The sequence below is a fragment of the Canis lupus genome, chromosome 13, assembly GCF_003254725.2.
Source record: "Canis lupus dingo isolate Sandy chromosome 13, ASM325472v2, whole genome shotgun sequence".
NCBI lineage: Eukaryota > Metazoa > Chordata > Mammalia > Carnivora > Canidae > Canis > Canis lupus.
In genome coordinates, this window is record NC_064255.1 from 11,322,915 (window position 1) to 11,598,049 (window position 275,135).

Consider the following 275,135-nt stretch of genomic DNA (forward strand, 5'->3'; position numbering starts at 1 on the left):
ATACTTGTTACTTATTTAATGAAACAAAGCACCAATATGACAACACCTCCAGTGACCTTACTTTCATCCATTTTTGTAGGTTTGTAAATAAAATTTACTTTTGAAAAACATATATACCTCAAAATCTAATTTTAATGCAGTTGAAATCATAGCAAATAAAATTATAAAAAGATAATATTTGAAATAATGAAGTAATAAAAATTATTTTTCATAAAATGAATAATTACAATACAATATAATGAAAATGTAATAACTTTATAACTATAGACTATAATCAGATATTTAGTAAATTAATAATTAATATTTTAATAATTACAGAAAATAAATTGCTTTAACAAATGAATATATAGGAAATAGAATTATTATGTATAATATAGATTTAGAGATGCAGTTTGAGGATAGTTTCCTTAACATATAGCCTTTACTTTATAGATATTGTAAATGTAATAAAATTTTCAATGTCAATTTTTTATGTAAGGGTAGAATCATATTGGAAATTACAGTTTTCCAAAGTAAATACATTATTTTGCAGGAAAACATTAACTTAGATTGACAATATTATTATCATATATATTATTTGGGTGATAATATTAATGATAGATTATATATTATTGAGTTCTTATGTATAAGATAGCACGACAAGAAGATATGTGTAAATAAAATAACTTTGGGTGGTGTGAGACTAAAGATGGCATAGAATAATTGTGTATCTAAAAATATTTTGACTTTTTTTCCATTGTGCATATACCACAAAGTAATTTATGGGAAATTAACTTGTATTTTATTATCTCAACATATTTCTTTCTTTTTGTACTAAAGCTTAGATTCTCTTACCTCAGGGAATTTTTCTATTACTAGTCATGGAGCTGAGTTGCTTATAGACAATGTGAATTTCTGGCCTTTTTCTTCCACCTTTTTTTTTTTTCATTTCAGATAATATTAGGTATGAAGGAAGGAAAAGAGAAGTTACATCTAAAGTTGAGGAGAAAGAAACTCCCCCATGGACTAGGAAAGAAATAGAGTCTGTGAATTCTCCCAGTTAGTCGTATGACCTGATCTCGATTTCTTTCAGAGCCTCATTGAAGTAGCAGTGTCTTAGATGGGACACCAGGGGTGATGCATTCTGGAATCTGTATCTTGGCTGTAGAATAATTGGTCTCAGCACTATCCCTTATCTTCCAAATAAGGTATAAAATCAGAAGCACTAACAGTTATAAAATATGGACTAACAATGAACATTTGAGCAATGACAGTTCTATACATAACAGCCTTAAACTGAAAACTACTCAAGAGGGAGTGGCTGAGGTGGATGTAGCTCTAAATGGATTGAGAAAGTCTTATGGTGATGGTATAGTTCAGTACCTTGATTGTGGTGGTGTTTACACAGAGCTATGCATATGATAAAATTGCATATAGCTCTGTACACACACATAAACACACAAATGAATGTAGGTATAACTGGTGAAATCTGAATAAGCTCTATGGATTGTACTAATGTTAAATTCTTGGTTGTGCTATTGTACTATGGTTATGCAAGATATAAATATTGACTGAAGGGAGCTGGATGAAGAATGTGCAGACCTCACTGTATATTTCTTTGTACTTTTCTGAGAATAATGATGTCAAAATACAGATTTTTTTTATTTTTTTATTTTTATTTTTTTAAAGACTTTTTTATTTATTCATGAAAGATACAGAGAGAGAGAGACAGAGACACAGGCAGAGGGAGAAGTAGGCTCCATGCAGGGAGCCTGACGTGGGACTCGATCCCAGGTCTCCAGGATCAGGCCCTGGGCTAAAGGCGGCGCTAAACCACTGAGCCACCTGGGCTGCCCTACAGATTTCTTTTTTTTAAAGTCTATGGAAAGTTGTATTTTCTATGTTGCACAACCTTTTTTCTATGCTCCATAAACCTTCAAATAAGTATTTCTCATGTAAATAATTCAATTTTGTATGCAAAATAATGTATATACATCCATTGTACAATTTTCAGTATAATTTCACAGATATTCTATATTTAACCTGAAATGCAGCCGATATAATATGATCTGTTGCAGAGTTGATTTTATATGAAGTTTCTAGCACAATTTATTTTAGAACATTTTATGCATCATTAAACTATAGATTATTTAGAATTGCCACTTGCAAAACTACTTTAATATTCTATCAAATTAGTCCTTTGAGAAATGGCTTTTGGGATGGAATGAATATTATTATAAGAGAATTTTAATCTAGTCTCTCAGAATTATTGGTGCCACTGGCAGGCTGGTTTTATGTAGTATTTAAGGACAACTAAGCTGAGCCAAGACCAAGGATTACTGACTACCACTAAAATGGGTTATTATAGAGATTAAGAACATTTGAATTTACTTCTAACCTAGGTAATATTATAAGGCGACTTTATAATACCTAGAGGAAAGATGATATTCTATTACAACAATATGAATAAGAGAGCATGCTATTATTCTTTTTTTTTTTTTTAAGAATTTATTTATTGGGGCACCTGGGTGGCTCAGTCAGTTAAGCATCTGCCTTCAGCTCAGGTCATGATCCTAGGTTCTGGGATGGATTCCCACATTGGGCTGTCTGCTCAGCTGGTAGCCTGCTGCTCCCTCTCCCTCTGCCTGAGTGCACATGCTACAGGCTACTTGTGTGCACATGCTCTCTCTCTCTCTCTGTCAAATAGTTAATAAATTAAGGTCTTTAAAAATAAAAAAAATTCTTATTAATTATATTTATTTATTTATTTATTTATTTATTTATTTATTTATTTGAGGGACAGAGCATGTGTGAGAGAGCACAAGCAGGTGGAGCAGCAGGCAGAGGGAGAGGGAAAAGCAGGCTTCCCACTGAGCAGGGAGACTGACTTGTGGCTCCATCCCAGGATGCTGAGATCATCACCTGAGCTGAAGGCAGATGCTTAACCAACTGAGCCACTCAGATGCATCATTGTATTGTTCTTAAATATATGATGGCACATGAAACAATAAAAACTTTAAACTGTGGCATCATACCAATGCATATTAGATCATAGTATTATTCTGAATATGTTTCCTCTTTCAATATGATATTATTCCATTGCTATTTTATTTCATATCAAGTGTCTGTGTACATCTATTTTTTGATTTACTGATTAAAAACAAAGAAACAATTTCAAGACATTCAATACACCATTTAAAATTCGCTATGGATATTTTCATAAGGTTTATGTATATAAAAACCAATCATTTCTTGGCCAGTAGTAAAAAGTTAAAAACTGAGATGAGAAGAAAATGGGAAGGTAAAAGGAAGGTATCCTTTTAAAAGCAGTTTGTATTAAACCATCTTCATTTCATTTTACTTAATCTTTATATCAACCTTCTAATATAGTTACAAGCATATCCATTTTATTTTGTAAAAGATTTTATTTATTTATTCATGAAAGACAGAGAGAGAGAGAGAGAGAGAGAAAGAGAGAGGGGCAGAGACACAGGCAGAGGGAGAAGCAGGCTCCCCGCAGGGAGCTTGATGTGGGACTGGATCCCAGGACTCCAGGATCACACCCTGAGCTGAAGACAGACAAACGCTCAACCACTGAGCCACCCAGGCATATCCATTTTAAAGAAAAAAAAAGTCATTATATCAAGAAGTGTTAGTAACTTGTCCAATTTTACATTACTTCTCAGTGCAAAATTTCAGAAGAGAATTCAGGCTTGTTCCCTGGAAACTCTAGAATGGACTTCTTGTATCATAGTGACTGGTAATATAACAACAAAAATAATAAATATTTATGGACTTCATCACAAAAAAAAATAAAGATCCAGTATACCACTTTTCCTGAATCTCATAGTTTTTGAGAATTTCTTCTTTTACTAGGCAAGTTTTATATAAAAATCCATTTCAAATATCAGTTATAAGTTAGCCCTCTTGAAGGAAAATGTTAAAGAGGAGCATGTTAGAGGAGTAAAGTATCAAAATTATAAGAAATTATTTTAAAAATTATTTGAAATTTAATACATTGATCAGTAGTAATAATATAAATTATCTTGTTAAAAAATGGAAAAGAAAATACAATCTAATTAACTCCTAGCAAGTTACTTTGTTGATATTGACAAATTGATTATAATTCATAAGGGAAGGCAAAAGACCAGAATAACCAACAAAACACTGATGAAGAACAAAGTGAGAGGACTGACATTTCCCTACTTCAAGATTGACAGTAAAGTTACAGAATCAAGATCTTGTGGTATTAATGAAAGTGGACCAATGAATTAGAATAGAAAGCCCAGATATAGACCCACACAAATATAGTCAGATGACTTTGAAAAAGGAGCAAAGGGAATTCAACAGAGAATTTGTCTCTTTTTTTTTTTTCCAACAAATTATATGGAACAAATGGGAACCCACAAAGGAAAAAAAAATGAACCTAGAACTACAAAAATCAACACAAAATAGATTGTAGACCAAAAGATAAAACAGAAAACTATACAATTTCCACAGAATAATAGAGGAGAAAACCAAGGTGACCTTGGCTTTTACAACTACTTTTTAATACAATATGAAAGTCAAAATCCATGAAAGAAAAAAATATGAGTCGGACTTCATTAAAATTAAAAATCTCTTTTTGTGAAAAACGCTGGTGGTATTTTGATAGGGATATCATTGGATATGTAGATTGCTTTGGGTAATATAGACATTTTAACAATATTTGTTCTTCCAATCCATGAGCATGGAATGTTCTTCCATTTTTTTTGTGTGTTTTCTTCAATTTCTTTCATAAGTGTCCTATAGTTTTCATAGTATAGATCTTTTACCTCTTTTGTTAGCTTTCTTCCTAGGTATTTTATAGTATTTGGTGCAATTGTAAATGGAATTGATTCCTTGATTTTTCTTTCTGTTGTTTCATTATTGGTGTATAGAAATGCAACATATTTCTATGATTTTGTGTCCTGAAACTTTACTGAATTCATATATCAAGTCCAGCAATTTGGGGGCAGAGTCTGTCAGGGTTTCTCCACAGAGTATCATGTCATCTGTGAATAGTGAAGCTTTCACTTCAGCTTGCCAATTTGGATGGCTTTTATTTCTTTTTGTTGTCTGATTGCTGAGCCTAGGGATTCCAGTACTATGTTAAATAGCAGTGGTAAGAGGAGCCATCCCTATCATTTTCCTGACTGTAGAGGAAAAGCTCTCAGGTTTTCTCCATTGAACATTATGTTAGCTGTGAGTCTTTCATAGGTGGCCTTTATGATGTTGAGGTATGTTCCCTCTAGCTCCAGCTTTTTGTTTGCATCTATTGAGAGGATCAAGTAGTTTTCTTTTTTTTTAAGGATTTTATTCATTTATTCATGAGAGACACAGAGAAAGAGTCAGAGACACAAGCAGAGAGAGAAGCAGGCTCCATGCAGGGAGCCTGATGTGGGACTCGATCCCAGAACTCTGGGATCACGCCCTAAGTCAAAGGCAGATGCTCAACACTGAGCTATTCGGGAGTCCTGATCATGTGGTTTTCATCTTTTATTTTATGATATGCTGTATCATGTTGAATGATTTGTGAATATTGAACCATGCTTGCAGACCAGGAATAAATTCCACTTGATTGTGGCCAATGATTGTTTTAAAGTACTGTTGGATTTTTTTTTTTTTTGTACTGTTGGATTTGATTTGCTAGTCTTATTGAGAATTTTTGCATGTCCATTAGGGATCTTGGCCTGTAATTCTCCTTTTTGGTAGGGTCTTTGTCTGGTTTTGGAATCAAGGAAATGCTGGCCTTGTAGAATGAGTTTGAAGGTTTTTCCTAAATTTCTATTTTTTGGAACAGTTTGAGAATAATACATATTAACTCTTCTTTAAATGTTTGGACATATTCTTCTAAGAAGTCATCTGGACCTGTCAGAAAATTTTTGATTAATGATTCAGTTTCTTTGCTGGTTATTGGTCTGTTTAAATTTTCTATTTCTTTCTGTTTCAGTTTTGGTAGTTTACATGTTTCTAGGAATTTATCCATTTCTTCCATAATGCCCAATTTGTTAGGATATAATTGCTCATAATATTAATTATTTGTGTTTCTGTGGTGTTGATTGTGATCTCTTCTCTCATTCGTGATTTTATTTATTTAATTTTTTCTCTTTTCTTTTCGATAAGTCTGGTTAGGGGTTTATCAATTTTAATAATTCTTTCAAAGAACCAGCTCCTACTTTCATTGATCTGTTCTACTGGGTTTGTTGTTGTTGTTGTTTCTATATCATTTATTTTTGCCCTAAACTTTATTATTTCCTTTCTTCTGCTGACTAGAGGCTCCATTTGTTCTTTTTCTAGCTCCTTTAGGTGTAAGTTTGGGTTGTGTGTTTGAGATTTTTCTTGCTTCTTAAGGTAGGCCTGCACTTCCCTCTTCTGACTGCATTTGCTGCATCCCAAAGTTTTGGACTGTCATGTTTTCATTTTCATTTGTTTCCATGAATTAAAATAAATCTTTAATTTCGCGGTTGACCCATTCATTCTTTAGTAGGATATTCTTTAACCTTTGTGTATTTGTTATCTTTCCAATTTTTTCTTGTGGTTGACTTCAAGTTTTATAGTGTTGTGGTCAGAAAATGTGCATGGTATGATCTTAACCCTTTTGTGCTTGTTGAGGGCCGATCTCTGACCCAGTATGTGATCTACTCTGTAGAATGTCCCCTTGTGCACTCGAAAAGAATGTGTACTCTGCTGCTTTATGATGAAATGCTCTTAATATGTCTGTTAAGTCCATCTGGTCCAGTGTGTCATTCAAAACCATTGTTTCCTTGTTGATTTTTTGCTTAAGTGATCTGTCCATTGCTGTAAGTCCTCTACTATTTTTATATTATCATCAGTGAGGGTCTTTTTTTTTAAAGTTTGTTATCAATTGCTTTTGTATTTGGGTGCTCTCTTGTAGGGGCATAAATATAATAGTTAGACCTACTTGTTGGAAAGACCACTTTATTATGGAAAGACTACTTTATTATTATTTAGTGCCACTCTTCTTTTTACAGAATTTGGTTTAGAATCTAGTTTGTCTAAGTCTGGCTACTATGGTTTCCTTTGATGTCCACTAGCATGATAAATGGTTCTCCATCTCCCCACTTTCAATCTGGAGGTGTATTTAGGTCTAAAATGACTATCTTATAGGCAGCATAAAGATGGATCTCATTTTGTTTGTTTTATTTTGATCCACTTTGATACCCTATGTCTTCTGATTGAAGCATTCTGTTCATTTACATTCAGAGTGATTAACAGACATGAATTTAGTTCCATGGTGTTCTGTTAAGTCATTTTTTTCTGGGGATTTTTCTCTGTTCCTTTCTAGTCTTTGTCACTTTTGGTCTTTCTTTCCCACTAAAGAGTCCTCCTTAATATTTCTTTTTAAAGAAGATTTTATTTATTTATTAATGAGAGACACAGAGAGAGAGAGCAGCAGAGACACAGGCAGAGGGAGAAGCAGGCTCCATGCAAGGAGCCCGACGTGGGACTCCATCCCAGGTCTCCAAGATCAGGCCCCCGGCTGAAGACAGGTGCTAAACCTCTGAGCCACTGGGGCTGCTCCTCCTTAATATTTCTTGCAAGGCTGGTTCCGTTGTCATGAACTCCTTTAGTTTTTGTTTGTCTGGGAAACTCTTTCTCTCTCCTTCTATTCTGAATGACAGCGTTGCTGGATGGAATATTGTTGGAATATCTTGTAAGTTAAAGACTTCTTTTTTCTTACTACTTTTAGGATTTTTTCCTTATCTCTGTATTTCACAAATTTAACTACAATATGTGTTGGTGTTGGCCCATTTTTGTTTATTTTGATGGTAGTTCTCTGTGCCTCCTGGATTTGGAAGTCTATTTCCTTCCCCAGATTAGGGAAAATTTCAGCTAAAGTTTCCTCAAATAAACCTTCTGCTCCTTTTTCCTTTCCTTCTTCTGAGACTTCTATAATACAAATTATATTATGCTTTATGGGGTCTCTGAGTTCCTGAAGTCTACATTCATGATCCAATATTTTTCTTTCCTTCTTCTTTTCAGCTTATTTTCCATAATTTTATCTTTTATATAACTTATTCATTCCTCTCCTACCTCCATCATGATCATTACATCCAGTCAGTTTTCCATCTTGGTTATAGAATTTTTTTTTATTTTTACCTGACTAGTGTTTTAGGTCTTTAACTCACCGTTAAGGGACTCCCTCATGTCTACTATGCTTTTCTCAAGCCCAGCTAGTATCCTTATGATTTTTGTCTTAAATTCTTGTTCAGGCATATTATTTACATGTTTTTTTATAGTATTTTTTAAAATTTTTATTTATTTGTGATAGTCACACACAGAGAGAGAGAGAGAGAGGCAGAGACACAGGCAGAGGGAGAAGCAGGCTCCATGCACCGGGAGCCCGATGTGGGATTCGATCCTGGGTCTCCAGGATTGAGCCCTGGGCCAAAGGCAGGCGCCAAACCGCTGCACCACCCAGGGATCCCCTATTTACATGTTTTGATTTGATTCCTGGCTGTGTCCTTTTTTTGTTCTTTCTTTGAGAATGAATTCCTCTGTCTTGTCATTCTTTCTAGGTACCTATCTTCTTCTGTGTGTTAGGAAAACCTGTTTGATTCCTGCTCCTGAGAGTAATGGCTTTACGAAGAAGAGGTCATATAATGCCCAGGGCCTGGCACTTCAGACAGTTTGTGGTATATGTTGTGTGCGCCCTCCTGCTGTGTTTTGACTTATTTTTTCCCTCAGAGTTTCTCTGCCTACAGTGGGGAGTGTTTGGACTTTGGCCAAGAGTATAGTGAGTTTTAACTAGGTGTGCTCTGGTCTGCTTGTTAAAAAAGACTTGATACTATTTCCACTAGAGCTGAAACTTTGCAGCACTCTGGTCAGTAGACATGGTGTGTGCTGGGGTTTAGTGCTGGTTCTCAGGCACACTTGCCCTAGAAAGGCAGCACCTGTAGAGCACGGCGGGGGGGGGGACGGACTTGATTTAAGCAGTTTGGGCAGTGCTGTTGGTGCTGTGCTGCTTAGGGAAGTTAGTTCATGCTGAGGGGCAGGGGAGGCAAATGGTGTCAGCTCTCTCCCTCATCCTCAGAGAGGGGAGTTCATACCTGCCTTTGTTCATGAAGTGCTCACAGAAGAGTGAACAATCTCCCCCTGTGTGTTTGTCCTAGAAATGTAGTTATACCAAACTGCAGGAGCTTGGAATTTAGAGTAAAGTGAGGCAAAGAGCCAGTGTCCAGGTTAGCTGTCCTGAGTAGGTGTCTCTGAGCCTATGCTGGGGGAAGGGGAGTGTAATGGTGCCCCAGCTCTTTTGTCCCTGGAGAGTCAGTGCCACCTCTCCCAGATACACACCAATGAAGAGACCATGATGTTTGCCCCCAACCCCCCACCCCAGGCTATAGTCTCTCATTCCACAGAAGTACTGTAGTGCCCGTGAGGCTTCACATTGGATCTAAAATCCCAGTCTTTGAGCTCTACTGGTTGTAAAAACTCATAAAAATCAGCTCCTCCTGGTTTTGCAGTCAATGCCTTTGGGGAAGCGTTTTCTTTGTGTGATTTCCTATATCCTCCTCTCTTTCTCTCACCTCTTTCAATGACCAGGGCTCTCTCCCCTCTGCAGTACCCTTGATCCTTTTCTCCCCCCAAATCAATTCTCTGTACCTCCTTCCTTCTAGGATGTGGCCTCTTCTCTCCCTCTTGTTGTGTAGTTTGTTGTGTCAGTCCTCAGATCGATTTCCTGGGTGTTCAGAATGATTCAATATTTATTCAGCTGTGTTCAAGGGAGGAGGAAAGTCTAGGGTCCTCTTATTACCCCGCCATCTTAATTGCTCCCTCTGTTGTATATTTTCTGGTACAATATCTGTACAAAGTAAGGATGAACACTCTTACCATTTATATTCGACATAGTACTGGTAACAGCCAGAGCAATTAGGCAAGTAAAATAATTAAAAATTATCTGAACAGAAAAGGAAGAAGTAAAATCATCTCTGTTTGCAGAAACATGATCATATATGTATAAAATCCTAAAGACTCAACAAAATATTTTAGAACTAATAAATTCCATAAAATTGTGGATACAACTTATAATACAAAATCAACATAAAAAATCAGCCATGTTTTTATACACAAATAATGAACTATCCAAAGGAATTTTTTTTAAGATTTTATTTATTTATTCATGAGAAACACACACACACAGAGAGAGAGAGAGAGAGAGAGGCAGAGACACAGGGAGCCTGATGCAGGACTCGACCCAGGACCCCAGGATCAGCCCTGGGCTGAAGGCGGCACTAAACCGCTGAGCTACCCAGGCTGCCCCCAAAGGAAATTAAGAAAGAAAATCTTATTCACAATAGCAATCAAAATAATAAAAGATTTAGAATAAACATAACCAAATTGGTGAAAAACTTGTACATGGAGAATTATAAGATGCTGATGACGGATTAAAAGACTTAATATTTTAAAATAACCAAACTCCTCAAAGTGATCTATGGTCTCTAAAATTGTGTTTTTTCAGTGTTTGTTATTTTTTTTTTCAATTCCTTTGAAAATGCATATAGAATTTGCTCAGTGTGTGCAAACAAACACATTTTTAGGGCAATTGTATATATATATATATATATATATATACATATATATATATATACACATATATATATATTTGCCTAAGTCTCCTACTTAAATATATTTTTTAAAGACCATTCTATATTTTGTTTTTTATCGTTCTCAGGTCAATTATTCACTAGTTCATATTAAATTATAAATGCAATTATAAAATTAGTTTTAATGTTTCACTGGCTATTTTCCATATACCCAAGAGATCTGCTCACTGTTCTTTTCTGCACAGCTTTCTGCTCTAGGTTATTGGCTTCCACAGACTGACCAGATGCACTATTCTCTAGCTTCTCATTGGGGTTACTGGTAGTAGGCTCAGACAAGGATTAAAGTCAAGAAGAAGAAAGAATTTCCTCCAGATCTGTAATTTTTCTTTATTAAACTCTCTTCAGTTGAGCTTTCACTATTCCATATCAGAACTCCTGACTAATACATTAATGTTTTTTTGAAGGTAATTAAAAATGCAATATCATTGGGGATTAAGTTTCCTTTGGCTAGAAGCAGATGTGGCAATTTTTAAAATGCAAACTATAGAAGGGTAGTACATTGTAAAGGAGTCATAAAATTAATTCTAAAATTATTCTTCGAGGGGCACCTGGGTGGCTCAGTGGTTGGGCATCTGCCTTTGCCTCAGGGCATGATCCCAGTGTAATGGAATTGAGTCCTGAATCAGGCTCCCTGCACGAAGCCTGCTTCTTCTGCTTCTCCTTCTTCTGCCTATGTTTCTGCCTCTCTCTCTATGTCTCTCATAAATAAAAAAAAAAAGAAAGAAAAAAATCTAATAAAATAAGGTAAAATAATAAAATAAAATAAAATAAAATAAAATAAAATAAAATAAAATAATACTTTGAATAATCTGCTTATATACTTTAATACTCTGAATAAGCCTGCTTCTCCTGCTTCTCCTTCTTCTGCCTATGTTTCTGCCTCTCTCTCTATGTCTCTCATAAATAAAAAAAAAAAGAAAGAAAAAAATCTAATAAAATAAGGTAAAATAATAAAATAAAATAAAATAAAATAAAATAATACTTTGAATAATCTAGGTCTTGTCTTATTTCTTTCCTTATGTTTCAAGTCATCACTTTTATCTTTAGCTCCTCTTGTTTTGTCATCTTCATTTTTAAAAGTCATTTTTATTGAGGCATAATTTACATAAAGCAAAATGAATCCTTTTATGATATACAGGTTAATTAGTTTTGACACACTTGTGTAGTATTTTTACTAATAGCATAATTACAATTTGGAATATTTCCATAATGCCAAAAGAATTTCCTTTTTTAATCATTCTACACTAACCAACCCAGTTGCCAACCACTCCTCTGATTTCTGTCTGTATAGATTTTTTAAATAGGTTTATTGAGATACAATTCACATACCACATAATTGTATGGTATTATATACAACTAAATATCTTTTAGAATATTCACAGATATGTGCAATCATAATCACAGTCAATATTAGAACATTTTATCAGAAGAAACCTCATACCTGTGATAAAGTTGTAAGTGGGTGCTAGATTCCCTTGTTACCTGATATCTTGTTTCAAACTGAGACACTAACCCATATTTGACTTTTAAGAATGCCTTAGAAGTTGTTCTGATTTTGTCTTTTTCACTTGTGTGCCAATCACGTATTCCAGTGGTGAAGTCTCTCTTCTGAGGGGATTATCTCTGTTTAAATATAGTTTTCTTAGTTATTTTGTGCTTTCTGCTATATGATGATCTCCAGATAATTATGATTTCATAGATTATCCAGATTTTTTTCCATTTAATTACAGAGAAAATTTTCTTGTAGGTTTCTACATCATGAGTAGAAGCAATGACTCCATTTAAAAAAAATAGAAGGCAGTATGACTATATGTGTCTCAGAAAAATATTCCTCTCAGTAGATTTGCTAGTACTGGTACTAATTTACTCTGAGTTGATATACTGTATCCTGTGAATTGCCTGGATTCTTTCTTGTTTTTATAAAACATATTTGAAAATAAAAGAAAGTGCCCCAATCATTACTCCATAACTGTGTTCTTTACCCCCATAGCAAATACTTTATCCTCATCATCTGAGCTAGTCCTGGAGAGTACTTGGTTAATTCTATGTGATTTTGGAAAACCTATTAATAAAAGGTTAATATTAGTACTAGTTCCTTTTTTATTATAATTTGAAGAACATTTAAAGCCAACATAGATTTGAAAGCAGAGCAATCAATGCAGTTACAATAAAAAAAGGAAGGAAGGAAGGAGAGAAAGAAAAGAAAAGGAAAGGAAAGGAAAGAAAAGAAAAGAAAAAAAAAAAGAAATGTAGTTAACCAGAAAATAATTGTTTAGATCATTCTAGTCATCATTTGGAAGACTCAGATAGGCTCTAAATGTTGGAACCCTCTTTAGGTACATTGGTTCACATCTTTTCATAACTTAGAATGGGAGATAGTATGTTGAGTCATCCACATTCTACATGAAGCTGAGAAAGCCATTGTTGGGGTCAATTGAAGAAACTGTAAAACAATGGGAGAAACCAGACATAGATGCACAAATACAATAGCTTCCATTGTACCAGTAGGATTTAGCCTAAGGGGAGCTAGCATTGGGATTATGTGTTATGATTTCAGAGCCCCTTCTGACTCTCTACAAATGCTCCCCCTCCGTGATCACTTTAACTCACCTTCCGGACCCTTTCTGATTATGCATTTTACATTTAGCAAACTTTGTCTCACGTTTAAAGCTTTGATAAATGATAAAGCTTTACTTCTGTTAAGTAGAAGAAGTAACTTTAATGAGAGGCACTTTAAGATTCATCCTAGCGCTGATTAAGACATGGAAATGAATTAAGATTCTATGTTAAATTCCTGACCTGAACATTGAATAGATTTATTTTTGAATTGGACGTGCATTGCAATTAAAGAACACAATTTAAATAGAATGGAACTGAAAATTGTGTAATTAGCTATCAGAATTATATTAATGGTAACATCAGCCTAATAAATTGGCATTTATTCTCTTCCTCACTACCTAATGTCTAGCCCTAATAATGTTCTGGCATGAGAAAATAATTATTTTAATCAAGAACAAATGTTAATATTCATAGAACTAGAATTTTCTCATTTCTTTTCATGCAGCATTTGAAGTAAAATAAACAAACAAAAAAAAACAGAGATGGCTTTGTTGGTTGAATATCTACTTATAATGAAGATAAAAGCCTTAGCTATGGCTGATAACATAAATCATGAAAAAACACAGAAACTTTCCAAGAAATTAACATGGCATCAATGTTTATGTATTAAAAATTACTATCTTTGCAATATCTTAAAGGATTCAATTATATTAAAATGTAATCATAATCTTGAATCTCAAATACTTCCTAAAGAATTTGAATGTTTTATTCATTTTGGAAATGCATGGAATAGTAAATAAGGGACCTTGGATTCCATTGAATTTCATATTAACAAACACATGCCCATTTATTCCTATATCTAAAAAACAAATTTTCCTATTTTTTGACCCAGTAACTTATTCTGAAGTTTAAAATATACTTCAGGTATGAAATGAAAAGATCTGTATAAATGGTAACATCCTGTCATAGATTAAGTTCACTAAACACATATATCTTTTGTTTCCAAAAGGTGAAGTGTTGTTCAAGGATGTGGAAAAATCTATTATTTTTTTAGTTTTAGAAAAGGTTTTGTGATACATAATAGCTACATCTGATAAATGTTATATAACTCTCAATACAATAGACACAAAAGGAATTCTGCTGAATTTAATTTAAAAAGTATTGTTTGACTTATGCAAATAATGCAATTACACATAGTTCTTATTCTTTTACTTAGTTGATGCTGTGGTTTAAATCATACACATGTACTTGTTCCTTTCTGCCAAGACAGAATTTTCCTGGAGTAGCATGGCATACTAGAAAGAGCTTTGCATTGAGAGTCAGAAATCACTGGGTATCTGGAACATTGGTGCAGATTTAATGCCAGGCTCACCTCATCATTAGGGTTTACCATACCACAAAGTAGTCAAGATTGACAAGAACTGATCCAGCACTGGAAATTGACAGTTATTCTGGGATAGAAGACTTCAGGATGTAGATCAAGTTAGCTTTCAACATTGGAAGTACATTATTACTGAAAACTATGAAAATGTAAATAAAATTCCACATAAGTAAATATATATCCCTATACCTTCCAATCTCTCTAGCCTCACTACAGCCTTCCTTGAAGTTGTGTTCAGTGCAGATTTTTTTTTTTTTGAGAGAGACACTGCATGTGCACTCACACAAGTGAGTACTGGTGGGGGAGGGGTTAAGGGAGAGGGGTAGAGAGAGAAAATCTTAAGCAGGCTCTACACTCAGTGTGGAAAGTAGTGCCTCAATCTCACAACCCTGAGATCATGACCTGAGCTGAAATCAAGAGTTGGACACTTAACCAACTGAGCCACTCAGGTGCCCCTGGTCAAAGAAACTTCTACTCCAAGAATCCAGAATAATGGGTTCATTGCATTTTATACTATTATGTGGGAACAGAGTTCGTATTCTGCTCTATTGCTTAATACCTAGCCACCACATAGGTGTTTGCTGTTTCACGATAACAAACTTACATTCTCTGATTCTTTCAGTATTACCTGGTATAAAGCAAGCCTGAATACCAGACCTGACCTTTATATCAATTGTAAAATGAATATATTAAGCTATGATCACACAGTTGGCACTTGTCTTGAAAATACTATGCAGTATGGATATCAGCATTTTGTGTACAATGCTAACACATTAACTCCAACATTCTTCATATGTATTAGGCTTCTCATCGAGAAGAAAAAAAATTTATTTTAACTCAATGATTACTAGTTGGAAATTGTGGAAATAAACAAAAACTACCTAAATGAGGCAAACAAACCCTACTTAGATTTTGCTATATAGCAAGAGAGTCAGCTACCATCTTTTGCATCTAGCGAGACAATAGCAGGCGGAGGAATTTGAAAACTTTATAGTGGAAAAAGACTTAAAATATGTTCTACTTAGAGGTTGACAGCATAGGGAAGTTGGGAACAGACTAATTTGAGGTGGAGCATTATATGTAATTGGTTGGGGAGCATATTTGGTTTTCTCTGGTTGGTCTTGGAAGCGAAGTCAAAAGCTAGAAAAACTGGAAGTTATTGACCAAACCCTGGTCCTTTTTTGACTCATGGCTGCAGAGGTAGTGGTTTATCTTCCAGGCTATTTGCTACAGAAATTGTAGGTCATAGTTCTATTTTCATATATATTTTGGCCATTGCATATTTGTTTTATTTTTAAGATTTATTTATTTATTTATTCATGAGAGACACAGAGAGAGAGAGAGAGAGAGAGAGACAGACTGAGACAGAGACAAAGACACAGGCAGAGGTAGAAACAGGCTCCATGCAGGAAGCCTAACGTGGGACTCGATCCTGAGTCTCCAAGATCACGCCGTGGGTGGAAGGCGGCACTAAACTGCTAAGGCACCTGGGCTACCCCTGGCCATTACATATTTGTATAGTTAGTTTCCTAACCCCTTCTTTGCATCATTCTCTCAATTGTGAAAAGTTGGATAATTCAAAGACGTCTAGAATCCAGGTCATTACTGTTTATCTCCATAGTTAACTATATTGCAAGATCTTAATCATCTTGTATTATCGTGGCAATCATCTAATGAAAGCACAATTACACAAAATGTTATGATTCTGTGAATGCAGTGGGCCAGAATTTTGATCATTATGATAAAAAAACAACAACAAAACCAAAACAATAGTCTCTGTAAAATGCTTCAGAACCAGGAATCCCAATTGCCTAACCTGTGCCAAAAGAATAAATCCTACCAGCCATGAGGATGAATCTTAGAGATACAAATAGCTTTTATTTTAAGGATACGTACAGCCTATCCATCTTGCCTTTTTCATTAATCCAAGTACAGCAAGTACTATTAGTAATGGCACAGATGCCCCTCAGACTAGACAACAGAAATCTAGAATGTGATTTTCTTTCATTACTTACCAATTAACTGAAATGGATCTGTTACTCCATAAAGGGCAGAGATGGTATCATTGATAATTTCTACTAGAGTTAGCAATGAGTTTCCTAGTCTTTTCTGAATGATTAGTGTAATGGAAACAATGCTCTGATTTTCTTCACACAAAAAATGAGTCAGTAATTTAGGTAGTTTTCCTAAATAATCAAGAATGGCCTCATTTTAGAGTTGATTTCTGAGACCAAAATTCCATGCTTATTTATTTAATTTGGGTTGTATACAGACCAGTGTCAGAATTCCATTCCTAAATTGCATGAGATGTTAGTCTGAGACAAACAGGGCCAGGTGTTCTGACAACAAAGGAAATACAGATTCAGTAGAGGCACAAGGAGATCCAGGGCAGGAAGCTAGGAGAGAGGGAAGAAAAAAGAAAAGAGTAGCATTAAATCTGAATCATGGCCAAATATTAACTGGGTTACACATTCATTTCTCTGTGTGTCTCTTCCAGGTGGTAAGTATTTGGCCTATTGCCCCCAAAAAAGACTGATGAATTTAAGCTGCAACCTTTATAGTAGTAATAAAGCTGCTTGATTTCATGTTCCTAATCTGGAGCATTCTAATTTTTACATCAAGTGATCAAGACACAAACTTTATGAGAGCCATTATAAAAGAACTCTGTAAGATGTTACCCCTCACTACACTGTCTTAACACCCACAATCTTCTAGAAATGTTGAAAAGAAAAATGACATCCTTAAATTGGTCAAAACTTTCAGAAAATCTTGAGTTCCCTTGGTCAAAGGCATTCTCCCACTATCACTTATGGTCATATGATCTACTTCCTCAGGCAAGCACCAGTTATCTATCAACTGATAATATGTTTAAGGACGTCACCTCCAATGCTAGAAACGCTCCACATCATATTGAAAATATACATAAAATACTAAAGCACATTCAAATCCTAGGGAGGATGAAAGATATATAAAATTCAACTGGAGTTTTTCAAAGGGCCCTTGAGGCTTTGGTTTCTATGTCCCATCTTTACAGTTTTTTCAGACTTATGCTGTTGATATGTAATGCATAACCCCCAAATAACCTTGGCTGTTTAAAATTTCTCCAACAATGCTGATTTAAATTATCAAGTGATTAGTCTATGCCATGATGAGTAGTTTCATTGAGAAATTTAGCTAACATCCATTTGAAATTATCTGGTGCCACTAAGCCACCATCTTCAGAGTGCCAGATATTATCTGAGTAAAAGAAGAAGTTAGATTTATTTCCATACTTCCTTTCCAGAATCAGGAGCTAAATATTGATATTTTATAATGGTCTCTCTGGATTCCTACAGAGAGTTATCCTTTGAAGGTTTAGATAGGTTTACATTCTTGATTAATACTCATTTATTTTAGCATAGTGATTTAGATTAGTCTAGAGCATTTCCTTTAGTTTCCGTATTATTTCATTTCCATGAGCTTTGATTTTTTTAAATAGCCACCTCTCTAGGAAGTGAGATTGCATCTATGAATTCCTGAAACTTGCTGTCCATTTTTGATGGAGGTTCCAATAGAGATGAGGAAATTCATTTGTTTTGAAAGCATCCAAAAGTCATGTATGACTCCATAAGCATAATTACTATCTGTATATATGTTTACTTTCTGGCCTTTGGCTAGCTAACAAGATCTAGTTAATACATAAGCTTTGCTTTCTGGGCTGATTTTTACCTCAGGTAAAAGACTATATTCTAAAGCTAAGCTTAAATTAATCATATCATACTTGATATCCTCCAGTTTCAGTTTTGAAGTATGAACCACTAATAAACAATACTAGGTCAAGATTATCAATGGGAGTCTATACTAATCCGACTAAGGTACAGAACATTCCCCAAGGGAGGTAAGACAGACATGATGTTCCTCTCATTCTGATGGAGACAGGAGAGTGGCAGGATTCGGTATATTGCAACAGTGAATGATAAGGTAAGAGTGAGAGTAACAGAATCACATAAGAAATTAATTGGCTGGCTGAAAAGTGTTGTGCATTCTCAATTAGTATTAATATCTGTGCTGCATGAAGAACCATGAATTCAAAGAATGAATCTAGAACTAGTTCAGCAGATGCATAACATCAATAAGTTTTAAAGAGACAGCTGTTGTCCTAGAAAAGGAAGATAGACCTTTGCAACCAAGTCAAGGGTAAATCTATGGTAAGCAATGCATTTTTTTATACTTCCCATAAAGTCAAGTTAAAACCCCAAAACTTCTTCAGATATCTTATGCACAAATAGATAAAAAGGCTCTTAATAATTAGTAATACTTGAGAAAGTCTGTTGAAGAGCCTTCTTTAGGCTACAGAATATCTGTTCATGTTGGGGTCCAGAGGAAAGGCTCTGTTATTGAAGATTTAGTTAATTCATAAAGTATTGCAATCTCAGGGGAAAAAATGGCATACATTGTTTGCAAAATCCTGTTGAACCTAAATGCCTTTTCAATTATTATTTTGTAAGAAGCCTAGGATGAGATTGGATAGTTTTCAGTATATTAAGATAGAATGCCTTTCCCTGCTGAGATATGCCACATCCTAAATAATGGACTATGTCTTGGAATAACTATAATTTATCTTTTGAAACTTTATGTCTCTTTTCTGCTAAGGCTAAGGGCAAACAAAAGGAATATTTTTAAAGGGCTTCCTTGCTCTCTGAACAAAGTAAGGATAGATCCATGTTGTATCATAACAGAATTACAAGAAAAAATTAGATCTTTCAAATCTAGATGGAGAACTCGGGGAAAAAGTGTGAATTCCTATAGCATGACATCAAGTTTAAAAGTCCATGTACAGGGATCCCTGGGTGGCTCAGCGGTTTGGTGCCTGCCTTTGGCCCAGGGCTGATCCTGGAGACCCGGGATCAAGTCTCACATCGTGCTCCCTGCATGGAGCCTGCTTCTCCCTCTGCCTGTGTGTCTCTGCCTTTCTCTCTTTATCTCTCATGAATGAATGAATAAAATCTTTAAAAATAAGTAAATAAATACATAAATAAAAGTCCATGTACAAGCTCCATGAAATAAAGATGATAACTTCCCAAGCTAGTCTAATGGCCTAACATAAAAGAATATGACTTTTTAAAGAGATAGTTGAGCTCATGTTAATATACAATGTATACAAAGTTATGTACTATCTTAATTAGAAAAGTTAAATTAAGGAATGCCTCAAGAGCACTAGTCTGTAATAATTATCAGATGAATCATCTATAAATCTAAACAAAGCTGTCATTTCATGTGGGGTAGGAAAATTAGGAAAAAGAAAAAAAAGGTGGTTTTACAGATATTTTTCAGAATTTTCAACAAATGTATTTACAAGTGACTTCCTTTTCTCCTTTCTTTCTTTCTTTCTTTCTTTCTTTCTTTCTTTCTTTCTTTTTTTTTTTCAAATGATATCTTATAAAGTAAGTGGATAAATAATGGCTCATATTAGCAGTGGAGGGAGTCAGGCATGGTTTGGTGGCTGAGAAGAAAGTCTTTGATATTACACCATGTGGGACGCCTGGGTGGCACAGTGGTTGAGCATCTATCTGCCTTCAGTTCAGCATGTGATCCTGGGGTCCTGGGATCCTGTCCCACACCGGGATCCCTGCATGGAGCCTGCTTCTCCCTCTGTCTGTGTCTCTGCCTCTCTCTCTCTCTCTCTCTCTGTGTCTCTCATGAATAAATAAATAAAAATCTTTAAAAAAAGTCACTAAAGTTCATTTTTCCTGTCCCTTCCCTATCGATTTTGCTTATCACCTTTCTTTTTTTCTCCCATGAATAAATAAATAAAATATTTTAAAAAGAAAGAAAAAGAAATTACACCACGTGAGGATATTAACTTTTGGCACTTAATATCGACTAAATTATTTTGAAGAGGTTTTTTTTTTTTTTTTTTTTTTTAACGCCTTAGCTTCTACACTGACAAATGGAGAATAAGACTATCCATCCCACTGAGGTTATATTAGGGAAAGTTTTAGTAAAATTAAACTGTATTAAATTTTCTCAGTGTTTTCACACAGCCCTTAGATCCCTAATCCTAGTCCTAAATCAATCTTAATACATCGTTTTGATAGAAGCCAGCACTGTGGAACAGAATACATTCACAAAAAATATAACTATATATATATATATATATATATATATATATATATAACGTGAATAATATAATTATAGCAAACATATTTTGTATAAGTATAGTATATAGTAAGTGTATAATGTAACTATGGCATATAGTATAAAATAAATATGTATGTATAAACTAAACCTGAACTTAATCTCTTCTCTCAACCTTGCTATGTCTAAATTCCTTTATTTTTTTATTATTTTTTTTAATTTATTTTTTATTGGTGTTCAATTTACTAACATACAGAATAACCCCCAGTGCCCGTCACCCACTCACTCCCACCCCCCGCCCTCCTCCCCTTCTACCACCCCTAGTTCGTTTCCCAGAGTTAGCAGTCTTTACGTTCTGTCTCCCTTTCTGATATTTCCCACACATTTCTTCTCCCTTCCCTTATATTCCCTTTCACTATTATTTATATTCCCCAAATGAATGAGAACATATAATGTTTGTCCTTCTCCGACTGACTTACTTCACTCAGCATAATACCCTCCAGTTCCATCCACGTTGAAGCAAATGGTGGGTATTTGTCATTTCTAATAGCTGAGTAATATTCCATTGTATACATAAACCACATCTTCTTTATCCATTCATCTTTCGTTGGACACCGAGGCTCCTTCCACAGTTTGGCTATCGTGGCCATTGCTGCTATAAACATCGGGGTGCAGGTGTCCCGGCGTTTCATTGCATTTGTATCTTTGGGGTAAAACCCAACAGTGCAATTGCTGGGTCGTAGGGCAGGTCTATTTTTAACTGTTTGAGGAACCTCCACACAGTTTTCCAGAGTGGCTGCACCAGTTCACATTCCCACCAACAGTGTATGAGGGTTCCCTTTTCTCCGCATCCTCTCCAACATTTGTTGTTTCCTGCCTTGTTAATTTTCCCCATTCTCACTGGTGTGAGGTGGTATCTCATTGTGGTTTTGATTTGTATTTCCCTGATGGCAAGTGATGCAGAGCATTTTCTCATATGCATGTTGGCCATGTCTATGTCTTCCTCTGTGAGATTTCTGTTCATGTATTTGCCCATTTCATGATTGGATTGTTTGTTTCTTTGGTGTTGAGTTTAATAAGTTCTTTATAGATCTTGGAAACTAGCCCTTTATCTGATACATCATTTGCAAATATCTTCTCCCATTCTGTAGGTTGTCTTTGAGTTTTGTTGACTGTATCCTTTGCTGTGCAAAAGCTTCTTATCTTGATGAAGTCCCAATAGTTCATTTTTGCTTTTGTTTCTTTTGCCTTCGTGGATGTATCTTGCAAGAAGTTACTATGGCCGAGTTCAAAAAGGGTGTTGCCTGTGTTCTTCTCTAGGATTTTGATGGGATCTTGTCTCACATTTAGATCTTTCATCCATTTTGAGTTTATCTTTGTGTATGGTGAAAGAGAGTGGTCTAGTTTCATTCTTCTGCATGTGGATGTCCAATTTTCCCAGCACCATTTATTGAAGAGACTGTCTTTCTTCCAATGGATAGTCTTTCCTCCTTTATCGAATATTAGTTGCCCATAAAGTTCAGGGTCCACTTCTGGATTCTCTATTCTGTTCCATTGATCTATGTGTCTGTTTTTGTGCCAGTACCACCCGTAAAACAATCAATGTGATTCATCATATCAGCAAGAGAAAAACCAAGAACCATATGATCCTCTCATTGGATGCAGAGAAAGCATTTGACAAAATACAGCATCCATTCCTGATCAAAACTCTTCAGAGTGTAGGGATAGAGGGAACATTCCTCAACATCTTAAAAGACATCTATGAAAAGCCCACAGCAAATATCATTCTCAATGGGGAAGCACTGGGAGCCTTTCCCCTAAGATCAGGAACAAGACAGGGATGTCCACTCTCACCACTGCTGTTCAACATAGTACTGGAAGTCCTAGCCTCAGCAATCAGACAACAAAAAGACATTAACGGCATTCAAATTGGCAAAGAAGAAGTCAAACTCTCCCTCTTCGCCAATGACATGATACTCTACATAGAAAACCCAAAAGTCTCCACCCCAAGATTGCTAGAACTCATACAGCAATTCGGTAGCGTGGCAGGATACAAAATCAATGCCCAGAAGTTAGTGGCATTTCTATACACTAACAATGAGACTGAAGAAAGAGAAATTAAGGAGTCAATCCCATTTACAATTGCACCCAAAAGCATAAGATACCTAGGAATAAACCTCACCAAAGATGTAAAGGATCTATACCCTCAAAACTATAGAACACTTCTGAAAGAAATTGAGGAAGACACAAAGAGATGGAAAAATATTCCATGCTCATGGATTGGCAGAATTAATATTGTGAAAATGTCAATGTTACCCAGGGCAATATACACGTTTAATGCAATCCCTATCAAAATACCATGGACTTTCTTCAGAGAGTTAGAACAAATTATTTTAAGATTTGTGTGGAATCAGAAAAGACCCCGAATAGCCAGGGGAATTTTAAAAAAGAAAACCATATCTGGGGGCATCACAATGCCAGATTTCAGGTTGTACTACAAAGCTGTGGTCATCTAAATTCCTTTAATAAGAAATTTACTTAACATGAGTTCATATATTAGTTTCCTGGAACTGCCATAACAAAGTACCACAAACAGGGTGTTTGTTTAAACAATAAAAATTTATTGTCACACAGTTCTGGAGACTGGGTCTGAAATCAGAGTATCAGCCGAGTTGGGCCGTGAGGGAGACTGTCCCACACCTATCTCCTAGTTTCTGGTAGCCTTAGGCATTCCTTGGATTGTAGATGATGTTCACAGTGTGTCTTCATATTGGCTTCCTTCTATCCATGTCTACTTGTATTCAAATTACCCCTTTAATAACACCAATATTGGATTGGGACCAGCCCTAATGACTTAACCTTATCTTGATCATCTATAAAGATCCTTTTTTGTATTCAGCTTATGTTTACATGTACTAGGAGATAGGATCTTTTTCAGCGGCCACAATTCAACCCACAGTACTCCACATAAATATTAACACTAGTGCAATTATATAAATGCTGTACATATAAAATTTCAGTTATATTTACATTTTCAAAAAATCTTTCTTACTCTACATCTTCATTCTGTGACCATTCTGTTTTTTTTTTAATTTATTTTTTATTGGTGTTCAATTTACCAACATACAGAACAACCCCCAGTGCCCGTCACCCATTCACTCCCACCCCCCGCCCTCCTCCCCTTCTACCACCCCTAGTTCGTTTCCCAGAGTTAGCAGTCTTTACGTTCTGTCTCCCTTTCTGATATTTCCCACACATTTCTTCTCCCTTCCCTTATATTCCCTTTCACTATTATTTATATTCCCCAAATGAATGAGAACATATAATGTTTGTCCTTCTCCGACTGACTTACTTCACTCAGCATAATACCCTCCAGTTCCATCCACGTTGAAGCAAATGGTGGGTATTTGTCATTTCTAATGGCTGAGGAATATTCCATTGTATGCATAAACCACATCTTCTTTATCCATTCATCTTTTGATGGACACCGAGGCTCCTTCCACAGTTTGGCTATTGTGGACATTGCTGCTAGAAACATCGGGGTCAGGTGTCCCGGCGTTTCATTGCATCTGAATCTTTGGGGTAAATCCCCAACAGTGCAATTGCTGGGTCATAGGGCAGGTCTATTTTTAACTCTTTGAGGAACCTCCACACAGTTTTCCAGAGTGGCTGCACCAGTTCACATTCCCACCAACAGTGTAAGAGGGGACCATTCTGGTTTTAATTCTTGTTTATATTATAATTTCTACATTGAGTCTGAATATAATGAGCCCTATGTGAATACCAGTGTCTATGCATGGACACTTGAACTATAATAAAACCTTACATTAAAATAATATAAATAAATAAGTAAACAAATCTGATGCAAAAAATGATGTCAATATCTTCATCTAGGTACATTGAAATGAGAAAAAGGGAAATAGACATCTGTAGCAACACATACATTTTATTATTTGTTTTAGCATTTAAATTAAGGTTTTTAATTATGGTATAACACAGTAAAGAAAGGCCAATTGTTGATTACTACAATGAAGATTCATATTCTAATACCTATATTTGCCTGGCATAGCTGGTAATTCAAGGAATAATGCCTGACATGCACTTTATGTTATAAAGTTCATGTTAGTTGGGTTGGAAGCACTGCAAGCAAAAATAAAGTCTGTTAGGTTCAAGGTTGCAGTAAGATTCAAAAGATCATGCATTACAGAAAGAAAAGATCTGAAAAGGACACCGGAGAATATGAATTCCATGGACCATGAATAAGATATCCTTTATAGTTAGGTAGCTATCTTTCTTAAAGTCAAACATTTTTCTTCAGTTTTGAGAAAGAATCAAGGTCCCAAACAATTCAATTTTATGGTGTTCTGACCCCCAATAATTACAACATGAAATAAGACTGAGAATTAAGTTAGAGAAGAGGAATCACTTACTTCTGGTGAAGCTTGAGGAATATCTATGAAGATCTGAAAAATAAAACCACCTTTGCTTTTTTGAGGAAATGAGGACAGGAATTTTATCTAATACTGCATCATTTCACATGTAGAGTACTAATAGAAACTAAGCAAAATATATTTTATCTAATATTGTATATTTCACATGGAGAGTAACAAAGACCCAACAATGGAAAAACCAAATTAACATGTACATTTTTTATGAACATGCCATATGAATAAAAATGGGGGAAAAAAAGGGGGCGCCTGGGTAGCTTAGCGGTTTGGTGTCTGCCTTTGGCCCAGAGCGTGATCCTGGAGTCCCAGGATCGAGTCCCACATCAAGCTCCCTGCATGGAGTCTGCTTCTCCTGCCTATGTCTCTGCCTCTCTCTGTGTCTCTCATGGATAAATAAATAAAATCTTTAAAAAAAATGGAAAAAATATTGCAGCTCTCTTTTTAAAAATCTGCGGGTGGTTACCCTCATGTGTTGTTGTTTTCACATTAGAGAAATTCAAATAAGGAATATCTCAAATGCCAACCTTCCAAAGTAACCAACAGCAACATTTTATGGACTGCAATGTATCATTCCTTCCTTTTAATTGCATCTTTAAAATACTTTTTCAAATAGATTTTTTATGTTTTATTTATTTTTTTGTTTCTTTATTTTTTATTAATTTTTTAAAATTTTTTATAAATGTATTTTGTATTGGTGTTCAATTTGCCAACATATAGAATAACACCCAGTGCTCATCCCGTCAAGTGCCCACCTCAGTGCCCATCACCCAGGCACCTCCACTCCCCTCCCACCTCTTCTTCCACCACCCCTAGTTCGTTTCCCAGAGTTAGAAGTCTCTCATGTTCTGTCTCCCTTTCTGATATTTCCCACTCATTTTTTCTCCTTTCCCCTTTATTTCCTTTCACTATTTTTTTTATATTCCCCAAATGAATGAGACCATATAATGTTTGTCCTTCTCCGATTGACTTACTTCACTCAGCATAATACCCTCCAGTTCCATCCACGTTGAAGCAAATGGTGGGTATTTGTCGTTTCTAATGGCTGAGTAATATTCCATTGTATACATAAACCACATCTTCTTTATCCATTCATCTTTCGATGGACACCGAGGCTCCTTCCACTGTTTGGCTATTGTGGACATTGTGCTATAAACATCGGGGTGCAGGTGTCCCGGTGTTTCATTGCATCTATATCTTTGGGGTAAATCCCCAGCAGTGCAATTGCTGGGTCAGGGCAGATCTATTTTTAACTCTTTGAGGAACCTCCACACAGTTTTCCAGAGTGGCTGCACCAGTTCACATTCCCACCAACAGTGTAAGAGGGTTCCCCTTTCTCCACATCCTCTCCAACATTTGTGGTTTCCTGCTTTGTTAATTTTCCCCATTGTCACTGGTGTGAGGTGGTATCTCATTGTGGTTCTGATTTGTACTTCCCTGATGGCAAGTGATGTGGAGCATTTCTTCATGTGCTTGTTGGCCATGTCTATGTCTTTAGACAGCCTCACATAATGTGGTCAGAAGTAGCTAAATTTTTATTAAAAAAATCTGTTAAGACTGAAGGCTACAGTATATGAGTATCATGTCAGAGATAGGGCTGTTCTGAGCCATAAGGAATATAAAGCATGGCTACATATATTGGTGCTTTAGGCGAACTAAAGATGCAGAACATTGAAGCTTGTTATTTGCAATTTTTAAATGTTTTTTTCAAGTAAAATATTTTAAAGTAGCTTTAGGTTCACAGCAAAATCAAGAGGAATGTACAGAGATTTCCCATGTACTCCCAGTCCTATATGTGCATAGACTCTCCTATTATACTTATCCCCAAACAAGGTGTTAACATTTGTTAAAACTTCTGAACCCAGTGACACATCATATCACCCAAAGTCCACAGTTTACCTTAGTGCTCACTCTTGGTGGTGTACGTTCTATGCTTTTAGACAAATGTATATCAAGATGTATCTACTATTACAGTATCACAGAGAGTATTTTCACTGCCCTAAAAATTGTCTATGCTCCACCTATTCACCCTTCTCCCACAACCCCTGATCTTTTTATTGTCTCCACAGTTTAACCTTCCTCCAGAATGTCCTATAGTTGGAATCTTGTAGCCTTTTCAGATAGGTTTCTTTCACTTAGTAATATGCATTTAAGGTTCCTCCATGTCTTTAGATGCATGGCTTGATAGCAAATTTCTTTTTAGCACAGAAGAATGTTTTGCTATCTGGATATACCACAGTTTGGTTATCCATTCACCCACTGAAGGGCTTATTTGTAAAAGACCAAAATCAGGTTGGCAGTATGTAGTATGTGTCCTAGTTTGGGGTGTGTCAAAGCAGATCCTGAGTCAAGAATGATTACAAGAACTGTTTTGGAAGGCAAATTCAGGAAGTACTGCGAGGGGGTAAAAAAGCAGCAAAGAGAAGGGAGGCAACCTAATACAAAGTATAACAAGAAGCCTGGTTGTCCCTATGGTACTTGGGCTGGAGACCCTTTGGGAAACTTTTGAAACATAGCAGAGATTTGTTTTTAGAGGGGTGAGGAAGAGAAAATTTACTTACCAACCGCTATCTCTTAGGACAAACCTGGAAAACATTATTTATGCACCTTCCAGATGTCCTACTGTATAGCTTCCCTAGCCAGAAGTCTTCAGACGCAGAGCCACTAAGTATGTAAGGGAAATGTCTACAGGTGACTTCTGGAGTGAAAAAGGGAATTTGGGTAGTGAATTGTCACAGTGTCTCATAGTATGATAGTTTTATGTTATTTGTGAGGTGGCTTAAAATTTAAAATAATCTGGGCACAAATGTTTAACTTGATATGTTACTAATGGCATTTGAAATATTATTCATTGCAGTAATAGTGCAGTAATAATGGAAAACTTAGAATGTAGTGTATAAGAATATAAAAAATCACATCAACTCCATCACTGAGAAATAACTAATACTATAAGTCTACACATGTACAAATCTAAGTATACACATGTACAAATCTGTTATTTTATGATAATATTTTTTTTCCATTTCACCTAATTCTATTTTACGCATACAAATTCATGTGCAACGACATACAACTATCTTATTTTGTCTCAAAGACAATATTATAATTAATCAATCCCTAATACTTCTAGGTATTTGATGATGTTTGCAAGAATACTTTACATAAATTCTATCTACTTTAGTTATCTCATATTATAGAAATTATCTATCATTTGGGGAAAGAAAAAAGAGCAAGCCTTTCCATTATTAGCCAGATATTTTTAAAATTAGGTTTCCAATTTTTTGAAAAATATTTTATGTAACACAAGTTCATTTAAGCAATTTTGAAAAAGTTAGAAAATACAAAGCATCTCAAAATCACAAAAAACTCAATCACTCATACATAACCAATTATACCATATATATGCAGTTGTAGAAAGAGCACAATGATAATTTTAATCATTTTATTTTACTCAGCTATTACACAAATATTCATGTATACATTATTATTTTAATTTATAAAGCAATGTTTTTAATAATCTCACATTTCCCTAGTTTTTAATAGTCATGTATGGCAGATTAATTTTATTTTTTATTTTTTAAGAGATTTTACTTATTTGAGAGAGACAGCACTAGCAGGGGAAGCACCAGAGAGAGAGAGGGAGAAGCAGGGAGCCCAATGCAGGGCTCCCCAAAGTAATTTTATAACTGCCCCCAGAATAATTTTATAATATTTACATTATTCGCTGGGCCTTCAAGTCCATACATCACATGTGCACACACACAAATACAACTATCACTACCACCAAAAAACCTATAGGTTTGTCTTTCTCCTTCTAGCCTCATTTAAAATTTATCCTTGGCAGGTTTATACATTGTTTTATATATTTTTCCAATTAAAATTACAAGTGTTGGGGGCACTTGGGTGGCTCAGTTGGTTAAGTGGTTAAGCCTCTGCCTTTGGCTCAGGTCATGATCCCAGGGTCCTGGGACTGAGCCCCACATTGGGCTCTCTGATCATCAGAGAGTCTGCTTCTCCCTCCACTGCTCTCCCTCCTCCTACTCATGCTCTCTCTCTCTTAAATGAATAAATAACATATTTTTAAAAATGAGAAGTTTTTTAGAATATATGTTATACACTTTTATATCCTTACTATTGACAGACTAATTAAAATTCATTTGGAATCAAAATTTGAACTGACATGATATTAAAATGTTACAATCTGCCTTTATGTCAGACAAATTTTATGTCAGTCTATATACATAAATACACAAATTTTACATGTACCCAAACATGTAAAATTTGCCTAAAATCAGCAGGTTTACTTGACAAATTAAGAGATGACTGACTCAAAATAGGCGGATGAACTTTATTCAGAAATGCTGTTTTAAATATCGTAGAATAAAAAAGGAATTAGCTTAAAAGTTGTTCAAGTCAGAAATTTATATTCAAGCTATATTAATATCAAACTTTAACCCAACCAAAAGGCTTATTTTTTCATAAGCTACACACACACACACACACACACACACACACACCACTCACTCAGAGTTACTAAATTTCAACTCACCACAGAATGACTCAACTGCTTGTCTGTCGGATTTCTATCAAGATATCTCTGCTTTACCTGTTGGGAGTTTAAGGTAATTTTGAGAGTCTTAACTTTTTAAAAGACTCTATTCACATGACTTCTTTACAGCTTAAAAATGCATTATCTGTGAACTCCAAGATTTCAAATATGAAACACTAATGGAAAATTTCTATAATGCAATTGTTCTCAGTTTTTTGAAGTGACTATAAAAAGGGGTTAATATCATAAAATACTCTTTTTGTTGATAAATTGGATACATTTTCGGACCTCCATAAGCTATAGTACTGGCCAAAATCTGTATGCCGTATTTCCCACAATGAAAAGCTTTAAGTTAGTGGAAGAGAGAAACTAAGAGTCTTCAGGCATAGCCATCAATCACATAAGACTCTAGGCTTATATGTACCACAGTAACTTCTACTTTAAATCATCTTTAAAGATTGAGTAGTGGCTTAAAGAATATAAAATTTTGGGATGCTTGAGTGGCATGTTGAAGTTGCTTTTCACTTTTGAATCACTGAAAACTGTATTTGTAACAGATCATCAGTGACACAATAGGTATTATCAACGAGGATTTGGAACTTATTAGAAATATCATTATTCATTTACATACTGAAGACTATATATGAAAAATTGGGACTAATTTATTTTAGATATTGTGTATGGCCTTCTTTGATATTTCAAATCTGTTTTAAATGTTGCTCAATTGCTTGGGCAGTGTTTTATATATTTTTAGTTAAATGTATCTGTATTTTAGAATAAAACATAAAAAGTGTATGTCAGGATTGTTCTTCACATTTGTCATTTTAAAAATATTAAGTTTACAAAGAATTAAGGGAGTCTCTTGGGATGATCTAAATGTTTTCTACAGATAGCATCTGACCTGCTTTTTTGAAGAATGAATTAGGGATAGTCTGGAAAAGGAAAATGTATGGTGGAGAGAGGAAGACAATACTGGGTGAAGAGAAATTAATAGGCTAGTAGGAGATGGAAAAGCTGGCACATTTGTGTGTCTGCAAGCAGTTTGTTCTAGAGTATGATGGGAAAATGGTGCCACTGAGATTGAGGGTAAAGCATGTGAAAGTATTTGAATGATTCAGTAAAATTTACAGAGGTTAGGATTCCTTATAGGAGTCATTAGGATATTTTAGACAAAGGCATAACCTATATGATCAACATTATATAAAGGACATTATATAAACTGTGTGAATGTATTTGAGGGGATGAAAAATAAAATCAACTAGGAAACTACTTTAATTACATACAAAGAATAATTATGTCTGAATCAAGACCACAGCAAACCAAAGGAAAGGGATACGTGAATTCATGATAGATAAAGCAGAATAATCAGGGCATTCTGAATGGATTTGAAGTAGAAAAGAAGAAATAGGACTAAGGATGGTTTTCTCATTACCATTTCCAATTGCTCTTATTTGGGCCTATTGATGCATGGTCATTTACTTATTACTTATTGATTCCCTTATTCACTTAGGCAATATTTTCATTTAAGACCTCTTATATACCAAGTACTGTGCTATAAACTAGGCACATGGCAGTGAACAAGTTAGATAAGATTTCTTATTTCATTATATTGCCAAATTCATTCCAATTGCCAAATTAGTTCTAAAATATTAAAAGCATATAAAACTTATGATTTCTAAATTGATTGAAACATGATTTATGACTGATTGTGACATTCCCTTTTTACATACTGTGACCCACCATCCAGGCTGTTCTCTAGAGTTGTCAACCCGTGTAATTTCACTTATACAAGTCTTTTTTTGCACCTTTTCTTTTTCTACCTGTAACTAGCTATAATAGGTAATAAACATTCCTTGAATTTGTATCCCAAAATACAGTAGTTATATATAGTTTGAGTGAACTGTTAAGAAGGAAAAATGTCTAAAAGGAATACTAAAGATAATATAAATAATAATTTGGTGGTTTATTATATTGATCAATGAAATTTTATGTATCTTACTTTATCTGCACTGCAAAATAAACATTTGAGTTAAAAAGATATTAGTTTCTCATTCTACAGAAAAATAAATAAAAGTTCAGAAAGTGTAAATTATTTGTCCAAAATCACAACAGATAGATAATAAAGGTTACTTTGGGAATTTAAATTTAAATTTAAAATTTAAATTTAAAATTTAAATATAATTCCTTCAACTCTATGTTTAAAGGAGTTACATTACATTTCTTTTTTAAAGGAGTTTAAAAGAGTTACATTACATTTCTTTAAAGGAGTTACATTACATTTTAAAGGAGTTTAAAGGAGTTACATTACATTTCTTTTTTTAAAAGGCATATGCTATTTAAAGGAGTTACATTACATTTCTTTTTTTAAAAGGCATATGCTATTAAGTCAATATGAACAACACTGCCATAGCTTTTTTTAAAAAATGGGAAAAAATACACTTGATATGAAAAAGGTGTAATGGGTTTAGAACTATGATCTTAAGCCATAAATTAAAGGAGTACTATCTCTCTGTTTTTATAATTTGGGCATTTAATTGGATCTTAGAATATTTTCTTTGGCTATCCCTATGACCTAAGTGAATAAAAAAAAATACTGGGGAGTGGTATAACAATCGAAAAAGGAATATGAAATAATAAATCTTAAAAAGAAAAAAAGCGATGTTTGGGTGGCTCAGTGTTTGGGCGCCTGCCTTCGACTCGGGTCGTGATCCCTGGATACAGGATTGAGTCCTGCATGGGGCTCCCTGTGAGGAGCCTGCCTCTCCCTCTGCCTGTGTCTCTGCCTGTCTCTCTCTTTTGTATCTCTCATGAATAAATAAATCTTTGAAAAGAAGAAAAAGGAATATAAAATTTATCATTGTTTTTATTCAGTTTGCTTTTCTTGTGATTAAATATAAGCCTTTATAAAGTTTCATTATTTATTATATTCATTATTTGTATACATTTAAAAACATTTTCTTACATTGCTTTCATTTCCTACATTAATAGAATGCATTATATATGCATATTTTCACTACAGATTAGTGTTATAAATAAGACAGACATTTTAAAATGCTCTCTGAACCATTCCCTCTCCATGTTTTATTACTGGGAATTCAAATCTTGGCCTCAAGTAGATCTACTCTTATATATTTTTCCCACAATAAGATAAAACCTGATTGATATTCAACACAGGTTCTATTTTAAAGCGTACCATCTGTGACAGTTCCTTTTTGAACACCAGCATTATGCTGACATTGCATTACTAAAATGAAGGATTCCTGACACTATGAGAAGTCCCAGGACTCTGACCTAGAAAAAAATGGCTCTTCTTCAGCATGTTTTGTTTCTCTTAGTTATTGAGAAAAAAACACAAAACGGGATTCTATTAATACCCAAATTCTAAAACCTACAGTGCTAGTGTGATACCTGTTTATTTATTTATTTATTTATTTATTTATTTATTTATTTATTTATTTTTATTTTTGTGATACCTGTTTAAACATCCCAGGTCTTTCAAAGATTAATGGAAGCTGTTGGGCAGAACTTTACTACTGGGTACTGTATTGTACAGTGTTTGGAAACTATGTCAAAATATCAAAGATATAAAGAAGCTTAAAGAGTAGGTTATATATATCTCTTATTAATTTAACACTTATAAATTGTGATGATGGTAGTTTCCAAATAAAATAACATAGCTGAAATAGTTTCTTAATTATGAGCTGCAAGAAAAGTATGTGCTACATGAAACTAAAGATAGCTTAGCTCCCTGAACTGTATTTTTAACCAACTGACTCTCCAAAATCAAATTAGAAGACACTTATATGCAAAATAACTTTAAAATAATGAATTGAAATTAAGTCTGATACTAATTTCTATGTTTTTAATTGTTTTTATGAATGTTTTACAACTTAAACTTGTGATATAGAGAAATTTTATATTCCATCATGTTTAGCTTTCTTCAGGTTTTTATAATAGTGTGCTTCTTGGTAACTTGATAAAATGTTTCAATAAACCATAATTAGTGTACAAAAACAAATTCAATTATTTCAAACAAATTCATATTTCAAAATACGAAATGTTTTGCAGTGCTTCTTTGTAGTGAGTAGCATAAAATTTCATATCTTTCATATCAGAATAAATAAATAAAAATAAGAGAACAATAGTGACAGAGGAGATTAAAATTTTTAAGTGCAGATAAGGGATTTTAAATAGACTATAGTAAAAGTAAATATCAACAGTTCTTTGGTAGCTAATGTTCCCAAGCATAACACAATGAATTTAATGGGATAGGAATTAAGGAGTGCACTTGTCATGATGTATGGAATTGTTGGATCACTGTATTGTACACCTGAAACAAATATAGCACTGTATACTAACTAGCTGGAATTAAAATATAAAAATAAAAAAAATTAAGTAAAATTAAACTAAATTTAATTTAATTTAACAAAAAATAAAATAAAATATATATATATATACCTCAGAATATACCTGAGAGCTCCCAAGAACAACATAATAAATTTAAAATATATATACCTGTGCACATATATAGCAATTAAATAAACATAACTTTTGAAATTCTATTTGCAAACCTTACCTTAGAGTATTACAGTACTCTAAATTTAAGGATTCAGTAGTGTATCTTTCAGTATCATATGCATTAATCAAGTCAGTACAAATGAATTCCTTAAGAATCTATTTTATGTCAAACACAGGTTAAGTGGTAAAAAGAACTATGACAGTAAAAAAGAAAACTAGATGAATGAGTGAGTGAGTGAATGAATGAATTAATGAATAATGACAGTGGTTTGCATTATCAGAGCCATACAATACTGCTGGAAAACTAACATATACAGGAGATATGAGATATGAGATATAAGACTACATAGCACTCTTGAGGAAGCAACATAAACATTTGAAAATATTGCCAATAACACACAGCATATCTTAAGAATTGTCATAGTCAAAAAGATTTAAAGCCATATTCATATTTAAAAATCTGAGATTACTTCTTTTTGAATTTAATTTACTATGTTTGTGCCCGTGGCTTCCACTCGACGTTTGACATTTCCTTCTTTCTTTCTCAACTTGAGCCTTTATCTGAACCACAAAGAATGAACACACTAGCAGTCCTTCTTAGAAACTAAGTTCCTTGACAGAGCAGAGAATCTAATTTCCTGTTGAGGTTTAGAAGCCAAGGGCATGATCCAACGGTCAACTTTGAATGGGGGAACTTTGAGTGACTTGGCCTGAAAGCAGGAACTAATCAGATTTCTCATCTAACATACTCTTAAAAGAAAATGGGACAGTCAGTATCTCTCATTCTTACTACCGAGGTTGACTGTTTTCAGAACTCTCTTGGTCTCATATATGCTGGATTGATAATAAGTTCTTTAAGGGATAGCTATAATATTTTAAACATGATTAGATGCCATGTCTTCAACATTGTTTCTACTACCTTGCAAAATCAAGTTCTTAATTAAAGCTTAATTTTAGTCCTAAAGTCATATCTTAGTCATAAACTAAGGTAAATTAGTTTGGCAGGGGTAGATACATTAGTGTGTCATCAGATCAAGACAGAATCAAAGAAAGAATAGGCAGTTGTGTCAGAGATGTTAAATATTTGGACATAGCCAAGTAAACTAGATTTTTAAAATATCCTTTTTACATGGAAACTAACATGTCATAGATGGCCATAATTAGGAAACTCAAAGGACATCTTGTGATAAAAGCCAGATTACATAGGACTGATCAATGAGTGTGATGTGATGAGTGATGAAAATGAATACATCTACTCTTGAAACTTTCAGACTTGAAGGAGATTATACATATTATGCAATTGTTAGATAAGAATAGGTGTCAAAGGAGAGCTATTTTATTTTTAGGATATTACAGGCTTGGATATGTGATAACAGTACTGAATGAGACCATGGAGAGGAAAAAAAAGAAAAGAAGATTGTTTATGGAAATAGGTTTCTGCGTGTTTGGAATATGGTCAAAGGGAGAAACTATTATGTTGAAGTGTGTTCCCTATAAACCAACTTTGTTGAGGGTTTTTTTCTTATCATGAATGGATGTTTACTTCGTCAAATGCTTTTTCTGCATCTCTTGAATAGAAAGTACAAATACCACTGAAATGTCTATACTACCCAAAGCAATCTACACATTTAATGCAATCACTATCAAAATACTACTAGCATTTTTCACAGAGGTAGAGCATCCTAAAATTGGTATGGAACCACAAAAGACCCAGAATAACCAAAGCGACCTTGAAAAAGAAAATCAAAGCTGGAGGCATCACAATTCTGGACTTGAAGTTATATTACAAAGCTGTAATGATCAAAGCAGTATGGTACTGGCACAAAAATAAACATATAACATGTAAATCAATGGAAAAAATATAAAACCCAGAAATGAACACACAACTATATGGCCAATTAATCTTCGACAAAGTAGAAAAGAATATACAGTGGGAAAAGTCTCTTTAACAACTGGTGATGGGAAAAAAGGACAGCAACATGCAGAAGAATGAAACTGGAACACTTTAACACCAAACACACACACACACACAAAATTAAAAATAAACTAAAGGCCTAAATGTAGGACATGAAACCATAAAAATCCTAGAGGAGGACACTATCAGTAACCTCTTTGACATCGTCTGTAGCAATTTCCTTCTAGATATGTCTCCTGAGACAGGGGAAACAAAAGCAAAAAGAAATGGGATTTCATTAAAATAAAAAGCTTCTGCATAGCGAAGGAAACCATCAATAAAACCTAAAGGCAATTTATAAATGACATATCTGATAAGGGGTTGGTAACCAAAATATACAAAGGACTTATTAAGAAAAGAACTTCTAAAACTCAGCACTTACAAAATTCAGCACCCAAAAAATGAATAATCCATTGAAAAATGGGAAGAAAACATGAATAGACATTTTTCCAAAGATATACAGATGGCTAATAGACACATGAAATTATGCTCAATGCCACTTACTTATCATCAGAGAAATACAAATCAAAACTATAAATCACACCTGTCAAAATGGCTAAAATCTACAACACAAGAAACAACAGGTGTTGACAAGGATGTGGAGAAAGGGAACCATCTTACACCATTGGTAGGAATGCAAGGTGGTACAGCCACTCCGGAAAACAGTATGGAGCTTCCTCAAAAAGTTAAAGATAAAACTATCCCATGAACAAGCACTGCACTGCTAGATATTTACCCAAAGAATACAAAAATACTAGTTCAAAGGGATACATGCACCCCAATGTTTACAACAGCATTTTCTGTAAGAGCCAAATAATGGGAATAGCTCAAGTATCCATCTACTGATGAGTGAATAAAGAAGACTTGGTATATATATATGGTTTTATATTCAACCTACAGACTTTAAAATAACTGTGGTTTTAATGTTCAATAAGATAAATGAAAGAATTTTTTGGATAAAATAAATATATAAAAGTCCAATAAGAATATCTAAACTTGAAAAATATAAGAGCTAAAAGTATAAAGTAATAATAACAATAATAATCAGTAGAAACATACAAATTGAAGAGGATAGACAAGAAAAAATATGTCAAATACACAGAAAATGCATATTAGGCTGTATAGTGAATATCTGCTGTATAGTGAATATCCTTAACATTTCATGTAAAAAGTAAACTGCTATAGTCACCAGAAAAATAAAAAAATAAAGGAGAAATAACGCTACATCTTCCAATACATAAAAAGAGAGACAATGATTGTAAGATGTGACTTTTCAAAAAAAAAAAAAATGGAAGCCTATAGATGGTGAAATTTATGTTTAAACTACTGGGAAGGAAAAGGCAGTCAATATATATCTTAAATTTTCTTAAAAGTGAAATTAAAATGTTTCAAGGATAAGAAACAAAGGAAAAATCTTGACCCTTGAACAATGCAGAGGCTAGGGGCACCAACACCCTGCACAGTAAAAAAGTCCATGAACAACTTTTAACTCCCTAAGAACTTCACTAATATTAGCCTACTGTTAGCAGAAACTAATAACAAAAAACGTTGATTAATACATATTTTGTATAAGTATTCATACAATAAAATGATCTAGAGAAATGAAAACATTTTGAAGAAAATCATTAAAAAAAGAAAATACATTTATTGTACTAGACTGCTTTTTTTTTCTTTTAAATCCACATTTAAGTGGACTGATGTAGTTCACATCCATGTTATTTAAGGGTCAATTATGTATTCATACATTCACAAAGGAACTATACTGAAAGAAATAGTAAATGTATGTGACCAGATAGAAGAAAATCTTTTTTGATGCAATACAAAATGAATATCCAGTATTAGGAAGATACATATCTGGAGAAATCAATTCCATTTATACTTATTTTATGAAATAAAAATATCATTTGTGGATTAAAAATTTAGGATTAATATATCTGGTAACAAAGATAAAAAAAAGTCAGAGCATAAATGTAGCTCAAGTTTGTAAGATCCTAGCATTGTTAGAGAAGTGGTAAAAGGAATTCTTTAAATTAGGATCTACTCTGTCAGAGATATATGCTATAATTACTAGGATAATTTATAAAAGGATAATAAAATGATGTATAATTAATAAGCCAATATAGAAAAAAAAGGCTAGAAATACATGATCCATCTAAAAGAAGAAATGATAAAATAAGTAATTGGGAAAAATAGAAATAAATGTTAAAATGGTAGATTCAAATCTAAATATAAATCCCATTAAAGATAAATGAATTGAATTCTCCAAGTAATATTCTATTATGCCACAAAATTAAAAAAATAATACAGGAATATAATAATAGTGGGATTATATTTGACATCTTCTCTCAGTAGCTGATAGAAAAATTATAGCAACAAACAGAAAGGATGTGATTAACCACTTTAATCAAACTGACTTAGGCAGAGATTTGCCCTCAGTAAGTGCAGAATGTATATCTTTATTCAAGTGCACAGGAACCATTGCATAAAATTAGCCACATGTTGGTTCATGTTGCAAATACTTTATTAGTTTTTATTTGCATTTTATCCAATCCAAATTTGACTTTTTTTAAACAAAAATCAGTAATTTTTTTCAATTCATTGGATAACTATTGAACTTTATAAACCTAAATCCATCTATTTATTCTGAAGTATTTGTCACTTGTATATTGAGACAATCAAAACAATTAGCAATTCATTTCACTCAGTGTAATTTTTCTATTAGTAGCCTTATGTATTGATGGATTTAAACAGTTTTCCTGGATAAGCTTTGTATGGAGATCTATTGTATGCCTCCGTAGAGAGGGATTAGCATGCTCTGCCACTGGATTATTTCTAATCTCTCAAATCTGACACTTTTTTAGGTATATGCTAGACCCATATTATAAGTTGACTAAGTGAGTCACAGTGTTTTATTTTTTTTTATTTTTTATTTTTTTTAAATTTACCTTTTTTATTTTATTTTATTTTTTATTTATTTATGATAGTCACAGAGAGAGGGAGAGAGGCAGAGACATAGGCAGAGGGAGAAGCAGGCTCCATGCACTGGAAGCCTATTGTGGGATTCGATCCCGGGTCTCCAGGATCGCGCCCTGGGCCAAAGGCAGGTGCCAAACCACTGCGCCACCCAGGGATCCCCAGTCACAGTGTTTTAAAGGCATATTTTGTTTTGCTTTGACTTGGCTGTAAAACAACCACCTATTAATATTTCAGTTGCACCAAAATTTCCTTATTTTCTAAACACCTCAATCAATACGAAAGTGGTCTCAGTCTAATTGAAACACTAACTTGTACATTCTGCTTATGATTTAGGCAAGAATTGCTAGCAAAAATAAACTGTCTATAATAGCTAGTCATGAGGCTGTAAATCAAAGTGATAAGAGGAATAATTTATTGTCATAAAATTATATAGTATTATAAACCTATTGACTACTCATATGCTCATATTAAAATCATCCCTCCTTTTATCCTACCAGAAAAATTGGTAATTCAATAATGATAACTATATCGATATACCTAATACTTTGAGGTGATGATGAAACAACTGGCGACCTGATTTTCCAGAGTTGCAAGATTTGGAGAGTCCTGGACATTCCCAATATTTATTTCCATGATTACCTCTGGGTTAGGGGAATCTTTAAGCTACATTCCTTTCTTGAAATATGAACACACATGGGTTAATTATACCAACTACACAAGTGAAATTTCAATTCAACTCCAGGTTCTTTATTCATTATTTGGAATGAAATCAGTCTCTTGTTAGAGAAACAAGTTCTGTCCTGGATGTCATAATAAGTTCTCTACCAATATGTATTTCTACTTTGACAGAGAAAGGCAAAATTTGAGTCTCATGTACAAGCTTGAACTCTTCTCAGAATCTGGATTAACAACTACAATTGTTTATTAAAGTTTTTGACTACATGTAACTTCCACTACTGTAAGGATGAAGGAAGTATAAGATCTAATGCTGTAACCCATTCATTTTTGGTTATGCTACATTTTTGTCATTTGAGGAAAATATGACACATGTATATTGATATTTTAACACATTTTGTTCAGGCATTTCATCTTTCAAAAAAATGAAGAACTCTTGAATTACATTATTATACTTGATACAAAAAAATGCATAAGGACTAGTTTTTACCTTTTCAATTTCTACTATTCCACTAATGTTAACCTTTTTGTTTATTTCATCACTATTATTCTATTCATACATATTATTTTAATTATACTGTAGGCATCATTATTTATATCACAATTAGTGTTATATTTTAAGCATCTACCCATATATCTACTTAGTTGCTATGCATGTTATGTGCTGTTTCTATGACTTGGTGAAGAGTAATTAGCCCTGACCCTGTAAGTATTGATGGTAGCCAGACAGAATTCAAAGGTCTGAAAATAATTCTTTCACTTGACTGTTTTACTGATATTAACAGGAAAATAGCAATCAGACCTTCTTTAAGGATCAACATTTAACTAAGATCACTTTTAAAATTAAAGATTAGAAGACTACATTAAGTATTAATACCATATTGTACTGTAATTTCATTTTTACTTTTTAAATCATTGTCTTATTATTGAAAGGTAGTCATGTTAAAGCTTTAGAAGTATGGGTTTTTTAAGTCTAATTGATTACTTTTGTAATGATCCACTATAGGAAAATAGTGAATGAAGCACAATTAATTGCTTAAATCATGCTACAGAAATTTGCAGAGAATCACATGGGAGAGAAATAGTATCCTCAAATGAATGGCAAAATTATGAAAATAAATATCATAACTCCTAATAAAATTTTCATTCATATCTAAAGTATCAGTTATCTAATTATCATTACCTTAAAGTTTCCCAAAGGAGCTGCAGTTATGGAGAGCATTTTTTCAATTCATACAAGTTTGTTATGTAAGGGCAAATAGCCACACTGGTGTTTTATGCATCTGTGGTGTGGAGATTTTTATTTTATAGATTCCTTATCAAAATAGTTTCCCTGGAAAATTGCCCACAATTATCATCAAAATGAAATATTGTCCATATTCATTTTATCATTTTTATTTCCAGAATAAATAAAATTATTTATTTTAAAAATTTTAAAAAAGTGTTTATGACCTTAAACTAATTCTCTGATTTAAGAACTATACAGGGTTAAGGATATGACAATAAATCATGGTGACTGAGAATTAGGGGCCATTTGCTTTCAAAACTACTTTTTTTGGATAATTCAAAAGAGGTTTTTACTACTTTGGGATCTAACAATCAGAGCTTTTTGACATACTGCAGTTTAAGAAAAGTCCCTTTCTCGCATTTTCACAAGTAGTACTGGCTTATTAACTGAGCTCAGCATTTCCCTTGAAGCAATCCTTACAGAGCAACAGAGGCATTAATAAATTTTATATAAATATTTAAATTTCAGCATTTGATTGCTTTTTTCCTGAGACACAAAATAAAACCAAATAAACCGTACAAATAGCTAATTAAAACCTTCTTTTAATATATCAAAGAAAGCTACATTTTGTGTGATCAAAGGAAATTCTATAATAATTTTCAAAGACTAACTTGCTAAAATCTGTTTTCTTCTTTTAAATTGCCCGTGCCTTTGAAAAAGGCATGTTATACAGAGGTTTCCAAAGGAAAGAGGCAAAAGTTCACATAGCATGTATATACTTGGATAACAACTAATCTGGAAGTTCAGAACTGAAACTAAAACTTTAAAAAATGCTACTATAATGCCCTTAATTGAATATTTTTATTACTTTTATTGGTCTTGGTTTTCTTCACCCAGTTATCCTTCTTAGAACAAGTCTATCTATCTATCATCTATCTATCTATCTATCTATCTATCTATCTATCTATCTATCTATCATCTATCTATCTATCTATCTATCATCATCATCTATCATCTATCTTCTACCTATCATCTATCTATTTATCTACCTACAGACCTACTTCTCTTTCTCCTTCTCTAATCTATCATTTATCTAATTTTGCTTATACCTATAACTTCAAATCTGTACATAATGAGGCAGAAAAAAAAAAAACCCAAATCCAGTTATATGTTTCACAACATAAAAACACAATACCAAAATTCACTGAGGTTTGCTATAATTACTAAGGTATGTCTTGTTTCATTACTCTTCAGAGTACGCTGTACTCAGGATGCTGACGACCAACTTTTGGTTTCATTAGGGATGGTGATCTCTTGGAGATGCCTATTGATTTGTAAATATCACATAAAAATAGATGTAACAAAATTTCCCAATTAATTGTAATCAATTTTGGAAGGGAATGATGATTACGGTTTAGTTCTTCAATTAAGAATACTTTAATATAAATTATGTCATTTTCCACTTTTAAATTAGAAATTAACATAAACTAATATACTAATTGATATCAGGCCAAAGTCATTCAGATTTTTTTAGGTAACTATAAGGTTTATTTTATTTGAACTGCTATTAATAAATATATGAAGGTGTATAAAATCTTAGAAGCATGCTCATTAAATGAATTAATTACTGCTCCCAAAAGACTACATGGTTGACAAATTTGATTTAATTAGATGATAAAAATATAATTTAAATTACACCTTTTACACATGGTGCAATCACAGAGTAAAAGAGGGAAAAGGAATTTTTTTTTCAAAATTACTTATAAATACAAATATGTATCTTCATTTCACTTGTCAGCTTTTTATCCTCTCTCTTCCATCCTTCCTTGCCTCTTTCTTTCTTTCTCCCTTCATTTCTTCTCTCCCTCCTTCCCTCCTCCTCCTCCCTCTTCCTCAATCCCCTCTCCTCTTTCCTCCCTCTCCTCCTTCTCTTCCTTTCTCTTTCTCCTCCTCCTTCTCCTTCTTCATCTATCCTCCTCCTCACTCTTTCACCTTTTTTGAATTATTATATTCCAATTACTTTTCTAGTTATTTCATTCCTTTAAAAATCCATTCTGATAATCTGTCATTTAATTGCTATATTTAGAATATTTATATTAAAGTTATTATTGATATAGTTAGATTAATATATAACTCTGTTTGTAACTGTTTTCAGCTTCCTCCATGTGTTCTTTGTTACTTTCTTGTCTTTCACTCTTTTTCTACCTAGATAAGGTAAAACTAGATAAGTTTTAACTGATCAATTTTTTTTTAAGATTTCTAAGACTCTATTTTCTCTGATACCTTAGCATATTAATTATGGTTATGTTTAAACATTTCTTAGTGATTGCCCTCAAGTTTGCAATATACATTTACACGCTAATCTAAGTCCACTTTTTTTTTAAACATTTCATTTATTTATTCATGAGAGAAAGACAGGGAGGGAGAGAGAGAGAGAGAGAGAGAGAGAGAGAGAGAGAGAGAGAATGAGAGGCAGAGACACAGGCAGAGGGAGAAGCAGGCTCCATGCAGGGAGCCCGACGTGGAACTTGATGCCGGGTCTCCAGGATCACACCCTGGGCCAAAGTCAGGCGCTTAACCACTAGCCACCTGGGCTGCCCTATAAATCCACTTCCAAATAACATTATTTCAAATAACACCATTATATCATGGGTAGTAACAGTACCTTATCCTCCCTCTGTCTTTACAATATTGTCATTCATTTCACTTATTCATCATCTGTCTTCCAATATATTATTACTAATATTATTTTAGACAAACATTTATCTGTTAGGTCAATTCAAAATAAGAGAAATAAAATATTTGCCTTTATCTTTATTTATTCCATTTTAAACACTCTTTTTTCTGTATTTCTGAGTTTTGACTTCATCATTGTTCTTCCCTCTGAAGGGTGAACATTTCTTCCAAGGTAGATATATATTCAGCAAATTCCTTCAATTTTTGTTTTTCTGACAGTCTTTATTTCTCCTTTACTTTTGAAAGACAATTATGTTGGATACAGAATGCAAAGTTGTTGTTGATTATGCTGCAGTTTTCCTTCACCACTTCATACATTTCACTTCTACTTTCTTCATGATTATATGGGATCTGACAAGTGTGATGAAATTCATAACCTTCTTCTACAATAAGTTTTGTGGTGGTGGTTGTTTCCCTTCTCTGGCTTTTCTCAAGAATTTCTCTTTGTCTTTGATTTACTTCAGTTTGAATATTATCTGCCTAGGTTTAGTTTTTTTTTTTTTTTTTTTTTTTTTTTTATTCATGAGAAACACACACAGAGTGAGAGAGAGAGAGAGAGAGAGAGGCAGAGACACAGGCAGAGGGAGGAGCAGGCTCCATGCAAGGAGCCCGATGTGGGACTGATCCCGGGTCTCCAGGATCACACCCTGGGCTGCAGGTGGCGCTAAACTGCTGTGCCACCGGGGCTGCCCTAGGTTTAGATTTTTTAAATGATTTATCCTTTTCAGTGTTCCCTGAGCTTTCTGCATTTATGGCTTAATGTCTGTCATTAAGTTTGGAAAAGAATCAGTCATTATTACTTCAGATATTTCTTCTGTTCCTTTCACCCTTTCTTTCCCTCTAGTATTCCACTTGCACACTCATTACACATTTTGCAATTATAATTGTAAGTGGATATTACACTGGATATATCCATTTTTGCTTGTTGTCAACCTATACATTAGTTGCCTTTAACATATTAATTATAATATTTGAAAAGCCTCATCTAAGATTCTTATGATTGCTTTATCTTTGAAAACATATTTTTCTTCTTGCTTTTTTGTATGTCTCATAATACATTGTCAAAAGCTAGATACCTTGTATAGGACAATGAACAGTAACATAAATAATTTTTATGTCTAGAAATGGGCACAAAATTCTTTACACTAGGCCTTTAGTCCAAACAGTCGACTAAAATTCAAATGTTCTCAAAATAAAGGGAAAACTAAAGTAATTTAATTATCTATCCTTGGACTTGTTCAGACGTTTGGCTTTTGTAATATATGAAAAAAATGGGAAATTTATTCTCATTTATATGATGTATTTATATATTATATACATGTCATTTATATATATATAGATTATATATAGATTATATATAGATTACTCTATATATAGATCAATCTCTATATATAAAATATGCATAGAACATGTACAGATATGTAGATATAATATATTATTTTATAAATATATTTAGATATGAAGTTGAATTTCTACAAGTGGACTTGAGCAGATAAGAATGATCTTACATTATTTCAACATAAGATAATTTATCTCTTAAATTTTATTAGAAAGATGTATATCCTGAGTTCTTGAGGAAAAAAAAAAAACTTTCTTCATTTTATTATACATAAGGTATAGACATTTTTCTGCTTTTGGTTATTTTTTCATAATCTGAATCTCTGAATTCCAGATCAACTGTAACTAGACATGAGGCTAATCTAAAGTCAATTTATGCTGGGTAAATCCTTCAGAAACTTGCTACTCAAAATGTTGTATAGAGACCAGCCGCCTCAATATCATCTGGGTGTTCATTAGAAATGCAGACTATCAGTTCCTATTTCAGATCTACTAAGTCTGAATATACATCTTAGTAAGTTTAGGTGAGCTGGCACAAATGTTTAAGAAACACTGCTTTCAAGGACACATAAAATTTGTCCTGATGCTAATCACTTGCAGTGTCCAATCCCTTCAGGATGTTCAGGTTCTCATATGTCAATTTCCATTTGATGGAAATAGGTTGAAAAAATTTTCAGTAGAACCCCTCTAGCATTCACAAATATTCTTTACTAAGTAATAATTACATTTTTAGTATCACACTTGACCTTTCTATACTCACAATCCATGAGGGACTTCCTGGGCCCAAAATAATTCTGCTGTATTTAAACTGCTTATCCTTTAAAAGAGACATACAGGGTTTTGTTATGACTCTATTATTTAAAAATAAACCAAGCTCATGTATCATATAATTATATAGAAAAGGAAGAGACAACTTTTTGTCATTACTGAAGCCCATATCTAAAAAAAAGAAAAAAAAAAATCTGTCCTAGTGTATACTGAATCGTTGAGACTTTAAAACTTTGTTTCCTCTTCTCCAAAACATGCATTTATACCTTATTTTGAATAAAATGTTAGAGATGCTGTAACTATGTCCTCAACTCAAGGTGAAAGTCATAATTCACATTTACTTTAGGTATATAGTAATACTATGTATATTTATTCTAATCATAGTTGTATTTTTTTTAGTTTATACAATTTGGCAACTAATAGCTGGATAAACTGATAACCTCTAATTATATCCTCTACAATAACACATAAAATTCTATGTCATAATTTCTAAATTCTCAACAACAGTAATTAATAGTTTTATATCATTCTTTGGATCACTGAGAAAATATATTTTAATCTAAGAGGTTTAGGAACCAAGGTTTATTATAGTTAAATGATTCAGAAAAGGATAATTAAGCTTACACCCCGTTTATGGACATAACTAAAATGTGTGTCACTATAGAGCAATAGTGTAACTATTTGCATAACCACTTATTATATAGTTTTAAATCTTGTTGTCATAAAAAGCCTAGAGGCATTCATTTTTTTCATGTTTACTTGTCAGTTTTTAGTTCTGTCCAAGGATGGGCAAAATTCATCATTTTTCTGCCCCAGAGTTGTTTGGTGCTTGTAAACTATTATATTATTGTTTCAGTTTGGATAGATTTGCAATTCTTGCATTTTGCTTGAGACTGTTGTGGAATCAAATCCCCAAATGCAAAGTAAAAGTCAGCAAAACCTGTCAAGTTTTCCCTAGCTTTGGATTGAAATAGGTAAAGTCAGAAGTTTTCTAAACAAAATTGGAAAAGTGAAAAATAGCCCAAGGACAATAAAACTCTTAAGTAAAAGAGTAGTTGGAAGCATCATCACAAAATTTGGGACAACACTGAGTTATACACTGAGTATACAGAATATCAAATTCCCTAATACAAGAATTGAGTGTCACTGATTTTATTCTTTTCTATTTTCCTTGTCCTGTTCAACAAATCTTTTTGCTTGTGACAGAGATGAGTCAAAATGAACTGCATGTGGCACAGAATACATCTTCCTACTTGCTCTCAACTAACCAATACATTCTCTTCAGAAACTTTTCTATTCTTAGTTCATTTTCAAAATGATGTCTGACTTAGACAAATATTCTCAGACTTCTTAAGTGGGAGGAAAGCCATATTCCAAAAATAGTTATCAAAAAGCTTACTTACTATATATCATCTTTTTAAAATTAACACCAGTATGATACTGTAACTAATAAAAATAAACAGAAAAAAATGAAACTATGAAAAGCCGTCTTCAAATTACTCCTACCTTTGATTTGAGTCATATGAAAATGCTGAACATTTCACTCCAAATTCTGTTATTTCATATTGAAGAATTAAAGCAATATATTATTGAGACAATTCAATGTTTTTCTCTATGTCTAAGACCACTTCATAAATTGGAAGTGCATTTTTACACCATCTGAAAGATGCATTTTAGATGATTTTTTAAAAAAAATCATAATTTGATAGCTCAGCTGGCATTATTCTACAATCCTAGAATTTCAAATAGAGTTGCAGCTTTAGGTTTTTTTTTTTGTATAGTCATTTCACAGGTTTTTTGCTTCAGCTTCCTGATTTACAAAATGTGGGGGGTGTGTGTGTCTAGAATACCTCTAGAGACATGAATTTAAATCAGAATTGAGTTTGTGTTTCTAACACTTACTATTTGAAATAAAGTAAGCTTATCTTATAATTTTGTTGAACTCCTCTGTAACATACAGATATTAGTATTACAATTATAAATATTGCATAAGATGATATACAGTTTATTTGAGTTCTTGGATTATTATTGTTTACTCAAAAACATATTGGTCTTCTTCCTTCTGAATTTAGATATCCTAAAAAGCCGCCCATGCCTATAATTCTGATTCTGACCTGCTTCTATAGACTTTAGCAGAACACGTTTTTATATATAAAAATAAATAAACACACACACATGCACACAGTACTAGAAATGGCCACTAGTCAACCTCAGAAAACTTGGGGAACTTTACTTTGGCACAGGCACCCTGTTATGTGGAAAAGAACCCCATTTTCCAGTTAGCTTGTTGCCAGGCAATCTGACAAATTCTCTGGGAGTAAATTACCAAACAATCATTCCTTGTTTCTCTTTAGTAGAAAATGAAGATTAAAGAAATTATATATACCGTAAATTCTCCCTAATGCAAATAACTATATAGCACTCCAGAAAACAAAAGGAAGATTATTTTTGTGGGCAATAATAGACATATCACAAAAGTAAATTGTTTTGTTTTTGTTTTTTTCAGGACACTTGTGCTTTGTCAGACTTTTGTACTTAGGTTATTTGTAATTTTCAAAGCAAGTCTTCTAGATGTGTATTTTCTCCCCTACCTTAAAGGACATTAAGAGTGTGCAATTTCCAAACACTTCACAATCAGCAAATGACAGTTAAGATTCAAACCCATATCTTTACAAGTTCCAAATCAAAATGATTGCCACCTTAAGATTTCAGGAAAGACAACGAATCTAAATTTATACCACGGAGAGGAAAAGATATTTCTTGGAAGAAATAAAAAGTTAATGAGAATGGATTTCAGTAAGAAAAATGATAATAGTTTTTATTACTGACTGAGCTGATAGTTTGCAGGGTAAAGAAATACAATTAAAATTTGGACTTGAGGGGCAGCCTCGGTGGCCCAGTGGTTTAGCGCCACCTGCAGCCCAGGGTGTGATCCTGGAGACCCGGGATCGAGTCCCACGTTGGGCTCCCTGCATGGAGCCTGCTTCTCCCTCTGCCTGTGTCTCTGCCTCTCTCTGTGTGTCTGTCATGAATAAATAAATAAAATCTTTAAAAAGCTTTGCAAGATAATAGAAAGGATTTAAAAATAATCTTCAAAATCGTCTGTTGTTGTTCAAGAGAGAGTAATAGAAAAGTAATATTCCTATCCACCAGAACATCTAAAAGTAGAAAAAAAAATATATTAACCATCAATCTTCAGACATAGGATATCAAATAGTACAAGGAAATGATCTATAAGGGAGAGCAAGTAAATTAGTTAAGACCCAATGCTTGTTTCATTTTACTGAAGTTCTGAAATTCTTTCCAGGCACAGGGAAAAGAGGAAATCAAGGTGAAGTACAGGTCTTCCTGGGGTAAAGAGCCTGACTTGGGTCATGAAGATGAAGGAAACTCAAGCAGTAGGGTAGGGAGAGGAGAGGAGAAACCTGTACAGAGACAGATGTAAAAAGATCTGCAGAGGCTACTTTGTTCTCACCTAAAAACTTTACAAATAACCCTCAAGAAGATCAAACTTCCTTCCAGTAACTACATCTCACAGTAAAGATCAAGGACATGAGTAGGAATATAAAAATCATCCAGTGCTTAGGCAGGTAAAATATACAACGTTGCGATCACATTTTTAAAAATTTACTAAGAAAGCAAAAAAAAAATTACTAATAAAGCTAAAAAGGAAAATACAATGTATAATGAAGAGAAAATTAAAACTATAGAATCAGGCCAGAAATAAGAGATGATATAACAGGAGATAACTGGTTTGGTTTGGTTTTGTTTGCCCAGTCCCTGACCAACCAACCAACCTTTTAGTCATTTCAGAGATTCAGTATTATGTATCTGCATTAGTTTCCCAATTGCTGTTTACACAGATTACTTGAAATTTAAGGGCTTAAAGCAATGCAGATTTATTGTCTGATTTTTCTGGGTGTTGGAAATCTGAAATGAGTCTTAATGGGGCAAAAGTCAAACAGTCAACAGCACTGCTTTTCTTCTGGAGCTCTAGGGGGAAATTTTTTTTTTTTTTTTTAACTTTACAGCTCCAGAGGCTCCTTGTGGACCATTCCTACATCTTCATATCCACCTTTATAGCATCTCCTCTCCTCTCTGACCTCTTACTTTCTGCTTATGAGGTTCTTTGTAATGACACTGGACTCTCTTGAAAAGTCCAGGATAATTTCTTAAGATCCTTAATTTCATCACATCTGCAAAGTCCCTTTTGCCGTTTAAGGTAACATATGCACAAGTGTCTAAAATTCACATGTGGACATCTCTGAGGGGCATTATTATTCTCTTACCTACAGTAACGCTTCTTCCAGGGAAAGTGGTCATTTGGATATCATTGACAAAGTTCTCCCCACTAGGAAGATTTTTAAGTTACTCTACTCTTCTTTCAGTGCCACTGCAGAGAGCAGCTGGATTGCTCTAGAAGTTCACTTCCAACTGGAACCAGCACAACCTAAAAAACAGGATCAATTGTTTTCCCTTCTGTGATCACAAGTCTTAAGGAACTTCTTCATTAGATGATATACATGTACTGAAGCTGAGTTGGTTATCCAAGAAGAGGATATGTCATGAGAATCTGAACCTGCTCACACAACTTATTTCTTTCTGAAGTATTTTAGCCTGATTATCTATCTATCTATCTATCTATCTATCTATCTATCTATCATCTATCTATCTATCTAATCATCTATCTATCATCTATTATTTGAAAGAGGATTCCTGTCACACAGGATTACTGTTAGGCTTGGTATGTCATGATGGCAGCTCAGGTTTTAGGTCCACCTCATTTAGTTTGCCTCATTTTTAAGCATTGCATTTTAGCAGGACTCAGTACCAAACAATGGGTTTATTCCCAAAAGAAAATATGAATCCAGAGAGAATATAAATTTTCCTCAAAACTCTAAGACTTTTTGCTGTGACTCTACATGGTGGGTTTCCTATGTCTCTGTATAGCATCCTTATTTACCATGGACACATTGAGACACATTGATTTGCTATGTCATAAGGCCAGGGTGGACTGCTGTATGGGCATAATGCAGAGACTTGTTTTGTTCAAGAACCCCTCTCAATTTTAGTGGTCTGACATGTTACTCAGAAAATGGGTCAGAGCTGCACACCCAGCTATAACATACGTTGACTTCAAAATTCAGAGACCCAAAACAAGCACAGAGAGTTACTTTGATGATTTAATAGTAATACAGACTGTACTATAAAGGAAAACTGCTCTATGAAAATAGATATTTATCTCTCAAATTTTAAATATTCTTTTAAAAACAATATATAAAAATTTTAATTATGTATCATTGATGTATAGATAATATACATTCTAAAGCAATAAGAGCAAATAATGTAGCATTTTCAAGGAAAGTTGTGTTTATAGTTCTATTCTTATGCTCAATCTCATAGCAACATGATTAAAAAAGGCAACACCGTTGGTGATACAATTATTAGCTGAGCTGAAAAGTCACAGTGGGTGTTAGAACTCACTCTAAAACAAGTGTTTGAGGGCTCATTGTCAGGCACTATAACAGTCAGATGTTTGAGAAAGCTCAATACAGTTGGTTATAATAAGATAATTAAATGGAAAAGCATTCACTTGTGTGTCTGTTTAGTATTCCACAGGTACAGGCAACCCTTAGATCTCTAGATAACCTTCTTGATAATATATCCTTTGGATACAAGGGGTATTGGACAAAGCATGACTGAACAAATTGGGCACAATAAGTTTGTTGCAGTTCTGAGAAAGAGGAAATTATGTAGAGCTTCTCTTAGCCAGAAAACAATAACAAGCATGGTTATTAGGCATTAGTAAATGGTAGGCCATAGCTAGGCCTGAGATGTGCCTAAGGATGCACTAGAATAGTAGGTTGAGAAAGAAAGAATGATGGATCTGTAACCCATCATTTCTACCCCAAGGATGTGGAGGAGTGAGAAAGAAGAAAACATAATAGATCTAGTCCCATCAAGTCTCCTGATAACAATTATGACAAAAATAGAGTCTTTACTGATTGAATGCTTTTAGCAGAATGTACCTTGTCTGTATGTAATTGCTTATGATAAGCAAATCTGAAATTTGTGGATTTATGGGATAGGACCTGCTGCAAAATTTCAGTGTCAATTATGTAATTTTAAGAGGTGAAAACTGACTTTTTTTTAATGACTGAAAGAGCTTATTTTGTGTTAAATGATGGTATCGACCTGTATCCCTTAGAGATGTCACATTGAAGGGTATTACTCTACCCTAACAAGATGAAAACAATGGAACAGGGTGTTCTAGGTCCTTTCATAGAGACTTCTTCACTCTATTCCAGCTGTATTTTATGTATAAGTTAGGGAGGCATGGGGCTCTAGCTTACTTATTTACTCATAACATAACTTGTCCTTTTATTATGATGGTTTAGAAGTAAATCAAAGTGAACAAAAAAATAAGTGTATCCAAGAGGCCATTTAACAATCTTTGTACCTCATACAGATTCAAACTGGAACAGATTTGCTACAGATCTGGCTTGCTTATTTGATTGAAAAGATAACTTCTACTAAATGGGAAGGATAAGAGAGATAAAAGTGAGCAACACCCTATTCCCCATGCACACATGCATACTCCAAGGTTACACAAGGTTAGATTAAGGCCTTGATACCTGTGAATTCTTGAGAAGTGGGGCTCATTTGTAATTTATTTTTGAATATTCTAGGGAGGCACTTGTTAAACTTTAATGTGCATATGAATCATAATGATCTTATTAAAATTTAGATTCTATTTTATTTGGTCTGGGAAAGGGCCAGATATTGACTAACAATGCTGATTCATGGCCAAACTTTGAGTAGCAAAGATGTAAGACATCCTTGCAGTGGACTTTTGGAATGGAAGGTCCGATATCACTGTACGAGATAGTCCTAATGGTAGGAATAGCATAAGTAAATTTGATAAAGTTTTTTTTTGTTTTTTGTTTTGTTTTGTTTTTTTTTTAGGGGATAAGGAATGTGTGAGATTAGGACCAAGAAAACAGAAATGAGATGTGACATAGGCATAACCTCTTTTCTCGGTATCAGACTAGTAATTCCAGTGAATATCTCAGCCAAAGCATATGTTGTCACATATGCCACATACTGTAAGTTCTATTATCTGTAATTAAACTCATTAAAAATAACATTTAAGTTGTGTAACTCAACAATTTATACCTCAAAATACAACGTAATTTTTTAAAAGATTTATTTATTTGAGAGAGAGAACAGGGGGAGGGGCAGGAAGAGAAGGAGAAAGAGAGAAACAGATTCCCTGCTGGGCTCGATCTCAGGACCCTGGGATCATGGCCTGATCTGAAATCAAGAGTTGGTTGCTTAATGATTGAGCCACCCAGGCACCCCAAAATGCAATATAATTTTTAAAGAAATCTACATTTAATGGGATTAAGGAAAATGAGAAGGGCCTATATTATCATGATATAGACTCCTTGCCAACCATAGGGGCTCTAAGCAAGTAAGCAAAAAGAGAACCTGTAGAAGACCCAGTGCTGTATCCTAAGGGTGGTCCACTGAAAAGCATGCTGTTGATAGGCCAGGTCCTGAGGGTATACTCCCAGTGCTCTCACTGGTGCTGAGCAGATTTATGCTATAGACCAAGACATTAGGGCCCCAACTGTTGTGCTTGTTACCGCCAGATGGTAAATGTGTGAATAACAGCAAAGAGATGGGATGAATATATCACAACCCAATGCACCACACTACAGGGACAATTCAAGTGTATTCAGTAGCTTAGGCATTGAGCATGCTTATGGCTCATCAAATGACATCTCAACCACATCAAGTATTCTTGAAACCCTGAAAATTCTGGACTTGTGTTTCTCAGTCTGTTGAATAGCATTTCTGATTTTCCAGACCTCACAAATCTCCAGACTAAATGCAAAAGGAGAGCCAGTAGTACAAATTTGTGGATAGTCTGGATTATGTAGCCCAAAATAGACCTCTTGAAGGATTGCCTGCAGAAATAAGTGACAGAAGATTTATGCTCCTCCATTTCTTTCTGAGGAACTCTGAAATCCTAGATTTGAAAGCTTTAAACCTGAGATATAAATTTGTTAGAGGTTGAGTTTCATCCAAAACCTACTTGCTTACTTTAAGCATGCTAAACACTGACTCACGAAAATTGTTGGAAAATACTAAGAAAGGTAGCCATTAAAATACAAGTTAGAAATGATTGAAAATGGAAATTATCCATAATGTCATTTTATATTCTGATCTCTGCCACACTATGAGTTTTGCATAGTTCTGAGATAAAGATAAATGGTACTGAAAGCCCAAGAGGCCCTGAAACTAAGAGATGGGGAATAATTAGCAAAGGACACGTGTACTGCCAGTTTGCCATGTAGCTAGTCAGGCAGATACAGATGTGTGAGGATCTGGGAAACACAGCATGGGAAGGAAAGAGATGAGACAACCAGTGCAATTTATGTTCTCATGATGAACGGCTACAAGATGTAATTCCTTTGCAACCTCTAACGGGTGTTTTGAAAGAGGAAACTGGATTTTATGGGTTTGCTGATAACTTCAATAGTAAGCTAAGTTACCAAATGGAAGTCAGACCATTTGTATGTCAATTCATCATTAAAATGCAGCTTTATATTACCTTTTATGGCTGTAATTTCTAAGCCAAAGGTTTTATCCTACGTCTGAATTAATGTTAAGAATACCTTGTTTTGTGAAGTCCGCCAAGGCTATTGCAAGTGTTCAGTTCATGAACGTTAGAGCTGCTCATAAACAACAAGAAAGATATGGATATGAGCATATTTAACTGGTTAACACTGATAACAAATTTGGACTATAGGAGCACCTGGGTAGCTCAGTGTTTGAGTGTCTTCCTTGACTCAGGTCCTGATCCTGGGGTCCTGGGATCAAGTCTTGCATCAGGCTCCCCCACTGGGAGCCTGCTTCTCCCTCTGCCTATGTCTCTGCTCCTCTCTTTCTATGTCTCTCATGAATAAGTAAATAAAATCTTAATCTATAAAGGCCAGATACTTTTCTTTAGCTCCCATGGAAATCATGGAATTTATGGAAAGATAATATAAAAATCTACATTTATAATATTTTAGTTTTTAAATAATTGCCAGATGTAAGCCCCTATCTCAGGGACTGAAATGTAATAAGACTAAATGCAATGGTGTAGAATAATAGTGCATAGTTGGAGATGTGAAATTTTTTTTCTTTTGGAAAAATTAAAACATGTTTGAGAACAAGCAAATATGGCATAAATACTACTCTTCAGGATGATATAAAAACAATTGCTTATAAAGAAACAAACAAGTAGAGAATGGCTTTTTCATATTTTACATGGAAAAAACAAAGAAAGGGAAATAGACTTTATATTACTGACAATGTAATAATTTATTTTTCCCTTGAAAGTGCCACAATGTGAAAGTAGATGTAGAAATCTCCAAAGTGGAACATGAAAATTACTTGATTACAACTTTCTGGGTACACAATAACCATTGATATTTAAGACTATAATTTTAAAACTATTCAAATAGGGGCACCTGGGTGGCTCAGTGGTTGAGCATCTGCCTTTGACTTAGGTCGTGATCCCAGGGTCCTAGGATCAAATCCTGCATCAGGCTCCCTGTAGGGAGCCTGCTTCTTCCTCTGCCTATGTCTCTGACTTTCTCTGTGTATCTCTCACGAATATATAAATAAAATATTTTTTAAAATAAACAAAACCATTCAAATATTTGTTTATTTTACAAAATATTTAGATAGTGTTGGGGGGGCAGGGAATGTAAACTGGTGATAATATGCCTATACTCTTAATTATGCTACCAAGAATGTAATGTTACTGTTACTCAGCACTTATTGAACAACAAATGCGGAAGAAATAGGTACTAAGTGATGTGCTAGCTTTAGCAAAGTAGCTGGTGGCAGCAGGTAGGAGGCTAGTAGTACAGAATAAAAATGTGAATATAAGGGGGTGCCTGGGTGGGTCAGTTGGTTAAGTGTTCAATTCTTGGTTTCTGCTCAAGTCATGATCTCAGGGTTGTATAGATCCCTGCATAGGGCTCTGTGCTCAGCGTGCAGTCTGCTTGAGATTCTTTCCCTCTCCCTCTCCTTTGCTCCTCCCTCTACTGGACTCTCTGTCTCTAAAATAAATGAATAAAATCTTTAAAAATGTTAATATAAGAAAAACAATGATCAATAGTATAAGATTGCCAGTTGCCTTATTTACTAAATTGGTCATGAAAGTCCTTTATGAACACTTTTTGAGGAGTCAAGGTTATGAAAGTCTTAATAATGATTTTTTTATTTCAATAAAATATTATTTTGAGTAAAAAGCATGGCATTATCTCAAAAGTAGGCTAAAATATCATGTTTCATACTTTATATATTCCATACTCTGTACATTTCCTATTAAGAAGGGCACTAAAGTTTTTCTGTAACTAGAAGCATATGTCTGAGTTGTGTTATTATTAAAACATAGGCTTGATTTACTTCTTTTCAAAATTTAAGAACAACCTGATAGTTATTTAGAAGCAGGTATATGAGGCAGAAAAACATGTTTTATTTTTTATTTTTTTAAGAATTTTATTTATTTGTTTGATTTCTCCAGCTCCTTTAGGTGCAAGGTTAGCTTTTGTATTTGAGTTCTTTCCAGTTTTTGGATGGATGCTTGTATTGTGATGTATTTCCCCCTCAGGACTGCTTTTGCTGTATCCCAAAGATTTTGAACGGTTGTATCTTCATTCTCATTAGTTTCCATGAATCTTTTTAATTCTTTTTTTTTTTTTTGAATCTTTTTAATTCTTCTCTAATTTCCTGGTTGACCCTTTCATCTTTTAGCAGGATGGTCCTTAACCTCCACGTGTTTGAAATCCTTCCAAACTTCTTGTGATTTAGTTCTAATTTCAAAGCATTATGGTCTGAAAATATGCAGGGGACGATCCCAATCTTTTGGTATCGGTGAAGACCTGATTTGTGACCCAGTATGTGGTCTATTCTGGAGAAAGTTGCATGTGGACTTGAGAAGAATGTATATTCAGTTGAGTTTGGATGTAAAGTTCTGTAGATATCTGTGAAATCCATCTGGTCCAGTGTATCATTTAAAGCTCTTGTTTCTTTGGAGATGTTGTGTTTTGAAGAACAGTTGATTGTAGAAAGTGCTGCATTCAAGTCACCAAGTATAAGTGTATTATTATCTAAGTATGTCTTAACTTTGGTTATTAATTGATTGATATACTTGGCAGCTCCCACATTCGGGGCATAAATATTGATGATTGCTAGGTCCTCTTGTTGGATAGATCCTTTAAGTATGATATAGTGTCTCTCTTCATCTCTTACTACAGTCTCCGGGATAAACTTTAATTTATCTGATATAAGGATGGCTACCCCTGCTTTCTTTTGAGGACCATTTGAATGGTACATGGTTCTCCAACCTTTTATTTTCAGGCTGTGGGTGTCCTTCTGTCTAAAATGAGTCTCTTGTAGACAGCAAATAGACGGGTCTTGCTTTTTTATCCAGTCTGAAACCCTGAGCTTTTTGATGGAGTCATTTAGCCCATTCACGTTGAGTTACTATTGAAAGATATGAATTTGGTGTCATCATGATACCTATTCAGTCTCTGTTTTTGTGGATTGTTCCCTTGGACTTCCTCTATTACAGAATCCCCCTTAGTATTTCTTGCAGAGCTGGTTTGGTGGTCACATATTCTTTCAGTTTCTGCCTATCTTGGAAGCTCTTTATCTCTCCTTTTATTCTGAATGAGAGCCTTGCTGGATAAAGTATTCTTGGCTGCAGGTTCCTCTCATTTATGACCTTGAATATATCCTGCCAGCCCTTTCTGGCCTGCCAGGTCTCTGTGGAGAGGTCTGCTGTTACCCTAATACTCCTCCCCATAAAAGTCAGGGATTTCTTGTCTCTTGCTGCTTTAAGGATCTTCTCTTTATCTTTGGAATTTGCAAGTTTCACTATTAAATGTCGAGGTGTTGGGCGGTTTTTATTGTTTTTAGAGGATCTCTCTATCTCCTGGATCTGAATACCTGTTTCCCTTCCCAAATCAGGGAAGTTCTCAGCTATGATTTGTTCAAATATTCTTTCCGGTCTTCTGTCCCTTTTGGCGCCCTCGGGAACCCCAATCAAACGTAGATTTTTCCTTCTGAGGCTGTCATTTATTTCCCTTAACCTATCCTGATGATCTTATTGCTTATTTGTTTCAAAGAGAGAGAGAGAGCACTCAGAGGGAGAGGGGAAAGGTGAAACAGACTCCCCATTGAGTAGAAAGCCCTAAATGGGGCTCAATCACAGGACCCTGAGATCATGATCTGAGCTGAAGATAGACGTTTAACCAACTGAACTACTTAGGCACTCTAAGAGAAACCTGTTCAAAAAAAAAAAAAAAAAAAAAAAACAACTGTCCAAATTCCCACCTCTACCTTCCTTCTTATTTAATAGGTCAACTGTCTTGCAAGTATATGCCCTCATATTTCTTTCTGCTCATGCATGTATATACTAGCTGAAATAAATGCATATAGAATTTTGTTTATTTTCTTTTTTTATAATAAATTTATTTTTTATTGGTGTTCAATTTGCCAACTTACAGAATAACACCCAGTGCTCATCCCATCAAGTGCCCCCCTCAGTGCCCGTCACCCATTCACCCCCACACCTCACCCTCCTCCCCTTCTACCACCCCTAGTTTGTTTCCCAGAGTTAGGAGTCTTTCTGTTCTGTCTCCCTTTCTGATATTTCCCACTCATTTTTTCTCCTTTCCCCTTTATTTCCTTTCACTATTTTTTATATTCCCCAAATGAATGAGACCATATAATGTTTGTTCTCCGATTGACTTACTTCACTCAGCATAATACCCTCCAGTTCCATCCATGTTGAAGTGAATGGTGGGTATTTGTCATTTCTAATGGCTGAGGAATATTCCATTGTATACATAGACCACATCTTCTTTATCCATTCATCTTTCTATGGACACCGAGGCTCCTTCCACAGTTTGGCTATTGTGGACATTGCTGCTAGAAACATTGGGGTCCAGGTGTCCCGGCATTTCATTGCATCTGTATCTTTGGGGTAAATCCCCAACAGTTCAATTGCTGGGTGTTTATTTTCACATAAGGAAATCACACTATTTATGTTAATCTGTGAATCATTTTATTTGTTTAATATTATATATCTACATCTCTAATTACAAAAACATAACATATTTTTAGTGAACACACATGTGTACTTTTACAGACGTGAGATTTGAAAAATATGGTGAAAGTTTTAGAGCAATTCTTTTATATCCATATATATTTCCTATTTCAAGTAGCTCACTCCACTTCCACCCTATTACATTAGATAAAGCATATCATTTTAACCAATGTATATCTTCCAGTATTTTTATACAGATTTTATGACCACATACATATTATGTCATCCTTGGAAATTAACATACACTTTCAATAAAATCAATAGTTCAAAAAACATATCTTTGGGCCAAGAACAGAGTAAAACGAGACTAACTGGAAATTTTATTTACATATACTTTTTCTTGGTTAATGATGTTTGATCATTCCTCAATGACAAGATGTAGGTGTAGTTCTTGTAGAACTTAATATGGGCAAAGTAATATGCATTCCATTTTAACAATACAGATTTGATACAAAATGGTTTTCATGAGGAGTAGTAGCAATAATACAATGTTAGACAAAGGTTTAGACTACCTTTTTTTTTTTTAAGTAAAAGTGTGTGCTCATCCAATAATTACTGATGCCTAAACTGCCCTAAAAATTGTTTGATGGGCATCCAAAGTTTGTATCATTTTCTCTTTTTTACCCTGTCAACATTATCTTCCTGGAATTTGTTATTTTTGACATGTTGCAAATAAAGTAATTCCATTTCATGAGAAGGAGCTTGAATCTCTGTCCGTATACCTCAGAAAGACTGCTGTTTGGTTATGTGCTTCAATGCCAGCTTTGTATCTTTTAAAGTTAAGTAAACTGGAAGTGAGAACATATTTTACTCTGAATCTTTAAGTCAATTTCCAACCTAGATTCAGTTGATACTGAGTCAGTTTAATATAGCCTACACTATGGTACACTACATATTATGGTACCTAACTCTCTCTAGCTGTCATTTTGTGTATATGAGTGTGTGTGAATGTGTTCAGGTTTGTCTGCTATACATTCTGCAGGAATTTACCATCCATGATACAATCCGCAGGGGCTTTGTCTGCTTTTATTCCTTGCTGTGTCTCTGTATTTAGAGCATTGCCTGATGCTGAATAGATGACCAATATATTTCTGTCGAATGGATAAACTGTGTTGTTACCAGAATTCAAAATGTTTGAAAAGATTGTAAAAACTATAGCAAGGTTAGGCTATTCAGTGTAATATGCTGAAGGCAAACTATTAGTAAGAACAATTTTGTTTGTGACAAGTTCTATATCAAAATTACTTAATATTGGGGATCCCTGGGTGGTGCAGCGGTTTGGCACCTGCCTTTGGCCCAGGGCGCGATCCTGGAGACCCGGGATCGAATCCCACATTGGGCTCCCGGTGCATGGAGCCTGCTTCTCCCTCTGCCTGTGTCTCTCTCTCTCTGTGACTATCATAAATAAATAAAAATTTAAAAAAATATACAAAATTACTTAATATTTCTTTAGTCTAACCCTAAATACATTGCAATAATCCTAACTCTAGAATACTAAACGACAGCACACCTTTAACAGGAAACTTTTTTTCACTCTCTAATTTGTCATAAACTTAAGCAAAGTATATGGAATTTGTGGGCACAAATTATATTCATCATGCTATTTTCTTTCCTCAAAGTCTTTGAGTGGAGAGGATGGTGCCTACTACTCAAAAACGTGGAAGGAAATGATTGGGGGAAAAAAGAGCCAATATATCATTCCAACTTACTCAACATTCCTTTCACCTCAAATTCAAGCTTACTTTCTATCTTCATAAATTACCTAAGCTATAATACATGAAGATTTCCCTTAAGCAGGCTCTATTTAGACTTCAGGCTTAACAGAAGATTAAAAAAATCATCTATTGCTATTGTGTCTCTTTCTGCATCTATATGTAAGTCAACAATACATTATTCTACCCTTGAGAAACCATAGATTCAGTATGAAATAAAAGGTGTTTTTTTTAAGATGATTATTTTATCTTAACAGGAACTCTTAAGGTAAGTTTATAATTGCTTCATTCCCTTTCACTTCTGCAAGTCTCACCAGAATCAAGTGTAAGAAAGCAAAACTACTCTCAACATACTGCTTAGATTAAATTATTTTCATTATTGCACATAAAATAATATAAAAGTGAAACAAACAAATGAAGGGCATTATCTTCCTCGTGAAAAATTTTGACTTTGGGACCTATGTATTTTATTGTCAAACAAAGGTGAAGGTAAATGGCTCACCCTGCTCCTCAGCCCATCAAAATGCCCACAAATGAGCATGAGTATGTTAACAAGTAGACACAATTACAGGGACACTGCCCATTGGGAAAACTAATCGGAGTGTGAAACCTTACAGAATAATTTCTTCTTAACAGATGACATGTTTTTAAAAATAATTTTTAACTTATGATCTTCTCTTTGAAAAAGATTAAGACAGTAAAGACAATAGCAAGTAGTAGAAGTAATGTAGCCACTCTAATTACTTCTTCCTCAGAGAAAATATATCTGAAGCCTGATTTTCACTTACCTGCTTACAGTAGAGAAGCTGTATGTGAAGACTTGTATTACTCAATTAGTTTATTTAATCTAAAAAATTGGTTTACAAGTAATCACTTCAAGTGATAGCTGAGGGATGTAGGAGACAAGTATTGATTTTTCTCACTCTGAGCAATAACGTTAACTATAGATGGGTACATAAGCAGGAGAACTTTTAGCATGAAGCAATTTTAGTGATCTATAGTCCCCCCCAGTTAAACAAAATATGATAGGGCCTGTTCAGGTACAAATATTTTCTATATGTCTGATGATTAAATAAAAAAGAAAACTCTGAATTAGGAAGGATGATGCAGTCGGAATTTTCTTATATGGCAATAGGGTAAAACCTTGAATATTGAAATATTTACCTGCATATCCAACATTACCAATAGTCACACTATAAATAATATTGATCAAGTCAGAATCACAGGTAATGAGAGGAAAATGGTAGCATGGAGAGGTAATTGAATGGAAGAAGGGGATTTATAATTCAAATTCTAATTAATAAAATGAGAAATATTCAAGAAGGCAGTGCATCCACAAAGCAAGAAAAATTTTCTAGAGAAAAAGTAAACACTACTAAAGAAATATATATGTGATTGTCAAAATAAAACCCAATAGGGGTTTTTGTATAAAATGTTAAATCTACAATATACATATTTAAAAATAAAAAATCAAAGAATATGAGTAAAATAAATTGGAGAAGTAAATTCAAATGGTCCAAGACTCTATTGATATGATGAAGAAAACATATGGAACTCCTCTAGTTCTTTCTCAAGTACATTTTCCCCATTCAACCATTTATTGGCTGTTTTTCCATATTTATTTTCTAAGTGGTTTGCTTATTTTAGGCTTCTGTCCCTACACTCTACTATATACATAACATAGAAGAATATCTTTTGGATTCATATATTATTTTTATTTTGTCTTGGTCAACACATTTCAACATATCTTCATTGCACATGCAGTAGAATCTGCCATTTTCCAATCTTAGTTTTCGTCATCAGTTTATTTACACTGCTTTACTTACAGTTCTTCAAACCTACAAAGTCATTTTTTACCTTGTGGCTTTAACATAAAATGTACATATGTTTGTGTCTCCTATTATCATTGGTTCTTCTTCATCTTATATTCCTGTGTTTGAATTTTACGTCCTCAGAGATGTCTTCCTAAAATTCCAATACAAAAAGATGCTTCCTTGCTATTTATCTTTAGTGAAAGATATGCTCATTCATTTTTGGTGGGGATGTAAAATGGTACAGTCACATTGTAAAATTCCTTGGAAACTTCTTATAAAGTTAAAATATGCTTATCTGATGACTCAGGAATTCTACTTCTGTTCTCCTCTTATTTAGCATGTGCATTGTCCCCAGTCTGAAATTGCGTGGATATAAGATAGGTGCATATTTAACTTAATAAAAATGTCATGGTCTGTGTTCCAAAATGGTTGAATAATCTTATAGTATACACAGCAACATATTAAAAGTTCATGTTTCTTCATACTCTTACCTATAATTATCAATCAGTGTCAGACTTTTTAATACTAGTCATTCAAATGAGTGTGAAGTAATAGTTCTCATGTACATTTCCATGTTTACTTATAATACTGAATATATTTTCATATGCATATTCCCCATTTATATATTTCTTTAAATATTATTGTCTTTAAAGAAAGAGAGAAGGAGAGAGAATCTCAAGCTGTCTAAACATTGAGCACAAAGCCTGATGTGGGGCTCAATCTCACGATCTTGAGATTATGACCTGAGCTAAAATCAAGAGTTGGACGCTTAACCAACTGAGCCATCGAGGTGTCCCTATTCTAAAATTTATCTCAGCCTTTTAACGGTGTTTTCATACTTTTAAATGTGTCTTTTGTGAACTACACGGTATTAATTTTAATGAAGATTTTATTAATTTTTAAAATCATGGTTCATGTTTTTTCAGTTGTTACAGAAACCACAGTATGACATGATATTTTAAAAAAATTCTTAAGTTTACTTCTAGAAGCTTTCTAGGTTTAATTTTTAGATCTAGGACTGTGATCCAGCACAAATGGTTTTGTTGTGTAGTATAAAGTATGGTTCTAGATTCACTATTTCCATGTACTTAATTTTTTGAAAAAAATTTCACCTTCCCCTTAATTTACTTCAGTACCATGCTAAAAATATAAATAAAAATAAATCAACATTTTAGTGCATATATCTCTAGATCTTCCGCTGATTAAAAAAAAATTAAGGTAATACAGCACTGTGTTGATAAGTATAGCTTTGTTGTAAAACTTGAAAACCTTTAGTTTACATTTTCTACTTTGTTCCCATTTGTCAAGACGGTTCAAGCAGTCCTAAGACATCTTATTTCCATAAAATCTTAGAACCAACTTGTCAGTATGTATTTTAAAAGCTAGCAAAGGTATTGATTCGAATATATGTCAATAAGGGGAAATATGTGTGTGTATCCTAATAGATAAACAGTGTAATCAATATCCGTGTTTGCTTTTTTAATTATTATATATACACACATAATACATAGAGGTATATCATGTATACATATATCACATGTGTTTTATATTTAATAACTACATATGACATATGCATGTGTGTAATATATGCATATATTATACATATCTACATTTATGAGAGATAAAATAGGGCATAGACAATGTGCAAAGACATACACCACAGTTCGGAAAATTATTTATAATTATATAACTAAAGAAAATGTGGTAATGGCACATGAACAAATGAAATGGATCAACAGAATAAAATACAGATCCCAGAAAGTACCAACATCAATAAGGAAACTTAATGCATGGTGTATGGTAGAGATGGAATTGATACTCTTTGGAAGTTATCAACTACTTAATACTTAGTTATGGAATGATAAGTAATTCTTCTGATCAAGATAAAATTAGGTTTGTACTTAACACAGTCTATAAAAATGCAGATACAATGCATAAATTAGCTCCAAATGGATTAAACAATAATTTAAAGTATTATAAGAGTATTTAGGAGAATATTTTTATGGTTTCTATGTTGTAATTTCTAAATACTGTAAAAAATCAGTGAAGTGTCTATTTTAATGGCTGCCTGGCTTTTATTTATTTATTTTTTCCTATGTGATTTGTGATAGAATTTTTTTTAAAGATCTGGATTATAACCTTTGTCAAAGAGAAAAAAGAAAAGAAAAAGAGAGAGAGAGAGAAGAGGAAGAGGAAGAGCATTAAAAAATGCACCAAATTCAGGATAGACTTAAATCCAAAGAGAGATGATAGGAATATAATCAATAAGGAATATGAGGGATTCATTAAGGTTTTAATTGCATTTTGATATTTTATTTTTTAAAACATCTCAGTTATTTTCCTCATGACTATTTTGATTATTCATTCCTTATATACAATTAATTACTTAACATAAAACGCAATGTCAATGTTGCAGGCAACACGAATAATTCTCCTAGTTTTCATATTATAGTTTTAAAATGAAGCCTTCCTCCAAAAGTATAATATGTACATTTCTTTCATTGAGACTGTTCACATCACTTTTTTTGTTGATGTTTATAAAACTGACAATACCAATTTTTCACAAGTATAATAGGGCATGGACAATAAATCCCTACTAGATCTTAAACTCCAACTTATGAAAATGTTCTCTATTTTTCCACTATAAACTTTTAAAACCAAAATAAAGAATTGGGTCCTTCTTATGTTGTATAGATTTCAGAGTTAAATGTTTATAAATCATTTTGTTTTTATTCAGAAGTGCCAAAGAGAAAATGTACAACCTATATAGAAACCATAGGATTTAAAGATATTGTTTCATACATTAAATTTAAATTTATCAGTCCAGAGATACTTTAAAAAGTATTGAATTTTGCAACAGTTACTATTTGATGCTTTGCAAAATGGTATTAAAGCAGTAAAATTTTTATTTATATTTAGGATGTTATTTCCAAGAAAAATACAAGATAATTAAAATCCCAAAAGTCTCAGATGGCATAATGCAATAACTAATATGAGCACTGCTATCAAAGTATTATCATTTAGTTAAAAACAATTTTACATAAGCCAATTCATAGGAAAATGCTACAGTGTTCACATATATAATTGCAGGCATAACTTCTATCATCAGAGCAGTGAATGGGTACTGATAAATAAGAGCACATAGTATTTCCTAAGGATTGTGAAAAAAAAATCTGTTAATATATTAAGTTTGAAAACCAATACTTGAAGGCTTTATAGGATATAACACTGCTATGTAAAAAAATAAAATAATAAAATAAAATAAAATAAAATAAAATAAAATAAACATAAAAACACTGCTATGTGATTGAGAACAACCTTCTGAGCCTTTTTTCTCATGGGTTAAGTTAAGAAAAAACAAACAGCTGTAATGAGGCAAAAAAATAATGTACTATATTATAGTGACATTGGATATAGTTGGATTTATTGAATTCTAATAATATTATAGGAGAATATATACCATATGATTTAAAAATTATACTCACAAGCATAATCGATTGTTTGGATTATTGGACTAAAGAAATATCATACACATATATTAATGCATAAAACTAATATTATGACTGATGATTATATTTTTAGAAGGCAATTTTTTAAAGGCATGATTAAAGGTCAAATGGTTTGGGCATTCACATTGTGATTTTATTTACTACATAACTGAAACGATGCTATTTTTATTTATTCAGCACTATAGAAAAAAGATGAAAATAATAATAATGGTACCTCTTTTATTTTTTATTTATTTATTTATTTTTTTAATTTTTATTTATTTATGATAGTCACACAGAGAGAGAGAGAGAGAGATAGGCAGAGACACAGGCAGAGGGAGAAGCAGGCTCCATGCACCGGGAGCCCGACGTGGGATTCGATTCCAGGTCTCCAGGATCGCGCCCTGGGCCAAAGGCAGGCGCCAAACCACTGCGCCACCCAGGGATCCCTGGTACCTCTTTTAAAAGGATAATCTCCATGTCTAAGAGTTTTAGTTAAAGAGACACAAGTAAAAATTTGGATTTTATCCTTAGTAATATATATAAATATATATAGTATATATACTATATATACACACACACACAAATAGAACTTTTCTTCCTTTTATTTTTAATTTCTCTATGAAAACTATGGTGCTAATATAGGCTTCCTACTCAATGTACTGTATTATACAAAATGCATACATTTGACATATGACCCAAAAATCAGTGTAGCTTGTTTGTTTTTCTGGAATTGACCCAAACTTTGGCACGAGATATGTGTATATACACATACATAGGTCTATATATCTAACAATTTCAGGATGTATCACTAATTAGTTTTAAGGATAGTTTAAGTATGTTTGGAATTCCCAGAATCAATATTCACTGCTGCATGGAGAAAGTCTATTTAAGAATAAAAATAACAGTGATCAATAAAAGTAAAAGAGACAGATAACTAGTGACATTTGAACATATGAATTCAGCTATTGCATGAAACCAGCTTTTCTTATTGTACTTTCCACTTACAAATATCAACATCTCCTTTGTTTTCTTGAGATATTTTGTACTGTGGCCTGCTACTTGTGATTAAAATATTAGTGGCCAACACAAAGATGAAAGTTGCTATATTTTACAGATGAAGCAATTACAAGACTCAGAATGATTACATAACTTAACCAAATAAGATACATGTTAGTGAAGGCCAAACTGTCATATTCAGAAGGTAGATTTCTTTGCATTTATTAGTTTTCATAATCTTTAAGCTTTTGTGGTACTGCACACAATGAAAATTTTAATTTTGAAATCATTGGTAAAATATAGGAATCTTTATCTGACATACTAAACACTCATTTGTTAAAATGCCTCAGTTGTTATTATGCCATTATAACCTATGTTATTATGTTATTATGGTTATTATGCTATAGAATGCTAAAGCTGTAAAAATAAATATAGGTATTGTTTTTCTCTAAGTGAATAAAGCAGGAAATATTATATTTTTCTTCCAGGTTTTATAATTTTCTGATTAGTAACACATATTCAAGATGATCCCCTGTGATACCTTTACAAGGAGGAAAGCTATGGATTTGAAAAGATATTATCTCTATTCCACTCCCTTCCTAGGACAAAAAAATCACAACGAGTTTCTAATATATTAGGCAGATAAACAGATATTACCTGTAATCAGATGCTATAAATATTTCTATCTGAGTGTTTATCTTAATGGCATTACTCATGAGAACCACAAAATATAATTCTTAATATTATGAGAAAAAGAACTACTCTGAAAAAAAAAAGAAAAGTTATGACTTGTTCTCAACTGTAAACACATATGCTAAATCACACAGACTTACATATGAGTAAAAATATCCACATTTATAGGTATTGCACATTTTCCATAGACCATCTATTTTATGAAAGTTAAATTTTCATAACATTTTATATCTTTTTGTGCTTGTACTAAATATACAAACAGTTGATCAAAAGGGAAATGAAGGTAGGCTTAGTAAACTTCTGGGAGACTTTCTGTGTCTTTAACTCAATATCAAGAAATATGTTAGAAGTATGAAAGTTCAAGAGAAGAATTCACAGAGATATCTGTATACATAGTTTTTGGACACTCCCAGGTAAGCAACTGTCTTTTTCAACCATATTTGCTTTTTATTTTTAGTAAAAAAGCCATAACTTTATCAATGCCATGTAGGATTGAAAACAGTTACATTAAAACGTTAAAAATTAATTTGTAATTTATTAAGAAGTATACCTCTATACATTTAGTGTAACATTTTGAGTTATTGTCTCTAAAGGAAGACAGTTAATGTGGAAAAATGTATTTATTAATATTGATGTATTTAATTAGATAATATCAAATACTTTATTAAAGAATAATCAAATATTCATATTATATATATATTTGTCGATACTTTTTTGTAGAGTTTGTCTTACAAATACAGAAAATAGGATATATTTTGAATGTATTCTTACATGTGTTTCTGTTTCTTGAGTATTAATCATTCATGATGACATTTGTAAATTACAGACTACTTGCCCCTTAGATATGCCTTAAAATGCTGGTATGAAAATAAAAAATACTGCTCAGCTTAAACTAAGTATTAAAAGAACAAGTTAAGTTATGGAATTAATCTAATGTCTCTCATTCTCCTATATGTTTATTTGGTCTTCCTAATTCCATATCACAATAGCCTGTAACAGCTGTTGTCACAACTAAGAATATAGTCAAGAGGAGAGGGAAATGGGGCACATGGATGGCTCAGTCAGTTAAGCATCTACCTTTGGCTCAGGTCATGATCCTAGGGTCCTGGGATCAAGCACCACATTGGGCTCCCTGCTCAGCAGAGAGTCTGCTTCTCCCTGTCTCTCTGCCCCTTATCTCTGCTCATGCTCTCTTTCACTCTGCTCTCTGTCTCTTTCTCCCGGTCTCTCTTCCATAAATACATACATACATACATACATACATGCATAAAGTCTTTTTAAAAAAGAAGACAGGGGAGAAGAAATATATTGGAGCAGGTAAAGCCTTTTAGTTCTCATGACTACTAAAGGAGTAAAGTTAAAGATTAGTATCCATAGTGGGAGACAGGGAGAACAAGAGTGAGTGGCGCAAGAGAGCTTAGAAGAGGAAAGGAGAGGACAATATAAATAGCACAGGCAATTCTGAACCACAGTTCAATTCATGTCACTTGTAAACATTTTAATGTGCCAAGTGTTATTATGAAGTTTAATATATATAATATAAACATATAAAATATATACTATATAAATATGATAAAATATAATAGATATTAAATAATATAATATATATAAAATTTTTATGTGACATTTATAATTATTTTTTTTAAAGATTTTATTTATTTATTCATGAGAGACAGACACACAGAGACAGAGACAGAGAGAGAGGCAGAGACACAGGCAGAGGGAGAAGGAGGCTCCAGGTGGGGAGCCCGATGTGGGACTTGATCCCGGGACTCAGGGGATCATGCCCTGGGCCAAAGGCAGGCACTAAACCGCTGAGCCACCCAGGGATCCCCAACATTTATAATTCAATGAGTATTTACAGAGTACTTTCTATGTGTCCAACACTCTTCTGGCAGTAAGGATATATCAATGACCAAAACCAAAAATCCTATTCCATACAGAGCCTACTTTTCACAGGAAAGACAAAAAAAGCTAAATAAGTGATATATTTGATGTAACTAGTACATAGGAAGAAGGGCAATAAAGTGGTGAAAGCTAATGGAAGAGTGTGTGTGTGTGTGTGTGTGTGTGTGTGTGTGTGTGTACTGGCCCTGTAGGGAAGATGACATTTAAGCAATAGCCTGAAGTATGATGAAATTTAGGTGAGGAGTACACCTGTCATAAAGGACAATGAAAAAATGCTCTGAAGTGGGACCATGTTTAAGTCAGATTAGAAAGAGGAGGAAGTTATGATCTTGTAGAAAGATATATGCTGTTAAAAGAACTTCCACTTTATTCTCAAAGAAATGAAAAAGCATATTCCAAATTTCCAAGAAGACTGGCATGATATATTTTTTAACAAGATTATAGGATTGCCTGGGTAGCTCAGTTGGTTAAGTGTCCAACTTTTTATTTCAGCTGAGGTCATGATCTCAGGGTGGTGAGATCAAGCCCTGCATCAGGCTCATGTGCTGGGTGTGTAGCCTCCTTAAGATTCTCTCCCTCCACTCCTCTCCACCCCCTCCCTCTTAAAAAAAAAAAAAGAATCGCTAAATGATCCAGTAATCCCAGTATGTATTTGGATATATATCCAAAAAAATTGAAATCAGAATCTCAAAGAGATATTTCCATTCCCTGTTCATTGCACCGCTATTCACAATAGCCAAGATATGGAAACAACCAAAATATCCATCAACAGATAAATATAATAGGCATACAATAGAATATTACTCAGCCTTAAAAAAGGAAATCCTACCATTTGCAACATCAGTGACCCTAGAGGACATTATGCTAAGTGAAATAAGCTAGTCACAGAACGACAAACACTGCATGATACTTGAAAGCATGAGGTCTCTCATGGATTGACAAGTCGTTTCTTTCTGGTTCTAAACATAGGTCTTTTGACTGTGAGCAGATTGTAGACATTTTAAATTAACACTTGTTTGAGTCTGAGACACTATGGACATAAGCAAGAGGAGAGGGAGAAGGTGGCATTATTTGTACAACAGAGCATTTATCTAGGTGACTCCTGTCCCTTGAAAAGGGGCCAGATGTGTTTGTCCAACCTAATGGAAAATTATGCAATTGAAGGGCCACCAGAAAACAAAACAAAACAAAACAAAAACAGGATGACACACGTCTGAAATTTCTTCCGAGGTTTAATGCTTGCTGTTCACTAACTGTTCTCTGTGTTTACACTGGTTCAATGTTCAGGGTCTGGGGACTAGTTTTATCTTGGTCTGTTAGATTTTGATCAGTATAAGAGATTTATCTGCCTTCATGCCAAACCTTTATATTTTTCTCTATTGTGCTTTACCTTTCTTATTTTTGAAGGTGCCAGGCCTGTTTCCTGTCTCTACTTCCTAAACAGACATGTATTCTTTAATTTATGTTCAGAGAGCTGCCTTCCCTCTGTCTGAGAGGAGCTACTCAGTTATAAGTCTCATGCACTCTTCTAGTTTAAAAGCTTTGGGTAGTAATTGTCAAACATCTCTTAAATCACTATTTCACAGTGCTTACTGCCCCCCCCCCCAAAAAAAAGTCTATATATTGGCTTGCCTCCCTTCTATCATTCTCTTTCCATTATTTTCAGATGCACATTTTTATTTCTCTCATGAAAATTCTATATACTCTGAAAGCTTTCCCTGGCATCCATCTCCAAATCTAGATGAGGATCTCTCACATATGGTAATACAATATCTACCTGTCTTAGCAATTACCACAATGTATTTTAATTGTTTATGTATTTATATTTTTTTAATTTTGCAGCAAAATTCCTGAGAGCAGATTAGGTCTCTCTTTCAATCCTACACTTGCAACACCTAACTTGGGCCTCAGAGGAGAGTAGGTGATGAAATATTTCTGGATTAACTAATGGATATCAATTCTATGCAGATGACATCTAAAGCTGAATTTACCATTAGGAGGATCCCTCGCCTGAGTTCCATTCCCATGTTTTAAAAATAGTTGTCCATGTTATGTCCAATAGTTGTCCATATGAAACTATATTTAAGAAAATCCCACTATTGATAAAAAGAAAATCCCACTTTTTTTTCTTTTGACCCAAACCAACTCTGTTTTTGCTCCTGATAATATATTTGCTAAGTCCCCAAGTTTCATATTTTGGAACTGAATATTAGACTTTTTTTCTGCCCCCAAGCCCTCATGTCTCTGGGAAGATGATTCATTTTCTGGAATTCATTCCCTCTTCTCTATGCCTGTGATTATACAACGAGTATGATCTTTATGCCTTTATTTTATGGTCTACTGGAATAGTCCCCAGGCCATTTCACTATCAATATCTCTTTCACATGTGCAAATCTTTCTTAGGTATCACTGTCACTTTTAAGCCACTTTCAAGGCTCACAAAAGCTTCAAAAAATCTCCCTCATCCTCTTTACAGATCTGTCTCAAGCCATTCGTTATACATAATATGTTTCAACCTGGTCTGAGGTTTTTCTCCTCTAAATCCCAAAGCAGAAAGAGTTTTGTACAACAGAAAGGGTACTCATTTTGGTAACAAGAATGTACTATTTGGACTTTCATTCTTCAATTATGTATCTTTGTAATCTTTGGCAAATCACTTACTTGTCTATGTGTTGGTTTCTTTCTGCAAAAACAAGATAATGATACTTCTATTCCTGTGTGTGTGTGTGTGTGTGTGTGTGTGCGTGTGTACATGTGTGCATGTACATGCTGATCATGACTTTGGACATTCCTACATAGGGATACAGACCCTGATTAGGTCTTCACTGATTTTTACAAATATCTAAAAATAAACACAAATGTCTTCTTAATTCTCTTTACCTCCACCGTAGAGTAAAACCTTTCCAAAAAGTTGTCCATATTCTCTACCTTTGTTTCCTACTTACTTCTTCCCATTCTCTCTGATTCTGCTCCAGTCTGGCCTTTGCCTCCAGCATTCCCCAGATCATTCTTTAGGTCACCAATGATAAGCTATTTATTATCAGGACAGGGGAAGGGTAAACAGTTTAGGATTGGTTTGTTTGAATAATTTCAGCAGTCCAGTATGACTCTGTATCCAAGAACTCTTAGCTTCATAGAGGAAATAACAGAATTAAAAAAAAACACCATTTTTAAAGTAACTGGGTACAATAGTAGGTCTCCAGATCTTGAAGTAGTTGGGTGAAATCAGTCAACTAGATTCTCAGTTGTTTATGCATACTTTGTGTTATCATGGAACTTCCATATTTTTTATCAAGACTGTCAAAAAACCTTTGAGTTACTTAATACCTACTCAAAATTTTACACCTTCTTACTTTTAGAGCAAATTTTAACAATGATGCAATACAAATCTTTTTCATCTATCATATGACAGCATAAAGCTTTCTTTTTATACATTGTGGTCTATCAGCTGTATCACCATTGTGCTCTATTAGCAATGAAATGAGTAGTGTTTACTCAGATTGGAGGAGAATTGAACAATTGTGTATGGAACTTGACGATTGTTGATAGCCAGGAAGAATGATCCAGGCTCCACACTTCAATGTCTCCAAACTGGCAGAATTATTTGCAGTATTTGTACAAATAAGTAAATTTATTTTTTATACAAATAATAGTCCAAAGCTTTCTGTTTGTGAGAAAAGGAGCTCTCTGGCAAAAGTCAAAGTTCTTTTTTTTTTTGTTTGTTTGTTTGATACAAGGACATATTTCATTAAGTTCATTTAATGCAATATAAGGGCCAAATAACTGATTTTCTCTATATCCTTTTCTCTAAAATTTGCTCTTTTGTGTCTGGTTCTTAATTTAGAGGGTTATGGAGTAATAACATAAAGAAGTTAACGCACTGAAAGAAAATGTCAATGTTAATTACAGTTCCCCTAGAAACCAGAGGCACAGCTCACCCTGTAGAGTCTCAGGAGGAACCCTAGGTTTGGGTCAGGAAGCAGAAACAGTGGAGCAATAGGTTTAAGCCAGAGCCTTTATTAGTTTACACAGGAAAGGTAAGACAGGGCAGGGTAAACAGTTTCGGATTGGTTTGTTTGAATAATTTCAGCAGGCTCTATGCTCTAGGTCCCTAGTTTATTAGTATGTGGCCCTGGGGTGATTAAACAGATGAATATTGTATCCTGGGGTACACAGGCCAGAGAGAAATATGGCTCTTTTTTGGTTAGTCTGCATATCATACATGTTTTGTGAGTTCCTTGCTATGTTTAAGAGTTGGCTAATTGGGTAGCCAGCGAGGAACAGTCTTTCCCTAAAGTGAAAGGTGATTTTATTTTGTCTTTATTTTAATGTTAAAATATGATAAGACACAGATTTAAAAAAAGATTAATACACATGCCCACAACCAACCATAACTGTAACACAGTACTCTGTTTTTACATACCTCAAGAGACATGTTTTGTCAGGGCATATAGAGGGCTCTCTGTGTTCCTGGAGTAAGAGATTGCCTTTTGGATTCTGGATTAAAAAAAAAAAAAGGAAAAATGAAGAGTTAATAAAGGTACTTCAGAAGAAACAGAGTCCATTTAGGGCAAGAGTTCTTAGAATGGGACATTGTCCTAAAGTGACTCAGCTTTGGAGTGTTGAATGCAGAGATACAAGCACCCTTAATGTAGCCATTCCATGTGGCTCTCAGTACACCAAAGTAACCACAATAAGGCATCTCTGCTGTAATTAAGTGCACTTACTGCAAAATTCAGTAATTTATTGAATTAAATTGCTAGGTGGAAAAATATGAATCAATTAACCATTTCTGTTATATAATAAAAGGAACAGAAAAAAGTTACTTTGATTTGGAATAATGCTTATAGAATCTTGTAATCTCTAGTACATCTGCACTATCCTGACACTACTTTCTTGAATTATTTTTTTCACAGAATTATTTTTCTTAACTTATTGTCATTCTGAGTAACCACATATTTCTATGATCCTCTATTTAATACGCCTTTATCACTAAGTTATAAAGTTCCTACGACCATAATCTTTTCAGCTCAATGCTTGTTATATCTATCTGGTGTATCTGTTTCTACATACTTATCTATCTACCTATCTATCCATTATCATCTATAGTAGACTTTCTGATCTTCATTTGATACACTTTAGTATGCCATGTCTGAATAAGCTTGGAGCACAGTGACAAATAAGGAAGTGTCATGAAATAAATATTGACTTTGTTTTTTCTTCCAATTCTTCTTTATGACCAATGGTAAAAAATAAAAATCTTCTTGATTGTTTTTAGCATTGGCTTTAAATTCATTCATCACAAACTGAAACTGCTAATTGAAACAAATCTTCTCAGCATTTAGACATGAAATGCTCTAGGAAAGCAAGACTTGGAAAAAATCCAGGCAATTTCATGTCATATATACCACATGCCAATAGATGCCACCATTGCACTGTGACAATCACCTATATTGTTGTAACAAAGGACAGCCTTCATTCTTCTCCATTCTCCTCTTAGAGAATTATTACATATGAAATCATTAAATATATTTGGGAGATATATACCGTATATGTTTTTTTGCTACACCCTTAAAATATGGCTGGAAAGTTAAATTTCTAAGGAAGAACATTTCCTTGGTGTTGAATGTATTATTGCTACTATTATAGCTGAAATATTTACTAGACTGACAATGTTACTTGCAACTATTTCAACCTTATGAGTAGAATTTTGTCCATCATTGAACAAAATCTAAAAGAAAATTACAATTAAAAGGCTCACATCAGGGCAGCCCCTGTGGCTCAGCGGTTTAGCGCCGCCTTCAGCCCAGGGCCTGATCCTGGAGACCTGGGATCGAGTCCCACGTCGGGCTCCCTGCATGGAGTCTGCTTCTCCCTCTGTCTCTCTCTCTCTCTCTCTGTCTCTCTCTGTCTCTCATGAATAAATAAAGTATTTTTTTAAAGCTAACATCAGATTTATGTCTCATGCTTGTTATTTACATATTATCTAGTTGTTTTCTTAAAGTATTTCAAAATCCATCTATGTTTTAAAACTTACCAAAGAAATTTAGGAATACTGTATAAAGTAACACAACAATGTTGTCTGAAATATTTGTAAGAAAACCCCCACCAGGTCATGGAACAGAACCTCAATCATTAAATATAAAGAAATAATATACAACCATTACAAATCATTTTCTTTTGTGTTAATGAATGCAACCAATTTATGTGCAATTGTACTGGAAGGTAACATTGCTCTTTCCCTCATTTCTTTATCTTAAAATTTCTGATAAGATTAATTTGTGATTTATAGTTCTCTTCTTTCCAAACAATTCTACTGACTGGCTTCTCATTAGTGGTTTGTGCTAGCATTAGTAAAATCCATAACAATTTCTACTGTTTTTAACTGATCCTGAAATAGAAGTTTTACAAAATGGAGCTTATCTATACCTACTTGAATGCTGTATTTCAGGTTACTTTTCCTACTGCAGAGACTTAAATGCAATATACTTGTGAGAGATTCATTTCAATAGAGTGAATAAAAAATGTATTCAATACACTTTACTGCTTCACTTTTCATAGAACCCAATTCAAGGTTGCTCAAATCAGTGTGCTCATGTACTATTTCACAATTTCTGTCTATATAGAAATATGAACATAATTTCCTTTAAATACAATTTTAGGAATGGCAATAAAAACTGAAAATACCGTCACATAAAACAATGCAATCTTCATCAACTTTTAGTACATATCAGCTCAATAAAATTTGATGATTTTTGGACAATATAAGAAATACGTTTGGTTTATTAAAATTTATAGAATGGTTATAGAATTGCAGAGTAATTCTACTAAGAATTAGGAGAGCTTTTTATGAATTGTGGAAATCCTAGCGAATTTTTCATCTCTTTTCTGACCTGGCTTTAATTCTCTTATAAAAAGGTTGTATATCATCATCCTAATACTAAGCCATCTAATTCTTGTATCACTAATTAGCTTACTTCCTATTCTCTTTTTCAATCCCAGTCATCTTACATTTATTTATTGTGAGTATTCTGAGACTTTCTACATATGAGCTCAAGGAAAAGAAATATTTACTTCCTTCATGAAAACTAAGTATTTTACATAGCATTTTTAAAGCCTTATGAAAATATAACTAACTTTTCCCCATTTCTCCAAGAGACATAGGGACATGCTTTAAAGCTACCACATTATTTGACAACTTTATAAACAACTACTGGGAAATAAAACATTACATACATTACTTTCATATAGAATTTATTGATAGTTTCTGAATCTTGTAGGTTTTTACAGAGAATTTTGTTTCAAAGAAATCACAAGTTTGGCCTACATAAATTCAATTTCCAAAGCAATTTTCACATCACCAAACTTCTCCCATTAGGAAGCTGCCTCTGAAAGCTCTGTAGTTTTTCCAGTGGAAAAAGGATGGCCTCTTCAATAAATGGTGCTGGGAAAATTAGACAGCCTCATGCAGAAAAATGAAACCTAATCATTCTCTTATACCATACAGAAAGATAAACTCAAAATGGATGAAAGACCTAAATGTGAGACAGGAATCCATCAAAATCCTAGAGGAGAACACAGGCAGAAACCTCTTCAACCTCAGCCATCACAACTTCTTTCTAGACATGTCTCTAAAGGCAAGGGAACAAAATGAACTATTGGGATTTCATCAAGTTAAAAGTTGGCTGTTTCTTTGGCTGCACAGCCAAGGAAACAGTCAACAAAACTAAAAGGTAACCTATGGAATGGTAGAAGATGTTTGCAAATGATATATCAGTTAAAGGGCTAGTATCCAAGATCTATAAAGAACTTCTCAAACTCAAAACCCAAAAACCAAAAAATACGGTCAAAAAATGAGCAGACAACATGAACAGACATTTCTGCAAAGAAGGCATACAAATGACCAACAGACACACGAAAATATGCTCAACATCACTTGGCATTGGGGAAATACAAATTAAAACCACAACGAGATATCACCTCACACCAGTCAGAGTGGCTAAAATTAACAAATCAGGAAACAACAAATGTTGGAGAGGATGCAAAAAAAGGAGAACCCTCTAACACTGTTGATGGGAATGCAAGTTGATACAGCCACGCTGGAAAACAGTATGGAGGTTCCTCAAGAAGTTGAAAATAGAGCTACTCTAGCATTTGCACTACTACTATTTAACCCAAATATACAAATGTAGTGATATGAAGGGGCACCTGCACCCCTATGTTCATAGCAGGAATGTCCACAATAGCCAAACTGTGGAAAGAGACAAGATGTCCATTGACAAATGAATGGATAAAGAAGATGTGGTATATACATACAATGGAATATTACTTAGCCATTAGAAAGGATGAATACTTACCATTTACATCGACATGGATAGAACTGGAGGGTATTATGCTGAGTGAAATAAGTCAATCAGAGAAAGTCAATTATCATACGGTTTTACTCATATGGGAAATATAAGAAAAAGCACAGAGGATCTTAGGGGAAGGGAGGGAAAACTGAATAGGAAGAAATCAAAGATGGAGACAAACTATGAGAGGCTCTTAGCTCTGGGAAACAAACTAAAGCTTGCTAGAGGGGAGGTTGGTGGGGGATGAGGTAACGAGGTGATGGGCATTAAGGAGGGCAGATGATGTGATGAGCACTGGGTGTTATATGCAACTGATAAATTATTGAACACTACATCTGAAACAAATGATGTACTATATGTTGGCTAATTGAATTTCAATTTAAAAAAATAAATAAATAAAAAGAAAGCTCTGTAGTTTAGTCAGTGAATGACAATACCAAGGGACAAAAGGACACAATATTAATGCTGGGGCCATGAAAAACAGTGAGAAAGAAACGACTCGAATAGAGCTGAATACTGGGCTGTCAAACAGGCTAAACAAGGAATTTATCCCATTACCAGGGCAAGAAGACTTTGTAAACCTTTCCCTGTGGTAGATAAAGACAACTGATTAATATGAGTTTCATTGTTTATGCTCTGCATAGAGTAAATATAATTTTCTTCTTTCAATCCCACATTATGTAATAGGTGCTTGGTGGGAGTAGGGAAAGGAGAATAACTTTTCTTTCAGTTAATACAACACCAGGGTGTACTGAACCATGACAAGACATAAGAGAAAGGACTTTGCATCAACTCCTTTACAGTTCCTTTACAGTCAGCCAGATGTGATAACTGATAGTACTGTTAATTTTCTTCCTTGAAAAATAAATGCATATTCTTTTTGCGGGAAGAATAATACCATGGGTGCTCTCAAGTGAACAATAGCAGAGGTCACCATAGCAGTGATTATTACCTATGTTCCTGTGTTCATTCTCCTCTTTCTCTCTCTGGAAAGATTATGGTTCCTCAGATGATGAAAGCATTTCCTAATTTCCCTTGCAGCTCATTTTGCCCATATGGCTTAAGACAAAATATGTCAGTAGAAGTGATGTGACAAACTTCTGGGTCATTTCCTTTATTCTAGATTTTTTATTTTTTATTTTTATGATTGGGATATCCTTGGAATCCACATGTTAAGGATGGCAGAACTATTTCATCAGCTAGATGCTTATTTTTTACTATTATATGAGAGATAAATAATATCTGTCATTGCTGACCCACTTTTTTTTTAGAAGCTCCTTTTTCTAACATCTTAGTCTACATTCCCAGTAATATAATTATGGTGTTATGATTTTAATATGCTATTGCTTTCAAATAGTTAATAATAATTTAAGACTTTTAATAAACTCTTACAAGTAAAACTGGTTTATGCTTTTCTTTCTCCCTTTTTTTTAAGATTTTATTTATTTTAGAGATGGGACAGGCATGCAAGCGGGATGAGGAGTGGGACAAGCAGACTCCATGTGGAGCCTAGATCTTGACATGGGGCTCCATCTCACAACCCTGTGATCATGACCTGAGCCAAAATCAAGAGTTAGATGCTTAACTGAGCCACCCAGGTGGCCTAATATACTTTTCTCTTTTTTGCATCTTATTCTGACTTATTATTTTCTGTTTTCAGAATCATCATTTGGTTAGTTTAATAATGTGCATGTATGAATTTTACTTAAAACGTGAAAGCAAAGTTGCTCATTTCCTGTAAAACTAGAATGCAGATTTTCTAAATCAATTATACACTAAAGTTCACATTACTTTTATTTCATCTGAAAATGATTCACAGTATTGGAAATCAGATATATTATCAATTGACAAGTCTTATAAATGTATATTACTAATGAAGTCAGAACAGCAGAATGTGCAGACTTTCTGGAATAGTTTGAAGGCTTTGATGCTAGCCAAGATTTTTATTTGAAATCCTAGGGACAGTTATTTTGCTCACTTTGTATATCTTGAGATACTATAATTATATTATTTAAAATAAATAATCAGAACTATATCCAAATATCCAGAAAATTCTAAGGTTGTATATATAATTTGGATACATTGTTAATGCTCAATTCCTTAATAGCAATTTACTTACCACTAATTGCAAAGAACACATGAAAGCAACTATCAGATCAAATAATTCCATGTTTTTTTTTCCTTTTCTTTCTTTTTCAATTTGTTTTTAAATTCCAGTTAACATGCAGTGTAATATTAGTTTCAGGTGTACAATATAGTGATTCTACACTTCCATACAATACACAGTACTCATTGCGACAAGTACCCTCCCTTAATCCCCATCACCTATTTCCCCCATCCCCCTGGCAACCCTCAGGTTGTTCTTTATAGTTAAGAGTCTGTTTCTAGCATTGCCTCTCCAGAATGGGACCTTTTCATTTGTTTTCTAGCAGATTTCTCTCCACAATCTTTCTTTGTCCATCTTCTCTTTTTCACTCTGGTATCCCCTCTTCCATTCTCAACCTGAGTTTGTGGGACCTCTAATTCCATGTTTATTTTAAGACATATTTAGTTATTTGATGAATCCATGCATCACAGATACCTGACAGCTGCCATTTCACTTTTTCACAGATGTTACTAGGTCGGGGAAAACGAAAAACATAAAATTAGCAAATAATCTCAATTATATTAAATACTATTATTATTTTCATTCCAGAGACATGATTTCTAGCTGCAACATTTGATTATTCAAAGAGAAGTTAAAAGCTTACTTGTTAGAACTATATCTAAACTCTTCTAGGAAAGCATATTAAGCCTAGTTATTATTTGTTGCAGGAAGTAAATTTGTTCCTTATATTGTGGAACAAGAAGAATGTTGAAAAATATGTAGTTGAATAATTCATATACAGTTTTACTCAGTATGAGCCAGCCTAAAACAAAAGTCTATCATGTATCAAATCACACTCAAATAAAAAAACAACACTGAAAGGAAAACTGTATTTTATCTCTAGAGGATCATATATAGCCACAGTGTATGCAATTATTTTATAAGTAAAAATAAATTATCCATACAAATATTATTATTTTTTCTAAAACTAAAGTGATTTGTAGCTTAGATGTGTTACAAATGCTATTTTCCCTGAGAATTGCTGCTAAAAAGAGACATTTATATGTAAGCTTAATAATCAGGTGCTTATGTATGTTAAATTTAAGTTATAAGAATATTCATTTAACTTCTGCTTATAAATTCTCACCCACATAGTCTCAATTTCAAGACTTGAGTGACTCTGACAATTAAAAGTAGGATAATGGCACAACAAACCCTATATCCACTAGTGTATAATAGAATATGTTAAGTAATGTCATTTCACTTTAGTGTTCTGATGTGCCAACATTTACTGATGTATGTACACAGAGACTTGCTGCTATAAGCAAAATCATTAAGAGTTTTCTGAGTAACAAAACACTGCAAAGTAATAATAATAATTTCAATGTGCAATTCATTCGCTAAAGCTAAAAAGTGTGTGCACCACATGATTTCTACACTTTGAAATACATAAAACCACGTTCTAATATATACCTCATAGAAGTCAGTGATTACCTGAATACATATCATGCTCTAGGCACTATGACCAAAACTGGAGTGCATATATATATTATATATAATATGCTGCCTGGGGCATCAAGATCTTCTGGCCATCATGAAAGGCAGCTGGGCTCTGTTGAGGCCACACAGTTTCTTGGATCACCAAAGGTGCTACTTTGTATTCTCCGAGGCCCTGGAGAATCTTATTTTTTTCCACTATGCTACTTGGTGGACTGATTTTTAGGAGGAACTTTATTTTTACTTATCACTGCTTTATATTCTGTACATAGCACTTGTTGTTCCATTTATCCAAGATGAAAGATTGAACCAGAAGGCTTCTTTCTAATAAAATTCAAACTTGGGAAATTTTAATAATATCACAAAAATATACATATATGTGTGTGTGTATATATATATATGTATGTGTGTATATATATATATATATATATAAAATGCTTCCTGATTTAAGAATCAGAAAGCTTATTCTTAAAAAACAACTGACATAAAGTTTGTTTGTGTAAAGCTCCATCCATTTATTAAAAATATTCCTTTATTTATTTGAGAGAGAGAGAGAGTGCATGTGCAATACATGAGCAAAGGGTGGGGGTGGGGGGAGGGCCAGAGAGAGAGAGACTGGGAGAGAGAATCCCAAGCAGATTCCTGCTAAACACCGTGCTTGACTCACAGCTTTATTTCACAACTCTGAGATCATGACCTGAGCCAACATGAAGAGTCAGTCGCTCAACTGACTGAGCCACCCAGGTCCCGCTAAAGCTCTGTACATTAAAATACAGTCTCACACTTGCTCTGTTGAGTCTAAAAAATAAAAATCTCCATCTGATTCATAATAATCATCCTCATTTTCAAAGTCACAAGGACTCAAAACGACAGCAAAAAAGTCTAAGTTTACAATGCTATATAAGAAACATGTAAAGTGTATATTGAGATGGTGATATTCCCAAATCCAAGGTTATTATTACTTCATCACATTTTAGAAAAGAGAAAACCAGTATTCACATCCATCAAAAAATTTGCCAGGATCATGTACTGTAAGGCAAACAAGGAACACAGATTCTTCAAACCACCAATTCAAGATTATGTTCATCTTCACTGCACATACTTGTAAGGTGAATGTTATTCCTGATACTATATCTCTAACTAGGTCTGTCAGAGAAATTAGTGTTATATGTATCTTTCATAACTAAAATTAAAACAAGATCAAACTTACATATTCTCCTCCACCTCCTTTCCTCAGTGAAGTTATATTATTCATTTGTAGTAGGTTCATTTTTTCTTTTTTTTTTTTATTTTTTATTTTTTATTTTTTATTTATTTATTTTTTTAGGTTCATTTTTTCTATTTGTTTTCTATGTTTGTCACCTCTTCCTTGTGGATATTAGTTATTTATTTTTTGAGTATGAGAAATATTAATCATTTATGAAAACATATTTTATAACAAAGTGTTATATATTCACTTACATTCACTTTCTACCATACCAAGTATTAGAAGCAATTTATCTAATTATATTTAAAAATGTTTAAGGTGGTCACTTGGTTGCTGCTATCTTTATTTATCATCATAAAATATAATTTACTCTTTTAATGACATTTGTAGCCTCACCAAAACAAATATTCTGTACATAGTCCTGCTTCCACTTACATATTTCCTTTTATAAAAAGAAACAACTCCCATATTTTCTCTATTCAAGGTCCCTCATAAATCCTCTCACATTTTTTAAAACTTTTCAAAATGACTTCTGTATATTTATTTTCTCTTCTGTATAGAAAACATATACATTACAACTCAGCCTGTATTATATTAGGCTTATTTTTTCTTAACTTTTTTAGTGATTATATTTTCTTCTTTATTGAAATATAATTAACATACAGTTATGTAAGTTTCAGGTGTACAATATAATGATTCAATAAGTCTTTACATTTCTCAGTGTTCATCAATATAAATGTATTCTTAATCCCTGTTATCTATTTCACCCATCTCCCCTCTGGCAAATACAGGTTTTTTTTTCTATATTTAAGAGTCTGTATTTTTGTTTGTCTACTGTTTTCATTGTTTGTTAATTTTTTTCTTAATTCCATGTATGAATGTAACCATATAGTATTTGTGTTTCTCTAACTGACTTACTTCACTTAGCATAATATCCTCTAGGTCCAACCTTTTTTGGATTAACATTTTAGTTATCTTTGAGTAAATATCCATACTGGAATTAATGGATCATATGGTAATTCTATTTTTCATTTTTTGAGGAGACTCTATATTGTGTTCCACAGTGGCTGCACCAGTTTTGCTTTCCCACCAACAGTGGATGAGGTTCCTTTTTTCCATATCCTAGTGAACACTTGTTATTTCTTGCATTTTTAGTTTTAGTCATTCTGACAGCTGTAAGGTGATTTTTTTTGTGGCTTTATTTTTTTTAAGATTTTATTAATTTACTCACGAGAGATAGAGAGAGAGAGTCAGAGACACAGGCAGAGGGAGAAGCAGGCTCCATGCAGGGAGCCTGACGTGGGACTCGATCCCGGGTTTCCAGGATCACACCCTGGGCTGAAGGTGGTGCTAAACGGCTGAGCCACCCGGGCAGCCCCTTATTGTGGCTTTAAATGGCATTTCCCTGATGATTAGAGTTGATGCATCTTTGAAAATTTTTCAGATGAATTGAGAATGCTGAAATATCAATTCAAAGAATTCCAGTGTACTTTTCTACTCTATTTTTTCAAAAGTTAATTACAAAACATCAGTACGAATATGAAACTTAAAAAAAAACACTGACACAATAGTATATCAAATCTAGAGGATGTATTCACCTTTTAACAACTACTCTACTAATGTTACCTTTCTCGTCTAGCATCAAACTTAGTTGTCATATTGTTTTGGTTTCCTTTATTCTGAAACAATTTCTTAGTCTGTCTTTGTCTTTTATGACTTTTACTTTTTTGAAAAATATCAGGCAGTTATTTTGTTGAATTTGGATTTGTGTGATATTTTCTTGTGATTAAATCCAGGTTACACAAATTTGACTACAATGCCACAACAGTGACTTTGTATTTTCAATGCACCATATCAGGAGGCACATGCTATCAACATATACCATTGTTGGGACACCTGGGTGGCTCAGTGGTTAAGTGTCTGCCTTTCACTTACCACGTGATCCCGGGGTCCTGGGATCGAGTCTCGCATCGGGCTCCTTTCAGGGGGCCTGCTTCTGCTCTGCCTATGTCACTGCCTCTCTCTCTCTGTATCTCTCACAAATAAATAAATAAAATATTTTTTTTAAAAAAAGATGTGCCATTATTAGTTATGTTACTTTATCACTTCATTATGGTATTACTTACTTGATTTCTCCCTGTAAATTTGATACATTCTTTATTTTAATTAAAAATGTATTTTGCTGAGATTTTTTGAGATTGTTTCCTATTACACTTTTCCACTATCTTTATCATCCCTTAATGAATGAAACGAATGATAGATATTATATGAGGAATCTAAATTAAGCACAAGAATTAAATTGGACCCCCATCTGTTTTTCCCTTTAAATTGGACCCCTATCTGAAAACCACTCACAAAATTAACTGAAGAAGGATTAAGGACTTAAATATCAGACTTGAAACCATAAAACTCCTACAAGAAAACATATAATGAAAGCTCACTGACATCAGTCTTATGAATATTTTTTCAGATATGACACCAAAAGCACAAACAACAAAAGCAAAGATAATCAAGTGGGACTTACAACAAACTAAAGAGCTTCTGCACAGTAAAATAAGTACATGACAAAATTAAAAAGCAAACCATGGAATGGGAGAGAGTATTTGCAAAATATATATCTGATAGGGGGTGAATACCCAAAATATGTAAGAAACTCAAACAACTCAATAGTAGTAATAATAATAATAAAATTTAAAACTTAAAAACAATATCCCAACTTAAAAATGGGCAAAAGGCTAGAATAGACACATCTCCAAAGAAGACATACAAATGGCCAACAAGCATATGAAGATACATGAACGTCACTAAATACCAGAAAATGCAAATCAAAACCACAATGAAATAACACCTCACACCTGCTAGGATGGCTATTATCCTGAAATCCAATAAGCAGAGTTAGCCAGGATATAGAGAAAAGGGAGCCCTTGAACACATCAATGGAAATATGCATTTGTGCAGCCACTATGGAAACTAATGTGCAAGTTCCTCATGAAACTAAAAATATAACCATCACATAGTCCAGAAATCTTAATCCTGGGTCTATATCCAAAGGGATTCAAATCAAGATTTTATTTTTTTAAGATTTTATTTATTTATTCATGAGAGACAGAGAGAGAGAGAGAGAGGCAGAGACACAGGCATAGAGAGAAGCAGGCTCCATGCAGGGAGTCTGATGTGGGACTCATTCTCAGGACTCCAGGAACACATCCTGAGCTGAAGGCAGACACAACCACTGAGCCACCCAGGCGTCCCATCAAATCAGGATTTTAAAGAGATATCCATACTCTTACATTCACTGTAGCCAAGACACAGAAATAACCAATATGTCCATCAACAAATGAATGGATAAAGAAAATGTGAAATATATATATATATGAGGAAACAGTATCCAGCATTTAAAGGGAAAAAATCCTAGCATTTGTAGCAACATAGATGAATCTAGAGGACATTATGCTCAGTGAAATAAACCAGACACAGAAGGACAAAACTACATGATAGCACTTGTATGAGAATATAAAATAATCATACTCATAGAAACAGACAGTAGAATGGTAATTGCCAGGATCTGGGAGAAATGGAAACAAGGAGGTAGTAGCCAATGGCTACAAAGTTTCAGTTATACAAGGTGAATAAATCCTAGAAATATAATGTAAAACAGAGTGCTTATAGTTAAGAATACTGTATTCTATATTTTAAAAATTTACTGAGATGGTAAATCTTCTGCTGTGTTTCTTTCACAGAAAAGAAATCTATGAGCCTTGTATATTTGGTTTTCTTGTATTATTTTTCTAACTGTATTATAAATTTCTTGGAGACAGAATTCAAAGATTCATTTCATGTAATTTCTTTCTTCCCCAAGTGCTCTGAAGAGACAAGGACCTCAATAACTATGCATACACAATACTTATATTTTAATTATGAAAAACCTGAGAAGAAATCTAAGCATGTTTACTCCCCCCCCACATACAATAATGTAATAAACAAGGAGTATGGGAAGAGTAAATCAAGCATAGTTTGGTCTTGGAACAAACTGCTTTAGGTTCAAATCCTAACTAAAAAATATAGCTTTGCAACCTAGTTATGGTAAGATGACATCTTTGAATTAAATTTTCCTATCTTTTAAATATAAATAATATTACTTGTGAAAATGGAATTTGATAATGTAAACGTATTAGTTGGGACTGCTGTGATAAGTTGCCATAAACTGGGTGGCTTTAAACAACAGAAATTTAAATTTCATTGTTATGGAAACTGGGAGTCCAAGATCAGGGTGCCAGCTGCTCAGAATCTAGTGAGAATTCTCTTCTGGGTTGATGACTAGCAAGTTATTTTGTTGTTATATGGCAGAGAGGGGAAGCAAGCTCTCTTTCTCTGGTAACTTCTATAAAGGTACTTATCATCCTGAGACTCTACCCTCATTACCTCATCTAACTCTAAGTATCTATTAAAGACCGCATTTCATAATATCATTATATGGAGAGGGATAGAGAGGCATTGTTTAACATATGAATTTAGGAGAAAAGTAAATATTTATCTGTAATATTTTGCCCATGGCCCCCCAAATCCATGTTTTTCCATAGTCCAATTCATTCATTACTTCCCCCAAGCTTTGTTGAAGCATCAACTCTAAAGTCTGAAATCCAAAGTCTCATCTAAATAGCATCTAAATCAGATATGGGTGAGACTCAAGGTATGACTCATCCTAAGACAAAATTCCTCTCCAGCTGTGAATCTGGGAAATCAAAAAGTTAAGTGCATCTAAAACACAATAGTGGTATAACCTTAGTATAAACATCTCAGGGACTGTTACATTTGATAACTTATCATATGTTGCATATAAAATAAACATGTATGCCGTACGCATATGGCCATATAACCCATTTTTTGTTTGTTTCTTTGTGAAAGAGGGAGGCAGTGGAGAGAAAGACCTTTTGGCCTGGGATGGAAGGGATCTGGGTTTACTGTATGGCCTTGGGAAACTTACCTAACCTCTCTAGGCCCTTTTTAAACTCTTCATTTCAGATATCCTGGGGTTAGAGTTGCTTCTTAGAGCACCGTGGTTCTCTGAAGATTTCTCAGAGAAGATGATAGTCTGTGATCTCTGAACCCCTCAGTTGAATCAGATCAGAGTAGCTCAGATTCTGTTTTACATGTTGGCATTCTGCTTGAGATTTCATCTGATAAGAAGAATCTTCTCCTTGAGAAGACTATCTTTCTGGCTCCATATCTAGTCATTTTCATCTGCCTTTACCCCCCAACTCTTGGCTTGTTGGTAATATCACTGAACCGAGGGCAGGGCCCCCAGTAGTGACGGCTGCCTCAGATTCAAGTCTGTTTAGCTTTGCCAGTGTTTCCATCACCAGAGAAGGGACAAGCACAGTCTTATGCAATCTAAGGTTAGCTCAGGCCAAGTTCCAGCAAAGACCTGGGAACACTGAACCCTTATCTCCTGATTCCTCTTAATGCCCTTAGAAAATATCCTCTGCCCCCTCATCCATCTCACTGCTCATAAACCAGAAGTAGTATTAGGGTGGTAGGCAGCATAGTGGTATATTTATCAAAGTTCGTTGAGAAAGAGTGGGTGACTTTTGTATTAAAGTAACTAATAATAAGAATAAATCTTTTCAAAAATGCTATCAAAAAGAAGCTGAGAGCTCTTCCAGAGGTGGCCAAAGGATTTTCTATTGCAAGTGGCCACCCATTAACTTGAAGAGGAATTTGAATGATATTCCAAAATAGTACTAGAGAAAAAAGGCAGTAATTTAGAAATAAAAGAATATACTAACCTAATGAACACTTATTTTTCCCCATAAAATTGACTCCTACAGTATTAAAAGTCAAGTCCTTGTTAACATAAATGGGCTTTCAAAACTAGCACTGAAGAGGACTTTTGATTCTTTATATATTGCTAAATTAAAGAACTTAATTTTTCATAAAAATAACAGGGCTTTTGGGGATCCCTGGATGGCTCAGCGGTTTGGCGCCTACGTTTGGCCCAGGGCGTGATCCTGGAGTCCTGGGATCGAGTCCCACATCCGGCTCCTGGCAAGGAGCCTGCTTCTCCCTCTGCCTGTGTCTCTGCTTCTCCCTCCCTCCCTCCCTCTTTCTCTCTCTCTCTCTCTCTCTCTCTCATAAATAATTTTTTAAAAAATAACAAGGCTTTTAATTGATACTATGAGGGTTAATGCTAATCTTCTTACAACTAATGTCAAACCAAATACCCATGACATTATTCACTTATTGGTAAATTTGTCCAGTTCTTATGGAGCATCCATTGTGTTGAGGCACTGACTTAATTCACTGAGTTACAAAAAAGAAAAACATAGTTCATGACCTACAACTTCTGAGAAAGAGTATGTCAGTACATTTGTACTTACAAATTATCTGTATAGAATATCAACTCAAAGTTACATAAATATAACAAAACTATATCAATATTTTTCTTTTATTTTTCTAAATATAAATAATTCATTCCTTGCAGTAGGCAATAGGAGAAGAAACACTTAGAAAAGTGTGGAATAATCTACTCTGCAATTTGTAGATTAACTAAAGCTTGAAATGTGCTGATCAAATAACTTGGTGAAAAGCTTATTAATTTGGAGCGCTTTTAACAATATTATCTTTTTATTCTTGTTTTAACATATTTTTTAAAATATTGCCTTATTTATTCATGAGAGACACAGAGAGAGACAGAGAGAGACAGGCAGGGGGAGAAGCAGGCTCCATGCAGGGAGCCCGAGGTGGGACTTGGTCCCGGGTCTCCAGGATCACACCCTGGCTGAAGGCGACGCTAAACCGCTTAGCCACCCAGGCTGCCTTGTTTAAACATATTTTAATTTTAATTTCCTATAAATGGTAGTAGATTGTGATCTTTTTCTCAGTTATAGACAGGAAAAAAGAAGGGGAAGGGGGGAGGGGAGGAGGAAGAAGAAGAGGAGAAGAGGAGGAGGTGGGGAAGGAAAAGGAAGAAGAGGAGGAAAAAGGAGGGTCTGGGAGAAGGGAAAGGCTGAGAAGGGAAAAAGAAAAAGAGAGAAAAAAGATGTGTCAAGTTCTTCAGTGCAAAGTCTGCTTATTTTCAAGTCAAAAGCCATCTTTGGGATAGTTACATACAAAGTGTTGACCAAGAAGGCCTTAACGTTCCCCTAAACTTTTCTAAACTTTTGACAGTTTCTTCCTGATGATAAGGTCCTCAGCCCCTTTTCTTAGAAAAAAACTTCCTTTGGAAAATGTACAATCTAAAACTCTTTCTCGGTCCCTTTAGGATGTAAATCTTCCACTACCATCGTGCCAGTTTTACAACCTAGGAATTGATTTTCTTAAATACCTGGAAGCCATCTCTTTGGAATATAATCATCAAGAAATATAGAGACCCTATCTCCTAGTCCAGGTGGGAGGGTAGAAACCTAACTTTGATAGGCACCAGTTAGACACATGTGGCCTAATCACATTGACCAATCTCCATCTTAAAGTACCCTCTCCAGAAACCTCACATGCTTTTGTATTAGCTAACACCAGTGCTTAAACTCTCTTTAATCTCTCATTTCAGTGGAGGTGAGTTTAATTATTTTCCCCGATGGGCATAGTCTTGAAGAAAGTCTTCCTCACCTATTTAACTTGTCTGGTGCAATCCAAACATGTTGTAAATAAAATTATATGCAACGCCAGTAATCTGGCTATTTCAGGATTTGAGAAATTTACTACATAATCTTGCCCCTTAAAGAAAAAAGAAGCAGAACATAAATATACTGTTTTTTAAATATACTATTTTTAAGATGAAAATAATTTATACTTTTATAAAGTATAAAATAATCCTTTAGCTACTCTTACCACTGTCTTGAAATTTTGATAATTATGTATAATTGTTTCAATGTTTTATGTGCATATGTACATATGAATGAACACATTTTGCTTTACTTATTACTTGTTTGGAATCAAATTATTTTGTTCTTTTCTTCAGTAAATGATATACTTTGAAATACAAGGGCTTCGGATTAGAATAATGATATATAACCTTTTTATTCTGTATCAGATAAGATCAGATACAGAGATTATCAGATCTCATTAATAAGATAAGAGATGAAAAATCTCCTAGAATGTGTACTTACTGTTATAATTTTTAATGAGCCACACATTCTTCTTATGTTTTCCAAGATCGTCAAAATTTTATTGAGCTATGATATGTACTAAAGGCTGATGAAGACAGCATTGTTATCTGGCACGTTATTCTCAATGTTTATTGCCATTCCTAAAATTATATTCAGCTGAACAGCAGAAACAGCCACCATCCCCTAGTCTGCTCCGCAAACAACCACCAGGAGCTTTCACCACTGAAGAAATCAATGGCCAGGACAGCTGTAACCGAAACCCTGCAGATTTCACTGGTTTTTGCTCCACAGGTATCTGCATTCACTCCAGTCACCTGAGTCCCTCCCCACTTCCTTCCTGACCCCTACTGAAGCCATGGACATGCACCAGCAGCCAGGCCAGGCCTCTGTGGCTACATGAGTGTAAAATGCCATGTTACACCCCCAAAGTTAAGCATTACTTCTGTGTGCATCCTAGAGGCCAAACCCTCGAGCCACGTATTCACACACTGCTGGCCTGACATCTGTCACTGGCCTCCAATACCATATGCAGACCCGTGGCAATATCTGACAGCCATGGAATTGCAACCAACAGCTGATGCCCCCAAAGCTGGCTATGGGCCTGGATTTTCCAATCACAAGGTATAAAGTGACTGAATGGGTTAAAACAAAAAAGAACACCAACAAAAAATAAAACTCAACTATAAGTTGCCTATAAAAGATACACTTTAGCTTCAAGGGTACAGATAAGCTTGAAATGAAGGGATGTAAAAGGATATTTCATGCAAATAGAAACCAAGATAGCAGAAATAGCTATTTTATATTAGACAAAATAGATGTTAGTTAAACAGTAACAAGAAACAAAGGTCATTGTTTTATGAAAAGGGATCAATTAATCAAGAGGATATAACAATCGTTAAGTATATATGCATTCAACATCAGAGCCTCTAAACATGGTAGGTAAATACTAACAGATCTAAAGGGAGTAACAGACGACAATGCAATAAGAGTAAGGGATTTCAGTACCTCATTTTCAACAATGGATAGATTACCCAGACAGTAAATAAAAAAGGAAACACTGAATTTCAACAATACCTTAGACCAATTAAGAGACATACAGAGACCATTCTGTCTAATAGCAACAAAATACATGTGCTTCTCATGGAACATTCTCTGGGATGCTTTATGAATATATTATAATTTGTCATTTAATTATGAATTATGAATATTTTCCCTATGAAATTCTAGTTTAAAATAATTTTACCTATGTGATTAGTCTTATATGGAGCTCTTAATTATCTCTGCCACCAATGAAATGCAAGGCAAGAAACTGCATCTTTAAAGATATTTTCTCTCAGGATGCCTCAGTGGCTCAGTGGTAGAGCATCTGCCTTTGGCTCAGGGTGTGATCTTGGAGTCCCGGGATGGAGTCCCACATCTGGCTTCCTGCATGGAGCCTGCTTCTCCCTCTGCCTGTGTCTCTGCCTCTCTCTGTGTGTGTCTCTCACGAATAAATAAATAAAATCTTAAAAAAAAAAGTTACTGACTCTCAATATTTTAAGTTTCTAGTCTTGGGTAGAGCAATTTCATAATTTTGTCTGCAAAAATGATACTACATATTCATTAAATATAATTCACTATCTTAATAAAAGTACAAATGCAATATAAGAGCAAATTTTGGAGAGAAGTATCTTTTGAATAGACACCTCTCTCAGATTATTCTCATGGAATGTAATTGAATTTTATTTAAAAATAACTATATACGTCTGTTATTATCAGCCACTTACCTTTGTAAATAATAAAAAATAAAATTCAACACATTACATGTTTAAAATCTCATATTGTTCCTTTTGTGGTAATGATGGTCACTTTTTGTGTATGTCTCTCTATGATCAATATGACTTCATGTAAAGGGAAAAGAAAATGTATGCTGAGATACACACATATGTGTGTGTATGAAATAGCTTATGGATATGATGATTATTTTAAACATATATTACATGTAATTTTAATGAACATGCCCTTAAAACACTTCAGGAACATACACTCTAATGTGAAGAAATTAGAAGAAAGACAACCATTAGAGGAGAGAAATTTGTGAAATTTTACCTCAGAAACTATGTGGGTACACCATGGCTAATGAAAATGCGCTCTGTGTTGTATTAATGTTGATAGGAGTAAGAGAAGTATTATTTTTATGGTGATAAAAATGCTAGATAAAAAAATCAGAAGTTTGACTTTTCCAATTTTCTTCCTGTTAGTGATTTCTAGTTTCATAACGTTGTAACAGGAAAAGATACTTGATATGATTTTTATTATCTTAAATTTGTTAAGATTTGTTTTGTGGCGTAACATGATCTCTTGGAGAATGTCCTGTGTAGTATTGAGAAAAATGTGTATTCTGCTTCTGTTAGATAGGATATTTTGTATATGTCTCTTGGGGCCTTTTGGTCTATAGAATTGTTCAAATTCTCTGTTTTCTTATTGATTTTCTGTCTTGATCACTATCTGTCTGATGAGGGTTAATATCTAAAATATATGAGTCTCCTACAATTCAAGAGCAAAAACAAATAAAAAACCTAATCAAAAACTAAGCAAAGGACTTTCAAGGAGATATTTTTCAAAGAAGAGAGACAAGCAGCCACCAGTTATATGAAAGGATGCTCAACATCATTCATCACACAAAAATGCAGATCAAAAGCACAACGAGATATCAGCTCACATTTGTTGGGATGGCTATTACAAAAAAATGCGAAAGATAACAAGTGTAGCGGGTATGTGGCGAAATTGGAACCATCATACACTGTTGGTGAGAATGAAGAATGGTGCAGACGCTATGAAATTTTTTAAAAAATTAAAAAATAGAACTATCATAGGATCCAGCAATCCCACTTCTGGATATTTATTCAAGGGAATTGAAATTAGGATCTCAAAGAGATACTTCACTCTTCTGTTACCCTCAGCTTTATTCTCAATATCAAAGATTTGGAAAACAAACAAACAGTTCAAGAACATTCTCCAGGATACTTTATGAATGTATTACAACTTATCATTTCATCAACAGATGAATGGATAGAGAAATGTGGAATGTATACACAACAGAACATTATTTGGCTTAAAAAAATAAAGAAATCCACTATTCGGCACCTAGACAGCTCAGTTTGTTAAGTATCTGACTCTTGGTTTTGGCTTAGATCATGATTTTAGAGCACTGAGATTGAGCTCCACGTCTGGCTCCCTGCTGGGTAGGCAGTCTGCTTCCCCTTTCTCTCTTTCTTCCTCTGCCCCTCCCCTTGATCATGCACTCCCTCTTTCTCTCAAATAAATAAATCTTCAAGAAAAAAAGAAAGAAGTCCACAGTTTCTGATAACACATAGGAATCTGGAGGACATTCTTCTATGTGAAATTAGTCAATCACAGAAGGACAAAGATTGCAAGATTCCACTTAAGTGAGGATTTTAAAATAGTCAAAATCATAAAAAGAGAATGGAATAGTGGTTTCCAGGAACTCAGGGGAAGGGGAAAAGGGGAATTTTGCTCAGTGAGTACAAAGTTTCAGTTATGCAAGATGAATAACTTCTAGAGACCTGCTGCACTGCCGTGCAACATAGTACATATAGTTAACAATACTGTTTTGTGGACTTTAAAATATATTTAAAGAATCATTCTCATGTTGTGTTCTTCAAACATGCAGACACAAACACACGCACATGTACACACATACATATATACACACAAACACACGCACATGCAGACACATACATATATATACACACAAAAGAATACAAGGAAATTTTTGGATGTGATGGGTAGGTTTAGTAACTTGGTTATGGTGATGGTATCATATGATATGCAATACATGTTAAATTATCAAAAATGTACATTAAATATGTGAATTTTTGTTATATTAATTATACCTTAATAAAGCCTTAAATAGAAGCAGAAGTTTGAATGTAATTAATATTTTCTCTATTTAGTAGGGTGCTAGAATTTCTGAATACCTAGATTATATATATATATATATATATATTTCTTTTTTTGCAATTCTTGCTTATTTATTTTACTTTTTTTTTATTTTACATTTTGATAGACTATGGTCACATATTTCAGAAGGTATATAGTCTATTTTTTATGCAGAAGAATTCCTTTTTTTAATAATAAATTTATTTTTATTGGTGTTCAATTTGCCAACATACAGAATAACACCCAGTGCTCATCCCGTCAAGTGCCCCCCTCAGTGCCTGTCACCCAGTCACCCCCACCCCCTGCCCTCCTCCCCTTCCATCACCCCTAGTTCGTTTCCCAGAGTTAGGAGTCTTTATGGTCTGTCTCCCTTTCTGATATTTCCTACCCATTTATTCTCCCTTCCCTTCTATTCCCTTTCATTATTATTTATATTCCCCAAATGAATGAGACCATATAATGTTTGTCCTTCTCCGATTGACTCATTTTACTCAGCATAACACCCTCCAGTTCCATCCACGTTGAAGCGAATGGTGGGTATTTGTCATTTCTAATGGCTTGTTAATATTCCATTGTATACGTAGACCACAGCTTCTTTATCCATTCATCTTTTGATGGACACCGAGGCTCCTTCCACAGTTTGGCTATTGTGGACATTGCTGCTAGAAACATAGGGGTCCAGGTGTCCCGGCGTTTCATTGCATCTGTATCTTTGGGGTAAATCCCCAACAGTGCAATTGCTGGGTCATAGACAGTGTGGTACAGACACATAGATCAAGGGAACAGAATAGAGAATCCAGAAGTGGACCCTCAACTTTATGGTCAACTAATATTCGATAAAGGAGGAAAGACTATCCACTGGAAAAAAAGACGATCTCTTCAATAAATGGTGCTGGGAAAATTGGACATCCACATGCAGAAGAATGAAACAAGACCACTCTCTTACACCATACACAAAGATAAACTCAAAATGGATGAAAGATCTAAATGTGAGACAAGATTCCATCAAAATCCTAGAGGAGAACACGGGCAACACCCTTTTTGAACTTGCCCCAGTAACTTCTTACAAGATACATCCACGAAGGCAAAAGAAACAAAAGCAAAAATGAACTATTGGGACTTCATCAAGATAAGAAGCTTTTGCACAGCAAAGGATACAGTCAACAAAACTAAAAGACAACCTACAGAATGGGAGAAGATATTTGCAAATGACGTATCAGATAAAGGGCTAGTTTCCAAGATCTATAAAGAACTTATTAAACTCAACACCATATTATATGTTAACCATCTTTGTAATTTCAGTATTTATGTAATTGATACTCATATTTCACAAATAAATGAATCCATAAAATAATTACATGGTAGCACTGTGGTATCATGGTGGTCTCTTAGTAAATTTGGCTTTAATTCAATAGATCAAACTGAACACTCAATATGTGTCAGAAACTGACCCTGAGTTCAGAGAAGTCCAACAGCAGAACATAAGACTGTATTTTTGTGAGATTAGATAGGAGAAAAGTGTTAAGAGGCTCTGTATAGAAGCACAAACTTGATTATCTAAACATAGAATTAAAACATAATTTATTAACCCAAATGGTACACTTTTAAGATCTTTAAGAAAGATCTCTTTTAATCATTGTGCTGGGAAAACAGACTAAACCAGAAATGTTCCCCAACTGTCACACATTCAATGCTTCTACCTGCTATATGTTTGTTTGGAGTTATCCATGTGTTAGTAATAAAGAAAGTCAGTATATATCTTTCACAAAAAAAATATTCCTTTTCATATTTCTGCCAAAATTCAATGAACTCAGATTTTCTCCTCTAAGATAAGGTAAAATTATTGAGGTTAACCATGAATCTAGTCTGGAATGAAAAAAAAATGATGTTAATTAAGTAGCTCAGAAATACAGATATTGCCTATGTATCCTAAATCAGTATACTACAATCATTGTATTTTATAAAGTTTCAAGAATATTTTGGAATGAGAAAAATGACTCATACTAGTTCAATCAGAATCAGAGTTAAAATATCTGAAGTGCTCTAGTGTCACTTTTCCCAGACATCCATATAATTTACTAGACCACTTTAACTTTTTTTTTTTCTTCAAAAGAGGGATAGAAAAGGATCAGAAGGAGCAAAAGGAGAGGGAAAGAGAGAATTTCCAGCAGGATCTACACCTAGTACAAGGCTGGACTCAGGGCCTAATCTCACAACACTAAAATCATGACCTGTGCTTAAATCAAGAGTTGGAAGTTGAACTGAATGAGCCACCCAGGTACCCTTACACTGTTTTAATTTGTTAAGTGAAAAAAATTAACATAAATAAATTTCTAAAATGTCACAATTAAAACCACTGTTTTTAACCTACACAATGGCAAAGGTAGCTAATCTGTTTCCTTCTGAAAGTATTTCCTCCATTATTTTTTTCTTCATTGACAAATAGATTAGAAATGTTAAAAAAAAGTGATATCTAGAATGTATGTACCACTTTGGGCTCACCAGTTTCTAATCATTCTTTATAATTTGTTCCTGCTTTTTTTTATAGATCTCTAAATTTCCCTCTTACTGAATATCACTAAGTAATTCCAAAGCAAAGTACAGTTTCATAACAAGATAATTTAACGAAATTAGAAACTGAAAAGTTAAACACTAAACAGGTAAAGAAAATTGCTACATAAGTATGAATAGAACAATCTTTTGTGATGACAAATCATTCACTAAGAAAAATAATCAACGAAAAAAACCAAACTGTTAGGAATATAAAACCTTCATTCATTCATTTATTTTAAAACAAATGGGAATCTTTATGGACTTTTATATGTCGACTATTACAATTTTAATTAGACAAGGATGGGTAATAAAGTAACTACAATAGCCAAATTTCTGAATAGTAAAATCTGTCTCTAACTATTGAATCCTCCAAGAAAAAGAAGGAAGTCTCAATATTGTCTGCATGACACTTTTGTTTTGCATTCATGCCGCATGCATAAATACTTCAATTTTCCAGATTTACAAATTGTATTCTAGAGGGGAATTGTTTCTATGGGTGAATCTTCAAGTACATTGTTTTTTTTTCTTCCATAGTGCTAAACTGTTTTTAAATTTTATTCCATACAATTTTCATTTCAGTTATTGTATTTTTCATCCCTGCTATTTTTTATTAAATCTACTTTTATCTTTTTCATTTTTTCCTCATTATATTCAAGCTTTATTTTAATCCTTGAGCATATTTATAATAACTGCTGTATAGTAAGTTTGCATGTACAGTGAGTTAGACTGAATGTTGAATATTGTCAATATCATTGTTTTGAGAGTCCAGATTTTTTCTTCATTTAATGTGTGGTGTGCTGTTTTGTGACTGACAGTTAACTTATTTGTGAGTTGACTGGATTTTTTTAAGTCTTATTCAAGTGTTTAAATTCATATCTTGAGTAACCTATTGCTTTGGTCTAGTCCAGCCTTGCTGTTGAGGTATATAACTCATGAGTTCTGTTTATTCCATATGATCTCTCTATATTATCAGGCAAAAACATGAACATCTCTTTGTGCTCCATGAGTTCTGAGAATTGCCCATCTTACTCTGCCCAGTAGGTGTTCCTTACTTGTGGTTTGCACCATACATATGTGCAGCTTAGTACTCAGAAGCAGGAATAAAGATAAACCTCCAGACATACTGTATTTTTTCTCAGTATAACTCCATCTTCTCTAAATCCATGGCTCACAAATTCCAGCAACATAATTCTTCTAAATTGTAAATTTATGTTTTCAAAACTCAGTGAAGCCATTGTACAGTTTGCCTTCTTCCTTACACCATGGTTAGGAAACAGCAGCAAGTGAATAACCAAGATAATTGTAGGGCTTATTTTGTCTGCTTCCTATAACTTAGAACTCCTAGTCCTAAACTGTACATCTTCCAGTTCCTGAAAGTAAAGTTCATATATTTACTTAGGTTTTAGTTATTTATAGGAGTAGGGCAAGTCCAGAAGAAATTACTCTAACATGGTCAAAACTAGAATTCCTCCACTTTTAATAATTTTTGTAGACCTTTAATATCATATTCTCTGAAGAAATAACATAAATATCTTGGTGTGTATCTTTCCATATTTATCTACAGATGGACATCATTTTAAGTTTCTGCTCATGCTAAGCATATTTATCTCCAAAAAGGCTTTATTTTACTTAGTCATTCAAATTTTGAAACAGAAATCTCGATAATTTTTTCTGGATTCAGGTGGTATAAATGAGAAATATTATGTTGCTTCATATTCCCTTTAATTCTATCTAGAATCTCTTCAAAATTTCTCTTAATCTCCACATTTTAGAAATTTCACCAGCACTTTATTACTTTTCAATGTCACAGCTTGTAATGTGTGCAAACTGTTTCAAAATGAAAAACAATTCTCTTTGCTTTAGCAAGGTTTCTTATTCATTCCTGTAGCTATTTCTCCATCTGTTAACATTTGTGCTATAACTTCTATTGAATATTGGGTTTCCTAGAAATCATCTTCATGATTCCTAATCTGTGTTTTCCGGATTGAAAACATAGTTTCCAAACTTTACCTCTAATTTTCAGATTGGAAATATAATTTCTAAATTTTACTGTAGTGTGTCATATTTTCTCCATTTGGTATTTCAAAATATTAACTTAGTTTTCATCTTTCAGAAGAGATGATTTCTGGGGATCCCTGGGTAGCTCAGCAGTTTAGTGACTGCCTTTGGTCCAGGGCGTGATCCTGGAGTCCCGGGATCGCGTCCCACATCGGGCTCCCTGCAAGGAGCCTGCGTCTCCCTCTGCCTGTGTCTCTGCCTCTCTCTCTCTGTGTCTCTCATGAATAAATAAATAAAACCTTAAGAAAAAAAAGAAGAGATGATTTCTTTAAATCTAAATTTTGTTCAATGATTTCCTATTTTATGTACCTTAATATTTTTCTTCAATCCTTTTTTCTTTCATAAAGTTTCCTACTCTTGCTTCCATGAAGTTCTCCTCTATCTTCCTCCTTCTTTTTATTTTATCAATCCTTATATTCCAGCCATTGTATAGGTAGACAGTGAAAGATAATGTAGGAGTATTTTCTTCAGTGGCCTGGTGTTGACTAAGTGAACAAAAAGGACTTCTATCTCTTAGGGAAGCCTATTTGTTTATCTTTCTTTTCAAGTATAGTTTGTAACAGTGAACCTTCAGATAAAATGTATTCTCCTCCAGCACAAAAGCAATTGATATGAACATCTTAACTCTCCTATAATTACATGTAGCTAGGGATCAACCAATATGTCATTCTGGTCTGCTCAGAACAATCAAGGTGTTGCCTGGCCTTCGCCCAAGGCTCTCTTTCTAATTTTTAATAATTCCCCAATGCCCAAATTACTAAACACCTACACTAAGCACCTACACCTAGATTAATTATAAAAATACCATGTTAAGTTTTAGATATCAATCTCAAACTAGCATTCATATTCCTATACATTTCAGTTTGGGCATATATTAACTTTATTTCTCTAAATAAATTTGAATTGCTTTATACAACTGACCAAGGATTTATATAAGTAAAAAGTAGAGTTGTAAAAAGTTAGGTCCTTTATAATTTAACAAAGTTCTTTTCAGTATCAATTGAGCATATTGCACTTACATGAGACTATGGTAGATGCCTAGTGCTTGATTGTTAGCCTTCACATAAATAAAAGTGAAGTATAAGACAATAACAGAAGGGAAAAAAACATCCTAAATACTTGGTAGCAGAGTTTCTTCAAGGGAGGGAACTCTATTTCATATGCTTTATAAGCAGTTTTGCATCTGGAAACAGAAACGTACTTTTGCATATGAAATTAATAGAAACTCTAGGAGTTAGGCTAGCATAAAACATTATGTATTGGATATGAAAGACTGTGAAGCAAGTTGACTAACACTCAACCTCAGAAACTGGAGGCGATAGAAGATCTGAGGACTTAAACCCGGGGATAACTAGTCTTCTAAAATCAAATTAGTTTGGGAATTGCAATACAAAATCCTGTTAAGTAAACCCCTTTCCTTAAAAACTCCTTCCGCTTTTCTCAACTTTAAACAAAATATTTCTTCCCATGCAGTTCTGAATATTTGGAGTTGATGTATGAAAATACCAGGGTAGAGTTCTATCTGGAATCACCACATATGAAGAAATGGAGGATGCCTGTTTTCAATCATAAAGATCTATAAATGGAAATAACTCACAGCAATTAGAAACTGGTAGAGCCTCAAAGAATTAAAATTAGATCTGCCCTACGACCCAGCAATTGCACTGCTGGGGATTTACCCCAAAGATACAGATGCAGTGAAATGCTGGGACACCTTCATCCCAATGTTTATAGCAGCAATGTCCACAATAGCCAAACTGTGGAAGGAGCCTCGGTACCCATCGAAGATGAATGGATAAAGAAGCTGTGGTCTGTGTATACAATGGAATATTCCTCAGCCATTAGAAACAACAAATACCCACCATTTGCTTTGACGTGGATAGAACTGGAGGGTATTATGCTGAGTGAAATAAGTCAATTGGAGAAGGACAAACATATTGTCTCATTCATTTGGGGAATAAAAAATAGTGAAAGGGAATTAACTCTTTCTCTTAACTCTGGGACTCTTAACTCTGGGAAACGAACAAGGGGTGGTGGAAAGGGAGGTGGGGGTGACTGGGTGATGGGCACTGAAGGGGGGCACTTGATGGGATGGCACTGGGTGTTATGCTATATGCTGGCAAATTGAACTCCAATAAAAAAAAGAAATAAAGTCCTAGATAGCTAAAAGAGAGAGAGAGAGAGAAACTGGTAAACTGGTAGAGCGCCATCCCCATGTGTAAGGACTTAGGGTAGTATTTGATTTGAAACTAAATGGAGACATTTTGCAAGTAAAAAAATGTAGCTTGCAATTATAAGGGAAGATGAACACTAGTGAAGAGCTTGAAATGCAGAAATCTACAGTTGTGGAAAAAGAGAATTCCTGAAGAATTCAAGAATGGATTGGGAGATAACAAATAATTAGAGGTTCCATAAGATGAAAAGAAAGTGTGCAAAATGGTGCTGAAATATTACATGCAGTAAGAGGAATTCTTGGTAAAAACTGTTTATAATCTAAAAGCTTAATTTAACATTGTTTTTCAAAACTGATATATCTGGTTTATAAATTTTAATCAAATATCCTTCATAACATTCTATAAAGAGTAAGTAAATAATATATTTTAAGCTTGTTCTGATAATGTAGGCTCCTATTTTTGGGCCTAATGGGACTTTGGAAAGGATTTAAACATTACCAGTAAAGGAAATCTAAGGTCACCAAAAGCTTCCGACAGATCAAATTAAAGTAAGAATGACTAGAAACAAATGTAGAGGTAGGGTCAAGAAAAATGAAATTATAGCAGGTTCTTTGTAATTGAATCTTGAAAAAACGTTTGTGCTTGGTTAGTGCATTTTATGGCACACTGATACCAAATGTAAAAGTTCCTGAAAATTTCCTCTTTGAAAATGCCATGATCTTTCACTGAAAGACTCCTTGAAAATGACTACAAACTCCGTGAATTTATTAATACTTCCAAATATTATATCCAATTTATCTTCACTAGGCTTATTTTCTTACTCATCCATTTTTCTCTTCTTTCACTATTTCACCTTATTTTGTAATTTCCCATTCACAAAGGTATTCTTAATAAGTTCTTCTTGCTGTTTCCTTTATAGTTTTACATTTTCTCAGTTCCTATCTAATCCATTTTCTCAAAAATAATTGGATAAACATATTATGTAATAGCATCTATTGACTAATGGCTTAAATTCTTTGCCCAGTTCAGTCTGTTTCGTATTTCTAGGTTATTCAAAAAAGGGAATTCTTGCAATTTCCTCACTTTGCATAAGAAGAAATTAGAGCTCAAAGTCATATTGCGTCTTGCTCATAGTGACATATATTTTTAGTACTCAAACCCCAAGCTTCCTAACTTCCAGATTATTCACAGATTCAATCCAGAATTACTGGATTCTTTTTATAGGAAAAATTTTTTATTTAAGAAAATAAATTGATGTTGATGTTTTCCTCTTCAATTGAGGGTAACAAGGAGATACAAGGAGATGGCAATATAGTGTTCTTGTGGTAAAGAAAATCGGTTTAGGATTTAAGAGTGGCTGAGGCTATATAATGTTCATATAAATATGCTGTCTACATTGCAGTCACTGGTATGCACCAACACTCTCATTTATGACAAGTCAAATAGTTTTTTATGGGGATGGAGCATGCATTTTATATTTAATCTCATTTTAATTGAACTCCTTTTATAAAGACGAAGTACATTTATGTTCTTTAACTCAATCATGTGTGTGTTTATATATATATATCATATATATGTACATATATAAATACACATATATGAATAAATCATGAATACATGGTTAATTCCAAAAATTGTTTTCCAAAAATCACACACCTAAGAAGAGGTAAGTTGGTGACATAAATATGTTATTTTATTGTAGGTCTCATAATGTTTCCAAGTTGCCATGTTTTTTTTTTTTTTAAGATTTTATTTATTTATTCATGAGAGACAGAGAAAGAGAGAGAGAGAGAGAGAGGCAGAAACACAGGCAGAGGCAGAAGCCACTCCATGCAGGAAACCTGATGTGGGACTTAATCCTGGGACCCTAGGATCACACCCTGGGCCGAAGGCAGGCACTAAACCGCTGAGCCACCCAGGGATCCCCCAAGTTGCCATGTTATATGGTGAATTTGATGAACTTGTTTGCAGTAAATCTATAATCTCATTGTCAAGGACTGGGCAGGATAATAATTCTATTAGAAGAGAAGATAAATAAAGGCTTAATAGTGTGATTTTGCCTCTTAAATAATTCAGCCATTAATTGTGCCATGTTTGTGGGTTGCTGTGTTCTTTATTCCTCCTTTACCTTATCTTGGAACATTGAACATAACTCTTAACTGGAGTTAAGAGCCAAACTCTGGAGACTAAATACTTGGATATTAACTACCTGTGTAAATTTGATCAAATCACTTAATTTCATGTGCCTAGTTTCCTCATTTGGCAAACAGCAATGTTACTGGTACCTATATCACAGGATTAGTAGAAGTCTTAATTGAATGAAAATGCATGCTTTGAACAGTGCCTAACACATATTAAGTACTACATAAATGATGTTTATATTTTCATGATCTTCTTGTTGTTCTATTTCTCCCTCTCTATGTCTTGTTTCTGTCTTTTTCTTTCATATACACATACAAGTCATGTTCAGTAGCTGCTTTTCTAGATCCATCATTCAAAAAGGTATTTCCACATTAAAGGTAAATGAAATTGGTTAAAAAAACATGTCCTAAAAATTGCCTCATATCAATGTTGCACCTCATGGAATTAATTAGCTAAAATAAAGAAATAAATGTTTATTTTAGGTATATTTGCACAAAACTTTAAAGCCTGCATTATATCATTAGTTTTACAGATAAGCATAGCACCAGAAACCTCATGGAATATTAGAAATGTTCATAAAACTATATTGGTGGATAAAACTCAGTACTATTTACCAATTACCCCACAATCAACTTTAGTCTGCAATCATTTGAGTATTGTGAGGAAATTTAGCAAACCTCATGGCACATAGCTATTGCTTCTTAAATCTATGCACCTTCAGATAGAAGCAGCAAAAACAGTGACACTGTTCTGTTGTGATGAGGAGGAGGACATTTTCACACGGAGTAAAAATAAAATACATATCTTGTTCTTTTTACTTTAGGAGAAATGTTGGAGCACATGGGCCCATGAAGGAGGGACAGTTTATTTATCCCTGAAAGATAAATAACTCAAGCATCATAGGCCAGGATCCTGACAATTTGTCACCCATCTGCCACATGTGGAGAAATTGTTCTTTAGAAGTTGCTATAGACAGGGAAGTTTTATTCAAAATTCAGAACAAATCTATGTATAGCAAACGGTTTGTTAAATTTCTTTCAGAAGTGTGAGCTCTGAACATATGGGAGAGTGTCAGACATAATAGAAAATTGAAACAGGCATGTTTCTACAAAAACACTTTTCTGTAAGAAGGTGCTGGTTGCCTATATGAATTCCTTAAAATAATCTTAAGTATCTGTAGCAAGAATTGCAGATAACGGTCCATTTCCAGTACACACATGAATATCTTAAGAGTATTAATTCCATGCACTTACATGGTATTCCTTATATTAAAGTAGCATGATGTCATGAAGATAAATTTGTTGCTACATTGCCATCTTCACAAGTGGCCTAGTTTAACATTCAGGATTAGGAAGGGAGCTTGTGTTTTAAAATGTAATTATACCATTTGCTCAATAATCCAAATAATTTGTGGGTAATAGGTCTGCTTAAGTTTTGGTCATTTATTATACTTTGTAAAAGTCAAGTGTCATTTATTTCACATCATTTTTTTATAAGCAAGAAAATGTAAGTACTTTATATTTCAATGCAAATTAAAGACTCAAATTAGATACCATTTTACCTCACCTGAAACTTTTATAAAATAGCCTGAATAAAATCAGTTTAAGTATATAATCCTTTGTGAAATACACACACGCACACACACATACACACATATATACATGGTGATCATGCTTAATGGTTTTAATACAGTGATAAAAAATGGTATATAAAACTGAGATTAAAAGTCAAGTAACTTGCCTCCTTCTGTTGTAGCAGAAGGAAAGAGAGAGAGAGAGAGAAAATCTCAAGCATACTCCCCGCTGATTGCAGGGCCTGACACAGGGCTCCATGGTCTCATGACTCAGAAAATGACCTGATCTGAAATCTAGAGTTGGATATTTAAGCGACTGAGCTACTGAGGTTCCCCTAAATTATACTATTTATAGAGTTCTATTAAGTATTGGCCTAGGTTAATATCTCTAAAATGATCTCAAAGATTCATAGGAATCACCTAAAAGAACATTATAATTGCTATTAAATGCTTTGGGAATGTGTAGAACACAAAATTTTTAAATATATTTTTGGAATGGATTTAATCTGCATGTTTATAATGGGATTATACATTACAAAATAATAAGCTTCATATTAATATTATTTTGATGAAAATATTCTTTCATGTATCAGACTGCCTAACATAGTTCATAAACAACTATTTTGCTGAGTGAAGTAAGTCTATCGGAGAAGGACAAACAGTATATGTTCTCATTCATTTGGGGAATATAAATAGTGAAAGAGAATATAAGGGAAGGGAGAAGGAATGTGTGGGAAATATCAGAAAGGGAGACAGAACATAAAGACTCCTAACTCTGGGAAACGAACTAGGGGGGATGGAAGGGGAGGAGGGCGGGGGGTGGGGGTGAATGGGTGACGGGCGCTGAGGGGGGCATTTGACCAGATGAGCACTGGGTGTTATTCTCTATGTTGGTAAATTGAACACCAATAAAAAATAAATTTATTATTTAAAAAAAATAACAAAAACATAAAGGGTTAAAAAATGAAATAGGAAAAAACAACTATTTTCTGAATCCCAATACTTCTTGAAATTTATGGGATTATTCATAGCAAGTATTTTATAATCCATGATACAATTTGACTTAGGCACTATGTAAACTTCCCCTGATGAGTAAAAAAGTCAAAGGCAAGTATTAATTAATATACAAGGATCAATTCACTCTATTACTACTATTGGAGGCTAATTCTACTTATATGTAGATTTTATTCTGATTTTATGAAATCATAACTTAGTTTTAGTCACAGTCACATTAGTAAAAACCAAGTCAAAGTAGTCATTTTATTTCATAGGCTAATTTATTTATTTCACAAGTAGTTACTAAACACAGCCTCTATCCTTGTGAGGATGAGGTGGAATCATCAGAAGTAAAATAAAAGGCCTGACACCTTCAAATTATATGAGGGGTTGCTAAATTTGTGAGGGAATTTTAAATCTTAGCAATAATGATAGCAGCCAGTCTCAACATTTCAAATAAGAACAAAGACTTTGTAGTAGGTGCTGATTTTTAAACATTTCAAAATCTAGAAAGAGAATAGGCTGAATTGAACAGTTATACTTATTTTCTATCCCACCAAAGTGGCTGACATTAAAAAAAAATAAACTTAGGCTTTTTAGCATGGGGAATCTAACTCAGCCTGAGGGGTATTATTATTATTATTATTATCTAGAAGATATAGCATGCTTTGAATAAGAACAAGGTACACAGCAACATCAATAACTGACATAATTCAAGATTAACATGTAGAATAATACAGCATATTGCTCACCAAGATGTTCATATCAACTGCTATTTTTATATTCAAATGAATATTCATTCTGTTTGGCTTTTCAAATTAAATATAAAAATACTAATGTTAATAAAATTAATATAGCAACACAACAAAACACTTAACATAAATAAATTGAGGTCTCACCATTTTACCATCTAGTAAGATAATGCTAAGTAAATGGGTTAGGAACTATTACTGAGTGATTTTTAAGTGAAGCATGGTCAAGTCCAAATAAATTTTCACTCCATTTTATATATTAGGAAACTGTCATCAAGAGGAGTTAAGAGACTTGCTTACGTCATACAAATAGTAAGTGGTAGGATATGGACCACACTGAATCACCATGGAACACATCATCATGTAATCGGAAAACAAAGTCAATTTGTCTACAAAAAAATATTAAACTATAAAAATACCATAAAAAGTGTTTAAAACTTCTAAAATATTTATAATACATAAAACATCATTTTTCAAGTGTATATGTAAATAATATTGATAAAAGGAAAAACCAATGAAAGAAAAACAGAGAAAATATATAAGATATTCACAGAATGAATATGCATACTATTAGCTTATATATATCTCCAAGCTCTTTAACATCAATGTATAAATTAAACAGTAATGAAATTCCAGTTTAAAATCTATTAAGTCGAATTAATCAATAATTTAAAGTAACCAAAAATATTTATCTGACTCAAGAGCTATAAGACTTTAAGTATTTTACATTACTGGTAGAAAAATTAGTTATTTCAATGTCACTGGAAAAATAATTTCCCATAATACCAAGGGCTGAACATTTTAATTCAAGTTGAAATAAAAATTAGCCTTCTAGGAATGGATGTAAGGAAATAATCATAGATTCAAGTAAAATTTTGAGTACAAAGATTCTCATCGCAATATGACTTTTGTAATAGCAGAAACTGATGAAAATAACAATGATAACATGAGAAATAGTAAATTTTAACATACTCTTACTATTTTAAATTCAATAAAAGCACGTTTAAGTTTCATTTGACCTAACGCTTAAGCTAGTTTTAACTATGCCTCCTCTAGAAGCTTGACCTAAACAACATGACCCTTAGATGATGGATTTAAAGGCAAGCATGTGGGACGCCTGCATGACTCAGTGGTTGAGCATCTGCCTTGGGCCCAGGGCCTGATTCTAGGATCCAGGATAGAGTCCTGCATGGGCTCCCAGCATGGAGCCTGCTTCTCCCTCTGCCTGTGTCTCTGCGTCTCTCTCTCTCTGTGCCTCTTATGAATAAATAAATACAATCTTTAAAAAAAATGATACTAATATAACATGCCTAGTTTGATCATGCACAAAGTGTCAGTTCAGGTCCATAACAATTCAAAACTAGCCAGTTGCCTCAAATTATCAGCAGAGACTGTTTTCTTGCATTAAACAATGATGTCATAGGAAGTCTCCTTGACCTTTGTCTATGAGGAGCAGGATTTATACACCTTCTTGGAGGACATAAGCCTTACTGTTTCAGACATTTCTGTAGGGATATTTTTTCACACTGCATGGGTCCAAGGCCTCCTTATCTAGTGCCATAATGCACCCCCTTGCCATCCTGTCTTTAAATCCAATACCCTCAGTCTGCTTGTATTGGTAATGATCATAGGAGAGCCAGATAATTCAAAGCTTACGTTTTTCCCTCAAGGCAAAGGAGATACCTTATTACTCTCAAGTTCATCTTTTCATTTTAGAATATAGAGGTTTTGAATATTTACCTAGTATTGTTATATTTATTATTCATGCACTTAATTTAAATGACAGGAGGTAAAAAAAATAAAAATTAAAAAAAATAAATGACAGGAGGATTTCAGGGTGTATAGTCTGCCATAGAGAGAGAAACCCTTATAGGAAGAACTGTCCCAGTATAATAATTTTTTATGCAACATAAATAGAAAAACAGTACACATAACAGTGTGTGTTTGTAAAATTCCATTTAGGTAAAAGTACACACATGCATTTATGTGTGTTACATATGTTTGCATATATGTACCTTTCGCAATATGTACTTACATGCATGTATGAGTATATACATAAACACAATTGACATTATATGTATATATCCAATAAATATGTATGTTTGCATATGTGCATTTGTATATGTGTGCAGACATATTTCACTGGTATATAAATTGTGTTTTGCCATTGTGATGAGATTTGCAATGATTTTATGTTTTTATTTTAATGTTCAAAATTTTGGAAGTGTATAAATTTAGTGCTTAGTACTTTTTTTGGTTGTTCATTGTTTTTATACTCAGAAAAAATAAGTTATTTTATTTTATTTTTTTATTTATGATAGTCACAGAGAGAGAGAGAGAGAGGCAGAGACACAGGCAGAGGGAGAAGCAGGCTCCATGCACCGGGAGCCCGATGTGGGATTCGATCCCAGGTCTCCAAGATCGCGCCCTGGGCCAAAGGCAGGCGCCAAACCGCTGGCCACCCAGGGATCCCAAAATAGGCTATTTTAAAACAAAGAATACTTCTTGAATCTAATCAAATTAGAATTCACCTTTCTGGCCTATCAGTTTCATAACACTCCTGCTTTTTTATGTTTGCGTCTTTTTTTTTTTTATGTTTAGGTCTTAATCAGCTCCTATGTAACAAACTGTTTAATGATGTAAGTCACATTTTGTCCCTCTATCCACAATTTGCAGGAACTAATAGAATGTGGGTATTTTATTTTTTTAATGTAACTTAAATTCAATTAATTGACATATAATGTATCATTGAATTCAGAGATAGAGGTCAGTGATTCATCAGTCTTCTATAATATCCAGTGTTCATTACATCACATGCTCTTCTTAATGTTCATCTCTTGGTTACCCCATCTCTCCATCCCTCTCCCCTCTAGCAATCTTCAGTTTGTTTCCTATGATTAAGAGTCGCTTATTATTTCTTGCTCTGATTTTGTCTTATTTTTTCTCTCTTCTCTTTTTCTCTCTCTTCCTCTTTTTCTTAAATTCTCTATATAAGAGAGATCATATAATTGCCTTTCTCTGATTGACTTATTTCACTTAGTATAATATCCTCTAGTTCCATCCACGTCCTTTTGTCTCTTACCTGTGTGATAGTTAATTTATTAGTTAGAAACTTAATGGAATATTTTTGAACTGAGAGAATTTATAGGCTTCTTTTGTATTTGAGTATAAATATTGGCAGAAACTGTATAAATGATAGTAATATGCTTTTCAATAGTAAAGCTATTTTTCAGTTAATTTTTCCATGTTAAAGTTGCAAGAATCGTGACATCTTATCCCAGTTAAGGAACAGGACTTCTAAACAACTGCTGATAAAAATACACAGTTTTTTTTTTTTTTTTAATTTACATTAGTTCTTAAAAGCTATGATCTGAATCAAACATGCTCTGTGTCTTTGGTGTTAGATTTTATCCCTAATGTTTGATTTAATTGATTTCAGCTAGTTTCCAAATTATGTTACTAAGAACCTTACCTCTATCTAATTGTACTCAAGTATAAAAAGACAGTGTAAGTTCCCTCAGTTAAAAATGTTCCATTAAGTTTTATCTAATAAATTAACCATCACAAATGTAAGAGACAAAAGTAAAATTTTAGAGCAAAGGAACACAAACCAAGACATATTGAAAATTTAATATCTACTCCTTAAGTGCCAACTGTTCCTCAATTCAATTGTACTTAATTTTAAAGCTCCACCAAATAAGACATCTGTGAAGCCACCTGAGTCACTTATGATTGACTTTTTCTAAATGTTTTCCCACTGAGACATTTAGTATCATGATCTTATTAAAAATAATATTAACAACGAGCCCAGTTAAATGAATGCTGCATGCCTTACACTCATTCATTCTATCAATGAGAGAATTATCACACTAAACTACTGCAACTATCAATGATGAAAGAATAGTCTTTTCAAAAAATAGTGCTGAAATAATTCAAAATTTTGCTGAAATATGCAAAAAATATGGTACCACATAGACTTTATGGCATGTATTAAAATGAACTCACAATGTAACACGGACAACATAAATTAAAAACTATAAAATGTCTAGAATAAAACATAGGGGGGGACACCTTGAACATCTGCCTTCCATTCAAGGCGTGATTCCTAGCTTCTGGGATCAAGTACTGCATTGGGCTCCCCACAGGGAGCCTGCTTCTCCCTCTGTCTATGTCTTTGCCTGTCTCTATATGTCTCTCATAAATAAATAAATAAAATATTTAAAAATAGAATAAAACATAGGAAAATATCTATGTACTTTGGGTGTGGTGATAGATTTTAGGATATAACACCAAAAGATTCATGAAAGAACACAACTGACAATTTAGATTTTATTAAAATTTAATAGTTCTCCTCTGTGAGAAACACTGTTAAGAGAATGATAGAACAAGTCATAAACTGAGAGAAAATATGTGCAAAACACTAATTTTCTGAAGTCATGTATCCAAAATATCCAAATATCCAAAAAACTCTTAAAATTCAATTATAAGACAACAAACCAATTTAAAAGTGCATTAACATGTGGCCAGGCACCTCATCAGGAAATATTTACACATGGCAAACAAAAAAGTATGCTCAACACCATTTGTCACTACAGAAATATAGGTTAAAATAAAAGTGATATATATAGGAAAGAGCACAGAGGATCATAGGGAAGTAAGAGAAAACTGAATGGGAAGTCATTAGAGACTCTTCACTATAGGAAACAAATATGTTTTATCCAGGGTTGCTGGAGGGGAGGTGGGTGCAGGGATGGGGAAAAATCATTCCAAGCATACAGTCAAAGAACCAAAACCAAACAATGAAACAGAAGTCATGAAGCAAAACAAAACAAAACAAACCCTCAAACAAAACATAAAGTGTCTTTAAAGGAACCAAACTCATAAAGTATCCAGAATTTTTCTGTGTACCAATAAGATGCTGGCAAACAAGAATTGAAAATTCTTGTTATCTAAATTATTTAAATTAAATGTTATTTAAAATTGTTATTAATTTAAATTTAACTAGCTATTAAAAATTATTTAAAACCAGTGATCCAGGGTTGTGTGGTGCTCACATGTGGCTTTCATGTTGAAGGCTAAGCAAATGTTCAAATTCTCATTTTCCAGGCATTAGGAGGCATACAATGTTTTTTCCCATATCTTTCTAGTCAGGTCCATCTCTTCTCAAACCATTGCTTTCTTCTTTTTAAAATACACATACTAAAGCTTATAGAAAATATTTTGGAGGAAATACATGTTTTCAATAAAGCTCTATTAGGTGTATATATGTAGAAGTACAATTGATGTCTGGAAATGTAATTTGTTTATTGCCACATTTTCCACATTATTGAGTTTAGTGCCAGGTATTACTCCAGTATATATTTTTATTGTTTCCTGTTAAATAATGTTATCATAATAAGTTAAATCAATATTGAAAGAACCATAGTAGATGAAATATCATGAATAATCTCTTGAAATGCTTTTTAAACTGTGTTTTTATACTCAACAGGCTTACTCATAGTTAAGTTAGAGCAACAGGATTTGCTTAGAGAGATAAGCAACCACAGTAACAATCATTCTATCTCAATTTTAATCTTATGGACCTTTTTCAGTCCTTTAATACAATGACTGTGGATCTACATTTTGTCAGACATTGTGTCAAGTATTTAAAGTATATGAGACTGTCCCTTTCTTCAAAGATGCTCTTAGAGATAATAAACATAATAATTAAAATATAATATATGGACTAGCATGTTACAAATATGCTCAGATTTTTACAAGGGCAGAAGAAATCACTACAGTGAAACCTCATGATAAAATGCATTCAGATATAACACAATAACTCTTGCCTTCTGTCCTTTGCGCAAACTCACTCAGGCATTTCTTCTGATGATATTATGGCAGAATCTTAAGTAATAGTTTCTATCATCAAATCAGGAAGTTCTATCAGTAGATGTCATACTTTAGTTATGTCTTACATGATGAATGGGGCATAACAAGTGGAAGCAAGTAGAAGAATACTTAAATATGAGCAACTCAAGAAAGGCAGAAAAGATCATTGTGTTTTCACCAAAGGACATATAGTTTTCTCTGTGCCAAGTGTAGTTTTGGTTAGGGAAATAATAGGATGTGAAACTGACTATAGATATAGCCATACTGTAAACGGTTCTGTTAGCTTAAGGGGTTTCCTTGCCAATAGGAGGCTACTGAAATGTTTTCAGCCAAAAAAGAAAGAAAGAAAAAAAAAGTATGATCAAGTAAAGAGGAGGCAGTGTATAATATGTAAAGATTTTAAGTAGGGAAATTTATTTTGGTACCACTATTTTGGTCATCTATATAAGATAATGGACTAATCTATCAGTGGAAGTGAGTAGGAGATTAGAGTATTAAACACTTTGAAAACATAACTAAATATAGAGAAACCGGTTGAAGCTGGATTATATCATAAATAATATGTAGAGGTAAAAGTGACTTAGAATGTGATAGAGAGGGCATGACAGAAATAATTTTGTGAGGTGTAATAATAAAACAAGCTTTGAGAGAAGTTGAGTGGGAAGACATGTATCTAGTGGTTAGGTATATGACTTGGAACTCCAAATCTACCTATTTGAGTCTCCAAGTATAAAATGGGTGGGTGAAACTAAATCATAGAGTGTCAGATATTGTCCAGGGAGGGAGTTCTTTTGGAATGTAGAAAAATTTCAGGAAAAATGTTGTTTTTCTACATCATTTTCCCTCTAGAAATAAGTTCCTATGTATATTTTAATAAGGTATATTCATAATAATGAAGATATATTCTAACCACTAAACAATTGCTCTACTTCCTTCATTATGATTGTGATAGAAAAGCTTGCAATTTGACCATGCATCTGTTTGTCAAAAGGTCCATAATAGGATATTGTGAATTTCTCTCCCAGTTACTACTCAAGGTATGTTTGCTCATGTCAATCTGCCATTGATTTGATCCTTCAGTTAACAAAGTTAAAATGGGAGGAGAATTGGATAACATCTATGGCCCCATTCATATGGAAAACTCAAAGCGCTTATCAAAATATTAATTTCAGTGATATTTATCTTCACATTTAACAATGATATGAAAGCTCATATGTGATTTTTATTTTCCTTTCAGAGAATGTAAATTAGGGGTGCCTGGGTGGCTTAGTTAAGCATCTGCTTTCAGCTCAAGGTCATGATCCTAGGTCCTGGGATTGAGCCTCACATCTGGCTCCATGCTCACCAGGGAGCCTGCTTCTCCCTCTCCCTCTGCCAGTCCCCCTGGTGGTGCTTTCTCTCTCTCTCTCTCTCTCTCTCACACACACACACATAATAAAATCTTTAAAAAACAAAACAAAAACAGAGTGTAAATTGTATGTACTACTTTTTAAAAACTGTAGTTATTTATTTGAGACAGAAAGAGAGTGAAAGAGCACAAGTCAGAGGAGGTGCAGAAGGAGAAAAATACTCCCCACTGAGCAGGGAGGCTGATGTGGGGCTTGATTCCAGGATCCCAGGATCATGACCTGAGCCTAAGGCAGATGCTAAACTGACTGAGCCACCCAGGTGCCCCCATTTACTACTTTTCAAGTGACAAGTTTAAGAACAGTTGTCACAATTAAGAGTACATTCTCTGGTAAGTAAAGAAAAATCCAACTTTTCCTCCAGTTTTATTGAGGTATAATTGACATGGAGAATCTAATAATTATATTACAGATATAGGATTTTATTTTTCTAATGTAATAAATAGTCTGATAGTAGATAGTAATGCTTGTGTTGCTTTTGTGGTTCAACAACATCAACGCTGATATACATAATTCTTTCAATATTTCTTACACTGTTGCAAGATGCCTATTGCAGCTCCAGAAACCCCACTCACCTTCAAGAGAGGAAAGTGCAATCACTGGGCAGAGCTTCTTCAGTTACCTTTTTCTCTTTTCATAAGGACATTAAAAATTCTCTAAAGTACGAACTAGGGGTGGTGGAAGGGGAGGAGGGCGAGGGGTGGGGGTAAATGGGTGACGGGCACTGAGGGGGGCACTTGACGGGATGAGCACTGGGTGTTGTTCTGTATGTCGGCAAATTGAACACCGATAAAAAATAAATTTATTAAAAAAAAAAGTATTCCCAGCCAGCTTACAGTTACTACTCATGGATTAATTTCCATGGAAACAAAGCAAGGAAAACTGAATGAGCTTTTGGCTTTCCAGTTTGTATTAAAGGAAGCTAGACAAAGGAACTGAGAGAAGTTTTGGATAGCAAACTGAAAGTATCTTCATCAGGATTATAAAATATGAAAATATTCTATTAGGTTTAAATATTGTTCTCAGTAAGTTTTGGAAATATATAAAGTACATACATATGATAAATACATATAAATATTAAGTTATTATATCAATTACTAATGTCACTTTTGCAGTACTCCATCTTTAGTTTATTAGAAATCAGAAACATTTTGCTTAAACTGTCAACCTCATCCTCTATGCTAATTTTATTTCTCATGCATAATTTAATCTTAAATGTTAACAACATACTGTTATTTCATTTGAAAGATTCCATGCTCCAGTGAAAAAGCACCAGGCAAAGAATCTGAAAACCCATATGTGAATTCTAGATTTTTTGCTCACTGGGTGTATGAACCTTAGCAAGTCAATAAAGTTTTCTGCCCACATTTTCCTCATTTATAAAAATAGGATGCTAGTGTCTCTGCCTACCTCAGAAAGATGCTCTGAGAATTAAAGGAGATGATGTATGTGAAAATACTGTAAGTTGTAAGGTGCTTAATACATTTTTGGTACTACTATTTTTAGAGGGAAGATTCAGTATTTAATATTTTGAGTTATTGATAACAATACTTAATTTTTAGGGGACAGAAATATTCTTCTATGGCAGAGGAAGATCACTTTGGATTAAAATAATGCATCCTTCTATATTTTTAGTCAGCGCTCATATGTGGGCCCTGGAAATGATAGGCGGCTGAACAGATTTAGGATGAATGTGAAATTTGTTCGTGGGGATGATGGAAATAAAATGCTGAACACAGTGCATTAACAATATATCTAGAGAAATTTTGTGCCATAATTCATATAAAGCTTGGGTTCTAAGAAAGCCTAGATTACAGGGAATTACATTGCAAAGCTATTCAGTAAAGATTTAGCTTAATATACATTTTCTCTAACATTGTCACTATTTTGATTGTTTCACATCAGAATCAAAATAGGCTTTTAATAACTGAAAAAGCGTTAAATGCTGTGAATTTTATTTATTTTTAAAGATTTATTTATTTATGATAGACAGAGAGAGAGAGAGGCAGAGATGCAGGAGGAGGGAGAAGCAGGCTCCACGCCCAGAGCCTGACGTGGGACTCGATCCCGGGACTCCAGGATCGCGCCCTGGGCCAAAGGCAGGCGCCAAACAGCTGAGCCACCCAGGGATCCCCTATAAATCTTAATATAGTATTTTGTTAAACATTTCACATTATTAAACAATAGCATGCAATTTTAAGCACATTAACATACATTTAATAGAGGGTTTACTAAATCTTTATTACTGGGTTGTATAATTAGAGTTTGTGAATTCAGCGAGTGCTACAAAGTCCATTTATGACAAGCTTATAATAAAATTAATATGTGCCTGTGAAAACTCACATAGAAAATCTGTCTGCTGTTCAATTATTATATAAGAACATTATTTCCTCAAACCATTTAACTGATTACAAAAGTGACCTGCTTAAAAAACAGTACGTTATTCTCTTTTACGTCAAAAACCACCATTTAAATATCTTGGAAAGGCATCAAGCTGAAAATCCACATCTCTCAATCTGTCTAAAATAGACACTTTCCCTACAACAGGAAAATGGATCAATATTTCTTTGTAATAGCACAATATAGGTAGTTAGCTTACATTAGGGCTATGTTTTGTTAAAACATAAATACCATTCCCTTTAAATGCTAGAACTATATTCAGGTGGGAAAGTGTACAAAGGAGAGACACCTGCTGTGGCTGTTGCTGCTGCTCAAGTGTATTTGCCTGAAAGGTAAGATTACTCTTGGCCTTTTTGCTTTGTATTTTAGCTATGGGAAAAACCACTAATCCCAACTGATCCCTTTGGCAAGAGAAGATTTATAGAGCAACAAAAAGGAAATGCTTCAAAATTACCTAAGAGATGTAGCAATGCATATGCATCAATATTTCAAAAAGAAAAAAATTGAAAACAAAAGCTTGTATATTCCAGCTTTTTGTATGACTTTTGCAGCTTTTATTGCTATGACCATGAACCTTCAATCTCCAAAACTTTTCTCATGCTAATTCCACTACACACACACACACACACACCTTACTTTTGCTCTATTCTGTCTTCAGAAGATTTACACTAGTCCTACATTTAAGGGGAGGTGATTACACATGGGCATAAACACAAAGGGGCACTTGAAACATTGCTTTCACAGGCATTATTAACTATATGGAAATTTACTTTTAAAAAATTCGTTGTGGTAGATAGATCTAGGTAATAGACATTATAAGCTTATAGAGTTATACCATAATACTCTTTTTTTCTCTTCAAAAAAGGAGAAATAACTTAGAAAGTACTGGATTTTTACACCTACTAGAAACTTATCTAAAATTTGCTTCAGAAACTTTGATTTTAGATGTATAATGAGGAGAGTGAATTTGTTCCTCTGGGGTCTGGGGCTGTAGCTCAAAGCAATATTGGTAAGTGTAAAATATATTTGAAGTTACATATTTTAACATTGATGTAATTACCTTAAATAATATATGTGAATTTTTAATATTAAAGTAATGTATTTTTCCAAAACTTTCAGTATAATTCTACACTCTGGAAAAGTGGGCATGGACTCATGTATTCTAGGGACATATATTTCCAAGATGCATAAATACAGAGGAAAATAGATTTTTGAGAAGCTCAGACTTCATAAGACCCATGAAGGGGAATAGAATAATATGGAAAATTCATGTAAGCACCTCTTAAAATTATACTTTTTGCAATTTTTAAGAATTTCTTAAAACAAAGAATAAGAGTATTTTTATAAAGTTATATATTTTTAAAGTGCATGACATACTTTATTAATGATATGGCTCTAATGGTTCCATTTATAATATTCATGGGATGGAGCATAGAAACCCAGTTAATGATCATATTATAATAGCTGGTGTAATAGCCAAATTATATACAACACTATCCAATGTTGTAATAGTTATATGCAGTAAGAAGTTAGCTATTAGGCTAAGTATTCATTGGGTTTAGGCTAGGCATTCATTGGGTTTCTATGATTTTTTCAAATTTAGACTTCTACTTCTGAGATTGTGAAAATTGTAAAGTAGATGTTGTAATTTACAGAGATTATTTTTCCTCAAGATTTTTGTGTTCCTGTATGGTAAACAAGGGTGAATTTTTTAATTTATTTAAATGATCATTTTTCATAATAAATGGACAGTAATTGAGAAAAGAAGCAGCATTGATAAATGACAATTAGAGCTAAATTAAGGGTGCAGAGGATGTGCAAAGAGATGCCTTCACTGGAAAGAAAACTGGATGTCTGTCTTATTAGTAAGGGCATGTAAAGTGAAATACCTTGTTGTTTTCTTTTCATCTTACAAGAAATATTTCAATATAATTTAGATCATTGAACTCCTGAAATCATCGTAACTAGAGAAGACTTCTTTTGCAGAGTTTATTATAATCTCCTTGCAAACGTGGGTCTTACTAGGACATGTATCAAAATTGTCACTTCTGATTAACCAGTTCTGATTAGTATGCTATTACTGATACAGTAAAATTGTGTGATGCTCTGAGGAGTATCAACATGTTAAAAGTCCATACAGATTATAGTTTGCTTGAGAGTTAAAAAACTAGCATATCCTCAGAAAGAGAATAACTGTGCACTGCTCTCCTACTACCCATCCTATAAATAAGTAATTTTTAATTATTTTCTTATCATGGAGATAAGATTTGCCACGTTTGCTGTGAATCTATATTATTTTACCCTTCCACCAGCAATGTTTGAGAGTTCCAGTTTGTTTGTTTTAAGATTTTATTTATTTATTTATTTATTTATTTATTTATTTATTTATTTATTCATGAGAGACACAGAAAGAGAGAGGCAGAGACACAGGCAGAAGCAGAGGGAGAAGCAGGCGCCATGCAGGGAGCCTGATGTGGGACTCGATCCCTGGTCTCCAGGGTCATGCCCTGGGCTGAAGGCAGACTCAACTGCTGAGCCACCCAGGCGTCCCAACAGAGTTCTGGTTTCTAGTTATCCTAATACCTGATTTTGTCATTATTTTTAATGTTTGCCATTCTAATGTTTATGCAGGTATATCTATTTGTACTTTTATTTTGCATTTTCCTAATGACTAATGATATTGAGCATCTTTTCATGGGCTTATATAAAAATATTTCTGGACTATTAATCTGTTCCTTTGTTTTATATACCTAACCTAATGCCCGTACCATATGTCTTACTTTATTGCAATTTTTGAAGCCATATATTATAGGTTCTTTTCAAGACTGTTTTTGATTATGGCAAATGCTTTGAGTTTTTTTTAAAGATTTTCTTTATTCATGAGAGAGAGAGAGAGAGAGAGAGAGAGAGAGGCACAGAGACACAGGCAGAGGGAGAAGCAGGCTTCATGAAGGGAGCCTGACGTGGGACTCGACTGACCCCAGGTCTCCAGGATCACGCCCTGGACTGAAGGCAGTGCTAAAACACTGAGCCAACTGGGCTGCCCAAGTGCTTTGAATTTTAAAATCAGCTTGTCAGTTTCTACAAAAAAGGCTGCTAGGATTTTGATAGTAATTGCATTAAATCTCTACATATGTTTAGAAAGAATTGTCACCTTAAAATTAAGACCTCCAACCCATGCACATAGTATATTCTCAAGTATTTGCATCTTCTTTAATATCTCTCAGCCATGTGTTATAATTTGCAATGTTATAGGTATTCATTTTTTAGGTGTTCATTTTTTCCAGTTTATTCCAAAGTGTATTATAATTCTTGATGTTATTGCAAATTGAATTACTTTCTTAATCGGTGGATTGTTTCTTGCAAGAATACAAAAATACAATTGCTTGTGCACACTAATAGCATATACTGTAACCCTACTAACTTTGCTTATTAGCTCTAGGTTTTTGTTTTATTTTGGCAGGAAAAGAGGTTTATTGGATTCCTTAAGATTGAATCCAACATGGACATATCAGCTTAAATGAAAAACATTTTATTTATTGTTTTTCTCTCATTCGTATAAACTTATTTTCTTATCTCATTCACTGGCTGAACTCTTTTGTATTTCTTTTTTAAAAAAGCTATTGCAGTAACTTCACTGAGAATTGATGGTGGCTTAGATTAAGGTATGACAATAAACATGGTGAAAGGACAGGATAATTTTTTAACATATTTTGTTTTGTTTTTAAAGACGTTATTTATTTATTCATGAAAGACACACAGAGAGAGAGAGAGGCAGAGTCACAGGCAGAAGGAGAAGCAGGCTCCACACAGGGAGCCTGACCTGGGACTGGATCCTGGGTCTCCAGGATCACGCCCTGGGCCGAAGGCAGGCGCTAAACCGCTGAACCACCCAGGGATTCCCTTTTAACATATTTTGAATGAATACCAACATGATTGAAGATGGTTAGGGAACAAAGAGCAAGAAAGGTCAAAGATAAAAAAAAAAGGAAGGTCAAAGATGTTTCTGAGTTTGTAGTTCTATGCAACTACAGGAAGGGAGTTAGCATTTACTAATCAGATTTCAAATTCTAAAAGAAGGACCAGTTTGAGGAGCAGGATAAAATCATGAGAGCAGTTCCATACATGCTAAATTTGAGATTCCTTTTTTTTTTAATGTTTTAAAAGATTTTAGTTTTATTTATTTAAGAGAGAGAGAGAGACCCACAGAACACAAGCAGGGGAACAGCAGAGGGAGAGGCAGAAGCAGACTCCATGGAGCAAAGAGAACGATGCAGGGCTCAATCCCAGAACCCTGGGATCATGACCTGAGCCAAAGACAGACATTTAGCCAACTGAGCCACCCAGTTACCCCTTTGATGCCTTTAGATAGACAAGTAGAAATATCTAAAAGATAGTTGAATATGCAGAATTAGAGTTCAGGCAAGAGGTCCTGTCTGGAGTTATAACTTTGGGAGTGCTCAACACATGCACAGTCTTGAAGACATGAGATACAGCAGAAAAGACATTCTAGGACAGAAACTTAGGAAACTAAAATGCAGAGTTTGTAAGGATGAAGAAGAAACAGCAAAGGAGATTGAGAATGAGCTGTCAACATATTAGGAAGAGAATGAAGACAGTATGGTGCAACAGAAGTTCTTGAAGATGGCAGATGCTGCTGTTCAGTTCATGATGAAGAGAAATAGGTATTGCCTAGGGATTTAACAATGTGGAGTTCACTGGTTACACTATCAAGAGCTTCTTTGGGGAGATAAAATTTTATATTCCTAGGGTTCTTCGTTGACTGTATTCCAAACATCCCCTTAGTAAATTATGTATTCTTTAAAACTTACTAATGTAAAAATATTCTATTCTTTACTAGACAGAAGAAAACATCTTTATTTGAATTGATTTTGTCTTCCACAGTAACGAGTACTTTAACTTACACATAATAAATGTTTGTCAATAAATGGATAAATTGATACCTGTCTAATCAAATTAAATCACAGCAAATTTGTAAATTAAGAGAGATACCATTAATTGGATTTAACAATAATGAAAAATATATGTCATGGCGATTATGCTTTGATAATTATATTTTAATTCTCCAGAAGAGAATGGTGATTTTATAGTTCTTAGTCTCTTAAAATTTCATGCTTTAACATATAATAAATTTACTCACATTAAAATAAATGTATTTACTAATATCCATATTTCACTGTTTATACCAATAGTGTAAAAATATTTGGATATTACAGGTAATAAGACAATTAGATAGAATATATTTAATAACTAATAATAATATACCTTAATGATCAAGTTTCTAAGAATCAGAACATTTGAAAACTCGATGGTATCATAAACAACAAATACAGCATTAGGATTTTTATTTATTTTATCACCAAGATTATTAATAGTAATTATTATTAATTATTATCGCACTAGAATTATGCATAAAATTATGAAAGTGCTGAAAGAAGATGACAGGAAATAAAGATATTAGAAGTGCCATTCTTAGGATATTTTCAGGGTAATTTAAGATGATATATTAAAATGAATGCCAGTGTGATGTATAGGACGATAGGGTAATAATCTTTCTTATTTTTTTAAAGATTTTATTTATTTGAGAGAGACAGAGTGAGCATGACTAGGGAGAGGGAGAGGGAGAGAAGCAGACTTCTACTGAGCAGGGAGCCCAATACAGAGCCTGATCCCAACACCCCAGATCATGACCCTGAGCCAAAGTCAGATCCAATGGGCTGTCCAGGCACCCCTAATCTTACTTGTTTAAAGTGAGAATGTATGTCAGGTATGATAAAATAGAGAGGGCAGGTTAGTGATTCTGTTGAAGACAAAATGATTTTCTGGCAAGGTTGAAATTAATTTGCCTATGATGAGGAGGTATTCTATTCACAATGGAAATTGGGTTTTGAAATATTTTCATTACAACCCTGGGAACTTTCTATTTAAAAAAAATATTGTAGTGTGAACACTTATCAAAAGATTGCTGTCTTAACAGATTTTGAAGTGTTCAATATAGTATTTCCTGTACGCACAGTGTTGAACAGTGTATCTCTAGGACTTATTCATCTTGCATAGTGAAAAATTTATACCTGCTTATTAGTAACTATCATTTTTCCCTCACCCCAGCTCCTGCAACGATCATCCTACTCTCTCCTTCTCTAAACGTGACTATTTTAGGTACAAGTGGAATCACACAATGTTTGTCCTTCTGGGACTGGATTATCTCACCTAGCATAATGTCCTCAAGGTTCACTCATATGGTCACATATGGCAAAATCTCCTTCTTTTTAAGGCTGAAACATACATATTCTACACATTTAATCCATTCATCTATTGATGGACATTTAGGTTATTTCTACGTCTTGGCTATTGTGAACACGGAGATGCTGATAGCTCATTGAGATCCTGCTTTCAATTCTTTTAGATAAATACTCAGAAATATTTGGAGTTTTTCTTAGTAGAGAAAATATTCAAAATATTCTACTTTTTCTTGACACTTCAGTATGTTCTGTGTCTAGCAATGCACAGATATATTTAATAATACCTTCAGAAGTAAAGACTATTTAGAACTACGATATCAATATGCAAGCGGAAATAATGCTGTTATGTTTAGAAAATACAAACTGAAACATGACAGCAAACATCAGAATCTAAATATAATAATTTTAATGACTTTTCTAGTCACTGAATTCATAGATTAAGAATACAAATTTGAAATGTTTGTAAATAAGGCACTTTCAACCAGTTCTTAAGGCTCAAAGAGGTGGAACCAATTGTAATATAAATATTCTCTTTTCTTTTGTGGTTCTACAAAGATTACAAGTCTGTATTACTATAATGTAATTTTACATGCTTTCCCTTAATGTGCTTACATAAGAAAGCCTTAGGAATTCATTCAATAGCTTCAGTCACTTAAGCAGTATTATTGTTTCTGGTAGAAGAGACTTAGAAGTATCATAAAAGCTCTAGCATTCCACTTGGCAAGGATAAAAAGGGAGGGTAAGATTCCTTTGTTTCTCTCAAAGGTCAACCGAGTTAAATATGTCCTTAATTTGTAGTCTAATTTGTAGTTTTTTCATATTGCCAGTATTGTACGGAATATGAAGTTTTTTCTTCCAATTTCGATAATGTTTATGCAAATTAAGACAGGGAACATAGAACAAGTTATATAACAATCGCCAACCTTCCATTATAGTGTAAACAGCTTAAAAGTTCCTCTAATCTGTGCCTTCTTTCAGCTGCTGAATCGTCTCTTCCCGCTCACAGCCTGTTTTCTTGAAAGAGTAGCTTATATCGTTTAAACTTTCTCACAGGACTCTTCCTGCATTCTCTCCTTAACTCTGGATAACTGGGAGTGCTAAAAGCCAAGCAGATAGCCATTTCCTATTCTTGCCTTCTCTGTCTCTGAAACTTTGACTGTAGGTACCCTTTCACTCCATTCTCAAATTTGTCTTTCCCTGGCTTCCAATTCTAAGTCTTACAGGTCATCTGCCTCTTCTTTGGCCATCCTATCTACATGTGCTTTCCTTCCCTTCTTAAGTATTTTTTCCTACAAGATTCTGACTGTAGCTCTCTATTTTTATTTTTTTCTCTTCTGAAAAAGTTAATTTATTCCACAAATTTAATAACAAATGGGAAAAATTCAAAACATTAATTCCGGTGCCAACCTTCCACCTTAGCTCTGTATTTCCATTACCTGCTCCACATTTTTATACATGCTGCTGGAGCCTTTAACAGTCAACATGACACAACTGAACAAAAATCCCTAGAGCACATGTGCTCAAATGGACACATTTTCATGAATCGTGTAACAGAACTCACATCATGTTCCAAAATTTGTCCATGTTCAAAACCATGAAGGATGTGTTTGGATTTTATATATATATATACCCTCCCTTTATATATATATATATAAAACACACCTCAAGTTACTCTTATTCTTGTAAGGTTATCAAACAATATCAAACAAGCCCTCTCTTTGCCTGGCTTGCTAGCTACCTGACAGAGACCTACTACTAAGTTCTCATTGGCTCTATTTAATTACCTGTAAAGTGAAGATATGTAACTCAAATGATTATTTTAATGAATTAAGGATAATATTATAGTTTTAATTATTTAGAGTGATAAAAAGTAGTCAGTAAACTCTCAAAATACTATAATAATAATCATATTATATATTTAATATTGGATAACAGTAGATTTGACTATTTTGTCTCATTTGAGCAATTTCTATCAAATGTATATTGATGCTCTCTTGTAAGATGCATAAATGTTTAGGGTTTTCTCACCTTCTTGAAAAAGTAAGACTTATCATTATTCAATGCTCTTTATTCCTAGTAATCTTCCTAATTCTGAAGTCTTCTTTTTCTATGACTAATATAGCTACTTTGGTTTTTGTTTTGTTCTTTTTATTTTCTACATAATATCTATGCTCAATGTGGGGCTTAAACACATTACCCCAAGATCAAGAGTTGCATGTTCTTCTAACTGAGCCAGGTAGGTGTCCCTTTTGTCTTTTTTTTTTTTATTAATTCAGTTTAGTTAACATATACTGTATTATTAGTTTCAGGGGTAGAATTTAGTGATTCATCAATTGTATATAACACCCAGCGCTAATCAACTGCCCTCCTTAATATCCATCACCCAATTATCCCATCTTCCTACCCACTACCCTTCCAGCAACCCTCAGTTTGTTCCCTATAGTTATGAAAAATTCTCAGCTAGCATCATGCTCAATGGTGAAAACTGAAAGGTTCTTGATATTAGAGGTAAGGCGTCAATTTTTCAACATTGAGTATGATGCTAGTTGAGGAGTTTTCTTACCTTCTTTTTATTAGGCTGAGGAAATTACCCTATATTTCTAGTTTATTAGGTCTGTTTATCATGACACAGTGCTCATAAGTCTTTTTTTTTCATATGTCAAATACTTTTTCTGTATTGATTGAGATGAACATGTGGCTTTTATCATTCTATTCTATTCATTCAATGTATTATATTGATTAAAATTTGAGTATTAAGTCCTCCAAATTTGTTGCTGTGCATTTGCGATTTAACAGGTTCTTAGATATGACATTAAAAACACAAGAAAAAAAGTACTCAAACTTTTGATGGCTGTGAATACAAAATGTGAACTACTCACACATAAGGTCAAGTAGGCTTAGCAGCAATTGCTTATATAATGAAGATGTTACATCTGCTTTGTCCTGTGAATGTTTAGAGGGCACGAGTAAATTGCATTAATGTGTGTACCAGACTCTCTCAATCACCTATCTCAGGTACCCCAAAGTTTCTCACCTATTTACACATTTAAAATTCCATATGAATGACCAGAAGATGGAAAAAAAATCTTGAGTTGGCTCATAGATAGATTGGTTCCATATGTTTGTATTCATGAAAACAGACTACATTCACACTATAACTACACCTAAGGGTAACTAACCTAGAAGGAGAGAGGTAAAGGGAAAATCTCCCCCATATCTTTAACACACTTAGTCACTTACTTTGTATACAGAGAGAAGTTGCTTGAAGTATAGACATACACAGACTTGAAGGCAGTGTCAAATGGCATGGTGGGTTTGTTGGAAGCTGAAAAGATGAAGATTAAAGGATTAGGAACAAAGATGTTTGGAAAAGAAGTATATAGATGGACCTATCTAACTGGAAGAAAGCATGCATACATTACTTCAATGCCAACAGAGAATAATAAATTCAGAAGAACCACTCAATCTACTACTAGACAGATTTTTCCCTGTAGATATTAGCTAGTCTCTATCCTTGGCTAATACAATAATTAAATCACAGTTCTACAAACAGAGGGGACATAGTGGTAGGAATAGCAGCTACACAGAATTCACTGCATGTTGTCCTTTTCACTGATGCTAGTCTAGCTCTTGCTGCTGTTAATTGCCAAACTGCCAGCAGCTAAACACTCAATGTGTTGCTATTCTTTAATAAAGTCAATACGCAGTACCACAAAATTATTTTAGAACACATCCATCCTGAAAAGGACAGGGATTCATCCTTCTGGGAGTTATTTTCTATTCAAGAAATTATTTTTCCCTCTCTGTCTAGAGTACCACTGCCACCACAACTACTGCAATTCTAACCAAAGTCTGATTTATTGATATGGGATTTTACATAATAGCCTTTCAGAGCTAAAAAACAAATTTATAGCACTGGATGGAGAACAAGGACAATAACTATTTCTAATATATACACATATATATGTATATATCTCATATATAGAGATAGATGATATAGTTATAGTTTATAGAGATAAAATTATATAGATGCAGATGAAACATATCATGAGGACTATGTATGCCAAGACTCACAACAAACATTCTTCAACTGACCTTTCATAAACTTAATCGCAAATTAAAGTGATAAAATGGGTAAACACTAACTCACAAAAGAGCATATCCTGATTTGTTAGATGTACCTGATAACTCAGTTTCTCAGTTCTGCAGAGAAGAACCATAGATAAAACAGCAGCTGTAGCTCCAAACACATACACACATTTTAAATATACGTAAATATAATAATATAATATATAACACATATAATATACACTCTAAATGATAGATGCAACCTTTAATTATATACTATGTATATTAAACATATATATGTATATATATGTATACATATCATAGATATAACAAAATATATGTAGAACATTGATGAATATCAAGAGATAGGTAGGTAGAGAAAGAGATCTGAGAGAGCCTGAGAGAAAGAGAGAGATAGATATTCTATGCTGATAAGCTCTCATTGTGATAAAATGTTGGCATGGTCTTTTGGTATAGTGCTAGCATAATAATAATGAGAGTTACTCTTTTCAAGCTTATGTTATACATACCACAATGGGGACTAAGATTTGGTTCGGAGTCCCAAAATCTATAAGCTATGGGTCCAGGAATCAAGAGGTGAGCATAGAATTGGCACTCTCTGTATTATTTCCAATGAAACACTTAGGAATTTGTGCTTCCATCCCCACAATATTGGGCTGTGATGAATCAAAAAACTTGGTTTCTGTGTTTGGGGAGTCATTCTTGATGATAACCAGTAATTTTTCCACTTAACCTGAAGCTATAATACCTTTTGAGGCAAAAAACAAACAAACAAAAATATCTTTTGGGGCTTCTCATGAGTGTAAACTAACAAGTAAAGAAAGCTGTTAGTATATTGATGGTGTTAATAGACTTTTATTACCATCAGGCTGCTACACACAATGGTGACAGAAAGAGTAATCTGGAAATGAGAAGATACAAAGGGATATTTCTTAATGATTCATATCCAGTGATAACCAAGAATAGGCAATTACTGCAAAAGTGTGACAAAAGTAAAACAATTCAGTGTTTGTCTTTTCTGAGATAAAGTTTTAGAGAATCCCATCAGGAAAGAAACCTACATGAATCCCAGTGTTAATAAAGATTGAGGATATCTAGAATGAATTGTACACTAAATATCAATGTGGATAAATGTCAATATGGATAGATAGCTGAGTAAATAGTACAATAAAATGTAGTTTTAATCATTAAATGTCCTGTATTAAGCATATTTTGAGATTGCCACCACATACCCACCTTGAAGACCTTTTAATAGGCTGATTTGTTTTAAAGATTTTATTTATTTATTCATGAGAAACACAGAGAAAGAGACAAAGACATAGGCAGAGGGAGAAGCAGGCTCCATGCAAGGAGCCCAATATGGGACTTGATCCCAAGACTCCTGGATCATGCTCTGAGCCAAAGATGTTCAACCACGGAGCCACCCAGGCATCCCTTAATAGGCTGAATTTAATGTAGGAAATGAGTATATCTGAATGACAAAAAAGAGCAGATAATTAATAACTAACCTCACATTTCTTAACCCTCACTTTGGTCCAACCTGTTGCCAGTAAAAGTAGTCTGACTGAACCTTGCTTTAACCTCACATTACATCTAGCTTTCCTTAAGTAATATATTTGCCACTGCCACTGCATGATCCACCCGTATATGATTTCAAGGAGCCACTTTTATAAAATCTGGAAATGCAAGGCTGTAAAAACCCTGTGAGCAACCACTGGTCAATGGGAGATGAGAGTCAGTAGCAAATATTCTCTTCTGCGTATCAGGCAGACAATTCTGAGGTATGTGTAGCATGGTCCTCAGGTAGTCCTAAGGAGCATTACTTCCAATTGACCCTAGTGTTCACTAGATTAATAGTACAACCTAGAATTTGCCGCTTCAGCCATTTTACTTCCTCCAGTTTCACTAATCATTTTCATTGGGGCTATTGCCTGAAATAAATTATTTTAATGGAAACCCTTCCCTTAGCTTCTGTGATTAGAGACACATAAGGTAAGAAAATCTCTTATGGCCACCCTTGATATATGAAAAGCTCAACTGAGAATTAGTGGAAAAGTATGTTTTAGCCATGTGTCAAAGAGAGAGGCTGTACATCGAATCATTAAAAAGAAATACAACTGGAAGTTGAATTCCCAGAAATAGATAACTTTATACAAGTACAACAAAATAAACTGTCAAAATAATCCATTACATTTTGCTGAATGCATTAAAGACACATTGAAAGAGATTGAAAGAGAAAAAAGTTTAGCTAAATATAGAAGAGCTGTAAAATACAGGTTTTATTCACAGAGCGCCTGGGTAGGTGGTAAACTCTACCGACAAATAATTCAAAGCCAAAAGCAACAAAAAGAAGAATCCCTAATATGACTCTATTTGGAGATAGGGTCTTTAAAGGAGTAATTATAGTTAAATGAGGTCATAAATGGAGCCCTATCCAATATGATTGCTGGAAGAAATACCAGAGGAGAGGCCATATGAGACAGAGGGAGAAGGTGGACATCTGCCAGCCAAGGAGAGACCTAGGGAAAACCAAACCAGCTACTATCTTGCTCTTCAAATTCCAGGCTCCAGAACTGTGAGAAATAAATTTCTGTTATTTAAGAAACTCCATCTCTGGAATTTTATTGTAGCAGCTCTTGTAAACTAATACACATTATGGCTACTTACTTTTTTTTTTTTCTTCACAATTTGCAACTTGTCCTTCTGTATTCCATTTTGTTCTTTTAATTTTCAAATTTTTCTTTAGTTGTGGTAAATCTACTGTAAAAATCAACCATTTGATTTTTATTTTTTCACTTGTTTTATTTGGTTTGGAATGTTCTTTTAAAAACAAAAGATTTTATTTATTTATTCATGAGAGACACAGAGAAAGAGACAGAGACACAGGCAGAGGGAGAAGTAGGCTCCCTGTGAGGAGCCTGATGTGGGACTAGATCCCAGGACCCGAGGACCACAACCTGAGCCAAAGGCAGATGATCAACCACTGAACCACCCAGGTGCCCCTGGAATGTTCTTTAAAAGACTTTTTTTTTTTTTTTTTCAAGAGCAGTTTTAGATTTGCAACATAATTGAGAGGGAGGCACAGAGATTTCCCTTTTACTTCCTGCTCCCACATGTACATATCTTCTCCCTTATAAAAAATCACATCTTCAGAGAAGATATACGGATGGCAAAGAAGCATATGAGATGTTCTACATCATACGCCACCAGGGAAATGCAAATTAAAACATATTTTTTCATGTTTCACAATTTTAACATAATATTCTAACTATTCTGTACAAATTGAAAACCCATATTGAGTTGCAAATGTACCACAAGTTAAGACTGAGCACTCTATAGACCTGGTCGCAGTGTGGAGAAAGTGTCCCTCATGGCCAGAGACTGCAGACACATACTCAGAAATATACACTCCAGACAAGAACAGGCCACTTGGAACTCAGAGCTTTTAAGACCAGATGAATAGTAGGGCAAGAAATGGGAACTTCTAAGAAAGCAAGACTCAATTCTTATCTCACCAAATGGAAATCTCTACCTCCCAGGCCAAGCCCCAAACCACAGAAGACTGATTTTTCTGCCTGTTAAATCCATCCATTTCTGAGAAAGGATTGTTAAAGTCTCCAACTCTGGTAGTGACTTCATCTATTACTTTTCCTTTCAGTTCTATCAGTTTTTGCCTCATGTAGTTTGATGCTCTGATGATGGGCACTTACACATTAAGAAAAATTATTGTCTTAGAGATTCATCCTATGAATGTGCTTGTTTCATCCCTGATGAATTTGCTTACTTTGAAGTCTGTTCTTCCTAAAATTCACATAGCAACTCCTTTTTTCCTTTTAATTAGTGTCAGCATGATATATTTTTCTCTATCCATTTACTGTTAATCTATGTGTGCCTAGAGTGGGCTGAAGTTCAGTAATTCCCTTCTGCAGATCAGTTAGGTTCTGAATATTCCCTAGCTCTCTAAGCTCTGGTTAACTGGTTTCCCCTAAGAGCAGGCCTTATTAAGAACAGAATGTTTTGATGTATTTCAAAATGTTTTTTTTTTTTTTCTCCTTCCCTGGCTGGAAGCTAAGGGCTTTTCCCCCAATAATTGTGGAACCCTCATAGAAACTACTTCATGAAGGTAAAGCTCACAGTGTTGTGGGGACTCCCCCAACCAAGTCGAGCATTGCCTTGCAGGTTCCCCTACCTGAAGAGACTCTGTGTGGGTAAACTGTGACTTCCTCTATTCCTCTGTCTCTCCAGTCTTGGGGGAAGCAGTTCAGCCTGTGTCCTCCCTTCTCATCTGGATCTGAGAAGAGTTGATTTTTTTAGTCTGTTTAGCTTTTTACTTGTTAGAATCGAGTGGTGACTTTCAAGCTCCTTACATGTGAAACTATAAACCAAGAAGTCCTGTTCCTTTTTATAGCTTCATATTTTCTGAAAAATCATATTTTATCCATTGGAACATATTAAGCATTGTTAGAGTAATATTAATTTCTCATACTTCAGTTATCAGGAGACTGTATTTCAATTTTAGCTGTTTGTTTTCTCATTTCTTAGGAAAAACAGTTATTTTTAGTTGAGGTATGAATATTATATGAGGAAAGTATGGGAAATCTCTCAGGTCTTGGTTAACAGCCTCATATGGAATGGGTTTATGTCTTTTGGAGACTGAGGGCTATTATATAAACAGATCATCTTCAGTTATTATGGAGATTGAGATAATTGAAACTTGATTTAAGTTCCTTTAGAGCTAGGCTATTGTTTCATTTTACAAGGCTATAGTCATTTAAAAGTAGGTGAGGGAAGGCACTAGACTCTACATACTTGGTGGATTTTGAACTCCAAGTTTTCTCTCTCTCACTTCAAAAGACTCAAAAGACATTACAAGATTATCAGCCACCACTTTTATAATTGACAAAATCATGGTTTTGATTCATTTATTTTTTTAAGATTTTATTTATTTGTACGAGACAGCATAAACTAGGAGGAGAGGGAGAAGCAGGCTCCCTGCTTAGCAGGGAGCCCCCTGTGGGGGTCAATCCCAGGACCCTGAGATAATGACCAAAGACTAAGGCAGCCACTTGACAGACTGAGCCATGCAGGTGCTCCATTTTAATTTATTTCAAAGTAAATATTTATTTCTATCCTTTATCTTGTCTTTGCTATTTTTTAAAGATCTGTTATATTAATGATGCTTTCAATAATCTTATTAAATATTGAATCAAAAGTCCTCATTGTTATATGCCAGATGGTTAGTCTAAGAGACAGGCTTTCATTCTTGAAAATGAAAGTTAATTTTATAATAGATTCAAAGTGAAAAGAAAATTTTCTTCCAAGTAATATATATATATAAACAGGTAAAAAAGAAGAAAAAATGAGAAAAATAATCCAATTATGAGACCCAAGATAAGAAGATCACCACTCAGAGGTAGAGTATATATTCTTTCCTTAAGATCTCATTGTATTACATTGTCATAAAATAAAATGTTCATATTTTTAGTTTTTATTTATTTTTAAAGATTTTATTTATTTTTTCATGAGAGACACAGAGAGGGAGGCAGAGACACAGGCAGAGGGAGAGGCAGGCTCCTCGAGGGGAACCTGATGTGGGACTCTATCGTGGGTCTTTTGGATCATGTCCTGAGCCGAAGGCAGATACTCAACCACTGAGCCACCCAAGCATCCCAGAATGTTTATATTTTTAGAATTATAGTAACCTATAATATAGATAAAAAGTATGATTTAATTCACACAATTCCATATGTACTGTCATTCAAGGATTTTGAAGATTATGCAACACATACACATAACGACAGTATTAAACATTTTAGGATTCAGTTAATGACTAAAGAGAAATATTTCCTCTAACACAGTTGTTTAGGATTACTTCTTTCTACTTTTTGTTTAATAACTTCACAGTATGACTAACTTCAAATATCCTAGGCATGTTTGCTTACATTCTGGAGCCCTAAACCCAGAGATGCCTTCCACCTGTCCCCTGGAGAAAACCAGTTGACATTTCAGGGTAGCAAATAATCTTTCTCTCTAATGTGTGGGGCAGACAGATATGTCAGCAGCCCCATGAGAATGCAGGGTCTCCTTATTCTGGCATTCTTTTCTTATGCAAGCCCACAACATATTCAGTTAAATATACAGCCCTCCTGATAATGCTCTGTGTGCTTTGAGTGTGTGCTTTCTTCTACTCTGTGAGTAACAAATTGTTTTTCTGCTCCAAGGTTCTTGTATTTTTCTGTTAGCATATGTATGTGAAACTATAGCAGCTAACTTGTTAGCTTGCAAGTAAGGTATTTCTGTAACACCACAACTTCTGACTTGGCAATATTTTATAAAATCACTAAATAATAAAAATATCTGAATATACCTCTTTAAAATAGGATTGACAAGAAAAATGAATTTTAAAACAAAAATCATGTGTAAAGGGTTCTATATACAAAATATATGAAGGGATTCATTATATTTCCTTGCTTTGATTCCAAGACTTTCACAAGTTGGCCACAGCTTCATTTCCTCTCCTAATTTTCTACTTCTATTCAACATAAATCATATACTCCAATAGGAACAAACTACTCGGTGCCTCCTATACAGGCTTTACAATGTTTATTTTGCTTGATCTTTTATCAGTCTGTTTCATGGAAAGCCTGAACTTCTTTGTTCTCTGTAATGTAGAACTCAAGAATGAAATGATTTGCTGTATGTCATCCCGTCAGAAATGTTTTGTATTAAATAGAGTGGGTCCCTTGAGTCAAAGCCCATTAATGTCCAATGCTGCTTCTACTACTTACTAAATATCCAGACCACTGTTTATTCATCTCTGAAAAATGATGATAATAATACAGTTAGTTTTGTAATAGGGGGAGGGGAAATCAAATGAGCTAACCTATACAAAGTGCTCAGCATGGTCCACTGATAATGGTAATAATCATAAGAGCTAACTCTGACAAAGCATGAATGTCCTGGCACTTTACATGTATTAGCTCATTTAATTGCCAACTTAAAAAAATCCATATTTTAATTTTCACAGCTGGATATCACAGCGCCTTCTACGCTTCCACAAAATTCATTTTCTGAAATGTAGATGCCTTTTTTATATATATAATATATATATATAGTACAAGGGTTTAATTTTATATAGATTACCTCAATAAAGAAAGACAAACTTCTTTAAGTTTGGGGCTTAAACTTAGGGGCTCTAATTTATTATGCTTTTACACTTCACCGGGCTTCTTACAGTGATATACATATAAAACAACTCAATTCATACTAGGTTACTTTTTTTTAATCCCATTAATTGCTCTTAAGCAAAACACAGTGAATGATATTCATGATCGTATTAACAGTCTAGCCCTAGATTAGCAGGGTAATTATGGCAAATGAGGCCGTTTAGTTATCCTCAAAGAATAGTCTATGGTTTAAGGTATTCATCATAGTTTAGCCTGTGAGTTACAACTCCTCACTGGAAAAGGTATTTGTTTACATTGGACACAATAATCTCAGTGCCTGCCACACTATCAATTTCTTATTTTAGAATCTTCTCTGACATTTGGAGAAGATATCTATGACTTCTTTTCTATGTGATCTTTATTCTGGACCCAGTGGATTTGTGCAGGGATAAATATCTTTCTAGGAAATATAGTCTATTCTATGGCAAATGTGCTTTGAGATAGGTTGGTGGGAAAAAATAATACATTCTCTCTTTTACTTGCCATATGTAATCATTTACAAAACATAATTGATTTAATCTTTATTTTCCTGTGCTAAAATCTAAATCTAACCTTCTTTTGTTTATTGAATAATTAAATTATTTGAGTACACACTATAACCAGGAATGATCTAATCTGTGAGAGTAAGTAAGTCAGGTAAAGCCCTGACTATAACTGTATTCTCATAGGAGAAGGAATATAAGATACAAGTAAACAAATAAATTATTAAACTTGATAAGCATACATTGGGAAAAGTACTCCACAGGAAATAAACAGATTGATATACTTGACTAACTAGTTGTGGCAAGGATAAAAATGAGGTATCCTTGAGAAGAGCCAAGGAAAAGTGTTTCCATGAAAAGGTAAAACAGGTCTGAAGATCCTGCTGGTGGGAAATTACTTGTGGATGAGAAGGAAAGGAAAGGAGCCAAGCATAGCTTAATTAGAGTAAGAATGAGGGGGAAAATGTTGTAAAATTAATTGGCAGAATCTTATGACAGGCCTTAGTATTATAGTAGGAGTTTATTTTAATATTTCCTCATACTAGGTAGGAAACTAAATGCATAAAGTTTCCAGAAGGCAATAGATTATTCTTATAAACTGAAGAATTCATACTCTGCCTAAATTAGGCATTTAAAGTCAATGAAAAAGAGCAACAAAAAATATGGGGCTAACTGAAAGATTCAAACACTATCCACCCCCCAAAAACCAAAACCAAAACTAAAACCAAAAGTATTTTCATGCCAAATTAAATACCACTTTCTCCTTCCTGGAAATATGTGTGTGTGTGTGTGTGTGTGTGTGTTGGGGATGATATATGCTTCAAAATCTTATTTATTTATTTATTTATGATAGTTACACAGAGAGAGAGAGAGAGAGAGAGAGAGAGAGAGAAGCAGGCTCAATGCACCGGGAGCCCAACGTGGGACTCGATCCCAGGTCTCCAGGATCACGCCCTGGGCCAAAGGCAGGGGCCAAACCGCCGTGCCACCCAGGGATCCCCTTCAAAATCTTTTTAAATCATCCCTTACTTTAACCAAGAATTGGCAATTTCTCAATCACATTCTGCAAAAAAATTCGTAAATATGATTCAATTCAAATAAGCCTGGCCTCTAACCAGATGTTTACCCATACTAGTTAGTGATTCTGGGGGGGAAATCCTACTTGTTAATTACTTCACTAGCATCTAGTCAGAAGAATATCATTATCATTTTCACTTTTTTTCCTAGAATTTTTCTCTTTCCCAAATTTTGTAATATCCAATACTAAACAAAGTACAAATGTCCTTCATGAAATTTAGAGTCTATAAAAGATAACACACAATAATCAAATTGATACACGTATATGTAATTATTTCCAAATAGAGCTTGAAATTCTGATCAGGTGTTTCTAAAAGTGACAAAGGAACATTTCACTATCCTGATTAGATTCTGTGATTGCAGAATCAAATGTGGTCTCAGATCACACAGTCCCAAGTCCTTAAGCAAGTTTTAGACCTGCTTAATCTATCCTTTTCTATTTTGTAGCCTTCATATTTTACCACTACATAATCTCTAACTTTATATTTCTTGGCTATAATAGATTTTTCTTCGGTGTGTGAGAATAACTGAATAATCTCTGCATTCCTACTCCCACAACCCCCAAACATGCACAAAGCCCCACAGACATATACACACAGACACAGGCAGAGATGTTTGTAGCTAAAATCTATTGATTCTTCAGGTCTCTGCTTAAATGTTACTTCCCTTTTGTAGTATTTACTGGCTCCCCAGAGTAGGTTAAATACTCTAATTTAAATTCATTTGCAGCTTTGCACTCCTATATAGCACTTACAAAAATAGTAAATGGAGCACCTGGGTGGCTCAGAGGTTGAGCATCTGCCTTTGGTTCAGGCCATGATCCCAGGGTCCTGTGATAGAGTCTTGCATCAGGCTCCCTGTAGGGAGTGTGCTTCTTCCTCCGCCTATGTCTCTGCCTCTCTGTCTCTCATGAATAAATAAATAAACTATTAAAAAAAAGAATAGTAAGTAACTGAACATTTATGTAATTATGTTTTAAGGAATATCTGAAACTACACTGCATGTTTTGTGATTAAATGAAGTGTAATTCTAGCATCTAGCATGGGCCTTGGCAATGGCTAGAATTTCTAATGAATAAAATATAATAACACTGCCTAAGAAGGTTGCTGAATATCACTGTGACCACCAAGTTTTCTCTACCAGAAATTCACTAATGACAGATAGATATGGTCAAGTAGTTAGTGCCAGGAATAGAAACTCAAAGGAAATTATGAAATAGGCAGAATTAATAAAGCATGTGTTAGAAGGTAGACCGAGACTAATAGTTTGAGTAAGCATAAATCCAAAATACATGCAGAGGAGAAATAGTCTGTTTCTTGATATGCGTGCTGACTCCATTGGTGTGTTGATTTTGTGAGGTTACACAGCGCTACATCCTTGTAAAGTGTGAATGTATATTTAATCAGTATGCGAATATTTGTGGATATGAGAAAAAAAAAAGTAGCTGATTTTTTGGCCGGGTCAGCAGAGGCAGATTCAGACAATGTTTTGTTTTGTCATAATGGAGCAGAAATAATCAACTATTGATGAGGAAGAAGGATAGCTTGCCAACTATTGCTTCCTGGATCCTAAAACATCTTGATCTCAGGCTATGCCCTATTCTGGGAATCTAGCCCTCTAGCTCATCCTGAACTTCTGTGAAATTCTTGATTTTATTATGGTTCATACATGATATTATGATATCCTAATAGTATAACTTAATAATAACCTTACAATAAACTGTCCTTTCCTTATAATTTGGAGATGTGAATGTCCATCACAAAAGAAGCTGTTCTTTTAAATACTGATAATATCTAACACTATTCATTTTCCTAGTTATACAAAAATCATAAGTAATACATGTGAAAACCTAAATAAATAAAATCTCTTTTCTGCAATCCAAAAAATTATCTGCAGGAAATTTTAAATCATTTGTTAAAAAAGTTTAGGGCTGAGAAGTTTTCAGAGAAGTTTGGTATGTCTATTATTCTTTTATTTAGAATTTTGAACTTGCTACTGAATATCTCTTTTTGTATTTTAATGAGGAATTAATGAAATCTAATGTGAAAGTGAAATATAATTCTTAAGTAAGGCTAATTTTAGATATTGTGTTTATAATAGAGTTTAAATATTTGTTTTCAAAAAATAAATAAATAAATAAATATTTGTTTTCTTAAAATAATAGCAAATATCTTTGGAACCTACTACTAGAACAAAAAAACTGTGCTTCAAATCTTTGCACAGAGAAATCTTTGGATTTAGCAGTCTGATTTACGCACTATTACGTTGTTTTAGTTCATGTTTTTATATACTTCAAAATAGTAAATATCTAAATTAAAAAACACATCTTCTAAATATCTTTGGCTCAATTTATTGATTTGAAATTGTAAATTCTATAGGAATAATGAGCTAAAAATTAAGCTTAAATTGGACATGGTAAGTAACCATTTCCTTTAAGCTCAGTATTAACTGTTTTGTTTTGTCATAATGACACAACTCATATTTACAGGACTTGTAACATTCATTTCATCTTATTGGCAAGCTGTTATTTGGTGGCTATTTCCTTACATCACTTCCTGATGAAGTAGAAAAAAAGCAGAAGTTGATTTTCAATCATGTCAGGGAAATTTATAATACAAATACCTGGATCAAAATATTTCTCTTTTCTCATTAGCTTTTCAAAGATGCCTCACATCGCATATATGCTTGGTTTAATATCTTATGCTACAGATTTACTTGTCATGAAAGTTCCAAAGATTGATGATCATACAAAAATATAAATAATTTAACTGTTTTCTTGTGTTTCATTTGATTTTAGCAACATTTTTCAAAGATAGGAATAAAAAATATCTTAAGCAAGTTAGGGTGGAAATAGAATGAAAACCTTAAAGAAATAAAGCATGGAGGGCTGGATTTCTTCATAAATAATTCATGGATAGGGGCTTATTGTACACTTTGTGGGACTTGCATGAACTTGTTCTATCTACCAGAGAAAGCTATTTCCTCAGTACAGTAAAAATAGTAAGGTTAGACTAGAGGACATAAAGGATCTTCCTAAAATAATTCTCTCACTTTCATAAAGCTGTTTATCAAATGGGAATTTCCTAAGTAATAATCTTTTTCTAAATCACAATCTCCTTTTGCTAAAGTTGAAACATTCAAGAAGCAGTGCAAAGAATATGTTTTTGTTGCAATTAAATTGATTACATTGTCTGTCATTTAAATGAAATTCTGGGTTTACAGAGGCTAGAGCCAGGCCAAAGACACCAGAAGCAAGGGACACGGAGTTCATGCTGGACTAGTACCCTGTGACCAGACACAGGTAAAAAGCTCTGATTCCAAAGACTAGTTAGAATTCATTACATGGTTTGGGATATATTAAAATCATAATATGTCAGTCATTCATGACACAGATTGAAAATTTGTCTGCTAATTAGCGTAAATAACATGTTATCACTTTATCAATATTATATCAATTCAACCTAACCAGAGAGAAGCCATGATGCGGGTCACAGCTTTGAATTTAATAAGGTCAGATATATTTGGAAAAATAAATGTAAAAGAAAAAGTAGGTTGTAAAACACCAGGTTAAGCCTACTCTCTCTAGTTTTGCTAGATTTTGAGACTCAAAACTACAAAATAACCAGTGAGAAAAATAAAAAGATACATTCTCTAGGTCAAATAAAGATATTATGTCTTATTCCTGAAAGGCAGCCAAGAAATATCAGTTGAAGATATGAATGATGATTAAAAATCTCTTGTATTTAAAATAGTCACTAGATACCAGGGTAATCTCAAAATCATCTTCCAGAGATGTCAGGATTCCTGGGATTATAACTGCAAGATTACAGTGAAAGGAGGCAAAATCCCCAGACTGTTGACAAATCAGTTGAAAAATTTCCCTCATCTCTAGTTATTTTAAGGTCATTTTTAATTTTACTAAGTTTCAGTTTCCATAAAATTTAGCAACAGCATTGTACATTGCCTTGGGACACTCTAACTGAACCCCAGTTCCAGCATTTTTAATGATACCTAAATTCTGTGGGATTACACTTTTTAGTTCCTTGTTTCTCTGCTGTATCATAAAGACAAAATCATTTCTCTTGCCTGTCTCACAAAATTAATATGAGAATCTTATGATATGTTTATAAGTCTATGGCAAACTGAATCTTCTTATTTTGGACATTATTAAAAACACCTATGGGGTACCTGAGTGGCTCAGTGGTTAAGTGCCTGCTTTTGGCTCAGGTCATGATCCTGGGGTCCTAGGACTGAGTCCCGCATCTGGCTCTCCACAGGGAGACTGCTTTTCCCTCTACCTATGTCTCTGTCTCTCTCTGTGTCTCTCATGAGTAAATAAATAAAATCTTAAAAAAAAAACCTATAATAGTCACATATATGTGCATATATATGTAATATATTTACAAAACACACAAATTTACACAAATCATTAAAAGATAAATGTACTTCCACTATCTAATGTTTCAAAATGCATATACTATATATCCCTATTTTTTAAAAGATTTTATTTATTTATTCATGAGGGACACACACACACAGAGGAGTGGCGGGCAGAGACACCGGCAGGGGAGAAGCAGGCTCCATGCAGGGAGCCTGATGCAGAACTCGATCATGGGACCCCAGGATCAGGCCCTGGGCTGAAGGCAGGCGCCAAACTGCTGAGCCACCCAGGGATCGCCAATACATCCCTATTTTTTAAATTAAAATGTATAATTAGTCAAAAGTAATTTAAAAATGAAATGCTACATGTCTTTTATTATACATAAGTATAATTTAGAATATCTGCTTCAAGAAAAGAAATACAGTGGTGATATGAGTGAAGTTTTAAAATTTGTTCTTTTTAGACTTATCTGTTTTCTTTTTTCATAGTGCTGATTTTTATGATAATGATGATGATGACAATAAAATTGTTTTGTCAGAATTAGAACTAAACATGTATTTGTTAGGCTGTTATTTGATGTTATGATATATACTAGGTGAATTTTTTGTCATTTGGGCAAAGCAGATTCCTGAGTGCCTTGGACTTGGGGGATTTCTTAATTCTTAGGGGTGTTTAGAAATGTAATTAGAAACTCTGCCATGGATTTCCAAGTCATGGAACCATGTTATGCTCAAGTTACCAAAGAGAATGAGATATATGCAGATTTATCCGAAGGAATAGGTTAATTATGAGTGTCATACCTTACAGAGTTAAAAAAAATAAGATACCAAAATAAATGTACATAAACGAGGGGTATTCTAGCATTTAGACAAGCCATAACTTTGGAGAAGAGATGGTGTAAGAACAGAGGCAGGTGAGCAGTAGAATCACTTAAATGGAAGTTGCCAAGAGCAGTGGATATCACTGTGTACAACTATTGATCATGTGTGAGCTAAGTGTCCTTCCACCAGAAACTGCTAAAATTAATGAATTCTGTGGAAGGTAGGTCTAAGTATAAAGTTCTTTATAGTTGAGTGGCAATCTAACATTCTGTAATATTAACATGGCAAAATTATACTCAACAGAAAGTAACCAGTAATATGCAAGAGTTCTGAAATTAAATGAATTATATTAAAAGTACATATATATCTTATTCAGTAACTTAGAAAGGGTATCTATAGGATATTTTCAAAACACCTAACAATGATCAAGCAAATGAAAAGAAAAATTTATTTTTTAAGTATTATGTAGGAATGCAGTTTGCCAATATTTTTTCCCTGAAGTGTTATATAAAATGATTTCTAAGACTAACTGTAACACTGATGTTATTTTTGTTTCCGTATTTATTTATTAAGCTTTTATTGCTATGTGGCACATTGCCACAAACTTAGCATCTTAAATCAAATAATATTTATTATCTTACAATTTCTGTGGATCAGGAGTCTGGGTACAGCTTAACTGGGCCCTGTGCAAAGTGACAATCAATGTGTTGACCAGAACTGAGTTCTCTAGTGGAGACTTGACCAGGGATGGCTCCTTCTCTAGGTGTATTCAGGCTGTTAGCAGAGTTATGGCTGCAGGATTAGGCTGCTACTGCCTGCTGGGGCTATTGTCCAGGGCTTGCTATGAGTTACTAAATGTTTCTGCAGTTCCTCACCATGTGGTCCCCTCCAGAGGTCCTTTCATCCAAGGCAGTTTACTTCTTCAAAGCCAGCAAAGGAAAAAGTTCTTAGCTTGAATCTGCTAGTGAAATGGAATCTTCTTGAAGAATGACATAATCATACAGCAATCTTCCATAATGTTTGCCCTATTCTATTGGCTAGAAACAAGTTACAGTTCATGCCCGCACTCAAGGACAGGGGCTTTTACAAAGGAAGGCATGAGCACCAGAAAACAGGATCATTTATGTGTCATTTTAGAGTTTGTCCTTCACAGTTGTAAACTATCAAGTGATATAATTTTACTATTTTTTATGCTTTTAGATACTTTAACATCTGAATTGATGATTAAATAAATGTGTACATTTCAGTTAGAGTGCAAATCCCTAAAAGAAGCACCAACAGTCACTTTTCAAAAGTGGAAAGTTCTATGAAAATACAAATATACTTTATACCAATCATATAAGATTTATTTTCAAAATGAAATTGAAGCCAGTGTTGTTCTGAAAAAATTTTTAGGGTAAAATTTAGCCTTAAGACAACTGTTTAATAAGATGATTGTGTCTTTCTAATAAATGTTCATGCAGAAAGTAAATATTCTTTTTACTTGGTAGGGTGCCCATGCATCTTGAATTACATCTCCTGAAAAAAGAAAAAAAAATAGTTTCTTAATTTCGGACTATCAAAAAAAATCTTACTTTAGGTGTAGGGTAAAAGAGATACATAAGTCTTTAAAATAGTTATCTTTCCTCTTTTTTCTAGATTGGGTTCCAAATGCCATCTACTTCGTACAAGTTAATAAAAAGAATAACTAGTGTTTATTTTAAATTTGTCTCACTGTGCTATTCCATTAAGGAATTTAAAAGAAAATTATAATGTTTGAGACAAGCCTCATACTTTAAAAAAATTCCAAGGATATCGTTATATACACATTTTGTTGAACTATATGAAATTGATAATTTTGCAGTACAAAAAACATTAATTTTATGTAAGCTAAACTAATAATATGATGTTTGTATATGTATGTGTATAAATATATGCATATATAATGTGTATATGTATGTTTGTTTAAGTTAGGTCCACTGCCTAATGCCTCCACAAAGGATATAAAATAGAAGGATAAATAGATATACATTCCTTATTACTTCGTGAAAATATAGTGTGTGTGCTTTCCTTCTGTTTTTTTTTATGAAAAATAAGTGTATCCAGAAAAAGATACTTCTAAATTTCTTTATTTTAATAACATAGTTAATCTACTCTCTTTTAATTTAAATTTATCATGGTAATTAGAAGTCTTTTCAGGCTCTGGATACCCTAATTAGTGGCAATCACAGATGTGATATATTTCTAGTAGCGAAAAGAAAAAATAAATTGACTGACAAATATCATCCTAGTCACAAACACCACCTCCAATCATGCCTAACTAGGAGCAAGAGAAAGGGCAGACAGAATTAAGAAAGTGACTCAGGCCTTACGGCAGCTGCTGTCTTCAAAGGCTCATGTACAAAATACAAGCACACAAAATACCAGTGGGAGGGGATAAAAAGACTTTCTCATGAGATTCTCTCTTCATCTTATTTAGAAGTTCCTCATGATATGGAGGATAGGATGAGATAGCCTCCTCTCTGTTCTAGGATCTCTGAGACTTATCCAGCCGTTAAAGATCAAAAATATATCTTTAGAAATCAACCATTATTCTGCAAAGTTAGACAACATTTTGTTCATGTCAAAAACATGCCATAGACTGATTATTTAAACTCTATGTCCTAATCATGACAATTCTTGTGTGACAGAATGAAATAGGTATGCAAAATACTTGGCATTCTGCAACCAAACACCCTGAAACAGAGCTCTGTAATATTAGGGCTGCATTTTCTTTTTAAAATTTCAGGTGAACTTATTAAAAAGTAGACTTTTCTTCTATAGTTCCTATTGTTTGTATTGGGTCCAAATATTCTGAGAATCATAATTCCAAAAAAGCAGTCAGTTGGCTTGTGACTTTAGAATTCTATGGAAATATTTATTGTTTGTTTTTATGCATAGTTCACAGCCTCACTTCCAGTGATTCCTATATCAAAGTTGAAACTCACTTATTTAAAAATATTTCCCAGGTTATTCCAATGTGCCTTCATATTTTGAATCTACTGCTCTGATACCTACTCTGTCTTTATACCTCACATACATACTGATAAGCATGTATTTATTATCAGATTCACCAGAATGAATTCTAGTGAATGCTCCATTCACTGCACATGTAGAGCAAGTAGTTGTGTCCTTCTCCTTATGAACGATTATCATCTATCACTGATGCCTTTCTAAACACTTGCCCCAAATCTACTAACATCTTACTTCAGCCATAGAGTTCATTAACATGCATTATACCAATTTTGTCACTGCATGCCTTGGTGAATGACATGAAAAATTGGCAGAATCCAGTGTCAAAGAGAAAAGAATATATGAATCTATGTAAAAATATTCCAAGTGTAAATTAAATGTACATGTGAAGACACAAATGCTAACAAAGCAAAACAAAAACCTTCAGAGAACAAATTTTATTGGATTAGCCCTAAAAGATTTAACATAGTAAGAAGATGACCCCTGGGGCACCTGAGTGGTTCAGTCAGTAAAGCTACTAACTCTTAGTTTCTACTCAAGTCATGACTCAAGGTCCTAAAATGGAGCCCATACCAGGCTTTGTGTTCAGCAGGGAGGCTGCTTGAGAGTCTCTTTCTTTTTCCCTCTGCCCCTCCCTCTGCTCTCTCTCTCTCAAAAAAAAAAAAAAAAAAAAAAAAATCTTTAAAAAAAGGCATGACTCCTGCTATTAGGAAAAACCAATGTAAGTATGTTTATAATTGAGGATAATTCATATTATTTTAAAAATAATCATCATCATCATTTTTCAGAGTGTCTCTAGGGTTTCATATTAGTCCACAAAGAGAATAAGCAATAATTGAAGCACTATTTTGTTTTTGCCATGTTTCTTTAAAACTTGAGCTATTGGTGCTATAATTGGATGCTACCAATTATAATTGGATGCTACCAATTTGGCAATTTCCAAGCACCATACACTGTTTAAAAAGTGGCAAAGTTAAAATGTCATGGCTTACTTATTTACCTTTCATCTTTTCCCTCAATTAAAAAAAATAAGTAGTATATTATGTTGATATTTTTCCTTAGATGGGTATATGAATCTTGAAATCAGGAATATACATGGATATTCAAACCTTGTTTCTAGTTATAATGCTATAGTCTTCATTATATCACTTCTTTATCTTCACATGTACTCATATGCATTATGCAGTGATCTATGTTAGCATACTAGCATCTGTTTAAAGACTTCAGTGCTATTTCCATATCAAGTAGGCATTTTATCTTTGACCTGCCTTTTTTTTTTCATAATCCAAGTAAAGTTTTTCCCTCTGAAAAACCAAGATACAGTAAAAGAAAAACTAATCCATTTAATAAAAGAAAAGTAGAAATGATTCAGAAGTGCAACACAAAAACATTTTATTTAAATACTGACCTATGAAAATGCGATAAAAATTTAAAAATAGATCAGATATAGTATATTTCCTATAGAAAATTAAAATTTCGTAAGAGCATGGACTATTTTTTTCTTTTAAAAGATTTCATTTATTTATTCATGAGAGACACAGAGACAGAGAGGCAGAGATACAGGCAGAGGGAGAAGCAGGCACCATGCAAGGATCCCAACGTGGGACTCGATCCCTGGTCTCCAGGATCACGACCTGGGCTGAAGGCAGAGCTAAACTGCTGAGCCACTGGGGCTGCCCAAGCATGAACTATTCACAAATAACAAGAATGCAAGATGGAATGCATTTTGCAGACAGAGTAGACAGCGAATGGGATTCTGGAAAGAAAGTCTGGAAAGAAGAATGTAAAGCAGATTGGTGTTAAGGTGGCTCTAAAGCTTAGCCTCGAAAGGGGGTTAGACATTTTCCAGGGAAGAGAGCTGCTGGAGATGAAATTGAGTCAGATAAGGTCAGATTGGAAGCAATTATATTGATTCTTCTTCTGTAATCAATGGAAATTCTTTAAGATGTTTGCGTAGAGAAGAAACTTTGTCTTCAATGAGCAGCATGACTTTGACAGTGATATTTGCAACTCCTTGCATAGATGGAAGATTAGGAGCAGAGAGAATCTCGTTTTTAAATTTACTATTCAAGTTCAGATATGAAATGATAAACACTTGGATTTGCATAATGGAGCAGGATGCATGGAAAGAGAAAGAAATGTGAAAAAAATAGAGAAGGTTCTGTGGTGTTCAAGATACAGAGAGTAAAGTAAGACAAGGTATAAATATGTCTCCAAGTTGTCTAGGCCCAAATACATGAGCTTGCTCTTTAGCTGGGTTCCTGCCTAAGACTCTAATGGATAGACAGAAGGGCATAGCTTAAATTGCACTTCCAGGAAAAAAGGATGATTTAGATTTTGGATATGTTTCCCTAAAGCATCCGGGACACCTTTATGGATATATTCAATAGGCACTGAAATATAATGGTAGGGATACTGGAAAAGAATTAGACTATAGAGTACAATCATGAATAAACAGTGGTAATAATGGTAAATAATTAAGAAATTGATTCTGAAGTCCAGAACTGACCCAGGTTAAAGACAGAATGACAATGAAATATTAACCCTTTCTTAAACGAAAGGCTTTGATATTAACGTGGCCCAACTTGAGCTCACAGTTTCTGTGTATTTAAAAATAATTGAGAACACCTGGGTGGCTCAGTGGTTGAGTATCTGCCTTCAGCTCAGGTAGTGATCCTGAGGTTCTGGGGTTGAGTTCCACTTTGGGCTCCCTGCAGGGAGCCTGCTTCTCCCTCTGCCTGTTTCTGCCTCTCTCTGTGTGTCTCTCCTGAATAGATAAATAAAATCTTAAAAAAAAAATGGTTCTGGAATGCTGGGCAATGGCTTCTGATATTAAAGGAAGCAAGTTGGTCGAAGGAATATTATTTCATTTCCTTCTTTTGGTCAATGGCTACATTTAAACACACATACTGCAGAGATGCAGGAGGTAAAAGAAGCAATTATAGCATCAAAGTGAGTGAGAATCATTGAGAGAAACTAAATGTGAAGGCTGTTGGAAGAAATAAGATCGAGGGCAAAAGTGAGACTTAAAGGTTTTGTAGGGATCCTCATGGTATTGTTATTATCTGAAAACTGGATAAATTTCTCATGCACATCAACAACCCCTCTGACCTCATCTTCCCGTTTCTCTCTTGATCACTAGGGTCAAGCTACCTGCCTCCACATTGCTTTTCAAAAAAAGCAGGCACATTCCTGCCCCAGGGGTTTTTCACTGGCCTTTTCTCTGCCTGAACATTTTTCCCTGCACGGATCATTCTAAGTCTTTTAGTGAATGCCACCTTCTAAGGAAAGTCAGTTAATTTAAAATTGCAAAGCCAACACCCCTAGCAATCTCTTTGCTTTCATTCTCTTTATGCTTTTCTAACATACTATGAAATTGGCTTTATTTTACTTTTAATTAATTTTCTCTTACTAGAACAGGGGATTTATTTCACTTGATGCATCTCTAAAACTTAGGACAACATGGGTTACATAGCAAGACCTCAATAAATAATTCTAAATTTATAGGGTTTTTCTAAATTTGGAAATATGAAAGTTAGTTGGTATTTAATGAAATGCCATTTAGTACTTTGAATTAACTGGCCTCATGCAAAGCCAGAAGAAAGCAAAGCCTTATATTCCATATGGATATATTCCTCAGGCCACCACTTATTTTAAGTGTCAGCTAGTCCAGTAGATGACAAGGCACCTGTTGCATCTTCTCTGAAAACTGTCTACTGGTATAGTCTTTTAGTAGTGGCCTCTTGACTATATGTTACATTTACTTGAAGCCAGGAGCAAGTTATATGCAAGCAAAATAATCCTCCAACAGAACAAGGAGTTAGTGAAGACAGGAAGAGAAATGAGAGACTTTAAGGATCCTGAGAGATAGCAGGAAAAGAAAAAGCATGCATACTCTGAGAAAGGAGAAACTGACCTCGACAACTAAAACTGAAGAGGTCCTTGTCCTCTGGAGACTGGACAAATTTTGATTTGAAATCCTAGGAGATTTTTCTTTAATGCTCTTACATGTTCCTCTACTTCTTCACCTGAGTTTAGTTGGATGACTCATTGCACTTGAGAATCACAGTTGTTTGGAACAGTATGATTTTAGAAAGAACTAATGCACAGAATATTAATAGTATATTTATCTTAACATTTTCCTCCAATGAAAAATGGCTGGAAAAAAAGTTTCTCCAAGCACCATCATGAATCTGATTTTGTCTGCACTTAAGTGTCACTTCTTTAAAAACATTTCTTTTGATTTTCCTTTCTATACCCGGTTCTTTTTTGCTTTCTCATAATTTATGTGTTAATCATTAATATCATATTTCATATATTTATAAATAATTTATAAATAAATAATAATGATTGTTTTGAATTTTTAAAGTAATTATTACTTTTTTATGTGTAAGCCACTCCTCATGGAGACTGTACTTGGCTTGGGAACATTGGATGGAGTCAGGAAAAAAAAAGTACACAAGTGAATATGCAATTTACTGTGAAATATTAGTAATATACAAGACACTATGGTACTATAAGAAGCCAAAATCTATTAAGGGATTTGCCTTAGATGGGCTGGTCTCCCAGAATAGGGTTTCTGTTTCTTTTTTTCAATTACATTGTAGGGTTTTATTTACTTGCTTAATTGCTTAGTGTCTGGAAATTTGTTGACATATACACACATACAGTGACCTAAAGATCTGCTGATATTGTCATGTTACCCTGGCTTGTGGTATTATTCCTTTGGCACTCAGATTATATGTCACATCCTTCAGAAAAATGCCGCCTTGTATAAAGCCAGGTTAGACTCTAACCGTATATCTCCAAATATTTCTGCTTTATTGCTTCTTGGAATTTTTCATATTCTTTTATAATTGACTGTTTCCTTGTCTGTATGATCCATTAAATGTAAGTTCTTTTGATGCAGAGATGATAATTAGATTAGTTGCCTATATACATTGCGTCTGCAACAACGTACTCAATAAATATTTACAATACGTTTGTGGTAAATAGATTTAAGGTTGAGTATTGAGTTATTTTAACAACTATGAAATCACTGTACCTTTTCAAAATTAACTATATTATGGATATATACTGGGATATATTTAAAATCACTGAAACACTATTTGAGTCATGTACAATGTTACTTGATTACTCTTCTATTTTATTCACATAGCCTTTCTGGGAGAAACAGTTCCTGTGTTTTAGACATGTTTGTTTTTTTTTTTGTTTTTTTTTTGTTTTTTTTTTGTTTTTTTTATTTATGATAGTCATACAGAGAGAGAGAGAGAGGCAGAGACATAGGCAGAGGGAGAAGCAGGCTCCATGCACCGGGAGCCTGACGTGGGATTCGATCCCGGGCCTCCAGGATCGCGCCCTGGGCCAAAGGCAGGCGCCAAACCGCTGCGCCACCCAGGGATCCCAGTTCCTGTGTTTTAGGAAAACAAAATATCTTAAATTATATTACCATGGGGGGTTTTCATCCTTTACCTATTTATGTAACATTGTCACTGACTTAATACTTATATTTACATGACTGTACCTTCACTGTTTTAAAAATGATGTGTGTAATAAACTACATATTATTTTAAAAATGAGATGAGATACTTGCTTCACAATAATAAATTTAAATGTTTAATTTTTTACTTGTTTGGTAACAAGTTTTTTTAAAATATGCTACATATTTTTAAGCCATGTAATTGACATATTTCATTGTCAGGGTTTTTACTCTCATATATGTTGCTACAAAATGGAAAAGTTGGGCATTTTCAGTTTGCTTCCTTTACAAGTCAGTTTTCCCTTGGAACAGCAATTTTAATCTCTCAAACCTACAATATTCCCCATAGCACTTATTTATAGTGATGTGGTTTATAAAAATATAGATCTCAGGTTGTCCCCAATGAAACAATTACTTGGTTTACTTTACTTAACCAAGGTTATTAAACATTAGTCTAAACCAAAGATTATTAAACATTAATAACCTTAAAAAGAAACATTTAATATGTCCTATGCAGTCCAGTATCATCTGGTCCCGGTCTACATATGTGATCTATGTATTACCACGGTTTACTTAGCTCACTATACTGCTATTATGTTGGTTTTCTCTCACTCCTAAAACTGCGACCTCCCCCCCTCCCCCAGAGCCCTCATGGTTATCATACAAAAGATCTGCCCTTCACATCTTATGCTTGGCTCTTTTGTCACCTTCCATGTTTCTGATTGTATAAAGCATAAATAGATTCTTTCCCAGAGAGGAGTTTTCCAAACACTCTCGGGGCCTTGCCATTTGGCTTTCTCCATATAAACCCCTAATTTATTTATTTCTTGGCATTGATGGCAATGTTTACTTATTTAAAGCATTTAAATGAATATTTCCTCTTTCCCATACTAGAGTGTGCTCTTGACAAGAGCAGAGTCACCTTGTGTCATGTTCTCCCTCGCAGTCCAACCAAATAGCACATTATGTGGTATCTATGTACACCAGTGTAATAAATATCGGGTAATTTAATAATTAATGGGATGAAAATGAAGTAAAATACATTAAAATTGAGTCTCTGTACATGGTGAACTTTTGCTTCTATATTTAGAATCTCAACCTGACTAAAGTTTTAAATGGTTTTAGAAGAGTCACTATTCTAGATATATAGGAAAGGAAATCCATTAGATATATTAAAATAATTATTAGGTTCACAAAAAACACTTGTCTGAACATCCAAGACATAACTTACTATTCCGCACACATTACTTGTGAAGTCATTAGATGGTAAACATTATATACTAGTTCTTGACTCTATAAAGACAACAACAAACAACAATTCTAGAGAGACACTGCTTTCATTGATTCAATTTGAAGGCTATCCAAGACCTTAAATTATCTTAAATGCCCCAAAATTATAGTAATCTTATTTTTAATTAAACATGTATTTTATGAAAATATCAATGAAAAAATCAAATCAAGACTCAAATACAATTCCTGATGGATTTCTCCAAATTACAGCTTATTTTTGACTCTTAGAATTCTTTCTCCACTTACATAGGTTTTATTTTCAATTTGATGGGAGTTTCAGGTAAAAATTCTGAAATTCTTGGCACCTAAAGATGAATTTGTCTTGCCTTTAAACATCATTGAAATAACCACAATAACAATAACAAAGCAATACTACAAAGAAGTTTCTTCATCGCATTCAGTTGACTTCTTATAGAATGGAGAGTAATTTCCTTAACTCATTAATTCATTTATGACTTCATTTGTTCATTTTTATATATAATGCTTTCTTAATATATTATTCATACCATATGCCATGTTGTGATGGAAAACATATTTTTCTTTAGCGATAAATTAAGAATGTGGTGAGGAATTTAATATTGCTTATGGGCAGAGAGAAAGAGAGGGAATGAACTAGGGACATTTATAACTGAGATACCTAAAACTGCACTGTTTTTAGAGTGCTTAAAAGGAAAATTTAATAATACTGATCTGATCTTTATGAGAATATTGGTATTTTGTTCATCCTGAATTTTTTGCATTACTTTTGTTCAAATATTTCACTAAAACATCATTATGTTGACTACTGTTACTGTGTGTGTGTGTGTGTGTATTCCCTTAAAGTTTGTTATGCAGTTTCCTCATTCATCTCACTTTAGTACCAGGAAGGAAGGTAGGAAGGAAGGAAGGGAGGGAAAAGCGATAGAAGGTGGAGAGAGGGAGAAAGAAAATGTTCAGATGAAATAATATAAGGATAATGGCTGTAGTGTATTGAATTGTGGCCCTAAGAGATATGTTCACATAATCCTGAACCTGTGAATGCATGCGATCCTATTTTGAAAGGTCTTTGCAGATGTAATTAAATTAACAATCATGAACTGATAGCCTTATAGATTATCCATGTAGGTCCTTAATCCAACAAGTGTCCTTATACCAATGCACAGATGGAAGGCACATAGAGAAAAGAGAGAAGGCCATCTGTAAATGGAGGTAGAGATCAGAATTACACAATACAGGGAACCATCAGAAATTGGAAGGGGTAAGGAAGGGTTTCTAGATTCTTTGGAGAGATTGTGAAAGTCCAGAACTCTGGGAATATAAATTTCTCTTATTTTTAAGCCACCAAGTTTGTGATAATTTGTTATAGTAGCTGCAGGAAACCAATACAGTGGTGAAAATGCATCAAGCATTTTCATCAAGCATTATAAAAGTAGGAAGTACTTGACTGCATTGAAGAGTCAAGAATTACATAGAAATTATTGGGGTGCCTAACTTAGGCTCAGTCGGTAGAGCATGCCTCTCTTCATCTCAGGTTGTAAGTTTGAGCTCCACTTTGAGTGTAGAGATTGCTTAAAAACGAAATAATAAAAAAAAAGAAGTACATAGCAGTTATAAAGCAAGCTACCAAAATGTATCTTCAGGGTTATTACTTGAACAGTTGCATGTAAAAAAGTGGAGAGCAATATATAGAGAAGTCCAAGCAAAAATAACAGCAATATTTGAAAAAAAAATGGTCTTCAGGTCATGGTTGTGTGTGTATGGTTGTTTCTTAAAAATGAGTTTGGAGGAAACTTATTAATGATATGATAACATATAATTCATGTTATACCAGTTTATGACATTATTTGGAGTTCATTAGTTTGTTTGAAAATTTTAAGTCTTATATAGTAAATAATACAAATATTATATAAATGAATTTCTTTTCAATAAGAGCAGTGAATAGATAATAAACATCCATTTATATTTTATTACATATTAATATGATTAAAAACTAAGAGAATTCCCCAAAGAACCAGATATTATTAGCATCAATCAGAATAGATTTGATGCCAAATGTTTTGTTCTAAGCATTAGAATATCATAAATTAAATTAAGTGGCCAGTGTCTGTATATGTATGTGTATATATATATATATATATTTCTATTGATGAATTTCTCTCTCTCTCTCACTTTTTTTTTTTTTGCCATTGAGGCATTTCTAATATACTGTCTTTTTTTTTATCTAAGTTCTGCTCTTTGTTATTTCTGATAGATTGAGGGTGTTTGTTTCTTTGAGTAGGGAAAGTCATGGAAGATGAAGAATGGATTAAGCATGGTACTTGCTGAAAGCAAAATGTTCTTTTAGCTGGTCTGAAGCAAAATGAGATTTATAAATACTAGGAATCCATTGGATTTAGACCACTAGAAAATGTTTGGGTTCTATGTTGCTATTTATTTATTAATGGTAAAGATAATACTAGGATGACAAATCCCTTTCATTGTGAAAAAAATAATATAATTAAAACCTGAAACTTTGTAGAAATGTAGCACTTCATTTATTTCAGACATGAGTTTCCCAGAAGAATTCAAAGTTCTAGGAAAATTCAAACCAGTCAACAAAACTAAAAGACAACCTACAATTGCAACCTAAATTGCAACCTAATTGCAAATGACATATCAGATAAAGGGCTAGTGTCCAAGATCTATAAAGAACTTATTAAACTCAACAGCAAAGAAACAAACAATCCAATCATGAAATGGGCAAAAGACATGAAGAGAAATCTCACAGAGGAAGACATAGACATGGCCAACATGCAAATGAGAAAATGCTCTGCATCACTTGCCATCAGGGAAATACAAATCAAAACCACCATGAGATACCACCTCACACCAGTGAGAATGGAGAAAATTAACAAGACAGGAAACAACAAATGTTGGAGAGGATGTGGAGAAAGGGGAACCCTCTTGCACTGTTGGTAGGAATGTGAACTGGTACAGCCACTCTGGAAAATTGTGTGGAGGTTCCTCAAACAGTTAAAAATACAGCTACCCTATGACTCAGCAATTGACTAGTGGGAATTTGCCCCAAAGATACAGATGCAGTGAAATGGCAGGACACCTGCACCCCATTGTTTATAGCAGCAATATCCACAGTAGCCAAACTGTGGAAGGAGCCTCGGTGTCCATTGAAAGATGGATGGATAAAGAAGATGTGGTCTATATATACAGTAGAATATTACTCAGCCAATTAGAAATGACGAATACTCAACATTTGCTTCAATGTGAATGAACTGGAGGGTATTATACTGAGTGAAATAAGTCAATCGGAGAAGGACAAACATTATATTGTTTCATTCATTCAGGGAATATAAAAAATAGCGAAAGGGATTAAAGGGGAAAGGAGAAAAAATGAGTGGGAAATATCAGAGAGGATGATAGAACATGAGAGACTCCTAACTCTGGGAATCGAACAAGAGGTAGTGGAAGGGGAGATGGGCGAGAGGATGGGGTGAGTGGGTGACGGGCACTGAGGGGCACTTGACAGGATGAGCACTGGGTGTTATATGTTGGCAAATCAAACTCCAATAAAAATATAAAAAAAAATCAAACCTAGTGAGCATATTCCAAGAATAACTGTTACATCTTTAGAACAATCTGCTAATGCATTTTAACATTGATCTTAAAATTAATATATATTTAAATTGGACTAATTTTAAATTAGTGCACACAAAAATATGATATATACTTTCTATCCATTTTTCTCCAGTAATTCCTTTTCCATCATAATTTCTTTGGTTATTTCATATATCTGTTTTTGTTTTCTCTACCTAGGTTACATTGTATTATGTCAAGGTCAATTATCAAAAATGAAAGCTTCTTACCAAATCTTCCCTTTAGAAGTAAAAACAAACAAAAAACAAAACAAAACAAAATACTGTCAGGAAACCAAGACATTGGGTAGTAATATTTTCTACAATTATTAAAGTGGCTTAACAACACAGTACATGGTAATGAATGAAAAAAAAAAAAAAAAGAACCAATGTTTGTTCTTTCACAGATTCTGAGCAGGTGGTACAAAGAGCGAATGCATAAGATTTTTTTTTTTAAAATACTGTTTAAGATATTAAATTGATGTTTAAGGCTGAGACTCCTTTAATTGTGAGCTTATGAAAACAACCATAAACAAAATAATTAAGCATGTTTATTCTGAGCTAAACTGACACATATGATAAAACACATTTGATGGAGAGGAAAAGCATTCCAACATGTGACATTAGGAACTGACAATATCTTATACATTTAAATTGTCCTAGGTTCTGTACATAGAATTTTGACTGAATTTTCTTATTAAATTTTCAAAGTAAAAACTCATTATGGGATTAGTTTTATTATTATGCTTTTTTTGATGAAAAAATTGACAGTAGCTCAGCAATTGCTTATTTCATATACCCAGTTTTAGAGAACAGTCAATACAACTCCAGACCTCAGTCTTTAAACATTGACTATGTTGTGTTTACCAACTGTTAAATAGAAAAATATTCACTCTTCCAATTTATAAATATTTAATGAGTATCTACCATTTTCTAGGTACAAATCTGGGTGCTATGAAATGGTACTGACAAAACAGAGAAAATATTGTCTTCAAAAAGCTTACATTCTACTTGGGTAGGAAAGGAAATATTATTTCTATAGAATTTCCCTTTTTTATACAGAGTTATGGTAAGTTAGTTACTCTTAGTTACTCTTCTTACATCAATATTGTAAAAGTTTGTTCACAGAATTGTCTAGTCATTTGTGGTATCTCATTCAAACAAGTAGAGAGAACGAAGAGAGCAAATAATTTTCATCCTTAGTTCAAACAAATTGAGAAGTCTGATATTAATTTAGTGGCTTTAATTATAGATGAGAAAGCCACATGATTAGGTTTAGAAATGCAGGCAGACTTGAATTCCATTGCTTGAAATGCCTAAAGTAGATGAAACTCTTCCATAAGAAAGAATTTTTAGAATCCTTGGTATTCTTCAAAACAAAGAAGAGAGCCTCACAGTTGGATTCAAACCCTAGCAGATTTCTGGAGTAGACTCTAAAAATGATGACCAAATCAGAAGCATTAACGTGTAAGTCATGGTGTTTTCCACAGTGGCTGCACCAGTTTACATTCCCACCGAAAGTGCAAGCAGGTTCCCCTTTCTCCACATCCTCACCCATACCTGTTGTTTCTTGTGTTGTTGATATGAGCCATTCTGTCAGGTGTCAGGTAATATCTCATTGTAGTTTTGATTTGCATTTCCCTGATGATGAGAGATGTTGAGCATCTCTACATATGTCTGCTAGCCATATACATGTCTTCTTTGGAAAATGTCTCCAGTTCTTTATCTATTTTGGAGAGTCCTCAAAAAGTTAAAAATAGAACTACCCTATGATCCAGCAATTGCACTACTAAGGTATTTACTCAAAGAATACAAAAATACTAATTCAAAGAGGTATAAGGAATGCATACACCCTGATGGTTTAGCAGCATTATAAACAATAGCAAAATTATGGAAACAACCCAAATGTCCATTAACTAATGAATGGATAAAGAAGATGTGAGATAGAGATACACACACACACACTGGAATATTAGTCAGCCATAAAAAATAATGAAATCTTGCCATTGCAACAACATGGATGGAACCAGAGTGTATTATGCTAAGTCAAAGAAAGACAAATACCATATGATTTCATTCATATGTGGAGTTTAAAAAAACAGATGAACATAGGGAGAATAATGACAAGGAGGCAAACCAGGGAACAGACCCTTAACTATGAGAACAAATTGAGGGTTACCAAAGGGGAGGTGATTGGGGAGCAGGTTAAATAGATGATGGGGATTAAGAAGTACACTTGTTGTGATAAGCACTAGGTACTGTATGTTAAGTGTTTAGTTGCTAAATTGTACATCTGAAGCTGTTATTATAGTGTATGTTAACTAACTGGAATTTAAATAAAAACTTAAACAAACAACACAATACAAAAAGATATGTGTTTGTAAACTTATATGTAGAAGCCTATGGAAATAGACTTCTGATTAATTCATTTAAACTACGTTGTATACAAAAATATATGCCAGTGTGTACATGGAGATGTGGAGATGTAAATAAATAAAATATAGCTTATGTTGCAAGTGATAAATGTCAAGACAAAAAATTAAGTACAGAAAAGCTTTGGGATTGTTGGAGAAGACTGTGATTTTACGTAGTGTGGTATATTAACTTATTGTTTTAACAAATAAACCATAAGGTATATAGCCCAAATTATATGAAAGTTTAGTTTGTTTTCTCATATATATTTTAAATCAGTTTTCCATATGAGTGGTAATGTTCCTCTAACTGATTATTTAGGAACTCTGTCTTTTTATGTCTTGAGGCCTTGATAATTTGAACACCTGCATTAATCAGGAAGGGGGGAAAGACCTGCAGAACATTGCATAGTTTTTATAGCAAGGAGACTATAGTATGTAGTCTATTTGTACACCTAGGAATATAAGGAAAACTGATTATTAGGAGTATGCACAGTATGCATTAGTGATTCATTAGCTGGAAACAGCTGAAAATAGATTCTTACATAAATATTACTAGAAGGTGAGAAACTAAGGAAGTGGACAATAGAGATTTTCAGATATTTAGGGCAAGAACATTCAGAGTAGAGAAAAGAAAACATCAAGTCCAAACGTCCTGAGGTGGAAACTTCATTAGCATATTTGAAAAAGAGTATGAAGTGTAACAGCAGAAGTTCAGGGGATAACAAGGGTCAGATTCTGTAGAACACATGGGTTATTTTTTCAGAGTCTCTATTTTTGTCTTGGGTTGAAATAGGGGACCACTGAATGGATATGAACAAAAAGAGTGATATGATTTATTTAATTTATAATATAATCACTTTGGGTGCTTGTTGAGTATAAATTGAAGAAGTAAAGGCTATAGAAAGGTAGATTAACTTGGAATCTACTGCAGCACTTCATGTAAGCATTGATAATGGCTTGGCCCAGAGTGTGCAAAAGTTTAAGTGTTGAAAAATGAGCACATTCTGAATATATTTTGGGGATAGAACTGGAATTATTAGGTGGCAGATTAGATGTGCCTTGTGAGGCAAACAATTAGACAAGTATAATTCTATTTAGGCCTAAAGGCTTTAAAAAAGAGTTGTATTTACTGAGGAATAAGAGTTTGCATTAGAAATGTGGTTTTGGACATTATAAATTTGAAAACTTTGACACTTATGTAATCTTGAAACAGGTAACTGGATATGAATCTAAAGATCAGGAAAAAGAGTTTGGGTGTGAATAGAAGGTATTTATAGCCATGAAAGTGATTGAATTCACCAAAAGAGTATAACATATCATTATGTTGCATAATATAAAAAGAGTCTTTTGTGGGAAAAGGTTAGATATGAACCTGTAGATGTTAATGAAAGTGATGTTGACTCAATAACAGCAGAAAAACTCATTTTCCCATTTTTATTAAAAATTATATTGATTTTTGTATTGTAAGTTTTGCTTTAAAAATATTCAGATGATGTAAAGTTGCAGTATTTGCTAATGTATTCTATGATAAAAAATACATTATCTGACAAAAAAGCAGTTATCACAGATAAGACTTAACGCTGACATTCTCATCATTAATTACAGATTATATAATTTTACTGCAGCTACTCTCTAAGACATTAAAATTACTTAAATGAAAAAAACTAGGTTCATGAATCGTGATGTAAGTAATTCCCTTTGACATATTATAAATTGCACTATGTCATACTGTGGAAGTCAATTCATTATTTTACAATGCAAGGCTCCTTAACATGTTTATTTTACCACTTTGACAAATGAATAACACTTAGAATTGAATAATCATTTCAGACTTTTTTACTCAATAGAATGTAAGAAGCCATACTATATGAAAATGTGTTTTTCTTTTGCAATTATAATTTTTAGACAAGGTTTTCTTTAAGTTTAAATATACAGTAAGTACATACTGTTGTTATGTTTTCCATTTTTAGATTATATTTTCTTTTATATTATTGTGGTATTTTAATTATATCAAGAATTAATATTCAATTCAATTATATTAATATGAATTTTAACAATTCTTATGTTTAAGAAAATATTTGTCAACATAGTATTCTTACTATTGCACCCATTCTTCAGAGTTAAGATGAACTCCTACCTGAAATTTGATTTAAATATTAAGACTGATAATCACACACACACACACACACATACACACATACACACCGCAAGAGAGTCTGAAAAGGAGTATTAGTGACATGATGAACAGTTCAGACTTAGGGAGAGCAGTTCAGACTTCCAAGCTGCCAAAAGAAAATGATTTGTAGGAGAGAGAGCAAGAAAAGGAGACTGGCTTTGGGTTTTTATTGGAGTTTAGGAATGGGACTTACTCGAAAGTTTCTGTGCTAGTACGAGCTTAAATGGTGCGAAATTCCCATGGGTACCAAAGGAGTTGGCATATAGTCCTTTGCATAAGTTTTCTTAGATATAGGTCAGAGGGGAATAAAAAAGGATAAAGCCTAAAGGATGGCACCTGACATACACTAAAAAGAGAGTCCAACACTTTATCACTCACACTCACACAAAACAAAACAAAACAAAACAAAAAACTAAGAATACTAAAATTGATTTTCAAATTAGAATATTTGTATTGTCAGAAACAAGATAGACTTCTAAGACTAAAAATTGTACATTAATCTTAAGCATTTCTTTAGGAAAGTGTTACTAATGGTAAAGGGTTTCTTCAACGCAATCCCTTTTTTTAAAAAAGGAGAGGTGGGGGATCCTTGGGTGGCTCAGTGGCTTAGCTCTGCCTTCAGCCCAGGGCGTGACCCTGGGAGTCACACATCAGGCTCCCTGCATGGAGCCTGCTTCTCCCTCTGCCTGTGTCTCTGCCTCTCTCTCTCTTTCTGTCTCTCATGAATAAATAAATAATTTTTTTAAAAGGAGAGGTGAAAATATATAATACTAAATAATAAGACACCATTCCACATCTCTAAATCTATATAAATCTGTGTATCTAAATCTATACTGAGATCTGGATGTGGATGCAGATAATACCACTCTTTTTACTTAACTTCACAAATTCTTATGTTTTTTTAGTCTTGTACTTTTGAGCATTTTGTATTCTTTCCAATCTTAATTCTTAATTCGGTTTATCTACTCTCTCTCTCTCTCTCTCTGTCACACATATACACAGAAGGTATTCTTAATATGAATGTAATTCAATGGTAATTTACTTTACAGGTTAAATGTTATTGCTCACGGGGTTCTGACATCTCAGAAACTTTCACGGAAGACTGTAACTAAAATCAAAGACACATTCAGACTTATTAGAGATAGGTAAGAATTAGTTCCTGCTTTCATGTAGCAGAGATGTTTGAAATCATATCTCTCCAAATGCTATGGAATTGATTTGAGAATGGTACTATGTGTGCAGATCTACATTTGTTATCTTTGGATGGAATTTTCACACTGGAGAAAGCTCGACAAAGATATTACATGTCTACAAAAACCAATTTGCTTATTGTAATTGGGTATGTTCCTTTCGTATTATTTAAGTTGTGTGTTTGAATAAAAGCTTTTTCTCCATATCTCAGGCTTTCTTTGATGATTTGTTGCCAAAAAAGTGACAGTAATGCCATCAATTTGTTATGAATAAAGACCTAGGAAGGCATTCAAATACAGTTTGATATTGGTGCATCTTTTAAAAATGCCTTAGTACATTTATTATATAATAATAAATCCTATAACCATTAACATTGATGACATAATAAAGGCATGCTAGGTGCAATATTGTTAACTAAAAGTTTAAGTAAAGTAATATTTCAAAACATCATCAAATTGCCAATTACCTCTTTTTTGATCTTTTCCACTTAGAAGCTGGTAATCAAGATGTAATGCTAAGAAAAGATGTGAATTAACCTAACCTATATTACTACCAAGGATTTTATATATTTTATATTGCTTCTAGACCTTGTATGTTACTTGGAATATGTTTTTTGTTTTATTCTCTCACTATGCAGAGGACTTTAGTTGTGTATAATAATTAAGATGCTTACTTTATTTTTCATAATCCTGGATTTATTAAAATTATATACCTAGAGAGTAATATTACCAGTACTTTTCTTTTCTAATAACAAGATGTTTAGAGCTTGTCAGTATTTCAGAGGTATATTTCATCCATTTGCCTTTGGCATTTAAACACACAGGAACTCACATTATTTGCTCGCTCATAGTACAGAGCTCCTAATAAAAGCATTTGATTCTAATAAAACGGTACCTTTCCCAGTTATGCTGCTTGGAAAATAGGAACAGGGTAGAAGAGACAATTATTTATTTAATGTGATCCAAAAGATTCTGAGTTTCCTTTATTGAAAATAACCTCTCTCCTTTTTTGCCCAAGCTACCACTATAAAACAGAAAATTCTCAACTATAGAACTGAGGATTAATTCATTATTATGTATTGGCATGTATATTGAATCTAAGACCATTAATTGGTGAAAGAGATAATTAAGTCACATTAAAATGCTTGTGATTTAATATTCTTCCAAATTATACTTTATTTTATTTTTTTTAATTTTATTTATTTATTCATGAGAGACAGATATAGAGAGAGAGACAGAGAGAGAGAGGGAGAGAGACAGAGACACAAGCAGAAGGAGAAGCAGACTCCATGCAGGGAGCCCGATGTGTGACTCGACCCCAGGTCTCCAGGATTATGCCCTGGGCTGAATGCAGGCACTAAACCGCTGAGCCACTCAGGCTCCCCCAACTTATACTTTAAATAACTGATCCTGTATAAGAAGAAATTGTCAGTCACTTCTATAACTTTTCTTACAGTAATCATTCAGAAAGTCCTGCTTTCATAATAATCTACATTTTGCAGGTATCCAGTTGCTGCTTCACTTATTCCTGCAATATATAAAAATAATAAAATGCTTGATCATCTTTATAGACTTCCACAATTAGCCAGAGTGCCTCAAAAAATTTTAAAAATCAAAATACTTAACTCTATCTGATGTGCAATGGTTAATACATTCTCAGAATACATGGAAATATATATGCACACATGAAACAAATTATATCAATATATGAAGAATTAAAAATTTACCAATATTTGCAATGTAAAAAGTTAAAATCTCCCAAAAATAGCATTATTTAAATGACAGCTCTTTGCTAAAGTACATACTATAAGTTACTTCAAAAATTAAAACAACTGATATTGGTATATGGCATTGCCTACAAGGGTAAAGCATTTCCATTACTGAGATGAAGAAAGTGAAGGTAAAGAAAAACTACTTCGAAATTAGGGGTGAAAGAAATAAAATTTGTCCTTCAGACTCTAATCCCCGTGAAATTTGTGGGTAGAGGATTGTGAATTAAAGATCTATAGATACTTCAGAACAGTTGGAGAAAGAGTTTGAAATTGGAGGAGTAAACACTGGCAAGGTAATGCAGGGTCTTTCACCGACAAAGATTTGGAAACACTACGTCATACCCAACAGAACAATGAATGCCTGTCATAGCAAACATAGTTGTCGGGTAGACTGGAGGCAGCAGAAGGCAATGGATGGTTTTAACAGTGGAGTAACATAATAATATTTGCTATATAAAAAGCTGACTATGGAAAATGAAAAATGGGTAAATAAATATTAAAGTTGAGAAGATTTTGTCCGAATGTAAATGAAATTTGATAATGACCATTGAGAAGTTAAAGCGGGTAAGAAACTCACTGATGCAATTCATATTTATTCACATGGTTTTACTTTACATCATTGAGTAATTTTTGACAGTATTTTCCAGTTTTCATATCTTTCTTCTCTACTTTACCAAACCCCAGGTTCCTCTGATGGCTATGCTGCATTGACATGCTCTAAGCATGTAGTCTATCTCTCAAACCCTCCATTTAACTAAAGGGATGAGCCCACTATAACATCAATCAGCTGAATACAAGTGGAACACTGGGCAAATTGCTGCATTCAAAAACATTACAACAGAAACCAAATGTCTTTGTAACATCATGGGACATCTAGAAGGTTCACAAAAGATTAATGGGGTGTCTTAAAGTGCAGAGAGGGTGCAATAACATGGCATCAACGTGGAGGTGGTAATTGAAGATCAAAGGATGTAGAACACATAGTTCAGGAACGAAGGTGTGGAAGCAATAGTGTCTCCATTTACCATTAGCTCCAGTGACCCACTGGGAAACTTTGTGTTTCAAACCTTCAAATCTATGCTCTATAGAGCTAGAGGATCTGGTCCCAAGGCAGAGGGCACCCTTCCTAGAAGATAGCAAAGTTCAAGTGAATTACCACCAGCTGCAATCTGAGCATTCTGAACACCTTGGTTTCCAGAGACCAGCAAGAGAAAAAAAAAAATGATTTTGCTGATAGAGTTATCTTATTCAAATGAACAGAAAAAGATGGGATTTTTTTTTTCCACAATGGGAACATAGAAAAAATACTGGCGAGATCCTAATTCAATAGTACTCGGTATTACCTTGCCAAATCATGAATGTCAATGAACATGTGCAGAAATCTCTTTCTCAAAGAAGTTTTAATTATCAGGGTGTCAGACACCATAGGAACAAACATTTGGCTCATAGTCCCAGATTAACAAAACCATAGATATAAAAATGAGGGACAGGAAAAATAGAATGGATAGTGGAGGGAAAGAAAGTGAATAGCAGCTGTTGCCCTGAGACAAACTGCAGTGTGGGGGATAAAATTTATCCAACTAACTTCCTCCTAAATTTCATACAGAGGCCATGGAAGCACTGCTTTACAAATATAAATGAAGAAGTGAATTTGTTATAACCAAGAGGTGAACTACGGAAGCCATGGGTGTATGTTACTCAGATGTCCATTTAAGAGGGAAACTGCCATGAGCAAGGTAGTTAGCTGATAGCTTTATGCTGCTACACCATTGAAATCTGCCATTAATCCTCATGCCAAGATCACACTATTTCCAGGATGCTCCCAGTCCTGGAAATGGCTGAATGAGGGTACTAGAGTTGGTTACTCATGGACATCATAGGATTGCTCTAATGGACAGTGATGCTTTGGAGCTCTGCAAGGGACTCGCTAAGATTCTTTCAGAGCAGCACTGCAGTTTTAGCTTTTTCTACCCAATCCTTCCCCCCTTAGCCCTCTGCTTTTACAAGTGTCAATCTTGTATCATGATCTGAAAAGGTTTCCCCACGGATTCCTGCTTCGTTTCTCCTTAAACCTCAACAAGTATTTCCCTAACAAATCTCTTATATTTCCTATTCTGTCTCAGCATCTGCTTCTTGAAGGATCCAAACTGCTATCCAGAACTTCTTTTTTTAAAATAAATTTATTTTTATTGGTGTTCAATTTGCAAACATACAGAATAACACCTAGTGCTCATCCCGTCAAGTGCCCCCCTCAGAACCCATCACCCATTCACCCCCACCCCCCTCCCTCCTCCCTTTCCACCACCCCTAGTTCGTTTCCCAGAGTTAGGAGTCTTTATGTTCTGTCTCCCTTTCTGATATTTCCCACACATTTCTTCTCCCTTCCCTTCTATTCCCTTTCACTATTATTTATATTCCCCAAATGAATGAGAACATATAATGTTTGTCTTTCTCCGATTGACTTACTTCACTCAGCATAATACCCTCCAGTTCCAGTTCCTCCTCCTTGAAGCAAATGGTGGGTCTTTGTCATTTCTAATGGCTGAGGAATATTCCATTGTATACATAAACCACATCTTCTTTATCCACTCATCTTTCGATGGACACCGAGGCTCCTTCCACAGTTTGGCTATTGTGGACATTGCTGCTAGAAACATCGGGGTGCAGGTGTCCCAGCTTTTCATTGCATCTGCATCTTTGGGGTAAATCCCCAACAGTGCAATTGCTGGGTCATAGGGCAGGTCTATTTTTAACTCTTTGAGGAACCTCCACACAGTTTTCCAGAGTGGCTGCACCAGTTCACATTCCCACCAACAGTGTAAGAGGGTTCCCTTTTCTCCGCATCCTCTCCAACATTTGTTGTTTCCTGCCTTGTTAATTTTCCCCATTCTCACTGGTGTGAGGTGGGATCTCATCGTGGTTTTGATTTGTATTTCCCTGATGGCAAGTGATGCAGATCATTTTCTCATGTGCTTGTTGGCCATGTCTATGTCTTCCTCTGTGAGATTTCTCTTCATGTCTTTTGCTCATTTCATGATTGGATTGTTTGTTTCTTTGGTGTTGAGTTTAATAAGTTCTTTATAGATCTTAACTTCTAAGGGTCTTGATAACATCCCTAAAATGTAAAGAATTGGCTCAGGAACTTGGAAAAATCAAGAAAATTCATTTAGATTAGGGTAAGATCTCATAGATAAAAAGAGACAAAGGCTTCCTTGTATATTTGGTTTACTTCTGGTTTACTTCTGGTTTACTACCTATACATAATGTATCATGCAATCTACATGTTTCAGTCTTCCCTGTCACTCCTCAATTGGCAAAAAAAAGGAAGGAAGGGAGGGAGAGAGGAAGGGAGGGAGGGAGAAAGGAAGGAAGGAAGGAAGGGAGGAAGGAAGGAAGGAAAATGGTATCTTTAGTAGAATGGATATGTAGATTTCCCCAAGCCTAAAACAGTAATTTATTATTAAATATACATCTTTTTTTTCCTTATCATGATAGTGCCTCTCTTGTGTTTATATAAACATGTTAACAAATGTCTTCCTCTTTCAAAATGTCAGTCTTATAAGTAGAACAAGTACATTCGAGTAATATGAAAATAGTCATTAGGGAAATGCAAATCGAAATTACAGTAAGAGACCACCGCATACACATCAGGATGTCTCCAATAAAAAAAAAAAAAAAAAAAAAAAAGACAGACAAAAAGTTTTGGAGAGAATATATATAAAAAAAAATCTGGACCTTCCTGCACTACAGATGGAATTATAAAATGGTGCAAATGCTTTGGAAAATAATTTCATGGTTTCTCAAAATATTAAACATAAAGTCTACTCTGAGAGATGTATTCAGGAGAAAAGGAAACATACGTCCACACAAAAACTTTTACACAAATATTCATAGCAGTGTTATCCATAATAGACAAAAATGGAACCACCCAAATATCCATCCATGATAAATAAACATGAATATCATATAGTAATAAGTGGGATATTGCTTGATAATAAAAAGAGTACTAATACACGGTACAGAATGGATAAACTTTGAAAACATTATGCAAAATGAAAAAAGTCAGTCACAAGGACCACATTATTGTATGATTCAATTTATATAAAATGTCCCGAGTGGACAATCTACATATAGGAAGACAGTAGATTATTAATCACCTAAAACTGGGGTATTTTGAGAGGCTGGGAACATAGGTAGTAGTAATAAAAACTGGCTGGTAATGAGTATGAGTTTTCTTACTGAGCTGATAAAATGTTCTAGAACTAGAATGGGCTGATGGGTACACAACTCTGTGAATAAATATATGTACACTTTAAATGGATACATATTATGGCATATGAATTGTATGTGAATAAAATTGTTTAAAAGTTCCTATTAGGAAGATACAATTTAAATTATTTATTTGTAAAGATTTTATTTATTCATGAGAGCCATACAGACAGAGGCAGAGATACAGGCAGAGAGAGAAGCAGGCTCCCTGCAGGGAGCCTGATGCAGGACTCTGTCTCAGGACCCTGGGATCACCACCTGAGCTAAAGGCAGACGCTCAACCACTAAGCCACCTAGGCATCCCTAGGAAGATACAATTTTAATTCACAACTTTATGTCCACATGTAAAGCATATTCTGTAGTTTTTCTATGAGAAGTTTTCAAGAGGAAATTATGTTTATGTGCTCAATAATCTAGTAACACATTTTGTATTTTTTAACAGTTTATTTATAGTTTAAAGACCCTGAATTTGTCTCAACTTGGAGTATTTGGCTAAATATTATTGTATTCTTTTAATTTTCTACTTTATATTTCAGATGTTGGAGGATAATTATTTTTATTATAAAGGGTATAATTAAATTTTTGCATTCTGGGGCACAATACTTATGGACAAGCTATTCTCCAATTAATCTTATTTAGAAGAAGTAATTCATACATACTTAAGCTATGCATGGAAATTTTCTGTGATTGTAATTAGGGTTATCAATATCCCCTTTACAAATTAAAGCTATAACAATATGAAAATACTAATAAATTTTTGTAGAACTAGAAAAAAATGAGGGAAGGATTTGTTGAAGTTTCCAACTATTTCCCTTCTTAGTTCATCAGATTTTGCTTCACAAATTCTGAGTCTGCTGCTTGGTGAACAATTAGTATCTTTACCTCTTGATGTATGATGAATTGATCATTTTATCAGTGTACAGTGTCCATTTTATTCTAGTTCTGAGGTTTGCTTTGGATAATAATACAGCTATTCTTGCATTTGTTTACTATTTGTATGAAATATCTTTTCCTATCCTTTTGCTTTAAATCTATCTTTATTATTCAATTTGAAGTAAGTTTCTTTACATGGCATGCAGTTTGGTCATATTTTTTCTCCTCTCTGCCAATCTCTCTTTGACTGGATATTTGAACAGTTTATATTTAGGGCAATTATTGTATTGATAGGTTGGCTCTTAAATGTGTTTGCAGTTTTCTGTTTCTTTTCTCTATTTTTTCTGTTCTTTTTTTCCTTGCCTTCCTGAGTTACTAAACACTTTTGGTGTTTTTTAAATATATTCTTTTTCATGTTGTCCTTACTAGTTGCCTTGAGTATTACAATATACATATCTGACTTATTGCAGTCTACTGGTATGAGAGTAAAGTATAGAAGCTTCATTTAGGTCCCTCCCTGTCCACACTTTAAAATATCATTGTCATGAGTATTGTCTAGTGTTACAGTAACTTTGTTCCAGTTATTAAATATGACTTATTAAACTTACAAGGAAAAGGCTACTAATCATATGGATATATAATTCTGCCATTTGTTCTTTTTTTCCTATTGGATGCTTCAAAATTCTTTCATCATTTCCTTTCTTCTTCAGTAACTTTGTTTAGTCAACCTGTGAGAGAAGGTGTGCTAGTGACAAATCTACTTTGAGAATGTTTTTATTTATTTCCTATTCCTGAAGGACAGAGAATTCATTTTGATGGCTACAGAATTCACAACTGACAGTTCTAGTCTTTCAGCACTTGAAATTTTTGTACAGAAAATTTCTTCCGATCTCTATGGCTTCCAGTGAGAAAACAGTCGTCATTAGAATCACTATTCCCATTTAGGTAATATATCACTTCACTCCCACTATCTTGATTTTTTCTTTGTCCTTCATTTTAAAAATTGAATTAGTATGTGTCTTGGAATTTTTTGGGTATTTACTATTTGATATATGTTCAGCTTCTGAATCTGTAGGTTTGTGCCTTTAACCAAATTTGTGAAATAGTCTACTATTATGTCGGTGAATACTCCTTTAGCCCCAATATCATTCTCCTATCCTTCTGAGTCTTCAATGGTATTAATGCTGGATCTTTTCCCACAGGTACCTGAGTCTTGTTTGTTCATTTTTTGTTTTTTTCTAGTCTACATTCCTTTGCTATTCAGATTGAATGAATCTGGGGGATCCCTGGGTGGCTTAGCAGTTTAGTGCCTGCCTTCAGCCCAGGGCGTGAATCTGGAGACCCGGGATTGAGTCCCACATCGAGCTCCCTGCATGGAGCCTGCCTCTTCCTCTACCTATGTCTCTGACTCTCTCTCTCCTCTGTGTCTTTCATGAATAAATAAATAAAATATAAAAAAAAAAACAGATTGAATGAATTTATTAATCTGTCCTATAGTTCCTCTGGCATCTGTACTCTACTATTGAGCACATCTAGCAAATTATTTTTTCCTGCCATTTAATGTTTAGTTCTATAATTTTTACATTTTATATATCTTTAGTAATACTTTATTTTTTGTTTCAAGAAAATTAATTGTTGGGTGGGGGGTGGAGTTGACTGGGTGACGGGCACTGAGAGGGGGCACTTGATGGGATGAGCACTGAGTGTTATGCTATATGTTGGCAAATTGAACTCCAATAAAAAAATAAATAAAATTAAAAAAATTAAAAAAATAAAAAAGCTTCCTTCCCTCTAATGTATTAGTCTAAGCCCTGAACAGCTATTTAAAGTAGAAACATTGATGTGATCAATAAAGGACATTACTTGGAAGAAAAAAAAAATAATTGTTGAAGCACTTCTATGAAAATTGCTCTAAAATTTTTGTCAGGTAAATAAAATATCTGATTTCTTTCCATTTTTATTTTTGTTAATTGTCCTTTCTGAATCAAGTTGTAATTATTTTGGTTCTTGGTATAACGAAGGAGTTTTTTTTTTTTTTTATTATATCCTGGGCATTAATCTACCATGTTAGGAGACTCCTGGCCCTATTTAAATATTTTATTACAGTAAGCAGGCATCCTATTTTGGTTTAGCATGCATGTTCCAGCCTACTTTTGTTCACTGTGTTTTTAGTGACAAAGTTTAGGACTTTTTGTGTTATTTTTGGTCTCCCTGGTTTATCTGGCGTCACTGTGGCTTTCATTAGTCAGTCCTTACTGGTGTTACCTCAAGGGAAAGTAGGAGTTAATCTGGGCCAGGCATCTGGGTATCTGACAGTAGAGGAGGGGAGTCTCAGAACTACAAGGATGAAGAGACTTCCAGGACTAGACAATTGTGTTGGCCATATCTACCCTAGCTCTGTTGGACAGAAATGCTTGCTGGGATGGGTACATTCTTTGGTAGCTCCCCTTGCCATACCTCTCTGGAGTCTATTTCAAAATTTTGTCTAATTGCCTAGTATTCCAGTTAATCTTATAAAATAATTATTTTTGTAACATATTAATGTTATTGTCTATGGACACTATCTCCTCTCCCTGGAATTTTAAAAATATTTAATTTATTCATTTTTTTTTTTTTTTTTGAGAGACAGAAAGCACAAGTGAGACAAGGGAGAGGGACAAGCAGACTAGATTCTACACCACTGAACACAAAACCCAAGGCAGAAGTGGATCTCAGGACCCTGAGATCATTACTAGCCTAAACAAAAAGTTCCATGCCCAACTGACTGAGCCACTTAAGCATCACTCCTCTGACTAGATTTTTAATTAGTCATAAATTTCAGAAGCTCCAACACTGCTACATCAATTAATTTGCTTAACCTTAAAATATCTAACTTGGTCTCAAGAATAAAGTTTTTCAAATCTGTTAAAAACCTAGAGCTCATTAAGAGCCTTGCAATTATTAAAAATGAAGTTCTAACTGTTTCAGTGAATCTGACTTATTATTGGGCACAAATGAAAGCATAACCTTTATATGGAAAGACAAGTTTGAGATGATAGCATGGTTGTATCACACATTCATTCATTTTCCAATGCAATCTAGAGGACAGGAATCCCTTGATCTGGATTCAGAAAGATTAGATATTGACTCTCCCATCACCTAATTGCATAGACATTACTAATTTACATAATCTCTCTAGACCTCTTTATTGCTGAACAGTAAATCATAATATATATGCCTAATTAAATATATCTTAAATTATTAAATGTAGGGTACTTTCTTTCATCAATTCTTAATACCATTAGGAAAAAAGTCAACCCTCTATGCCCTAGTTGTTCAGGTTGTAATATCCTCCATCAACAAATGAGATATGACTACTACATGACAACTTGAGCAGAATAATGAACTGAGATGTTGCTTTTTATTTTTGCCTCCTTTGAATGCAAAGATATTAAGTTACCAGGAATCCTCAACTATTTATGATTGAGGAATTACAGCAAGGCAGTGACTAAAATTGTAGAAACAGTAGTTACAGAAGGAATCCCCAGTTCCCCTAAAGAGCCTTTTGACAGCACCAATTTCACAGGGAACTAAAATTGCTGAGAAAAGTGGTCGTATCACAGATGAATGTGAATAGCAAGTATTAAAGTAGTTCCATTAAATCTAATTGTTCATACTTATAAAACCATCTCTTGTAAAATAAGATTTATGGCTTTACAAGTCTACGTCTGTCTAAATACTATTCGCTTACAGGGAATTAATAATTTTGAGTAATTAACTTCAAAATGACTATTATATTTAGCAAGGTATCTTCCCTTGATTGGAAAGAAATTAAGTTGAATTAATGGTTGAAAGCTTTTCCTACTATAGTTTAATGCCCTTCTGCTAGGGGTTCTGGGGTTTATTCAAATCATGTGTTAAATTAGAATACATGATCAAGATCATCCATTCTACTCTAAATGCTATTGAGGTTTTATTTTTAGGATTAAAATATATGTAAAATTTTATTTCTACCCATACTTTTTCAGAGAAAACTGAGTTCATGGAAGAAAAATTCTTTCTACTATTCCAATATCTACTGTACAAACTCTACCTCCATATCAATCTTTTTCTTAGATGTCATGAGTTAATAGAAGGTGACTGTGAAAAAAAAAAAAGAGGGTGACTGTGATGGTTAATTTTATGTGTCAACTTGGCTGGATCATAAGGCTCCCAGATTTTTGACTGAACATTATTTCTGGGTGTGTGTATGAGGATGTGTCCAGATGAAGTTAGCTTTTGAATTGGCAGACCCAATAAAGAGATTTGCCCTTCCCAGTTATGTGGTCATCATCCAATCCATTAAGGACTTAAATAGACCAAAATACAGAAGAAGGAAGAGTTCTGCCCTTCCTGACTGATTGCTTGAGTTGGGACATCAATCTTCTCCTGCTGTCAGTGCCTTTGGATCTCAGGCCTTCACCCTGGACTGGAATCTGCATCAGCTAGCCTGGTTCTCAGGCTTTCAGATTCCAATCAAATTACACAACCAACTTTATTGGGTCTTCAGGGAACAGGAGATCATGGGACTTCTCAGGTTCCAAAAAACCTTGAGCCAATTTCTTACAATAAACATCTTTCTACATTTATTCTACTCATTCTGTTTTTCTAGAGAACACTGACTACAAAGACATATCACTCCTAGGTCTTTAAGAGGATTATTAGGACTTTGACATTTGCTATTCTAACTGAAATGGAAGAAACTAGGATTTTAGGCAGGGAATAATATGATATGACTTAAATTTACAGATAATCATCTTTGGTTTCTTCTGTTGATTGCTTTTAAAGAATGGACTGTAAGGAAACAAAGAAAAGAACTAGGAAGACCTGGTAGTAAATTATTTCAGAAAACTGCAGTAAACCAAGAGAAAGATAATCATGTGTAAGAGCTGGATGTTAGCAATGGAGTAGTCAAGTATGATTTTGGATATATCCCAAAGATAGAGCCATTGGCATTTTCTGATAAGTTGTATAGTAAGTGTAAGAGAAAGAGATGGGTCATTATGATACCAAGTATCATGGTTTGAGTATCTGAAGGAATGGAATTAGCCCTTTACAAACATAAGGAAGGAACGTGGAACTAAAAGATTGGGAATACAGCAGCCCATCCAGATATATGTAACTGTGCTCTTTTTTAATATGCAAGTTCCATGTATACTTTTAGGGAGGAGAAAATATTAAGGCCTGAAAATCCCTTCCTTTGTGGTATTTTAGAAATCCACCTTCACATCTAGCTATAATATGTTTCCAAGGCTTAGGGGAAAAATGATAAAAAATAATTTGATTGAACTTCCCACAACTTCCCACAATTGAGAAAAGTACTCAAAACTTCGTATCACCTTCCTATTTTTCTAGATAGGTAATCTTATAATTCTTAAAAAGTATTAGCAATAGACATAACTTTTCAGTCAGGGGTCCTAATTTTTTAAGTGATCAATACTTGCAAAGGAGAACACTCAGAAGATTATCATCTTTACACAGGTGGCTGGAAGCAATGAACAATCACTAGGTATTATTTGCTATTATATTTGCTTGGGTAGTACTCTCCAAATTTCACAATATTGCATTTATATGAAATGATGGTATTGCACACTGTAATAAATTATAGAGAATGTGAAGGAATCTATATGAAACTTGATAAGTAACATAATCAAACTCTTCCCATACTATATAACTACAATAAATGTAAGGTGTTAGAATAGTTATTAAAATGGAATTTGTAAAAATGTCCAAATAAAACTTTCTCCAATTTATATTGATGTTTTCTGCCATTAACACAATTTTATATCACTTATTAAGCTTGAACTAGATTCACACAATTGTTTTTTCTACACTTTTTGATAATAGTCTTTTGAATACCTTGAGAATCACCACTGATGAGAATTTTTTTTCTTTTATAATAGGTTATAAAAGGCTTAAAGCCATTTTACAGCCATTCTAAGGTGCGATACAATTTATATTTAAAGACTCTTACAGTTCATTTTTTTTTCTTTCACTGGCAAATGTAACATTGGCATTTCTTGTAATAATAATAAGGGCTATAATATGAAGCATTTGAAAACAATAGTAAAACTCTAATTTTTAGGATACATATGTCTTGGCTAGAATCTCATGCTACAATTTGGATTCCACTAAAAGTACATCAGTTGCAAATGAAGAGAAACAGCCCAGATAAGTGAGACAGTATCTCAACTGATGCTTGCAATTCACCTGCCAGATGTCTAGCCCAGCTCCACTGCTTCCAAATTCTATATCTTGGGTAGTGTACTGTGTTTCTTGGGTATTTGGAATAAGAGTCCCACTGTCTACTATGGGCAGCACCACCTCCAGCTGGTTGCTAAGATAGATGTTCAAGTAGCTACATTTTGCATTTAAAAGCCAAGTATGGAGCATCAGACACTGTTCATCATTTTTGTTGTCTGGCTGCCTGTGGGGATTGCAGGATATGCTGTTTGTCATTCAGGCAACCTGCTGAGTAGCTCCACAAAATGCTAGTAAAGGCTGGAAGCAAACTATCTAGGAGTTTCAGCAACCCCTAGGCTCTGTTCAGATGCCACAAAGCTAAAAAAAAATCAAAATAAAAATCTCACCATACCTGGAAAAGATTCGTTAATTAGCAGTGTGGCACAACACAGAAGGAAATTTGAGTTAGAGACTAAAGGGTTGTTGTCAGTCTGAAATAATCTCTTGTCCCCATTATATATGCAAACTTATTGTGGTAAAAAATATCAAATACTGTACAAGGCCAGGTAAGGTTAACATTTTAAAATCTGGTGTAAGCTATACCAAATATTGAAATGCAGGCTGAGAAAAAAAAACATATACACATTGAAAAAATTTAATAAATGCATAGTTATATATCAAAATGAAAGACATTGTTAATAGAAAAAAAATAGCCATCATACTTTATTGATTAACATGTTGAAATTACTCTTAATATGTATATTTCCATTAAATTTGATGTATACACTGCCATGAAGTGGTGGTGATAACCCACCACTTAACCAAGATAAATAAAAACAGTAATGGCAAGGATATGGAGCAACTGGTACTCTAATACACTGTACTGAAGACTTCAAAATGGCATAATCACTTTGAAAAAACAATTTGGCAATTCTTAAAAGACTAAAAATACCACATGACCAGCCATTCCATTCCTAAGTATTAACCCAAGATAAATGAAAGCCTATGCTCATTAAACAAAACAAAATTAAGTTTAAAAAACCAACAACTATTTGTGTGGAACACTCAAAGAAGATTTATTTGTAATAATCAAGCCCCAAAGTGGAAACAAACCAAATATCAATCAACTGGTGAATAGATAAATAATGGTATATTCATGAAATGGAAACCAATCTGCAATAAAAGGTAGTAAACTAGTGATATGTACAGCCACATGAACATACCACAAAATAAGCATGCTGAGTAAAAGAAGCCAGATAAGTAAGAGTATATACTGAATGATTAAATTTTTATAGAATTCCAGAAAACACAAACTAATCTCTAGTGACTGAAATCATAATAGTGGTTGTCTGGTATAGGAGAACAAGGCAAGAGCTGTCTGGTATAGGAGAACAAGGCAAGAGCTTTTTAAATATCCTCACTCCTCAGTGAGGATATTTAAAAAGTACATGAAGAAATTTTGAGTTTTTTATGTTAATCAGTTTGATTACGGAGATAATTTTTCTGGGTATATCCATATGTCACAACTCATTAAGAAGTGAACTTTAGGGACACGTGGGTAGCTCAGAGGTTGGGCGGCTGCCTTTGGTTCAGGTCATGATCCCGGAATCCAGGATCAAGTCCCAAATAAGTGTTCCTGCGAAGAGCCTACTTCTCCCTCTACCTATGTCTCTGTCTGTGTGTGTGTGTGTGTATTTCTCATGAATAAGTAAATAAATCTTAAAAGAAAATAAACTCATTCATTAAAAAAAGAAGTGAACTTTAAATATGTGAGTTGCTTTATGTCAATATGCCTTAACAAAGATATGAAAACATAGTTTAGAAGTAAAAAACAAACAAACAAACAAACAAACAAACAAAAAAACCTTTTGGTAATGCCAAGAGATGAATGATAATGTGATCTTTCTGCAAAACAAATATAAAAACCAAGGGGAGGTACAAAGTTAGACAATAGACAGTGTCCAGAATATAACAGAAGCTGGATAAAAAAAAAAAAGCTGGATAATAGTTTAATTGTTAGAGACAAGTGCAATTACATGGAATATTTAATGAGAATTCATGATTTCCTGGCTCAAGGGCACTATTTAATCTCCAAGGAAAACAAAAATTAATAGGAAAAACCACAGCCTTACCTATTAAAGGTATGACAGGTCAGAATGAGGGTTTGGAAAGCAGTATGAAAGGTTGGTTATACAGAAATCCTGTCTGTGAGAGAATCCCAGAAACAGTGAAAACCAAATGAGTACAATCTTCCCAAAATATCTGATTGAAAGCTAAATTATGCATGCATGAGGGGCATCCCTGTCTCCTTGGTTAAAAAAAAAAAAAAAAAAAAAAAGACAGAGACCAAAGAGAGTTCTATTCTTGAAAATTAGAGCCAGTCTGTCAGACTGTTGCTTTCCTTAACTGACTGTATCCTCAAAGGTTCACAGCTCAGGTGGCAGAAATGTGACACTGAATGGTTTTGGATTAAGGAGTGCAGATTCTGAAGGAAGGAGAGCATCTGAAAATGAGGGGGCAATCTCAGAAGCAAAGAAATCACAGAGAGGGTAAGTCCCATCTCTGTCTAGATCTTCAACTAAGTAGCAATTATTTCAAGCATAAGGGAAACATCCAAGGGACAGATTAAAAAAAATGTAGCAGTAAGAAGCCATAATATTAAAGCAGAGATAGCAGCAGCTATCTGTAAAGATAGACTTTACAGTTTGAAGCCATGCAAGTTATTCACATACTAGAAATAAAAGATAATAATTCACAGAACATGATAGAATACAGAGTTGCTACAAAACATCATTTATAATGTCCAGTTTCCGACCAAATATTTATTGCTAAACATGCAATGACAAAAAAAGTATGACCCAACATCCAGAAAAGATGTCAGTAGAAATTGACTCACAGTGGATTAGATGTTGGATCAAGTAGATGATGACTTTAAAGGAGTTAAGTTTACAGAGTAAATGAGTATACTTTTGAAGCTTGAAGGATGATATACTATAATGAAAAAAAAAAAAGTAGAGAATCTCAATAGAAATTTAAACACGACTTTGTAAAAGGAAATCGTAGAGCTGAAAAATTCACTAACAAATAAAAATGCTGTTGAAGGATTCAGCATCAGATTAGAAATAGCAAAATAATCAGTGAACTTGAAGATATAATTTCAGAAATTACAAAGTCTGAAGACTAGAAAGGAAAGGATAACACTACACACAATAAATTGGGTAATGTTACTTTTTCTTCTACTTTCTGGAAAGTTTGGATATAATTTGTATTATTTCTTCTTTAAATGTGAGATTTCATCAGTGAAGTGATCTGGGTCTAACAGTTTGTGTGTGTGCATCTGTATGCACATGTATTTAGGTGAAGATATTTTTAATTAAAGTATTCAATATCAATATGTATAAAGTTATGTAGTTGCATATTTTTTTCTTGAGTAACCTTCAGTAGTTTGTATCTTTCAAGGAATTTATTCATTTCATCTAAGATGGCAAATTTGTTGGCATGATGTCATATAATATTCTCTCATAGTCCTCTTGATATCAATAGAATCCATATTCATGCTCTGTCTTGCATTCCTAATAATGGTAATTTCTCCCTCTCTCTCTCCCTCCATTGCAGCTAAAGATTTATCAATTTTTATTATCAGTATAGTTAATTGTATCAATTTTTTCTTATGTTCAAAGCACTAATATTTGGTTTAACTGATTGGCCTCTCTCATTTTGTTTTGAGTTTCACTGACTGCTGTTCTTTATTATTTTCTTCCTTCTGTTTACCAAATTTGGGTTTAATTTGCCTTTTGTTTTTTGTATGAGGGATATTACACTTTTGATTTGAGACAATTTTTCTTTTCTATTTTAAGTATTTAAAGATAAAAAATCCCTCTAAACAGTGATTTAGTTAATTCCACAAATTTTGATACAATTTGTTTTTATTTTTATTCAACTAAAGTATTTAAATCAACTTCAATATTTCAATACCTAAAACATTTAAAAGGCATCATAGGTAACTTTCTAGGATAAATAAAGTATTTTATATTTTGATTAGGGTTACATTGTCAAATCTCATTGAGCAATATATGTTAAACCTGTGCATTTTATTGTATATAAATATTATGTTGACCATAAAAATATAAATATATGGAATTGGTAGGGAAAGTCAAAGGAATGAAGAATTTTATCCTGCAGGATAGAGTAAAGAAAAGTAGTGTTTGTGTCAGAATCCTAAGAAAGATCAATCTTTTTATTTTATTTTATTTATTTATTCATGAGAGACAGAGAGAGAGAGAGGCAGAGACATAGGCAGAGGGAGAAGCATGCCCCATCCAGGGAGCCTGATGTGGGGACTCAATACCGGGACTCCAGGATCATGCCCTGAGCTGAGCCAAAGGCAGGCACTTAACCGCTGAGCCACCCAGGCATCCGCAAAAAGATCAATCTTTAAGTGATGTGCAAAGCAATAAATGCCAATAAAAGATACATCATTGAATTATTATGTACAAAGGTGTGAAGAACCAGGAGTATGTCATGGGATTCAGAGAGTGGAGGTGTGGGAATAAGTGTGTCACATATTGCAATGTGATTTGACAGTGATGTACAATAAGAAAAGCTGATAACTTGCTGCTTACACATAGCCATGTGGAAGTTGTGACTGCTATTAATGGGATTAATTCAAGAGAAAAACCAGAGATAAACACAAGGATTGGAAATGAGCCAGTAGAGAGTGCAACATATGAAACAATCTTTAGAAGTACTGGCCAGAAGCAGGAGATAAAAGACTGGACAATGTTGAAAGGTAATGCGGGATTCAGGAAAGATCGCAGGGGTATAAATAGGAATGATGATAGCTGAATATGCACATAAGTTAAAGACAGAAAGTGAGTGAGAAAAGCAGCGGAACTACTTAGCAGATAGACATGGCAAATGACTGAGTAGCAGAGCCCAGGAAACAGTATGTGGAAATGTTATCCAGGGTTTGGGGGAATGACTTCTTAAATAATAAGCTATCCCATCCCCTAAAACTGAAAGAAATGTAGATAAAAAGAGAGACTAATGTTCTCAATGAAGCAGGAAGAAGGATTAGAAAGGTGCTGAGGGGGCAGCCCGGGTGGCTCAGCGGTTTAGCGGCACTTTCAGCCCAGGGCCTGATCCTGGAGACCCGGGATCGAGTCCCATGTCGGGCTCCCTGCATGGGGCCTGCTTCTCCCTCTGCCTGTGTCTCTGCCTCTCTCTCTCTCTGTGTCTCTCATAAATAAATAAATAAAATGTTAAAAAAAAAAAAGAAAGGTGTTGAGGACTTAAATAGTAGTACAGAGGTGCACAGAAGAGAGAACTACCTGTAGGCAAAAAATATGATTTATGTTCTCCTGATAAGCACCAGAAACCAAGTATCTCTCCCTGATATAACGGTAAGTATCTTTCCATGATGTAATCTTGTTTCCTCAAAGAAGATGCCAATTATACCAATAGTAATCACTTATAAACTGTATAAACTGCCTACTGTTTGGCATATGCTGTCTGAAGCTCATATCGATTAGTGAATTGAACTATCACAAAAATCCCATAAGGTAGGTAGTACTATTTATACTAATGCTGTATATGAAGAAACTAAACTGTGCCAAAAAAGGCAAAGTTATGTGCACCAAGTCTCATCATTGATAAGTTACAAGGTTGGGCTTTGAACCCAGGCATTTTGACTTCAGAGCCTCTACCCAACCACTGAATTATACTGCTACTCTCTGAACCAAAGCAAATTTCTTTCCTTAAAAAATCTGTTAAACTGAAATGTGGTATACTTTTAAAGACTCAACAGAAGATCTCGAAATTCAGACTGTTTCTAATATATGATGAGAGTGTCTGTTGGTTATTTGACTTCCTACCTAATATTATATCCTGTTTACTCATAAAGCTGATTTGTTCATTAATGGCTATGAGGAAATTGAGACTTATTTAGATTATTTTATCTTAATAGGAGTGTGGTCTAGGAATGATCTTAGTATACTAACATTGTAATTTCCTATGTGGTTGGTATGATAATTCTTATTCAAAACAATAAAAAAAGATACAAATACTTTTGAAAGAAATACTGTCATTTAATTGTTTAATGGAGAGATGTTATCTAAAATGCATTAACTTAATTTTGATAAAGCTAAGTCAAATTTTGGTAATCAACGGATGAGTTTTCTTCGGGGCTGACCTCTATGTTTATAAATGTATAAAATAAAGATAAAGATTGTTTTTTCTTGTGTATGTTTTATATCCATTTCTTACTTTTATTTAATGGTTTTCTTTATGTTTCCTACCACCAAAAATAACAACCCTGGAGGGAGGAATTTGTGAAACTCTGCAAGACCTGTTGAACAAATCTGCCTTATAATAGATTGCTTCCCACAGAGACTGAACTTGAGAAACACAAAATGATCAAAATGTATTTTAAAGTTGTCACAAAAGTGAACATCTAAATAAGAAAAGCTCATCTTTATCCATCAAGCCAATTTTCCTACAAAAAAATAAAGTACTTTAACAAATAGCATGATAAATTGCCAAAGTAACAACTTGCTCTTTTATATAAAGAACAGTAATAGACCACTATAGTCAGCTTCCTTGCTCAACATAAAAGTGCAGAGGATGTGTTGGTTATATCTATTTTTACCCTCTAGTTTCCTTCTCCATGTCCAACTGTGCATCACTATCTCTTGTACTGCAAGATTTACTGATCATCACAACCAAGTGTGCTACCTACTTCTTCACTATAGCCCTCTCTTTTACATTTAAACATCCGGAGTGGTCAATCTACACGTTTTTTCATTCTGGGGTGCATTCTTCACTCTCCCTCCCCAAATAGAGAGAAACGAGTTGATTATAAAATGCACAATCTCAGAATTACTTTCTTCCTCCGTATACCTTGGAGTCTAGGAATTCCAAGTTATCCAGAAGAAACTGAACTAAGAAAATTGCCAAGATCTATCGATACACATCCAGCCGCAGCCAGATCTGCCTCTGCTGGTGAAGCAGTGACTCCTTCTCACCTCCATCCTACCTCATTATCTACATAGAAGGGTAGAAGAAAACATTTTGTCCTTACTCTGAGCAAATGAGTGAAGGATCCTCAATAGACTTAAATTCCTTTTTTTGAAACTCAGGAGTGTGTCACAGGAATTGGGACAGATCTTTTTTTGCTTACTTCCCAAAAAATAATATAGAAATAAGAAGATAGCTTTAACTGGTAGGAAAAGAAACAAACAAACAAACAAACCCTAGGAGCTACAACAGAAAAAGTTGCCCTTTAAACTATCAGATGGTCAGGATTAAATATTTTCAGTGAACAATATGCAGGCCCTGCTGAATGGAGCTAGCCTGGAATTCTGAGTCTCTCTTCAAGTGAGCTATTGGGAGGTAAATGCGGACTCCAACAAATGAAAAGATAGGAGCCCAGAAACTAAGTGGAAGTCACATCAAGCAGCTTGAAAAGGCATCAGCTGACATCCCCCACATCAAAGGTAATCAAATCTGAATTTTAATTGGGTTAAACTTAAACCAAGTAACATTTTTTTTTCTTTTTTTTTTTTCCCCAAGAGTCAGACGCTTAGCTACTGAGTCACACAGGTGCCCGAGATCTTTCTTATCTTTTATCTCTATTCCATTTTCTTTGGGTCTACTAAAACCCCTATGCAGAAAAAATGGACTATATAATAGAAAATAGCAAATAAGATATGCAGATTCTCCTTAATACCTCTGCTACTAAAGATTTTCAAACATGAAGTGTCCCTAAACTATTAGAATGGAGAATCTTTTTTTTTTTTTTTTTTTTAGAATGGAGAATCTTTAACGGAAAACATTGAAATTCTGCTATTTTGATACTTTACTGGGATATAAGTATATTTACTATTACTTGGAGAGTAAAAAACAAAAGGGTAAGAGTACCTATTCAAGATTTCATACAAGAAGCAGGAAAGAATTCATTAACAGAATAATCAATGGAAGAAGTGAAAGAATATTAGTTTCCTGCTTTCATTCTTGAAAAAGTCCAGCTTTTTCAATGAGAGAGTTATAATTACACTTGAAATCATCAGATGTAAATCATTTTAAATGTCCAATCAGAAACAAAAGACTCACACTTGCTTCAAACTTAGGTTTGTAAGATAAAACACTCTTGGTCTACTTTCCTGGGCATGACCTGGTCACTGATTCTGTTCTTCATGAGGTGACTTTTGCTTCTCTTAATCTCTGAGGTTATGGTCAGTAATGCTGTCCAAGTATAGCTTTTATTAATATTATTTTGGCATATATTTTGTATATTATTCTGGTTACTGGGCTTCCTTCAATTCCAGTAAGCATATTACAAAATAGCAAGCTTGCAAACACTGTCATACCATAAAGCACAATGTAAAACAGAAAATGCCTTCCTTTTATCCCTTTCTCTTGTTTAAATATATAAAATTAATCTCTAGAGAATAAGCCAGTGTTAGTCTTATGGTGTCCAGCTCTCTCCTACAAAATGTCCTGCCCTCCTTTTCTAAGATAAAGATTGTATAATGGTACAGAGTTACATTAAGTCTCAGAGTTTGTTGAGAATTAAATGAAATAATGGTATATAAAAAGAATAGACCACTACTGAAAAAAACAGTAAGCTGTCAATAAATAGGAAATATTATTACTAGTACTATTTTTATTAGTACTTTTGTTAAATGCCAAATCAGATACCATCCTAGATACTAAATAAATTTATCTGAACTTCACGGAATTACATCTTTAAAGTCCCTTTAATGGTAGCAAATCCAGGAAGCTAAATATATTCAGGACTTCCCATTAAAAAATAAGCAAAAATGAATTTACAATAACCATACACTTGTATTCTCTTTATTTTCTGATGTACATAATTCTGTACAATTTTCCCCATAGTTATGACACAAGGTCTTCTGAAAATTTGAGATGATACATGTTAAGTGCATTGCCAGGATCATACTGTGTACTTGATAAATGGTAAGTTCTCTGTATTTATCATTTCTTCTAGTTAGCCTAATTAGTGTTAGTATTATGTACATCATTTCATAAATATCAATTTATACTCCAGATTTATGTATTCTTTCCTGAATCTAACTCGGATCTCATATTTGATTCTCTAATTTTCTCTAATTATTTAAAATAGTTAATTACATTTTGCTATTTCCCTATGTGTTGATTAATTGCTACTGGATTTTCTGGCTCCCCAGCATCTTCTTTTTATGTTTTTGTCCCATTTATATGGTTAAAGTTCTATATGATTTAGACATACAGCATCAGCCTTGCTAAATCCTGAACCAATATGTATCATGCCCACTTTTTTAACTGATGAACATATGTAACTGCATAGTTTACCTTAACACAAGGCAAATGGTGTACAAATATTCACATAGTCTCAATAGCAAGTGCTCAAAATATTAGTTAACATATTTAACATGATTTTCTCGTATATTATTATTAAGTAATTTTCTATAGAATTCACTTCCAAACTTGCTTCCCACACTCAATGACAATTCTTAAAAAAATTCCTGTTTTATTTTCCAGTTTTGAAGTAATCTTCATTTACTTCTTTATTTTTTCTACCTCAAAAAATTACAAATTTTCTATTTTCATGCTTACACTAGACTTTAAGACTCCCTTCTGATATTACTCCTACCTTCAGACAGATAAAATCAAAATCAGAGGTTTTCTATATATTGAAGACTTCTAAGTTTCTCTTTGCCCAAAGAAAATATATAATTTCATTCTTCTTGAACATATGGATGCTTAAATAGAAACTAGAAAGATTATGGAGAATGGAGAAATAACAACTCTCACATGAACAAAATGAAAAGATTAATTGTCAGAAAACCTCGGCTAGCACAAAGAAATACAGTGTGCTGGAATGAATTAAATGGAGGGAAAAATTGTTTTTCTTTTTTTTTCTTTAAAGCTATATTTTTAATGGCTTTAAAAGTTAACTAACTAAAGAGAATACAGTAATTCATTGTATGATCATAGTATACATAAGGTAAACTACATGACAAAAATAGCACAAGAATTGAAAAGTGTTGTACGAAACTTAAACTAATAGCAATCAGTATAATATTATTTTCCTGGTAGGCTGATGAATAAGTTAGAGATTAGCAGATCCCAGAAAAGGACCAGAATAAAGAAAAATTTTTAATTCCATCTTAACAGTCTAAAGTGAATTGAGAAGAATCATTTTACAGATATAATTTGGAAAAGAAAGGCAACCTTAGTGTTAAACTACAGAACATTATAAGTTGTTGTAAATAACAAATATAGGAAATTCCCAATATGTAGATAAAAATACATATAATTTCTCAAGACCTTATTGTTCTAATATTATGAATTAAGTCAAAATATCAGTACTACTATGAATTTCAAGTTACTGAAATTGTTTTCTTTCCCACTATCTAAAGCCTTTTTATTCAAAGTATGGGCTGGAACATGATGAGCACTGAGTAATGTACAGAACTGTCGAATCGCTATATTGTACAGCTGAAACTAATATTACACTGTATGTTAACTAGACCGGAATTTTTTAAAAGAAAAAGAAGTAATAAAAATGTGTGGTCTGTAACCCAGCAGCATCTGTGCTACCTGGGAACTTCCTAGAAATGCAAAATCTCAGGCTGCACTCCAGACTTAGAATTTAACAAACCTCTAGTGGATTTGTATGCGATTGTGTTTAAGAAGCCCTGGTCTAATGTGCTTCTACATATCTTTAGATAATAACTTATGCACTGATGAATTCGACTGTTTTGTTGGCACCACAGTTGTTTGCTATAGTCACACCACTAAATAAATACCTGCATGCTAAGTGCATTTGTGTTCAACGAATGTATAAAGAAACGGATGAATGAATGATCTAGTTGGAAACCAACACTTACGATAATAGTAAATTTGCTCTGTTTTCAATGTCATCTTCAACACTGGAAATAAATGAAATTTTTCATTTGAAATATGCTTTTCCTTTCCTTTGTAGAGACAAAACTTCTGGCATCTAGGTGTAGGGGTAATCTGAGCTCACACTCCATTTTTCCAAAAGTAACCTAAAAAGGTATCCAGTGTAGGCTTGAACTCACAACCCCAAGATTGAGAGCTACATGTTCTACTGACTGAGCCAGCCAGGCACCCTGGCACAGTACATCTTTTATGAGTTGTTGAATTAGTGCTGAGTGGTTGCAAGTGTGAGAATTCAGCATGTGGCTGAAACTGGCAATTGAAGAGTTAATAGGACCTATAAATACAAATGCAACTTTTTACTCAAATCTATTTTCAGAATGTGGCTTGCCACCATGTTTTTATAGATAACATTCTTGCCTGGCATCATGACAACAAAATGCTGATTTAGTTGTTTTATAGGGACTCAAGTCTTTACCAAGACGTAGGCCAGAACTTGTCATGACTACAGACCTTCTCTTTGAGCACAATACAATAACTTAAACTCTCTCTCACTTAGTAACCTTTTTTTCCCTGATTTTGAGTGACAGGAGCTTGTCTCTTCTATACCCAAACCTTTTTTTTAGTTCGCCTTTAAAAAGCCCTGACTCTCATGCCCTTTTGCCCTTCAGGGAGGCGGATTTGAGTCTTGTCCTCCCATTTCTTTGGCTGCCTCTCAAATAAACCTTCTTGGCTGACAGTAAATGTGTCAGTGGTTAGCTTTACTGCAAGTCCAGCAAACAAACTTGGGTTCAGTTAAGACTCTGGGACAAGGTACTTATTCAATATTGTATCGTATCCAAGCCTGGCTTTCTGCTTCCCAGAGATTTTGCCCCTATTATTGCTTAGTAAATTTCTCCTTCAATTATCTCCTTACTCTTCTTATGCTATTGTTTGTCCTCTGAGCAACTTTGCATTTATACTATCCACTTACACCTAGTGGAACTGAATCATAAGAAAAAAATAAGCTGTATTGGTTATCCTGTGTGACTTAGTCTCAAAATAATGGAATGCAGCTAAACATTAAAGGATGAGACTCTAAAAGATGATGAGAAGAAGCCTTACGAAGACTGTCAGTTCTCTGGATCATCTATAGCAGGTCCTCTATCTGCATGATTCTCCTTTCCTTTTCTCAGTTTTATTATATGCAACCTTAATACGAATCCTGTACCTTTACTATAGTCTGCATTCCACCAGGAAGAAAGGAGAGGAGAAAAAGGAATGACTATAGCAGGAAAGTTAAAATACATCCCAGAAAATGTATAACACAATTCCTATCAGCCCAAATCCTGGCACTTGGCCATCTCCTGCTGGAAGGCAAAACAAAAACAATAAAAAACAAAAACAAATAGTGGTGTTGCATATATTCTCTTTCTGCAAATTACATCTTCTACAAGTTTATTTTTATCTATTTGAACAAGAAAGCATAGATTCATTCAAAACTAATTCTGATGTATCATATACTTTGTTTTATCTTCATTGATCCCCAAAAGCTTCTCCTTCATTAGTAACTTGGTTTTTTGGCATGCCAAATTTTAGGATAGATGTTCATAATCTTCTGTCCTCTATGCAAGTATCTTTACTATGTAACTATTATAAAGATGTATGTCTCCTAAAGTCCATGATTCTAGTATCTGTAATAAGATCTTTATTTGATAAGTTTTCCCTCGTTTTCACATTTCTGTCATACATGTACACTCAATGTAAATAATAACTACATATAAAAGGATTTTGATATGAAATAAAAATGGCACTTTTTCCCTTTTCAATTATCTTACTAAGTCACAAGTATCTATATTCAATCAAAATACATTGTGCAGATTGGAAGTGGTAAGAATCTCTGCTAACTGAGGCTGCTATTTACTTTTGGCTTCTAAAAATGCATCAACATCCATTGCATAAAAGTCTGATTTTCTCCTGTTGTAATTCACTGTCAAAGAGAATGAACAATTGATGAAGCATATTATTCCTTTATTTTTTTTCCAGGTCAAATATCAGTGATTTACTATTCATAACCCTGATGTCTCCCTCTTTCAAAGATATTTGTTTAATTTTGTTTTTACTACGCCCGTAATATATTTTCTGAAAATAAATTGACTTTCATATTTAGAATGTATTTCCTGTAACTAGCGGTTGAAAGAAAGCATCTGTCATATTATGTCAGCTTTCCTCTCTGATCCCCTAGGGGGATGTTCTGAATCATTAGTTTATAATCAGTTTTTGTTTTTAATTAAATATCAGCCATATGACTGAATAAGAAAGAAATAGGATTTTGCTCTTGGTCTCCCAAATAAATAGTTTTATGGAAATAATGTTAAGCAGAAAATATGATAGGCTAATGGAATAAATTACATAAGAAAAGCATCATTTGGAGCTTTTCATACATAAATTACTTTTAGGAAATCAAACAAAAGTTTGAATTGTGCAAAATCTAAATCAAAACATTATTGATAAGTAAATGCTATATATTCAGACATCAGTAAGTATAATACATAAATTGATCTTGGTTACTAATCACCAAATTATTTATCAATTTATTCAATCAGTTATTCAATAATTCTATTAACATATCCACAAGCCCATGAGAATATGCTGGGGGAAGATTTATGTCCGTGTATGGTGGGGGTGCCAGGGTGTGTGAGGGTGGTACTAATGAGTAGTGATTGTAATACATTTTTATACATTGCAAAACTGAAACTGGCATCTGAACTAGTACAAATTGTACTGCATAGGTGAATAAAGCACCATCTACTAATAAAAGTTGGCCAAGATAAATTTTAATATGGCTCAGTTTAAACATGAACACAAAAATCCAACAAATTTTGTGCTTAATGAAAAGTAAAACATAAGAACCTATAGGGAATATTTATTCCCAAGTAACAAGAGCATATTTAAGGGCATTTATTTTTTAAATACTTTTAAATTGAAGCTACCAACATATTATTAATTTTGGGATTGAATAATATTATTGGTATATAAAGAAAAATATTAAGCAATTATGAAATTATAAAACTCAACTCTATTCAATAACTAAAATTATATTAAGCATCTATATGAATGTATTAAGCATATTATCTACATTAAGCTTATGTATATAAATTATATTAACCTTTATACATATAGAAAGGGAGAAGGAAAGAGAAATAAGAGAAATTAATCTTCGATGAAGACAGCAAGAAAATCCATGAAACAAATCTAAAAATTGTCTGAAGAAAAAATTGAAAATCCTAATAAATACATCTAAATTAGAGAATAGTGGATTTTTTCAAACATTTTTTATAAAGACCAGACTGAAAAACATCTGATTTTTTAAAGCTAAATAGAAAAATGCAAGTATTCGAGTATACACTGTTAGTAATGAAATAAGTCCTATAATTCCCAACAAAGATGAAATTGAATATTTCCTCAAATCTATGATAATTACATTCAAAACTCAAATAACTCTATTTTTCTCAGAAAAGATAATAAATAATGCCAACCCAATATGAGGCATAAAATGAAAAGACCAAGACCCTTCAAGGAAATAAAAGCTTGTTTGTCTTCCCCAACTGTGTTTTATGGACTTGGGACGTTTTATATGTTTATGTTAAATTGTTCCCAAAACATGCTTGCTTACAAAATGTAGTCTAATATAATAAGATCGAGGTTATTATACACAATATGGAAGCATGAGTGCTAAAACTTCCCCTTCTATAATTCTCATTAAGAAAATATTATATAAAGCATTTACATTTTTACAATTTAACACTAACTAGGTAAACCTTTCCCAAATCTTTATATATTTGTGCTATGTTCTGTGAAAATTCCTATGCTCCACCTTCTGGTGCAATAGCTAACTTTTCACTTGTATCCATTATGTCTAGGATCTATCATAACAAGTGCTGTTTCCACTTCTGTTTCAGCTTAGAGAAATAGAAATTGGCTTAATTACGTCTCCTAGTTCCCATTTCTTTGTCATATTGTTTTGCTTTTTTGTCTGTCTTTGGTCTGTTGGTTTCTTTGTTTTACTCTTTGATGTTTGTATGATTTTAAGCTTGTTTTTCCTCATGGTTTAAAAATGGCAGCCAATCCACTTTGAGGCTAAATACTTTCATTTCAAGTTTAACAAGAATAAGAAGGGTAAACAAATTGAGGAAAACAAAATAGAAATGAACAAAAAGTCACCCAAATAGCCCTGAAGCATGAACTATAAAGCCCCCCACTATATCAGATTGCAAAGAATGAAGTCACCTTTCTACAACAAAGAGTGAAATAATTAGTATTGATGAATGATAGGCTCATTCTAGAAAGAGAATGGGTTTTTTTTCCCCATGGTCACATGGAGTAATAGCTGAACAAATGTGTTTCTCTGTAAGTAGATGAAACAGCAAGAATGAGTGATGATTAGGCAACAAACACTCAAATTACGAGTCAGTTTTTTTTTTTTTAAGTGATTCTTTGGGGCACATGGGTGGCTCAGTAAGTTAAGCATCTGCCATTGGCTCAGGTCATGATCCCAGGATCCTGGGATAGAGCTATACAGTAGGCTCCCTGCTCATTGAAAGGCCTACTTCTCCCTCATCCTATGCCTGCTGCTCTGCCCACTTGTGCTGTCTCCCTCTCTCTGTCAAATAAATAAATAAAATATTTTTAAAGAAGTGATTCTTGTTGTTTCTAGAACAAGATATTACCTTACTTCCCTGGTTATATTAATTACACTCATTTTAAAATTTTAGTATCCCATTTATTGAGATTTTTCTTATTATGTTGCTTTTTTGTTTCTTATTTTTATTTTTCCTCAGAAGTCTATTTATTTGCTTCATATTGACCTCTTATTGTATAATCAACCGGCAACTACTCATTGCTGCCAATATTTTTAAGAAGAAAAGCCAAAGACCTAGGCACAAGGCATTGTCAGATTGCAGAAATTCTGCATAATAGCAGAACACCAAAGAATTTGATGAGATTGCTTTTACAATACCTACTCAGAACTACCACACATTTCTAACTAAAGAAGAGACATGGATAAATTTGAGGGAGCACCCATTCAAAGGAATAGTAATAGAAAGCAGAATTTAAAAAGCAAAGAAAGAAGGAAGCAGAGAGGTATAGAACCAAAACAATTATAGGAAGAAGAAGGATATTTCAAAGAAAAAGGAAAAGTCAATAATGCCAAATGCTATGTAGACTGACTTTGGAAATCATGACATTCATTTAAAGTAGTATTTCATTTGATGATGGCCAGAGATTCCATTTGCAAAGAAGTTAAAGACAAAGTAATTACAAAGAAGTAAGAAGTAGTGTTTTCCATCTACATATATAAAACATCTGGCAATAAAACAGAGAAAGTCTGAATGACAGGCTGATGGGGGTAAATAAATATTGTACTTAGAACAAGACAAAAAGTCTACTGAAGTGTGGTAGTCAAGAAGGAAAGAATGGAGGAGACAGGGGATCCCTGGGTGGCTCAGTGGTCTGGCCCCTGCCTTTGGCCCAGGGCACCATCCTAGAGTTCTGGGCTCCCTGCATGGAGCCTGCTTCTTCCTCTGCCTGTGTCTCTGCCTCTCTCTCTCTCTCTATGTCTACCATGAATAAATAAATAAAATCTTTAATAAAAGAAAAAGAATGTAGGAGACACATGTCTAAAATATGTGGGTTAAAATAGAGTAGGGTTGAACATTTAAGGCCTCAGGAAAGGCTTTGGAGAAACATTTCCCATAAAGCATATAGGTAATATGTAAAACATCATTACAGTGTTTATTATACACCCAGGAAACTTTTCAGAATGAAACTAGGACTCTGAATTATTATGATAGACTTGACCCCGGATTGTCCAGGGAACCCAGGCCATATGGTCCTGTACTAGTGTATCACAATGGTTTCCAGCAAAGTTCAGATTTAATCTGTCAGTGCCAGCTAATAGATAACCAAACCTCTATTTTTCCTTAGTGCTACTTTTCCAGGTCTCCTTTGGAATCCTGTTGGTTTGAAGTCTAGCAGTGATGGATTATGAGAAGAAATGATATGACCCCCTTCCAGAATTGGCCCATAAAGATCTCCTACATGCTATCCCCCATATTCTTTCCTATTTGGTGGCATCAGTTTCTTTGAAAGCCTAATGTTAATATGATGGATCCATCAGAATGAATTAGAGTGGATTAAGAATAAATGATAAGAGGTAAAACTCATGTTTGGAGCTGTAGGTTAATTAGAAAGAATATTCTACTTGTTTTAGAGACATTATGTATTTGGAAGTTTGTTAAGTGGCTATTATTATTATACCAATACAGAGTTCTTCTCAATACAATACTTCAGACAGTTACTACTAGTATATTGAAGTAGATATAGAACAAAATCCTACTAACTATTTAGGTGACAATGAGTGGTATGGAAAACAAAAATTAATCTTGAAAAAGGAAATGAACACCTTGATTTGACTATAGGAGAAGCAAAGAGCAAAAGAGTACAGAGGAAAGATAAAATTGGCCAAAAGCAGGGAATATAATTTAAACCAAATGATTTTAATTCATTCATCCTGCTGAAGTAGACTGAGGTAAAGTTATCACTCAAATATTCTCAACTTAAAAATTTATTCTATAGGTATAATAGTAATTTTTGTTTGCATCTAAAGTGTTTCTTAAATTACTAATATCTGAAACATTCAGTTCTATCTCCTCATACTGCTGACAATTTGAGTAAAATATGGTAGAAGAAAGTAAACCTAAAACTTACATCAATACTTTTGTCAGAGCACCTGGGTGGCTCAGTCAGTTAAGCATCTGCCTTTGGTTCAGGTCATGATCCCAGGTTCCTGGGATAGAGCCCACCATACAGGGGGGCATGTTTCTTCCTCTCCCTCTCCCTCTCTCTCCCTCTGCTTGTGCTCTCCCCCTGTCAAATAAATAAATAAAATCTTAAACAAAACAAAACAAAAAAAAAAAACATTGGTCAGCCTGGAGGTGAACACAGCACCAATAATTAAAACACTGCAAACACGTGGTGGTGGTACAGTGCAGGAGAGAAAGCTATATATAAACTATGCTATGTATATATTTACCAAGTAAAGTATCATATTCATTCTTATATTAAAAAATACATATCAGGGATCCCTGGGTGGCTCAGCGGTTTGGCGCCTGCCTTTGGCCCAAGGCGCGATCCTGGAGTCCTGGGATCGAGTCTCGCGTCTGGCTCTTTGCATGGAGCCTGCTTCTCCCTCCTCCTGTGTCTCTGCCTCTCTCTCTCTCTCTCTCTCTCTCTCTCAGTCTACAATAAATAAATAAATAAATAAATAAATAAATAAATAAATCTAAAAAAAAAACCCATATCAAGCCAATCTCAAAAGTCTATATATTATATGATTCCAACTATATGACATTCTGGAAAAAATAAACTATAAAGACAGTAAAAAGATTAGTGGTAGACAGGTGGAAGGAATGGACAGAGCACAGAGACTGTTATGGTAGTTAAGTTATTTTGTATGTATAACGGTGGACACATGGCATTATAAATTTGTCAAAACTCATGTAATGAACAACACCAGAATGGACTTTGTATGTTAATGATGTGTCCATATAAGTTCGTCACTTGTAGCAAATGTACCACTTTGGTGGGGGATGTATACAGAAAACTGTAGAACAGGGATGCAGGGGGGGGTGTATGGGGATTAAGAACTTTCTGCTCAGTTTTGTTGTGAAACTAAAATTGCTCTAAAATAGTCGATTAAAAATTTTTTTTAAATGCATAGCAAATGAAAACATGAACTGAAGTCTTTCAAAAAGCTGCCAACTGGACAGAATTTTGATAGCTGCTTAAAATATTCAATGGTTTACAAAACCAGTAGGTGTCTCTCATGCTCTATATATTTTTAAAATATATAATAATCTCAAAAACAAATGCATGTGTAAAAGGAAAACCAGTATAATAATCAGCAAAGTAAAAATAATGACATTTTCCCTCTGTTTATTTTTGGTTTAGAGGGCAAGTTTGTTTATTATATTTTAATATGCACAAACAGCATATAATATATTCAATAGAGCAGCAGCTTAGACAATCTTTGACTTGTATAACACATTTGGAGATCTCTCATTTCACATTTGTAACACATCACTTCTGTTAAAATTAATGGAGCTCCATACAAATTTGCTGCAGTTTGGAAAACATTAGAGATGACCTATGATCCATGCATATATTCCTTAAAATGCTTGTCATTTAATCAAGGTCATCATATTTCACTGATGCATGACATTGTTAATTTCTTTTTTTCTACATGTCTCATTTCAATAAATCATCTGTCAAACTAAACAGACACCATTACATCCATAAAATTTGCAAGCATACATTAGGTTATGAAAAAGGGTCTGTTTTCAAGTGAAGAGACATTTCTGCTTACCCATTAGGTCCCTAAATATATGGACATGATTCCAAATTCTATCACTAGCACTAATGATGCACTTAGAGATGCAGTCAGAGTACACATCAAATATTTAGAAGAAAAATAAAATGGAATTAAATATGTTATTAATGAAGTAAACCATGAAACGTATGAACGTGTAATTTAAAAGTTAAGGACATGAAATTAGAAAGGAAAACATTCTTTTTCCTTACCTGAGCAGCATTCTTCAGCCTTTTATAGGTGCGAGTTGTAAAGTCTAAATAAGAATGATTTTTTAATCATACAAAATCAATGATTTTGTAGTTATAGCTCAAAGTATAAAAGTTCTTATTAAATCTTGGCTAAGAGCGTATGTTCAAAGACTGACAGAAAGCCTCCCAATAATAGGAATTGGCCTTGTTTCCCCAAATCTAAACTTAAAAACTATTATTTATTAGAACGTAAAGATAATTAGAAATTGTGAGCTCAAATTCCACCTGGGTCAATTAAATTTGTTATTGTCACATGGCCAGAGAATAAACTATTAACATTGGTATTCCATCTTAGAGTCTCATATAAAGTAGGCAAAAGAATAAAAGATGTTTTGCCCAACCTAACATCATAAGAGACTCCATAGAAAACAGGGAGAAATCCGGTGTTTCGTTAAGTATTGGACATTTTGCAGCTATGTGGTACTGGCAAAGTACACTGGCTGTTCTGAAGTTGACTTTCCTCACTTGTAAAATATAAGTGGCTGCGACATAAGCAAGATGGTATCTCTTTCCCCTCACAGACACACCCATTCAACAATATATAGAGCAATTCTATATGTGAGAAATCCAGGGACCAGTTGATAGGCTCCCACACCCTGGGTGAGAGCAAAGCCTGATTCCAATAGGAAAATTTGTGGAGGAAAGTAACTCCACTACTAAAGTATTTTTAGTCCTAAAGTAACTAGAAAATGAAGAACAAACTAAGCACAAAATTAACAGACTGAAGAAAATGATAGATTACCATAGAAACGAAGGAAATAGAGAATTTTTAAAATAAATTTATTTTTTATTAGTGTTCAATTTACCAACATACAGAATAACACCCAGTGCTCATCCCATCAAGTGCCCCCTCAGTGCCCGTCACCCATTCACCCCCACCCCCCGCCCTCCTCCCCTTCCACCTCCCCTAGTTCGTTTCCCAGAGGTAGGAGTCTTTATGTTTTGTCTCCCTTTCTGATATTTCCCACACATTTCTTCTCCCTTCCCTTATATTCCCTTTCACTATTATTTATATTCCCCAAATGAATGAGACCATATAATGTTTGTCCTTCTCCGACTGACTTACTTCACTCAGCATAATACCCTCCAGTTCCATCCACGTTGAAGCAAATGGTGAGTATTTGTCATTTCTAATGGCTGAGGAATATTCCATAGTATACATAAACCACATCTTCTTTATCCATTCATCTTTCGATGGACACCGAGGAAATAGAGAATATAAAAAAGTAGAAAAAATCAACAAGACTACAATTTGTTTTTATAAGATTAATAAGTCAGCTAGCTATGATGTTTTAGGAAAATTTTACAAAAAGTACATTTCCATTATTGATATCAATGTGTTTTGAATATATAAAAATATAGCGGGCTTACTCTAGAAACTTAGCATTTCATAATGTATTAAATATGGATCTCTTTCTTAGGAGTTTGACATGAATTGCTTCATTTTTAAATATTTAAGATTAGATGTTAGCAGATAGCTCTAGGTTTCTTTTCCAGAGTCTAAGAATAAGTCATTGTCTTGAAAACTTCCCTTTAGATTAAAAGATCTGTAGTTATAAGGTAAGATAGTTTCAGAACATATAAATACATATTCCTTTTAATTGTAAGAGATTATTTTGGATTCTTTTTACCACCCCTATTTTATGGATTCCAACTATACATTATCTTCAGTTTTATATATAAAAATAAATATATTCAAGTTACCATCTTTCAAATTCTTTTAGACACTTCTACTCATTTCAATGTTCCAACTTAAATATTTTCTATTACTTTATATTCCAAACATATCATTTCAAACAGTTATATCTAGGTGAAATTACATACTAAAGTTATAAACTTATGATAATCATTTTAGATTTGATTACTTATTTTTGACATCATAATTCAGTGCCTTCAATCAAATTTTTTATCATTATTTCTTTGTGAGGAAAATTAATTTTATACTTTTTCTCTGTAGCAGTTTGAAATTCAAATACTTAACACATGTGTCTAAAGTATAAAATGTTTACCTATTAGAAAAATTATAGGTAGCATAAAGCTTTTAATCATTGCAAAAACATATTTTAAATGGTATGTATATATAAAATATGTATCCTTAATGCACTATGAATCTATTTTTGTAATACAAGTCATAATAATTATGAAAATAATAATGGTGTTGGAGATAGATCTATTACTATTCTACACTACATTATGTGTGTCATTCACAATGTTAATCATGTTTCACTATCTGAGATAGTCGCCAAATTAAATGACACTTTTTGTGGTTAAAAAAAACACATGAGCTCTAGCCTTTTAACAAGTTTTTATACAGTACAGTATTGTTAAATATAACCACGATGTTGTAGAGTAGATCTCTAGAACTTCTTTACCTTCCACAACTGAAATTTTATACCCATTGAACAGCAATTTCCCATCTTCTTCCCCTTCAGCTCCTGGCAACCACCCCTTTATCTTCTGCTTTTATGACTGACAACTTTAGATACCACATATGAGTGGAATCATGCAGGGTTTGTCCTTGTGTGACTGGCTTATTTTGCTTAGCATAATGACCTCCAGATTCACCCATGTTGTTGCAAATGATAAGATTTCCTTCTTTTTCTAAGGCTGAATAATACTCTAATGTAGGTATAAAACACATTATCTTTACCCATTCACCCCTTGGTGAATATTTAGGTTGCTTCCACAAGGCAGCGATTATGAATACTGCTGCAATGACTATGGGAGAGCAAGTATCTCTCATTGAGATCCTCATTTCAATTTTTTTAGATAAATATCCAGAACGAGGAATGCTGGGTCAAATGGCAGTTCTATTTTTAATTTTTTGAGGAACTTCTATAATTACAGGCCGCACCATTTTACAACCAATGGTGTACAAAGAGTTTCAATTTCTCTAGATCCTTGCCAGTAATTGTTTTGGCTTTTTTTTTTTCCATTTGGGCAATAACACCCCTTCAGATATGTAGTCTGCAATTATTTTGTCCCATTCTTCCAGTGCCCTTTTGCTCTGCTGCTTAAATTTAGTAGCATATTCCTGTATGTAAATCACTGTGTTGACTTTTCTAGGTCACAGTGTAATATTTTAACATATAGATTCAGCTCATTGCTTTTCTTGAATTATAAGTTAACTATATTTCTCTTCTATTATCTTAGTTATCTTCATACACAACAATGGTTATGTTGCATCTCCTTCATCAATATCTCTCTAAAATCTATTAATATGTTAATTATGTTATATGATAGCAAAACAAGCCAAGAACAATGTGACTTTTTCAAGGAGGAAATTTACTTCAAAATGGAGAGACAAATGATTTTTCCTGGATATGTTATTATGCTAATACTTCAAAAAATAAATTATTATTTTGATGCAATCTAATTCAAATATGTCAAATGGATATTTTAGTGTTATTTTGGAAAATGATGAAAATGTCTCTAATATTAACCTGGAAAGGACAAAATGTAATTAAAAAACAAGTCATAACATAACAATAAAGAGGAACAATGAGAAACTATATAAATCAAAATAGTAAAGTTATATCAATTATAATATTAATCAACATATAGCATTTACCTTTAAAAAGATAGTTAAAATCTGAATTAGAAAAACCATTCATAGGCAGTGGTATATGTAAAAATCTAAATATTAAATAAATGAAGTGATTGTCCAGCCCTTTTTATTTACTTTTTTAATATTTAAATTTTAATATTTCTTTTCTATAATCACATTGATGTTAACAATATAACAAAATGATATTAACCTAATGTTATCATCTAAGTTTAAGGGAGAAAAAAAGCTCAATTTCAATTACACTAAAGAAGTAATTGTCTTTGATAGACATCTTCCAGTATTTAGATTTACATATCTCTATTACATCCAAATAAAAAATTAAATGTCAACACTATGCTGAAAATGGTCATTAACTATAAGCTAGAAATTTACTTGTGAAATTCAGTTTGGAGAATGATTCTGAAGAGAATAGAAGAACGGAAGTGAAGAGGTATTCCAAGGATCTTTATATATAATATTCCATTATATATACTCATATCCTGAGTATATTATGATAAAATAACACTGTCTTCGTTTTTGGTTGATACATAGATTTTATTAATGCAATTTTTATTTAAAATTTTATTTTTTTTCAAAATTGTCATAGGATAAAAAATTGGCCTCACAACTGTGTCCATGTCCTAAACTCTAGAACCTGTGAATATATTCCCTTACATGGCAAAAGGAACTTTGCAGATGTGATTAAGTTAAGGAACTTGAGATGGGGCAATTATCCTGAATTATCTACATAGACTCATGTGATTAAAAGAGTCCCTATAAAAGACCGTCAAGAAGGTCACAGATAGAGAAGGAAATGTGATAACAAAAGTAGAGGGAAAGAAGACATATCATGGGAACAAAAGTCAAAGTGAGCCAAATAATGTAGGCAGCCTCTAAAAGCTAGAAAAAAAGGCAAGGCAAACTGGATTCTTTCTTAGAGCCTCCAGAAGAAAGGTTGCTTGCTGACCCATTTTAGACCTCTAGCTTGTAGAACTATAAAATAAATTTGTGTTGATTTAAGCCAAAGTGCGTTGTAATTTGCTACCAAAGCAATATAAAAATAATACAAAACATATCCGAATATTTATAAGCAAGCATAAACATAAACACACTAAAAGTAAATTGTTTGCACATACTTTTACAAGTACATATGCATAATATGTACTTAATCAGTTGACTTGAATGACCATGCAAGCTCACCTCATTTTGTTTGAATGTGTGTACATGTGTGTACTTTATAATTAAGAATATCAACCACAACTTCAGGGTTTCCTTCTATCTGCCATCCTAACATCTCATATCTTAGTAGTATTATACCTTCAAGAAGGAAGAGGGAGAGAAAGAGAAGGAGTAGGAGGACTGTGAGGAGGAGGGGGGGAGTAGGCAAAGCAAAATCCTTTAATCCATTATTTAACATTTAAAGACTTGTTTAATTGAAGATGTTTAAATCAGTGTACAACAGTCTTAATCTATAAATAACTACTTATCAGTGTCTTCTCCAATTTTCATAGATAAATATAAAATGAGAAAAGCATAGGGCATTATTTGAAATTGAGGTTAGCAATCTCATAGCAGGAAAGAAAGAAGAGATAGTACATGGACAATAAACTTGATAGACTTCATAAATTTCCCTTGGGTTGACTATATTTTCTTCAATTGTCCTATAACAAATAGATGCTCCTGATTAAAATATTTTTTTCATGCAGCTGCAAAGCAGTCTGCTTCATCAGAATTATGAAGATTTTTTTTTTAATTCAGCTGACTTACTCTGAAAGGACATTTTCTACAGAGAACACACTAATTGAAGCGTCACTACATAGTTCTATTTAAAACCTTTATATGTCTCATAATATTGGATATGCCCATATATATTTTGCAGTTTCTCAATAAGTCTCTTTTAATTTTTTAAAAGATTTTATTTATTCATTCATGAGAGACACACACACACATACAGAGAGAGAGAGAGAGAGAGAGAGAGAGAGAGGCAGAGACAGGCAGAGGGAGAAGCAGGCTCCATGAAGGGAGCCTGATGTGGGACTCTGGGATCACGCCCTGAGCCAAAGGCAGGCGCTAAACTGCTGAGCCACCCAGGCGTCCTTCTTTTCATTTTTAAGTAAAAGACCAACCATATAACATTTAAAATGTCTGAAGAGTTCACTTTTACTATTTTCCCTTAATTCGTATATTTGTTTTTTTCACTACTGTTCTCCATAGCTCATCAAAAGATGATAGTTGTTTCCCATGACTTTGAAACACTTCATAAGAACATTAATATGAATGTTTTTGAATTAGGGAATGAATAATCATGAAGTCTTTAGTTTATAAAGAAAGAATTAAGCCCATCTAATATCTGCCAGATCAAGAGAGATTTATGGGATTTCAACAATTTACACAAGCTTGGGTAAATTTAAAGGAAAAAGCAGGGTACTTAAGAAACTTAGAAATAGATCATACATGGATAATTAGAAGTTCCAGCCACATTTGCCTAATGTACAGAAGAAAATTCTGAAATAAGAGACAGAATAACCAAAAACCTACTTCAGAATGGAAGAAAATTAAGTCTCTATAGTTACAATTAATAAAAACTATAAATCCGCTGGAGGAAGAGTTTCAAACTTGGGGATCATGACTTGCAGAGATATAGAATAATTCAATCATATGGTGGATGTCGCCTCCATAACAAAAATGTTATGGACCAGGCTGGATTAGAAAGTTTCCTGTGAGGTTGTGCCAATCATTAACTGAAAGAACAAACAAAAACTAAAAATGAGGCTTAATCATCTTTTGAAAGTAGGGGAAGATATCCCATTCTCCTTCTTTTTCTAAGAGTATTTACATAAGAAAACTTAAAATTGTAAGTAATTTCTTTCTGTGAAATGCATATAAATTATTTAAAAATAAAAATGGTATTTTTGTGAGCTTTGTGAACCAAGAATGTTGTTCTTTAAAACCCAGGAGCTATCACTTTGAAATGTAAACATGAAGGAAGACAGAATCCTATTTCTCAGTCTGGGAGTCAGTTAGGAGCCTAATTTCAATAGGCAACTTGCTCCAGGTTGCCAAGCTCATAGAAAGATATGAGAAGTTTGGTTTTCCTCTGGACAAACTCAATAAGCTAACATAGGTGGGCACCCTAATTAGCACATAGTTTGTGTAAACTGCACGACAGATAGTGCTATCAGGTCCTCTTACCTAAGAACTAGCTATTCTTCATGAAAACCATGTATGTGATGGGTTGCATATGCCTGCCTACATAGGGGAGGGAGATTCCTTTCTGTCTTTGCAATCTCTTAGTGAATTTCCTGTGATGTGCATCAAATTCTGGTTTAAGTACTTATTCAATAATAAAAGTATTTTCTTTTGCTATTACCTTTATGGAAAGGATTTTTGGATAGGGAGAAGATTTTATTTTTAATTATAATTCTCCCCATAGCAAATCACTGCTTCAATCTCACCCTTTATTTGTCTATCTTCTTCACAGCAGAAAGTCAGCATATCAAAGAAAACTTAAATTTAAGTCAACATTACCAGTTTACTTGACCAACAGAATGGGAAGAAATGACATTCTGGGACTTAAAACATCCACAAATAGCTAGGACATTTCCAAAAGTACAATATATAACATTTTCCCAAACATTTAAGGAATACATTATGCCAATTTCTTGACAAACTCTTCCAGGAGATAAAAGTGGAGGAAATATTTCCTAACTTGCTCTGTAAGGTCCGGATTGTTCTAATACAAAATCATACAAAGACATTGCAATAAAATAAAATTACAGACCAATCTCTCTGCTAAACATAGATGGAAAACAATACCAAAGGCACAATCCATGAAAGGAAGAATTGATAAACTGAACCTCATTAAACTTAATAATTTCTTCTCTGTGAAAGACACTGGTCAAGATAATGAGAAGACAAGATACAGGCTGAGAGAAACTATTTACAAAAGACATATCTGGTAAAAGAGTGTTACCTAAATTACAGAAATATCCCAACAATAAGAAAACAAACTGATTAATAAATGGGCCAAAGACATTGACACCCCACCAAAGATACACAGATGACAAATGAGCATATGAAAAGATGTTGCATTTGCCCTCAGGGAAATGCAAATTAAAACAAAGAGATACTATGACACACATCTTAGAATGAACACATCTTAGAATGACTAATATCTGAAACACTGATACCACCAAATGCTGGTAAGGATGTGGAATAATAGGGACTCTTATTCATTACTGGTGATTCGTGCAAAATTATACAGCCACTGTGGGAGACAGTTTGACAGTTTCTTAGAAAATGAAACATCCTCTTACTATATGACCTAGCAATCACAGTCACTAGTATTTACCCAAAGGAGCTGAAAACTTCTGTCCACACAAGAATATGCACACTGATGTTTATAGAAGCTTTAGTCAGCATTAGAAAGAAATGAGCTATCAAGTATGAAAAAATATGGAGGAATCTTGAATGCATATTACCAGGTGAAAGAAGCCTATTAAAAATAACACCATATTGTATGATTCCAACCATATGACATTTTGGAAAAGGCAAGACTATGGATACAATAAAAAAAAGATCCATGATTTCCAGGGGTTAGGAGGGAGGGAGGGATAAATGCATACAGAGCATTCTAGGGTAGTAAAAATACCCTATAATGGTATACGTCATTGGACCTATGTCAAAACCCAAAGAATGTACAACAGCAAGAGTGGACTATCATGGAAAGTATGTATTCTTGTTGATTATGATGTTTCAATGTAGCTTCATCAATTGTAACAAACATATCACTATGATAGGGGATGTTATTAATAGGGGAGGAGGGCATATGAGATATCTCTGAACCTTCATCTCTATTATCCTGTGAAAAGAAACTTTTTAAAAGTATTTAAATATATATTTACACATAACCATAAGTCAGAAAATAATATTAATAACCATATTACCACCTAATATATAAACACCATTCAAATTTTACCTCTTATCCAATAAAGAACTTTATAGCAAAAGGATCCATCCAAGATCATACCTAGTATTTACTGGCATTTGTCCTTAGCCACCTTCAATCTAGAACAATTCCTCAGTCTTTTCATATTTTTCATAATCTTAATATTTTGAAGACTATAAGGCTCTGACTTTGTTATTTCAGTTTAGGTTTTTCTGATGTCTCTCCTTACCCTCTCTCTGCTTAGATTCTAGTTATGAATTTTTAACAGGAATATCAGAGAAGTATTTTCTTTTTTTAAATATTTATTTATTTATTTATGATAGACATAGAGAGAGAGATAGAGGCAGAGACACAGGAGGAGGGAGAAGCAGGCTCCATGCTGGGAGCCCGACGTGGCACTCGATCCCAGGACTCCAGGATCACACCCTGGGCCAAAGGCAGGCGCTAAAACCGCTGAGCCACCCAGGGATCCCGAGAAGTATTTTCTTCTCAATATATCTTATCAGAACTGTATTTTCTTTATATCTTATCAGGTGATGCAAGATTTTGACTTCTTCCATTACCAGTGATGTTCATTTTGGTCACATGGGTTAAGGTGGCATCTGCCAGGTTTTTTCCGAGTAAGTTACTAATTTCTTGTCTATAATTAATGAATGTGTTGTGAGGAGATGCTCTGAAACTAGACAAAGTTCTATCTCTCATACTTTGATCCAACAATTTTAGCAACCACTGATGATTTTTCCCTTGTCAACTGTCACTATTTTGGTTGCCACTTGGTGGTTCTCTAATTCCACCAGTTCTTAAACATTTTACTAGCTGGCATTCTACAATAAGAAAGAACTTTTTCTTTTCCCTCATTGATTCATTCATTTGTTTATCTAAGTATAGGCTTATGAATCTTACTTTATTCCATATATTATAATCTGTTGTTATTGCATATGTTGATACTCAAATTCTGTATTTGGTAAGTATATATATCCCATGCAAGCCTGCTTCTATATAATTTTAACATATTTACACCATTCCTGAAGCTCTTCCTACTTTCTGGACACATACACACACATCCATGTATTATTGTCTATTTATAACTCAGTTGTTTCCTTTTTGAAAATTTGTATATGCAAAATATAAGTTCTTCAAAGCAAAGGATGCTTAACACTTTGTGTTTATCCTAGATATTCACCCAGTGTTTTGCTTGCTATAGCCACTTAGCACACGATATCTAATCTGTGGCTTTGCTGAAGTGTTTTTCCTGAGGCAGAGGAGAGCAAAGTTCTAGTCCTACATTCAGCCTATTTTTTGGTTTCACCTTTGATGCTGAATCCACTATTAGTAGTGCAGAGAAGCCAGTGAACAGGAAAGGTTGTAGGAGGTGACATTTAAAAATACATACCACTGTTTACCTGCCTGCTTTCTCTTCTCAGCTCTTAGGGAAGGAAGGAAGGAAGGAAGGAAGGAAGGAAGGAAGGAAGGAAGGAAGGAAGGAAGGAAGGAAGGAAGGAAGGAAGGGAGGGAGGAAACAGAGAGAGGAAGGGTGGGAGGGGTGGAAGGGGAGGGAGGGAATATAAATGTAGAAGTAGAAATTGGTAAATACATCCTAAATTTTTAAAGGTCTATATACCAAAAATTGTGCAAAATATTGTATCATCTTTGAGTGAGATTGAGATATCAGGAACCAGAAAGAATATAGATTCATCAGGGATTTTGAGATTCAGAAATGAAAGCTGACATGTCAGTCACAAGAACAGACAAAGCCATTGACAGTATCTGAGGATTTAAGGGCCAAGTGCCCTCTGTGAAGTTCATATAAAGCTGTTCAAGCTGAATCTTTAATAAATGTCTTCCTTACAGATTATAACTAAGTTCCTCTTGGACAATTTTCAAGCAAATTTCTTCTAATGCCTATGTGAGAAGTATCTCATGATTTGTATTAATTTTCCAGAAGGGCTTAGTATCATGTACCATCAAGTAAATAATTAATACTTGTTTTTCAAATGTTATTCCTTCATATAAATTTAACACTGAGCATAGTTTAGATTTTTTCCAAAATAAAACCAACAATTTCACAAGGAATAACTAGGTGATTTTAAACATTCATAATGTATAACTATTTTAAAATTTTGCTCTTTCCTTGACTTCAACACAACTGCCTTTTCAAATTCAGATACATTTCTTTAAACCGGGTGTTGAAAATTATATCAAAAATTCACTACGAATGAATGTTAGAGAAACCTTTAACATTTCTTTTAGAGTATGTTTAAAAATGTTGGTGTTAATTTTTTAAAAATTAAAAGACTAACATTAAAAAGTAAAAATATGTTGGAAGTGTTATGACTTGCTTCATTAAAAATGCTGATACATTAGAGGAGTGAAACTATTCTAGAAGACATCATGCTATCCCAGGAAGAAAGCATCTATTAGAAAACTACTGATTTTTCTCTTTAAATAAAAAATAACAGGGCAGCCCCGGTGGCTTAGTGGTTTAGCGCTGCCTTCCGCCCAGGGTGTGATCCTGGAGACCCAGGATGGAGTCCCACGTCAGGCTCCCTCCATAGAGCCTGCTTCTTCCTCTCTCTCTCTCTCTCTCTAATAAATAGATATAATCTTAAAAAATAACATAAACTTATTCTGCTCTGTCATAATTCCTTGATTTGACTCCTAGAAAAATGCATGGTTCCCTTTGGCGCATAGATCTCTTTTAAGTTATACACTGATGCAGAGTTGGATTTCTAAACTATAGCCAGTTGAACTGGGATTTGGAGCTCGCCGTTTACACAAGAGAAGTGTATGCTTCAACAAGTTTTCCTCGATTGGCACGTGACAATTTCACGATACCGTTTTTACACAAAATATTTCTTTTCAGAATTTCATTTCAAATATTCAAAAATGAGTAGTGATTAATAAGCTAGTTAATATAATGATACCATTAAAGCCACTGAATAGCCTTGGCATACTAAATCTGTAAACATGTGAGGCTTATTTGTTTGATACATATCTTGCTGTTTCATATCTAACAATTGTTAACTAAAATTTGTAGTCCATGTCCCTAAACTTTGACATTTTTTATACACTATTTTAGTTTCTAAAGATGATCCTTCTTTGCCTATCACCATAATGCAGTTTTTATTACAACATACCTTCTAGTTTTAGAAAAGTATTCTTTTTTTTTTTAATTTTTATTTATTCATGATAGGCACACAGTGAGAGAGAGAGAGGCAGAGACACAGGCAGAGGGAGAAGCAGGCTCCATGCACCGGGAGCCTGACATGGGATTCGATCCCGGATCTCCAGGATCGCGCCCTGGGCCAAAGGCAGGCGCCAAACCGCTGCGCCACCCAGGGATCCCAGAAAAGTATTCTTTATTGTCAGCATCTGTATGCTTTCCAAGAACATAGCATTCTCTTTTTACCACACAATAGAGAGTAGAATTTTATCAGAATAAAGGTCTCCATTAAAACATACATTCCTCTGACTATTGGAATATCTTCCCTTTATTTTGAAGAATATTTAATAATTTAGTATGTGTTTAGTCTGACTAGTGTTGGAAGGTAATGCTTAAAAGTGTCAATTTCTACTCTTTGATTTTTAATTTCATCAAGTACCTCTACTGAACCTCCAGTATGCACCTCCATCCAATCAGTATTAGAATTTCTTAGCTAAGAAAATTATCTTAACAGTTTTGGAAGAATTCCACTAAAGTAATATACATTAAATGGAAATATTAAAAGCATACCACATCATACTATTAAGTTTTGTCACCCTCAGCAAACAGATAATAATGAATATTATTCAGATTAATAGATAGTTGGTAACCTATAAATAAATTTAGAGTTTAAAGAAATATTGAAGCTAAGCTGAAATAATAATAATCCAGGAAATGGTCAATGTAAATATGGATGGAAAAGCTAAAGGAAAAAAGATTTTTCATTTTGCTTGGCAATTTTGCCTTAGAATAATCCTCAATTTTATTATTACATTTTAAATGTTAGATTTTCAGACTATTGCAAAGGATATTGGATACCCTGTTTGATCTATAAATACACTTTTGCATTTCAACGCTGCAATGAAGTTTCCCTGGCTCTTCCAAAGATGGCAGTATCAACTCTAAAGAAATTCCCTAGTCTTCTGGATGGTGTGATATGTAATACATCAGTGGATCTGATGGTCATGGGTCCACACCCATGGTGTTTCCTCATTCTTGTATTCCTTCTACTTTGGCCCTCATTACATTACATTTAACTTTTCTCAAAAAGTTTTATCTATGCTTTGTCAATTTCCGTTTCAGATCACCCTTTTGTCATAACTCATTTCTAAAATTTTCCTAATTGTTATTTATGCTTTTGTTCATAACTTTTTTTTTTTTTTTTTTTTTTACTTCTTTTGGTTCTTCTGAGTATGTGTTTTGTGGACACATTTTTTTCTCATTTGCCATCATTGTGGATAAGGACATTCACTCTCTTTCTCCCTCTTGTTCTGGCAATGACTTGTGTGGCATTCAGCCACAACTCTTTTCTATCGCTAATGCTTAGGTGAGATGATCTCTCCAATAGTGATAATTTTATCACTGAGGGGCATCTGGAAGTGTTTGCAGACATTTCTGGTTATCGTAACTGGTGGATTGCCATTGGCAGCTAGTGGGTAAGACCAAGGATATGGCTACCAATCCTACAATGCATAGGATTGCCTCCCACAATAAAGAATTGTCTGGTCCAAAATCTCAATAGTGTGTAAGCTGACAAACCCCAGATCTATACTCTGAGAAGGGAATAATCAGTATTGAGGGGAAGATAGTTTCCCTTAGCTTCATGGTTCTAATGTTTCTTCTTCTGTTGTAATCACAAGCAATTTTTAAAAATGTGTCTTTATAAAAATTTCTAAAATGTGCCTTGTTTTCTACCCTTTTGTTTTTATCTGTACTTTCTTTTTCAATTGCCCTTACTGTTCCTCTTCTTTTCTCTTTGATTTTACTCCCAGGAATTTGTTCTTAGTGCAAGTATTTGTGTTGGAAATTATAGCCACCAAGCCCCCCACATTTTGGGCTACTCTTATCAAACTGTCCTGCTGAGATTTCCATAAGCATTTATGATCCTTCACTTTGAAGGTGAGCACCTATTGGAAATCTCTATGTTTTCTAGTTATCAAGCCCTTCATAAATCTGTCTTCCTACTACTTCTTCCTCACAGCTGTTGATACATTATGCAATTGACTTGCTGTTCAGTGTTGTTGTTGTTGTTTTGTTTTTAAGATTTATTTATTTTTTTTTTTTTTTTAAAGTTTATTTATTTTTTCTTTTTAATTTTTATTTATTTATGATAGTCTCACAGAGAGAGAGAGAGAGAGGCAGAGACACAGGCAGAGGGAGAAGCAGGCTCCATGCACCGGGAGCCCGACGTGGGATTCGATCCGGGGTCTCCAGGATCGCGCCCTGGGCCAAAGGCAGGCGCCAAACCGCTGCGCCACCCAGGGATCCCAAGATTTATTTATTTAGAGAGAGAGAGAGAGGGTGGGGAGAGGCAGAGGGAGACGGAGAGAATCTCAAGCAGACTCTGCTGAGTATGGAGCCAGATGTAAGGCTGGATCTCACAACCCCGAGATCAGGACCTGAGCCAAAACCAAGAGTTGGACGCTCAACTGACTGTGCCACCCAGACTCCCTTTTGCTATTCAGTGCCTGACCTCCACTTATTCCTATTTTAATATTCTCATGTATACACCACTGTCACCTAGTTTTGCTTTGATGCTGTTCATGACAATTTTTAACTAGTGATTCAAGTTCTATATGAACATCGATTTTTCAATTATAAAATTCTAAATTATAGAAATATTTAAATTTTCGAGTTTCTTCTTGATATGTTTGATAATAACTAGACTGTTACAATTTAAATTTTTAAGTTTATAGGTAAAATTGTGTTTCTATTTTTCTTCCAATCTGTCACTTAATTTGTCCTTCATTTGTACCTATGTCTCCCTAGAGCTTTCTAATACATTCTATTTTTCTGTATATCCAAGTCACGAAAATAATGAACATTCAAAGAAGCAATATTTGGCTACATAATTCTTTTTTTAAAAATTTTATTTATTTATGATAGTCACAGAGAGAGAGGCAGAGACATAGGCAGAGGGAGAAGCAGGCTCCATGCACCTCGGGAGCCCGACGTGGGATTCGATCCTGGGTCTCCAGGATCGCACCCTGGGCCAAAGGCAGGCGCCAAACCACTGTGCCACCCAGGGATCCCTGGCTACATAATTCTGATATTATGTTTATCTTTTTCTTTTATTTTCTTTAATTTGCTGTGCTGGCCTTCCCTTCTAAATTACTAGGTTGGATCTTTTGATCATTGGCTTTCAGTCCTTTGATTCTCATATACATGAACTATGTTTACATTTAAATAAAGATTCAACTGAATCCCATTACTATGGAAAGTTTTCAATAAATTTTAAATGAATTTCCAAATTAGTTTTATTACAGTTAATATAAGGTTTTAGTTCTGTATCCTTTCAATTGGCAGTCAATTTTTAATTGTCAATATATGATGGGCTTGAAATAAGTTTTTACAGTTTATTGTGTAAGTATGTTTGCATACATCTTTAGATGATCCTTTTATCCTTACTAAACTGCCTGTTTAATATATCAGTTACTCAAGAGAAATTTTTGAATCTGCAAATGCAAGTGTATTTGTCCATTTTTCCACCTTTCTGCAAAATTTAGTCTTACATAACTTGAGATTATTTTTATGATTTACTGAAGTTTTAAATTGAAGAAGTTTTTTAAGATTTTATTTATTTATTCATGAGAGACATACACAGACAGATAGGCAGAGACACAGGTAGAGGGAGAAGCAGGCTCCATGCAGGGAGCCTGATGTGGGACTCGATCCCAGGACCTCAGGATGACACCCTGGGCTGAAGGCAAATGCTAAACCACTGAGCCACTCAGGGATCCCTGAAGCAGTTTTCAATGCTTTAAATGCAATTTCTTACTGCATTAAACTCTTTATCATTAAGCAAATGCTCTGCATCCCTTTTAGGCCTTTAGCCATGATATCTATATTATTTCACACTAATATAACTATATTAGCTTTCTTATTATTAATGTTTGCTTTGTGTTTTTACATTATTTTTCTTGTATTCTAACATTTGTATGTGGAAACTCCAATATCTGAAGTACTTGCAAACTCCATTCCCTTTGTTTCTATTTATATCAACGTGTTTCTCCATGTTTTAAAGTGTTTTATTGTAAACTCACGGTTGATATCATTGTCAAGGATCATGAGGACTTGAATAGATCTGTTTTTCCAGAGAGGATTTGCTCTTGCATTATTTAAGCATCTGTGTTTATTGGCAACCTGAGACCACTTTAATTTTTAAACCAGACCATTCAGGTAGTATAATATTAAACCTTACACCATTGTGAATGCAATATAAAAATCACAGATTTGTAAAAGAACTTTTCACTATTATTTTTTCCTATGTAGACCTGAGTTTAAGAAGATAGCCTTCTTTTTCTAGGATGCCAAGATTTTCCTGTCCACTCTTTCATTGATGCTCTATTCATTCAGGTTCATACTTAATAAAGTAGTCTCTAACATTAGTACATCTAAGCTCTTGTCTTTTTTTTTAAGTTTTTATTTAAATTCCATTTAGTTAACATACAGTGTAATATTAGTTTCAGGTGTACGATTTAGTGATTCAACACTTACATACAACACCCAGTGCTCATCACAACAGATTTACCTCATCTATTTAACCTGTCCCCCCGCCCACCTCCCCTCTGGTAACCATCAGTTTGTTCTCTATAGTTAAGAGTCTATCTTTGGGATCCCCGGGTGGTGCAGCGGTTGAGCACCTGCCTTTGGCCCAGGGTGCGATCCGGGAGACCCGGGATCGAATCCCACATCGGGCTCCCGGTGCATGGAGCCTGCTTCTGTCTCTGCCCCTCTCTCTTTTTCTCTCTGTGACTATCATAAATAAATAAAAATTAAAAAAAAAAGAGTCTATCTTTTCTGTACGAATATTAAAACATAATGCTGGGGTTTTGGCAAAGGATCTAATATCCATTAGGGTCTCAAAATTATGTTTCCACTTTGGAATCCTGGTTTTGGTCTGTCATTATTTCCCTTGTTTTATTATAAGTTTAGATAAAAGGGATGTGTATTTTACTTTATCCAGCATTTTTGATGTTCTGAAGTTGGATGCTTTTTCAGTTAACTTAATTTGTCCAAATTACTGTAAGTAGAATTTCTTACCAGGCTTTCTCAGTATTATTTAGATAATTTTTGGAAACATGTGAACTACATTTTATCTTTCTTTTGGTAAATACTGTACTGTATCCTGAATAGGACTTCATCTACTAGAGTTTTCTAAATCAGGCTTGGTTGAGATGCCTCGCAGTGTGTTAGGTCACTGAGCTCCTAATAGGAGTCCAACAAACCCAGACAAAGTCTTTGCTATTTCCAAACTAAGCACAATGAAATCCTATAGGAAATATTTCTATATGTTTTTAGATATTATTTAGGTATATACAATCCACTTGTTCACCTTCTATTTATTGTCTCCCTCACTCTGTCTCAACTTACCTCGGGACTCATATTTCAACATTTATCTTTGTACTGTAATAGAGTTAACACATAATCATTTGAATAATACTCTTGACCAAAGGCTTTTTTCCTGTCTAGATAAAGCTCCATTTCACAAAAACCTAAGCATCCTTATGTTGTCATATATATTTGAGCAGAAAGCACTTATGGAAAACTCACATCATACACAGAAACCTTACATAACTGCCCCCACCAAGAATACTTTGAAATTTTATGTTATTTAATAATCATTACATCACACATTTTCTATTGTTCCTGCATACCACTTATTTTCTTACCTTTTCCCACTCCCTTTGTATACATGAACAAACGAAAGAAAATGGCACCCACCCCTGGTATTCTCAATACCAATACCAACATACACACATGTATGTCTGCCTATATGTTATTATATTACCGTGCAATTTTATTTTTATTTTTTTTTTTACCATGCAATTTTAATAGAGAAATGTCAGTCATCCTCTTTAAGGACAAAATAACATACTGTCCTGAGGCTTCCATTCTTCTTTTATAAGAACTACCCATTTCCCTTTCCTTTTTATGTATACCATGCCACTGTCTCTCATTTTGGTTCTTCAGGTTAACTTTTATTTTGGTCATATTTGTCCTTGTTATTAGAAACTAGAAGCGATACAATACACAATAAATTCATAGATCATTCCAATTATAGACTTTCTAGCCTCCTCAAAAAACGCTTTAGACTTTGCACTTCCAATCCTTATTCCTCAATCTCCCATTCCGTACTTTGGTTTGATTTCATCTCCCACAGGTATAGCTTGTTGTGATCACAACAATGCCATACATACTGCTAAATCCAACGGACATTCTAATTACTAATCTCACTTGACCTCTTAACATCATTACAGGGTAGTGAACACTAAGATAACTGCTTCAAAGCTTATATTAAGGCAAATAAAAGCTGATTGCTAGAAAGCAATTATTAAAATGTCTCTTGTTTACTTAAAGGAGAACAGGCCTTTTTTTTCTTTTTTCCTAGTGTAGCCAGATTTTTTTACTTAAGAAAGAATCCTTGCTACTTCTTCCTTTAAACAATATATCCCATTATCTCCTCTAATTCATTTTCCATATTTCTTTCATAATTCTCTTTGCCATACTCCTCTCTGTTCTTTGTAAACTCATGTTCTGTTATTCAGCTATTAATTGATCCTCAAGGTTTGGCCCTAGGGTCACTTTACTTGCACTGTCTCATCTTAATTTAGAATACCAAAGTATTTATGTTTTAAATTAATATCTGTACTCAGAAGACCCACATATTTATACCTCTATCTCCAGGCCAAAATATCTAATTACATACTTAAAATACCTTCCTAGATGTCATAAATAAATTTTATTTCAACATAAACAAATGAAACTTGATCTTTTCCCCTAAAACTAATCTACCTCTAGTATGCCCTATATTAGAGAATACCACCATCATTTCAAGTATTCTCCATCTTCCCATAGAGTGTTATTTCAACATAAAACCAAGATTCAGAGGGATGTGAAAATGGAGGCAGAAATTGGGAGTGAAATAGCCATAAACCGAGAATTGCTGCCATCCAGCAGAAGCTAGAATCAAGAAACAGATTATCTTCTAGAGTCTCCAGAGGGAATGCGGCCTTGGTGACACCTTAATTTTAAACATGTGGCTTCTAGGTTTGTGTGAAAATAAATTTGCATTGTTTCAAGCCACTAAGCTTATGGCAATTTGTTATAGTGGCCATACAAAACTAATACATCTGCATCCCAGTAACATTTGGATTATTTTTTTAGAGTAAACCACCATATTCTATTCAATTTTTAATGCCATCCTCTTAAAACAGAGTCCATATTTTGTGCTTGCTAAATATATTTTAAATAACATGATTAATGAAGGCATGAACATGAGTTTATAAAATTACTTAATGCCATTTGGTCTGAATCCAATTTGAAAATAATTATCTCTGAATCATTGTCTTAATTCATACATTTTCCAAATCATTATTAAATAGCTACAGTGTGTTATTACAGTCCACAGTGGACTAAGCTAAAAAAAAATAGTGTAAATTCAACATTTTCAGGATACTGTTAGTCAATACTTCAGAGAAATGTGTCTAGTTTTTACTTTTTCATATTAAACTTCTGTGTAGTTTTTAAAAAATATTCAGTATTTAAGATGCTACTATGCTAAGATATGCACTGTTCATTTAAGAACTCAAAATTATAGTAAGATAGCTATAATAATTAACTATAAGAATAAACTTAGATGTAACTTAATGCAATGTTTCCTAATTTTTTATCAAGTTACTTTTAAAATAATTTATATTATATAACTTCAGGAATATATTATGCATCCAAAATGCAAATTTTATTATTCTGATTTTTTAAACTGTCAGAAAATAATACTGAGACCTTATTTTTATTACACTTTTCTAGATCTGCTTTGCCTACGTGTCAAATTTTGGCACAGGATATTTTCTGCTTTATTCTAATTTGCTCTTATTAGTACAGACATGTTTTCCCACCTGTAAAAAATAAAATCATCTTCATTATGAACTTTGTAGCTAAAAACATATTTCTAAAAAGATGTTCTAGCCTTAAAGGTAAATATTCATAGCAGGCATAGATCTTTCATTTGATGTATATTATTATATTCTGACACTTTCAATCCCTCAAAATGATGGGTAATGCAGATGAGGAAAGATTTTAGTTTTAAATCTTCAGTCATTTGTTCAGTTTATAAAGTAATAATATAGTCATTATAAAAGTGAGACTATAATAATTTCTAAGAAGAATAGCAAAATAATATTGTAGAAAGAAAAAAAATGAGACTGAGCAAAAATTACCATTACTGAGTATTTTGATGCCTTTACAGAAAATTTAAATAAGAGTAAATATTTGATTTTAGGTATGATATTTATTTTAGAACATTTTAAAATTTTTGACAAAGCCCTGTAGATGTACAAATTTCAATGAAATTGATAAAAATTTCAATAAAATGGTCACTGATAGTTTTCTATCAATGCCTCTTCCCGGTTTTACTAGGCAAACTATTTCAAGATCATGAAATTATTAACTCCAGAATTCTTGATCAGCTAGTGATCCAATGAATCACCATGACTGGCAATATAATCTTTTGGAAGTAAGCCAATTTTAGGAATGTTTTTGAATAATTTAATAACTTTCCAAATAAATCGGAGTCAGTTACATAAATTACTTAAATCATGTTGGACATTTTGACACTTCAGCTACCTCAATATTATTTAATAGTTCTCTGGGAAGTACCATCAAAAGAGAAAGAAAAAAGAAAAAGTAGAGAGGATTATGATTTGAGATGATTACAAACTTAGGTTGGAATAATGAATCAATATTATTTAATACAGTGATTCATGTACTATTCTGTGAATTGTATTCTCTTTGCCTAGCTTTTCTTTTTTTTTTTTTTTTTGAAATATATGGGATTTTTTTTTTTTTTTTTTTTTTTTTTATGATAGTCACAGAGAGAGAGAGAGAGGCAGAGACACAGGCAGAGGGAGAAGCAGGCTCCATGCACCGGGAGCCCGACGTGGGATTCGATCCCGGGTCTCCAGGATCGCGCCCTGGGCCAAAGGCAGGCGCCAAACCGCTGCGCCACCCAGGGATCCCTGCCTAGCTTTTCAATAGCATTCAATTGGATTATATTTTTATAGAATACTTTGATTTAAAGACAATAAATTTAATTGCTATCTACAAATTAAGTTTTGAGAAATTACATGGAGGTCTCATATCTTTAAATTCCAAAAGCCTAAGTAAAGTTCACTGATTTAAAAAAAAAAAAGTCAGTAAATAATTGTACAAGTGGAAAAGTTACATTTTTCTGGCTAAGTTGTAACTTATGCTATGATAACCTTTGCTATGATAACTCTATTTCCATATGTGTTTTATGCATATCTTATGTATCCAACTGAGCCAAAAGACTTGGTCGATCAATAGAGTACATTTTATAAAATCTCTGTAATACATTCTTAATGCAATGCATAAGAATAACTAATATATACATGCCAACACTCTATATCAGTCGGTAATTTTTTGTCTTGTACAGTATCCTTCCTTATATTGGGAAAAATAATAGATGAAATTCCAAATTAGTTATAATCATTCTTTTTTTAAATTTATATTTATTTTATTAATATATATTAATAAATAAATATTTTATTAATATATATTAATATATTTAGTTTATTTTCTTTTATATATCACACATACTCATTGAAGGAAAAAGACTAAAACCACAGAAGTATACCAAAAGAGGTGATATGTAACTGCTCTTACTCCAAAAGAGTCATTCTAGTATAAACAAATATACAAAAAAAAAAACAACAAATATACATTTCAGATAGATGAATAGGCCATATTCTGTAAATCCTAATTTATTATACCTTTTATGTTACAGAAATACTAGTTTTATATAACTACTTCTCTTTTTTTTAACCCATTATATTATTATTTTTTATATTTATTTTTTAATTGGAGTTCAATTTGCCAACATATAGCATAACACCCAGTGTTCATCCCTCCAAGTGCCTCCCTCAGTGCCCATCACCCAGTACCCCAAACCCCTGCTCACCTCCTTTTCTACTACCCCTGTTCGTTTCCCAGAGTTAGGTGTCTCTCATGTATAAATACTTTTCAAAATATTTTAACTTTGTCTATTTTTTCCTTATGCCTCACTTTTCTCATCTATAATTTAGGGGCTCATCATTTTTACCAATTTACAAGAAATTAAGATATTTTCCTAACAATAATTGTCTTTGAAATCTTACCAACAAAGTAAACACTTTGAGATTTATTTTTTTTAAAGTAACATGAGAGGTTGGAGGGATTTTTCTTTTTATTTTTGAGGATTTTATTTTTTTGTTCATGAGACACACAGAGAGAGGCAGAGACATAGGCAGAGGGAGAAGCAGGGAGCCCGATATGGGACTCGATCCTGGGACTCCAGGATCATGCCCTGAGCAGAAGGCACATCCCCAACCCCTGAGCCACCCAGGCATCTCAAGGGTTTTTTCTTTATCATATTAGTTCCAAATTAATCATACATAAAAATTTTGTCTAAACTTAAGAATTAGTATTAAGATAAGACTTAATGTCTCTTTACTTAAAAATCCATTTGCTTTCTTATTCGTTATTAATGCAAACAGACATATTTAAACTGTAGAGCAGAAATATATACTTAGCAATAAGTGGAAAAAGACAGAAAGAGGAGTAATTTAAACAGGATGGATGGATTTCGCTTTATGTATGTCCTACACTGAATTCAAGGTGAAGTTTAATACTTCAAATAGATTTTAGGTATCTAGGCATCCCATGGGGCATGTAAGTCTAGTGTTTAATGATAGATAATTGTTATAAAATATGGGATCCAAATTCAATGAACTACAAAATTTTCTAGTGTTCCAACCAAATTAGTTATAATGATTCTTAATTTTGCTATTTCTAATCTATTGCATCCATTAAAACTTTAACAGCAAAATCAAATTTAAATAAGGATAGCAGTCAGCCTTATCTTGTAACTGATATGAAAGTCAAAAGATCCATTACCTTACAAATAAATTTGATATATGCATGTAGGTTTATTTTAATAATAAAAATTGCTGATTGCTCCTTCAAGATTCTGTGAGTAATATAGATACATACATTTATACACGAGATGGTCTTCTTGCGTGTATGTCAATCTAGCTATGCTGCAGTTTTCCATTTATTCAGTCAAACAGTAATCTAGGTAGTTCGTAGATGTGATTAAAGTCCATAATCAATTGACTTTAGGTAAGGGAATTATCATAGATAATCTTGCAGGTGATCCTGCTTCAATCAGTTAAAAAGCAGAGGTGAGTCTTCTCTGAAGATGAAGATAAGTGCTTGTGGACAGCAACTTCAGCTTATGTCCAAGGGTGCCTGGTGTTCTGCAGTAGGAATTTCACACTTGTCTAGCCAGATCCACAATTATAAAAATTAATCTATTGCAATAGATATCAATATATTCCCTACTAGTTCTGATTCTCTGGCTGAACCCTGACTGATAAATATTTTGGTACCTGAAATAGTTCTAGAGGAATACAATCTTAAAGACAAGTTTCCTGAATTGATTTTGGTATGGAATCGGTTCTCTAATCTGATTAGATTTAAAGGCACTAATGACTGTATGTTTAGTAATCAAGAGGGCACTGAGAGTCCATGGCATAATGTGACAATGGCAATATGAAAATACTGCCATTGGATATTCCTAATCATATGCTTACAGAAAGCAAGGTTCCACATGATCATGTATTTACTACCTTAGAATATTTTATTCAAACTAAGGAGTAAAATAGAATTGGCTTGTTGGTCCTGTGAGAAGAAAGTGGGTAACAAAGATCTCAGGGCTCCAAATTCCCAGTTCTGTGTGTTAATGACTTAAAATCTCTATATGTCCTGAAATAAATCACTATCTCCTATGACTTGAAAAAATTCAGAAATTTCTGAAAATCAAACCCATAAATACTTCGAGTGGTTGAATTACAAAACAAATTGAATTATCAACCCCATAGGTTGATCTGCTCTACAGATTAAATATGTCTTCCTAAAGTGAAGTTATGGATGAGGAGGGAATAGGATCCTGAAAACTGAGATTTTGAGATATGGGCAGATTTTGATGAAGCTGGAGACATTGAACCCACCAATGCTGCTTGGTCGTCTTTGCCAGAAGCAGCAGCTATTCCTCCCCTGCCTGTGTGGGTTAACTCTCTTTCACCTAGAGAACCTGTAATTGCATCTCCTGGGGTAGTTGCCTAGCAAGTCACTGCTGATTCTACTCAGGACCTAGCCCTATCATCAATCTTTGGTTTTAGACTATAACTAGACTCAAATCCCAATAAGCTACACAGGATGAGATACAAAGTTTGACTCATGAGAAATGGCATGATACTCCCACATATCTGGATTTTTATACAATTTATGCAGAATAAAATGTAGTGAATATGTGTGGAACTGGGATCATAAGGATAGTGAATCCTAATGGCCAAAATATAAAGTTGTGTCAGGCTGAATTTATTGATATTGTTCACTAAGGAGAGATCCTGGATTTGATGTATAAGTTTGAGGGTTTTGAAAGGTCAAATATAGCCCATACTAAATGAAGTTAAAATGCTAAAACTGCCTTGGTATAATATAGAGGCAGGTGTCCAGACATTAGGAATACTGGAATGCCAGAGTATACTTATGTAGATCTGCTTCAAAGTACATATTTTCCACCTTGACTATGAGAAATGTATCTATGAGAGAAGCCCAGCATTCTTGAAAAGCTCTATGTTGTGTCTTGTTTGTAGACTAGAGACTAGGGCAGAAATTACTACCAGCAAACTGTAACCCCTAAAATGTAATAGTCATAATGGGAGCCTGGTTAACAGTGCCTTAGTGACTGTACTTAATTGTCAAAGATAAGGTGAGCATGGTTATGCTAATGAATTCTAGAACCTAGGCACAAATCAGAGCACTGATTTGCAAAGATCTATAATGTTGGTGAGTTTATAATGGTATACTCAATAACAGTGGATTATTATAACCTTAATGAAGTGGTGTCTCAAATTGCAGTTGCTGTCGCAAATGTGTTTTCATTACTTGAAACGAAGTTCCCTACTACCCCGTACGCAGCTATTGATCTGGAAAATGCTTCTTGCTCTATAGCTGTTGGTAAGGAGCACTAGAGCGTTTTTCTATCAGCTGGCAAGGAGAGCAAAATATCTCAGAGATATATTAGCTCTCCAGACATATGAATTTAGTCAAGAGACATTTTGATCCTCTTTCCCTTCCACAAGACAGCACACGGATCTTTAACATTGATGACATTATGCTGATTGGACCTAGGAATCAGGAAATACAACTAATTTAGACAAATCCAACAATTCAAGGGCCTTTCACCTCACTGAAATTTCTAGAGGCCCAATGGTTGGCCAAACTCTACCCTCTAAGGGTATGAGGGTATAAGGGTATGAGTTGCTGTACCCTGCCCCTCCTACCACAGAAACACACACACACACACACACACACACACACACACACACAGAGAGGTAAAATGGCCTTTAGAATTTTAAAGGCAACATGTTCCTCATTTGGGTGTGCTATTGTGTCTCATTTACTGATTGACTGGAAAAGCAGCTAGTTTTGAGCAGAGCCTGGAACAAAAGAAAGCTGTGCAGCAGGTACAAGTTGCCTGTTGACAAAGGTTTTCTTAAATGCCTGGAGCAAAAGGGGAGGTGGGGTGGGGGGTGTTGGAAGAAGACAAAGAAGAAGTCAGAAAATATATACCTTTACCTTCCCTGTCTTTGCAGATTGGCTCTGTTAGTTATTCTTCTGACACTTGGGTGGGCTGCTCCGTTCACCGCGGTTAGCACTCTCCTCTCCCGGGTGGGATGAAGACAAGCCAGAGGCGAAAGCTTTGGTCTTCGCGGGTCTTTTCTGAGCCTGCGCCCGGGGGTGCGGATGCGCAGCACTTGCATCAGGCGGTGTATATTTGTCAGCACCTGCGAGAGCTTTTCAGTCCCTCACTTACCTCCAAAGAATCTCTGTCTTCAGCTTTCTTTTCTCCCCTCCAGACTCCATCATGTTCACTGTTTGCCTGAACTGGCATCATGTGTCCCAGAGGGGTTTTTCCCTGGCCTTTCAACACTTTTCGAGGAATGCTCTCATCATACCTCGCTTTCCGCCCTGAGAGAGCTCCACTTTAGGTGTAACAAAGCGAAATGCGGTTACACGTCGGTTCTTCGGGCAGCTCGAGACAGGTTCCAACAGACGCAAGTTCTGTGCCGTCTCTTCTGCTGGGTCCAGAGCCGGGTCACGTGCTGCTGGGCTGCCAAGACTGGGGGCCGCGGGGGAGCGCGGTAGTGAAGGACGAGCGAACAAGCTGCACACCTCTACCATTTCAAAGGTGAATTTTCCTGGATTTAGCGTTTACTTGATTTCTCTAAGCCCCTCCCTGTTTTCCAGAGGTCCAGCAAATTGATTCTGGCACTTTTTGCTCATTTTTTTCGCTGTTTTTTGTGGAGAGATGAGCCATCAAAGCTACCTAGGCTGTCGTCGTTGCTCAGGTCATTCCTTTTTATAAGAACTTTTGAGGTCAGGGTTCCTGGGTGGCTCAGTCCGGCTCAGTCCGCTGTGAGCAGCGGACGCTTGATCTCAGCTCCGGTCTTGATCTCAAGGTCAAGAGTTCAAGCCTGGCTTCAGGCTTCACCTGTGGAGCCTACTAAAACAACTTTTGAGTCAGGCACTGTAAGTTCATTTTCTCTCTCTCTCTCTCTCTCTCCTCTCTCTCTCTCTGTCTCTGTGTGTGTGTGTGTTTAAATTTCTATGTCTTTTCTTTTTCCATATATATTTTAGGAATAGCTTGTAACATTTGGGAAATAGTACTCAGACTTTAATAGAAACTGCCCTAATCTATATAGATCAGGAATTCTCAGCTTACTAATAATGAGCTTTTGAATTCATGGACATAATACTCTTCATTAATTAGATCTTTTAAAAACTTCCCTCAGGAAAGCTCTGTAAGTTTGTGCATACCTTTTTGCACTTGTTTTGTTCAATATGTTTCTAAGCATCATATGCTTTTTGATGCTATGAATATGTAGTTCCTTTCTTATTTATTTTCAATTATTTATTGCTAGAAGTACATTTGATTTTTATATATTTCCCTGAGTTCTTGCTGAGCTCATTAGTTTTTATACATCTGTGTGTATGTAAAATTCTTAAGATTTTCTTTATACATATTCATGTTGTATATGAATAAAATAATTTTAAAACCAGATATTTTTGTCTCTTTATTTTGCCCAGTTGGCTAATTGCACTGTCTAGAATCTCATGTACTGTGCTGGATGAGGAGAGAGGACATTATGCTATATTTCTGATTTTGGGGAAAAAAACATTCTTTCTTTTACCATTAAATATGATAGCACTTCTGTTTTTTTATACCTGCCCATTTTCAATTGAAGAAATTCACTTCTATTAGTTAGATCAGAGTTTGTTGAAATGTTTTCTCAGTAAAATAACATATTTTAAAAGATTTATTTTTTTGAAAGAGAGAGAGTGCAGAAGCAAGAGTGGGAGAAGAGGCAGAGGGAGGGAATTTTTAAGCAGACTCCTGGATGAGCCCAGAGTTCAAATCGGGACTAGATCCCACGACCAATGAGATCATGACAGAAATGGAAACCAAGAATCAGAGGCTCAAAAACTGAGCCACCAGGGTGCCCTAAAATGATGTTTTCTTCACCCATTTCTTTATTGATATAATACAGATGAATATTTCCATGTGTCTGATAATCATTTAAAAAACAAACCAGAAACTTTCTTTTGTTCTATCACTAGCCAAAATAATTAACATTTGCATTTCAGAAATGTGAATGTAAAGTTTTACTTATTTATCTACAAAATATACAACATAAGTGTCACTCAAGAAATATTAGGGGGATCCCTGGGTGGCTCAGCAGTTTAGCGCCTGCCTTTGGCCCAGGGCGAGATCCTGCAGTCCCGGGATCAAGTCCCGTCTCGGGCTCCCGGCGTGGAGCCTGCTTCTCCCTCTGCCTGTGTCTCTGCCTCTCTCTCTCATTCTATGTCTATCATAAATAGATAAATAAATCTTTAAAAAAATATTAGTAATTATTCCTTAATTCCAAACATCATGATGAATACTTGAATTATTAGATTTTATTTAATATTAACAATAATTTAAATATGAATAAATAATTTAATAATAAGCCATCTACTCTGAATCTTTCACCAAACCTCTTTTAGATCCACTGAATATTATTTTTTTTACATATTAATATATTGGTCTTGGCCTCCATGGTTTCAAATATGCAAATAAAAATCAAAGAAATAAGATAAAATGTCAGATGAGATTATCTCCGATTAGGTAGATCTTTAGTATGTATCAAAAGAATAATAGAGAAATAAATGAAAAGCTAACAGCAGTTATGTAACAAATGTTGGATTATGGTTAATTTTTAGTATCATTTTACATACATATTTTCAGTTCTATTATTGAAATATTTTAATATTCTAAAAAGATTAAATAATTGATCTTTATTTTAGTGAAGACCACCACTACAACTCTTGCCCCAAAGGTGTTAATTCCCTATGAAAGATTTTCCACAAATTTTACTCATTTTTTTAAACTATCCATTTTATTTTATTATACGTGTACATTGCTTAGGAATATTGAGTTTATGGAGCAGATTTTTTAAAAAGGCTTAAATACTAAGTGTATCATAAGAAAGATCTAAGGCATCTTATAAGTGGTATCTAGGATAATTTTTGGAGGTGTGTAGACAAGGGAAGCTTAAGAAAAGCTAAATGTTTATCTTTACTTTATCTACCATTTTAATTATAATTTTAACAAGTTTCCCTAGGTCTTGAGTATCTTTTGCTATCTAAATACACCTATTTTTTTCTAATTGGCTTATAAGAGAGAACAAGGGAAAATTGTTATGTTTCATATTTGAGTTAGTGTTGGGCAGGGAAACAAGACATGGCAACAATGAATAAGAGAGAGAATTTAGTAACAATACAATTGGAACCAGAGGGAAACATGAAATCATAAGCCATGGGTATTTGTCAGCATATTGGAAAATAGACTACCTTCCATAAGATTGAGGAGGTATTTAAATTATCTGTGATTTTAATGATATAGGCAGCCATCTGGATTGAAGTTGGTTTCTTCACATAGAAAACTGTTGGGAATCTGGTGTAAGAGTCCATACTAGCCACCCACCTCTTCATATTGTGCTTGTGATTTACTCCTACTATTTTCAAAGTTTGGAATATTTTTGAGTCTCTCTGAATTATTCACCATCTGTTAGTATCTTTTGAGTGCAAAAGTCACCATGTGCTCTATTGTTGCTCAGAAGCCAATTTGCTGGTATGATTTTCCAAGGTTTACTATGTGGCTGCACTATTGCACATTGGAGCAGAAAAATATGTCTCTGAAGTTCAATTTATATATTCAACCAACTGCAGTTATTTTGAAAAGTACAGAATTATTACTGTTCTAAAGTGGATCTACCCCAATCTAAAGAGATTTAGTATATTCAGTGATCAATTCCATGCAGGGAGTATAAATTTCACATAAACTAACACTAACAGATTGCAGTGATTCTAATGAGTGAGTTTCTCTGTCTTTTAGGACCTATACGAATAATGCAGCCATGATAAAGGAGAAGAACTGAAAAAATATGCACACTCTTCACAAGGTAATTACCCAAGGGGAGATTATATTAAAATAGATATGTTGCTCAATTTCTAAAGTAAATTCACACATTTTTACCTTAAAAATGACAACATATGTGGAATAATGCCTAAGTATGAAATCATTATACTGGTGTTTTCACTACAGTGAGGAGATGTTGAAGAAAATATCCACCTCAATAATTCAGCAAGTTTCAAAAGGTGTTACGGTAACCTGGAGTTGGCAGTTAAAATGCATAATTTTCATACACCATTACATAAAACTTTTTAATTCTGGGCATCAACTCAAATTCTGAGAACTTGTAATTTACTTTCTATTGAAGCCAGTACCTCAATTATATATATATATATAATATATATTTATTTATATATATATATATAATATGTATATATATTTCATATATATATGTGACAATATTATCTGAATAACATTTATATGTGATATATCAACATGCCTAAAACATGTTACAAAGAAAACTGAACTTCTTTCCCCTAAAAGTCGTAGAAAAAATATACTCTTTCAAAGTTTGTCTACTCTTTTCCAAACTTACAAAAAAATAGTGCAAATGTAACCCTCAAAGAGAAGCAAATGTTTTCAATATCAGTTAGAGGGATGAAGTATCTGAACATTAAATTTTGCTGCTAGCATTTATCTCTAAGTTGAACAGTCAATTAAATTATGATTTGTTAGAAAAGATACCTATAATTTTTGTCTGTATGAGCCATATTGTCCTGATTTCATAGTGTTAGAAGTATAGTTATACTGGACATATTCAGTTTCTAATTTGCACTGTCTGGATGAGAGGTCAGAATCTTAAGCTACACATATTAAGACATTGCTAATTCTGGGACACTAAATCCTCCAGAAATGTCAGCTCTACTGTTTATATTACCTGTCATACTGAATGACCTTGCTTGTTTTCCAGCTTTTGGGGTTTTATCTTTTCAAGACAAATTATTATATCATTCATCCAGGCCACATATCTATAGGAATAAATATATTAAAATCCTATTATAAATTCCAATGTTGTCACAAATTTCTAAATAGCAATTAAAATGTCCCAATTAGACTAACAAGAGTGAAGTCCTAAAATAGTACAAACTGAAAAAGGTATTTTATACATTACCTTACCTTATTTCTAGTAACTATTTCATTTGGAGAGGGAGGTAAATGGGAGAGTTGGGTAAATCAGCATTTGTTTTATTCCTTGAAATGGAAAGAAAAACAAGAAAATAAATTATAAGCCTGTTTTTCAAGAATTTAATTTTGTTTCAAAAATAAAGAATCAGGGGTGCCTGGGTGGCTCACTTGGTTGGACATCTAACTCTTGGTTTCAGCTCAGACTGTGATCTCATGGTCATAGGATCAGGCCCTGTATACAGTTCTGTTTAGCATGGAGTCTACTTGAGATTCTTTCTCTCTCCCTCTGCCACTTCCCTTGATACCTCTCTCTCTCTCTCTCTTTCTAAATAAATAAATAAAATCTTTGAAAAAAGGATTACATTCACACAAACACACAGACACATTATATGTATTAACAAATTTCTAAAGATAGTGTAAAACCTATCCACCATTCACTCCATGTGCATTCAGCACATGTCATCAAGAGTAGAAATTCTCCTTCCCTTGAACCCAAGCTAGTCCTGAGACTGCGTTGTCAATAAAATGTGAATAAAGTGAGGGTTAAATGCTTCTGATCTCAGGCATTAAGATGACCTAGCAGCTACCATCTCCATCATAGAGCCCTAAGATGCCATGTAAGAAATCTAAGAATCCTGATGAAGAAAGAGCCACTGGAAGATGTCATGATAGTTTAGATATGATGTGGAGAGTCCACATAGAGAATACAGAGACACCAGACATGCAGACTCAGAAGACAAGCCTAGCCATTATCTGACTGTACCTATACAAGAGACCTTAAGCTAGATCTATAAAGCAACCTACCAGCTCTGCTCTGGTCAACCAGAATCATGAGATACAATGATTGTTCTGTTGGGTACTACATTTTGGAGTTATTTGTTATCGGACATTACTGAAATGGAATAGACTTTTTTTATGTAGAAGTGATGTGCTGCTGTTGCAAAAGTAAAACAAAACAAAAACTTAGAATATGTGTTATTCATCTTGGAACACCATAGTGTATAAAAGCTGGAAGTGCCTTGTGAAGACTGTTATGCTTGAAAGAAAGGGAGAAAATTATTATTTGAGGTGGAAAGAAAGGGACCTATATTATATAAAAGCAAAATAAATAACCAAATAGCCTACCAAAAGCCTTCACAAAAGGTTGAGAGAGTCCCTGAAGAATATGTTGTTCTGACTGATGAGGTTTCTAGGCAGAATGGTGAATGTCAACTGTTTTTGGTTTTGTTTAATAATAACAATAATAAAGTTTGATAGGTCATAAAGTATAGGAGAAGTCAGCTGAACACTCAGTTTGGCAGGATAAGTCAGAGGAAATATAAAAAAGTAAGAATAAGAAATAGAAGTAAGCAGGAAATAGCCTCAGTAATAGCCAGAGTAAAGGTCAGATCTAGGCCACTGCCAGTAAATGTCACCTCAGGATATATTTTAGATCAAGGATTAGTGTAAACCCCTTTGTTAAACTTCAGAAAACTCTAATTTGTTATCTCTAGACTTTTTGACCCAGACAAAAAGGGCTCTAGGTTAAAAGTAGGATTTCTAAGAATTTAAGGGCACTTAACTCAGCAGCCTCACAAGAGGTCCAAGATACCAAAGATTCCACCTTTGAAAGAAATATAAGCAATACTTATTTTTATCTAAAGGATTTTATTATAATCTGATTCATAAAAATTCATAAATTTTATTAAAGAAATTATGTTATATTGGACTAAAAAGGACAGATACAACTTATGATGAAGAGTCCAAAAAAAAAAAAGAAAGAAAAGAAAGAAAAGAGTCCTCTGGACCCTCAAGTCAATAAGCGGGATGAAGATTGAAAAAGCTACTGAGCTACAAACATGAGTCATTTTTTATACAGAAGTGAAGTTAACTCAGAGAGCAAATTAAAATGTAGGAAGATAGAGCCAACATCTATAGGAAGACACTTCAGTGGAGCTGGAAGTTCTAATCAAGGAACTCGATATATATGTAACTGGATTTAAAATTCTCATGAGCTACCTATTCCTCTCTTCGTGCCATTTTCTCGTGAAAGCCAACTATAGATTCTCTGTCTCTGCTCACTACTGTATTTTGAGTGAGTGGAGTGCAGAAAATGTATTTCTCTTTCAGAAGTCCTCAGCTCAAAAGTGACAACATATAAAAGCTGAGAAATTTGAACTAGGGAATTCTAGAATTAAAGCTGATTAAAGGATGAAACTTTTGGGGTTCTAGTAAGGGAATGGGTAGGTTTGGCACATGGAAGGAAATAAATTGTTATGGCCAGAAGGTGGATTGTCTCAAAATCTGCCCCATACAGGATGCAAATGATACTCAATCAGGAGGTGGAACTTAAGTCTTTCCCCTTGAATCCAGGCTAGAATTGTGACTAATTTGACAAATAGAATGCAGAGGAAGTGGCATTCTGGAAGATCTGATCCTAAATTAAGAAGAGCATTAAGGTAACTCACTCTTCTTTACCTTTGGAGCTATAAGACTTTATACAAGAAATACAGGCTATTATGTAAATAGAAGTCCATGAAGAGACATCCTGGATAATGAGGTGCTAAGAGACGTCCTGGATGATGAGGTGCTAACTGGAGACAATAGCCACATGGAGTATTACAATATTACAAACAACTAGCTTCAACTGTACACCCAGGTACTGTCTGACTGCAACCACATGAGACCTGAAGCAAAACCAGTAAAGAAACCAACCAGCTGAGCTCCTTCTAAATTGTGACTATATAATAAAATGGTGGTCATTTTAAGCCAGATATTGACAACCATATTTGACAAAGGGTTCCATAATATATATTTTAGGATTTGTGATCCACATATGGTCCCTGTTCTTATAACCCTTTAAAAGTGTGAAGAATGGACTTATTCTAGTTTACAGGTCATACAAAACCAGGACACAGGCTGTAGGCAGTACTTTATCAGCACCAACTTTAAGCCATTAAGTCTTAGGCTGGTTTATTCCTGAGCGGCATGCAACCACAACAATTTATTATCATATTTGAATCAAAAGGAAGGAATTTAACGCCATATTTAGGAACATATAGATATATTAGAATAATAAAATTTCATTATGTTCTTAAAACAATGTAAGCTTGTATCTGGAAAGTAATGTGCTTTGACCTCGTTTCTCAAACAGTAATACACAAGATAAAAATATGTTATAAAGTAAATCAACACTAATTCACTAATTCTAGGAATATAATGTAACATTATAAGTTTCAATTTAAATATATTTAGCTGATCAAATAGGTTATGGGTCTCTGAATTCCAACTTGGCACCCATAAATTATAAAACGATCAGTTTAATAAATGCATGTGCTTGATTTCACTTGGCTGAAATCCATCATGTTAGCTCACAAGAACCTTCAAACCCACACACCTACCAATGTTTGTGAACAAAACTCTATGATTCCTCATTTGTCTTGTTATAAAACTGCTTATTGAGTGCCTAGTGTGGATCGTAGCGGTTGCTTTGTAGTTATGTGGGGGGAAATGATAAAATATTTACAGTACATATTTTGATAGAGAAAAAGACTTTCTCAAAAAAAGAAAGAAAAAAAATGACCTTCTCAAAGGAAAAAGATGCACATGGTTAAGAGTTAGAGATAAAATGGGAAGTAATTTTAATACATATTTATATCCGCATGGTAATTTTCATAGAGTATGCAGAATATTTGCCAATTGACTGAAAATAAGGTGTGACATAATTAAGTGTCAAGTGAATGTTATGATTGGTAGTTTTGAAGAGGCATATTTTGTGCTAAACTTCTAAAAATTGATTTGTTATTGATCTGTATGTATTACTTTTGTATATATTATTTTCCATACAATATATGGAGAACTGAAATCAATAATTTGTAGTATCATCAGATATCCAAATTTTTGTTTGCATGGCAAAACTTTGGCAATTTTATACATTTAAGTTTATATAAATAAATATATAAATATTTAAATCAATCAAAGTATGTAAACATATCAATAAAAATGAAAATTTGGATTTTTAAAAATTGTTTTTATTTATTTATTCATGAGAGACACACAGAGAGAGAGAGAGAGAGGCAGAGACACAGGCACAGGCAGAGGGAGAAGCAGGTTCCATGCAGGGAGCCCAACATGGGACTTGATCCTGGGTCTCCAGGATCACACCCTGGGCAGAAGGCAGCGCTAAACCCCTGAGCCACCGGGGCTGCTCTAGATGTTTGATTCTAAGAGGTAATGTATAAAAAATTTAAGATATCCTTTTTTTAAAAAATTTATTTGAAAGAGAGAGTGCACAAGTGAAGTGAGCGGCAGCAGGAGAAGCAGATTTCCTGCTGAGCAAGAAGCCCAATGTAGGGTTCAATCCCAGGACTCTGAAATCATGACTGAGCTGAAGGTAGATGCTTAACTGACTGAGCCACCTAGGTACCCCAAGATATGTTTATTGTAAGTGAAGTTCAGAATTATTAGTTCTATTCTATTTTTATACTGATGTGTGTCAACTCAGTGGACAACTAAACAAAACTCAACTCACAATTCTTCATTTGGAATTTTTATTTAGATATCTGTCTCTTAAATATTCACTGGCAAAGTCATTTAACTCCCTTCTTACAAATGAATAGGCATATAATATACCAACTATCAACTTTGTTGCTTGTTAGTTTACATTGTTATGTCCCTATAACATCAGTTTTACATTGGCCCTCTCCTGATAAGCATCCAAATTATACATGATCCTTTTCCTATATTCTCTTGCACATATAAACGTGTGAGCATTCCAAATTCCTGTAGAGCTTTCAAAAGTCCTTCAAAGCAGGATAACCATGGACCTTGAGGTTTTCATGAGAATACACAAAATATCTCAAATCATCTACTCTAGCTATTCTAAAACTTATGCTCACAGTTACATCTTTAAATAGGCAGTTTGAGAGCAGCCCGGGTGGCTCAGCGGTATAGCGCCACCTTCAGCCCAGGGTGTGATCCTGGAGACCCGGGATAGAGTCCCACGTTGGGCTCCCTGCATGGAGCCTGCTTCTCCCTTTGCCTGTGCCTCTCTCTCTCTCTCTCTCTCTCTTTCTCTCTCTCTTTCTCTCTCTCTGTCTCTCATGAATAAATAAATAAAATCTTTAAAAACAAACAAACAAATAAATAAATAAATGGGCAGTTTGAGGGAAATACCCTTTCCTGTTTCTCATAGGAAAAGAGAAGGACACAGAATTGGACATTTATTATTCTGACTTACCGAAAGAAACACACACTCATGCTGTCTTTTTTTGTCTGTATTTAAAATGCTTACCAGCCATTCATACTATCATTTGGTCTACATTTAAAATGTTTTACAACCACAAAGTTCTTCCATATTCCACTTTTCGGACACAAGCCATACCCTTAGTTGAAGTTTCAGCTTCAGCTATGTGTAACTTATACATTCTTAGTGAAATCTGGGTTATAACTAGCATAGCAAATTAACTTTCTGAGTTCTGAGAAAAAAGTTTAGGGTTATTGAATACATTAACTAACCATTAACTCCAAGATGTCCCATATCACCTTTGACAGTTTTCAGTGTGGTATTCCTTAGAAATCCTTCTAATGCTGATAAACATTTTCCCAGGGAAGATTCATTCAACATCATACCTTTTTCTCTTAAGTGGATCGTTTATATTAATGCCTACACACATGGAACCAGAGTGTGTTATGACAATAAAGGTTTTTTTGTTGTTGTTATTGAAATATAACTGACACACAATATTCCATTAGTTTCAGGCATATATCATAGTAATTCAATGTTTTTATACATTACAAAATAATCTACACATTAAATCTAATTTCCATCTGTCATCATACAAAGTAATTACAATATTATCAATAATTTTTGTAATTTAAAATTCAACGCTTCTTCTGAGTGGACTTTTTTTTTTTTTTCTTCTGCACAGGATACCTGATAGTTTTTTCATAGTTCTCTTTTTTTATTTTATTTATTTATTTATTTATTGGCTTGCTCTTCCTCTCTTTTGGGAATTCCCTATTATATTTTGGTTACTATATTTGTTGTATAGAAAAAAGTGTAGCAACATTTATGAAAAAAAAATCCACTAAGAAAACTAACAGTGTTTCCCTAATTACATATTTTATGGTGATAAAAAGGAGCATTTTTAAATAATGTTTTTAAAACTGTTTAAGTGATTTTAAACAATTATTCATTTTTGAAGTACAAGTGCCTTAAGATTTCATTCTGATTCATTTCATATCTTTTTATGTTGCTTAGCAAAAAACTTTGAACCTAAATAGTGCTTAATATATAGTTGCAGAAGAGTTAATTACTGAAGTCGTTTTTATACTTTATCATATATACTTTATTCATACTTATATAAATGACAATAAGACTGCAATACTTAAATTATTTTCTTTTCATATTTTAGCATTGTTTTAGCTCATTAAATTTGAAAACGATAGTTATTATTTGAATAAATAAGCACTTTTTAAAAATAAAACATGAATAACCAAACCTGTTTCTCCACCTATCAGGTGATGTTGTATATTAAAAGTAGAACAGGGATCCCTGGGTGGCGCAGCGGTTTGGCGCCTGCCTTTGGCCCAGGGCGCGATCCTGGAGACCCGGGATCGAATCCCACGTCGGGCTCCTGGTGCATGGAGCCTGCTTCTCCCTCTGCCCCCCCCCCCTCTCTCTCTCTCTCTGTGACTATCATAAATAAATAAAAATTAAAAAAAAAAGTAGAACAATGATCAAAATTATAATGATTATTGTTATCATCAATCATATATATTTAAAAACTACAAGTAACACCTGTACTTCTGATTTCTTTTTTCTCAAACTAAACAAAAACACAACTATTTTTAACCAATATGAAAAAAAGTTAGTATATTTAATGTATTTCTAGCTTGCAAAATAAAAAGAAAACATAAAAAATGCAAACAAAGTGCTTAAAAGACATAAACAGGAAATTGAAAACATAAAATATACATGGACAATAAAATGTGAATGCACAGCAAGTAAAATGTGAATAAAGAATAAAAAAAACATTAAATATAAGAGTGCATTTTCACCCATCAAGTTGACATTTTTTTAATGATAATATTTAATGCTTTTGAAGGTAAGACAATAGTAAAGACAGATTCAGTGCTGGTCAGACTTATAAACTTAATAAAACGTTTATGAAAACATTCATATAGCCTGTGTACATTAGTATGCCCATCATAAGTGCTCACTGAGAATCTAATTTATGAGAGAAAAAATAAAAAATATTAACCACAATTGTATACAGAAGCTGAAACATTTATACAAATATGAAATATTTAGAAACAACTTAAATTTCAAAAAAATTGGTTAATAAATTATACCACCTGTACAACCATCAAAAACAGCTGTACCTCTCCCAAATGCTTGCTAGGATATACAACTACAACTGCATGTTGCCCACTTTTGAATTAAAGCCTCATGGGGCTGCTTCTGAACTGGCAGCATTTAAGAAACATTCATGCACACCAGAAACATAGGGGGTCTGGAAATGTTTATTGCATAGTTTCTACTTTAGGAAACCCAGGCTTAGAATGTAGACAATTACTACATTAGAGAGAAGACACCCCACCATGTTGGACACAAATAATACATGTTGACTGTAAAGTGTTTATTTTCTATATTACTTATAAAAACAGAGTTATTTACTCTCTTAGTTGCAAAACTTTCTCAATCACATATGTTTTTGAAAAAGCATAATTTTAAGCATAGTCACAGCAGTAGATGTATTTCTCCTGACTCCACCATTTATATTTGTTACTTGTTATTTATATTTATATTTGTTTCAGTTTCTTCATTTGTCAAATTGTGGTAATACTTACACTTAAGTAATAAAATTTTGTGAAAATGGAATCATTTTCTATATATAATATACAATAATATATAATGTATATAATGTATACTATATATAATGTATATAATATATAATATATTCAGTGAAAAATTTTATATAATATATATATTATATATAATTTAGAACAATACCTGGGAGAGTAGGTACCACATAAATGTTAGCTAAGTGATTTTTACAAAAATACATGATTGTTTGTGACTTTTTTTCGGGTGTGGAATTTTCATTCTAACAGACATACATGGAGCTATGATTTTAATAGCTTTATTGTCCACGATGTGTCTTTTTTTTTTTTTTTTTGTCCACGATGTGTCTTATCCAATTGCCTACCTCCATACAGTTTCTTCAGCACTATTTTGTAGATGTGGAAATTACTTCCTTCCTCTACCAGGTATTTCTTTCTATTCCTTCCTTCCTTTACTCTTCAGAAAGATTACAGCAGGGATGCGTGGGTGGCACAGTGGCTGAGCATCTGCCTTAAGCTCAGCCTGATCCTGGGGTCCTGGGATGGAGTACTGCATTGGGCTCCCCATGGAGAGCCTGCTTCTCCCTCTGCCTCTGTCTCTGCCTCTCTCTCTGTGTCTCTCATGAATAAGTAAATAAAATTTAAAAATAAGGGGATCCCTGGGTGGCACAGCGGTTTAGCGCCTGCCTTTGGCCCAGGGTGCGATCCTGGAGACCCGGGATGGAGTCCCACATCGCGCTCCCAGTGCATGGAGCCTGCTTCTCCCTCTGCCTATATCTCTGCCTCTCTCTCTCTCTCACTGTGTGCCTATCATAAATAAATAAAATAAAATAAATTTAAAAATAAAAGAAAGAAAGACTATGGCAAGTGTATTCCCAGTTTTAGGATGTTTTGAAGACAAATAAGCATGAAACTTTATTTCAATCATATATATTTAAACCATAATATAAATTGGTTTTCTATAAGATATACAGGTTAAGAACATAATAGGGAGAACTTATTTCAGCTCTTTCACCTAAGGGTATTAGAGAGGCTTGGTGAAAGGAAAAAAGAAATCGATATAGTTATACCATTCTTGTTATAGGATTTTGCATTCTCCCCATCCCCCTGATAGAGAATTGATTATTAATAAAGGCTCTTGGGAGTAAATATGGGGATTCATCCCTTCCATATTTTTACATACTCAACATATTCCTTATCCTTTTATATTTGATGCCGATCTAGATGTTCTAAAATTCTCCCTTGACAGAATGCCCTGACATTATATAAACTGATATTACATGGTTCCTGGGAAGAGCTTGTTTATTGATAGTTTAGGAGTACGTAATCACAGGGAAATTATGCTGAATCCTGTTCAGGTCTGTCTGTGGAAGATAATCTCCTTCAATATCATAAGCACTTTTGTTGAAATGTTTCAAAATGTAAAATGTTCCAGTCATATGGCCTTCTACAATTAGATTTGTAATACTATTTCTTGTCAATCTACATAAGCTAAATTTCAGACTTAATATTTAAAACTCATTATAGTTACAATTTATCCATCACCTCATACCTATAACATTCACTATCATAATTACTCTCCAAGGCGCCTGAGTGGCTCCTTCAGGTCAGGTCCCTACATTTGGCTCCCCGCTCAGTGGAGAATCTGCTTCTCCCTCTCCCCGCGGTCTCTTTCTCAAATAAATAAATAAAATATTTTAAAAATTACTATCCATTTATAGCACCTCACGTTTACATAGTTAATATTTTCTCTTCAACTACAAATGCTATCAGTAACCTATAACAATTAGTTTCATCTTTAACAGAATATTAAATTCATTGTGTTCATATAAAAACAATATACAACTTACCAAAATTTGATTCTATTTAATATTATTATCAGTGATCTGTATAATAAAGAGGACAGCTAGTAGTTTTATAGTTAAATACTAAGCATTTCCTTTAACAAAATTAGCTGTTTCTTCAAAATTAGCCTAGCTATTAGGCTCTTGTCATTATACTGCTTAATGAATTATTTAAATTTTTCTGATAATAAGATTCTTGTTATAGCTATTTTGTTGATGGTTTGAAATTGATATTATTTAAAAATCTATGTTAATTCACCTTGTGGAAGACACTGGCGAAACATATAATCTCATTCGAACAAATTATTTTATTAGTTTCAGTATTTATGTTTGGATTTATCAAAGTCCACTCAGGAGATAAAAATCACACAATGGTTATTTTAATAGAGAACATGTGTTACAAAGTTCAACTAGCTCTTTTAAGAACTAAGAAGGCTTTATTGTTTATATACTACTATGTAACCAACTATCCTTTTACTTAGTGACTTAAGACAATCATGATTCATTTTTCTCATGATTCTGTGGGTTGACTTGGATCACCTTGGCAGTCTTTCTATAGCAAGTGGTCCAACTGGGATAATGTATACAGCTCCACACAACTGCAGTCTGGCATCTCAGATAGGGTAGCTGAAATGTCCAAGCATGGCTATACTTCTCTCAAAGTGACATAGCTGGACTTCTTACGTGGTGGCATAAAACTCCAAGAGTACAAATATAAAGTTGCCAGGCCTAACTTCTATCCCAAATTGGTCAAAGCAAGTTGCCATGTCAACTCAAATTCAAGAGGAAAGGAAAAAAATCCACGCAATGGGAAGAGTTGCAAAAATGTACAAAGATGGGAGAATAGTTGACAAATGTTTACTGAAGACAAAGCATAGAAAAGAAGACTAGGTTCATGGGGGTAGCAACCGCAAAAGACAGCTACCCACTTAGGATGTTAGAGCAGAGAAAAGATTGAGATAACTAAAACTTAGAGGGTTGGAGGAGAAACCACATGAGACTGGAACTCAGACTCTTTGTAAAAAGGCATGACGCAGCTAGTGCTTTTTTCTCAAAGCTCAGCAGATGGACACCATGGGATGGCACCAGACATTTTATATATTAGCATAGAAAGCCTTTATTTAATTTCATTCAGTCTTTCGTGAATGCTAGCAGCTCTGAAGGGATATGATGACGGTTTTAAACATATTGAAAAAAATAATGGAATCACACTCTTACTGGAACAAAATGTTCACTGTTTATCACTGGAGTGAATCTTCCATTACCGTGTCACTATAGTGAATCAAATAGGAAGCAAATAAGATGAAAAAGAAAAATCAACAGAAGATAGCAGAAAGGAACAGGTTTATTCTCCATTTTTTTTTTCTCCCTCTGGCACTTCCTCCTATTGTTGAGCCTAACAAAGAGCCAGGTGGCTGAGCAGAAAGGTGGTTTGTAGACACTCTGTCCCTGCATTATAAAGTCCAGTGTGACCTGGGGTTCAAATCTGAGCATAATATCTACTTGTGGATGTGAAAAATAAGGGAAAAAGTGAACATCCCCGTGCTTGAGTTGATAATTAAAGGGGATATTCGTCATAAGTTAATTTGCACTATGAAATTTTAAAGGTAATTTAAAGGTAGCTTCCTATATTGCCTCCATAATCTCTAATGTTTATTGACCCTTAACTAAAGATAATACCATAAAAATTATAGTTTCCCTTAACTAAACATCATATTATAAAAATATATTTTCCCTGTATGAAAAAAATCGTTGGATTCTGTAAGCCTTACAAATAATATCTCAATATTTTTTTAAGATTTTATTTATTTATTCATGAGAGACACGAGAGAGAGGCAGAGACATACGCAGAGAGAGAAGCAAGCAGGGAGCCTGATGTGGGACTTGATCCCAGGACTCCAGGATCATGCCTTGGACTGAAGGCAAACACTCAACCGCTAAGCCATCCAGGCAACACCCCTCAAAGAATTTTAAAATTAAATTCAGTGATCACATTATTTTAATAAATTCATGGACTCCAAGGATGGCGACTTATAAAGGATGTATTTGGGTATTGCAAGTTTAATATGGATTTTTGTTTTTTATCAGTGTCATTACTTTCATTTACAACACATTTAGAGGGTGTGCCAGTATAAAGAGTTTAATTCTGCCATAGAATTCTTAGAAATATTTTACTTGTACATACTTTATTTAAAGGCATGATTAAATATGTTCAAATACTTAAAACATAAGCACACATTTATGGAATTTTTACAATCAGTAATTTTTGGTTGTGAATAGCAGTCCCAATTTCTTATTTGTCTTTTTTTTTTTTTTTTTTTTTTTTTTTTAAATTTTTATTTATTTATGATAGTCACGGAGAGAGAGAGAGAGGCAGAGACACAGGCAGAGGGAGAAGCAGGCTCCATGCACCGGGAGCCCGACGTGGGATTCGATCCCGGGTCTCCAGGATCGCGCCCTGGGCCAAAGGCAGGCGCCAAACCGCTGCGCCACCCAGGGATCCCTCTTATTTGTCTTTAGAAGACAACTGAAGCCTCACATTATTTCAAGACAGCGATCATGGTCATTCTGCTATTCTCCTTTTTTACTCTTCAGCTTCCACTAAATAGTAACAAATGGAAAGCTCCACAAACAAGTGAATTGCTTATAGAGTATGATTTTTGTATAGAAGCCTGTAGGTAGATAATAATATTTCAATGATTTTAAGAAATTAAATTTTTATACCTAGTTTGAAATTAAGATAAAAATTTGAATATGAATGACTTTTTTAGTTGAAAGTGGGAACAGGAAAGTAAAAGTGCAGACTGCAAACTTAAGCCCTCCATTATATAGTATTATTTATGCAGCCTGAATTACTTGTAGAACAGGTATGCTTTTTCTAATGGCATTCTGAGTAAATGGTCTGTGGGCCTGGATGAATTACATGATGTCAGTATTCTATGCACCAGGCAGAGATTTTCATTCCATACATCATTCACAAAAGGAAGCAGGAATTCTACAGTCAGGAGTTCACATTTCAGTTGTTTTTAACACTTAGGAGTTGTTTTGAAGTTTAAAAAAAAAAAAACAAAGATCATATAGTAAGTCATTATGATCTGCATCCATATAATTTAAGACAGAAGATATGCCACCCACTTGGGGCAAGGCACAGTAAGTGTTCTTATAAGAACCATGGCTGGAGGAATGAAACTATCACAGTGCCTCAGTCTTTCATGAGGAGACATTTCTTCTTTTATTGTTCTATGTGAAATAGTGCACAGTAAATAATGCTTTTACAAATGTTACCTCTGATCTGCTGAATACATAATGGGGAAAGAGGTAAAACTTAATTTTCCTTCAAAATGCTTTCACATTGACACATTTACAAACAAAATCACAGTATAGACCCAGAAAAGAATTGTTCTGGTACCTTACAGCAAGCATTGGGAATGCTACACTCATTTATTTAGAAAAGCCCTCTTCCTATTAGCTTTCTTTGGTTTTGTATAGCACATGGAAAACTTGTAAGATAGGCTAAGTTCATATTCTCTATTCAGAAGTACTTATTAATTTGCAAGATTATTTTTGTTATGGTTATTTGTTCTTCCCATATAAAAATCCTAAAAACTGAGAAGTTCTCTTTTTTTATCACTCATAAAATTCAGTGTGCTTTGTGCAACATTACTAATGCATGATTCTCCACTTAGTTTTGAATTATCCAAGAGATAGAGAAATAATTTTCGTATTTGGCAGGGTAGTGAACAAATTTATGCTAAGTGTTTCAGATATTCTGAATCTTAGTATGTGAACCCCGCATGTTTTTTTTTAAGTTTTTCAGTGTTACTTATGATCATCTTTATTTGTGATACGAAGACAGGATAGAAAGTTCTAGGCACAAAAAGATGGAATGGAATAAGATTAAAGAGAACATACTCTGAGCCTGAATGCTTGAATGTTTGAATCCTGGCTCTGTCACTTGTAAGCACTGTGCCCTAAGGGATTTAACCTCCTTGTCTTTAATGTCTTCTGTGAATGGGAGAGGCAAAGATAATATTTACACCATAGACTTGTATAAGGTTTAATGGATTAGTGTATTTAAAGTATACTGGTATATTTAGAGTAATTTTGAGTAACTGATACATAGGAAGCACTACAAATTAACCTCCCAAAGAAAGGGAATTGGTCAGTTTTTTTTTAAAATGGTTAATTTTTTTAAAATTTATTTTTATTGGTGTTCAATTTACTAACATACAGAATAACCCCTAGTGCCCGTCACCCATTCACTCCCACCCCCCGCCCTCCTCCCCTTCTACCACCCCTAGTTCGTTTCCCAGAGTTAGGAGTCTTTACGTTCTGTCTCCCTTTCTGATATTTCCCACACATTTCTTCTCCCTTCCCTTATATTCCCTTTCACTATTATTTATATTCCCCAAATGAATGAGAACATATAATGTTTGTCCTTCTCCGACTGACTTACTTCACTCAGCATAATACCCTCCAGTTCCATCCACGTTGAAGCAAATGGTGGGTATTTGTCATTTATAATAGCTGAGTAATATTCCATTGTATACATAAACCACATCTTCTTTATCCACTCATCTTTCGATGGACACCGAGGCTCCTTCCACAGTTTGGCTATTGTGGACATTGCTGCTATAAACATCGGGGTACAGGTGTCCCTGCGTTTCATTGCATCTGTATCTTTGGGGTAAATCCCCAACAGTGCAATTGCTGGGTCGTAGGACAGGTCTATTTTTAACTCTTTGAGGAACCTCCACACAGTTTTCCAGAGTGGCTGCACCAGTTCACATTCCCACCAACAGTGTAAGAGGGTTCCCTTTTCTCCGCATCCTCTCCGACATTTGTGGTTTCCTGCCTTGTTAATTTTCCCCATTCTCACTGGTGTGAGGTGGTATCTCATTGGTCGGTTTTATTATTCCTGAATTTCTATTGCCTAAAAGAGTACTTGGTACATAGTTGACACTTATTATTTGGATTTCAATTAATTCCTTGCTGTTCTGGAAACTATATTATCTGGATTCTTTTGTCCGGTGGCTACTTGGTAGCTTCAACCAAACTTAAGTTGAGTTTTCTGTAGTGGGTATCTTTATTCTCAACTTAAGTTGAGTTTTCTGTAGTGGGTATCTTTATTCCTTGTTTGGCTCCTTCTAACAAGTCCTCAGGTACTTATACACAACACTGGTTTCTGAATTAAAGTAACAATACTTCATCCCTGTGTCCATTCTCTTCTGGATGAGAGCTGCCTTCCCAATTGTTCTTCTTTTATGTCACTTCACTATCTCTTATTTGTCCTCTCAAATCTTGTATTTTATACAATTTTCTATATAAAATTATCTCTGAAATACCTAGAATGTTTCTTGTTTTCTTGTAAGACACTTATTGATATATTTCTCAATAAATAAATGTTGTCCAAATGAATTAATAAAGAAAACAGCAGTTACATATCACCACATGATACATTCTGATTCCTGAGGTTCTGGCATGTTCATCCAGTACGGAGGAAGTCCTACCTCAATGTGGCAATCTTTAAAGGAAAGATGTTTTAGAAATGAGGCTCACTTCATAACACTATAATTTGGGAAGTAAAGAAACAGAAATAAATGAACCTCTAGACACTGGGAAAAGAATGAGATTGATCCCTCATTTCATACTAGAGTTGTTACAGTACAAATCCCGCATGTTTGTATGATACTTCCAGACCTGTCAAGATCCATTATCTCTTATGAAAAAAGAAGAGGAGTGTTTTAAGAGTGGCCACTATCATACCCATCACCAGCACATAGATCCAAGTAGGAGATGAATAGAGCATGATGCTAACACAGGATATTAGAGCTATATTAAAGTTTCTTTATGCCTTACTTTTGTTCAGTGTCCCGCCCAGTACTAATAGATTCTCTACTAACTAGAGTGTGCCTTTTTGAAGGAAGCCTTTGGTATGAGCTGTAGAGTTTGATAATAAGCTATTATATATTATCCTGGTACTTCTAAAGTCACAAAAACTAAGAAACTTTCTATACATTTATAAGGAAGGTCCATTTTTTGTTGTTGTGAAATTGTTAACTTTTCAACCATCTATTATATCTTAAATGCATGAATTTTATTGTCACTATCATAGTAGCATCTTATTTCATAAAATAAACTATTTAATATTGAGTTAATGCTCAATATTTGATTGACTTGGATTATCACCTTTTCTTGAGCTTCATGACTTAGAGATAAGTTCAGTGCACTTCTTGTAACTGAAAAGTAGGATAGAATTTGCTGTTAGCCAAACTCCTAATATTCCTAAGGACTCAAAGATTGTCCATAGGCTGACTCTACTTTAGGATATTGGTATGCACAAACAAATCATTTAATGTGTGTGTGTTTTTTTTTCCCAGAGCTCATTGTAATTATCTTAAATGTGGCAATAGTAGTACAAAAGTGGAAGGCAAGTTGGTATAAATAAAGGGTAATGAAACAGAATCAGAAGAACTCAGAGTTATCTCATTATTGCCGCATACTTGCTGTGGGACTTAATGTATATGCCAGTTGAGAGGACTGGGCTGAGTACTGAAGTTCCCTTTAATCTGATGACCAACCATCTAATTGAGGTTTTCTATCAATTTAGGCAGACCTAACAGGACTTTTGGTTGTAAATTAGACCTTGGTAACAGAATAATCTATTTGTTCTACTAACAGAAGTAAAAGGGAATATGGATTCTGTTAATTTTTGAACTTTTATAAAAAGATAGAAAAAAATCTGTGGGTTTTTTATTATTATTATTTTAATCTGTGGGTTTTGAAAGACTGATAAGCAACTGAACATTTCTGCTCAAATGTAGTTAACCAATTCATAATAAAATTATGCTTGCTATTTATATTTAAATTATGAATAGCAATTACTATTTTTTTCCAAAAAAGATCCATCCATCTCCTAGAAATGAAACTAATCAGTATAGCTATTTAGGGATCCACATATAGAAATAAAGATGTAGGCTTGAATTTTATCAAATAGTTCATTGACTTACAAACATAGCTGTTGCAAAATAAATTAGCCCCTGACTTGTTGTAGCAAATTTTCTTTAAAAATACAGTATGTATTTTCATAATTATTATATATTTAGTAATATTTGCATTAAATTGTATCTCAAACCTGAACTTACAGTACGTTCTAAATTCACTAGTTCATGAGCTCTTAGGAGGAGATACTCTATGTTACTCTACTCAGATATAAGTAACATACCCTGTGCTGTTACTTATCCCTGTGCTGCTACTTACTTCCCTTATCTCACTTTACTTACTCCACTCAAGAGAAGGTAGGACCATTTGCCTTTTGAAAAAAAAATCAGAATATCCTGGACATCTTTAGCTCAGCTATCCCTCTGTGTCTATTGGAAGATAGCTTCCCCCTCTCCTCTACAGACTCTTCTACATCATATGGAGATCCCTGCCACCCTAGAATTGCTTCTGTGCATCTAGGTGGGTAAACCCTTCCTGATATGGAGTTCAGTTTTAAGTCCTGTTTTGATCTTCTGCAAAACAGTATTGACAAACTATTGCAACAAGAGCAATATCTAAATTACCGTATTTTATTCCTTTATTTCTAAACTGTTAGAGAATAGAGAGATTTGGGGAGTTGCTACTGTTGGAAAGGAAGAATTTTCCCTATCCTTTAAGGTCCTTATAGCTGGACAAATAATCAAATTGACATGAGACAGATTATCAAAATAAGATCAAATTTAGTAGCATTTTGTAAGTAGAATCTACACAGACAAGGGGATTCCAAGATAGTCAGGCAAGATGATATTTATTTATTCATTTATTTATTTATTTAGCCCAAGGCAGATGTTCAACCACTGAGCCAACCAGGTATCCCTAGATTTGCATATTTTTATAGACAAACTTGTATGTCCATGTACATATGTTGGGTCGAAATAATCATTTTCCCCTACTCTTGATCACATGGACAAGCTACATGTAGCTGAGGTTACTACTTCTAAAGATTTCCTTGTAAATTTATGCTTGTTGAAATTTAAAAGAGCAGATCTAAAGTTACCTACCTAGTGTTATACACTAGTAAGTTATCAGTAATGCTGTCTCTGGCAAGCAAAACTTATCAATTCAATAGGTCTAGAAAGACCAAATTATTCTAAAAACAAAACCCTGTCTAGTAGAAAAATGTGTGCCTGTGTAGAGAGAAATAGTAGCCTTGCATTCTGAAACTGTGCCTCTCCTACAGGCTGGTTATTTGTTGAAGTTTGGGCAGCCAGTATATGTTTGTTGGTCACTGTAGTAGTCGACTGAAATTACCTACAAATTTGCCAAGACTGAACATGCAGCTGCTTCTTCTGCAGAGACCTAAACTTTACTACTTGTATTTTTGGTGACTCATCAGTGGATAGTCTCATTATAAGCAATAGTCAAAAATGACTGTAGCTTCCTTAGGTCAGAGCAGTTTAAAGTCATCTAATTATGGCAACAACCAGTCTAGCCACATAGAAATCTCTACAAACTACAAGTTCAATATACCTTGTCCACATATTAGCCAAGGTCTGTGTACTCTGCCTTATTACAAGACTCTGACATGTTATTTAGCTTTGAAATTCTATTCCCTGCTTTATTTCTTTCCATTTATGCCCAGTGTCCAATTGTTGGAGACTTTGTAGTATAGGGGCCATGGGCAGACCACCCAAGATGGGTCAGTTTGGCATGAACATTATTTTGAGTTCAAAGCAATCCAAACCCAACAGATTCAGAAAAATCTCTTTACTTTCCTCTCAGCTGTCTGCATGTACCAGCAAGAGAGCTCTTAGCAAAGACTTCTCACTACCTAAGAAACTTAACTATATAATAGGGTAACCTTTGTTTTCTAAATATCTCCTTTCATCTTCTTGCTAATAGTCTTTGCCCCCTTTGTATCCTCAGCCCCCTATCCTTCTTCTTAGCTCATATAAATATCATCTTGGGCAGCCCGGGTGGCTCTGCGGTTTAGCAGTGCTTTCAGCCCAGGGCGTGATCCTGGAGACCTGGGATCGAGTCCCCACACCAGGCTCCCTGCGTGGAGCCTGCTTCTCCCTCTGCCTGTGTCTCTGCCTCTCTCTCTCTCTCTCTCTCTCTCATGTGTCTCTCATGACTAAATATATATATATATATATATATATATATATATATATATATATGCAGAAAGGCAGCCCCTGAAGGAGAACAAGACAGAAGTACTGTTTCTCTATAGGTCTAATGGACTTATGATTCAGATTTAAAATATTGGCTTTAGTTAGGACTCTTCTGAATATTGTTTATTTGCTCAAGGTACATGAATATTAGTTGAAAGTCTTCCTTAGGTGACAAATTTCTCACACTTGAGAGATTTAAGCATATTTTTAGCCCAGATAAAGAAAACACATAAAGTTAAACAAAGTCTTATCTAGAATATTATTCAGTCTTCCATTGTTAATTCTGAAAAAAAAAATCATTAACATGATTAATTTGCAGGCGCAGTTGAAAACAAACCAAAAATATCTTCATAGAAACTTTCAAATATCACCGGATCTTTGCTATGCTCTTGGCCATCACTAATAAATGGATTCTGAAGACAGATTTGCCTCAACTATTCTTCTAGGAGAGGGACAAGTTTGTTTTTAACTTTGATGGTGGTGAATTCAAGAATATTTTTGCCCTATTAAACAACAGTATGATCTACCTCAAGACTTGGCCTTAACTAGTTAAACTTTTGGATCTCTGAAAGAACCCCAATAGTTCCAGTGAAAGAAATCTCATAATCCAGCAGTTGACAGAACTCTAACACCACCTAAGATTGAAGAACCACTTTGGCTAAGGCAAAGCACAGTAAGATATTGGAACAGATTTTAATTCCTTTGCATTTTTAACATATTAAGGCAGGATATTTTTTTTTATTTCAGACTTGAACTCCTTTGAAGTTTAAATAGAAAGAGGATTTAATCTTTGAACTTTAATATCTCCTTGGAGAGTACATAATGCTAAGGGGCTTATATTCATATTATGGCATGTGTATGATGCTGGCATTCTATTGTTGAAAGCCTTTATGAATTTTATGATTAGATTTCTTAATGAAGACATTTAGACCCTGGTATAATTTCTGATAGGCTATGTCTAATCTGACTAAACCTAATTTGAGATGAGAAATGGAATAGAGAATAGATTTTCAGCCTTGGAGCAGAGTAGGTTTGGCATGAAATTTAATTAGTGTATTATTCAGATCTATTTCACAGCCCATGACAGCAAAATATTAGCCATTCTCCAGTGGTCTCAAAGGGGAAGGTTTGGTTTGGTAGGGGCAGTACAGGAAGGTGGTAGCAGGCTTATGCTGAAAGACTATTAATCACCTATAACAAGATGAATAACCTCATCATTGGTAATCATGATCTTAATTATTATTAAGACCAGTGGGGTAAGGAAATATAGCTGGAGGATGATCATTGGGGCATTATTTATTTTCTCTTCTTGATAGTTCTTTCCAATTGGTAAAAAAAAAAAAAAAAAAAAAAAAAAAAAAAAAAGTCTCTTTTCATAACACTTATTATGTTAATAAGTTATGTTAACACATAACTTTTCTTATTCCATTTAAGACCAATTTTAACTAATTTCACCAAAGAAAATTTGGAAATGATTAAAAGGCAATGATTAATTAGCACTGCTATGCTCTTCTTTCCCTAGGGCATGCGTTTCCCAGGTGTGGGCTCTGATCCTGAAGAGATGAGAGCTACTTTCCTTGAGTTATACTGTGATTGAGTGGGTTATCTGCTTGATTCAGAGATTCCACTAGAAGGTCAGATTAATTGTAACCTTCATATTGGACTTAATCATAAATATAGCTTACATCTTTCTCTCTTTGCTTTCTTGTATTTTTTCCTGGTAAACAGGTGGGAGTATTTACTGGATGTTACTTTGAGATATGACATTTTGACATACATTTTTTTTTAATTTACTAATAATGGGCACAATAAGAAATTTTATAATTCTCTTTCATCCTGTAACAATATAAATTTAATCTACTAAGCTTTGTTATTTGGGGGCAAATATTTACAAACATCATAAATCTATACCTACATACATACTTACATACATATATACATAACGTGTATATATTGAAACAAAAAAAAGATGCTGAAAAAAGAATATTCTTTACAGAATCATTAGTTATATTTCAAATAAATTAGCGCTTATTTTTGGGTTGTTCCCTAACTCAATTTTTATATCTACTGACTAAAGAAAATATGAAAGAGTAGGTACCATGAAAAAAAATTCAGATCCACATTATAAAATGAGATAGTTTATAATAGTAACTAAAATAAAGTGCCCTGCAAATTGACTGCCTGAGTTTAAATCTATTTTCTGGTATTTATTAACTATGTGAACTTGGGCAATTCATTTAATGACCTTTGTCTCTGTTTTTACATCTGTAAAGTAATGATAATATTAGTATTTACTGCATTGGATCATTTGAGACTTAAATTAGTAATTATGTAAAATATCCAGAAAAGTTATTGGCATATGGTAAATACTATAAAATTGTTGGTTATTATCATTTGCAGGGTAAATGATATGTTGAGGGTGTTGTCAGACAGATATTATAGTGAAATAGAGATGGTGACCTTCAGAACTTCCAGACATGGTTATAAAGTTAGCTTAAAAAGCTAGAGGAAATATGAGCAAACCTTTTCATGTAAGAAGACAGACACAAATTTATTTGCTTAAGACATGATAAGGGGGATTCCTGGGTGGCTCAGCAGTTTAGTGCCTGCCTTTGGCCCAGGGCATGATCCTGGAGTCCCGGGATCAAGTCCCACATCAGGGTCCCTGAATGGAGCCTGCTTCTCCCTCTGCCTGTGTCCCTGCCTCTCTCTCTCTCTCTCTCTGTGTCTCATGAATAAATAAATAAAATATTTAAAAATAAAAAAAAATAAAATAAAAGACAAAATAAGATGTTATTCAACCTTGGATTTGTGAAATTAATGAAAATTTTAAATATAGCAATTCATTTATTGTATGATTTGGAGATCTGGTTCTCTAAATATAGTTCCTGGACTAGCTAAATTAACATCATCTAGAAACATTTCAAAATATAATATCTAGGCCTTACCCAGACCTACTGAAGTAGAAAATCAGGAAATGGGACAGAAATCTGTTTTGAACAATTCCTCAAAATAATTCAGATACATGTTAATGAACCACTCATTTTTGAGGTTTTTGTATGTAATATCAGACACTTAGTCATCTGGAATATACCTGAGGAAGTTAATTATACAAAATATAAATGAGTTTAATGTTTCAAAAATACAAGTTAAAAACATAACATGGTGTTTAGACTGAACAATGATAATGCTTACCTTTTATTGATAATCTCCATATGCCATTTAATTAATGAAAGCAGTCTTGTTAGTAGGTATTAATTTCTACATTCTACTTACCAAGGGTTAATCAAAGGCTCTTATAGGATTAAAATTATATAGTTAAAAGTAGGTAGACTAAAATTTTTATTTCATTATCTAGTGATTCCAGACTGTAAAATTAATGAGAGCTATGATGCTTTGATAAGAATGGGACCGGGTAATGATGAAAGGATAAAGATGAAGCCACGTTGTCCCTTCATTTCCCTCTGACCGTTTCCCTTTATCACTTGGGAATAACACTTCCCCCATAGAATGACATTTTTTTCTGTATTTCCAGCATTATGCCTGCCAGTGGATGATTGCATAGTTATTTGAGGATAGATCATTATATTAAACAAATTTAAACTTACAATCAACAAATATATAATGAGAGTTTACTAAGCAGCTTTATGTAGCAACTATTGATACAGACTTGCATAAGATAATGCATATTCCAAGGAGTTAACAGTCTTGATGAGATAAACATGAAAATAATTTTTAAACAGCTTTATCGAGATATGAGTATCATACAAAAAGTTCTCCATATATAATGTATACAACTTCATGAATTTGAAGATAAGTAAATACTCTTGAAACTATCATTACAACTTATGCCGTAAATATCTACCACCTCCAAAAGCTTCTCCATGTTCTATTTATTATTTTAAAAATAAAAATATTTATTTAAATGGGTAGATATTCAAAGGCAAAGTAATGAGGTGATTATTTTTGTTATTGCTTCTGTAGATATTTATCATATCCTTTGTGTATCCAATTTGACTTTAAATAATTTGTATCCAGAGGCCACTACTGAGCTGATTAGTTATTAATCATTCTGAGTTATATTTGTTGATTTTTTAAAATTGATTTTATTCTATATTCTAAAGTGATTATAGTTATATGTTGTAAAACAATCAAATAAGAAAGTGAAGGTTAACTACTGTCAAAAACCTGCAATATTTCCTGTCCTTTCCATCTTATTGCTGTGCCATTTCTATTCCTTGCTCTCTGTCATTTCTTTTCATACACTTATAATGTCCTTTATATTCAGAAACTTTTTCAAGCTCTATTTTTATTGTTTTCAAATTGATTTATGGCATATTATAAATAATGAACTAGTCAAATTATTTCTAATAAGTAATCATAAGGAAGGTGATATCAAATGTTTTCAAATTAAAAATTGCCATCGAATAAATGTAAAATCCCATTAATATCAAATGAACATTTACACAACAATGGTTTTCCCTTTGGACATACAAGCCAATAGTCATTTGCTAGTTCAAAGATTTTATTTGGCTTAAATTTTTAAATATTGTGTTTAAGTATGGTGGTCTAAAACACAATAGTGAAGACCCATTTCTATATTGAGGGTGTGAAGAGTTCCATATACCTGCTCTCAGGAAGAACAATTACAACTGGTAAAATAATTTTAAAAAACACATATACACACATTTAAAATGTCTGGAGTTTGTCCTAAGGGAACACAACAACAACCAACCAAAAATCACACTTAGGTGAGAAAACCTGTTAAAGCAACAAAACCTAGAGATTCTGTGGCAACTTGAGCCCCTACCTGCTGCCTTCCTGCTCTTCCCCCAGCACAATACAATGGAAGATCCACCCCAGGTAGGTGTGCACAAGAAATTGGGGCTTTCCCTCACCAGCTCTAATTCCTCTCACTCTATATTACAGAAACAACATTTCAGGTGAGAGTTAAAAAAAAATAAACCAAAAAAAAAATCCAAAGAAGCACATCAAAATGATGCTCACTATTATTACATCAATGAAATGTAAATCAAATCCATAGTGAGATACTACTTTGCAGTCACTAGGATGATAATAATAAGAAAGGGGATAATCAGCTGTTTGAAAATATATGTATAAGTTGGAACCCACTTACACTGCTATGAGGAATGTAAAATGGTGCATTGCTTTGACAGAGTCCAGCAGTTCCTCAAAATTTTGAAGCATTGGCTTAACATATGATCCAGCAGTTCTACTTATTGGCATCTACCCAAGGGAAAAGAAAACATATGTCCACACAAAAACCTGTATATAGATTATCACAGCAGCATTATTTATAATAGACAAAAAGCTGTAGTAACACAAATGCCCATTGATTGATGAATATGTAAAATGTGGTATACAATACAATGTTATTCACCTTAAAAGGAATGAGATACTGATGTATTCTACTACCTAGGTGAACCTTGAAAACATGCTAAGTGAAAAAAACTAGCTACAAAAGACCACATTTTGTATGATTACATTTATATGAAAATACCCAAAATAGACCAATCTATAGAGACCAAAAATAAATTGGCAGTTGCCTGCAGTCAGAGGGGTTGAGGGGGAGTAACACATTTCTGCTAGTGTGCATGGATTTTGTGGGACAGTGAAAGTTCTAAAATTGGCTGTGGTGATAGTTATACATATGTGAATATCATTAAAAAATGAGTTATACATTTGGAATAGGTAAATCTGTGAATTTTATCTCAATAAGCTATTTAATAAGATATTAAAAAACACAACACTCATATTCACAGCATACAAGCCTTCTTAATATTAAATGTTGAGAGCTATTTGTACACATAAGGTCAAGAAAATATAATTTAAAAAGCATTAATGAAAATGAACCACTCATAATGCCATTTGGGGGAGTAATCTTGCGCTGAAGTTAGTTTTCTACTGAGATGGTAGAAAAATAATACTGTCGTTTGTTTAAGTATAAACTAATTGGTTAACCTAGAGAGCCAAAATATATATTTCAAGGGAAAAAAGAAAACATACTTCAGAGCACAAACTATACAACCAGATCCCTTGAGTTAAGTTACTTGACTGAGACAAGGAGGCTATGAGACTGGTTGCAGAATTCTGGCATCCTACAAATCCTTTATAGATTTTTGATACTAACCTTTTACCAGATGTGTCACTTGTAAATATCTTTTCCAATTCTGAAGATTGCCTTTTAGTTCTGTTGATTATTACCTTCTGTGTGCAAAAGCTTTTTATCTTAATGAAGTCCCAGTAGCTCATTTTTTCTTTTGTTTCCCTTGCCTCTGGTAACAGTCTAGTAAAAGATGCAATGGTCAAGGACAAAGAGGTTGCTGCCTGTATTCTCCTCTAAGACTTTGATGGTTTCCCGTATCACATTTAGGTCTTTCATCCATTTTGATTTTTTTTTTTATTTTTTTTGCATATGGTGTAAGAAAGCGGTCCAGTGTCATGCTTCTATATGTTACTCTCCAGTTTTCCCAATACTCTTTGTTGAAGAGATTATCTTTTACACATTGGATATTCTTTCCTGCTTTGTTGAAGATTAGTTGACCATATAGCTATGGGTTTATTTTTGGGTTTTCTTCTTTTTTTTCTTTTTTATACTTGTTGTTCTTTTTTTTCTTTTATTGGAGTTCAAGTTGCCAACATATAGCATAACACCCAGTGCTCATCCCATCAAGTGTCTCCCTAAGTGCCCGTCACCCAGTCACCCCCACCTCCTGCCCACCTCCCTTTCCACCACCCCTTGTTCCTTTGCCAGAGTTAGGAGTCGCTCATGTTCTGTCTCCCTTTCTGATATTTCCCACTCATTTTCTCTCCTTTACCCTTTATTCCCTTTCACTATTTTTTCTATTCCCCAAATGAATGAGAACATATAATGTTTGTCCTTCTCTGATTGACTTACTTCACTCAGCATAATACCCTCCAGTCCCATCCACGTGGAAGCAAATGGTGGGTATTTATCATTTCTAATGGCTTGTTAATATTCCATTGTATACATAGACCACAGCTTCTTTATCCATTCATCTTTCGATGGACACCGAGGCTCCTTCCACAGTTTGGCTATTGTGGACATTGCTGCTATAAACATTGGGGTGTAGGTGTCCCAGTGTTTCACTGCATCTGTATCTTGGGGTAAATCCCCAGTACTGCAATTGCTAGGTGTAGAGCAGATCTCTATTCTTAACTCTTTGAGGAACTTCCACACAGTTTTCCAGAGTGGCTGCACCATTTCACATTCCCACCAACAGTGGAAGAGGATTCCCCTGTCTCCTCATCCTCTTCAAAATTTGTTGTTTCCTGTCTTGTTAATTTTCCCCATTGTCACTGGTGTGAGGTGGTATCTCATTGTGGTTTTGATTTGTATTTCCCTGATGGCCAGTGATGCGGAGCATTTTCTCATGTGCTTATTGGCCATGTCTGTGTCTTCCTCTGTGCAATTTCTGTTCATGCCTTTGGCCCATTTCATTTTTTTTAATAACAAATTTATTTTTTATTGGTGTTCAATTTGCCAACTTACAGAATAACACCCAGTGCTCATTCCATCAAGTTCCCCCATCAGTGCCCTTCACCCATTCACTCCCACCCCCACCCTCCTCCCTTTCCATCACCCCTAGTTCCTTTTCCAGAGTTAGGAGTCTTCATGTTCTGTCTCCCTTTCTGATATTTCCCACCCATTTCTCCTCCCTTGCCTTCTATTCCCTTTCACTATTATTTGTATTCCCCAAATGAATGAGACCATATAATGTTTGCCCTTCTCCGATTGACTTATTTCACTCAGCATAATACCCTCCAGTTCCATCCATGTTTAAGCAAATGGTGGGCATTTGTCATCTCTAATGGCTGAGTAATATTCCACTGTATACATAAACCACATCTTCTTTATCCATTCATCTTTCGATGGTCACCGAGGCTCCTTCCACAGTTTGGCTATTGTGGACATTGCTGCTAGAAACATCAGGGTGCAGGTGTCCCGGCGTTTCATTGCATCTGCATCTTTGGGGTAAATCCCCAGCAGTGCAATTGCTGGGTCGTAGGGCAAGTCTATTCTTAACTCTTTGAGGAACCTCCACACAGTTTTCCAGAGTGGCTGCACCAGTTCACATTCCCACCAACAGTGCAGGAGGGTTCCCTTTTCTCCGCATCCTCTCCAACATTTGTTGTTTCCTGCCTTGTTAATTTGCCCCATTCTCACTGGTGTGAGGTGGTATCTCATCGTGGTTTTGATTTGTATTTCCCTGATGGCAAGTGATGCAGAGCATTTTCTCATGTGGGTGTTGGCCATGTCTATGTCTTCCTCTGTGAGATTTCTCTTCATGTTTTTTGCCCATTTCATGATTGGATTGTTTGTTTCTTTGGTGTTGAGTTTAATAAGTTCTTTATAGATCTTGGAAACTAGCCCTTTATCTGATACGTCATTTGCAAATGTCTTCTCCCATTCTGTAGGTTGTCTTTTAGTTTTGTTGACTGTATCCTTTGCTGTGCAAAAGCTTCTTATCTTGATGAAGTCCCAATAGTTCATTTTTGCTTTTGTTTCTCTTGCTTTCCTGGATGTATCTTGCAAGAAGTTACTGTGGCCGAGTTCAAAAAGGGTGTTGCCTGTGTTCTCCTCTGGGATTTTGATGGAATCTTGTCTCACATTTAGATCTTTCATCCATTTTGAGTTAATCTTTGTGTATGGTGCAAGAGAGTGGTCTCCTTTCATTCTTCTGCATGTGGATGTCCAATTTTCCCAGCACCATTTATTGAAGAGACTGTCTTTCTTCCAATGGATAGTCTTTCCTCCTTTATCGAATATTAGTTGACCATAAAGTTCAGGGTCCACTTCTGGGTTCTCTATTCTGTTCCATTGATCTATATGTCTGTTTTTGTGCCAGTACCACACTGTCTTGATGACCACAGCTTTGTAGTACAACCTGAAATCTGGCATTGTGATGCCCCCAGCTATGGTTTTCTTTTTTAATATTCCCCTGGCTATTCGGGGTCTTTTCTGATTCCACACAAATCTTATGATTAGTTTCAACTCTCTGAAGAAAGTCAATGGTATTTTGATAGGGATTGCATTAAATGTGTAAATTGCCCTTGGTAACATTGACATTTTCACAATATTAATTCGGCCAATCCATGAGCATGGAATATTTTTCCATCTTTTTGTGTCTTCCTCAATTTCTTTCAGATGTGTTCTGTAGTTTTTAGGTTATATCCTTTACCTCTTTGGTTAGGTTTATTCCTAGGTATCTTATGCTTTTGGGTGCAATTGTCAATGGGATTGACTCCTTAATTTCTCTTTCTTCAGTCTCATTGTTAGTGTATAGAAATGCCACTGATTTCTGGGCATTGATTTTGTATCCTGCCACACTGCCGAATTGCTATATGAGTTCTAGCAATCTTGGGGTGGAGGCTTTTGGGTTTTCTATGTAGAGTATCATGTCATCGGCGTAGAGGGAGAGTTTGACTTCTTCTTTGCCAATTTGAATGCCTTTAATGTCTTTTTGTTGTCTGATTGCTGAGGCTAGGACTTCCAGTACTATGTTGAATAGTAGTGGTGAGAGTGGACATCCCTGTCTTGTTTCTGATCTTAGGGGAAAGGCTCCCAGTGTTTCCCCATTGAGAATGATATTTGCTGTGGGTTTTTCATAGATGTCTTTTAAGATGTTGAGGAATGTTCCCACTATCCCTACACTCTGAAGAGTTTTGATCAGAAATGGATGCTGTATTTTGTCAAATGCTTTCTCTGCATCTAATGAGAGGATCATATGGTTCTTGTTTTTTCTCTTGCTGACAAGATCAATCACGTTGCTTTACGAGTGTTGAACCAGCCTTGTGTCCCGGGGATAAATCCCACTTGCTCATGGTGAATAATCTTCTTAATGTATTGTTGGATTCTATTGGCTAGTATCTTGTTGAGAATTGTTGAAAATTTTTGCATCCCTGTTCATCAGGGATATCGGTCTGTAATTCTCCTTTTTGGTGGGGTCTTTGTCTGGTTTTGGAATTAAGGTGATGCTGGCCTCATAGAACGAATTTGGAAGTACTCCATCTCTTTCTATCTTTCCAGACAGCTTTAGTAGAATAGGTATGGTTTCTTCTTTAAACGTTTGATAGAATTCCCCAGGGAAGCCATCTGGTCCTGGACTTTTGTGTCTTGGAAGGTCTTTGATGACTGCTTCAATTTCCTCCCTGGTTATTGGCCTGTTCAGGTTTTCTATTTCTTCCTGTCCCAGGTTTGGTAGTTTGTGGCTTTCCAGGAATGTGTTCATTTCTTCTAGATTGCCTAATTTACTGGCATATAGCTGTTCATAATATGTTTTTATTTTATTATTTTTTATTTTTTTTATTTTATTTTTTTTTTCATAATATGTTTTTAAAATCATTTGTATTTCCTTGGTGTTGGTAGTGATCTCTCCTTTCTCATTCATGATTTTTTTAATTTGAGTCTTCTCTCTTCATTTTAATAAGGCTGGCTAATGGTTTATCCATCTTATTAATTCTTTCAAAGAAGCAACTCCTGGTTTTGTTGATCTGTTCCACAGTTCTTCTGGTCTCTATTTCATTGAGTTCTGCTCGAATCTTTATTAACTCTCTTCTTCTGCTGGGTGTAGTATATATTTGCTGCTTTTTCTCTAGCTCCTTTAGGTGTAAGGTTAGCTTTTGTATTTGAGTTCTTCCAGTTTTGGGATGGATGCAGGATTGCGATGTATTTCCCCCTCAGGACTGCTTTTGCTGTATCCCAAAGATTTTGAACGGTTGTATCTTCATTCTCATTTGTTTCCATGAATCTTTTTAATTCTTCCTTAATTTCCTGGTTGACTCTCATCTTTTAGCAAGATGGTCCTTAACCTCCACAGTGTTTGAAGTCCTTCAAAACTTCTTGTTGTGATTTAGTTCTAATTTCAAGGCATTATGGCCTGAGAATATGCAGGGGACGATCCCAATCTTTTGGTATCAGTTCAGACAGGTACCCTGGGCGGGGGATGCCAATCTGCACAGCTGGGGGCCGTCAGGCCGCTGGAGTGTCCTCGGTGCCCTGTGTCCATCCGGCCTCCACCTGTCCCAGGGGGAGGGCAGGATCCTGGGCTGTGTCCCCTGGCGCCCTCGGCTCTGGGGCCTGCGCCACTGGAATCGTGCTCTGGAGGCTGCACAGCCCCCTCCACGTGGAGCCTCCCTCAGCCGCCCCCGGAGCTGCTCCCGGGCATTGGGGAGCATGCTGCAGCCCTTTAGGGAGCTCGGCTGTGGGGTGTGGCGCGCTATCCCTGGGGCGCAGGTGTCCGTCAGTGTCCCCGGGAGCCCAAGGGCATCCCCGCCCTCCTGGGTCCTGCTCCAACTCCCTGCGAGCCCCTTTCGCCGGGAAGATTGGTGAAGCTCCTGCTTCTACAGGACCGGGCTCTCCTGTCCTGGGGGCACTCCCTGGGCCTTAGCCCGGCTCCTCGCGGGGCCTCTCCCCCTTGGAGGCCTTTGTTTCTTTCTCTTTCCCCGTCTTCCTACCTTGATAGATGCGCGAACTCTTCTCACTGTAGCATTCCAGCTGTTCTCTCTTCAAATCTCAGACTGAATTCGTAGGTTTTCAGGATGATTTGAAAGTTATCTAGGTAATTTCGTGGGGACGGGTGACTTGGGGACCCTACTCTTCTTGCCATCTTGCCCCCTATCCATTTTTGGGTTTTCTATTCTGTTTCATTGACCCACATGTCTGTTTTTTGTGCCAGTACCATAGTGTCTTTATGACTGCAGCTTTGTAATATAATTTGAAGTCTTGAATTGTGACTTCTGCTTTTCTTTTCTTTTCTTTTTTTTTTTTTTCCAAGGTTGATTTGGCTATTTGGGATGTTTTATGGTTCCATGCAGATTTTAGGATTGTTTTTCTAGCTCTGTGAAAAATGCTGGTGGTATTTTGGTAGAGATTGCATTAAATGTATAGATTGCTTCGGGTAGTAAAGACATTTTAACAGTATTTTTTCTTCCAATGTTATGAGCATGGAACATCTTTCTATTTCTTTGTGTTATCTTCAAATTCTTTCATAAGTGTCCTATCGTCCTCAGAGTACAGATCTTCTACCTCTTTGGTTTATTCCTTAGGTATCTTATGGTTTTTGGTGCAATCTTAAATGGGACCAATTCCTTGATTTCTCTTTCTGCTGCTTCATTATTGGTGTATAGAAATGCCACAGATTTCTGTATATTGACTTTGTATCCTGAAAAATTAAGATTTGCAAAAGATATTAATTTATTTAAAACTCTGAGAAACATGGGGAATCCCTGGATGGCTCAGCGGTTTAGTGCCTGCATTGGGCCCAGGGTGTGATCCTGGAGACCCAGGATCGAGTCCCACATCAGGCTCCCTGCATGGAGCCTGTTTCTCCGTCTGTTTGTGTCTCTGCCTCTCTCTCTCTCTCTCTCTCTCTCTCTCTCATGAATAAATAAATAAAATCTTAAAAAAAAACCCTCTGAGAAACAATCTCACATTTAGATTGTTATAATAACTGCTGCTTCGTTCAATAACTGCTTAGCTTCTTTCATGCATTATTTTTCAGAGATATTAGATGATTAAAAACATTTTTTTCATGGCACACTGATTATACACTTTGTATTCCAAACAACATTTAAGAAAATATTGTTCTGTGTCATGGCTTGACAATTTTTTTCAGCAAGGGGCCATGTAGTAAATGTTTTTGGCTTTCCAAGTTTAAAAATCTCTATTATCTTCATCACCTCTACTCCCCTCTACCACTATAGTGTGAAAGCAGCCATAGACAAACAAACAAACAAACAAACAAAAAACAGATAGCTATAAATAAAACTTTGTTTACAAGAACCCAGGAAAGCTGGATTTGCCTATTTATTGTCTGATTCCTATAGGGAATGGATGTGCTTTTTTGTTGAAAATATAGAACAAGTAGGCCAAGATAGTTTTAATTTCAATTGATAGCTGCTCAGTCTAATAGCAGTTACTTTTCACAAGCCATTAGTTAAACTGAATCTACTCTAATAATCAACTTTAATCTCTACTTTTTTCCTATAAAATATGAGAACTATATCTAAGAAGCTATTACTAAGTATATGTAAAATAAAGTTTATACATTACCTATTATATACAGTGCTTAGCCATATTTATAGTTATTGCATTTTTAGTGTTTTACAAATACATGTAACACTTTCACCGAATTAGGTAAATTATTGGGTAAAATAATTTAAAATTATATGTTAAGAATTCTTTACCTATTTTATGTTCAGTTCCTTAAAAAGATTTTAAAAATTATTTTTAAAAAAGAATATCCACTTAATGTTTATCTGTTTGGAGATATTTTTTCCTATTCTTTATGAAGAAACTTTTTCAATAAAGTCCCTCGGGTCTTAATATCCAGTGTTTTTTTTTTTATTTCTATACAATCATTTTATTTATGTTTAATAAAAAATGTGACTTTCGAAACTACTCAAATTCCCATTTTCATATTTGTTGCCAGAATGTAGCATTGAGCATGTGCCCTATATAAAGCAATTAATATGATTTTCAAGTAGACATATAAACTCTCTGTCTTTCTCTCTCTCTCTCTATATATATATATATATGTATATATATATATATATATATATATATATATATATATATTAATCCTTACCAAATTTTTCTTTGTTTTTTCGGCATGGCATCCAGTTTGGCAATTTTAATTTCATTAATTTAAATATATCCATCATTTTAAATGAATTTTGGAATAAGTGTGATTTTGCATTAAACACACATATGTATAAACACACAAACTAACTGATACCATACACTTAATGGTTTAAGACATTCTTCAGTTTTGATGGTGCTCTTGTGTTATTTTATAGAAAAATGTAAAGAGTAAAGTCCAGGTTTCAATTGAAATAGGCTAAAAATCACTTTAGGGTTAATGAATCTTGTATGAAAAGAATAGCCCATGAGATTATATATATATATATATATATATATATAAAAGAGAAGCAGGCTCCATGTAGGGAGTCTGATGTGGGACTTCATCCTGGGACTCCAGGATCACGCCCTGGGCTGAAGGCAGCTACTCAACCACTGAGCCACCCAGGCATCCCAGTGGATGTTGTTCAAATACTGGCTCTGACATTTGAAACCTTAGGTTCTCTTTTCATCTACAAAATTGAGGCAGTAATGTCCTAATTGCAAGATTGTATTTAGAATTGGATGAGATAAAGCATTCTTAAGGAGCCTCAGGAATAAGTTTTCAAACTTGGCATCACATTGAATTAACCTGGGGAAACTGTAAAACTCTAATGCCTAGTGAAAACTAGATTAATTAAATCGCAATAACGAATGGACCCAGGCTTCAGCAGTTTTACCATCCTTCTAGGTGATTCTAATGTCTAGACAACTTCAAGAATTATAGGCGTACAAGAAGGATTCTCAAACTTCCATTGGAAATTGATCAACTGAGGTTCGAGTTAAAATATGGACTCAGTATTTCAGGGGAGGTTTCCAGATTCTGCACTTAAAAAAAAAAAAAAAAAAGTTAACTAAACAGAGAGAGAGGAGGGAAAGACCAGAGGGGGAGAAAGAATGCCAAGCAGGCTCCATGCTCAGCAGAGCCCAACATGTGGTTCAATCTCAAGACTCTGAGATCATGATGTGAGCTGAAATCCAGAGTCAGATGCTTAACTACATTCGAATAGCAATGGCTCAACAGATACTAAGTTTTCTCCCACTATTTACAGAAAATATTTGAAAAATAAGCAGAAAATTGAGAACAGGTTTATTTAATTATTTTTTAATCCATGGAAATTATGCAATTCTTATAGTCAGGAATTAATTTGCAGCTAAATGCATAACCTTTATTATTATCGTTGTTATTGTTGTTATGAATTAAATCATTTGAGTATTTTATTTTTGAAAAACTAATAATCCTTTCTGTGGTAACTCTGAAAAGTAAAAAAAAAAAGCATATATTTGCTTTATTTTTTTTATTTTTCTACCATTAAAACTGGGAGAGTAAATAAAATTGCATTTTTACTTATGAATGGAAAGAACATAAAATTAATCTAAATGCCAACATTTGAACTCTTAGAATTAAAAATGGCCTATTTTTCCATGCTACATCATCAAATAGTATTCTATGCTACACACACATACACATACACTCACGTGAGCACACACACACACACATTATAATATGCTTAAAACAGAATTATATTAGCATGAGTATTAGGGTTTTTCCAGATGGGTGCTTCTGAAGAATTGTAGCCATTACATTTTAGAACCCTTTTGTCTTCTTTCCAAATAAGTTAGTGATATTAATGAGATTTTCTATTTTTGCCTGAAGAGTTTCTTAAAACTGTTTTTGGGCTTCAGAGAGTATTTCAAGTTGTACCTATATTTTATTTCTTATACTATTTTTCTTTCAAAAGTATATGTTTTTCAGTGATTGAAAATTTCTTATTGGAGAAAATATAAGGAAAAAAGTAAAACCCATTCCTAAAAAAATAGATTTGTATAACTTTCTCTTTATAAAAACATTTTATTCATTTTCTTTAAATATTTTATTCATTTGAGAGAGAGAGAAAGAAAGAATTTAGAGGGAGAGGGATAAGCAGACTCTCCATTGAGTAAAGAACCCACTCTAGGGCTTGATCCCAGGACCCTGAGACCATGACCTGGGCCAAAGGCAGACACTTAATCCACTGAGCCACCCAAGCACCCTTTGAATATATTTTAAAATAATTACTTAAAAGAGATTATATTTGTTCACTATTATTTAATTATTTATTGTAGAGGAACAAGGGCATATAGATTATTAGTACCATATAGTATAATTATAAAATATGGTTTTTGTGGAGGGGGTTGTAGAGGAGGGCTTATAGACAGAGGGAGCAGAACACAAAAGAATCCCAGGATCCTATCATCTCATAGTGAGCTGTGTCCAATGGGCAGTGCTGTACTGCGTTCATAGCAGTTGCTCCTTAAATAAAGGGTGTCCCTACCTTCTCAAGATATATGCAGTGAGTAAGGGAGTTCCCAAGGAAATCATAAAAATGGTATTTGCTCCAGGTTGAGGAAAAGGCTGAGATAAAAAGAGGGAACCTCCCAAGTTCAACAACTCATAGGAACTTCCTTTGGGTTGACTCATCCTGGGAGAGTCAATTCTCTATTGAGTATATCTATATCCTCATTCTCCTCATGAGTCATTAGCTGATTTTGTTAGAGTCATCTAGAAGAAAGTTTTATATGTAATAATTCCAAATAGTTCCAAAACATATTAAAGTACAAACCAAGCACACAATTACTTAAAAATTATATATATATATACCATTTCTTGTCATTTACCTGGAAATCTTTATAGTAAACATTACAGTATACATTTAAGTGCAATCTTCCCCAAAATTTCTCAGGTTTAAAGAAACTTATTGAAATTCTGTTTGTTACATATGAAAGTTTTAGGACCATTTGCCAGTAATAACCCATGCTCATGTATAATTCCAGGTTGCAATAAAATGTAAAATAAAAAATAACAATAACCTAGGTTCTAGGCAAGATCATCCCTGAAATAATTGAAAACATCCAATTATTAAATTTTATTACTGATTCATTGTTAATAAATACATAAATATATATTATCAATAAACAAGAAGGCATTTCAAAAATTAAAATTACATAAAATTATAAGCATAAAAATAATTCACATAGATATCACAATGAGTAAAAACAAATATAAATGATTTAATAGTAATACAAAGGAACTAAGAAGTAATAGAAGCAACAATATAAATATGAAGACTACCTCACTACAGATGCTCTTCTTAATTTGCTATTTGTGTGATTTTGTTAAATCACTTGATGGCCTTTGGACTCATTTCTTCATTTCTAAAACAGGAATAAAACTTTGTACACACACACACACACACACACTCACACATATAAACACATTTGCCCATGAAAAGGCTAAATTACTATTTTATGGCTGGGCCAAAATGCATAGACATTGCTGAAATCTTTTTATTTCAAAATGAAGCTTGGGAAGAAATCATGAGCATACACACACACACACATGCACACAACACATACCTAAATATAGAACATGCTTAAACACTTACACAGATTATCTATTTGTGCACATAGTGGGAGTACATATTCTTATCTTTTTGAATATATATTTAGGGTATGATCAGAAGAAGACATATCTATGTGCATTGTATCTCCCAATTTTAGGTTAGGTCAATAATTACAATACATTTGTATTCTAATTGTGGAAGACAGAAGTCATTGTTCATGAAAAGAAATACACCAATTAAATGCAAGGCAATGTTCGGGAATCTCTGGGTAAATCAAAGCTAAATGTCTTAAGCTCATGCATTTTTGTCTGTAGTAAGAAATGTCCCAAAATGAATGTGAAAACATATTATGTGCCCAAACAAGAGACATAGGAAAAAAAATGAAAATATCCCACTGAATGATTCAATACGATTTCTTAAGATTTGGTGTTTGGAATGACCCATGATTGATGGTTAGAGTATTATAGGTACCATTTATGGGAAAAGAACTGTTTTTATAAGGCTTTACTATGCACATTTTGTATTAATCTGTAGGATTCTGCTTGAAGTCAATGCATCTTCTATAAAAAGATAACCAACAAAAGCAACTGCCTTAACTCTTTTCACAATCTGTTCATTTTCTATGAAATATTATCTTCTATCTAGTTGTCTTTTTGTTTCTGAATTCATAAAGTTTCTCCCATTTTTGTGATTCTGATAATAATATTATTAAAATTTGAAGAATTCACTGCCTGGGATATGTTGATTTTTTGTTGTTGTTTTTAGCAACTTAGCATCAGAATAATTTTAAAACAAAATTGCCTATGTGGACTGTGTTCAATCTATATATTCATTTGTTTAAATACTAGTTTATAATGAATTAAAAGATATTCTAACAATGAAAATATTCAGATAAAATATAGTATGATAAATGATACTCTTTTTACCACCACATAGCATATTATAGAACAAGTTTAGTAATTGTGTTTGTAAGTATTGGAAAAGACATCTTAATCAAATAAAATCACATATAAAACATGTTTCTAATCACAGCTCAGGGCAATAACAATATTAACTAGCTGCTTCCAAGATTTAAGGAGTGTTACGCCTAATTGATTTTACATTAGCAGTGGCCTGAATCACTTTTTAAGACAAAGTTATTCCTAATTATTGGAACTGTGACTTGATTTTGAATTAAAATTTAAAAGACCAAATCACGATACATTAACAACAGCATGCCTTCTTTCAAAGATCTAAAGAAATAGCTATAGCAATGTCCATAATTCTTTTTAGTATTAGCATACCTCAAAAAGTCAATACTGTTGTTGAAGGGAAAAAGGCATTTACTTCTAAATAGCTCCAGTATTTTAAACATTTAATTACTCTATTCCTAAAACTACTATTACTACATAATTGTGAGCTGGACTAATGTCGTGTTGATATGCATCACGTATATGAGGCTTCACTAAGTGACTTATTCTTCCAGCTGCTGTCATGCTTCTGGCTACTTTGCTGCTAGCCTTATTCTAAGAAGTTGTCAGGGGATGCAGAGTTTTCACTCAAGGAATACCAATGTAGGACACAAAGCCCAGTCCCTCTTTCTGCAATGAAGCATGACTATGAAAACCTACTTATAATGGTTATACTTTGTCTTGCTAGGAATATGGAGCAGTAGCTAATGGTAGAAGTAAAATTAGTGCAAACAGGAAATTTAACAGAGTTGGATATCCCCATACAATATAACTCAGCGATTCTTCCCTTAGGCTATAACAAATAGGAAACCTGTATCCTTACTCCAAATCCATGTACAAAAGCATTCATACAGGAAGTATTCAGGACACTGAAATGACGCGTGTCTATTAATAGAATATTAATAACCTACATGAAAGTGAGCAAGTTATTTATGAACTACATAAAAGGATAAATTTCACAAACATAATACATATAAATATGTGATTCCATAAATATAAAAACAAAGTTGGATAAAATTAATTTATTGGGGTAAAAATCAGGCGCATACTTCACTTTGGGACAAGGGACTTTTGATTCATAAGTGGCAAATCAGGGGCTTCTAGGTTTACACTAATTTTTTAAATTGGTGGGTAGTTGTAGATTTGTTCATTTTGTGATAATTTATTGAAATGAATACTCAGGATCTGGGTATTTATATTGATGTGTTTTACTGCATTTGAAGAATTGACTAAAAATATTTTTGAAAAGCTTTAAATGGGGCAGCCCTGATGGCTCAGCGGGTTTAGCGCCGCCTCCAGCCCAGGGCGTGATCCCGGAGACCCGGGATCGAGTCCCACATCAGGCTCCCTGCATGGAGCCTGCTTCTCCCTCTGCCTGTGTGTCTCTGCCTCTCTCTCTCTCTGTCTCTCTGAATAAATAAATAAAATGTTTAAAAAATAAAAACTTTAAATGGCATTCTTTTATTTGTTTAAAATGTGAGCTTATTTTTTGTTTTTGGTTAGAAACAAATCTCAAGGTTGAATATTACATTCATATCAGCCATGAATTAAAAGCCAGGTGATCAAGACTTTTGGTTTCATTAAGTATTTGTGTGACTTTGAGAAAGTGATTTGAATTTTATGGTTTTGTTCATCCTGTCTACATAATTGGAAATCTGAAGGTTTTGAGTTTAATACTTTTACAGCTGTTCAGTTTACAAATGTGCCTTTTCATATTTGGGCTTTCTGGTAGAGATTACAACATCCACTAATATTTTTCTTAGAAATACAAATCATTTGGGACAATTGGGTGGCTCAGTCAGTTAAGGGTCAGACTCTTGATTTCAGCTCAGGTCATGATCTCAGTGCCCAGAGATCAAGCCCCACATCAGGCTCTGGGCTCAGCGGGGAGTCTGCTCCAGATTCTATTTGTCCCTCCCTCTGCACCACCCCCACCCATGTTTTCTCTCTCTCATTCTCTCTAAGTAAATACATCAGTTTAAAAAAAAAAAAGAAAAGAAATACAAACCACTTTTTTTTTTTTTTTTAATCTGGGCACAATATCTCCTAGGAGGAATTAAAAGGAATATGTATTTAGATTTCAGTGGGAACACATTTTTTTTTTTTTGGCCACATTATGTAATTCTAGCTAGTGAACTATAAATTGGGTGAGATTACCAATGCTACTTCCGTGGAACTGATTTATAAGAAAAGGGTTTACCCTTCTACCTTTCCTTCTTATGCTGGCCTATATTGTCACACTTGGGAGTTCAAGAAATCAAAGGGAAATGTTCGTTGACATGAAGGTAGAAACCACATGTAAGGATGGTAGAGTATTGTATAGAGAACACCACAAAAATTCCCAAATACCTCTAGACTTCTTTTATATGAGAGAAATATAAATATGCTTTTGATTAATTTAGGGTATTAAGTGTTTTTCTTAATATACAAATGAATTTAATCGTCAACAATGTGGACTGATGCATATAATTATAATAAGCCATTTTTGGTAAAATATCATTAATTTGAAACATTAGTTATTGTGGATAAATAATATAATGTTGAGTGATAAAATCAGGCATAAAACTATAATCAGGGCAGCCCCGGTGGCGCAGCGGTTTAGCGCCGCCTGCAGCCCAGGGCGTGATCTGGAGACCCTGGTTAGAGTCCCACATCAGGCTCTCTGCATGGAGCCGGCTTCTCCCTCTGCCAGTGTCTCTGCCTCTCTCTCATTCTCTCTGCATCTCTATGAATAAATAAAATCTTAAAAAGAAAAAACTGTATAATCACTGCTCTTTGATTTATATCTCAAAAACTAATTTCTGCACACCTTTACTCCTACCCTTGGAATCTCTAAATTATTTCTAAAATGTACTTCTGATCTTTCATCTCTGAATACAGATTGGTTTAACCTGCAATGTCTTTTAGTTGTTACAGTACACTATTGGACTTATTTTTCAGAAGATGTATGAAGTATTTTTTTCTTAAAGATTTTATTCACTTATTTGACAGAGAGAGAGAGAGAGAGAGAGAGAGAGAGCAGAAGAAGGGGAAGCAGCAGGAGAGGGAGAAACAGGTTTTCTGCTGAACAGGGATCTCAATGTGGGCTCAATCCCAGGACCTTGGGATCACGACCTGAGCTGAAGGTAGGCACTTAACCAACTGAGCCACTCAGCTGCCCCAGATATATGAAGTATTTATATTACTGCTTGTATTTTGTATTTTCCATACCCAGTCAGGACAGTTATACTGCTCTCTTATGTTTCTTTTTTTTTTTTATATAGCTACTGTATTTGCCGAGTTCATTAAATTAATATTGGGATGTTTACCTCATTGCTAGTACTGTTTCTTTTATGAATTTCTCACTGCCATTTCAGACATTAATTAGCTGTAAGATATGCTTGTTTATAATTAGAGTAATGACTCTTATTTTATTTTTTTATGTAATGTCTCAGATTCTTTTTACAAGTTTACTTAATCCATAAAAGCAGTAAACTTCATATATTTTCATTAATTTAATTAGAAGATTGAAATTGTTAACTTTTTAAAAATAATGACAAGGGTGATAATTTCATATGAGGCTTTTAAAAACAAATGGGATACATTTTAACTATCACCATTAGTAGTTGTTTCTATAAACATTCTTCATCTATTCAAGTCACCTAGTAAAATTCAGTTAATAAGACGGTGTTTCCTACATGGATATTCTCTTAAGAATATTCTGAAATTGTTCTTTTGATGTTTTGATTTGATGATATTTAGAGTTTTAATTTTGCTTATCTTTATATGGCAGTTTTTAATGAAATTAACTATAGTTATGTATTTGGGAACACTTGGTCCAAATCTTGGTTTGCCAATAACTTTAGATATGAGTTTGGAAATCTAATATGTTTTATTTCTTTTCTTAGGGCATATTTGTTTCTATATTAAAACGAAAAATTTTTATGAACAAAAAAATTCATTTACACACAAACATAAATATGAAGAAAAATATATGCAAAGTAGCAAATTAGCTATGTTGCCTCTTATAACTTGCAGTGATGTGAAACATATGAAAGATAAAAGATATATAAAATTGGCCTCTGCTCCATAAGTCCTTTGGTATAATTGTCTGAATAAAACATTACTGTTGTATTGGGATCATTGCTGTTTTCAGCACACAAAATATGTTTCAAAATTTATGAATTTTACTTTTAACACAGCATTCTTACCTGTTTGAATATTGAACTCTTTCTCTAACCATCAAAGATTATGTGTAGCAATATTTTCTAGGAATAGACTAGGTCAATATGCTACAGTTATTCTATGGTGGTCTTGACATATATATATGTATATATGTGCAATATAGAATTTATAAATTATGTCATGCACACAATAAGATAAACTTGTTCTAGTGACTTCTAATATCAAGTAGTAATGACTGAGTGTCATTTCACAGTAGTAAATGGCTGGTATAAAAATGATGACTCCATTTATTATCCCCTTACTAGATGTTTAAAAATTAAAATTAAAATTAGATCTGTTTCCATAATTTGGGTATTGTAGATAATGCTACTATAAACATTGATGTACATGTATCCCTTTGAATTAGTATTTTTGTATTCTTTGGGTAAATACCTAGTAGTGCAATTCCTGGGTTGTAGGGTAGTTCTAATTTTAATTTTGACGACCTCCATACTGTTTTCCAGAGGGACTACACCTCTTTGCTTTCCCACAAACAATGCAAAAGGCTTCCCTTTCTCTATATCCTTGCCAGAACATGTTGTTTCTTGTGTTGTTGATTTTAGCCATTCTGACAGGTATGGGATTATTGTAGTTTTGATTTATATTTCTCTGATGATGACTGATGCTGAGCATCTTTTCATGTGTCAGTTGGCTATATGTTTTCTTTGCCAAAATGTCTAATTATGTCTTCTGCCATTTTTAATTTGATTATTCATTTTGGGGGTCTTGAGATTTATGTTTTTTATGTAATTTGGGAACTAACCCCTTATCAGATATATCATTTAAAAATATCTTCTCAGATTCTGTACGTTGCCTTTTAGTTTTATTGATTGTTTCCTTTGCTGTGCAGCAGCTTTTTATTTTGATGAAGTCTCAAAATTTTATTTTTATTTTTGTTTTTGTTTTTGTTTCCCTTGCCTAAGGAACATATCTAGAAAGAAGTTGCTATAGCCAATGTCCAAAAAGTTATTGCATGTGTTCTCTTCTAAAACTTTTATGGCTTCATGTCTGCATTTTAGGTCTTTAGTCCATTTGAATTTATTTTTGTGTATGGAATAAGAAAGTGGTCCAGTTTCATTCTTTAGCATGTTGCTGCCCAGTTTTCCCAACACCAGTTGTTGAAGAGACTTTCTTCTTCCCATTGGATATTCTTTCCCTATTTATTGAAGACTAATTGACCATATAGTTGTGGATTCATTTCTATTCTTTTCTATTGATCTATGTGTCTATTTTTGTGCCACTACCATACTGTTTTGATCACTAAAGCTCTTTAATATATCTTGAAGTCCAGAACTGTGATGCTTTCAGCTTTGCTTTTCTTTCTCAAGGTTGCTTTGGCTATTTGGGGTCTTTTGTGCTTCCATACAAATTTTAGGATTGTGTTTCTAACTCTGTGAAAAATGCTGGTGGTATTTTGATAGAGATTGTATTAAATGTGTAGATTGCTTTAAGTAGTATAGACATTTTAGCAATATTTATTCTTCCAATTCATGATCATGGAATTTTTTCTATTTCTTTGTGTCATCTTCAATTTCTGTCATAAGTGTTCTGCAGTTCTCAGAGTACAGATCTTTTGCCTCTTTGGTTAAGTTTATTCCAAGTATCTTATGGTTTTTGCTGCAATTGTAAATGGGACCAATTCCTTGATTTCTCTTTCTGCTGCTTCATTATTGGTGTATAGAAATGCCACATATTTCTGTACATTGATTTTGTATCCTGCAACTTTACTGAATTTATGTATCAGTTCTAACAGTTTTCTGGTGGAGTGTTTTAGGTTTTTTTATTTTATTTTTTGTTTTGTTTTGTTTTGGGGTTTTTATATAGAGTATCATGTCATCTGCAAATCCATTGACTGATGAATGGATAAAGAATATGAGGTATATCTTTCTATATATATTATGCTATATATATTATGCCATCTATATTATGTCTGTATATATATCTATAGATATAGATTTATAGATATATACATACAGATATAGACATAATGCGATATTACTCAGCCATAAAAAAAGAATGAAGTCTTGCCATTTGCAACAACGTGGATGGAGGTAGAGAGTATTATGCTAAGCAAAATAAGTCAGAAAAAGACAAATACTATACTATTTCACTTGTATGTGGAATTTAAGAAACAGCACAAATGAGCAAAGGGGGGAAAAGAGAGAGACAGGCAAACCAAGAAACAGTATTAAAAAAACGAAAACAGTTTATTTATTAATGAGAGACACAGAGAAGGAGAGGCAGAGACATAGGAAGAGGGAGAAGCAGGCTCCATGCAGGGAGCCATTTGTGGAATTGGATCTCAGGACTCCAGGATCACGCCCTGAGCTGAAGGCAGATGCTCAACCACTGAGCTACCCAGGTGTCCCAAGAAACATATTCTTAACTATAGAGAACAAAGGGATGGTTACCAGAGGAGAGGTAGGTGGGGGGATGGATGAAATAGGTGATTAAGGAGCGCAATTGTGATGAGCACTGGGTGATATATGGAAGTGTTGAATCACTATATTGTACACCTGAAACTAATATTACACTGTGAAGTAACTGAAATTTAAATTTAAAAATTTAAAAATAAATTAAATTAGACTTTGTAGAAATATCTTATTTGCTAAGTCTTATACTTTTTTAATTGTTTTCACAAGAAAACAATTTTAAATCTTACCCTTTTAACAGATGGAAGAGTTATCAAATTTTCAATTGGAAAGAAGATGAAGAGGGTTGTGTGGTCTTTCCTTGTGTCATTGAGCTCACTTATTATGATGAAAAGAATAATAAAATAAAAATAAATAAAAATAAAATATTCTAGTAAAAAAAGAATCAACTCTGCCAACATCCTGATTTCAGACTTTTAGATTCCACTGTGAGAGAACAAACTTCTGTTGTTTTAAGCTACTCAGTTTGTGGTGCTTTGTTATGGCAGCTGTTAGAAACTAATGCATATAGACCTTGACTTTTATTTATGATCTTATATTGGCTTACACTTAATCACCTGTTGTATCATTTATTGTTGTCTCTTTCAAAATGAAAACCAACAGTATGAAGGCTTTAGAAGTAAGATGGGTTCAAATATCTTCCATCATTTAGTAGCTGTGTGATCAAGAACAAATTATTATTTTTTAAAGTCTGAATGTCTTTATTTATAATAATTGTAAAATAATAATAATTCTTTATGTTTGTGCCTGGTATTTAATTTCAGCTGTTATCATTAATTTAAGGTCTTTCTGCTATATTATTTGACTTACAGAAATAAGTCAATACTATTTGCCCTTTGCTTACACACACACACACACACACACACACACACAGACCACACACAGACACATACTTGTTAACATGCTGTGCATGTGTTTCAAATGTACAGACTACACAGGAAAGTTATGTACAAATTATTCTACCTAAACTTTTTAGTCTTTCTTCCCTACGTCAATTTAGGATTGACATAGAAAATGTGAGGAAATTCTGATAGTGCCTATTATAACGCTCAGTGTCACATTTTCTGCAGCTGGTTGTGATGTTCCTTATAATTGTGAATATTACAAATGTAGAATAGCTGTAGTATTGTCAAGATAGGTAATGTGTTTCTACTAAATGAATGACCTGCCAAGCTGTTGAGATTGATATTAATTTGATTGAATGGAATTTTTTGTAATGACTCTACGTGTAAGATGTGATAGCAAAATAAATCATTTGTTTCCTTGATGTTGAACTTTATTATATATATATATTCTTACTAGTTCTCAGGAAACAGGATAATACCACACTTCCCAGTAAACTGGCAAGAAATGGATGTACTTAGCAGACCTGTAATCCTTTGATCCCCCTCTTAGCATTTAGTTCAACCCTGAATTATCTGAGAAGTTCAAGGCAGTTGGTGCCTAAGTCTAAGAACCGTGGCCGTGGGGCGCCGCCACGGTTTTGACCTTTAGGAGAGAGCCAATTCTGGAGAACAACCTAACTTCTTTGATTGAACATTCACATAATGCATTGGAACATGATAGGAGATTAAGGTTTAATAATGATAGGATGAAGACCATAATAGAACAGTTCCCCTACTTAGCCCAGCAATTCTTATGTTAGGTCTTTTGAAAGGTGTACCGCAAGGAATGAAGTGCCATCTGTAAATTAATGCTTTTACCAAGGTGGATATTACTATCCTTTATTCATCGAAAAGTTTTATTCTAAGTGTTAATTTCTCATTGAGTATTGACAGAAAGGAGAAAAATTATTGTCCCAAACTTTTGAGATAGATTTGGCTCTAGTAAGTATTTAGACATGTTATTTGCATGCCTAGGAGAAGAAATGAGAACATCATGATTTCCAGCTAAAATTGTTTATTTTCTTACCTCTGTCAAAGGATTTCTTGTAATTTCTATCTTATTACAAATAACTTAAGCCCCTTTAATGCAGAATTAACTCACCAGAAATGTGAGAGTATATGTTCTTGCCTTGTTTGTTTATAAATATATATCTCACAGATTTCTGATATTTTTTAAAGCTATATACAATGAAGAAAATATTGACAAAATAAGTTTAAACCTTTTATGTTAAAGTTACTGTGCAGGGTGACAAGTTAGTTGCTTTTTTTTTTTTTTTTTCCTTATTATACTGAAATTAAATTTAACATTTATATATATAAAAAAAAAAAGTTGAGCTGTGTTAGGACAGCCAGATGTGGTTTGTATTTGTAAATGTAGATAACATAAGTCTTTCTGAATGGGATATTACAGCTAGAAAGCAAGATTATGTTGCATAAATCGGGGTAGTATCTGTAAATATAACAACATGGATTCAATAGTAAAATATGTGAAATTCAAAGAGAGGTACCTTATAATGTTTTGCCATGTGAGTTCTTGGATCAGATTGCTTGGTATGGATTTTTGCTCCACCACTCAGTAGATACACCACCTTAATAAGGGACTTCAATATGGATAGCTCCAGGTTCCTCATCTGTATAATAGAAATAATAGTATTTAATGGTGTGGATTTCATGGTATTCATCAAATATTCTATCAACTCTTCCTCATTTCAGAGTCCTTGAAGTAAATCCAAGGCAAAGTGACTTGCTTTGGCAAATAAAAATATGAACTGACATAGATATAGATAAAGACATTTATGTTTTTAAATATATTTAATGTATTATATAATATATATTATTTAATATATAACATATTTGTTTTACCAAAATAGTGAAATGTTTATGTATGATTCTCCAATCTTTCTTCCCTTGCCATGACAACTGCAGTGGATCAAGGAGAAATATATGAAAACAACTCTATACCCTTTTAGGCTTCCATCCTTGGTTTCCAACCAGTATTATCTTTGTGGCTAAGCATTGTTGGTCCTGATAGAGTTGACTACTCAATGACTTGTCATCTGCAGTTTAGGGCTTTAATTCATTTGTGGGATGCTCTCATGCCCATTCAGTTCACAAAATATTATTAAAAAATGAAGTTTCAAGATCTTGTCCCATTCCAGGCCTTTAATCATGAACAACTATCCTCCTTCCTGGTATTTATCTCCTAAGGCCATTACTTCAGAAGAGAAGCTTGTTCTTCATCATATTATTTCTCTCTAAAGAATACGTATTACAAGATAAAGCCTTCATTTGACTTTACTGTTCTCTTCCTTACTGAAGGGACAGTTATGAACTCTTGAAATAAATATCCATTTGGTCAACAATGGTTGCAACACAAGAAAACATTTTCTTTCCTTGAAAATTTTAAATATATTGTTCCTGTGATATTCTTTTGGCACAAATTGGTGTTGTCAAAGTCTAAGCATACTCTTCCCTTACACATGTACTCTTTCTCTGTCTACACACCCAAAGGACTTATTCTTTGTCTAAAGTCAGGTAGTTTTTTTTTTTTTAATTTTTATTTATTTATGATAGTCACAGAGAGAGAGAGAGAGAGAGGCAGAGACATAGGCAGAGGGAGAAGCAGGCTCTATGCACCAGGAGCCCGATGTGGGATTCGATCCCGGGTCTCCAGGATCGCGGCCTGGGCCAAAGGCAGGCACCAAACCACTGTGCCACCCAGGGATCCCTAAAGTCAGGTAGTTTTATCACAATATGTATTAATAAATCGCAGTCATCACATAGTTTTCATTTATTTTTTTAAAGATTTTATTTATTTATTTATTTATTTATTTATTTATTTTTTATTTATTTATGAGAGACACAGAGAGAGAGAGAGAGGCAGAGGCACAGGCAAAGGGGGAAGCAGGCTCCATGCAGGGAGCCTGACGTGGGACTCGATCCTGGGTCTCCAGGATCACGCCCGGGGCTGAAAGTTGCGCTAAACCGTTGGGCCACCATGGTTGCCCTCATTTATTTTAAATCAATACAGTTTCAATAAATAATACATTTTACTATATGTTCTGCTCCCTTGCTTTTCCTTCAACAATTCCTATTAATTTGTAGTTTCATTGTCTATATTTAATATCCCTTATTTCCTTGAATAATTTATGTTGCATTTTTATGTTTGGCTTTTAAATTTGTTTCTTTTTAACCTTATATAGTTCTTAAAATATCATTATCACTTTGATGCATGTTGGGTTCTCTTTGTCTAATCTTAATTTCTAAATGATATTTTTAGTTTATTTTAATTCTTTCTTTCGTTCTTCTACTTCTCATTTCAGATTATTTCTAGTTTTCACATTTTATTTTTTCATGTTTTGTGTAAATGTCTTAATATCTTTTAATCATTTTTTAAAAGTACATTAAGCTTTGATACTTTTAGCAAATTTTGCGGTGAACATGCTGTCTTTAGTATTGTTTCTTTTTTTTTTTTCAGTATTGTTTCTAATTCTCTTGTTTATCAGGATAATTTTAGGTAGGATTAGACCTTTATCACTCACTACTGATTTTGTCTGCATATGTGTGTGTGAGTGTGTGTGTGTAATTAATTTTTCTAATTTTGAGGCAGAGGCTTAGTTTAGTCAGTAGCTTTTTATAAATTAACCAAATTCTCTACAGTGTTAAAAATATAACTATTTTTCTACCTATAGCTAAGGTGGAATAACCTCCACTTTAAACAATGGCGAAACTGGGCACATTCATATTGCAGCTGTTTGGGGCATTGAATAATAAACCACAGTGAGAAGAGTTAGAACCATGATATGACCTCCACATTCACCTCAAATTTCATCCTTTGAACATATTCCTAATTAAGAAAATGGATCCCAAGCTGAGCTGAGATGTAGAAATGGAGGGTCTGTAGTTCTCAGTGGCTAGAATTTGTGGGCCAGGTTGTTTGAAAAGATACAGCTACCTAAAGAAAAGGCAACTGAAATATGTAAAGGGGTTCTCCTCAAGTCATTGGCCAAGCTCTTGTTTGCACTTTCTTGGAGGCCTCTTTGAAACCTAGCAATTAGTGGTTCTGAAGGTATAAACAAAGATGTAACAGATTACACATATCTGGAAAATGCTGGAACTAAATAGCCCAGCCCTTGTGGAGAAACTGCACCAATCACTTAGGTCATTCAGATTAACCCTACAAATATTTACATCGTATATGTAATATGTTTATATTATATATACACATATTTATGTTGTTTTAGATATATATACATTTTTGTATTTATACATATGTTTGTTTCTTTGCAAGTCTGCTGATTTATTATTGCATTCTGGACTTTGTTAATGGCACATGGTAAAGAGTGAATAATTTGATTTTCCTGTGAAACATTTTGATTTTTTTTAAGATTTTATTTATTTATTCATGAGAGACACAGAAAGAGAGAGAGAGAGAGAGAGAGAGAGGCAGAGGCATGGGCAGAAGGAGAAGCAGTCTCCATTGCAGGGAGCCTGACATGGAATTCGATCCCGGGTGTCCAGGATCATGCCCTGGGCTGAAGGCGGCGCTCAACTGCTGAGCCCCCCGGGGTACCCCCAAACATTTTGATTTTTGTTCAAATCCTTGATTTTTGTTCAGCAGATATAAGTGTATATGGAGATGTATATATTTGTATCTATTGCCATATAAATATCTATCTTCATATCCACATGTCTCTCTCTCACTTATATACATATATATCTTCATATACATCAGTTTTTCAATATATGTGTCTATATATATGTATTTATGTATCTATCTGTTACACATATCTCTCTATATAGATAGATGTAGATATATAAAAGCAGTTACACATATAAATATATCTGACAAACTAGAGGATACATTGCACTAAATAGAAACAAATCCAAGAGTTGACCCAGATGTTGGAATTAGTTTATAAGGACTATGTTGCTGCTATTATACTCAAGTAAGAACATGAAGACGTCATTCTATTGATTGTTAAGTAAAACTGCAGGAAACAAAGTATTAAACGACATAAATGCAATAAATAAAGATCATAATACTTGAACAAATAATTACATGTTAAGTATGAAATACACATTAAGAAGCTAGAAATTTGTGCTAAAATTATAGAAATAGAAAAAAGTGGAAGGAAGATAATAACTAAAAATGAAAACAGATCAACAAAGTAGAAAATAATAAGTTTAAGGAAGCCTACTGCTGGGAATTTTCATAAAACAAGTGAGTCTCCAACATGACTGATCACAGTGGGAAAAAAAAGGAGATATAAACTATCAATATAGGAGGAATGAAGGAGGAGCCACCATCAGCCATCATATGGACCTTAAATGTATAGTTGGTCAGTATAAATAAGAATTTTTATTTTCATAATTTTAACAATTCAAATAAAATTAAAATCTGAAAACAAAATTTGTCAAGTTGACATGTGAAGAATTAAAAATTGTGAAGGGCTCTATATCTATTGTTTTCAAGTTTTAATTTAAATTCCAGTTAGTAAATAAATAAATAAATAAATAAATAAATAAATAAATAAATATAAATTCCAGTTAGTTGACATACAGTATAATTTTAGTTTCAGGTATAGAATTTAATGAGTGTCACTTACATATAACACCCAGTGCTCATCACAGGTGCACTTCTTAATACCTATCCCATTTAACCCATCATCCTGCACACCTCCCCAACAGCAACCCTCACTTTGATTTCTAGAGTTAAGAATTTGTTTTATGGTTTGCCTCTTTTTTTTTTTTTTAATTTATGATAGTCACAAAGAGAGAGAGAGAGAGGCAGAGACACAGGCAGAGGGAGAAGCAGGCTCCATGCACCGGGAGCCCGACGTGGGACTCGATCCCGGGTCTACCAGGATCGCGCCCGGGGCCAAAGGCAGGCGCCAAACCGCTGTGCCACCCAGGGGTCCCTGCCTCTCTCTTTTTTTGTTTCCCCTATGTTTATCTGTTCCGTTTCTTAAATTCTATATATGAGTGAAATTATATAGTATGTGTCTTTCTCTTATTTTGTTTAGCATAATACTTTCTAGCTCCATCTCTACATCTATTTTTTAATGGCAATTTAAATTTTTTCTCTCAAGAGGTCTCAAGGGCCAGATGGCTTAATTGATAAATTTTATCAAACACTTAATAATTAAATCATAACAATTTTACACAAGTTATTTCAGAAAATAGAGGACAATGGATACTTCCCAAAATAATTTTATTTATTCAATGTAAGTAATTAATTCATGAACATAAAAAGAAATTTTTCAATGAAAATATTAGCAGATCAAATTATGAAACACACAAAAGGTTTAACAAACTTTGGTATAATTTTATCCCCATTATGGAAGGTTGTTTTAATATCCCAAAACAGTCAAAGTAATATTCTACATTATTAGGAAAAAGAAAAAAAATCAATCCCCTCAAAATATGCAGAGAAAGTATTGACAAAATTCAAACCAATTTGTAATTTCAGAACATCTCTCATAAAATAGGAAAAGTTAACTTTGTTAAGTTATAAAGATTGTGTACAAACCATATATAACTGATATTCTGGAGGTTGAAATACTGAATAGTGTCTTCTAATTTGGAAACTAAGATAAGAGTGTGTCATCTTAAAAAAAAAAAGGGTGTGTCATCTTAACATTTCTATTCATTATTACAGCACAGGGCATAAATTGTGGAATAATCTAAGAAAATGAAATAAAAAGCATAATGATAGAGAAGGAATAAGTAAAAATATTTTACATGCAGACAATATGTGTTTGGAAAAATCCTAAGAAACCTAATAAGTGAATTTACCCAAGTCTAAGAATAAAATATAATTTTTTTAAAAAGATTTTATTTATTCATGAGAGACAGAGAGAGAGAGAGAGAGGCAGAGACCCAGACAGAGGGAGAAGCAGGCTCCATGCAGGGAGCCTGATGCGGGACTTGATTCCGTGACTCCAGGATCATGCCCTGGGCCGAAGGCAGGCACTAAACCACTGAGCCACCCAGGGATCCCCCTAAGAATAAAATATCAATGTTGTTTCTATAAGCTAGCAAACTAGCAAGAAAAACTGAAAAAGCATGTTTTATTAAAGTGCAATTTTCAATAAGATTTTTAAAACATCAATTACTTTAGAATATCTTTTACTGAAGACAGACGACTACACTGGAAACTATCATACTTTATGGAGTAAAGAAAATCAAAAGGCTTTGAAAATGTAGAGACATATCATACTCATACATTAGAAGATTTTGTATTGTTATAATGCTAATTATCTCTAAAATGATTGGTAATTGCAAATGTATCCTGATCAAAATCCAAGCAGCTTGTAGAAATCAACCATCTGATTTCTGTAAGAAATATTTCTTAGGGAGGTCAAAAGAACAATCAAAAAATGAAAGTGAT

General features: G+C 34.0%; 1 long non-coding RNA gene across 3 annotated transcripts; it reads right to left on the reverse strand.

Moving 5' to 3' along the window:
- Nucleotides 1-16,782: 16,782 nt before the first annotated feature.
- On the reverse strand, nucleotides 16,783-193,792 carry LOC112662420 (uncharacterized). 3 transcript variants are annotated; one of them, XR_007401909.1, is made up of 8 exons: nucleotides 191,031-193,792; nucleotides 126,277-126,361; nucleotides 80,593-80,627; nucleotides 74,084-74,157; nucleotides 50,159-50,319; nucleotides 29,677-29,733; nucleotides 25,113-25,145; nucleotides 16,783-16,961 (listed from the first exon to the last, which is right to left on the reverse strand). It is a non-coding gene; the product is annotated as an uncharacterized LOC112662420 (long non-coding RNA). The 3 variants fall into 3 exon arrangements; XR_004814349.2 differs by lacking the exon at nucleotides 191,031-193,792 and adding an exon at nucleotides 127,218-129,643; XR_007401910.1 differs by lacking the exons at nucleotides 16,783-16,961; nucleotides 25,113-25,145; nucleotides 29,677-29,733 and adding an exon at nucleotides 48,705-48,891.
- Between the last annotated feature and the right edge of the window lie 81,343 nt (nucleotides 193,793-275,135).